The sequence below is a fragment of the Bos javanicus genome, chromosome 8, assembly GCF_032452875.1.
Source record: "Bos javanicus breed banteng chromosome 8, ARS-OSU_banteng_1.0, whole genome shotgun sequence".
Lineage (NCBI taxonomy): Eukaryota > Metazoa > Chordata > Mammalia > Artiodactyla > Bovidae > Bos > Bos javanicus.
The window spans coordinates 109269698-109558055 of record NC_083875.1 but is presented as its reverse complement, the minus strand read 5'-3'; the positions used below and the strand labels follow the sequence as shown (position 1 = coordinate 109558055).

At 44.2% G+C, this 288358-nt stretch overlaps 1 protein-coding gene across 1 annotated transcript; it reads left to right on the top strand.

Annotated features, from left to right (window-relative positions):
- The first annotated feature begins 76566 nt into the window (after positions 1-76566).
- BRINP1 (BMP/retinoic acid inducible neural specific 1) lies at positions 76567-273145 on the top strand. Its single transcript, XM_061426672.1, has 8 exons — positions 76567-76655; positions 132113-132380; positions 201799-201989; positions 210796-210965; positions 213930-214035; positions 237861-238097; positions 242901-243123; positions 271572-273145. The coding sequence occupies exons 2-8, from the start codon at positions 132163-132165 to the stop codon at positions 272710-272712; spliced, it is 2286 nt and encodes a 761-aa protein (XP_061282656.1). The 5' UTR covers positions 76567-76655; positions 132113-132162; the 3' UTR covers positions 272713-273145.
- The last annotated feature ends 15213 nt before the right edge of the window (positions 273146-288358 follow it).

Here is a 288358-nt window from a genome sequence, read left to right as displayed (position 1 = left end):
TGTTTCCGTGTGCGAGAGGGGAGCCATTAGGGATTTGATCTAGAAAAGTGATATGATCATGACTGTTTAATGATTAGGCATTTTGCCTTCTACTCTCTGTAGATAGTAGCTTCCAAATTTGGCTGTGCATCAGAAGCACTTGGGGAGCTTTTAAACTGAATGCCCAGACCACACCCAGGACCAATTAGATTAGAATCTCTGGGGATGTGATCTGAGCACCAGTGTTTTTTAAATCTCCCCAGGCAATTACAGTGGACAGCCAAGTTAAGGATCCAGTAGTTTAGATTATAAATTTATTGAAGTGGATATCCTGTTATCCGTCCATTTCCGTGTCTTACATCGGTCCAGTACGATGTCTTCGATATCACAGAGGCTTAGTCCATCAATGTGTGACTGCTGTGTCCTCTGTGTAGAATTGCCTGCTTTGTTCAAGTAGGAAGCTTTTGAAACAGGCACAAGCAAACATTTTGAAATCATAGTAGGTTTTTCACCCTAAACTTGAGTAGTTGGATACCCTGCTTAGAAAACCAATGGCCCCAGAGTTTACCAGAGGTGAATAGGTCATGCTTCTCTTCCTATTCCTGCTGGAATGGCTCATGGAGAATGTGAAAGACAGCAGAACTGGATAAAGGGTCAGACAGGTGAATGCATTTTAATGAGTGGAAAAGATTATATGAATGGGCAGATTGGAAGACTGGAGGCGAGCTCTTACCTGGGAGCTCAGTGTCATTTACTCTGTGTTCTGTTTTTTGTTGCTTTGTTTTTCCCTATCCCAGATCTCATGGTTTACTGCTGAATTACTCATTTCCCGCTTACAGCTTCTTTTAATGCTTTTCTCCCCAAAGAGATAATTCCACCTTTGAGACTCTTCAAGGTAGAGTTTAACTCTAAATTTGTATTCCTCTTAGGGAAGTTGGCGCTCCCCAGAATGCTCTTCCATGCTTATCTGCCAGAGTCTACTTCTATAAACCCCAATTGATGTTTCCTCCCTGACACCCCAAGACAGATTTAGGGGCCTGCACAGCAATGACCTTTATCAAAGCATTTATTTTAGTACAGTGAGATGATTTTCCTGTTTTCCTCTCCCTTTCTTACTCCTGATTATAAGAGTAATACGTGTTCCTTTACACACACACACACACACACACACACACACACATATATATATATATATATTTTTTAATATAGAAAGACATTTTTAAAACCCTAAAAGTCTTTTTGTAAACCTGTGTCTCAGACAAAATTACTGACAATGGTTTAGTGCTCACAAAGTTGGTTTTTGGTGTATGTGTATGTTAACTTATTTGAGATGGTAACTTACATCATTAGAGGTGTGGGGAGGATTTTGTTACATTGTAAATGAGGCATAGGGAGGATTTTTAATTTAAAATGACTATTTCAGTTTCCATCATATGGGTTTACTACGACTTTCATGAATCAATCCTCTCTTTCTGAGTATAATTTTGCTTCTAATTATGCTACTATTGAACTGTGTGCACACACACGGACACACAAATCTCTGCTATTCATATTTTGTGTATTTTTTTCTGCATTACAAACTAGTTTCTTTGGATCTTATAAATGGGAATACTGCTTTAAAATATTTGAATATATTTGGCTCTAGATACAATAGGTAAATTGCTTTCTCAAAAGGCGTACAAATCTATATTCCCAGCAGCAGGGAAAAGTGCTTATCTCACAGGGCCCTATTTGGAAGAAAATTTTGTTTCCCAGTTTTGCTAGTTTGAGAAGTGAGGCTAATAGCTCATTGTGTTAATTTGCATTTCTTTAATTGCTGGTGAGGCTGCCTTTTTAAAACACAGGTTTATTCTATTTAGCATGTTCGTTTTCTCATTTACGAATTGCCTCTTCCTGACATTTTATGGCCTCTTATCAGTTGGAATTTGAATATTTTGTATCACATATTAAGGATACTTCTTATTGTGTTTACATAAGTTTTGAACTTTTCCAATTTTTCTTCCTAGTGTTTCAATTTTGCCTGTGATATGTAAATATAGATTACTTTATGTTTTTATATACTAACATCAAATTTTTCTTTTTGTAATTTCTTTCTTTTTTAAATGAAAATAGCCTCTTTCTCCTTGTCCCTCAATTTGATCCCTATTACTTATTTTTTGTTTAAAAATGTTTAAGCATTCAATTCAATTGTTTTATAATTCTGTAATTCATTAAAGTAGGCAGTGCTGATGGATGCTTCCTGGCATTCCATGACATAACCTGTTGTAAAAGGGGCTCATGACCATGTACTAAAAATAATACTTTCCTTACAAATATGTGATACCATTTTAATGCTCTGTTAAATTTCTATGTATGTGTGGGTGTAAAACCCAATCCTATTTTCCAGTACCTGTTTTTTCATTGACATGTCTATTATTACACCAGAAACATAATGTTTTATGATTTTTTGCCGTATAATATAGAAAGGTAAATATTTTCAAAAATTCTTATTTTTCAAAAATTACTAAATCACTTTTGTTATCATTATTGTAGATGAATTTCAGAATCATCTTTTCAAGTTTCCAATAATCTTGTCAAGATTTTGATCGGAAAAAATATGATAAACTTATAAGTTAATTTAGGAAAAGATGATGCCTTTACATTATTGAGTCTTTGGCCAAGGAAAACTATGTATCTTCCTATTTAGTCAGTTTTTTGCATCTCACAGTAAAGTTCTGTGGTTTTCTTATATATAGCTTGTTAAAGCTATTCATAGCCTTTTTATTTTTTCTATTGTTGTTGTGAATAAGATATTTTAAAATAATATTTCCCAACTATTCATGTTCCCAAGAACAGCACTATTATTTTGGTGTATTTACTCTGTAACCAGTCTCTACTAAGCTTTCTTATTAATTTTAATAGCTTTGTAGTTGATTCTCTTGAATGTTCTTCATATCAACATGTATCTTTGGCAAATAATGATAATTTGCTCCTATGTTTTAAGCAACTATTATTCTAGCAAAGCTGTCTTTATTGCAAAGAATAGAAACTTATTGAATACAGGTTAAGAGAAGTAAATGTGTCTGGTGGGGGTTCTAAAGGGGCTGTAACTGATGGGCATGACCAGCCAACTCCGTGGAAACAGGAGCCCGATACAACCCTGTCTCATGGGAACTGGCGCTTACTAGAAACCCGTGGTCACTCTCTCTGTCACTTTGGAGCCAAGTATTTTGCTTTCCTCCACTTTTTGAGGCTGTAATATCTCCTTGTCTCTGCCCTCTCTCTCTTAGAACACTTTCTCTGCGGCACATGCAGCTACATGTATACTTGTTCTCATAGTACCAACATCCAGCATGGACCCACGACCTTCTCTCTGACTTTATGTCCAACAGGCCACCAGAGACACTCTGATTAGCTACTGGCCAGTTAATGAATTTGGAGAAGGCAATGGCACCCCACTCCAGTACTCTTGCCTGGAAAACCCCATGGACAGAGGAGCCTGGTAGGCTGCAGTCCAGGGGGTCGCTAAGAGTTGGACACGACTGAGCAACTTCACTTTCACTTTTCACTTTCATGCATTGGAGAAGGAAATGGCAACCCACTCCAGTGTTCTTGCCTGGAGAATCCCAGGGATGGGGGAGCCTGGTGGACTGCCGTCTATGGGGTCGCACAGAGCCGGACACGACTGAAGCGACTTAGCAGCAGCAGCAGCAGCAGTTAATGAATTAGCTGATGTCAGTTCAAAGGTTCACACCTGGTCCATGTAGCAATGCCTAGTTTGGGGCTGGGTCATATGGTAGAAACACAGCCTCAGAAATCTGCTTCTCTTCAGATCCGTGAATCCTGGTTTTGGCAAGTTTTGCTGGCTTCACACCATGAATGAAATAGTTGTTCAACTTCTTTTCTGCTCTTGGAGAAGTTTATGAAGTACAAGAATTATCTGTTTCTTGAAAGCTTGAAAGAAATTACATGGAAAAAAAAATTGTTTGGGACAAGCATCTTTCAGAAAAGTAATTCTCTGATAACTCTTTCCAGTTCTCCTATAGCTGTTGCTCCAGTGAAGTCATAAGTATTTCTCCGTTTGTTTCTTCACTAGCCCATGACCTCCTGGAAAGGCAGAACTATGTTTCATTTATCTGTTTGAGCCCAGTTCCAGCCCAGGGGCTCACCCTGAGCAGACCCTTGACTAGTGTTGAGTTGGAGTGATTCCAACCAGATAACAGAAAGATAAGAAAAGGAGGGCTAGATATGGAGTCAGAGGACTGGAGTTTTAGGTTAACTGTTTTTTACTAATTGAGATGATTTAGGTCATTTGCTTTACTTGGAGTCTCACTTCTCCAGCGGGTACAGTTGTGAGGTTTGGGATGAGAGTGTGTGTGTGTGGAAAAGAGCCTCCAAAAATCTCTACTGTGCTTTAACATTCTCGCTTAAGCTTAGATGTAAAGCCTAAGTTTCTGCCTGGGAAATTAAAAAATAAAATGCTGTCAGCATTTTGTGCTAATCCTTGTGGAACCAGGGAGGTATTAATAAACAAGTAAATAAAGTATACATGAATTTAGTTTTATTTACCCTCTTACAGTGGAAGGTAATCATTTGTTAGCTCAAGCCCCGAGGCATTGCCTTCTTGACAGCTTATGAGGTATGTGTGGGAAATCTAAACATATTTGTGAAAAATTCCAACATACTTTCACTGTATATGCCTCCTATTCTAATGGGGGCCCAAAGCCTTTTTCTGACAATCTGTTGTATTTGAAATAAACTGGACCCCTGATTGCGGCACTTTTCTGAGGATCCTGCCTTGGTGTTGATGTCTCCTAATCCTCTCGCTCACACTGATAGGCCTGTGTGATAGGCCACATTCATAATCTCTTCTGATTTGGGTCAGTTAGAGGCAGAAAGGTCTGATACACATTTATGGGTCTTTCATGTCCCCTTTGTTTTCTTAATCACATAGGGTATTTTGATGGATCGCTATCAGACTGTGAGAAAGAAGAAGAATGACCTTCACAGGCTGGGGTAATTGAGTGTCTTCCTTGCCCCTGGTAATGATGGAGGGCAGTTCCCATCAAGAAGGCCCTCAATTCAGAGACGTCAGCATTCTGCCGTGTGGAGCCCTAAGATCAGGTCACACCAAGCTCCCGTCTCTAACGCACATTTCAGATGTGAGACACGGGCACCGATTGCAAATCTGAGGACATTTCCATTTTGCCCCAGGCCAGGATTTTTAATTTAGAAAAAAATAAACCTGTCAAAGTCTAAAAGAAAGGCTCTTAGATATTCTGGCCAATGGTCTATTTAAAAATCCAATAATGCAATTTCTTCAGCAGCAGGAGGCGAGAGACCTTCTCTGGGATGAACGTCCCATAAATGGATGGTAGTTCAGTTCCCAATCTGTGAAACAGAAGGGACTTTAGAAAAGGAAATTCTACTCTGTGGACCCAGGACAGCCTACCCTGAATGCATTCTTAGCACAAAATAACTGTGAATTGGAAGCAAGAAGATCTGGTTTTCTGTTTCGCTTATTATCCAGTGGACATGGCCACTCACATGAATGTTTAAATACAAAATTTAAATTTTAAGCACAAAATGTAAATTTGTAACAAACATGCCAATTGTTTACTCAGCCCTAGCCATTTATAGCCCCAAAGCAGAGAAAAGGGAAAATTCTCCATCCACTATATCACCCCAACCTGTTGGTTACAACTGATTGACCCAGAGAAGCACCACTGACCCCCTGAGCCAATAAGACTTCATCTCTCTCTAGTTTGAAATCCTGAGCTATAGAACAGACTCAGTTAACTCCAGGCACTGAAGCTGTAGGAACCAATTATCTCCAGGATTAAAATAACCATTTTGACATAGCCATGATGAACTATGGCTAATCTGAAGAAGCCGGTCCTCAGGAGACAAGAGTGCTTGGGTAGGAAAAGCAAAGATATATCCTCAGAGAGAGAGTAGACATCTGATGATGTTCTAGTTCTGTGATGCCCGGAAGTTGAGTTCCATGAGAATTTCTCACTTCCTTTTTCTTGAATTCCTTTGAGTGAGTTTTTAACTACTAAAAAACTCTAAGAGAATTCCATAATTTTCTCTCTGAGCAAGCTTTAGGTACCTCTTGTCTTACCAATTGATTCAATTAATAAACATTTATTGAACATGTTTTATGAACAAGACATCTATAGTGAAAGCTGAGAAAGGATAAGGAAGCCAGGCATGTCTTGTGACTTTGCGGAGCTTGCATTTTAACAGGGAAAAAAGAACAAAAGCAAAGCTAGAAAGACAGCTCATAAATGAACACATAAATGGAAGCACATTAACAAACTCACTAAATGAACAGATGAGGCAAATAGAACTTTGAGAAACAGAACAGTGAGAATGGCCTCTTTTAAGAAGAGTGGTCAGAGAAATTCTCATAAGAAGTGAAACAGCAGCTATGACTGAAAGAGTGCACAAAAAATTATCAGAGCCATTAAGGAACCTCAGTAGGATATATAAAATCAATTGTATTTCTATATACTTGCAATGAACAATCTGATAATGATATTGAGAGAACAGTGCCATTTATAAGAGCATTGAAAATAAAATTATGAATAAATCTAACCATGAAATTTTAAGCCTGTATTCTGAAAAAATGCTATGTATCCATGAAAATAATTGAATGAAACGCACATAAATGAAAAGACATATCATATTCATGGATCAGAAGACATAATATTGTTAAGATTGATCTGTGGATTCAAGACGATCTCTATCAAAATGCTATCTGACTTCTTTTTTTAGAAACTGACAAACTGATCCTAAAATACATATGAAAATATAAGGGACGCAGCATAGTTAGAACTATCCTAGGGGAAAAAAAGAACTCATCTTGGTTCAAAACTCACCATAAAATAGCAGAAATTAGGATAGTATTGTACTGGCATAAAGATTAAAAATATAGATACATAGAATAGAATTGAAAGCCCAGAAATCTTCCATTTATGATCAATATATCTTCAATAAAGATGTTATGGCAATCAATTCACTAAAAGGAAAATAGGTTTTTTCCAACAAACGGTGCTAAGACAACTGGCTATCGACACTTAAAGGAATAAAGTTTGGCCCCTTCTTACATCGTACATAAAACTTAACTAAAATGGATTAGACCTAAATATGAGAGTTGAGGGCTTCTCTGGTGACTCAGCTAGTAAAGAATCCACCTGTAATGTGGGAGACCTGGGTTCGATCCCTGGGTTGGAAAGATCCCCTGGAGAAGGGAATAGCTACCCACTCCGGTATTCTGGCCTGGAGAATTCCGTGGACTGTACTGTCCACGGGGTCACAAAGACTCAGCCATTTCTGAGAGACTTTCACTTTCACTTGTGAGAGCTGAAACTATAAAACTCTTAGAAAAAAAATCATAGGAGTAGATCTTTGTGTCTTTTGGTTAAGCGTTGATTCTTACCTATGACGTCACAAGTGACAGGAAAACAGAGATAAATTGGACTTTATAAAAAAATTAAGCTTCTTATGCTTCAAATGACACCATTGAGAATGTGAAAAGACAACCCACAGAATGCAGAAAATATTTGCAAGTAATATATTTGCTAAGAGATTTGTATCCAAATATATATATAAGAACTCTTAACAGCTCAGTAATAAAAACATAACCCAATTAAAAGTGGGTAAAGGATCGGAATAGACATTTCTCCAAAGAAGAAACACTGATGGCCAATAAATATAAGATATTCTACATTATTAGCCTTTAAATAAATGGAGCTACCCCACGCCCCTAAGCCCGAGGCCAGGGGCGACAGACGGAAGGAGCTACCCCACGCCCCTAAGCCTGAGGCCAAGGGTGGCGGTGGGGAGGAGCAACCCCACGACCAAGGCCAGAGGCGGTGGCCGGAAGGACCAACCCCACGTCCAAGGAGCTGTGGCTGCATGGGCGCAGGAGGGCCTAGAGGAGCTATCCCACGTTGAAGGTCAGGAAGGACGGTGGTGAGGAGATACCCCTCATCCAAGGTAAGGAGCAATGGCTGCGCTTTGCTGGAGCAGCTGTGAAGAGATACCCCACGCCAACAGTAAGAGAAACCCAAGTAAGGTGCTGGAAGAGGGCATCAAAGGGCAAACACACTGAAACCATACTCACAGACAACTAGTCAATCTAATCACACTAGGACCACAGCCTTGTCTAACTCAATGAAACTAAGCCATGCCAGTGGGGCAACCCAAGATGGGCGGGTCATGGTGGAGAGATTTGATAGAATGTGGTCCACTGGAGAAGGGAATGGCAAACCACTTCAGTATTCTTGCTTTCAGAACCCCATGAACAGTATGAAAAGGCAAAATGATAGGATACTGAAAAAGAAACTCCCCAGGTCAGTAGGTGCCCAATATGCTACTGGAGATCAGTGGAGAAATAACTCCAGAAAGAATGAAGGGAAGGAGCCAAAGCAAAAACAATACCCAGCTATGGATGTGACTGGTGATAGAAGCAAGGTCTGATGCTGTAAAGAGCAATATTGCATAGGAACCTGGAATGTCAGGTCCATGAATCAAGGCAAATTGGAAGTGGTCAAACAGGAGATGGCAAGAGTGAATGTCAACATTCTAGGAATCAGCGAACTGAAATGGTCTGGAATGGGTGAATTTAACTCAGATGACCATTATATCTACTACTGTGGGCAGGAATCCCTCAGAAGAAATGGAGTGGCCATCATGGTTAACAAAAGAGTCCAAAATGCAGTACTTGGATGCAGTCTCAAAAACGACAGAATGATCTCTGTTTCCAAGGCAAACCATTCAGTATCACAGTAATCTAAGTCTATGCCCCAACCAGTAACGCGGACGAAGCTGAACGGTTCTATGAAGACCTACAAGACCTTTTAGAACTAACACCCAAAAAAGATGTCCTTTTCATTATAGGGGCCTGGAATGCAAAAGTAGGAAGTCAAGAAACACCTGGAGTAACAGGCAAATTTGGCCTTGGAATACAGAATGAAGCAGGTCAAAGACTAATAGAGTTTTGCCAAGAAAATGCACTGGTCATAGCAAACACCCTCTTCCAACAGCACAAGAGAAGACTCTATACATGGATATCACCAGATGGTCAACACTGAAATCAGATTGATTCTATTCTTTGCAGCCAAAGATGGAGAAGCTCTATACAGTCAGCAAAAACAAGACCAGGAGCTGACTGTGGCTCAGACCATGAACTCCTTATTGCCAAATTCAGAATTAAATTGAAGAAAGTAGGGAAAACCACTAGACCATTCAGGTATGACCTAAACCAAATCCCTTATGATTATACAGTGGAAGTGAGAAATAGATTTAAGGGCCTAGATCTGATAGATAGAGTGCCTGATGAACTATGGAATGAGGTTCGTGACATTGTACAGGAGACAGGGATCAAGATCATCCCCATGGAAAAGAAACGCAAAAAAGCAAAATGGCTGTCTGGGGAGGCCTTACAAATAGCTGTGAAAAGAAGAGAAGTGAAAAGCAAAGGAGAAAAGGAAAGATATAAACATCTGAATGCAGAGTTCCAAAGAATAGCAAGAAGAGATAAGAAAGCCTTCCTCAGCAATCAATGCAAAGAAATAGAGGAAAACAACAGAATGGGAAAGACTTGGGATCTCTTCAAGAAAATCAGAGATACCAGAAGAACATTTCATGCAAGGATGGGCTCAATAAAGGACAGAAATGGTATGGACCTAACAGAAGCAGAAGATATTAAGAAGAGATGGCAAGAATACACAGAAGAACTGTACAAAAAAAATCTTCATGACCCAGATAATCACGATGGTGTGGTCACTGACCTAGAGCCAGACATCCTGGAATGTGAAGTCAAGTGAGCCTTAGAAAGCATCACTACGAACAAAGCTAGTGGAGGTGATGGAATTCCAGTTGAGCTATTCCAAATCCTGAAAGATGATGCTGTGAAAGTGCTGCACTCAATATGCCAGCAAATTTGGAAAACTCAGCAGTGGCCACAGGACTGGAAAAAGTCAGTTTTCATTCCAATCCCAAAGAAAGGCAATGCCACAGAATGCTCAAACTACTGCACAATTGCACTCATCTCACATACTAGCAAAGTAATGCTCAAAATTCTCCAAGCCAGGCTTCAGCAATATGTGAACCGTGAACTTCCTGATGTTCAAGCTGGTTTTAGAAAAGGCAGAGGAACCAGAGATCAAATTGTCAACATCTGCTGGATCATGGAAAAAGCAAGAGAGTTCCAGAAAAACATCTATTTCTGCTTTATTGACTATGCCAAAGCCTTTGACTGTGTGGATCACAATAAACTGGAAAATTCTGAAAGAGATGGGAATACCGGAACACCTGATCTGCCTCTTGAGAAATTTGTATGCAGATCAGGAAGCAACAGTTAGAACTGGACATGGAACAACAGACTGGTTCCAAATAGGAAAAGGAGTACGTCAAGGCTGTATATTGTCACCCTGTTTATTTAACTTATATGCAGAGTACATTATGAGGAACGCTGGACTGGAAGAAACACAAGCTGGAATCAAGATTGCTGGGAGAAATATCAATAACCTCAGATATGCAGATGACACCACCCTTATGGCAGAAAGTGAAGAAGAACTAAAGAGCTTCTTGATGAAAGTGAAAGAGGAGAGTGAAAAAGTTGGCTTAAAGCTCAACATTCAGAAAACGAAGATCATGGCATCAAGTCCCACCACTTCATGGGAAATAGATGGGGAAACAATGGAAACAGTGTCAGACTTTATTTTTCTGGGCTCCAAAATCACTACAGATGGTGACTGCAGCCATGAAATTAAAAGACACTTACTCCTTGGAAGGAAAGTTATGACCAACCTAGATGGTATATTCAAAAGCAGAGACGTTACTTTGCCAACAAGGGTTCGTCTAGTCATGGCTCTGGTTTTTCCTGTGGTCATGTATGAATGTGAGATTTGGACTGTGAAGAAGGCTGAGGGCCGAAGAATTGATGCTTTTGAACTGTGGTGTTGGAGAAGACTCTTGAGAGTCCCTTGGACTGCAAGGAGATCCAACCAGTCCATTCTGAAGGATTTCAGCCCTGGGATTTCTTTGGAAGGAATGATGCTAAATCTAAAAGTCCAGGACTTTGGCCACCTCATGCAAAGAGTTGACTCATTGGAAAAGACTCTGATGCTGGGAGGGATTGAGGGCGGGAGGAGAAGGGGACAACAGAGGATGAAATGGCTGGATGGCATCACTGACTTGATGGACGTGGGTCTGAGTGAACTCCGGGAGTTGGTGATGGACAGGGAGGCCTGGCGTGCTGCAATTCATGGGGTTACAAAGACTGAGCGACTGATCTGATCTGATCTGAATCAAAAAGACAGATAATAACAAATGTTGGCAAGAATATTATGTGGATAAATTTGATTCATTTTACACACTGCTATTGGCAATGTAAAATGGTATAAACAACCTAGAAAGCAGTCTGCTGCTGCTAAGTCGCTTCCGTCGTGTCCGACTCTGTGCGACCCTGTAGACGGCAGCCCACCAGGCTCCCCCGTCCCTGGGACTCTCCAGGCAAGAACACTGGAGTGGGTTGCCATTTCCTTCTCCAATGCATGAAAGTGAAAAGAGAAAGAGAAGTTGCTCAGTCGTGTCCGACTCTTAGTGACCCCATGGACTGCAGCCTACCAGGCTCCTCCATCCATGAGATTTTCCAGGCAAGAGTACTGGAGTGGGGTGCCATCGCCTTCTCCGAGAAAGCAGTCTAGCAGTTCCTCAAAAGCTTGAGGAAAATAGAGAGTTGAGTATGGAGTGGGTATGGAGTTTCTTTTCGGGGTGGAGTATGTGTGTGTATGTATATATGTATATGTATATGTGTGTGTATGTATATATATACACATTATGTATACACACTATAGACACACACAATGGAATGTATACGTGTGTGTACATACATACACAGTGGAATACTACTCACCGATGAAAAAGAAAATCCGCCGTTTGTGACAACATGGGTGAACCTTGAGTGTTTTGCACTAAGCAATGTAAACGAAAGAAAGGCAAATATCACTTGATTTCACTGATACGTAGAATCTGAAAAAAGAAAACAAAGAAGAAACCAAGACTCATAGATACAGAGAAAAGGTTGATGGTTGCCAGAGAGAGAGAGGTTTGGGAGTGCAAAAGGCTGAAAGGGACCAAGAGCCACGAGCACGAAACAAGTAAGTCATAGAGGTGTAATACACAGCCTGGGGAATATAATCAACAATACTGTAGTAACTGTGTATGGTGACAGATGGGAAGTAAGCTTAACCATGGTGGTCATTTTGCAATTTATAGACACACTTCAGAGATCCTGCAGACTTGCTCCCAGACCATCACAGTAAAGTGAAGATCACAATAAATCAAATCACATCAATTTTTTGGTTTTCCAATGGCACCCCACTCCAGCACTCTTGCCTGGAAAATCCCATGGGCGGAGGAGCGTGGTGGGCTGCAGTCCATGGGGTCGCTAAGAGTCAGACATGACTGAGCAACTTCACTTTCACGCTTTGGAGAAGGAAATGGCAACCCACGCCAGTGTTCTTGCCTGGAGAATCTCAGGGATGGGGGAGCCTGGTGGGCTGCCATCTATAGGGTCTCACAGAGTTGGACACGACTGAAGCAACTTAGCAGTAGTGCATATAAAAGTTATAATTGCACTATATGTGCTATAGTCTATTATTAATTATGCAATAGCATTATGTCTATAAAAATGATGCGTATACCTTAATTAAAAATACTTCATTGCTAAAAAAATCATCTGAGCCTTCAGCAAGTTGTGATCATTTTGTTGTTTGAGTGTTACTTCCATGTTGATGGCTGTTGATGGATCAGGGTGGTGGTTGCTGAAGGTTGGGGTTGCTGTAGCAATTTCTTAGAAAAAACCACAGTGGAGTTTGCTGTATTGATTGACTCTTCCTTTCATAAACCAATTCTCTGTAGCATGCAATGCTGTTTAATAGCCTTTTACCCAGAGAAGAACTCCTTTCAAAATTGAAGTCATTCTCTCAAACCATGCCACTGCATTATCAACCAAGCTTATGTAATATTCTAAATTTAGGGGTGTCATTTCAAGTCTTCACAGTGTCTTCACCATCTCAAGAATCATTTTCTCTGCTCATCCGTAAGGAGCAACTACTTATCTGTTAAAGTTTTATCATGAGATCATAGCAGTTCAGTCACATCTTCAAGCTCCACTTCTAGTTCTCTCGCTATTTCCACCACATCTACAGTTACTTCATCCACTTGAGCCCCCTGAAGTCATCCATGAGGGTTGGAATCAATTTCTTCCAAACTCTTGTACATGTTGATATTTTGATATCCTCGCCTGGAGAATCCTGGGGACAGAGGCGCCTGGTGGGCTGCCGTCAATGGGGTTGCACAGAGTCAGACATGACTGAAGCGACTTAGCAGCAGCAGCATGAATTATAAATGTTCTTAATGGCATCTAGAATGGTGAATCCTTTTCAGAAGGTTTTCAGTTGACTTTGCCTAGATCTACTGGAGGAATCACTATCTATGGCAGCTACAGCCTTACAAAATATATTTCTTAAATAATCGGATTTAGAAGTCAGAATTACCTTTTGATCCATGGGCTGGAGGATGGATGTTGTGTTAGCAGGCTTGAAAACATGAATCTTGCTGTACATCTCCATCAGAGCTCTTGGATAATCAGGTACATTGTCAGTGAGCAGTAATATTTTGAAAGGAATCTTTTTTTTCCTGAGCAGTAGGTCTTAATAGTGGGCTTAAAATACTCAGTAAACCATATCATAGACAGATGTACTGTCATTCAGGCTTTGTTGTTCCATCTCTCGAGCACAGGCAGAGTAAATTTAGCATAATTCTTAAGGGCCCTAGGATTTTTGGAATAGTAAATGAGCACTGGTTCCAACTTCAAGTTGCCAGCTGTGTTAACTCCTAACAAGAGAGTCAGCCTGTCCTTTAAAGCTTTGAAGCTAGGCATTGACTTCTCCTCTCTAGCTATGAAATTCATAGGTGATTTCACCTTCTTCCAATATAAGGTGATTTTGTCGACACTGAAAATCTGTTCTTTAGCATAATCACCTTCATTAATTATCTTAGCTAAATCTTTAGAAAACTCATTGGAGCTTGTACCTCCGCACTTGGGTTTCATTGTGTGATTTTTGTTGTAGTGATGACTTCTTTCCTAAAGCCTCTGCTGGCTTCAGACTTGCCTGCTGCAGCTTGGTCACCTCTCTTGGCTTTCATAAAACTGAAGAGAGTTATTACTTTGCCCTGGATTAGGCTTTGGCTTAATTGAAAAGTTGTGACTGGTTTGATCTTCTTTCCAAAGCACTAAAACATTCTCCATATCAGCAATAAGGCTGTTTCACTTTCTTTTCATTTGTGTGTTCACTGGAGTAGCATTTTTAATTTCCTTCAAGAACTTATCCTTTGCATTCACAACTCAGCTAACTGGTGCAGGAGGCCTTGCTTTTGACCCGTCTTGGCTTTTAACATGCCTTCCTCGCTAACCTTAATCATTTTTAGTTTTTGATTTACATGAGAGATGTGGGACTCTTACTTGAACATTTAGAGCCATTCTAGGGTTATTAACTGGCCTAATTTCAATATTGCTATATCTCAGGGAATAGGGAGGCCTGAGGAGGAGGAGAGAGATGGGGGCATGTCCTGGCAGCACAGCAGTTGGAATACACATATTTATCAAGCTTGCCAGCTCGTGTGGGTGTGATTTGTGAGCCCCAGAACAATTACAATGGTAGCATCAAAGACCGCAGTGACAACTAATACTGCAAATTTTATACTAGTAATGATGGAAAGTTTGAAGTACTGCACGGATTACTAAACCATGACACAGAGACCTGAAGTGAGCAAAAGCCGTTGGGAAAAGGGTGCCAATAGATTTGCTTGATACAGGGTTATCACAAGGATTCAATCTGCTTTTACAAAATGAACAAAACGGTAATACTCATCTGAGAAGTGCAATAAAACTAGTTATGCCTATGTACAGATGTCCAGTTATTACATTGCATACATGTACCAGTATAGTACTGTATGTCAAATATACTTCAATTTTTTTTTAAAAAGGAAATGTGATGTCCCCACAGATGATATCCAAAATGAAGGGACATTCTTGGATACTGATACCAGGAACTTCTGAATACAAAGTGGACTTTTTGTCATTTTTTCCCATGTTGACATATTTCTTTTTAAATCAGATAAAGCATTGATGACAATGATAAATGATGAGAGTTAACATTTGCTAGCTATTGTATTGTGTGTGAAATCTGTGCAAAGCCCTGCACAGACTTGGTTTCTTTATTCTTGCAGCCACTCTCTATGATTTGTATTTTCTCCTTTATTTTTAGACGGGGTAATTGAAGGTCAGACAGGTTAAGTAACTTGTCCAAAGTCACACACTTCACAGGGACACATCTGAAATATGAAAGCCAGGTATGTTTGACTCCAAAATTCACACTCTTGACCTCTGATTATGATGTTTCATAGCAAGCATGACTGTATTTTTGGTTTTTTCGTTTGTTTGTTTTTCACATTTTTAAGTATACAATTAATGTATGCTCATTGAGAAAATCTGAAAATCATACAAATGTGTCTTAGGTGGCATTTGGGAGCAACTGGGTGTTTGAAATAAGGGAATAAAATTGCTAATAAAATTATGATATAGATTAACTTTTACTGCTCTTAATGGATGTGTATGACATACCAAATGAAATATGGGTTAAACCTCAATGGGATCATGTGATCTCCTTACATATAAATTTTTATTATTTAAATATATGTAAATTACATATTGAAAATATTTGTAAAGAGAAAGATCTAGACATTCTTATATCAAAATGCTAACTGTCTCTGAGTGGATTTGGACAGCTATCTTTCTTTTTGCTTTGCTGTATTTTCTGATTGTTTTAGAATCCTTGACTTCTGAACATATCAGTTCTCTGGATTAACTCATTCTTTCCATTTCCTTTGAGAATATGCCTAATGCCCACTGCAGGTTAGACCCTCCTGGCTAGTAGACTGCTCCTTGATAGCCCAGCACACTTCTGCTTTCACTGACTTTCCATTAGCCTACAATTACAATCCTGATCGCAACAGATAAGAGTGACTCTGCTGTAATGGGAGCAGGCGGGGCACCCAGTGTCAGACAATTAGTAAGTGGACTCTAGTCACACGGGTGAGTTGTGTGAAGGGACCTCACACACAGACTTCACAATGACCGGTCTACGCATGTCCAGGCATTCTTTCCTTCATTTTGTTCGTCTGTGAGATTCTCCTCTTCCTTGCCTTTTGCTTCATATGTTTAACTGTCAGTCTCTGTCAGGGGATGACAACAACAGCCAGCAGAAAAAGCTTCTGTCGGTTCATCAGTTCAGTCCTTAAAAAAGGAGGGGGGGTGGTTAGTTCTTCTGAGGACAAATGTTTATCTCAACATAGAGCACATTGCCAGTATTTGAATATTTGTGTCTCCTTTTAATTATTCATAATAACTTGGAAGTCCAGGAAAAGGCAAAGAGGCTGCTGGCAGATTCATCAGTTTTTATTAATGATAACAAATTACATTTCTTAGAAAGGACAACAACACACAGGTTCACCCCTCTCCAGGGGGTTCGGAGAATGATGGTGCTTTCTCAAAGAAGGTCTTTCAAGTGAGTTTCTCTGTTCACGATAACAGATCTCAGAATGTGCGGGAAAAGGCCTTAGATATTGAGTCTAGCCCTTATCTTACAGATAAAATGCTGAGGCTGAGACAGGGGAAGTGGTCAGCCAAAAAGAAAAGAGCAAATCACAGTCCAAATCCAAGAGCAGAACTGAGTCTCCTGACTTTGGATCTAGGGCTCTTTCTGTACAGCATCCAGCAGTTAAAGTACATGGGTAACATTCACAGGGAAGGCCTCAGTGAATTGTGTGGACTGCAGTGAACTAGAATGAATACCATCTGCCATTTTGCTGAAAAACACACACATACATTTACAGGATGGATTTGGATCCTGACTCTTAGTGTGCACACCCTGCTATATTAAATATCTCATTTAGAAACTCCAATTCATTTATAAATAGCTTTCTTTGTGTATATTGCGTGGATGACTTCCTGGCTTCATGAAAGGGTTTCAGAGATCATTTACCTGAGTCTCCAGTTAAAATGCCTTTTGCAGCCATCCATTCCCTCCCAGTGATGGGGAACTCGCCACTATACAATTTAGGACATTTGATTGGCAAACAGCCCCAGTCGTTAGAATTCTCTTCATCAAGACAAAACAAAGTTCTTTTTACTGGTAAAACTTTTGCCTCTGAAGCCAAACAAGAATTAGCATTCTCCATTTTAAAACTATAAGCTTCTGAAATACACGAAGGTGGTTTGCATGTCCTTCCAAATTTTCTCATCTCCTTTAACCATTCTTCATATGATATATGATATTCAGCTGGGTGGTGTATTCAAAAAGGTAAGGGAAAGTCCCTCCAAACCAAAATAGCTCTTCAGATAGTCCATCATCATGCCGAAAAGTTAATCCAGGGTACTAAAGAATTCAAAGAGATGTCAAAAGAAGTGTAAGAAAGGTTCAGAAAGGAAACATGGGGAGGGTATTTGAAGTTAATATTAATAACAATGACATCTAACATTTATCAAAATCTTACAATATGCTAAGACTCTGTTGAAATCCTTATATATATTATTGCATTCGATTCTCATTGTTACCCCAATATACAGGCATTTTATCCCCACTCTGTAGATGAAGAAATTAAATCTCAGGGAGGTAAATTGACCTGCTCTCAAGTTGCTTCCCTGTGGCTCAGCTGGTGAAGAATCTGCCTGTGATGAGGGAGACCTGGGTTCGAGAATGGACCTGTTCCCAACACCAGTATTCTGGCCTGGAGAATTCCATGGTCTGTATAGTCCAAGGGGTCGCGAAGAGTAGGACGTGACTGAGTGACTTTCACTTCACACTTCAAGTTTACTTAGCCCCAAAGTAGCAGAGTCAGGATTTGAATCACATCTGTGTAAATACCAAGGGCTTCCCTGGTGGCTGGAACAGTTAAAGAATCTGCCTGCAATGCAGGAGACATGGGTCTGACCCTGAGTCAGGAAAATCCCTGGATCAGGAAGATCCCCTGGAGAAGGGAATGACCACCCACTCCAGTATTCTTGCCTAGAGAATTCCATGGACAGAGGAGCCTGGTGGGCTACAGTCTGTGGGGTCTGTAGAGTCAGACACAGCTGAGCGGCTATATATAATTCCAAAATCAGTGCACTTACCTTCCATCCTGGGATGAAGTACTGGAAAGTATATTGGAATTTCTGTTAAAATACTTGGGTGTGATATCTATTTACTTCATCTCTTTGAGCCTCTGTCTTTTCATCTGTTCTGCATAATTCTTTCACTTGTCTCTTCTTTTCTATTTATTATGATCCAGTTTCCCATGAATGGGATTAGTGCTCATATAAAAGAGGCCCCACAGAGCTTCTGAGCACCTTCCACCAGGCGAGAGCACAAGAAGTCTGAGATCTGAAAGGAGGGCCTCACCTGACCTTGCTGGCACTCTGCTCTCAGACTTCCAGTCTCTAGAACTGTGAGAAACACATACATTTCTATTGTTTGTAAGCCATCATCTCTGGTATATTGAAACAGCAGCACAAATGAACAAACACACCCTGTGTACATGCTACTTTTAGAATGTGCATGCCTTCAAAGCAAGAGGTGTATTTTATTCATTATATTTTTATTTACAACATACAGCACATTAAAAAAAAATGAAGTTAGCGCCTACTAGGAGCAAGACGCAACGAATGCTAGGAGCTGCGCTGCCATAGCACCTGACAGTTTCTTTAATGAAGGAATAAATGTGTGAAGCCAGAAAGACCAGACTTCCTTCCTCCACAACAATTAACATTTTATTAAATGCGATGAATTCCATTTGCCACAAAACAGCGGCCCATAAATGACTTTCATTTGGATATAGAGATATAGCTTCACATTCAGGGAGCAGAAGATAAAATCAGGTGCCCTGTCGTTACCACCACCGCTGTCATTATGGTTATGATGATGAATATGAGATTATTATTATTTTTATTCTCTTTAGCAAATGAGTTTTCTTTCTTTCCTCGGAGCTTCCAGGAATGTGTCTCATGTGTTTCCAGCTGTTCCATCTTGTTCTGACACTTCTGCCAGGGAGCTATGTGGAGAGGGGCGAGGGGGCAGAGGGTCCAGGGGCTGACCTTGAACGCGGGCTGGCCTGCTGGCTGCAGGCTGCCCCGCGGCTGCCGCCACCACTTCATCCCTCCCTGGGATGCACTCAAGGCCACCACTGATCAGCGCGCTGAGCGCTTTACAGCTGCAGCCTTGGACAGGCTTTCAGAGAAATTGATGGCAGTCAATTCCCAGCAGATTGAGGCACATCGACTTGTCTCCTGGTCCCAGTGAGTACCTTGGCTCCCCTTTTAATTACTCCAGTAAGCTTTCTGCATATCAGCCAGGGCAAAACCTGGAGAGAGAGAGAGAGAGAGAGAGAGAGAGGGAGAAAGGCAGAGACGGAGAAGAGGGAGTTGAAACACAACAGAGTGGGGGTGCTTTCTTCACTTTTGCCAGAAAACTAGGTCACATGTGTTCATTTTGAATTAGGATATGAATTACTGGAGAATTTGATTAGAGAATCAAGAATCAAGTTGAGTTCAAGACCCAGCTCAGCCAACTAATTTGGTGAACTTGGCAAGCTGTTTAACGTAGCTGAATTCATCTTCATACCTAAAAGAGAAAATTAGTAAGACCACTGTAAACAGAGGTAAATGTAGATAAAACTATGGCCACTCCTACAGATATGATGAAGACAAAGAGAGTGATAAATGCCGATGTTTATTGAGCAATCAGAGCAACCATCATAAATGCTTTACACGGATGATTTCTTTAACTCTTTTTTTAAATCACCTTATCATTTGATATAGGGAAAATCTTTTCTTCATTTTGTATAAGCGGACGGTGAGGCTAAAAAGTTTAGGCTTGTTCATGTTTATAATACTAGAGATCAAACCTAGGTTTCTCTATACACAGAGTTCTTGTTCCATGTTGTCTATGTAAAATACTGGGGAACTTGTTTATGCAAATTCCCCTGATTTTATGTTTAGCCTTCCAGCTCTCTGTGTGCATTGTACGAGAGACATTGGATACAGGCATCTTGGCTGGATACTCATTTAATTTAAAAGTCTCGATTCTCTTTCTTTCTCAGAACAAAGGAAAGCTCTGTGCCTCCAGTATTTACATATTTGCATCTTTGCTTTTAAGACCAACCAGAAGTGTCAAATATCAGTGGTTTCTACCTTGTATGTACATCTTTCTCATCAAGGCTTTAAAATCATGTAGTGATTGATTGTCATGATGTGCGCAGCAGACTTCCTACATCAAAATCTCTCCAGGGACTTGTTCAAAAATATATTCCCCATCCCCTTCCAGCACTATTTAATTACAATCCCTCGTGCAGGGACCTAGGACACTGCATTTTAACAAGGGCCCCTGCTGATTTTCAGAAACACTAATGTTTGAGAACTACTTGTGGCTGAACACTGTGGTTCAACCAGAGCTTGAATTCAAGACAGTACGTCGGCCTCTCCTCAGCCCAGCAGGCCCTGTATGATGCTGCCTTCACAGAGGGTTTAGAGCCTTCCTCCAGGATTTGTGATCCGAACACTCGGTTGTCTCCCCACCAACCCTCCCGACACCCTTCCTTTCCCGCAACACCTGCTTTCTTGCACATAATACTGAGTTTCGTTGAGGGGAATGTACCTCGGCCTAGAGAATGAATCATGATTCACTGATGGTCAGCCCCATTCCTCTTTGCTAGTGACTGGCTGTGGATGAGAGTGTGAGCTGATTCTGCTAATGTGAGGCAAAGGTGGGGGTGGGGTGGGGTGGGGTGGTGCTCCTGGGAACCATGTTCATTTCTTACAAAGAAATATACATAAGGAGAAATTCCTTTACTCAGTCTCCTTGCTGCTTTGGCCACAGACCTGTCAGGACATGATGTTTAAAAATACCCTCTTTATCTTGCTACTATGAGCTGACCAACACAAGAATGAGAAGCCAACATAGTGAGGATGACAGGATAGAAAAGTACATCCTCGAAGACAAGCTTAGATTGACTCTGGTCTCACTGTGTGAATCAGTGTACGAATCTCACTGTATGAAGCTTAACTTTGGGTTAAGCTATTGTTAGTCCATTGTTAAGTCATCATTAGATTCCTCTTTGCAGACACAAACATCTTAAGTTTCTTCTTACAGTCTTGACCTGTAGCATTTCTTCCCTCTGAAATCTATGCAGAATAGTTGTTTTGAGACTTTATCAACCCAGCATGCTACCTCTCCAGTGGAGGAGTTAGATGAAGAGAAGTTAACATGGCCATTTAACTGAGTTGTCACATATCTGATGTCATAACTAATCTTTGGCGGGTTGTAGAGCCCAGCCAGAATTGTTTCTGTAGACCAGGGGTCAGCAAGCTGTGGCCCATAGGTCAAGTGAAGCTCATTGACTATTTTGTAAATTAAGCTCTATTGGAATACAGCCACATTCATTTATTTACATATGGTATATGGTTGTTTTCATGCTACAATGACTGGTTTGACCATCCCCAAGAAAAAGAAATGCAAAAAAGCAAAATGGCTGTCTGAGGAGGCCTTACAAATAACAGTGAAAAGAAAAAAAGCAAAAAGCAAAGGAGAAAAGGAAAGATATACCCATTTGAACACAGAGTTCCAAAGAATAGCAAGGAGAGATAAGATAGCCTTCCTCAGTGATCAATGCAAAGGAATAGAGCAAAACAATAGAATAGGAAAGACTAGAGATCTCTTTAAGAAAATTAGAGACACCAAGGGAACATTTCATGCAAAGATGGGCTCAATAAAGGACAGAAATTGTAGGGACCTAACAGAAGCAGAAGATATTAAGAAGAGGTGGCAAGAATACACAGAAGAATTGTACAAAAAAGAGTTTCATGACCCAGATAATCACGATGGTGTGATCACTCACCTAGAGCCATTCATCCTGGAATGTGAAGTCAAGTGGACCTTAGAAAGCATCATTATGAACAAAGCTAGTGGAGGTGATGGAATTCCAGTTGAGCTATTCCAAATCCTAAAAGAAGATGCTGTGAAAGTGCTGCACTCAATATGCCAGCAAATTTGGAAAACTCAGCAGTGGCCACAGGACTGGGAAAGGTCAGTTTTCATTCCAATCCCAAAGAAAGGCAATGCCAAAGAATGTTCAAACTACCACACAATTGTACTCTTCTCATATGCTAGTAAAGTAATGCTCAAAATTCTCCAAGCCAGGCTTCAGCCATATGTGAACTGTGAACTTCCAGATGTTCAAGCTGGTTTTAGAAAAGGCAGAGGAACCAGAGATCAAATTGCTGACATCCACTGGATCATGGAAAAAGCAAGAGAGTTCCAGAAAAACATCTATTTCTGCTTTATTGACTATGCCAAAGCCTTTGACTGTGTGGATCACAATAAACTGTGGAAAATTCTGAAAGAGATGGGAATACCAGAGCACCTGACCTGCCTTTTGAGAAACCTATATGCAGGTCAGGAAGCAACAGTTAGAACTGGACATGGAACAACAGACTGGTTCCAAATAGGAAGAGGAGGAAGTCAAGGCTGTATACTGTCACCCTGCTTATTTAACTTCTATGCAGAGTACATCATGAGAAACACTGGGCTGGAAGAAGCACAAGCTGGAATCAAGATTGCTGGGAGAAATATCAATAACCTCAGATATGCAGATGACACCACCCTTATGGCAGAAAGTGAAGAAGAACTAAAAAGCCTCTTGATGAAAGTGAAAGAGGAGAGTGAAAAAAATGGCTTAAAGCTCAACATTCAGAAAACAAAGATCATGGCATCTGGTCCCATCACTTCATGGGAAATAGATGGGGAAACAGTAGAAACAGTGGCTGACTTTATTTTTTGGGGGATCCAAGATCAGTGCAGATGGTGATTGCAGCCATGAAATTAAAAGACACTTACTCCTTGGAAGAAAAGTTATGACCAACCTAGACAGTGTATTAAAGCAGAGACATTGTCAACAAATGTCTAGTCAAGGCTATGGTTTTTCCAGTAGTCAGGTATGGATGTGAGAGTTGGATCATAAACAAAACTTAGCATTGAAGAATTGATGCTTTTGAACTGTGGTGTTGGAGAAGACTCTTGAGAGTCCCTTGGACCACAAGGAGATCCAACCAGTCCATCCTAAAGGAGATCAGTCCTGGGTGTTCACTGGAAGGACTGATGTTGAAGCTGAAACTCCAATACTTTGGCCACCTAATGGTGGCCATCAGTGAAGAGCTGACTCACTTGGAGAGCTGACCCTGATGCTGGAAAAGATTGAGAGCAGGAGGAGAAGGGGATGACAGAGGATGAGATGGTTGGATGGCATCACTGACTCAATGGACATGGGTTTAAGTGGACTTTGGGAGTTGGTGATGGACAGGGAGGCCTGGCGTGCTGTGGTTCATGGAGTCGCAAAGAATCAGACATGACTGAGTGACTGAACTGAACTGAACTGACTGGTTTGAATGAATTCCACAAACACCACTGGCCTCAATGCTGAAAATATTCACTAGCTAGCCCTTTACAAAAAAAAGAAAAATTGCTTATCCCTGATATAAATAAACCATCTGTTGGTTAAAGAGAATATCCTGTGTTTTAGATATCATATTGGAAGGAGATCATTCAAACTTTAAGCATCAGACTTTTCAGTTCAGTCCAGTTCAGTTGCTCAGTCATGTCCAACTCTTTGCGACTCCATAGACTGCAGCATGCCAGACTTCCCTGTTCATCACCAACTCCCAGAGCTTATTCAAACTCAGGTCCATCTTGTCGGTGATGCCATGCAACCATCTCATCCTCTGTTGTCCCCTTCTCCCTCCACTTTCAATCTTCCCCAGCATCAGGGTCTTTTCAAATGAGTCTGTTCTTTGCATCAGGTGCCAAAGTATTGGAGTTTTAGCTTCAGCTTCAGTCCTTCCAAGGAATATTCAGGACTGATTTCCTTTAGGATTTTTACTTTCATCCAAATGGAAGGGCAACCCTCTTTACCAACGGTGTGGACAGAAGGGGTCTCTGTAAGCAGAACCAGGACATTGTCACGCAAAAGAACCTCAAATCTTCCCCAGCCTTTGGACAGGCAGAGGGTAAAGCACAGCAAGACTCAGACTTGAATGCCTGCCAGGCAAATGGCAAAACCCAAAGGAGGCATGAACACAACCAAGAGTGAAGCTGGATCAAATACTGAGATTCAAAAGAGGATAGTAGCTTAAGCTGAGCAGTGTGGTTTCTGGAACTGAAAACCAGAAGTAGTAAGCTTGGGGAGTCAGGGATGGAGGGTCAGGAAGTCCAGCCTAACTCTGATGGGCTGCAGTTTGTAGGTTTGGATTTGGCCTGCAACTCTCTGTTAAAGGGCTTCCTAGGACCAACCTGGTGTACAAATGGCTGCCAAGAACTGAGTAGCTGATGGAGGGCCCACGTTTCTGGGTAGCATGGTAGAGACTACGTGAGCCCCATTTTTTTTTCCTTGACGTTTGAATCACCAAATAATCTCCTTATCTACAGAAGAATGGTGTAGCCACCCAAATGTCTTAGGCAAAAAGGGAAGGATGTCTTTAAAGGGGCATTTAAGGTCAACTGAGCCCATGGGGGTCCTGGTTCACCCCTGCAACCTTAAGTAACATCTGCACCCCCTGGGCTTGTTCCCTTATCTACAAAATACAGTAGGTGGGGTATCAATAAAAATATATGTGGGTGGGCACATGATGTTTAGAAACATGAAAAGTGCTTGCTAAAATATAAAATTCTGTGTAGATGTGAGGTGTCACCGTTACTGAAGGTGACGCCATCCTGGTAGCCCTGCAGAGTGAGCTGGCCTAAAGGATCACCTAAAATAGCCATCTAAATTAACCTGTTGACGGGGAGAATTCACGACTCCCTGTAAGATGTTGTAGAATGCCTGCCAAGAGCTCTTTCTGCTTAGTGTAATTGACACTGAGAAGATCCTTGTGACAGTAACTAGTCGCAGATTCAACCTCTTCCAAAGACTGTTCCTTGTCAGAGATAATAAAGCAATAATATCCACATGGATATGGGTGCCCATTTTTCTGCTTGTTAGAAAGGAAATGTGCATGCAGCTCGGCTACCGAAGAGCACCAGCATACAGGTCTAATTTAATAAAGAGCTGAAGAGCTGTATCAGGCCAGAAACACAGTCATGGGAACTAGAATGCATGGCAGCACGATCTGGAAAACTGGAAACCACACGAGTACCCGAATCAGTGGACGGGATAAGCCAGGTGTAGAGTCCCGTATCAGGGTGCCCTTGGCAGAGGCTAGGCATTTAGGGAAGCCGCGGGCCCTGTCCGGGGCCGTCAGCTCCGCTGGAGGGAAGCAGGCAGTGTCCAGACACGGAGGTCAGAGCTGAGAGAACTGGGCTGGGGATGTTTGACCCTGGAGCAGAAACAGTTCACTCCGTTCTCCATCTGGGTTTTCACTCTTTCTAAAGAAGCTCTAAAATGTTTCAAAATTCTTAATCGTACGTGTAAAGTTTGTGTGCTCTGAATTAGACACAGTCTTTAACATAATACATAAATTTCTGGTATTGAATTTGAAAAGACAGCTTATCCTGCCTCATTTTACTTTACTATACACAGACAGCCTGCTTACTTGCATAGGACTGATCTTGCCTTTCTAGTTAAGTGCTGTGATGTTTATCCGGATTCATAGACTTCTCTCTGTTGAAGCTTGGCACGTGGGCAGCCCCATCCAATGCTAAATTTGCAAGTAATTCGATCTGAAATACAGCAATGAGCATGAACGATCTACAAGTGTAGTCAACAGAGTGGACGCCTCGCACTCGAGCTAAAGAATATCGGCACAAATGGTGCCATATTTGTGAAGCACACAAAAGTGGCAGAATAACTCGTGTCAGCGGATGAACGACTCATGTATCACTGAACACATTGAATCACAATAGCAGTTACTCTCAGACACGTAGTACTAGGAGGGAGCCTCAGAGGGGCTTGGGGGATGCTGATTGCCTTTTTTCTTGATTTTTAGTTCATTGAGGTATCCCATTCATAAAAAAAATCATCAAACCATGAATTTATGACATTTCTACTTTTCTATGCATGTCATACCGACATAAGAAGCTCTAAAAAATGAACATGGAACCAGGGACCTAAGACAGTGAAGCTCACGAGCAGCTCAGTCACGAACTAACTGTAGCACCTTGGCAAGTCATGTTACCAGACTGAGCCTCAGATGTTCCACTTCTAAAAGAGGATTAGTGATCCCTGCCTCACAAGGCCATTGTGGATGTTCAACTGAAAGGGAAGATAACATGTAAAGCACTTAGCACAGTGCCCGGCACACAGCAGACATCTAGTGTCTGGTCGCCTCTATGGTGGTGTGGTCCTTACATCGCCCAGGCTGGTGCCATTTCACACTGAATGGTAATGTCAATGTGAACCATCCTCTGGGGTCCAAAAGGACACATACACTCACTGTGCCCTTTGGGGGCGCCCAGGCTGTGCACTAAACACAGGAAAGAGACGGGAAATTGTATGAGACAAGGAGATAGAGCAGCATCTGTGGTTTCACCTTCCCTCAGGCTCAGTTACCCTCGATCCCAAAATATTAAATGGAAAATTAAAAAAAAAATTAAAAATCCACATATTTTAAATTACATGCCAGTCTGAGTCATGCGATGAGATTTTGCAGTCCTGTTCATCCCGGGATGTAAACTGTTCCAGTATGTGATGTTTCCAAGCTGTATATGCTACTTGCCTGTGAGTTTAGGAATAAACACTGTATATACAGGGTTTATACTATTGTGATTCCAGGACCCACTGGGGATCTCAAAACCTGTCCCCATGAATAAGGGGGTGCTAGTACAAAGCTAGAACAAATCAAATCCCCTACGACTATACAGCAGAAGTGACAAAAAGAGTCAAGGGATTAGATCTGATAGACAGAGTGCTTGAAGAACTATGGACAGGATACAGGGAGCAAGACCATCCCCAAGAAAAAGAAGTGCAAAAAGGCAAAACGGTTGTCTGACGAGGTCTTACAAACACCAATGAAAGAGGAGAAGCAAAAGGCAAAGGAGAAAAGGAAGGATATACCCATTTGAATGCAGAGTTCCAAAGAATAGCAAGGAGAGATAAGAAAGCCTTCCTCAGTGATCAATGCAAAGAAATAGAGGAAAATAACAGAATAGAAAAGACTAGAGATCTCTTCAAGAAAATTAGAGATACTAAGGGAATTTTCATGCAAAGATGGGTACAATAAAGGACAGAAATGATTTGGACCTAATAGAAGCAGAAGATATTAAGAGATAGCAAGAATACACAGAACTATACAATAAAGATCTTCATGACACAGATAATCATGATGGTGTGATCACTCACCTAGAGGCAGACATCCTGGAATATGAAGTCAAGTGGGCCTTAGGAAGCATCACTACGAACAAAGCTAGTGGAGGTGATGGAATTCCAGTTGAGCTATTTCAAATCCTGAAAGATAATGCTGTGAAAGTGCTGCAGTCAATATGCCAGCAAATTTGGAAAATTCAGCACTGTCCACAAGACTGGAAAAGGTCAATTTTCATTCAAGAAAGGCAATGCCAAATAATGTTCAAACTACCACACAATTGCACTCATCCCACATGCTATCAAAGTAATGCTCAAAATTCTCCAAGTCAGGCTTCAACAGTACGTGCACCATAGACTTCCAGATGCTCAAGCTGGTTTTAGAAAAGGCAGAGGAACCAGAGATCAAATTGCTGACATCCATTGGATCATCAAAAAAGTAAGAGAGTTCCAGAAAAACATCTGTTTCTGCTTTATTGACCTTGCCAAAGCCTTTGACTGTGTGGATCACAACAAACTGTGGAAAATTCTTCAAGAGATGGGAATACCAGACCACCTGACCTGCCTCCTGAGAAATCTGTGTGCAGGTCAGGAAGCAACAGTTAGAACTGGACATGGAACAACAGAGTGGTTCCAAATAGGAAAAGGAGTACGTCAAGGCTGTATATTGTCACCCTGCTTATTTAACTTCTATGCAGAGTACATCATGAGAAGCATTGGGCTGGGTGTAGCACAAGCTGGAATCAACATTTCTAGGAGAAACATCAATAGCCTCAGATATGCAGATAACAACACCATTATGGCAGAAAGTGAAGAAGAACTAAAGAGCCTGTTGATGAAAGTGAAAGAGAGTGAAAAAAATGGCTTAAAACTCAACATTCAGAAAATGAAGATCATAGCATCTGGTCCCATCACTTCATGGGAAATAGATGGGGAAACAGAGGAAACAGTGTCAGACTTTATTTTTCAGGCTCCAAAGTCACTGCAGATGGTGATTGCAGCCATGAAATTAAAAGATGCTTACTCCTTGGAAAAAAGTTATGACCAACCTAGACAGCTTATTGAAAAGCAGAGACATTACTTTGTCAACAAAGGTCCGTCTAGTCAAAGCTATGGTTTTTCCAGTAGTCATGTGAGAGTTGGACTATAAAGAAAGCTGAGCACCAAAGAATTGATGCTTTTGGACAGTGATGTTGGAGAGACTCTTGAGAATCCCTTGGACTGCAAGGAGATACAACTAGTCCATCCTAGAGGAAATCAGTCCTGAATATTCACTGGAAGGACTGATGCTAAAGCTGAAACACCAATACTTTGGCCACTTTATGTGAAGAACTTGCTCATTTAAAAAGACCGTGATGCTGGCAAAGATTGAAGGTGGGAGGAGAAGAGGATGACAGAGGATGAGATGGTTGGATGGCACCACCGACTCAGTGGACATGAGTTTGGGTAAACTCCGGGAGTTGGTGATGGACAAGGAGGCCTGGTATGCTGCTGTCCTTGGCTTCACAAACAGTCTGATATGACTGAGTGACTGAACTGAACTGAATTGAGCACAAAGCTGGAGAACTCATTAAGAGAGAGATCATGGAGGTTAAAGAAGCCCAGAGGTTGGATTTTATTCTGCAAGTGAAAGTTACTGAAGCTAGTAGTTTGGCAAAGCAGTCCCATGAAGCTGGGGTTCTGCCAGATTAATCTTGTAGAAAATTAAAAGGGATTAAAACAGAGAAGGGCTTCCCTGGTGGTTCAGAGGGTAAAGAGTCTGCCTGCAATGCAGGAGACCCTGGTTCGGTCCCTGGGTCAGGAAGATCTCCTGGAGAAGGGAATGGCAACGTACTGCGGTATTCCTGCCTGGAGAATTCCATGGACGGTGGAAGCCTGAAGACAGATGTTGCCTTAACAGAAAGCATATCAGCTCTCTAGAAATCAGACAATGATAATGTTATTCTAGTTGTTATTATTAATTCTGTAAGCAATAACAATGACCCCAAAAGTGGGGAACAATGAGCACAATCACTGTTATTTCACTGTGTGTCTGCTAGGTACCACATATTTTAAAAGCATCTCATTTAATTCTTACTCAGAGCACAATGAGGACGGTAGTCATTTATCAGGTTCTTACTAAGTGCTAGGCACTGTTCCAAGCCTTTATACATATTAATGCTTTTAATCCCATAAGATCCCTAGGAGATGGGTACTATTGTTGTCTTCAGTTTATAAATGAGTAAACTGTAGCAAAGAGAGATTAAATAACTTGTCTAAGGCCACACTGCTGTAAAGTGACAGAGGTGGGATTCAAACCCTGGCAGTCTGACTCTGACACATACGCATTGTATCAATATTCTAGGTATTATTATGCTCATTCATTCACGCTAACTTAACTAAGACAGCGGTTAAATCACTTGCTCCGAGACACAGAGAAAGAGGGAGAGACCCTGATTTGCATGATGATGAAACTTATGGGCTTCATCACCATCCAGTCTGCTAAGAGCAATAGCTTCCAGTCATGATTGAAAACAAATGAAACATCAGTCAGATATTTTAAGGAAGAAGAGCAGTAACAATAGTAAACATTTATTGAACACTTTTATGCCTAGGAGTTTATATGTGTTATCATATTCTAGAAAGCCTATCAGGAAGGACTTTTTATCCCTGTTGAACTGATGAGGAAACTGAGTCTCAGAGAAGTCACAGATTAGTAAGTGAGAAATCCAACTTTAGGAGTTAGGCAGCCCAACCCAAAAGCATGCTCTTATCATTCTACTCAACTGCCTCTAAGCCATAAAGAAGCTGCTTCCAGGATTTGAAACATCTCCTACCCTTCTGCACCCCCATCCCCAGCTAATTCTGTACCCAGTGGTATCCCGGGGCGGTTTAAAAAGCATTCCAAGTCTTAACCACTGCAAGGAATTCTTAGCTAACCTTTGCAGGGTGAGCTGCAGCAGCAGATTCTTTCCCAGGTTACTAGAAAGCCTCAGGCTTCAGAAGAGCAGGTGCTTGGCTAACCTGAGTGTCACCTACGTCTGATGTATCTCATTAGCCTCAGGGAGAAACACAGTCTGATCTGCTCCTTCTCCCAGATGCAGCCCTGGTGCAGCAAAAGGAAGAGCCAACAGCCTGCTTGTGGAGGAGCCGGAGTCAGCTTGTCTTCCGAAAGCACAGGAGCGGCAGGGCACCCCCGCCACACCCCTTCGTTCGTGAATGAGGCTCTGCTATGATCACAGGCCCAGAAGTGTGGCTGGGGCCCGCACTCGGCTTCTATGGCATCTGTTTCAGAGGGAGTTCAGAGGCCCCCTTTCCATAAACACCTCTGCTTCCAGTCTTGTCTTGAGGTCCAAAATCTTCCTCCACAGTTGGGCAAAACTCCTTGTATCAGTCAGGGTTTAAGCAGAGAAGGAAAAGCAGCAGCTTAACAGAAACAGTGCCAGCAGGACATGCACACACACACACATCCATACACACATATGTAATACACACACAGGTATCTTGTCACTGGAAAGACTGATGCTCAAGCTGAAGCTCCCATACTTTGCCCTTCTGTTGTGAAGAGCCGACTCACTGGAGAAGACCCTGATGCTGGGAAAGATTGAAGGCGAATGACAGACGATGAGATGGTTGGATGGCATCACTGATTCAGTAGACATGAACTCGGGCAAGCTCTGGGAGATGGTGAGGGACAGGAAGGTCTGACGTGCTACCGTCCATGGGGTCGCGAAGTGTCGGACACAACTTGGTGACTGAACAACAGCAGGAATCTGCAAAGCAGCCCAGAGGCTGGAAATTCTAGGGCAGGAGCTACGGCTCTTTGGTGGGCTTTCTTCTGCCTCAGGACAACCTCAGTCTTGCTCTCACAACCTTTCAACTGTTGAGTTGGATGAGGTGCATCCAAATGACAGAGGATACTCTCCCTTGAAATCAACTAATTATTGATACTAACCGCATCTACAAAATACCTCCCCAGAGACACCTCGTGTGTCATTGCCTAACTAGGTGCTAGCCAGTTGCCCAGTTTTATGCATAACTTGGTCTAGCCAAGTTGGCAAACAGAATTAACCATTGTGCTCTTCATGTGACAATGGGAAATTCATGAAGATAGTGGTTATGGCTCTGACTTTCTGTTATCTTGGGAAGGTCCTTTTTCTTCTCTGAAACTCAGGGCTCACTTCTGCAAAAGGGATGTTGTGAAGACAATGCAAACGGAGCAAGTCGTGGCGGTTTACGCTTGCTAATCTCATACTCCCAATTTATCCCTCCCACCCTTTCCCCTTTGGTAACCTGGAGTCTGCTTCCAGTGTCCGTGAGTCTGTTTCTCCTCTGTGTATAGAGTCATTTGTATTGTTTTTCTCAGATTCCACATATAAGTGATATAACATTTGCCAAACCACTATACATAAAATAGATAAGTGAAAAGAGTTTACTGTGTAGCACAGGGAATTAGATTCAGTATCTTATAATAACCTAGTAATGGAAAATAAGCTAAAGATATATTTTATAACTGAATCACTTTGCTATACACCTGAAACTAATATAATATTATAAATCAATTATACTTCAATTAAAAAAATTGAGTAAGGCATGAAAGTTGTTTTTAGATATTTCAAAGTGTCTGTCGTGAAACAACTAGCTTTGTTCTAGGGAGTTCCAGAGGGCAAAGCCAGGGCCATTGCCTGGAAGGAGAAATGAAGATTTCAGCTTGAAGGAAGATTGTCTCACAGTGAAGTTCCACCCTAAAAGAGAGGGCCTTGTAAGATAATAACCTCCCCACCTGCAGAGGAGTTCAAACAATGGATGAAGGAGCATTTATTTTGGGGAGAACAGTATAGTAAGCATTACGTTTGGTGCTAGATCTTCTGGAGAAGGAAACGGCAACCCACTCCAGTATTCTTGCCTGGACAATCCCTTGGACAGAGGAGCCTGGAGGGCCACAGTCCACAGAGTCAGACACGACTAAAGGGATTTAGCATCCGCACAGAGTCCCAGAAGACTCCCCAGGTGGTGCTATCGGCAAAGAACCCGCCTCCCAATGCAGGAGACTTTATAAGAGACGTGGGTTCAGTCCCTGGGTTGGGAGGATCCCCTAAAGGAGAGCATGGCAACCCACCCCAGTATTCTTGCCTGGAGAATCCCACGGACAGAGGAGCCTGGTGGGCTCCAGTCCATGGGGTCGCAAAGAGTCGGACCTGACTAAAGAGACTTCACATGCTCCAGTACTCAAAACTGCCTGCTAGCGTGATCATTCTTCACTGCTAGTAAGACTTGCCTTCTTTCCTTCTCTCTTCCTGCACCCTCCCCTGCTTCCGAAGCTTGTCAACAGACTGTGCTAGGCAACATAAAATGTAAACAGATCCTGGAAGAAGTATTACTCATTGTCACCCATCAGATATATTCTCTAGTTTATTCATGAGATTAACTGTATATCACCAGGATAATCTCTTAAACCAGTTTAGATGCTCTCACCCAGCAAGGCACGGAGAGATAAAGCACAGGAGCATTTTCTGATTTGGCAGATGAAACTGGACTTAGGAAAGAATACAGGGATGGCTGTTGTATCCAAAAGGTTGCTTTGCATAAAGATACAGTGAAAAAAAGGTGTGGCCCCTGGCCTCAGACAATATGGTGACACTTGGGTTAGCCAAGCACCTGCCCTTCTGAAGCCTGAGGCTTTCTACTAACCTGGGAAAGAATTTGCTGCTGCAGCTCACTCTGGAAAGGTTAGCTAAGAATTCCTTGCAGGGGTTAAGACTTGGAATGCTTTTAAAACTGCCCCAGGATACCAGTGAGTGCAGAATTAGCTGGGGATGGAGGTGGGGGTGGGGGTGGGGTGGGGGTCCTGGAAGCACCTTCTTTCTGGCTGAGAGGTAGTTGAGTGGAATGATAAAAGCATGCTTTGGGGTTGGACTGCCTAACACCTAAAGTTGGATTTCTCACTTCCTAGTTTGTGACTTCTCTGAGACTCAGTTTCCTTATCAGTTCAACAGGGATAAAATGTAGACAGAGTAGCTTATAACAGATATAGTGTGAAAACTCCGATTGAGTGGGACCACGGCAGAGGGGCAGATGAATCATAGTGAGGATAAGCAACTGCTTTTTAGTGGATGGGCAATTTTAGCCAAGATGGAACAAAAAAAGACTTGGACAGACAGGTGTTCTGGGGAAACGTGTGATGGATGATCTGTACAGGTCAATAGGGTAGAAGGAATGTACTGAATCTGGAGAGAGTTTAAGTGAAAGGTATCGCAAGGGCTGCAGGAGTAGCAATGATATGATTCTTATGGAGCTGAAAGAGAAGATGGGGTCTAAAAATAAAGAAGGAAGTTGAAAGAAAAAGTGACAGTTTCCAGTTTCAATAAATTACCGAGGGACAGGTTCTTATTAGGTTTTATCCTTGCTACCTGTAAAAACCTCTTATCGGCAAATGTAGTGGGGAGTCGCCACGTGGCCCAAAGCTCAAAGTCATGGTGGAGAATGTGCTGAACTCACTACCTGGGCTTGGTTACCTCTCAGAGCCTTGGTTTCCCAACCTGTATGATATGGATAATCTTCCCTGCTCTGCAGGCTTGCATGGATGCTGCTTTGTAAGCCGTAAACCTCTGTGCAAACACTCATGTACTCAGGGACATATCCTGTTGGTCCTGAGGGAATTTATAGCGCTTGAGACCAAGTCCCGAATCAGCTACATTTTGCCATCCAAACGAAGGTGGCAGAGTTGACATAGAGCCTGGTGACAAAGACATTCACCCTGTGGCCGTCAGAGCTGTGTGCTGGGCATCCGTGGAGTGTGTTAGCTGCTTGGATTGTTCAGTGTGAAATTTAATTTGGGCTCCTGGGTGAGCAGGGAGGAGGGCGTGAAAGATATGGCACTGGTTAATTTCATGTTTTACAGGCCCAGCAACCCCAAAAGTATATTTCTTGGCGAAAACTGAGACCCTGCAGGCCACTGCATGCAATGATATGCGGTCCAGGGGGAAAACAGAGATAGTGAGAGAAAAAAAAAGCATCAAGAATATATCATTTCCTGAAATCAAATAAACTTACAAGCTTCCATCTCAATGGGTGAGACTGACAGGCAGAGAGAGAAAGGCGAAAAGAGGGTTTCTTTTAACTCTTGCCAATACATTTTCACATAACTGCAAACACTCCTCGGGATGGCATTCCAAGTGCCTCGCCTCGGTCCTCATCCATCTTTCCGTGGGCAGATCGGATCATCTCTTTCTCGCCGCCTTGTAGACAATAGCAGAAGACTCAGACTCCAAATCATAGCACAGCTGTCCCTGGACTCAAGTCCTGCATCACATCCCCCCCTGCTCTCGTGGCCACCCAGAGCTGACTCCACCAGCAGTGCCGATTGATGGGTTCCTAAACCTGCCGGCTCTCTCTGCTCCCCATCTCTACACCTGTATATGTATAGGTTCCTTCTCCCTGGGATTTCTTCTACTTTGGCTGTTTCCTAGGTTTCAGGAAAACTCAGTCTGTACAGACAGCAACTGAGGGCCAAGACTTTGGCATAAAGTAGACCTGATATTGGGTTTCCCTCGCAGCTTGGTAAAGAGTCTGCCTGCAGTGCAGGAGACCGGAGTTTGGTCCTTGCGTCAGGACAATCCTCTGGAGGAGGGAATGGCTACCCACTCCAGCATGGACAGAGGAGCCTGGAAGGCTACAGCCCACGGGGTCGCCAAGAGCTGGGCACAACTGAGTGACTCACACTTTCACTTTTTTCAGGCATCTTAATTTTACTGGCTTCCCTCAGGTCATCCTGTGGTCCCCGGTTGTTATGGAGACTCAGTTGGTTAATGTATACAGCAGAACAAAATGCCTGGCACATGGAAAGTAGCTGGTAAGTGGCTTGTTTTTATTATGAATGTAGCTCCAAGTACTGCCTCTATGAAAGCTTCTTTCGTTTCCACATGCAGAATCAAAGCGCTGGTTCCATTGCTCCATAAATGGTCCAATTGCATCTTGAATGTGCATCAATTACTGCAAACATTGTGTTGAATATTGTACTTAATAGTCACTTTTGTGTCCCCCCCACCCCCATTACACTGTGTGTTTAGATGCCTGGACCAGATTTGGCCATCTTTGTATGGCCAGGGCTTAGCCAAATGCCCAATACAAAGTAGATACCTGATTCATGTTGGCCAAACTAGTGAAAGAGAGAATGAATACACGATTCCATGCACGGATTACCCTGCAAGGGCTGGATCAGGTGCCAGCTCTCCCAGGAAGTCTTCTCTGTCTTTATCAACAGAATGAAGGATCCCCTTCTATGACAGCTCTTTGCCCACATCCTGCTGCCATCGTGCTGTGACTGCCACACAGGAGGCTCCGGGTCTTACTCACCCCATCAAGCCATCATCATTACTATTATTAGCACGGGTCCTGGAACAGAATAAGGACTCAGTATATGCTCTTTTCCCTCATCCTTCTCCTTCTCCTCTTCATTATCATTGTTTCCAGGGTAGCCAACATTTGGGAGTTTGTCAGGGTCAGGACAGGGGAAGGGTTTGCTAGATGCTGAGGTAGCCATGGGGGTGGATTTAGTGCCCAGACCACACACACAAAAGCATATGGTGGCAGGAAGCTCTGAAGACTGTCCATAGCCCCCACAGAAAGTCAGTATCCAGGAGAAGCTGTGAAAACATTTCTTATGTTAAACACAACGTCCTTTAGCTAGATGGATACTTGTAGGCAGGAAGGTTTTTGTCAGCCTGTGAGAACAGCATCACGGGCCATTTCGATTCTGTTTAGGAAGCTATCAATTGTGAGTTTTTGAACAAAGAAAAGCTTTGAAACCATTACAGATAAACAAAGCAGGAGGTCAAAATAATTATTGGATGAGTGCATATATATTTGGAACTATTTTTAGAGTATGTTTGTATGTGAAGGAAGATAATCACAATATAATTTAGTGTGTGTTTAGTATGTGTCAGTTCCTGCTGTCAACCCTGTACATGTGTCAACTCATTTAAAACACACAACCATTTAAAGGAGGTATTGCTGGTCTCATTGTGAAAGGGAGACTCATGGTAAGTGAATAATTTGCCCAAGTTCTTACAGATAGTAAATGGTGAACTTGGATTTGTACCTGGGCAAGTGACTTCAGCACTCCTGTTCTCTGTGTATATAAAAAGGGTCTGTGGGTATTAGGAGTAACTGAGAGGCAAGCGCATGCAGTGTGGTTTCTAAAAAAACATATTCAATGGGTGTTTACTGAGTATCTACTGTTGGGTCAGGTTTTCTGCTAGGTTCACAGAGTGATCCCAGAATGAATGGCTGGCACAGTCCTGCGTTCAAGAAGCTTACAAACTTGGTGAGGGAGCAGGTGGATCCAAATAGATATTAAGGACTTCAGCTCAGTTTCATCAACTCCTTTACCATTGATTCTGTGTTGGGTACTGTGTCTGGTCTGGGGCTTAACAGAAATGAGGAGGACACGATGCAGGCTTTCAGGACGCTCAGAGAGTATCAGACAGTGGTAAGTTTTATAATTAACACTGCAGTCATCACATGCTTGTTCAGCACCTACTTCCTCTCAGTATAAACTCAAGTCCACCTCGCTGAGCCCATTGCACATTCTCCTGGCCCCTGGCTACTTTCTTTTGTCCTTAGAAGGCAGGCCCTTTCAGGTCTGGGTCTTGTCCCCAGTGTCTGCTCCACTGCAGCTGCTGGGCCCGTTCCAGGCTCTGGCCCACCGAACCTGCCTTATCTTGATGCGGTTAATCAGCTACTGGTACCATGTGGGCTATTGTGTCTGCCAGACCCAACCCCTCCTACTAGACAAAAGCGCCCCACTTACAGAGCCCCACTGTTTGGGGACAGATACTAATCAGCTCAGGAATAGTCACCTGACCTGAGAAGACTTATGTGTTAGCTGAGAGTGAAGCATGAAATAGCTTGTCCTAGAGGGTGAGCTGAATCCATCAGATTTCTTCTTAGAAAAGTTAGACCGGAAGGACAGGAGGATTAGGTTAGTTGTAGACAGGCAGAGAAACAGGCCAGTTCAATCGGTAGTGGGGCACTTAGTAAGGATTTAGAAAGCTGAGTTGGCTGAATGATTGCATGTTCTGCCATCTTGAAGCTGGGATAGTCACAGGTGCCTGGCCTTCCTGGAGTGGGTCCCTGACGACTTGAATTAGCTCCGTTGGTTCACTCTCCCTGGAAGCCAGAACTGGTGGGTTGGATCATACCCCTTCCTGTTCTAGTGTGTTAGTGTTAGTCACTCAGTCGTGTCTGACTCTTTGTAGTCCCATGGACTATAGCCCATGGGATTTTCCAGGCAAGAATACTGGAGTGAGTTCCCATTTCCTTCTCCAGGGGATCTTCCTGACCCAGGGATTGAACCCAGGTCTCCTGCATTGTTGGCAGATTCTTTACCATCTGAGCCACCAGGGAAGCCCCAGTTCTAGTGGGTGGAGACAAACCAAAGGAAGCAAATGTCCATAGGCTCTTCCTGGAGAAGCTCCTGTTGACCACTTGATGATTATCCTCCGTCTAAACACACACACACACACACACACACACGCATCATTCCTTCTCTCTCTGCCCCAACTCTCACCCCATGCCATTTTCTCTGTTTTGCTCAGTCACTTCAGTCATGTCCGACACTTGGCAGCCCCATGGACCTCAGCCTCCCAGACTCCTCTCTCCACGGGATTCTCCAGGCAATGATACTGGAGTAGATTGCCATGCCCTCCTCCAGGGCAGCTTCCTGACCCAGGGATGGAACCTGTTCCTCTTGTGTCTCCTGCACTGGCAGCCAGGTTCTTTACCACTAACACCACCTGGGAAACCCCTCTCTCTGTTGAAAGGGAAGGAACGATTTTGATGCGAGTGACTAACTAACCAAGAGGGTTTCATTGGGTATTCGCTCTTCCAAAGTAGCAAAGTCACTTCCAGAGAGTCATATAGGAGTAGATTAATAAAATGTCTCTTGAGCATCTGTTGTGGGCCAAGGATACGAAGATAAAAACTACTGCCCTGCAGGACTCCCCAGAGTGTGAGAGAAGCAGCATCATAAATGGACGTTTACACTCTAGGGAGCCCTGGGCTTGGTGGGGGAAACACTGGCTATCGGGCCGGCAGTGAATCACTTACCTTGGCCTGAGGAGAGAGGGTAGGTGTGAGCACATGTTGTGGGGCCCATCACGGGAGGTTCTGAAGAGGTGACAAATAAGCTCGGTCTTTAAACATGAGTAGGGGCTTCTCATCGTCAAGGATGGGAAGAAAAAGATCCAGGGGAGATCCTAAAAATGGGAACAGCTTATGTGAAGACTTCAAGGCGCAGGAGACATGGCTCTTCGCAGGAGAGCAGAGAAGGGTCTGCAGAGATGGGCAGACAAGTATCTGGAGAGGAGCTCTGAGGGTCCCTTGAGGAGGCTGACTTTTCCTGAACACTGTTGGGAAGAGACCAGTGACCAGTTTTAAGCATGGAAGTGGTGGCGAGTTTGGTGACTGTCTGTCTCCTGGATCGGAGCAGACGTCTGATAGCAGGAATCCAGCAGAACTTGGCAGAGCTGCTGGGAGTTTATGAAGAGGAGAGTGACCGGACTGAAGATGGTGTGTGTGCCCACTTCCCAGGGAGTCACAGGTGTGTGGGCGGGAGTCTCGGGGTCTCCAGAGCCAGGTGAAATCCCCATAAATGTGTGGCCGTGGGTGAACCCTGTCCCTTCTTAGGGCTTTGGTTTTATGACTTGAAAGTTGAAGAACGGGCCTTGGGAGTATCAACCGTGGAAGGCCTTGATGTGTTTTAAAAGGCTACTCATATGCTGTCTGCCCACAGTTTATTGGCTAGTTATAAGCAGTTGTGTGAGTGAGTGTTGTGTGTGTGTCCTTGTGTGTTGTGTAGATGGAGAAGCATTTTTTCAGTTTGGTGGTGAGCTTGAGAAATAGCTGGGACAATCACCTTCAAACTGAGAGGAAAGGAGCCCGCCCCTGAAAGCAGCCGTCACTCTCCCTAGGACTGAAGCTCCCTGCTCCCTGGAGAACAGCCCGCAGCTGTGCCGGGCTGACTCACACCGCCCCGCGTTCGGTCCTTGGAGCAGAAGCCTCAGGTGGACGCAGGGTATGGAGCTTTCATCCTCACCTTCGTCCCTATGATCAGAAGATTCTTTCAGAGACACAAAGCCTCTCTGAACTGGACAACACTTGGGGTGCTGGCCAATGCCCGAGTGCCCGCCCTTCCTGCTGGCATGTTCTGGAGCCAGGAGCTGTGTCCTCCTTGCCTCATCTCTTGATCTCTGCCCTCTCCAGCTCACTCCACATTTTCTTGTTTGGTTTGATCTTGACTGACGTACTCTGTCCTTCTTCCGTTGGGACCTTGCTTCCCTTACTGTTCTCTCGCTCTCTGGAACATCTGTCCCTGCTCACTTCGCCCAGCTGTGTCACACGCCCGCTTCATGCCCCCCGCATCCATCCCTTCCTCCCAGTGGCCTTCACTCACCCTTCCTGACCCCGGCCGTCTGCCCAGCTTACCCCAGGGGTGAGCCCTGCTATCTCCCTACCCTTCTCCCTCACCACGTGGAGTTGCTTATGGAATCAGTTTTGTAATTTTCTGTTTGTTTACTCTCCGTCTTTCCTCGTAGACCAGTGGCTGTCAACATATGGCGGTTGTGTTCCCAAGGGACATTTGGCAACATCTGGAGATACTCTGGGTTCACAACTGCTCGGTGCTATCTCAGGGATACCACTCCTTTCCCCATAATGCACAGGACATCCCACTCCCAACTAAGAATCTGGCTCAAAATGTCAGACGTGCCATAGACTGTGGGCTTGATGTGGAGAGACTGTATTCATAACCTTATGTCCTGCACTGGGCCACAAGCATGTGGACTGGCCTGCTATTGTCCAGTCGCCCAGTCGTGTCCAACTCTTCATGACCCCATGGACTGCAGCATGCCAGGCCTCCATGTCCCTCACCTGCTGCTGCTGTCGCTTCAGTCGTGTCCGACTCTGTGCGACCCCATAGACGGCAGCCCACCAGGCTCCCCTGTACCCTTGATTCTCCAGGCAAGAACGCTGGAGTGGGTTGCCATTTCCTTCTCCAATGCATGAAAGTGAAAAGTGAAAGTGAAGTCGCTCAGTCGTGTCAGACTCTTAGCAACCCCATGGACTGCAGCCCACCAGGCTCCCCCGTTCCTGGGATTCTCCAGGCAGGAGTACTGGAGTGGGTTGCCATTTCCTTCTCCAATACAGGAAAGTGAAAAGTGAAAGTGAAGTCACTCAATCGTGTCCGGCTCTTAGCAATGGACTGCAGCCACCAGGCTCTTCCATCCATGGGATTTTCCAGGCAAGAGTACTGGAGTGGGTGCCATTGCCTTCTCCATGTCCCTCGCCAGTGGATGCTTAATCAATTTCCGTGGACTGTCACACACACAGACACACACACACACACACACAGATCAGTCTTGTGAGCAAACTCATGCTCGTGCGTGCCTCCCTCCCAGTGGCCACTTCTGTTCGTCCGTATACAGGCCCCCACACCCTCAGGTTGTGATTCCAAGTGAAGCTACACTTTATATGTACATGCCTCATTCCACCTAATATGTAATTCACCACCTCCTCAACAGTGAAGTTGTCTTACCAACTTCCACCTAGCCCCAAACTGATCCCACACGTGCACCCACGTAGGTATAACTGTGTGTACACGTAGGTATCCCCGTGTGTGTACACGTAGGTATCCCCGTGTGTGTACACGTAGGTATCCCCGTGTGTGTACCCCTGCCCAGAGACCTGGCACATTTCCCTTCACCTGCACTTCATCTCCCAAGACACAGCAGCTCTGCAGCAGAGGCCTTCTCTTCTTGATCACATAAAGCAGGTGCCAACCGACAGGCCTGCACCACACACACAGGAGCACACACTAGTGCTGCACACCAGAAGACTGGTGGGGGAGGGCACGGCGCAGAGGGACGCCCGGAGCACTTAACAAAACCTCCCTGTGGCCCCATCTGAGCTATGGGACTGTGAAATGTATGCCATTCAAACTCGATCCGAACCCAGACTTCAAGCAGAGGTAGCAAATCCAACTCCTATTAAATCCTCTGTCTCTCTGTCTCACCATCTCTGTCTCTAACACGCAGAGACACACACAGACACACACACATACAGAGACCCCTTTACAAATTTTCTTTTTAAAAAAAAAAGTCAAACCGCAGAAAATAATTTTAATCAGCGTCATGCCAGTGTGGGCTGAGGGTGAAATAGGATATTAATGCTTTTATCTCTGCTGGGGACACGGCTGACTTCACCACTGATTCCGTTCGAAGTCGCACCCCAGGTGTGTTCCCGTGGCATTTCCGCATTAAGCAGCTGCGAGACCAGATCTCACATCTTTTATTATCTCGGCAAAGCTGCGCGCACCGAGTGGCAGGGCCATAATGAACAGATCCAATACCCCATTAACGCAGCTAAATATTTGACTTCTAAACTCAAGTGGAAAATGAAACTCGGGGCCCGGAGAGGAGCGGGGAAGGGGCTTCCACGTCTGAGAACTGAACCACGACGGCTTCTCGTTCTGCAGCACTTTATGGTTTGCAGAGCCCCTCACGCGCATCTTTTCGCTGAATGTTCACCACTGCCCCCTGGTGTGGGCGTTCTGAGCCCTACTTTGTAGCCAGGGAGCTGAAACTTGGGGACATCAAGTGACTCGTCCAGACCTCACATGGCCCGACTCCAGGCAGTTTTGGTCGGCAGAGTAGGAGCCCCAGTAGCTTATATTTATTCCGTTTTAGTTAATTATTTTTGGCGGTACTGGGTCTCTGCTGCTGTGCATGGGCTTTTTCTAGTTGCAGCAAGCAGGGGCTCCTCTTCATTGCGGGGCATGGGCTTCTCTCGGGGGTGGCTTCTCTCAATGCGGAGCAAAAGCGTGAGGGCCCACGGGCTTCAGTAGCTGTGGTGCACTGGCTTGAGTTGCTCCAAGGCACGTGAAATCTTCCCAGCCCAGGGCTGAACCTGTGTCCCCTTGCACTGGCAGGCAGCTTCTTATTCACTGTCCACCAAGGAAGTCTCTGCCACGGTAGCTTTTAGTCCGTGTCAGTTCTCTTTTTCTTTCCCACCCTCTGGCTCAGACTTTCATGTTACATTGAGAATTTTCTCAACAGAGAATATGGTTTCCATCTCACATGGGGGGAAACCTGCCTTCCTGCCTTCCCTCTTCTCTCCCTCCCAACACAATTGTACTGAACCCCTGCTGCTACGATGTGCTGATCCTGGCTGGATGCTCGGGATGGAGCATCCCAGAGAGGGACTGAGGTGGTCCCCGTCATCATGAAGCTTCCCATCCATCTAGCAGGAGGGACAGGGGGCATTCCTGAAAATAAGGAACAGAGAAATACAAGGAGCCAGAAGAACTGAGGGGATGTGAGGAGGATGGCTTAGGGAAGGCTTCCTAAGAAAATGACCTCAAAGCCGAATTCATGTGAGGCTCAGTTATGAGGAGGGGAGGAGATGGAGTTTCCTGGAAGAAATATCCTGTGCACATGCTCAGAAGTGTAAGGGAACATGCTGACTTCAGTCTCTGAGAGCAGTCCATTGTGACGGGGAGGGAAAGCTGGTAGTAAATTGTCCAGAAAAACAGACAAAGGATAGACCTCAAGGGAGTTGGGGAACTGAGTTGAGAGGCTGTTATGAAAGTTGCTGGTGGCTACGGGAAAGGAGGGAACTTTCTCAAGCTTTAATATATGAATAAATCCCCCAAGGCGTGCAGATTCTGAGTAAGGAAATCTGGGATGGAGCCTGAACTTCTGCCCTTCTCACAAGCTCCCAGCGATGTGCAAGGTGTGGTCCGCAGACCGCACTTGAGGAAGAAAGCCTAGACAGTGCTATCTGACTTGGTGTCCCCTGAGTACATGCGGCTGTGGAGCAACCGAGACACGGTCAGTTCAAACTGAGATGGAACCGGAGCGTAAAGCAGGCACCGATTCTGAAAGCTTTGATCGTAAAAAAAAAAGTTAAAATGACCTCTTACTACTACTATGACTAAGTCGCTTCATTCGTGTCCGACTCTATGCGACCCCATAGAAGGCAGCCCACCAGGCTCCCCCGTCCCTGGGATTCTCCAGGCAAGAACACTGGAGTGGGTTGCCATTTCCTTCTCCAATGCATGAAAGTGAAAAGTGAAAGTGAAGTCGCTCAGTCGTGTCCAACTCTTAGCGACCCCATGGACTGCAGCCCACCAGGCTCCTGCATCCATGGGATTTTCCAGGCAAGAGTACTGGAGTGGGGTGCCACTGCCTTCTCCAAAATGACCTCTTAGTAATGTTTTTATTATTTGCCTGTTGAAATGATCAAATTTGGACACACTGGGTTAAATAAAGTGTCATTAGGATGAATTTTGCTTGGTTTTACCTTTTGAATGTGGCTAGAAAAATGTAAGTTACAGACGTTGATTACATGTTAACCTCTTTGGGATAGATAGGTTAATTTAAATAAAATAATTTCTAAATTTGATCCTACCTGTTTCTTTTCCTTCTCTAAATACAGGTCCTAGGAGACTTGGGATCCCCCTTGTGGCTCGCGTTCTATTTCTGCTGGGCTGTGCTGCTCTGGGCCTGGTTTTCCAAAGCCCACTGTCGGTTACAGTTATATATTGATACAAATGATTCACATATTCATACAAATGTGAAGCGAGCAAGGCTTCTCCTCTGCGTGCTCCTCTGATCTCTGAGGAATTACCCTAATTACAGTTTCTTAAGGAATCTCAGTCTCCAGACAGCTCCGGTGGCAGCACAGCAACTCTGGCCTTCTCTTAAACTATGTACCTCCCCCTTCTCTGTGGGTTCATGTTTTAAAGTTGGACACAATATATTTAGAAGGTTTTTCATTCATTCTAATTTCCCCTAAACACCCCTCTGGGCAGGAGAAAGTGTCTGTAGAAACGTTGCCTAATGAGTCCTACTAAATCAGAAGGGAGTTCAAGGCTGACTTTCGATGGGACCGCTTGCACCTGGACAGCGTCACTCTGGTTTTATACAATTTCAGACCCAGGAAGGGCTTTAGAAGTCACTGTGTTCATTGGCATAGAGGTCTGCGGACCACACCTTGCACATCACTGGCAGGTGGAGTTGCCTGGTCGTGCCTGACTCTTAGCGACCTCATGGACTGCAGCCTAGCAGGCTCCTCCGTCCATGGGGTTTTCCAGGCAAGAGTACTGGAGTGGGGTGCCATTGCCTTCTCTGAGAGGTGGCAGTGCCTTAGTCGAGACTGTAAAGGCAGTTCGTGGCAGAGAAGGAAAGAGCTCAATATCTAGACTTCCAGCTCTTGTCATGGCCACCAGGGCAATGGTATTGACATAAGGCCCAGCCAAGGACAACGTCAGTGTTGCTCCACTGACTGGCAAAACCAGAGCGAGCAAGCCACTGCTCTTGGCCTTAATCACATTCAGTGTGAATTCACAAGCACAGTTCAGTGTGAACATTGCAACTGTACGTGCAATGTAAGTGAGGCTGCGATTCCCAGTGTTTTTCTTTCTCATCTGGTGATAGGCGCTTTCATCCTTGGGGAGCTTTGTTTTTTATTTCTACATCCCTATAATACCTCTGGGGGCTTCCCTGTTAGCTCAGTTGGTAAAGAATCCGCCTGCAAAGCAGGAGACCCCAGTTTGATTCCTGGGTGGGGAAGATCCGCTAGAGAAAGGATAGGCTGCCTGCTTCAGTATTCTTGGGCTTCCCTTGTGGCTCAGCTGGTAAAGAATCCACCTGTGATGTGGGAGACCTGAGTTTGAGCCCTGGGTTTGGAAGATCCCCTGGAGAAGGGAAAGGCTACCCACTCCAGTATTCTGGCCTGGAGAATTCCATGGAGTCCATGGGGTCGCAAAGAGTCGGACATGACTGAACGACTTTCACTATAATACCTCTGTCCAATAGAAAGATAATGTGAGCCAGAAATGCAAGCCATGTTTGTAATGTTAAATTTTCTGGTAGTCACATTTAAAAAAGTAAAAATAAATTGGTAGATATAATTTTAATAATGCATATTATTTGAATGAATATATCCAAAATGTTATCATTTCAATATGCAATCAATTATAAAACAACCCTAACGAGGTATTTTACATTCCTTTTTTCATACCAAATTTTGAATTAAAAAAAAAAACTGTGCAAAGAGAGTTAAAATTGATTTTAATACTGTATGGTTCTGTGTGCATTTTATGATTATAGCACAATTCTTCTCAAGGTGGCTCCATTCTAGTGCCCAGAGCCACACGTGGTCAGTGGTCACCCTATTGGGCGATTCCAGCTTTAGAGCTTAGGAAAGTGCCGGGCACATAGTAGGAAATCAAAAACTACTTAGGAATAAGTGAATGGACTAGAAAGGTGTGCCTCGCCAGTCCCCTGGTAGAGTTCAGTCGAGTCAGAGAAGGGGACACGAGGCGGGAGGAGACAGTGCCTCACTCCCTGGTAGTTCACATAATTGCCTTCCTCCTGGACTAGAAAGCGAGTACGGCGCCCGGCCGGGGAGCAGGCCCTGCCTACCCTTGACCGTGGCTACCCGGGTGCTCAGCACAGCCCTGACATATAACAGGTGGCTGGTAGGTGTGTGTTGAGGGAAAGGTCACCTCGCTAATTGGTAAGAGAGCAGAGAAAAGCAGAGGCTCCTGCCTCCCGCCCAGGGCTCTTTTCATTGTACCCTGCTGTCATGAAAATTGATTTATGCTCAGGACCTGGAAGAGTGTATAACAATTGCATCAAGGATATGCTGGGGGGTGCAGATGCCGAGACACCGATTACTGTTTAAATCTCTCTGTGAATAGGTGTTCAGTGGGCGCAGTTGGAACTCATTGTGTCAGGGCCTGAATGGGCCGGCAGTTGGGGTGCTGGATGTCATTTACATGGAAGACAGGAGCCCGCTCCCCGGTTCCTTTCAAACAGACATATGCTTTGAGATGTACCTGGGGCTCCCTGGACTTCAAGCCGCAGGATGACAGAGCTGGCACAGCATGCCTCAGCTAGCCCCGGCCTCTCCATCAGTATGGATCTCCATTCCCGCCCCCCATCATTTAGGGCCCAGAGAAGGGCAACCCCACTGACCCCTCCCCAGACCTGTCCTATGCAGGGAGGAGCCCCTCTTTCTTCTCTGGCTGAGACATAGCCAAGTTCCCTTCTCTCCAGCTGTTCTCACTGGTTTCCAGCAAGACCGCATTCCAAGGGAGAAGTCGTGTCTCAGAATCACATAACTCATAGCTATCACATGTCTGGGTTCAAAGGCATCTTGCTTGTCTTTTAAAGCCGATTCCCAAACTTCACATATTTGCACATCCCTTCACGATCTTTGTTACTCCTATCTCCCGTTCCCAGTGATGTTTCCTCTAAAGCTTTCTGCTTTCTAAAGTTAAATAAATTCATTTTTGAGGGAAAATAATAATAACTCTGGAAGTATATGCATGCATATTACAAATACATTCCATATGAAAAATAAATATACAGTCATTTGATGATAATCAAAATGTATTTAATATTTACATGGAGCCACACAGTCTCTCTGCATCTTCTACAACCAACTGTGCCTCCACCAGTGATACATGTCTCGCTCTTAAAACACTGTTTTCTAGGGCAGCAGCCTCATCAGGCAGAGAAGACTGAGGCTCAGGGAGAGGCAGGCTCCGTCTGTTACCAGGCAGGTCTTACAGAGATTGGGTGGCAACGCTGGCTTGGCACTTGGACTCACTGCTTCTGCTGTGGGAGCAGCCAGTGGTGAACTCAGCGCCTCCATCTGATGTGGTAAGAAAACAGAGGCTTTTAAGTCACAGGTTCGAATCCCAGCTGCGTATTTGGGATTGCATGAGTTCATGCCAATAGCTTCATCTTCCCTAGTCTACACCTTTCAGGAAAGAGGGATGATGCCCAGCTTGGAGTCATAGAGACATCTGCATTTGTAACCTGGCTCACAAAAAACTCTGCTCCACACACTAGCCCAGCTCTGTTCAGTAGAAACTTAAAGCAAGCCACCTAGATCCTTTTAAATTTCATAGGAGCCACATTTTTAAAAAAAGAATAATAAGAAATAGGGAAACTTAATTTTAAAATAAACAATATAGTTTATTTAACCCATTATCTCAAGGATATTCTCATTTTGATGTGTATTCAATTTAAAACTTTTAATGAAATAGTTTTTCTTTTTATATGATAGTTTCAAAATCCACCCTTGTATTTTATATTTTAAAGGATGTTGAACTTGAACATCTTCAAAATACTTGTACCTGTGACGGTTTATTTGCTCACATCACAGCCACTGATGAGACAGGCTGGATAGATATTGACATCCCCATTGTAAAGATGGCAGAACTAATGCTCAGGAAGGTTAAATGACCAGTTTAGTGCCACGCAAGTAGTGAATAGCAAAGCCAAGTCTGGAATTCAGGCTTGCCAATTTCTCAAACAGGGCTTTGCTCAGAATCCTTAATGAAGATTCCAAGTTCACCTACTCTTTGTAAAGCAGTCTGATTTGGAGACCAATCTACCAAGCTTATTCCTTTAACATACCTGCTTTACTATATAGTTGGTGTTTTTTTTTGGTTTCTTTTTAAGCTAAAGGGAAGGGAGATGAGGTTATTGCCAAATGCTGAACTAATTAGCTCCACTGTAGGTTTACTTAGAAGGCTCATTTTAGCAGGTGTATTATTTAAGCATCAGATAACTGATGTGTTAATAACTCTTTTTCTTGCTCTGGTGAGTATAATTTTCTTCTCTGGAGTTCAAAGAGGGAAAACTTTCCCCACACAGAGACCTGATTGTAATGTTCAGTCTTTGATAAGATTTATTCTTACGTCAGGTTTTCTGGTTTTCTTTCCCTGTTCTTTTTCTCCCCCCAGGTTGCAGGGTGTGTGGGAGTGCTAATCTATACAGAATCTTTTTCTTCTCCTCTGTTTGTCTTCCTTTGACTATTTTCTCTTGTGAAGGCAAATACAATAATAACATCTTACTTTCTAAAGCTCTTTTCATCCTGCTCGAGTTCCGACCGCCACAGAACACATTGCATTTCAAAACTTATGGAAATGCAGTCTTATAGGTCACAAATTTAGACAACATGAAAAGTCAGACACGCAGGGCCCTTGAAGCACATTAATTCACTCACAACACGCTCCGTCCTCTGAGCAGCTACAATTAATCGTCTCTGAGCTAAGCCAAGCCTTTTGCTCAAGGTAGCACAGACCTCGTGAAGAGAAAGGGAATGATGTTTATTTATGTGTCTACATTTCCATGTGATTATTGGGAGCCCACGCAGATCTGTTGGGTTCATACCAGGGACGTTGGAAGAGGAGCTTGTATTCTTGCTGCAGTTTTGCAGACAAACCAAACGTTTGCATCTTTATTTATTTATTTTTTTTGCAGCTCACTTTTCCTATTCCTTCTCTCCAGAGCAAAAGAGTCCATGTTTCTTTTATAAACTGTGCAAAGCCTGCTGATAATAATTTAGAAGAATACAACCCAGATGCCTACCATCTTGTGTGAACTCTGGCTTTAGCAACAGCCTGTCTCATCTCAAACCATGCATATCTCTCACCCACACTGCCCAGCCTGCTCCCTCAGCCACCTGGGCTCTCTGCCTTCAGCCACATTGGGATTTTCATCTGGACCAAGCTCCTTCTTGCCTCCAGGAACATTCTTCTTATAATGTTCTTCTGTCAGCAGTTCTGCTGGCTTCTGATTGCTCGGAAGGTCTTGGCTCTACTGGACCTGCTCTGTTAACCCATCAGTTTTTGTCATGTTTTTCTATGTTACTGTTTCCCTTGCAACTCTACTGTGTTTTCTGTCTTTGTTCATTTGTGTAATTGTTCAGCGTTTAGTGTTCTCAACTGGAGTGTAGCCATAGCACTGAATGCATAGTGGAACCTCCAGGAGACTGTTCTCGTCAGATGTGTCACCCTTGCAAAAGAGTGTTTGGAGTCATACACAGTGGTTTTTACTGCAAATGTCAGTGTTTAGGGTCTAAGTTCAGTTCAGTTCAGTCACTCAGTCGTGTCTGGATCTTTGCGACCCCATGAACCACAGCACGCCAGGCCTCCCTGTCCATCACTGGCTCCTGGAGTCCACCCAAACCCATGTCCATTGAGTCGGTGATGCCATCCAACCATCTCATCCTGTCGTCCCCTTCTCCTCCTGCCCTCAATCTTTCCCAGCATCAGGGTCTTTTCAAACGAGTCAGCTCTTTGCATCAGGTGGCCAAAGTATTAGGGTCTAAGAGTAATTTCTAAGTCTATCATCCATGCGGGAATGTAGAGAGTAGCAACTGGTTCCCTGTCTCCTCCAGCTCACGGCTGGAGAAAACTGTTACTCCATTGATCAGATTGGTCAGGGGATATGGCAAGAGGATTTGAATCACTGACTTTTCCATCCAACTGCCTGGCATTATTTTTTGCCATTGGTATCCTCTCTGAGAATGTCTTACTTAGCTCTTCTATTTGTAGTTACTTTCTTTATATTGTGCATAATGGAAAGGGAACCCTAAAATTGGAAAGAATCAGCATAAGTCCCTTTCACTGTACCTTAGTCCAAATTAACATGTAAGTTGATTTCCAGGAGAAGAAATGAGCTTGTATTACACTGCAGCCATGTAAACTTTGTGAGAGAGAGGGCAATGGAGGTCAGAAAATAGAAAATTTATCATTGTCTAATGTTGGAACTTCCAAAGTCCTTTTACATGTGTTATCTCATTTAATGTTCACATCAAGCATAAGTGGAGTTGAATAGTGTAGGATGCAAACAGGAAAGTAAAGACTTAATAGGGAAGACTCTTGGGTTGCTGTTTGTACGTAAAGGGTGTGTGTGTGTGTGTGTGGGTGTGTGTGGGTGTTTCACACGGGTTTCTACTCAAGTGTTTACCTGATCTGTTTGTGGTTGCTGTGTACTGTGTATGGTTTATCCAGACTGTGTGATGATTGATCGTGTTTGTCATGGATGTGGCCATGGTGGTGGTGAAAAGGCAGAACACACAACATATAATTTAAAACCTTGGAAAATTCCAAGTTCCAAAGTACTAGACATCTGTGTAATCTGGCTTTTGAGTCTTTGAGACACCAGGATCCTATTTCTGACTCCTCTAGTAATGAGTAGTGCAGTCTTCAAAAGGTCATTTCCTTCACAAAGGTCATTGTGAGTCTGTAAAATCTGAATATTGTAGTAGATAACTGATACAGTTTTATCCAGCTGAGAGTGTCTTTGATTTTATAGGAAATTTATAACGACTACATTTTTAGAACATGCATTCTTAAATAATGGCATATTCCATCCTAATAGACAAGTACATTTTTCTCCTCTTTTTCACCCATATAGGTTCCTTAAATAGGATATTTACTTGTATAAACAACAATATTGGCTATATTGGCTATTTAAAATGCCAATATTGACTCATTTTGTGTACAATTTGAAGGTGTCATGTGTGTTCTCTAACACGTATCTTGGAAGCACTCAGATTCTCATCTCTTCTTACTTTTCATGGTGACAGCAGTTGACCTCCACAGTCCATTCTCTATGATGAATATATGTTGGGGAACATGCAGGGAGCACAGCAGAGAATCACAGATGCAAACTGTGTGAAAAGAGGATCAAAAGACACTATGATTCTTGAAGTTCTGAGGAATTTTTGTCCTTCCTATGACAAAAATAAAGCATGTTCATCATGGAAAGAGTAAGAGAGAAGAAAGAAGAAGCAGCTGGTTTGCACGTGTATCCCTGACAGCAGAAAGTGTGTCTATCTTGCCAACTGTTGTATCTCCAGTGATTTGTAGAAGTTCTGGAACGAATTAATAGATAGATGCTGAGTTTATGAATAAGTAAATGAATGCCAGCTAGAAGGAAAAAAATAGACACACGTAATCCTGCACCACACAGATAACCACGGTTAACAGGGAGTGCACCTCCATCTAGACTTTTCCGCGACATGTGTGTATTCGTTTTTTAAAATCAGCCTTATTGAATATAATTTACATACAACAATAGGCATCAAGTTTAGACTACAGCTCAATGGGCTCTGACAAATGCATACAGTCATGCGCCACTGCTACGGTCACGACTATTCCTTCATCCCCAGTAAGTCTCGTGATACTTTTGTGGTCAGTCTTTTTTCCCTTTGGTTGACCCGTCACCGCCACGGATCTGATTTCAAACTAATCTGGAATAACACAGCATGCAGGCTTTTATGTTTGGTTTCTTTCGCATGGCATAAAGGCTTGGAGATTCATCCGTATTGCGTGTTATTCGTCTGTTCCTGATACTTTCATTGGTTATACAACAACTCGTTCATCTGTTCACCAGGTAATGGACATTGAGCTTTTCCAGTTTTGACTGTTGTTAATCCTGCACAAGTCTTTATATGGACATATGTTTGGCTTTCTGTTGGGTAAATACCTGGGAATGTAAATGCAGAGTTAAATTTTAATTGTATGTGAAATTACCGTCTTCCGAAGTGGTTGTTATTATTCTGCATTCTCACCAGAAAAACTTGTGAGAGAGCAAAATTTGCTGTTGTCTTTCTTAATTTTAGTCATTCCAGATGAACGTATAGAAGTATCTCACTGAGGTTTTAATTTGTATTTAGCTTATGACTAGGGATGTTGAATAGCGTTTCCTGTGCTTATTTTGCCATCTCTGTGTTATCTCTTAGTGAAGTGTCTGTTCAGATTACTTTTTCTTCCTTTTTTAAAAATCTAGTTGTTTATCTTTTTGTAATGGAGTTGGATGGGTTATTTACATATACTGGTTGCACGTTCTTTATCAGATATGCTTATTACGTATTTTTCCCAGTGTGGAGTTTGCCTTTGGATTTTCATTACAGTGTCTTTTTAAGAGCAAAGAATTTTAATGTGGATGAGGCCCTATCTGAGAATTCTTTATGGTTTCTCTTTTTGATATGCTATGGTTGAAATTTTTCTCTAGCTCAAGGTCACGTGGATTTCTTTCTGTATTATCTTCTAGATTTATTTTTTAGCTCTTAAATTCAGTTTTATGATACATTTTGAGTTAGTTTTTGTGACTGGTATGAAGTAAGGGTTGAAGTTCATTTTTAAATATGTACATGTTCAATTGTGCCAGCACCATTTGTTTGAAAGGCTAATACCTTTCCCCATTGAATTCCTTTGACTCCTTTGTCAAAAATCAATTAACCAATTATGTCTGAATCCATTTCTGATATTCTTTTCTGTTCCATCAATTTAAATGTTATTTTTATGCCAAAACAGCCCTGTCTTAGGTCTGCAGCTTTATTAAGTCTTCCAAACAAGTACTTTGCCTCTCAACTTTCTTTTTTATCAAAATTGTTTTGTTTTTCTTAGGTTGTTTGTATTATTTTGATTTCCACAAAAAAATGCTTATTGGGATTTATGTGAGTCTATTTATTAGTGTGGTGAGAACCGACATCTTAAAAAGTATTGCCTTCTGATTCATGAGCATGATACATATGCTCATGAAAAAACAGAGATCCCTTTTTTCACGTCTTTTAAAAGTTTTCTTTCAGCAATATTTTCTAATATTCAGTATATAGAAATTTTCATACTGTGTTAAATTTACCTCTACATGTTCATGGTTTTTGATGCTATTATAAATTATGTGTTACATATATATTTTTAAAAATTTCACTTTCTAATTATTCATTGCTGGTATATAGAAAAATAAAACATTTTGGGCATTTATCTGGTATTATTCAGATTAAGAAATTTATATTTCTTTCCTAGTTTGCTGAAGGTTTCTTTTTAATCACAAATAATTAATGGATTTTTCCAAATGCTTATTCTATATTGGTCAAGATAATATGGATTTTCTTATACTAATATGAAGTCTTCCCTGGTGGCTCAGACGATAAAGCATCTGCCTACAATGCAGGAGACCTGGGTTTGATCCCTGGGTCAGGAAGATCCCCTGGAGAAGGAAATGGCAACCCACTCTAGTACTCTTGCCTGGAGAATCCCATGGACGGAGGAGCCTGGTAGGCTACAGTCCATGGGGTTGCAAAGAGTCGGACATGAAAATATGGATTTTCTTATTAGTATACTAATATGATAGATAACATTGATAGACTTCGGAGTGTGGTTACAGAATAAGGAATTTGTCTGATCTTTGTTGTCTCTGGTTCCTGGAATGGAACTTCTGAACATTTGTAATTTCCTGACTGATAGAAATGTCCTGTTATTCATGGTGGGTCCCTGGGAATGTGTCTGAACTTTTACTAACAAGGCAATTCATGAGGAATTCCTAAATAGTATCAGAGTGAAAGCTGGCCTTGATGGAAAGACCAACTGTGCTGTTAAGAGGCTTGGGGTTTTGATCTAGCTGGTATCAGCTTGACTTCTAGGGAGAGCACAGAGGCAGGAGATTGAGTTCAGTCACATGCCCAGTGATTCTATCCATCAGCCTATTTAATGAAATCCCAGTGAAAATTCTGGACACCAAAGTTCATTGGCACTTCTGGTTAATTAACCCATCAGTGTACCAGGATGGTGACTTGCCCAGATTCAGTGGAGAAAGAACATGAAATTTTCATGTTCAGCAGACCTCATCCTATAAGTCTTTCCTTTTAGCTGGTCCTGATTTGTACCCTTCATAATAAAACTGCAATTATTAGGAAAGCACTTTCCTGAGTTCTATGAGTCATTCTAATGAACTATTGAACCCAAGAGGATAGTGAAAACCCTTGCATTTGCAGCCAGTTTTTCAGAAGTACGAGTGGCCTGGGGACTTGGCAATTGATGGCAAGTGTCTGAAGTCATGGCAGTCTTGTTAGGGACTGTGTTCTTAACCTGTGAAGTCTGTGCGAACTCATGATAGTCAGTGTCAGAACTGCATCGTAATATTGCAAATGTTGAACCAATATTTTATTCCTGAAAAAATAATTCCACCTAGTCTTAAAGATTTATCCTTTTAAAATATCACTGAATTCATTGTGTTAATATTTTATTAAGGAACTTTTCATCTACACTCATGAGAGATATTGTTCTATATTTTTCTTTTCCCTTAATGTCTTAATGGTTTTGATGTCAGGATAAGGCTGTATTCATAAAACACACTGGGAAGTGGTATCTCTTTCTATATTCATCTGAAGTGTTTATGTAAGGTTGGTATTATTTCTTCCTCAAATGTTTGGTTGAGTTCATCGTTAAAGCTACATGCACCCAGACTTTTCTTTGTGGCAAAGTTTCTAAGTATAGATTCAATAACTTTAATAGATAGTGTTCTAGATATCTGTTTCTTCTTCAGTGAGCCTATGGTTAGTGTCACTCCATTATGTAATACATTTAATCTTGGTGTCAAAATTTTTGTCATATAGTTATTTGATAGGTGATATTCTCTTATTATTCATTTAATGTCTATAGGGTCTATAATGATGCCCCTTTTATCATTCCTGATATTGATCATTTCTATTCTTCTTTATTTCTGTTAAATCTGCTAAAGTTCTGTCTGTCAAATTTTTCTCGTTTCAAAAAATCAGATTTTTGTTTTATTAATTTACTCAATTATTTGCTTGCTTACTGTTTCTTTGATCTTCATTCTTAACCTGAGTGTTTCCTTTTTTTTCCCTACCTACATTAGATTTTCTTTGATCTTCTTTTTCTAATCTTCATGTATTGTTTTCTATGTATTTTTTAGCTTTTATGTATTATGCATTGACTTGAGACCTTTCTAAACTAAGTGTATGATGCTACAAATTTCTATCTAAGCACTGGTTTATCTGCATAGCACAATTTTGTCATGGTGTCTGTGTGTGTGTGTTTATTTTCACTCAATTCAGAGTGTTTTTTTAACCTCCTCTGTGATTTCTTCTTGGACTCATGGATTATTCAGATACGTGTTGTTTAATTTCAAATATTTGAGGATTTTTTGGAAGACATTTATTTAGATTTTTGGGGTGCCTAATGGCACCCCACTCCAGTACTTTTGCCTGGAAAATCCCATGGATGGAGGAGCCTAGTAGGCTGCAGTCCATGGGGTCGCGAAGAGTCAGACTGAGCGACTTCACTTTCACTTTTCACTTTCATGCATTGGAGAAGGAAATGGCAACCCACTCCAGTGTTCTTGCCTGGAGAATCCCAGGGACGGGGGAGCCTGGTGGGCTGCCGTCTATGGGGTCGCACAGAGTCGGACACGACTGAAGTGACTTAGCAGCAGATTGTTATCCTTTGAAACATTTAAAATGAAAGTGAAAGTCGCTCAGTCGTGTCAGAATCTTTGAGACCCCATGGACTATACAGTCCATGGAATTCTCCAAGCCAGAATACTGGAGTGGGTAGTCTTCCCTTCTCCAGGGTATCTTCCAAACCCAGGGACTGAACCCAGGTCTCCTGCACTGCAGGCGGATTCTTTACCAGCCGAGCCACGAGGAGTGCTCTCTCCTCTACATTTTTACTTGAAAGATTGTGGATTCTGCTGCTGTCCTGTGCTAACCTTCCTTTAAAGTTTATTTTATTTTTAATACAGATACTTCAAATTCCTTCCGTTTAGTGTTACCATGATACACTTCTCCCCCATTCTTTTACTTTAACCTTGTCTTTGGCTCTATAGCCAAGTGGCTGAGGCATCATATAGTTCAGTCTTGCAGTTTGCTATACAATCTGCTGTGTCTTTTTCTAGAGTTTGATTACTTATATTTAATTATTGATATGGATAGCTTTATAGCTAATGTTATGCTATTTGCTTTCTATTTGTACCATCTGTTTTTGTTCACTTTCTCTTATTTACTTTTCTTTCTTTAACTGAGCATTTTCTATGATTTTATTTCATCTCTACTATTTGTTTACCAGTTAATCTTCATTTTCATTTTTTAGCAATTAGTTGCTCTATGGTTTATGATACACTTGAACTTATTGCTGTTTATCTCCAAGTAACACTACACCAAGTTACATATTATATAAAAGCTTTGCAACAGCATGCTTCTATTTCCCTTATTCTGGCCTTCATGCTGTTGTTTTCATACATTTTTACTCCTACATATGTTACCAATTCCACAAAACACTGCTAGCATGTTTTAAATAGGCAATTACCTTTAACAGTATTTAAAATTATGAGAAAAAGGGACATATACAAAAACTATGTGAATTATTAATTTTAAATGTGTCTCCTAAGGCATGACCTTACATTATAATTAATTTAGTTCAGTTATCTTCACCTTCCTCATCTTCAACTTCATGACTTAGAAAAATGTTAAAGGGCCCTTTTAGAGCAGGGGTCTTGATAGTACTTTTGATAATGCATCTCTTAGGAATAAAAATATCATAAATATCTCTCTATATATGTCATATGTTTATTCATAAATGTTATACATTGCCATAGAGCTTCTCTGGTGGCTCAGTGCTAAAAGAATCTGCCTGAAATGCAAGAGACCACCTGCAATGTAGGAGATGCAGGTTCAATGCCTGGGGTGGGAAGATCCCCTGGAGAAGAAAATGGCTACCCACTCTAGTACTCTTGCCTGAGAAATCCCATGGATGAGGAGCCTGGCAAGCCACAGTTCCTGGGGTTGCAAAGAGTCAGACATAACAGCGACTAAACACATACACTGTCATACTTATAGACTGTGTGCATTTGTCATCAACTATGTGCGTAAGAAAAATAAACTCCAAAAAATAAAAAAAATAGAATAGAATTCCAGTATCATCTTCTCGGAACTCTTTAAGGATTATCTTTGCATCTCTAAGATGTATGTTTACCCGTGTTAGAGATTGCTACTCTCGAATGTGGGATTCCCCTGGTGGGCTGCTGTCTATGGGGTCACACAGAGTCAGACACAGCTGAAGCGACTTAGCAGCAGCAGCAGCAGCTGGTGGCTCAGATAGTAGAGAATCCTCTTGCAATATAGGAGACCTGGGTTTGATCCCTGGATCGGGAAGATCCCCTGGAGAAGCAAATAGCTACTCACTCCAGTATTCTTGCCTGGAAAATTCCTTGGACAGAGGAGTCTGAAGGGCTACAGTCCATGGGGTCACAAAGAGTCAGCCAGGCATGAGTGACTAAACACTCTCAAATATAAAACAGTATAAAATATGGGATAGACAGGCAAGGTAATGGACTTATTGACATGACATATGACAACTCAAAAAGGCATAAACTTATCATTCACATAGTATTTTATATATATAAGGAAACTGAGGCTTATATGGGTTAGCAAACCAGCTAAGATTGCATATTAGGCAGAGAGGAGTCAATTCTAAATGCAAGTTTCTTCATTATGAATCCAATTAAGTTTTCTTTGCACCACTGTATTCCACCTTTTGAAAAATGATACATTGTACCTGATATATAGACAGCATCATCAAGCAGCTGAATAACTGTCATTAACTCAAGAATCTTTCATAATATGAGATTAAAACTGTAGATTCCAAAATAAATCACACAAGGTATTTTATTAAATTAGCACTATTTAATAATGAAATTATAACCATGTTAGACTATATAGATGACATTTAATCCTGTGTTTCTATATCATTTGCCCTTAATGCTTTCATTTCAGATACAAAAGTGAGGTCAGTATGAATCAACTTTTCATTCCAATTAATACAGGAAGGTTTGTAGAGAAAAGTAGTCCTAGAAGAATGTCATGGATTCAGACTAGAAGGAAGGAGAGAGGAAGGGAGAATATTTGGAGAATTGAGGCCCCTTTGGAGGAAGTCCCAAATCCCAACTTCTGTTCACCGAGTAATCACATAGAGCAGACAGTGAGAGACTGGACCAGATTCAGTCACTGACCTGGAGATGAAATTCTCCACTTTCCATTATCAACTCGGCCAGAAATCCACTCCCCCTGGAGCCATACTTAGCCAACTTGCTATCTCCTTCTACCCTGCCTGGTTCATAAACACAGACACAGGCATGGAGGTGCACAGACCCAGCACTTCTTCCCCAAAGGGCAAACTATTTTTGTACAGCATCAAGCAGAGTGCAGGGACCAGAAATAGTTGTAGTAAATAAAATAACAATATTAAATCCTGTTCACAGTTCTGTGAGTGATGGGTAAAAGGAGATAAGAAGAGAAGATGAAGAATCAGAACTGAAAATCTTCAGCCCACTGGCTATAGTAAAGTAAATAAATTTTATAGAGGTTTATTTGGTATAAGAGAAAGAGCATGGGCTTGACACTGGAGAGACTTGTGTTTATGCTCCCAGTTCTACCGTTTCCCATGGCTAGATTGTTAGCACACCACCTCAACCCTTCTGGCCTCAGTTACTTGACATTTCAAAAGAGAATGCAATTACTGAAGTCACCATAGAATTGTACTGGATATCAATGTGAGAATAAATATGAGACTGCTTCAGTTCAGTTCAGTTCAGTTGCTCGGTCGTGTCCGACTCTTTGCAGCCCCATGAATCGCAGCACGCCAGGCCTCCCTGTCCATCACCAACTCCTGGAGTTCACTCAAACTCATGTCCATCGAGTCAGTGATGCCATCCAGCCATCTCATCCTCTGTCGTCCCCTTCTCCTCCTGCCCCCAATCCCTCCCAGCATCAGGGTCTTTTCCAATAAGTCAACTTTTCGCATGAGGTGGCCAAAGTATTGGAGTTTCAGCTTTAGCATCAGTCCTTCCAATGAATACCCAGGACTGATCTCCTTTAGGATGGACTGGTTGGCTTTCCTTGCATCCAAGGGACTCTCAAGAGTCTTCTCCAACACCACAGTTCAAAAGCATCAATTCTTCAGTACTCAGCTTTCTTCACAGTCCAACTCTCACATCCATACATGGCCACTGGAAAAACCATAGCCTTGACTACATGGACCTTAGGTAGCATTTAATATTTACCATCTATACATTCTCCAGGGTCATGATGAAGTCAGTCTTCCCTCCCAAGTTCCGATCATTCCATTACCTTCATCTAAATTGACTGTTTGCTCTTCCTAGATCCTTCAGAACAATTGGTAGCCACTTTACAAAGAGTAAAGTGAAATGGATGAAATTTATTATGATATTTCATTAAATTCCACAGATCAAAAATACCAGAATTACAGCATGCAACTAATATAAAAGATAACAGATATTTTACATTCCTTTTCCATACTCTATCAATATACGGTATACATGTTACACTTACAGCACATGTCAGTTCAGACTAGCCATATTTCAGTTTCTCAGCAGCCACTTGTGGCTAGCCACTGCCACTCCCAAGAACTAGTCCAAGGGAGGGCAACTTTCCTACTCGCTATGGACTGCGTGCTTTTCTAAGGCCATTCTTGAGCGGCAACCACCATCCAGTGACCCAGGGCAACTCTCCATAAAACCAACTTAGTTTTTGAGTTTTAATCATTTTAAATATCTTTCCTAATGGCTGAGATTCAAACGTCAGATGGAAAATGGGACTTGACCTGTGAGGGTACTGACTCAGTGCCCCAAGGATACTTTTATTTATTTATTTTTTTTCCAAGGATACTTTTAAAGGCCTCCTCCATTGTTCAGATAAATGAAGCTGGGAAGAGAGATTAGAAGCCGATTGCTCTCCTTTAACTATCCAGCAATGTTCAAGAGCTACAATGTTATTGGATTCCAAAGGTTCTGTTTGTGCTGCATGAATGCAGAATTGCCCAAGTGTATAAGACCCTTGCTCAGTCTACCATAGCCTACATTTGGCAGGCTCACTAAGGCATGGAGGATTATGCAGCTTAAATTGGATGAGAATGGTGATGGTTGTTAAAAAAAATATCATCAACAACAACAGAAATCAAAACAGAAGTACAACAGACATTCCCCTATCCGCCAATGTAATATTTTACCTCAAAGCTCTAGACTAGACCAAAGATCTCTTAGAGCCAGACAGTCTTAACTGAACCTGTTAATCTTGAAATTTCATGGCTGTTAACATGTAGGGAAAGTGCCCATGGGTTTGTAAAAGCACGGAAGCCTGAAGAAGGGTGTGGATTCTACACCGTTTCTGCATAAGTCCCTAGGAAGCGTCCAGACTTGTGATAATTGAGTGGATGCACACTGATCTTCTCTCAGGTAGATGGCAGCTTCCCGGGAGACAGATGTTTGTGCAATGAATTCTGGGCACAGTCAAATAGGATCAGCACTTAGAGAGGTATTTATTTGCAGAGGAGAAATGCAGTTCTCATTCCATAGAGCCCTGGAGAACAGCGAAATATGAACGCAGCTCTCCTGGAGCACGTGTCACCTCAAACGAGCTCGTGATGAACAGGTCCAACTATTCTGACTTGAAAATAATGCACGCTGCAAGTGCTTGAAAATGGCTCCATGCTTCTTCCCATCTCACACGCTGCATTTTATGAAAGCTGGAGGAGGCACAAAGAGCCAGGTCTGATTCTAGCTCATCAGTCAGGGGAGTTTGTAGCTAGTCTCCTCTGTGAAACATCAAGGCGAAATGAAATGTCCCTTCTTTTCTCAGGGGACCCCTTTCTTGCCTGCCTTCAGAGGAGACTTGCAGGGCAGGCAGGACCTATCTTGGCCCGTTTCTGGGGTGACCTGTCAGGGATTTGGGGCACCAACCAGAGCTGGAGTCCTTGCTGCACTTTTTTCCAGAGTCCAGGTTCATTTCAGTTTATAGGTAATCTTTTTTTTAACAGAGTAAATGTAAAAAATGGGGTGGTGAGGAGGGGCCTCCTCTCACTTAATGTGCTTTACCTTCAGCATTGTACAGGGCAAAAATGGTAACATTGTACATACTAGGGGAATATTTTCCCTTGTTTGAGTGGCTCATGATGCAGGTAAGTGCACCAAACAGAAAACATTAGGGTTGCTCATCAGAATGAACTTTTCATTATTGTATGCAGAAAATGATAAAAAGAGAGAAAAAGGAAGATTGGATTAGGTACTGGTAAAACTAAGTGTATTGATTATTCATTCACTCAGTAGCCATTTGCTGAAGGCATGTTCTGTGTTAGAGGATACCCTAGGTTCTGGGTTTTAATCCTGCAAGTATTGTAAGGCCTAGGCCCCTTTCTGAACCTTCATTCCCTTAACAGGGAGATCACACACAATCTGATTTCATCATATACTAGATTGAGAATTGTGTAATATTTTTATTACTGAATTTTCTAAGCTAAAAAGTATCGGGCCACTTTTGCATATGAGTAAATTGAGACTCGGAAAGGAGAAATAATGCCCCACTGGGCCAATAATAGAGGTGGGGTTTAAACCCTTCTCTCTCTCTCCAGAGGTTATGTTCTTTACCACTGTGCAAAGTGCTTATGACCACACAGAACTCTTCTCCCTTATCGTTTTATTATGGTATAGCTAATTTCACATACTAACCCTTATTATCTCTATGGAAGATGAGGAGATTTTACCAGCCAACTTTTGGAGATGGAGATTTCCTTTTGGTTGGAGATGACCTGGTAGGATAGAAAGTGGATCACTGGCATCCTTAGGCCCAGTTCATCAGAGCCATGTATCAGCTAAGCTTCTGTTGCCACAGGGCTGAGACCTGGGCAGCAGTACCTGGTCCTGAATCTATGACTCCTGGATCTAATACAGCAGGCTGCCCCATGGCAGTTAGGCTCCCAGTACACACCAGAGCTCACGGACTCACAGGCAGGCAGAGACGGAAGGTACTTTTGAGAGGTTGTCATTCAGTCTTCTCGAAACTGAGGCCCTCAGGGGTTAAAAAATTTTGTTAGGGTCTGTTTTGGTAGTGTTCTCCAGAGTAACAGAATTTATGATCTCTGTCTACATAATAGAATACAAATATATAATGTTATAGTATGTTATTATATTAGAAATTATATAATAATATTTCTAATATATTACAAAAGTTATAATATATGCAATAACATATAATATGTATATTATACCAGCAGAAGAAAGCTAATGTCCCAATTGGAAAGCAGTCAAGGGAGAAGAATTTTCTCTGAGAGGGTGTGGGGATCGCTCATTTTGTTCTGTTCAGATCTTCAGCTAACTGGGTGAGACCACACATATTAGGGAGGGCAACCTGCTTTACTAAGTCCACTAACATAACACACCCTCACAGAAGTAACCCAAATAGCATTGGACCCAATATCTGGGCACCCTGTGGCCCAGTCAAGATGACACATCAGATTCTCTAACCATCACGGGTCACCCCCTGAAAGGGTGGGAGAGCCACAAGGAGAACTCGGACCTCTGGACTTACTTTTTGGATTCTTTCCTTTTACATGCTAATTTTATAAATGTCTCAATATATTGATTAGACATAGCCATGCATGTACTTTAAAGAAATCAATATACTATAAGCTAATAATAGAGATCCAAGAGTGGGAAAATGCCATATTCAGGTTATTTCTGATTGGTTTATTGATATTTTCAACACATAGATACCTAAATTATGCCCTGTAGTCTTCTTGAGCCAGGAAAAGGGGGTCATTAAAATATTTCTAGCTTCCATCTCTAGTCACATGTACTTTCTCCTGTTCTTTGGGAACATCATGAAAATATTTTAAAATTAACTGTGACCATTGAGCTATAAAATGTGTAAGGTTCAGCAATATCTCTCTGTTCTGGGATTCTGAAGCAAACCCAAGAAAGATGTAGGAAAAATATTAACTCCACGTTGAAGATGAAGATACAGGTTCTAAGAAATTGTTAAGAGACACAATTAGCGGTGAAAGTGAATATCCTGAGTGTTACCCAGTGCTTTTCAGATAAAAAGCTTTTTAAAAATTATTTAAAATGCCTTGTGTGTGTTTTCCCGGGAGAGATTGATGGCCAGATATGATTAGCGTGAAATGGCTTGGTGATCTGGACATTTGTTGGAGCGCTTATCTCTTCTTCATGGAGAGTCAACTGGAGAAAGTCTCTGTGTGAAGTTAGCCAGCCCAGAGAAGAACTGGGAGAGGCAGGATGAGTCCTATCAGGATTCACTGGGTTGGAGCCAAGCCTGAAGCTAGTTATATGTCTGTTTTCATCAGTTACATTATCCAACAAATTTCTTTTTTGTGTGTGCTTCAGCTGGTTTCATGTGAGTCTCTTGTCATTTTTAAGTAAGAGAGTGTTAATTGATACAGCAACTTTGATTAACTACTCCTGCTCAAAGCCTGTCTGAAGCTGTTGTAACCCCCTGGAGTGTGTAGCCATCCTGCAAGATGATTAGCATGGAAAAGTGTACGGCTTGGTTGTATCATGGTCCGATTATTTAACAGTGTTATTATTAGCAAGGTCTAATACAGGCAAATGTCCTAGCAGAGAAGAGCAATGACTAAATTCATTAACCATGGCTTTGTTTACAGTCTCATTGTTTAATCAAGCGGACATTAATGTGTTTCTTGGGATACCTGTCCCAAGAAAAGCCTGCAGTGCCCCCCTATGAGTGACAGAGAGTTGGATATCTACAGCTATGTCTGAGTTTAATATTGTCTTTCACATCAGCCAGCAGCAGGGACCCAGGCTCCATCCACAGTGTTCTATGTGGACATTTGTAATAAAACAGAAGATGAGAAAGGTATGCAGTGTTTGACCTTCAGAGTAGAAAGGTCCTTAATTCACAATTAGATAATCTATTTGATCTTGCCATCAGACAAGCTTGCTTTATCTCACACACCCGCAGAGGAACCTCACCCATCTCAGGGAGAGAACATGCCGGGCTGACGCTTAGCATCTCCAGTGACAAATCTAACTGGTATTTGTTGCCTGGAGCACTGTGCAGAGTCAGGTTTTGGACTACTGGGACAGGGTTCCATGATGAGTTGGCAGTGCCAACCCCAGGTAAGAGATGGACGAGAGAAAACACCAAGGAGACATCGAGACCTATTGAAAGCCTAGAATACCTGGTAGTTTGAAACAAAATACAGTTTAGCCAGTTCAACTCAAGCTAATTGCAGCAGAAGGCAGTTATAAACAGTGATGAAGGGATATTTTTGTCATAAAATAATAATTGACCATACCTTCTCAAAAGCAGTAACCCTGAACCCAGAAAGGAAATGTGTTTATAAGCCAGTTTAATATTATTGCATAGGCTTAGAGTATTGTGTCACGGTTTGCAAAGGTGTGACCCAACCTGGCTGAGCTGAAGAACATAATTACAGGGCTGGGTTTCAAGCCCTGGGCTGGGTTTCCACTTTGTCTGACTGTGTGTTCTTATGCAAATCATTCCACCTCTCAGATCCTCAGTTTCTTCATCCATGATAGTGGAGACCACCTGTGACTCACAGCCTTTCAAGGAAGATTGTAAAATTAATTTTTTAAGCTTAATAATATTTGTGAAGCTCTTAGCAAACTTTCTGTCACACTATGAACATGAAACAGGTGCAAAAACAGCAGTGCTAGTGATATCATTTTGTCTGACCCCGTGAGTGACGATAATGTAGTTGGAATTTGTCACACATGGGGCCCTCAGGGTGTGGAAGCAGCATATACAGCTGGGATGTAGGGAAGGTTTCACCTTTCAAAAAAGAAACATGCAAACAGAAACTCTCTGCTTGTGTCCTCCGTTTTGCTTTAATGACATCTAATTAAAGGTGGTAGGAAATCATGGTTCAGTGCATGGAATTGTGAGCTTAGTTGTGTGATTTTAATTTCAGTTTGGTACTTACTAATTCTTTTCTCATTGATGATGACAATCATAGCATCTACCTATTGGGGTTTTTGAGAAGATTACATAAGTTAGTACACGGGAAGTAGTTGGAGACATGCCTGGCCCAAAGTAGGTGTTCAATAAGCATAATTATTAATAATAATATAATTCCTATTCAGAGGTATAACACTTCTAAGCATGTCTCCAATTGACTAAGGCTTACTGCATGTCAGGCTTTACATTAATTGCTTATCTCCTTTAATCATTACAGTAACCTTATTGGGATAGATGTTACTTCCTAAGGAAACTATATGTTCCCATGGGCAGCTGTGTATATTCACTGCTATAGACTCAATAGCTGACTCAGAAAAGGTGCTCATTAAATACGACCTGGATAAATTATTGGATCCTCATTTGCCACATGAAATGAACATTAACTGAGGACGTTAATGTTAGGTGTGTGATATTCCTGGTAAGACTTACTGTAGTGATGAGGTCGCTAAGAGTCGGACACGACTGAGCGACTTCACTTTCACTTTAATGCATTGGAGAAGGAAATGGCAACCCAGCTCTTGCCTGGAGAATCCCAGGGACGGGGGAGCTGGTGGGCTGCCGTCTGTGGGGTCGCACAGAGTCAGACATGACTGAAGCGACTCAGCAGCAGCAGCAGCAGCAGCAGTGATGCCAGGTCTGGCCCAAATCTGTCGGACTCCAAAACCTGTTTCTCGTATCTACTATGCTCACTCGAAATGATAATAATTAGCGTTTATTCATACCTCAGGAAAACACGGTGTCACCCAAGTGAAAGTTTATCTATCTTACTATCTTACTGGGGCAAATGTGAATTCATCTTCACACCCCTTACTCCCCAAAATCATGCTCATGTAGATAGAATTAACTTCAAAATTATATTAACATCAACAGGGCAGGACTTTGTACAGAACGTAAATCACTGGATGGAACAGCTTTGCAAGCTAAGAGGGATTTCTCACTTTCTAGCCTTGGAGGTATTTCTGAATGGACACCAGCTGGCTGTCAGGGAACAAGATGTGGTACAGGAATCCCCAGATATTTAGCACAAACAGGTATTCACACCTGACCATGCAAGGTTAGAGCTGAAAGAGAAAACTGAAGGGATGGTTTCATCCAGCCACCTCTTGATAGATTATATCAACTTTCCATTACTGTGAACCAAATTCCCACAAATTCAGTATCTTAAAAAAAACATGTGTTTATTGTCTTACGGTTTCTATAGGTCAGAATTCTAGGCATGGGGTGACTTGCTTCTTCACTCTAGAGTCCCACCAGGTTGAAATCAAGGGATCAGCTGAGGCTGTGGTTCTCTTGCAGGGCTGAGTGTCCCCCTCTGAGCTCAGAGGGCAGAGGCAGAACCCATTTTCCTGCAGCTGTAGGACTGAGGTCCATGTTTTTCTGCCAGTTGTTAATCAGGGATTATTTTCAGCTCCTACTGGCCACCCTTGTTCTTTGCCGTATAATGTAACTTAATCCCAAGAGTGCTGGTTCATCATTTTCACAGGTCACACTCTCAAAGTAGAGGGGATTATACAAGGGCAAGGGTCACTGGGGGTCAACTGTGGAGATCTGCCTACCAGACACATTGAGAATACATGGCCCAGAGGACAAATAGACGTGATCTGTCTGGGAAACAGGGCTTTACTGGTGCCAGACCTGGATTAATGGCCATTCACCTGGCTCCAAGTTCATCTCTGTACTTCTGCTCTCTGTAAATCAAATGCTTCAAAGTTGTATACCTAAAAGTCAGTCATCCTGATTTATAATGCTGTATTATTCAGAACACATTAGGTAGCAAGTGAAAAAAAAAAAAAAACAAATGAAGATGACTTAAATAGAAAGGAAGGTTATTGGCTCAAAGGGTGAAGTGTCTGTCTGTGACCTAAGGAACTTTCGGATCTGTTTTGTGGGTTGGTGCCCCTCCATGTCTCCTTCACGCTCGGGAAGGCCTCCTCAGGTGGCAAAAGTAATTGCCAGAACTCTCAGCTTGGATTTTGCCAGCTCAGTATGTCCATTATTATTATTTTGGCTTTAGGAGTACTTTTAAATAATGGTTCCAGTAAATATTCTGGAGCTGACTCTGATTGTACCAATTCGTGTTAATACCTATCTCTAAACCAATCACAGTGACCACTGGGATAGAACACCCTGACTGGCCAGCCTTGGTTATACATCCTAGAAATGTGTTAGAATCAGCACCTGTAGGAACACAGGAACTGAGAAGGCTGGTTTCCCAAAGGAAAATAAAGGTCAGTTCAGTTCAGTTCAGTCACTCAGTTGTATCCAACTCTTTGTGACCCCATGAATTGCAGCACACCAGGCCTCCCTGTCCATCACCAACTCCTAGAGTTCACTCAAACTCACATCCATTGAGTCAGTGACGCCATCCAGCCATCTCATCCTCTGTCGTCCCCTTCTCCTCCTGCCCCCAATCCCTCCCAGCATCAGAGTCTTCCAATGAGTCAACTCTTCTCATGAGGTGGCCAAAGTACTGGAGTTTCAGCTTTAGCATCATTCCTTCCAAAGAACACCCAGGGCTGATCTCCTTCAGAATGGACTGGTTGGATCTCCTTGCAGTCCAAGGGACTCTCAAGAGTTTTCTCCAACACCACAGTTCAAAAGCATCAATTCTTCGGCGCTCAGCATTCTTCACAGTCCAACTCTCACATCCGTACATGACCACAGGAAAAACCATAGCCTTGACTGGATGGACCTTTGTTGGCAAAGTTATGGTCAAATACTACCAATAGCCCATGTAGGGCTCCCCCTAGTGGAGTGTGGCGGAGAGGGAGAGCTAGGGTGCATGCTAAGTCCCTTCAGTCACCCTGACTCTGTGCGGCCCTACGGACTGTAGCCCCCCAGCCTCTTCTGTCCATGGGGTTTTCCACACAAGATACTGAAATGGGATGCCATGTCCTCCTCCAGGGGATCTTCCCAACCCAGGGATTGACCCCATGTCTATGTCTCCTGCACTGGCAGGCGGCTTCTTTACCACTAGGGCCACCTGGGAGTTAGGGTAGGGCAGGCCTATTAGCGAAATGCCAGACTGGATGAAGTACAAGCTAGAATCAAGATTGCCAGGAGAAGTACCAATAACCTCAGATATTAAGATGGCACCAAGCTTATGGCAGAAAGTAAAGAGCAATTAAAGAGCCTCTTGATGAAAGTCAAAGAGGAGAGTGAAAAAGTTGGTTTAAAACTCAACATTCAGAAAATGAAGATCATGGCATCTGGTCCCATCACTTCATGGAAATAGATGGGGAAACAATAGAAACAGTGAAAGACTTTATTTTCTTGGGCTCTAAAATCACTGCAGATGAAATCAAAAGATGCTTGCTCTGTGGAAGAAAAACTGTGACCAACCTAGACAGCATATTAAAAAGCAGAGACATTACTTTGCCAACAAAGGTATGTCTAGTCAAAGCTATGATTTTTCCAGTAGTCATGTATGGATGTGAGAGTTGGAACATAAAGAAAGCTGAGCGCCGAAGAATTGATGTTTTTGAACTGTGGTGTTGGAGAAGACTCTTGAGAGTCCCTTGGATGCAAGGAGATCCAACCAGTCCATCCTAAAGGAAGTCAGTCCTAGGTCTTCATTGGAAGGAATGATGCTAAAGCTGAAACTCCAATACTTTGGCCACCTGATTCGAAGAGTTGACTCATTGGAAAAGACTCTGATGCTGGGAGGGATTAGGGGCAGGAGGAGAAGGGGACGACAGAGGATGAGATGGCTGGATGGCATCACTAACTGGATGGACATGAGTTTGAGTAAGCTCTGAGAGTTGGTGATGGACAGGGAGGCCTGGTGTGCTGCAGTCCATGGGGTCACAAAGAGTTGGACGTGACTGAGTGACTTGTCTGACTGAAGCCTATTAGAGTGATGTGAGAACAAAGAGAATAGACTAGACTGATTGTTCATTAAATCACCAAGACAGAGAAATCAGGAACCGTCCTAATGAGTCTGAACACCTGGGATCAAGTTGTGGGTCCACCATTGCAAGGCATTACCTTGTACTTAGTCCTTGAGCCTGTTTCCTTTTCTGTAAAGTGGGGTTACCTGCTGTGCTTACCTCATCTTTCAGTCACTGCAAAAAATAAGGTTTCAGAAAACAAAGCGAAACAAGGGAGCAACTATCTGAGATTTCAAAAAGACTTACAGATGCTGAATTATTAATTCAGGTAGAACACTGAAATTTGCAAGAAGGTTATCCCTTGAGCCTGAGCCAACAGGATAGTGTGCTTTTAAATACCTTTTCTAAAACCCCTTTTAGAAGTCACATTCCCACCGGGGTAACGGCCTGGGCAAGCTCAGATCTCAGGCAACTGAAACTTTGGCAGCCCAAAGGAAGCAGAGAAGAGAGAGAAAGCTGGGCATGTGTATCAGAACCAATGTTTATGTGCTTATGTCCAAAGACGTCCACTCTCATGGCTGGGGGAGGCAGTTGGTAAACCAGGAAGGGAACGGATCCTGGCTGAGGTACTTGTCGGTGATGACACGGCTCCAGAATTTCAGTGTGTTTGCTGAAAGAATGCAGCCATAGCTGAAGATAAAAAGATTAGGATTCACATATGCAAATAAGCTTCATAAAAGGCCGAAGAGTATCAGTAGACTGAATGATTTAAGGGCTTAGGAAGACCTTCTGTTTATTCAATAAACGTATACTGGACTCCTCCCACGCAAAGGGGTAGGTAGAGTGGTGGCTGTGAACTTGGCTTCTGTAGCAGGGTGACTGGATTTGAATCTCGGTTCTTGTAGGTGATACAGGGCAATCTGTTTAACCTCCTCAGTTTTCCTCATAGTACAATAGGGTTCCTAATCATACTGATAGTACTGACGTCATAGGACTGTTGGAAGATTTAAATGAAAGCTTATTTGTCAAGCATGCAGAGTAGTTCCCAGGACATAGGGCACGGTTAATCCATCTTCACTGTACTTGTATGTACCAAGGTCTCATCACAAAGGTATCTTTTGTGCTTCTGAGTTTTAGTTCTGGCTCAAGAAATATATATTAAACAATAATATCACAAATAATTGTTTAACTACCATGATGATACCTGTTATGAAAGAGAAGTTAAGAGTTGTGAGAGAGTTGATATCAGGAGACCTACCTTGGTCTGAAGGTCAGAGAAGTGACATTTATCCTGGTACCTACAGAGTGAGCAGGACTTAGCTAGTAATGGAAAATGGCTTCTGACAAGAGGCAACAGCCAGCCCAAAGACTTTGGGAGAATAAAGGAACTTTGTAACTCTAGTTATTGGAAGGGAGTCAGCATGTTTGGAGTGGAGGGGGAGACATGATAGGGAGACATGATTAGGGAGAAAGATCGTGTTCATCCTTGCCCACTTCTTGTTAAATTGAAGTTGTAGAGGATATGGCATGCATGCATGCTAAATTGCTTCAGTCATGTCTGACTCTTTGTGACCCCATGGACTGTAACCCTCCAGGTTCCTCTACCCATGGGATTCACCAGGCAAGATTATTGGAGTGGGTTGCCGTGCCCTCCTTCAGGGGATCTTCCCAACCCAGGGATCAAACCCACACCTCTTATGTCTCCTGCATTGGCAGGTGGGTTTTGTTTTGTTTTGTTTTACCACTAGTGCCACCTGGGAAACCCTAGAGATATGGCATATGAACTAAATATTTAAGAAGGGCTTCCCTGGTAGCTCAGTTGGTAAAGAATCTGCCTGCAAAGCAGGAGAGCCTGGTTTGATTCCTAGGTCAGGAAGATTCCCTGGAGAAGGGATGGACTACTCACTCCAGTATTCTTGGGCTTCCCTTTTGGATCAGATGGAGAAGATCTCCCACCTGCAATGTGGGAGACCTGGGTTCGGTCTCTGGATTGGGAAGATCCCCTGAGGAGGGCATGGCAACCCACTCCAGTATTCTTGCCTGGAGAATCCCATGGACAGAGGAGCCTGGCGGGGTGCAGTCCATGGGCTTGCAAAGCGTTGGACACAACTGAGTGACTAAGCACAGCATAGATTAGATTATACAGAATGGTTGCTGGAAGAAAAAGACATGGCCGTGGAGGGACCAGTCTGTGATCCCTTAATTGGGGTGCAGAAATAGGGACACGGGAAGCCAGGAGCCAGTGAGCGTTAATTTTTGCTGACAGAGAAGGTTGTTGTGGTTGTTTGGTCACTCCGTCGTTTCTGACTCATTGCAGCCCCATGGACTGTAGCTTGCCAGGCTCCTATGTCTATAGGATTTCCTAGGCAAGAATACTGGAGTGAGTTGCCATTTCCTTCTCCAGGAGGTCTTCCCAACTCAGGGATCAAAGCCGAGTTTCCTGCATTGGTTGGTGAATTCTTTACTGCTGGGCCACCAGGAAAGCCCAACTGAGAAAGTACAGAGGTGATAATTAGATATGAATAAGATAGTAAAGAACACAGAGGCCAGGTGCTAGAAGGCTCTGAGTCCTGGGCAGAGAAGTTCTGATTTTGGTATTTTTATATTTTGGTATGTAATTACACATCCTCCAGGCTCTGGATAAGTAGAATGCTGGCTAAAAGTTGTGTTTTAAGCATACTGTTCCAGCAATTTTGGGGCAGGGTAAGGATGGAAATGGAAGGACAAAGAAAGAGAGAAAATGAATTTTAATTTTTATTCAATTAGGGAGATATTCATAAAAATCTTGATGAAAGACATGGAAGGCTTGAATGTTGCTCATACATGCTAATCACTCAGTAAATATTAGTTTTTATTCATTCAATTTATTTTAAAACAAAATAAAAAGAATTCAGTGGTTTAGTCACTAAGTCATGTCCGACTCTTGCAACCCCATGGACTATAGCCTGCCAGGCTCCTCTGTCCATGGGATTTTCCAGGCAAGAATACTGGAGTGAGCTGCCATTGCCTTTTCCAGGGGATCTTCCTGACCCAGGAATCAAACCCAGGTCTCTTGCATTGCAAGCAGATTCTTTACCGACTGAGCTATGAGGGAAGCCCATAAAAAAGAATTCAGTAAGTGCCAAATGTTGTATCTCATAGAAGCAAATTGTTCCTCCTCTTATCTCTTGTAGTATCTACTGTAGACCTTGAATGTGCCAAAGCTACATTCTGTGGTGTGCTGTGATCATTTATGGAAAAGTTTGGCTTGTCTGTAGACACAGCCTCCTATAAGACAGAGACCAGGGAAGCTATTTACTTCTGACTTTCACATCACCTCAACTTCTGACTTTCACATCACCTCACATTCCATAGGCACTTAACTAATGTGGACATTTTTCTGCCTTTGTTTGGTCTATTCTAAACCCCAAACATTTCAGATTAAGGAATTTTAACTCCTTTGAGATCTGATAGGCGTAGTAAACTCAAACTTTCAATGCAGCAGCAGGTAGCTCAGATTCCTGCACTTTTCAGTCACTGAGTTGGGTCTGACTCTTTGCAACCCCATGGACTGCAGTACACCAGGCTTCCCAGTCCTTCACCATCTCCCAGAGTCAAACTTGTGTCCATTGAGTCGGCGATGCCATCCAGCCATCTAATCCTCTGTTATCCCCTTCTCCTCTTGCCCTCAATCTTTCCCAGCATCAGGGACTTTTCCAGTTAAGTCAGCTCTTTGCATCAGGTGGCCAAAGTATTGGAGCTTCAGCTTCAGCATCAGTCCTTCCAATGAATATTCAAGCTGACTTCCTTCAGGATTGACTGGTTTGATCTCCTAGATATTCAAGGGACTCTCCAGCACCATAATTTGAAAGCATCAATTCTTCGGTGCTCAGCCTTCTTTATGGTCCAACTCTCACATCTGTACACGACTACTGGAAAAACCATAGCTTTGACTACATCGGCTTTCACTGGCAAAGTGACATCTCTCCTTTGTAACATGTTGTCTAGGTTTGTCATAGTTTTTCTTCCAAGGAGAAAGCATCCTTTAATTCCTTCACAAATAGGGCCAACTCTTATCTTTATCGAAGGAGGAGAAAGTGAAACTTTCAGTTTAGCCCTGAACATTTATCTGTATTTCTTGTCTATTTGTAGGGGGAGGGGGTCAGTTTGACCAGTTTTTTGTTTTTCTTGTTGACTTCTGTTTTCCAATGTTTTAAGTTCATATATAAATGAAGCAATCTATAAAATATAATAAGGTCAGTCTGGAGACCATAAAAGTCATCTACTCTATGTGTCCTGAAGCCAGAGTCCAGGTGTAGACCATCATGAATGAGACTGGCAGAGAGGGATTCTATAAAATTCCACACAAAATGTTGTAGGTACTTAAAATATATATATTTTTCACAAGAGAGAGGATCCATAGAAATTGTGAGGTTCCCAAAGGGGTCCACGACTCTAAAAGTATAATCCAATGCTTATTAAACTATCATGTTTTGAGGACTAAAAAGGCACCATCCCATTGTCTTATTAAATGTCCTTGGGGAAAGTCCCATTCTAGTATCACCCAGGATCTACAGACAGGAAGTTCTTTCTTGAGTCTATCCTAATCCTTTGGCACCTCCCTCATCATACAAGCCCTTGGTAAATTCAGTGGAAATAGCAAACAGCTGCTCACCAACACCCACCCCAAAGAAAGAACAAGACATTTCTCACATATCTCAAGCTGCCTTAAATGTTCTTTCTTTGGCAAAGAAGAAAAAAAAGAAATATATTTTTGGCCTCTAAACCTTTTCCCACCCGTGTGTATTTCTGCAGAAATGTTATCCATATGGTTCCGACTGCTTCCTCCGTAAGTCATTAGGAATGCTTTGCACTGAGAACTTTTCTGATGACCAAAGAGTCTTTGGAGACTTTTAAAAATGCCCCCTTTAGCCTTTCTTCATAGAAACAAAGCTGCTAAACAGAGCCAAATGGAAATGAACTAAGACCTAGAAAGGTTGAAGTTTTATTCAAAACTCAGAAACCATGAGGCTTGAGTGAGTCTTAAATATGTCCATGCAAAGCCTTCATCTCCTCTTCTAGGTACGAGAGCTGATAAATACTCCATTGGCCCAGAGGATGCCATGGTCTCAGACATTTAAGTTGATATTTAGAGTTGGATGTGGTGACCCCATTAAATTCTAAGCTCTTTCAATCACCCTTAAGCTTCCCCATTATTCCCAGATGACACAGTGAAGATTTTAGAGTCAATTTGGGTGTGGAATTTCTGACTCCATCATCTACTACCTGTACCTTGGCATACTGTTACCTATCTCATACCCCAAAACCTTTTTTAAATTGTGAAAGATAATATAGAGATGCCCCAAATTAAATGCCTGATGCACAGGAAAAGTTCAAAACTTCTCTTTCTCCATTTTCTCTTTCTCTATAACAGTAAATGGAATTTGGAAGGGTTCTGTGTTTCCTGAGGGAAATAGTGACGTGCTTGGTACAAGAGAGGATGATAGGAAAATGTCCCATAGTTTAGGTCCCCTTTTCCTAAGTCATCTGGACCACAGCCCATCTTGGGAGTTTGATTAAGACAGAAAAATTAAAAGGAATTAGTCGGTACCGTGGTCCTTCTTGGAAGGTCCTTCTCTGAAGCTCCCTAACTAGGTGTTTCAGACTGATTTCAGAACTGCATTCCCAGCAGGGCTGCTGTAGCCTAATATGACTTAAGGTGGGATATTTGAGCTGGGAGATCATGGAGAAGCAGAAAGAAAGAGAAGAAAATTAAAAAAAAAAAGAAAGAGGGGGTAGCAAGACACCAGGGATTGGGGTGGGGGAAGAGGAGAGGTAGAAGAGAACAGAAGAAGGAGCAAGCAATAAGAGAAATAGGAGATAGTGACCTGGGGCTGCATATTGACACGGATGGGAGAAGCAGTGTGTGTTGTGAGTGTATTTCTTTGTGGTCAGAATCAAAGACAGGGCTGTTTCAGGAACCATGGCCCAGGATCTGAACCTGAGCCAAAAGCTGAGGGAAGAAGAGAATTGTCCAAGCAAAAATGGGAGAAGTTTCTACCAGGCAGAACCAGAAAATCCCTCCCCTGGTCAGTGGCTGGAGAGCTGTCCGTGGTGCTGACTGCCCGTCCTTTGGAGCAGAGAGGAGAAGGAAGGAGGAACTTTGAACTGGCTACTGGTCACTCTATCTCCTCCTTCCCTCCTCAGTCCTGCACTTCTCAGACACAGGCTCACTCTCTTTTCATCTCTTTTCCCTTTCCACCTCGCCAATTAAATGTTTTCTTCTCAAGTTTTCAATTCCTCACTCAAGAATGTCCTTTCCATTTTGTTTCAAGACTCCTCTTCCTCTAATTAATTCACTAGCCTCTAGATCTTTTAGGTCTAATCATCACATCTCTCTCTTATCACCCTTTGGATAATAATAAAATTAGTAACAATAGCAACTGTAGTTAAAGGTAGCATGCTTTGAGCACTCAGTATGTGCCAGGGAGTAGTCCAAATTTTCTTAGATATATTAACTCATTTAAGTATTACACCAACCATGTTAGTTGGTAGTTCTATTTTCCTATTATACAGATGAGGAATTAAGACTTAAGAGGTAAGTGATTTGGCCAAGATCACATAGCTGTAGGATTCTGACTTGTCTAGAGCCAGCGCTTTTGCTGAATCTGGTTTCCTTTAAATTTCTCATCAATTTTTCGTTATTGTTCCCTGCCATTTCATCTGGTACCTTCATCGATGCCAACCCTTGCCTCGGCTTCCAGGGACTTCAGGAGCCCTCACTGCTGATTTGGTTTAAATTTTTTAAAAAAGGAAGCAAAGTAAGCAAGCATACAGAATATGCACTGTGTGAGAATTCAGATTGTGTTCTGGCCTTCGTTTCTACTTTAGGAAGAGGCCCCGGTGTCAGCAGCCGGCATCTCAGACTAAATGGGGAGTCTTTGGTTCTGTGTATCAATGCCTTAGCCGCCGTATCCTCGCCCCTTTCCTCTCTCTGTGGTATGGAGAGAACTTTGCGTCTCCTCAGCGTCTCACTCCTACGTCCTGCCCACGTAGAGAAGCACTCGCTTAATTCTGGGAGGTTACACGGGCTCGTGCCTACACATACAGAAAAACAAACAGTCTCAAGTACTCAAAGAGAGGCACTAGACACAAACGGACCCACACGGGCACCTCCCCAGACAAAACCACACTCGGATAGTTACGCACCGACACACAAGCACCCGCATACCCAGAAACACTCGGATGCTCGCGACGCGCACAGCTCCAGACACGCTGAAGAGCATCGCGACGCGGGGGTCTGCGCATACACGCCACATACAGTCCCTCCGGGTGCACACACTCGGAGACGCGCCCCCCTAGCCCCGGACCCACGGGACTCCCTGGGGGCTCTGGCTTCAGCCCACCCAGGCCGCCCCTCCCTCCGAGGAGGAGGCCTCCCTTCCTCCGTCCTCTCTCCGCTCCTCCTCCTCCGCCTAAAGATGCACAAAACACTCCTCGGAATAAACCCTGGCTCCTGGCTCCTCCCCGCCCGCCCCCCGGCAGCCGCTCCCCCATTCATTTTCGCCCGTCGCCGGTAAGCCCCTCCCCCCGCGTAGCCCGGCCTCCGCTGCTCCCCGCCCGGAGACCGCGGCGCACTTGGACTTCCCTCTCCATTCGCTAGCCGCCTCGCTCCCGGGCCCCACGGCTGCGAACGGATCCGGCGCGGGGAGGGAGGGAGGAGGCAAGCGCAGGCGAGCGAACGGGCGAGAGAGGGAGAGAGCGAGCGAGCCACCGCCGGGGAGCCGGGAGGCAGAGGCAGTAGTGACCGCCTTCCGGAGCCGGGATTCATGCCTGTCCTCGGGACCAGCGAAGGGGTCTTGACGGCTGAGTATGAGCCAGGCTGCTAGGAGCCAGGGACCCCCACGCCTGCAGTCCCCGCGCCGTTCCCGGTATGCGAGCTGGACGCAGGGCTCTCCCAAGTTCCCTCCGAGCCGAATAAAAAGCGTCCGCCCGCAGCTCTCCGCCAAAGACGGACATTGACTCCAGGTAAGGCAGCGCCGGGCGCCGCGCCGGCAGCCCGCTGCCCTTGGAGACCGCCCGGGACCGCATGCGGGGCGCCCCCGCCCGCCCGGCCCCTCCCCCTCCCTGCACCCTCCCGCGCTGCCCTCGGCCGCCCCGCCGCCTGCGAGTCCTCGCAGGTCCCCAGGAGGGAGGGGTGTCTCCGTATTCTGGGGCGCAGAGGGTTAAATGCGGGTCTCAGTAAGTGGCGTGTGTGTTCCCAGCGCGCTCCCGACGTGTGTACCATGGTGAGAACTTGATATGGTGCTAGTGTGTGTTTGCGTGTGCGGCGTCGTTTGCGTTCGATGCGTGTGTTTGTGATGTGTGTTTGTGTGTGTGTGTGTGTGTGTGTGTGTGTGTAGGGGAGGGGTGAAGAGAGGTCCTATAACCTACTTAAGGCACGATGTGTGTGCATGTTTGTACGTGTGTGTTTGTATGTGCGCTCTTGTCTCTTTTTAAGTAGGTCTCTCCGGCGCACAGGGAATCGGATCCTTGTTTTAGGATCACGTAGCCATCGGGAAACCCGCTGTGGACTCCCTCTGGGGCTCTGGGCTTGGGATTTGGCGAGGATTCTGGGAACCGGGATGGTACCTTATTCAGCCCAGTGTTGGTACCCTTGAAGGAAGATTTCTCCAAAGGATGGGGATCTGCTGCACTTGGACTCACCGTTTAATATGAAAGAGAAATGGCCAAACTGAGGCAATGAGACGCTGTCACTTTAAATCCCACACTGGGCAGATTCCAGGATTCTGGTGGGAATTTGGAGTCACTGGGTAGTGGGTGACGAAAGGAGAGAAGTCATCTGTGGACTCATCTGGGGCTTGGCAAGTCCGGGTAGAGTCTACCCTGCCTCTCTCTGTTTGTAATCATAACAGCATTACAACCCCTCCTGCTTTTGGTGCTCTGGGGAGGATCTGGGCAAGTTTGCATGGATGCCCCTCAAGGGAGAGGAGAAAGGGCCCTCAGGGACTTGCTCATCCATCATAGCTACAGAGAATCGCAGAAGAAATCTCATTTGGGGGCAGCTCTGGGAAACATGGTAGGAGATGGATGGGGCACTTTCCTAAGACAGGTCCGTCATTCCCTTCCTCATTCCAGGCTTGGGCAGTCCCAAGAGAATCTTTTCCTATATTGTGCCTCCTCATAGCTCCCCTGGGCTTAGGAGGGTACTGGGAGAAGGCAGAGAGGCAGTGTGTGTGTGTGTGTGTGTGTGTGTGTGTGTGTGTGTGTGTGCATGCGCGTGCGCGCATCTGTGTGTGTCTGTGTTTCAGTACTGAGGGAGACCTACAATTTGGGAACTGGTTGTGGGTGGGGAACTCATGGTGGAATGTGGCGGTAATTGACTTAAAACTGCTGCTGATGTGCACCTCGCAAACTGCCAAGGGCACACGGGTGGTGGGAAGAATCTCAGTAAGAAAGACAGTCCCTCTTTCCTCTTTCCTCTGCCTCCTAGGAGGCGGCCCCGCTAAGTCCCTTGGCCTCCCTGGCCAGGTCCTGTTAGGCTTGGATTCCAGGGCCAGCCATTGATTTGATTCCCGGATGCCTCTTAAAGGCTTGCCCTACTCAGCAAAAAATGCTGAGTTTTACTGCTGTTAGCATGGCTTCCAGACTCCGGCAGCTGTTACTTTCCCAAGGTAAGAGGCAGCCATTCAGCTCTTAGGCAGTGAGGCTCCAGAGGACAAGGGCTGAGGTGCTGGGCCACAGCCTCTTGTCTGCCTCAGCAGGAAGGGGCTCCTGAATAGGCCTTCTAGGGGGAAACATAAAAATATACTTGTCTTAAATACTTACATGTATTTATTTCTCTTCCGGGGAGAGATAAAAGCTAACGTGTTTGTAGGAACCTGCCCTGGCGGGTGGGGGGCGGTGCTACCTGCAGGCACGTGCAGACACCCTGCTCTCTGGTCAGAGGCTGATGTCTCAGGCGGAAGCCTTCACACGGCCACAAGGAATCTGCTTTGGGAAACTTGGGTCAGAGCAGAGGTCCCTGGTTCACTTTGCTTGGGGTGTGTGAAGGCAAAAGAGGAGACCCCATGTTAGGAATTGCTCTCATCTTATTTTTTTAAAATACGTAGACAGTCAAAGCTGGAAAGAATATTAAAGAGCAGACAGCAGGAGTCTGTAGCTAGAGAGGACATGAGAACTCCCCAACCTTCTCCAATGAGTTGGTGGGATGGCCAGGTCTAAAACCTGTGGTGCCAGATCCATGTCCTTTCTTCTCATATCGCTCTCCACCCCGACCCTGCCACCACGCTCCCATCCAAGGTAATCACTTGTCTTCCCTCATCAAACTTCTCCTTTCAGAGATGCATTTCAGAGCTGCTCCATCTGGAAACATGACCTGGAGAGAAAAGGTCCAATGCTTTAATCACAGTCCCTATTAGACAGACAGAAACACGCACACACACACATTCAGAAAACATACATTCTTTCTCCAGTGCCTTCAGAGAATTACGGACAGCCAGAGACCCATACTGACCATGCCTAGTAGACAGAAGCCAGCAGAACATCTGGACTGTACCTGAGCTCTTTATTAAGAAATGCTTTGCTTTACAGAAAGCCAAGTGTCCACCCATCTAGTGATGCAAATACTTCAGGCAAATTCATTTCTTTACATTAAGGAGACTTACCACTATACAGTCATATGTATTGCCGTCATAGGAGCATACACAAGCACACACACATACATGCAGTCACCTGGACACGTGCAGATTCAGAAACCCTTTCTACTTGCTAAATTTCCCAGAACAGAATTGCAACCTCCACACCAAATTGCATTCCCCTATGTGAAAGCATCACCCACACAAAGACTCGGACTTATAGTCCCAGGGAAGGGGAAGTGTAAAGTCCTATGAAAGATGTGCTCTTAAGAAGTCAGGATCAGGCCCAAGCAAAAGTGAGCTCCCGGACTTCTTGGTGCTTGGTTTCGGGGTGCAGGTGAGCATGGAGGGAGAAAACAGGAGTTTCAGGCCCATCTGCAGTAGAGCCTTTCCACACAGGCTTTTCTGGGGCTGGATGGCACTTTAGCTCCCAGAAGGGGGAGCTGTGACTCCATTTCAACCATGAAGAAACAGCTCAGAGATTCCAAATCAGCTGTTGGGCCCCTGTTGAGTTTAGACAGCCCAGCTCAGGCTGCAGCGAATATATTTGAAATTGTACAGGCAGGGACCCTAGAAACACTCTCCCCTGGCCACTCCAAATAAGACATCTCCTCTTAATGCTTACAAGAGTTTATGCTTTTTACTGGAAAGTCCTCTATTTCTCTGGAAAGATCTGTGCCCAAGGGGCCTTCGGTTGTGGGAAGAGGCAGTTTCCGATTTGCATCCTCTCGCTTATCCCCCTCCCAGTTCCCCGGATGAGATCACCAGTACCTATCGCCTGAACAGGCCCCCAGGGTTAGACACATCTGCTGTTCTTCCCTCTTCACCTCCCCCCTGCTATAATCTAAAGATGAACAAATTGTCCACTAAACTCCAGGTACTCATACTATAGACAAGACGGGAGTCATGTGAAGAGGACAGGTCTTCAAATGTCATTCTCCAAATAATTCCCCTCATTGTTCTCCATTCAAACCCCTTCTGCAAGGAATACCTCTGTCTTTCCTCCATCTCACAACGTCAGCCTCACGTTTTAAAAAATCCTACCTGTATTTCAACATGCAGCTCAAATGACTTTTCCAGGAAGTCTTCCCCACAGCTTATTTTGCAGTTAATCTCTTTCTACCCTGTCCTTGCATATAATTTTGTCTGACACTCTGTTTTAGCTTGCGTCTCTCCTCGCCCTGTCTCCTAGCTCTTTGGGCCTGCATCTTGCTTGCCCTCTTCAGTATGGTCAAAGATCTCAGGAGCACCTTTTGTCCCCAGGAACTGACACAGGGTAGTTGTTCTAGAAACGTTTGCTGTTACATCTGAAGCCCAGACTCATCAGCAGCTGTAATTTCTCTCTCTCTTTCTCTTTCCGATCATTGTTTCATATTCACTCAAAGCAATGCAATAATGGCTTCAACACCACACCCCCTTTGCCAACGATGTCGGGACACCAGTAATGATACACAGGCCGGTGAACTTCTGTCCTTCTTAGAAATGAAAATTTCCCTGCTGTGTTCCAGGGTCTTTAGTTTTGTCCTTATTTAATCTTCCTTCTCACCCAATGAGACAGATACAGCCCCTTTTTTACAGAAGAGGGAAGTGAAAGGATGGAGCGGGCCCTCCACGCATCCGACAGAACTAGACGTTGAGTCTAAGACCGCCTTGCTTCGGCATCTCGGCCTTTCCCAGTGTACCGCTGAGTTAATGGTGGCCATCGTGGACAGCCAACAGGGTTGGGTTGTTCACTAGATGCCAGGAAGAGTTGGGGGGCATATCATTAACTCTTTGAAATTGATGTTTCATGACGTATTCATCAAGGAATCTCACTGTTTTAAGATTTCACTGTAACCAAATCGTTCTCATCATTCAAGAATTAAGAATCCGTTTTGTAATACCCATAACACGTGGCCACTCAGCCTCATTTCTAGTACTTTTGGCAATAGTGACTTCTTTGTCACACAAACCAGCCTATGTTGTCCAGGGAGAGCTTTGTTGAATTGTTTCCTCACCTTGACACTAGATCTGTCTTCTGTTCACGGGTCTCTAAAACCGTGCAATACAAGTGTAATTCTCTTCCAGTCTTATAACTGCAAGTATTCCCTTTCAGACTGGATGGGCTTGTTTTCACAGCCCTGTCTCCTGTACTATCCATTTAGGCCTCTCACCAAGCTGGATGTTGTCCTAGGCATTGTCTAGTTTATCTTACTTACAGTGTAAGCCACAAAAAGGAGAGGGGAAATTGAGTGAGGATTAAAAGGAAGGTTCATTCACGTACTGATTTGGCTAGTATTTATCGGCTGCCTACTATCTTTCAAGACTTGCTGTAGACCCGTGCTGCCACAGAACTTTCTGTGATGCTGGATAGGCTTTCCACGCTGTCCAATACGGTGGCCCGTAACCACAAGGGACTGCTGAGCACTTGAAACATGGGTAGTGTAACTGATAAATGGGTTTTTAATCTTACTTGAGTTTTATTCGTTTTTAAAATCTGAACAGTTGTATGTGGATAGTGGCTACTGTATTGAATAGTGCAGATCTAGACATGAGAAATGTAGCATCAACATGGTCCTCTTCTCGTGGAGCTGATGATCTAGTGGGGAGAGATTGCTAACAGATGAGTAAATACATAGGCAAGCAGAATATAATTTCATATGATAGTAAATATCATGCAAGTAAAAACTGGGGCTAATAGGCTAGAAAGAAATGTAGGTCACAGAACTTTAGGGTCATCAGGAAAAGAACCTCCGGAGAGGGTGATATTAGAACTGAGATTTAAATGGAAAGGACCCACCCAAGCACGTGATTATGAGGGGAAATTCTATCGAAGGCAGAGAACAGTGATGGTGTCACTAGGCGGGGTCAGCCTCAGGAAATCTACGGGATGGTGGGACTGAAGCTTTTGCCTGAGAAAGAGAGCATCATAAGATGAGAATAAGGTAGGGAGAGGCCAGATCACAAAGGCCTCATACAGGGTGAGCGGCAAGAAATGTAGACATCTCCCCTTTGAAATCTCCCTGCCTAGGAAGTAAGTAGTCTGAGGACTGCGCTGAGGAGAGTTTGGAGATTGACAGAGCTCGTCGTTACGTATTCTCTCTGGGTTTCCATCGTGTCCATTTTTAATCAGTCATTTCAGTGAATGCTTCTAATCTTAATTCCTAGTCCTGCTCTGAGTGCTGTGAACTATAGAAATTCCCAAATCTAAAGGGAGGAGGGGAGGACCTGAAGAGGGAAAAATGGCTAGAAAAGGAGGAGGGGGATGGATACCTGGGGAGAAGGTAATTGAAATGAAGTCTGATGAAAAAGGATGAAAGCTATAGTCAGTTAGGATCAGCAAATATTTATTGCATCTCTTGTCTGGGAAAGGCCTTGAACAAAATGGCTTAGGGGGTATGGTGATGAAATCTGCCAGGATTAGATGAGATCTGCAAATCCATAAGTGATTGTCTTTCATGGGGGACTGATTATTGTCATTTCAGAAGTTCTGGGAGACTTTGCAGAAAGGGAAGATTCAAGGAAGACACAGAGGTGGTGATGGTGGGAGGAAGGAGGCTGTGACTATAAGGTGTCAGAGATCAGAGACAATATCTTTTCGTTTTATGTCTTCATTAACTCCAAGTCTCATATACTAAGATCACAGGGACTCAGGGTACCTGATTCTAGTCCTAGCTCCCACCACCATGTATCTGGACTACCTTAAGAATGCATCTGCCCTTCTCTGACCTTGCCTTCTGCAAACTGAGAAGGACCATACAGTGGCCTGCTTTACAGAAGGGATTTGCTCAGCTTTATGGAAACGGTGCATGACGAAATTCTTGCAAAAGCAGAGAGAGAGACCCACACATGATAGTCACGCTTCATCATAAGGTACAGATGTCTTCTCAAAAGCAAATCAAAAAGAAGTCATGACTCAGGGCACAGATTGTGACTCAACATAAGGTTGCTGAGTGGGATAGCTCTGCCTTTCTTGTAACGCTTAATATCGGAGTGATTAAGTGGTAGCATGAAACCGGCTGTCCTCTTGGAACATGGTAGCCTAGAAAGGCCGCCTAGAAATCCATAGACAGTCCTTGCTACTGAGGGGGCAGAGAAGACAATTAAGAAGATAATGAGGCTGAGGGAAAAGTGAAATTAATTTCTTTTTGCATGTGAGGGTGAAGGGGATCTTTATTTCTCAAAGGAACTATATGTTGGAGATTGCAGGTGGCCTGAAGGAGAACACACTGGAAAAGACAGGCTGTGGGAAAGTCAAGGGTGGGAAACCGCCTGGCCTGTCTGCTGCCCACAGGCGGGCACCCGTAGGAAGGAAGGCCTGTGGCGGACATGGAAGGCATCGTTCTGAACAAATCTTGTTCTCAGTTTGTGGAGATTTTCTCACGGGGTGCAGAGCTATATACAACAGTGTCAGGCCGTCTTGGGAACAGCTAAGAGACGGTGTGCCCCCCAAGGGTGAGGAGGTAGATGCATAAGGCAATTAACAAAAGCAAGATGCAGTCGTTTTTGTGCAAACTGCAAAGGTCGGAGCAGCGGGGCTCCCAGTAAATGGCCCATCTGAACAGCTAGAACCGTTTGTAAGGGTTAACCCAATACTGGCCCGCAGGGGTTTCTGAGATATAATTTATCTAGCCTTTCAGAGGTCCTGCGAATGAGCCAGTGGGAACCTCTCTGAGAAATAATGGATCCAGGGGGTATTGTGGAGCCGCCGAGTTACAGACTACAAGCTGATTCAGATGGAGGGAGGGCAGACATTTAGGATACGATTGCTCTTTAGAGAGCTCCCGCTTCTGAGTGGTCAGTTCCTACACATGTGAATTTCTCGTGGGCCATGGGATCCCTAGAGATTCCGGAAACCTCAAGATCAGTCTGGAAGAGCGTCTGAGCACTGTGGCAGAGACTCTACCTTAAATGTGTTGGGTTACACAGTGGTTGATAAGTTGAAATTCTCACAGAATTTCATGGGTTCTGAATTTACAGGCGCATGGTAGGGGAAGGACCCACACAAAGCCTTAGCTGACACTATAAAAACATCTACACAAAACAGAGGAATCATTAAAAAAAAAAAAAAAGAAAATCAGCACTTCGGTGTATTGGGAATTCAGAGAAAGATGGAAATGTATGTTACCCAGCAGGGGCTGGTAATATGGTTTTTCTGTTGGGACAAATTTTGGAAGCATGACTCTTTGAGATGGCAGTGGGCCTCATCATATGCCATTGCCAGGGGTAGATGAGGCTAGGTGGGGAGGGTGGTGTGGCTGAGAGGGGTCATCAGGAATTTTATTCTGAATGCATATCAGCAGGACAGCATCATTCAGAGTCCAGTGAAGCCTTACAAATGATCCCCGAAAATATTTCTAGATCAGCCGGAATTTTACCTGCCCTCTCCTCTCATTTCTAACGGTGGGAATTATGCATTTAGGCAGAGCCTAGGATGGAACTGGAGGAGATCTGGAAGGGTCTTCACCCACAGTGTTCAGAGATGGCTGAAATGTCACAGTGAGAAAGCCAGTGTTGAAGTGGAAGAGTGTGTGTGCCAAGCACGTCACCAGTTCCTTGTGCGGGGACGGGCGCTCGATGTAGACGTCCTGCCGCATGTTCTCAGCAAGCTCGTGCATGAGCGGTATCACCGCCCATTCGGCGCTCGGTGCAGGGTTGCCGCTCAGTCGAGGCCGCGCACGGAGCCAGTCACGTCGAGGATTTGTACTATTTCTGTCCTGCTGGAAAGTGCAGTGGCTGGAAGCTTGGTCGCCGGATTTTGTGCCACCTCTGCCACTGGCTATCCCTGTGACCTTGGCCAGATTACCTGATTTTCTATGCCAGTCTCCTCATCTGTAAAATGCGGGTAGCAGTAGTCACTCTTCATAGAGACATTGTGGGGTTTTCATGAGTACAATGCCTGACAGACTATCACCATTATATAAACGTTAACTATTATGACTGTTTTTTTTTATTATTACTATACCCTGTTGCACTAGATGAGGTATTGCCCATGCCTCAGGTTTGTTCCCCAACTGGAAATGTTCTGTAGGAAAGAGATTATCCCTAGGTTCGAGGCACGACCTTGCAAAGGAGCTTTCTCATCGTCTTTGCCAATCCTGTCCCCTAATGTGGCAATGTGATACCAGCAGGTAGGGGAGAGATGAAGAGAGTGGGAAAAGGCCAAAGATTCAAAGTGATTGAGGCAGATTTTTAAATTCTTTCTGTCACCGTGTGTCCGAAACCAGATATGTTAATAGCTGTACAATCATCAAAAAGTCATCAGGGCTTTTCGGCCTTAGGGCTGAAAAGTCATCTTCAATATGGTCTGGGTCAACTTTCTCATTTTTTTTACATATACATTTTTTCCTCTTTAGGATCAAACTGAATCTGAGTTGGTTGTGGTACCTCGTCCCCTGCGGCCTGGGTCACTGTAACTTGGTTTGATGCTCTCATCTTTCACTTTTGGTAAGGTCTGGGTATTCAGCAGATGTCTATGGGCAGGCAGCTGATTGACAGCAGGCTGCACGTGCTCCCGTGAACCTTGTTTATCCTTCTCCTCCTCACAACGACTCTCCACTGTCTTGTCTTTATCATGTATCTTACCAACTGCTTGCATAGCTTACCATGTTTCATCTTATTCAGGCTTCACAGTCACTTTCTGAAGTTGGAATTATCCTCCCCATTTTCCAGATGAGGACCTCATGGCTCAGAGGTGAACAGATTTGCCCCAAGATATGCAGTTAGTAATAGCATGACATCTCAGACCCGTGTCAGGCACCAAACATAACATCCTTCCACTGAACTGCCCTCCCTCCGCACACCCCCTAAGGCATGGTCCAGTCCTTAGCAGCTTGATGGCTTCCCCAAATCAAGGTGGATTCTTACTGTTTGCTCTCTACTGTTTTAGTCCAGGTACATTGTTTCAAATGTTTAAGCCTTCCCTCACATCAGCTCTGCCCTTAATCCCAGTCTTGTATGTGCCTAAATGAGAACGGCATCTACCTTACATGTTCCAGGAGATGTTATAAATGGTGCCACTGGAAGGACACTTCTTAAATCTCCTTAATAACCTGCATTTTGCTTTCTCTCTGTCTTTATCTGTCGGCATCATGAGTATCTTCCAGTGCTTTCTGGCTGCCAGCTCCATAGCTGCTTGAAATAGAAATTTAACTTCACAGTGCCTCAGCAGGAAACCTCAGCTCACCACGCTTATTTGGACCCTCAGTTGCTGAAGTTCCTGTGTTGTTGAGACTAGGACCAGTGGTCATAGAATAAGCTCCTTTTTCACTCTGAACTCCAGCCAAGAACCACAGTCTTACTTTTCTTGAGAACAGAATTGCCAAAGCCACTTCCGGTAACAGTAGCAGGTTTAAAAGTAGCTCAGGAAATAGACGGGTGGAGGTGGCATGAATTGTGATAGGCAGATGTTGCAAGACAAAAGCAATAGTTAGATAGAATATATATTATGTTTTATATATATATGTATATATATATATATATATAGAATATGTATATGTGTGTGTTCTCTCTGTATATACAGATAGATATCTAAATATAATCTCTCTTTTCACACACACACACGCATACACATGAGTGTATAAAGGAGTATTGAATGTAGTTGAGAACAGGTAGAAAGGAGAAAGGCAATAAATATAGAGGGAAATTTCCAAGGCAGAGTTGTCTCTATTAATGAAACATGAGCCCAGATACGGTCATAAGATCATCTGTTGTCAGAATGTGATTGGGGAAAGGGTCTTCCAGCTGAAAATGGGATGGGGAGATTGGGCTGGGGAGAAAGAGGGGGTGGAACAAATTGGGAGATTGGGATTGATGTATACACACTATTGATACTGCGTATACAATAGATGACTGATGAGGACCTGCTGTGTGGCTCAGGGGGCCCTCCTCAGCGCCCTGTGGCAACCAAAACTGGAAGGGAATCCAGAAAGGAGGGGACTTGTGTACACAGAGAGCTGATTCATTTTGCTGTACAGTACAAACTAGTACAGCACTGCAAAGCAGCTATACTCCAATAAAAATTAATTAAAAAGAGGGGAAAAAAAGCAGTGATACAAATGAGATGAAGCTGGTCAATAAACTTACACACAAAAAATATTCAGGTTCCCTAGTAATCGAATAAATGAACATAGCAATGTGATGCCACACAACATCCTCAAAATGTGTTTTTTTTAATGCCAGCATCCAGTCTTGGCAAGAACGAAGGGAAAAAGACACTCTCCTGGGGCATTGGCAGAAATCTTTATTGAATACAACCTTTTATGAAATGCGACTTTCATTCTTTCATTTAAGAAACAAACAGGCATTGTTTATCGAGCACTTGTTCTGTGTAAGACATTGTTCTAGGAGCTGTAAATGCAGCAGTGAGCAAAATCGACTCAGCCCTACCTGCTTGGAGCTGACATTCTCGTGCGGGAAAAGAGAAATAAATAAACAAGCAAACTTACAGTGCGTCAGGTGGAGGCGGAGCGTAGTGTGATGGGAGAGGGCGGGCTGATTTGGCAGATGGGCAGTGGCGGTTCCCAGTGAGATGTTGGGATCCGGCAGAGGTCTGTAGAAAGTCAGGGGAGAGCCCTGCAGACATCTGGGAAGAGCATTCCAGCTAGAATCAAGTCCCTGAGGTCAGCCTGTGTTCCAGGAACAGTGAGGAGACCAGCTGGGGCTGCGGTGAGGTGACCAGGAGGAGGGAGGGAAGAAGAGGGGGTGCCTTGGGGCAGGGGCAGATCCCTCTTCCCATCTCTACCACCATCATTGTCTCTGTCCCTTTTTTTAAAATAAGATGCAAATCCTTCCATTTTAAGAAATTTCCCATTCTAAGAAGTAATTAATTATTTGTGTGAAAAATAGGAACTCTATTAGAGTGTTCGGGGGAAAAAAAAAGAAATAGCAAAACAAAGCATATCGGGGAACATCTAGAGTCATTCAGAATGCTAGCAGGGAAGCACACTGATACGTTAGGAGGTGGGGTGAAAAGAGGGAACCCGTGAAACGTGGCCAGCAGTGGTAGCTCCCTGATGTTCGGCTATGAGAATGAACGTCACGTGCATAAAGCACTTAGCAGCATGCTTGGCATACCGTACGTGCTGGATCAGTGGCACTCATGATGACTTTTATTGATATGGATAAATTTTTTGGTATCCTAAATTTAAAAAAAAGCATAAGGTACAGAATACTGTGTATAGCATGCTATTTTTAAAGAGATCCCTAATAGTTGAGTGATTATCTTGGGTGATAGGCTATGAGTGAATTTCAGTTTCTCCTTTATACATACCTGTAGCACCTAATATTTCTTTAATGAATGTGTGTTACTTGGGTAATGAGTGTTTTAATAGTAGGATGTGGTGGACCACTGAACAGTTCTTGCTAGAAAAAAAGACCCAAGGTAGAGACCTGTGCTTTAATGCAGAGTTTGCTAAATTTCTAAGTCATTTGTCCTAAACCAAATTTAAATGGACTCAGTCTTTTTTTATTCCTTGATCTTGGCCTGAGCAATTGTAGTTATAAAAACCAGGTATTTGGTAAGTAACTTATGCAGTGCAGTATACACTAACGTAGCTATCGTGCCTTGGAAACAGACTGAGTCCATCGTCACCTTGCCGTCCACCTAGAGAGATCTACTGTATCTGCTTGGCTCTGTTACTCTTGTTTAAGAGTTGAGTAAAGGGTTCCAAGGCTTTAAAAGAATGACTTGAAATCATTGGTTTAAACATTAAACAGTCTCTAAAGGGGATTTAAAAATGATAGATTTGGTCCTCAATTAAGTCATTGTCTTGAGCTCTTTTGGAGGATATGTATGGCTCTGACATATCCCCAAAGGCTAAGTGGGAAGAGAAGGCATATAGAAGACTGTGTCTTTGCCACCTTTGTAACCCTGATATAATTGCCCTCAAAGATTGAATGAATTCACAAAGGTACACATGAGCTATATTCAAGGCAGCCTCTTCTGGCAATGAAATACTTCATAGGAAGCCTGAGGAGTGAAAGCGTGCCAGTCCAAGTAGCCCAGGAGAGGGTTTGTGGTGTTGTGGTTTAGTCACTTAGTCGTGTCTGACTTTTGTGACCCCATGAACTGCAGCATGCCAACCTTCCCTGTCCTTCACCAGCTCCTGGAGTTTGCTCAAACTCCTGTCCACTGAGTCAGTGAAGCCATCCAACCATCTCATCCTCCTGCCCTCAGGGTTGGGACAGGCAGTGGCATTGGAGGGAAGGATCAGACTTCATGGAAATGGAAAGGGGACATTCCACATAGAGGAAGTGGTTGGCACAAAACCATGCCCGCAAGCTTGTGTCTGTTTTCATCACAGAACCATAGAATGTTAGAACTGAGCTAGAAGGGACCTTAGGCTCCACCACACCTGACCCTCCTCATTTCTTTGAGATAAAACAGTGAAGGCTCTGACGGGGGAATGTCATGGCAAAGGCCTCGATCTTTTAATAAAGAGGTAAGGGTGTTAAACCTAAAACCCCCAACTCTGGACTCCCAGAGTATTGACTCCACAATTATTGACTCTTGGCTCCACAATTACTGACTCTTGACTCCACAATTATTGACTCTTGACTCCACAATTATTGCACCAACAGAACATTTTCATTTTCCATGGTGCGCATGCTATTCTGTAACTCTGAGAAAATGTCTTTGTGTGGTCAAGGAAATTTGGAAATTGCTTCAATGATTTACCCTCTTCTTGGTATGTATAAGCACATTCAAGGCTCTGACAAAGTCCTGTCATAGAGATTTTTATTTATTTTTATTTAGTTCTTAATGTTTTATATGGGGCTTCCCTGGTATAACAAATGGTAAAGAACCTGCCTGAAAGGCAGGAGATCCAAGTTCCATCCCTGGGTCAAAAAGTTCCCCTGGGGAAGGCAATGGCACCTCACTCCCAGTATTCTTGTCTGGAGAATCCCATGGACAGAGAAGCCTGGCAGGCTATCGTCCATGGGATTGCAAAGAGTTGGACATGACTGAGCGACTAGCACTTAATTTTCTACGTAGCTTACTTTGGGAAACTTTACAGTAGGCAAGTCTGTCTCCCATAAAAAATAAGAATATAGTGAGTATGGAAAATGTTTATATAAGCAATTCTGATTGTATTATTTCAGACATGATTATCGTATTAAGAAAATAATCAAAGGTGAGTAAAAAGGGAAGTTTCCCAGATTTGACATAAATTTCACCTTCGTTCCCCTCTCCTCCTTCCTTCTGCTTTGCCACTGTTTGTCTTTGCCTCCCCATTCCCCTCATCTATCCCTCTTTCAGTTTATTCCGGCTTACCCCTTACTTTTCTTTGTGGAATTACCGTGTTCCACCATCTGGACAGTCTCCAGTGGATAGGACGTCTTTCTGATCTGAAGCTCTGCTGGTCTGATAATGAGACAGATGTGCATCATGAGGTCATACAGAGAAGCTGGTACTGAAATTGGAGCATCACAGCATGTTAGGGAGAAGAGAGGAGATCTGTCTGGGTGAGCCATGAGGGGTGGCTGGATGGAGGAAGGGCCTTCCAAGTGGAGAGTGGGAGATGGAATGGGCTTGATCAGATCTGCGGTTGAGAAAGGCAGAGAGGGGAGTGGGGAGTCTAGAGGTCGGGTAGTAGGTTATCAAAGTTGTTTAAATGACCAATAGAAATCTCCTTCTAGGCTTCAGTCCAGTTCAGTTCAGTTGCTCACTTGTGTCCGACTCTTTGCGACCCCATGAATCACAGCACGCCAGGCCTCCCTGTCCATCACCAACTCCCAGAGTTCACTCAGACTCACGTCCATCGAGTCCATGATGCCATCCAGCCATCTCATCCTCTGTCGTCCCCTTCTCCTCCTGCCCCCAATCCCTCCCAGCCTCAGAGTCTTTTCCAATGAGTCAACTCTTCGCATGAGGTGGCCAAAGTACTGGAGTTTCAGCTTTAGCATCATTCCTTCCAAAGAAATCCAAGGGCTGATCTTCTTCAGAATGGACTGGTTGGATCTCCTTGCAGTCCAAGTGACTCTCAAGAGTCTTCTCCAACACCACAGTTCAAAAGCATCAATTCTTCAGTGCTCAGCCTTCTTCACAGTCCAACTCTCACATCCATACATGATGACTAGAAAAACCATAGCCTTGACTAGAGGGACCTTTGTTGGCAAAGTAATGTCTCTGCTTTTGAATATGCTATCTAGGTTGGTCATAACTTTCCTTCCAAGGAGTAAGCATCTTTTAATTTCATGGCTGCAATCACCATCTGCAGTGATTTTGGAGCCTTCTAGGCTCAGGGAAGTGGCAAGGGAGCGGATGGATTGGAGAAACAGTGAGGTGGGACGTGCGAAAGGGAGGGGTTAAGGATGACTTCCTCCAAGGTTCTGCCAGACCCAGGCCTGCTCTCTCTAAATAGTGCTTCCAGAAACAGCAGGGTCTCAATTATCTCACCGTGGGCTGTGAAATTCTAAAAAAAATAGTTCTCAAAACAAAATTAAGTTTAATTTGCTTTAATTGAAAAATAAACACATGCCATGTACAGCACTCTTTGGAGGAAGAGGAAAAGCTAGAAAATGAAATGAGCAGTTGGTTGTGGTAGACCCTTAATTATTAGAAATTCTGAATGAGAATTGGTATTGGTTGAGGACATTAATTGGAGTTACATTCAGGAATGGGACCTGTAGGCCTTCTCTGTAGGCACTGGTTTTCTTAAATCTCTCAAGAGGTTGTTTTTATTATTATGAAGAACATTAGAATGGAGTAGAGTCTGTAAAAATACTGAATCACTATGCCATATACCTAAAATTAACACAATATTGTAAATCAATTATACATCAATTTTAAAAAAATGAACATTATAAGGCAGTTGTGGAATAAAGGAGTACAAAATACGGGAATTGGGGTTTCCTCGGTGACTCAGCAGTAAAGAATCTACCTGCAAGGCGAGAGGCACAGGTTTGATCTCTGGATCAGGAAAATCCCCTGGGGAAGGAATGGGCAAGCCACTTCTGTACTGTTGCCTGGGAAATCCCATGGACAGAGGAACCTGGTGGGCTGCAGTCCATGGGATCACGGAAGAGTCGGACACAACTCGGTGACTGAACAACAGCAAAACAAAACGTGGAGTCAGACAATTAGGGTTTGGTCTTTGCCACGTCAGCTGTGTGAGCTTTGGTGAGTCCTTTCATTTCTTAGCCTCAGGCTCCTCATCAGTGAAGTGAGCATACTAATCCCTACGTTATTGGATTCCTCTGAGGATTATATGACTGATATGCTTGAACGTTCTAACATACTGCTAAGAAATGTTGGAGAAGGAGGGGGAAGTTGAAAGAGGAATAGGAAGAAAAGGTGAAGGAAGGTTAAAAGAAGGCGGAGGAAGAATCCTGCAGAGAGTCCAGTGGAGTCACTCAGTCACGCAGGATTTATCGAGAGCCCACCCTGTTCCAGTGCTGGGGCTGAGCCTTGCCTCTATGGCACCTCTGACAATCAGTATTCTCAACCACTAGGCCGTAGCATGGAGTCAGAGAGGCAGGCTGGGTGGAGGGAGGTGTTTGGAAAGCCTCGAGTTGTGTTTTGGGAGCCTGTATCTCAGGTGGCCCGCCCTCTTTCTCTTCACTGCCGCTCTGCCTTCCCCGAGCAAGTTCAGATGCCGTGGCTCTGACGCAGGTTCTGCGTATCACATGGGGACACAGTCTGACAGTCACTCTCATGTCAAGGTGGTGGTGGCTTGGAATTTTTAAGGCTTAAGTGTCTCATTCTAATGATACCAGCATGTTAGAATCATAGTTGTAGAATCTTAGGGTAATAAAAACTGAGAGTCAGAATCTCATGGACTCATCAGATCAGATCAGATCAGTCGCTCAGTCATGTCCGACTCTTTGCAACCCCATGAATCGCAGCACACCAGGCCTCCCTGTCCATCACCAACTCCCGGAGTTCACCCAGACTCACGTCCATCGAGTCCGTGATGCCATCCAGCCATCTCATCCTCTGTCGGCCCCTTCTCCTCCTGCCCCCAATCCCTCCCAGCATCAGAGTCTTTTCCAATGAGTCAACTCTTCGCATGAGGTGGCCAAAGTACTGGAGTTTCAGCTTTAGCATCATTCCTTCCAAAGAAATCCAAGGGCTGATCTCCTTCAGAATGGACTGGTTGGATCTCCTTGCAGTCCAAGTGACTCTCAAGAGTCTTCTCCAACACCACAGTTCAAAAGCATCAATTCTTCAGTGCTCAGCCTTCTTCACAGTCCAACTCTCACATCCAAAATGACCACAGGAAAAACCACAGCCTTGACTAGACGAACCTTTGTTGGCAAAGTAATGTCTCTGGTTTTGAATATGCTATCTAGGTCTGGACTCATAGAAAATAATATTAATGGAATATAAAAATCAAGCCTTAGTATCACCAAATCTTAAAAATCATAGACTCAAGAAATTAGAGTCTCATGGAAAAGAATGGCATTTTGTGGTTATCTGGTCCACCCTCCTTCCTAGTTCCTGGAAAATACTAACATAGCATTAAAATTACCTTTCTTGAGAATCTTTGTACAGGTTAAAGGTATCCATGCAAGAAATACAGTGCTTAATGTCACTGATGGTGATACACTGGCCAAGGGCCACTGCTGGTGGAGACAAGTGGAATTTCTGAACATCATGAATGTCCTCGATGGGGGAGTAGGGAGGGCCATCGTTGACTTTACTCTACCCGAGACAAACACTTAAGTAATAGAAAGCTTGAAGCAAAATAGAAGTCAGGGACTTTGCTCACTGACCATCCCTGCTGTGATTATTCATGTTGTCATTTTAGAAAATAGTCCCCTGAGCATCAGTCTTCTTTCTTAGGACCATGAGCTCTGGGAGTGTGGGAGTGATACGTGGCTCTACATGACTTCTACAAGGCTTCTAGAAAAGTGCTCTGCATAGAGGACCTTGAGGCCTCCAGCCTTATTATCTTTTCTCTCCATAGTTTCTTCCTGTTTACCGAAGGTCAACTAGTGTTGATCCCTGTCTTTGCTTGTGTTTCCTCTGAAGTGCTGGCTTGTACGGCCAAGACTTTTCTCTAAAAAAAACAAAAAACCTGGCGTCCATTTTGTGTGGGGTCATTGTTTCCTCCACATCCTCTCACAGGTACAGAAGGAACCAGGACTGAGTGTGTAAGCGCTTTGCTTTACACAGTGGAAGCTGTGTGTGTGTGTGTGCATGTGTGTGTGTGTGCACCATATGTGGACACGCGCTGCCACGTAAAATGTGAGCTTGATTGCTTGCACGAGCATATACAGTTGTATCTAAATGTGCTCCTGGATTCCTGTGTGCATTCCTACGTGGATAAACTTGTGCGACATGATGTGCTTCTGAGTAGGTGAGATGTGTAAATGATTCTGTGGCTCTTGACATCTATTTGGTGAGCATCTACTCTATATCTGATATTGAAGACAGTGCCTCCATAGATGCAAATCTATTGCATTTACAGCTATGAAATAAGCATTAGAGTTTCTATTTTGAAGATATGCCAACTAAGGGTCTTAGGATTGAAGTGATCAGGGCTGGCATTTGGAATGGAGTCTCTATATGAAAGACGTGTTTGTATGTTTTTGTGTTTGAGTGTGTTGATATGTGAGTAGGGGAGTGTGTGTGTGTGTGGACTTGCAAGTTTGTTCATGGGTATATAGGTACATTTATATTTCTCTTCTTAACGTGCATTTCTTAATACCTGTGGACGCCTCTCTCTATATTTATATATGTGTGTGTATGTATATGAATATGTATGTAGTAAATATGTATACACTGGCTGGAACAGTAGTCATCCAACAGAGAAAATCTGTGTCTTTGGATGTGGGGGCCAAGAGATGGTGGAGAAGCACGTCCGTGAGGCAGAGGGTGGAAGCTTGGTACAGTCCTTCCACGGTGCTGACATGACCATGTGCTTTGCAAGGATTCTTCACTACAAGTTCTTAACCCCAGAGATTTTTTGTTTTCAAAATAAGTATATTCAGGACCGATCCAGACCCATATCCGATCTTCCTTGGTAGTGCTCTGATTTGAATGTACTATAAAGTCCCCTCAGCAGTTCTGAAGAGCATCCTTAACTAACAACTTCTGCTCTCTGGCAGCCTTGCTTCAACAGAGGTTCCCAAAGACTGGTGTGTCTGCATCTTTGCAGATATTGATTGACAGGCAGGATCCCAGTCTCCACAGTCCTGGAGCCTCCCTCAGAAGTTCATGGTCTGGACCCAAGATGCTTTTGAAAAGCATCAGACATGTCCATTTCAGGCAACCCCAAAACCACAGTGAGTGAAATATTAAGGGAGGCTTTAAAGACAGAAGAAGAGGGAAGCAAAGAAAGCAGATATCCGAGGGCATCCATGATATGGATGCTGAAGGAGGGGAAAGAGATAAAGAATCGGGAGAAAGGATGCAGAAAGGTATCAGAATGTTCTGTGTGGTCCCTCTGGAAGGTACAGGAGTAAAAACCCACAGGGATTATTTTCTCTGTGTTCCGCTGATGTTATTTCAGCAGGAACTCTCTGAGGCAGGCCCTGTTTCTCTGTTTTACAGATGATGTGACTGAGGTTCAGATTTAAGTGATTTTTTTGAATTTGCACAAGAACAGAGCTGGGATTCAAACCTAGGTTTTTCTGCCATATGCTGTCTCCACCTTCCCCCAAACGTCCCTTCCCTATTTCCTACGCTGAGGTTTTCCTTAGACCCTGACCTGAACCCACATAAATCTCAAGCAGTCTGACACCAAGCCAAGCCACATAAACATCCCACATTCATTGTTCTGATGCTCTGAGGGGCTGAAATAGAACTTTGAAATTCTTTTTCACTTTTAATTAAAAAAAGATTTAGGCCAACCCTGGGTTCCCAGTTCTATTTAACTGCGACTGCTTTTAACCGTTGCTGTATTTTTATTGTTGCAAATGTGACGCACCGATCCATCTTCCCTGTAATGCTCCTCGGTTTCTGCTCCATCTGTTGGAGAGAAAACATTTGCAGAAACCTCTCGGCTTCTCTCCAAGGGCTGAAACTTCAGTTGTAGCAAGGATTACGGTGCCGGAAATGGGCTTGGCCATCGCTGGAATCAGGAAATTGGCAACATCTGTTTCCAGTATCTTTTGGACGATCATTTCCCCAAACTCAGTGTTCTCCTGCATGCGTGGCCAGTGCCATCACAGTTCCCAGGGTGCGTCTAGGGGCGACCGGGCACCTCCCTGTTGGGTCTGTGCACTCGCGTTTACAGTGGAACCATCCATTCTGTTCTCATTTTTGTCTGTCCCATATTTCAAGCTAGATCTTAAAAACTGGGGCTTTTCTAATAAACTATCATTCACTCTTAATAATAAGGACTATGCTTGGTGTAGAAGGGCTTTAAGACTCACATGTTGGTAGACCGGGTTCAAGTCCTTTTTTTGCCATGTTTGAACCCAGCAAAGCACTCAAACTCTCTGAGCCTGGATTTCCTGGGAAAGCCCTGGGATGGCCTAAGGATCAAATGGTTTAATTAAAGCCCGGATGTTCTGCAGATTGTGAGATGCTGCACTCATGCTACATACCCAGTACGCCTTGTCAGCTCATTTTGGTGGTTCACTCTTTCATTTGTTTATTTATTTATGAGACATTTGATGAATGGATGCTGTGCTTTGGTGTGGGGGGCACTGACGTGAACAGGACAAAAGCTACATGCTGCAAAGCTCACATGCATGGCAAGGGAAGTGTTAGCACATTTGCGACCTCTTTTCCTGGGGAGTCGGGATTCTTCAAAGAGGGGATGACCTTGAACTGAACATTAAAGAATAAGGGGTTTGTTAGGTTCAAGTTGGGGATAGGGTGAAGAGAGAATTCTTGGCAGAGGGATTGGTTTCAGAAAAAGGAACAGAGGGGCAAAACAGATCGGGACATGCTGAAATTATCTGCAGAGAACCTGGAAAGTAAAGGCAGAGATTCTGGGCAGAGGTGCGGAGAGTAAGGCACGGGGAATGATGAGACACAGTGCCAGTAGCTGATAGTTGACATCCAGAGGTGGAAGGGAGCCACTGACAGGTGTAACCGAGGAAGTAACCCAGTGTGATATTGTGATTTGTAATAAGATATAAATGAGGTCTTCATCCCCCTTTCTGGCACAGACCTCTGAAAACTCTTGGAATTTCCTTAGTGATGAGCGCTATAAACCTGTCTTTTTTTATGTTAACGAGACCCCTTTTGCAAAGCACCTAAGAATGGGGGCTGGATGCCAGTGGACCTCAGCAGGTGATTAGAGGGCTGGGCCTTTCCATCTTATCCCCCAACCTCTGGGGAAGGGAGAGGGGAATAGAGGTTGCATCAGTCAGCAATGGCCAGTGATTTTGTCAAGAAGGCTCATGTGATGAAACTTCTATAAAATCCCCCCAAAAGAGGGTTTGGCGAGCCTTAGGGTTGGTAAAGACGTAGAGATATGGAGAAAGTGATGCCCTTCCTTGCCTTTGCATCTCTTCCATCTGGCTGTTCCTGTAGTTATAGCTGTATTTTCTTAAAATAAATTGACAATCTAGTGAGTAAATGGGTTGCCTGAGTTCTCTGAGTCGCTTTGGCAAACTAAACCCCTGGTGGGAGTTGTGGGGACCTCTGCTCTCTAGCCAATCGATCAGAAGTAGAGGTATTTATAACCTAGGCTTGTGACCGACACTCTTAGATAGGGGGTCGTTGGAACCTTCAGTCTGTAACCAGCTGGTTAGAAGCACAGATAACAACCTGGGTTTTTGAACAGCATCTTCAGTCTAAGGCGCACAGTCTCTGGGTAGATAGTGTCAAAACTGAGTTGAATCTGGGGACACCCAGCTGGTGTCTGAGGATTGCTTCTTGCTGTTGTGGGAACCACAACTCCCCCAACCCTGGTCACATGGTCGTTGTTCTCAGAAGACCAAAAGACCCAGCAATAACAATAGATGGCTCTTTACTGGACTGTGTTATTTTATCGAATGCTCAGAAAACTAAGATGCTATAGAAGAGGTGCAATTCAGCTGAAACAGGAAGTGAGGTGACAAGACTTGACATGACTTGACCATTTAGAGAGTGGGCCCCACAGCCTGAGTCCAAGGCACACCTGTCTGCCTGTAGTCTCTGCTCTTTACCGACTCACTATCCACATTGGCATTTTAGGAATTCCCAGTTCACTTGGGAAGGAGCTGGTAAAGAGAAAGAGGCTAAACAAGTAACAAATTGTGCTTACTCCTTGAGGGTAAAGGGAAAAAAAATCCCTGTAGAATTCTAAAAAGAAGTCACTCTGGTAGTGGGATTCCTGGCATCATTCCCCGCTATTTCAGGGAGGCACTTTGGAGAAAGGAGGAAAGTCTATGTGGCAACTTATGTCTCACCAAAGGGGTGAGACAGGAGTAGGAAAGGAAGCGGAGCCCTCTGGCTTTTGTTAATTAACATCCTTCACATCAACTCTAGCAGGCTCTTAGGAAACACCTAACATTTCTGGATAATGTCATGGAAGCTGTCTTCCTTGGCAATCCACCAGACACAGAACCCCAAAGTGAGAAGGCCATAAAACAACCCATAAACTTTATTTTTTTTTCTCTTTCTATAATTACATTTTTATGGCATTTTAAAATTCCTTGAAGGAAGAGCCATAGAATCACAAACTCTGTGGTCTGAAATGTCTCTGAGATTTTCAGCCTCTCTCTCCATCTGTGAATGCCAGCACCCACACCTCTCAACCCGACTTCCGTCTATCGCTGAAGTCTCTGCCTGTTGGGCTTTTCTTTCATTCTGTGCTCTTCTTCTTTGGTCGAAAAGTATAGATTGATGGCTTTCAAATGCAGATCTAAAATTTGTTGTCTAAATGTGAAGGACTGTCTTTTATTCTGTTTTCTGTCACTGGTTAGAACATATTCTTTTATAAAATGCTAATAGTAGTACTTTTGACTTCTGTTTAGCTAAATGTTCTTTCCTAGAACAAGAACATGTTGATAAGTTCCTACTGGTTCCAAAAATTGGTTTTATGAATTTGACTTGGCCATGGAATCAAGAAGAATAATGTTGATGCTATAGGTCACACAGAATAAGTGTGGTTTTCTTTCCACATTTGACTGCAGGAGATTGCTATCATATCTTTGTATAGTTCGTCAGCTCCTGTAATACCTTGGTAATGTCTTGTGCCTACTAGGTTATCATTAAATATATGATAAGTAAGTGAATCTCCAGGTAATCAAAAACATATTGAGTATCTTTTCTGCATTCAGGACGGCTTAGTGTTAAAGCATACACAGTAGTATACACAAATTTCAGCCTGATACAAATTTTAACCATGAGCTTACAGTTAAGGCTTTGGAGCTGGGTAAGATTAGTGCTTAAGGATCAGTTTCTGGAACCAGACTGCCTGAGTGTGAGCCCACTCACTAGCTGTATAACCTCAGGCAGTATCCTTAACGATGTACATACCTGTCTGTAAAGTGGGTTATGATAAAAGCCTCTTAAAGTTGCTATGAAGAGTTTGCCTGGGTACATTTTTAGAGCAGTACCGGATACATAGGAAATGCTCAGCAGATGTTGACTCTCATCATTGAGACTTACATCATCAGACACAATAGAACAGTGAGCCCAGGTTGACCTGGATTCCCAGCGTACATGGTCCTGCTCCTGGTTGACTAGTTGAGTAAACTTGGAAGAGTTGCTTAACTTCTTTGTGTAAATCCAAATTCAGAATAGTCGGTAAGACTTTAGTAAGCTAACAAGTGTAGGATGGAGAAGAAAAAGACTCCGTGAAGAGGGACTGTAAAGGATGAACAGTCTTGCTATGAAGAAGGCAGTGTGATGGGTGGCTGGAAAGGTGAAGTAGCCTATGGAAAAGGTCTGGGGCCACCTAGTTTCCTCCTTCTGGAAAGTTCTTTGAAGTATCCATAAGTTTATTCTTTTTCCTTAGGGTGGAGACATTAAAATGATTGCAGCTGAGACATTCTTTTTCACAGAGATACCTAGAAACAGAACTTCCGTTTCCCCCCCAAAAAATTCATTACCTTGACAAAGACCCTGCTTATTATAAAGGCGTTGATGAAAATGATGATGAAACTTAAAGTTGCAAATGAAATTAAGGGCAGTCCGGTTGTTAGAATGTTGTTGAGGGACTGGAATTGTTACCAAGTATACTTAAGATGGAATCAATCTGGTAAGGTTTTCTGTGTGACGTGAGTGGAATCAGATGTGTTTGTGAATATTCAAGAGGCAGAGGTTGTTGGTGCTTCTGGCTCCTTGGATTTTGCTTGTTTCCAGAGATGAGGCTGCCATCTGGATAATACCTGCGTCCAAGATGTTGCATAGATTCTTGCTGATTTTCAGAAGTTTGTCCACAATGCCTTTTGTTTATTTTCATGCAGAGAAAAAAATAAATTAAAATGCTAGAACATTAAGACTAGGAGAAGAGATTGGTCATGTAGGGTGGGGGCGGGAAGTCTGGGGCTTAGTTTTTCACTGCTTAGGGGGGGACCTTGGCAAACCACAGCTGGAGCTGAGTTGAAAAAAAAAAATCAGGCTTGAGCAGAAGATGGGGAATGGATTATCTATTTGAGTGTCTCTCTTGGTAAAGCCAAGGTGTCTGTACAACTGGGTGGGAGCTGTGGCATTTGAGGTTGTCTGCATGGCCAGAAACTGGGAGATTGCAGGGAAAGGCCTAACCTCAGCACTGGGTAAGCATTTTAACTGGAGTACCTTGGCAACCCACCTGTCCATTCACATGTTCATCTGCTCATGCAATGAGTGTGTGCAAGAAGGCTCGTCTTTGTACTAAAGGCTGTGGTTAAAACGATAAAGTAGAGATGTATCTGCTCTTAAGGAGTTTAATCAATTGATGAAAAACCTACCACATGCCAAATATGGTGTAAAAGTGAACTAGACAGTGTGGGATTTACTTTTAAAGAGCTTAAAATTTAGGAGAAAGATTACTATTAAGCAAATAGAGTATGATATGAGTGTGCTAGAGCATGTATATATATATGTTCCAAATAATAATAATAATGACAATATATATTTATTGAGTGTAGGGCTTCCCTGGAAGCTCAGTTAGTAAAGAATCTGTCTGTAGTGCAGGAGACTGCCTGCAATGCAGGAGACCCAGGTTAGATGCCTGGATCAGGAAGATCCCCTGGGGAAAGAAATGGCAACCCACTCTAGTATTCTTGCCTAGGAAATCCCACTGACAGAGGAGCCTGGTGGGCGACAGTCCATGGGGTCACAAGAGTCAGACACAACTGAGTGACTAAACCACCGCCATATTTATTGAGCATTTATTTACTATGTATGAGGCATAGTAATAAAGCACTTTATTGTATGTACTTCTCAAATGATTTTCCCTGCTCCCGTCAGGAATAGGAAGAGTATCCTTACTCTCCAAATTTTACCAATAGGAAAACAGGTTCAGGGATGGTCGATAAGTTGCCCAGGGAAACAGAAGAACAGCAGCAGAGAGGGAAGCAAGCTGATGTCTGTAGGCCTCAGTGCCTGCCTGCTTAGCTTCCGTCCCTCTGCTCCATCCTCCCTGACACACGACAGGGGCTCTGGAGGAAAGAGCAAGTAACACGCTTGGGTCAGAGGGGTGGGGTGGGGGCAGGAGAAGACGCTTAAGCTGTGGGTCCAGTTAGAGTTCATTAGGAGGACACGTCCAGGCAGAGCAGCCCAGGGTGCCAGAAAAGAGTGGTCTGAACCATCACAGACTGTGGAGAAAGAATAAAGTGAGAGTGAAGTCGCTCAGTCATGTCCGACTCTTTGCAACCCCATGGACTATAGCCTACCAGGCTCCTCCATCTATGGGATTTCCCAGGCAAGAATACTGGAATGGGTTGCTATTTCCTTCTCCAGGAGATCTTCCCAACCCAGGGTTTGAACCTGGGTCTCCAGCATTGTAGACAGATGCTTTACCATCTGAGCCACCAGGGAAGAATTAAGAAAGAATAATCAGCTCTAAGTAGGTGGGTTGGGGGCAGCCAAGGAGTCAGGGCAGGAGAGAGTCAGCTCCATCCTTCCACACAGCACAGCCATGGGCAGGGAACCATGTCTCAGATTGCGGTACAGTTAGCCCTCTCTATCCATGGATGTGGAGCCCGCATGTTCAGATGGTCCACTGACCTGTGCCGTTTTATATAAGGGACTTGAGCATCCTTGGATTGTGGTTTCCATGGGGTGTCCTAGAACCAATCCCTGAGAATATCAAGGGACAACTTTATCTGCCAGGGATCACTTGCTTCTCAGAGACTGAATGAGAGAGGAAGAATTCACTGACCTGATTAGGAGACAAAGAGACCCTACAGAGATAAAGCAGGAGGAGGCAGGTATTAAGTGTAGAAGATGGGCTTCCCGGTTTAGGAACTCCTTTGAGGGGAATAGACAGCTTTCAAACAGGGTGTTGTAGGCGGAGTAAATGTTTTGAAGAAGCCAGATCCGTCAGTTCAGTTCAGTTCAGTCGCTCAGTCATGTCCAACTCTTTGTGACCCCATGAATCGCAGCACACCAGGCCTCCCTGTCCATCACCAACTCCCAGAGTTCACTCAAACTCATGTCCATCGAGTTGGTGATGCCATCCAACCATCTCATCCTCTGTCATCCCCTTTTCCTCCTGCCCCCAATCCCTCCCAGCATCAGAGTCTTTTCCAATGAGTCAATTCTTTGCATGAGGTGGCCAAAGTACTGGAGTTTCAGCTTTAGCATCATTCCTTCCAAAGAACACCCAGGGCTGATCTCCTTTAGAATGGACTGCTTGGATCTCCTTGCAGCCCAAGGGACTCTCAAGAGTCTTCTCCAACACCACAGTTCAAAAGCATCAACTCTTCGGCGCTCAGCCTTCTTCACAGTCCAACTCTCACATCCATACATGACCACAGGAAAAACCATAGCCTTGACTAGACGGACCTTTGTTGGCAAAGTAATGTCTCTGCTTCAAGTTGAATGCAAATGCAGTGAGTGTGGTAACTGCAAGTGAACGAGTCAGGAAAAACGCTTCCTAGTGCCAGGCAGGGAGTAGAGTGGTTGTTAAGTGCAGGGTTTATGACTGGAAGAACGTGAGCCATATAGCCAGCTTTCTCTTGCTGATGTGTTTTTAATCAGATGTTCTTCTAAAATTCACCCTTCACTGACTCCATGTCTCATTCCCCAGAGGCAACGTGGAGCAATCTGTTTGTATCTGCACTTTATGCAGCTGTGGGTCCTTCTCCCATCACACCTGGTGGGACACATCTTGGACACAGCACAGCAGCCAAAGTACCATTGCGCCAAATGACCTGAAGGGAGCACAGCCCTAAGAACAGCAGGAAGCACTTGGAGCACACTTCCTAAGTTCCACGCACGTGGCTAACTGCTTTACATGCATTCATTGCTTTAATCTAGGTGACAGTCCACTATATTAATCTATCTTATAGATGTGTAAACTGAGGCAAAAAGCAATAAATCAACTTGCCAAACGTTTGTAAGTCATTAATGGAAAACCTAAGATGCAAACTGTCGATGTGTCAGTTCCAGAACCGCGTGCTTAGTCTCTGTAGTACACTGTATGCCTGCTGCTCTGTATAGATTTTCTAGCACAAACGCAGGGGCAGTTCTTATAAGGATAGTTACGTTTTAGAAATAGGAATGAAAGTAGTGTCAGGCCATTGCTAATACCATGGAGCTAATTGTGCTCACAACTCAGCTATCACCCACGGGGACGCTTACTGGTCACTGGTATGGAGCTCTTCCACATGCTGCACATGTTAACTCTGGGTCTACTGCCAGGCTGTGATGAAAATGCAAGTAAGATTCCTTCCCACTTTGTGGATACAGACGTGGAGGCTTAGACAGTGACATAGTAGTCCCAAGTGACTTGTGGTAGTTGGCAGAGTTGGGGCTCAAATTGAGGATGATCTGGTACCAAAGTCCTTGTTCTTCTGGGAGATACTGTGCAGGCCATTTCCCTTCTCTTTGTTTCTGCTTCTTTGTCCTAAAACAAAGGAATTAGATCAATGTTTCTGAATTGGCAGCCTTTTAGGTACCACCGTAACAATTCTGCTCTGTGTTTGTTCCATTTATGCTACTTATCCTTCTTTAAATTAACCCACTTCTTATATAAATGATAACATTTACAAAGGAAGCTCTCTATCACTCTCACCAATTTGTTTTTAAAAAGCATTATGGTCACTAAATAGATGGTAACTGTACAAATAGTACAATGAAAACAAAACCGGTGTAAAGATATTCTACTTTATAGTCTAACTTATACTTTCAGCTATGGTCTTGCCTGCCCAAGTCCCTAATCTCTCGCCCTGCCTTCTTTGTGTAAAAAAAAAAAAAAAAATCTAAAAATGTTAGAGAGAGGCTCTAAAGACATAGTAGCTGCAAAAGGAGTCTTTCTCCTTGAACTAACCAGGATTGAGAGTTGAAAATATAATTTTTTTTCACTATAGGACTTAAAGGTACTTTATGAAAAATTGGATCTCTACTTAAGGCTCTGTCTGTTCTGGCCAGCATGAAATGCTAGACCTGGGAATCTGTAGCATCTTTCCAGCTCTTGCATTCTTTAATTCTAAGAATTTGCAAAAGCTCCTCCAATAGAGATCCAATTTGAGAGACTTGATTGGATGGTTAAGTTGGGGGTATGACTCTAGACTGAGCTATGGAAGAAGGAAGTAGAGAGAGTTGTTCTTATGCTATAGCTGTCCAGGAACATCTACAAGGGAGACAAGGATTAGAGCCCATAAAAAGCTCATTGCTGGCAATTCGTTTCTAGAGCCATATCCCCCCATTCTAACCTTTTCACTCTTTTATCATTTCACCCTGATGCCCATCAGCTCCCTACTTTACAGCCCTTCCCATGAGTCTCATCTACCTGTCCCTCCCTCGTTTGCCAGAGAATGGAAAGGGCTGATTTCCGTGTAGAAAGAGCTATTTCTAATGAGGATTTGCCTTTTTAACCCTCATTTGAAAATTGAAGTATAGTTGATGTATATATTGCGTTAGTTTCAGGTGTACATCAGAGTGATTCAGTTTATATAGAGATATAGATAGATATAGATATATTCAGATTCTCTTCCCTTATAGGTTATTATAAAATATTGAGTATAGTTCCTTGCACTATTCAGTAGGTCTTTGTTGGTTGTCTGTTTTATATATAGTGGCGTGTGTCTCCTAATCCTAATTTATCCCTCCCTTGCCTTCAGCAGTTCTGCAGGGACAATTAACAAGAACCATGAATGTAGTCTGCTCCCATCATTGATTGAGCATTTGGCATGTGTGATTTCACTTCCTCCAGCAACTCAATGAAATGAGTGAGAGTTAGTGTCTCATTTGACACATCCAAAGATGAGATATGGAGAGTATTGGTAACTCAGTTAAGTCCCTCCACTTCTGAGGCCTGTAGAGTCTTTCCGTGGTGGTGAGGTGTGGCAGGTGTGCCTGGGTTGGGGAAGACTGGGTGCTTGGATTTGGGGCAGTTCCTGGACCATCCCTACACTCTGGGGGTGGGCACACTGTCACATGTCTCTGCTCAGCCTTTCTTTGTTCACTGATAAACTGATGATGCTAATGAGACCCTACCCATGGATGTGAGCCCCTTGGGGGCCAATTAACTTCACTTTAGTTCAGCTGCCAGGAACCTCAGAACTAAATCTAGATCAATTAACTCTTCCCAGGTGCCTGGTAGCATCTCTTCCTTCATTCATTTGAACTATTCTTTGTTCCATTTTTATTTTTAATTGTCCTAACATATTATTTAACTTTGTAATACAACTTTACATGGGTTTGAGGGTAGGTGTGGAATGGATTCTAGATAAATCAGTAAAATCTCTTTAGTATCATCTTGGTAGAGGGAGAATGGCTCTTGGGTCCTCTTCTGGATGGAGAAGAGGAGGTTGTTCCTGAGAATCTGACTTGGAGAGGTGAGCCCTTTCTGGAGCACAAGGGCACTAGGGGAGGGGCCAAATCTGGCCCATGATATGTTTTTTGCCAGTAAAGTTTTTTGGCACCCAGTGATATTCATTTAAAAATATTATTGTCTATGATTGCTTTCATGTGATAATGACAGAGTTGAGTAATTGAAACATGGACAATATGGCCCCTAAACTTAAAATATTTACTACCTGACCCTTTAAAGAAAAAGTTTATATTCCTGATGATCCAGAGAAAAACAAGGTGAGTAGGTGACACTGTCTAGGTAAAAAAGAGAAGCTAAAGTTTTATCTCCCCCTTCATTTAATGTCTCATTTTTCCTTTCCTCCCTATTTTTTCTTCCTTCCTTTTTCCTTCTCTCCCTCACTTCCTTCCTTCCTAACTGCCTCTCTACCTTTTTTCTTCCCTCTCCTCCTATTTTGAGATGAAAGAGGCCTGCTAGTCAGTTCTTTTCTGTGTATGAACTCCAGAGACTGGAATTGAGAGTGGCCACGGAGACACAACCACTTCCCAGCTGCTATTTTTGTCCCAGCATGTTTCACTCTGTAATACAACATGATTAAAAGGCTAAGAAGAGATGAGCGATATAAAAATATAGGAAAAGCATTTATCACAGTACCTAAGTACGTAAGTTCATTCACTCAGTTGTGTCTAACACTTTTTGAATCCATGGAAGCCTGATAGGACACCAGGCTTCCCTGTCCATCACCATCTCCTGGAGCTTGCTCAGACTCATGTCCATCGAGTCGGTGATCCCATCCAACCATCTCATCCTCTGTTGTCCCCTTCTCCTCCTGCCTTCAATCTTTCCCAGCACCAGGATCTTTTCCGATGAGTCAGTTCTTCACATCAAGTGGCCAAAGTATTGGAGCTTAAGCTTCAGCACCAGTCCTTCCAATACTCAGGACTGATTTCCTTTACGATGGACTGGTTGGATCTCCTTGTGAGTCTTCTCCAACGCCACAGTTCAAAAGCATCAATTCTTCAGTGCTCAGCTTTCTTTATGGTCCAGCTCTCACATCCGTACATGACTATTGGAAAAATCATAGCTTTGACTAGAAATACCTTTGTTGGCAAAGTAATGTCTCTGCTTTTTAATGTGCTATCTAGGTTGGTCATAGCTTTTGTTCCAAGGAGCAAGGGTCTTCTAATTTCATGGCTGCAGGCACCATCTGCAGTGATTTTGGAGCCCAGAAAATAAAGTCTGTCACTCTTTCCATTGTTTCCCCCTCTATTTTCCATGAAGTGATGGGAGTGATGCCATGATCTTATTTATCTGAATGTTGAGCTTTAAGCTAACTTTTTCACTCTCCTCTTTCACTTTCATCAAGAGGCTTTTTAGTTCCTCTTCACTTTCTGCCATAAGGGTGGTATCATCTGCATATCTGAGGTTATTGATGTTTCTCCCTGCAGTTTCTTATGTGCACAGTGCTTGGCACATAATAAATGATCAGTGAAGCTCAGTTTATTTCAAGGAAAGCCCAGTCTATTTGCAGAGGCAACAATCATATGCTCCCAATCTGAATGGGGCTTCCCAGTGGTTCAGTGGTAAAGAATCTGCCTGCCGATGCAGGAAACCCAGGGAATGCAGGTTCAATCCCTGGGTCAGGAAAATCCCTGGAGGAAGGAAATGGCCATCCACTCCTGTATTCTTGCCTGAAAAAATCCCATGGACAGAGGAGCCTGGCAAGCTACACCGTCCATGGGGTCGCAAAGAGTCGGACACATCTGAGTGACTAAGCATGCACATGCAGTGTGGGGAGATAGCCAGGACCAGGACTCAGGTATTCTAGGCTCCCAAACTGTCTTTCCACTGTAGGATTCTGTGAAGTATCTATGCAATAGTGGCATACGTTTTAAGGAATAAAGAACAATTATATTCCTCCCAAGCTTTAGGATTTGAGAGGGGGCTGATGCAGTCAGGAAGGACTTTCTAGAAGAGGCAAGGCTTCAGTGGGACAAAATGGGCAGAGAAAATGTTCTGCATGGATACATACAGGAGCACATTTCCCAGAGTGTTCGGAAAATGGACTCATTGTGGTTATAGGCTCTGCACTGTTGTACAGAAAAGGAAAACAGAGTGGGAATAAGGTTAGATCCTGTTAAGGGAGAGATTAATTAAGATATCTGGACTCCAGCCTGTAAACTCAGATGCGCCTGTTAGCACAGGCATGCACTGTGTTTGACCCGCACGGGTAAAGGGTAAGGGAGAGAGCATTTGTCAGTACTTAAAAATGGAGAGATTTTACACAAAAAAATCTAAATTTCCTTCTGACTTCTGAGAAATCAGGTGGCCTGGCAGCCTAGAAATATCATTCCTACCCAGAAGCGTCTGCTGTCCTGGACTGGGTAGTATGCCTACCACTTGTCACTATGCTTCCTTCTTAAACTCTGAACCAGACCACTTCATTCCCTCACATTTATGGTCTGGACTCTTTTGGCTTCTGAATTTACATTCCCTGAAGAGGTGGTGATGCACAAAAAATTCGTCATCATTGATATGATGAAATCAATGTTTAGAGGATGTTTATTTGCTCATCAAACATTTATTGAGCATCTATTGATATTTCCTGCAAGGCTCTGCAAGGGAAGAATTGAGTTCAGGAGATGAATTAGGAGGCTGGTCCAGTGGTTCAGATGAGAGAAGATTAAAACTGCTTAGGAATAGAGCCATCCATCGTGAAAGAGGTGGGACCCTTCTCCCTCAATCTTCATAGTCCCCCTTTAAAGAGAAGCCTGCCTCATTCCATTTCCATAGGATCCGGTCCCTGTCCTTTTAGACTTTTCCACCTGGCTTCTTTTATATTACATTCATCCGAGAAAAGAGATCCTTCCTCTCTCCTTCTCATAGTCTCTCTCTCTTTCTCATCTTGTCAGATGAACACATCCCATCTGGTCTCAACTCCCTGCGATTCACCCCCTGCATACAGAGTAGACGGCTCTGAACCTCCGAGGGTGGGCGTGTGCCTTCACAGACCTGCCTGGAGGAGGGCAGACCAGGAAGAGCCAGGCTGGCAGCGTCAACTTCAGAGAACTGCCTTTTCAAATCAATACAACCGCTTTGTTTCCACCTCTGCATTTGACTGCGGCAGGCTTGTTCCCTGCTCCCCAGCACGGCACAGCACGCATGCTCTCTCCTGCATTTCGCTCCCACCCTCAGAGGCCAGCCTCTCCATCACTTCCCCAGTGTGTTCCCCAAAGTCCCACATGTCTCTCCATCCCTCACTCACATTCCAGGATGATTGCTCTCAGAGTAAGGAGGAGCTGAATTTGGGAAGTTGGCATCACTGGGAATGGTTCTTATGCTGAAACAAAGCAAAACCTTACCAAAAAAAAAAAATAATAATAATCAATACCTGTAGGAATAGGAGAGGATGCTTGGAGTAGTGAAAAGTGTATGCAGGAGGAGGCAAGAAGACTTGGTCTTAATTCTTGGTTTCTGCTATTAACTGGCTATGGGACCTTGGGCAAGCTTGGTTTCCTTTTTTCAGGAAATGAAGCACCTGGACTCGATTCTCTTTAAGGACCATTCAACCTGAATAGTTCAGAGGATTAAGAGGACATTTCTGATGGCTGTTCTTTTCAACTCATTCATGACATATCGATGTGCCAACCATAATACTTTTACCTGTATGTTTCAGCCTTAGAGAGAACTGTCCTCCTGAGGGCAGGTGAGGCTCAGGTGAGACTCCTTGGAAGAACTTCCTGGCTGCATGAAATCTCAGTGCTTCTTAAGCAGAGCTCTTTCCCTTCCTTGTAGACCATCAGGAATAAGTTTAACATCACATCACGCAACGTTAAGATTCTGTGCGCCCTGGAGATAGAAGGCTGGATCAGACGTCACACTTGGGGCCCCTCCCCACCTTAGGAGAGTGTTGATAATCTCACAGAAAGCCAGTTTTAGGTTTAATGGATGTCAGTTACCTCATCCTTTAGCCTGACACCTAGCGCACGAAAAGTATCCAGTAAGGAACTGTTGAAGGAGTGAACGTCGCTGATGTTTGATCATAGCGTGTCATAGGATGCCTGAGTCAGAAAGGCCCTTAGGGATCAACTTAAAAGCTCCCCTTGTTTTCTTCACGGACAGACTGAGGTCCACGGTCAGGATGGGATTGGACCCAGATCACACATGGAGTCAAGCCCAGCTGGGCCTGGCGCCCGGGCACCCTGACCAGGGCTTTTGCATCAGCCACCTCTCATGGCACCCAGCATGGTGACTTGGCTCCTGCAGTCTCACACTGACCATTTCCAGAGGCCCCTCTGGGTTTTGTGTAAATTATCCGAGCCTTCTGGGAGAAGCGCAGCTGGAGCTTTCTCTCCTCCTCCTGGGCTGGCTCCTTCTGTTGGTCTCTGTGAAGAGACTATTATAATTTTCTCCCTGCGTTCCAGCAGCGCACGGCCACCCCATCACTCACTCTAACAGACCCCGCTGAGCACCCACAGTATATCTCGAAGCCATTTTCTGTTTGGAAGTCAGTGGCGGTCAGCCAACATTTCGGTAATATTTGCTTTCCTAAGGCTTAGACAAATCAAATCCATTCACTTCCTCAGACTCTATCTCTCTTGTCTGCCATAATTTCCCCTCATCCAAGGCAAGCCAGAATTGACCATGGTTCTCTCTTTCTCTTTCCTCCCTCCCTTTCCTCTTCCCTCCTCCTCTTCCTTCTCTTTCTTTTTCTTCCTCTTTCTCTAAGTTTCTTCTTCATTTCAGTAGTGTTAGATTTGGAAAAAATCGAAAATAGCTAAGCCAAACTTCCTGATTCTAGTGGTGCAGAGACCAGATCCCAGAGACATGGGGATACTAGTTACCCTATGTTGATAATAACCTCTGCAGTGGTATTAGGAATGGGGTTAGAATTCAAGCATCCTGACTCAGCCTAGTCCAGAGTCAGTTAAACTTCATAGCATCCTCTAATTTATCCTGCCTCAGGCTTTATCTGCGCCGATGGTTCTGGGACTGAGGTTGGATCTAGGAGGGGGAGGGGCACCATGTTCGGGTCACCTTAGGTTCATTGCTTCAGCGCTCTGAGACTCAGTTTCCTTGCCTCTGAAGTAAGGGCTGAGTCCTACATTCTGCAGCAGATACAGTGTTGTTGTGGGGCTCAAACGAGGTAATGTGCCCCCTCAGTCCCAGAGTTTATATATATATATATATATATATATATATATATATATATATATACACACACACACACACACCCATTCCTGCTGCTTGCTATTATTAGCGTTCTTCCTTGAATGGGGGCTTTCAATGGTTCAAAGCTGTGTTTATTCTATAGTAAGCATCTGGGGCATCCTGGTAAGGAAGCAGGTATGGTATTTTGGGGCAAAGAATCTCTTTTAGGAGCTCACCCATTCATCTCTCTGCCTACTGTGTGCTAGGCCCCAGGCCCAGCAGGGCAGCAGCCGCCTTCTGGGACTGCATTTAAAACTGCCTCTGTCAGGGAGTGTGCCAGCTAGAAATAGACCAGGCATTTCCTTTAGAGTTTCACAAAAATGGATCCTTTGGGTCAAAGGCTCCTTAATCTGCAAAACACAAGCTGTTTGCCTGACTTGAGGCCTCAGCAGACTTCCTAGGTTTGAAGGGGCTTTGGTATGGAAAAAATGGTTTGTGTTTTGAAGATTAAGGGCCCTTTCATCCAAAAGATGCAATTTTTTTCTTCTTTCCTCAAGCTCCCAATGAAACACCTTGTTCCTTTCTGGCTTAAAACCTACAAGCCTCCTTTCTTATGCATAGATGGATTAGGTTACACTATACATTCACAGCCTCCGAGAAGCAGGGAACCTCAGTGAATACTCAGTGCCCCCTCCTTCAAGACTAGCCCTCCTCTTTTACTCCCAATATGGGCCAATCATCCGTATAAATACATTAACATCATCTGTTTTTGCTTTTTTTTTTTTTTTAAGACTATATCTTCTGGGATTTCATCTTCAGAATTTATGATGAAGACTGGAAGAGAGAGTGCATTTAAAAACACTGCTCGGACTCACAGTCCACATGTGAGTTTAAAGATGCCAGCCTTGGGGGTCAGATTCCCCAGCCCAGTAGCTGACAGCACAGTGTGGAGTTAAGAACCTCAAATCACATGACAAATAACTCCTACTGTCCATGATGTGATTTTGAACAAGATACTGAATTTCACTAACCTTCAGTTTCCTTATCTACAAAATGGGAATACGTAGTGAGTCTGTAAGCCACTCTTGCTTTTACTCCCCTCCCCCCACTCATCACCAATTCAGTGGCTTTAAACAACTGGCATTTATTATTAAGCTCATGCATCTATAGGGAACTACAGTCCATATCCTGTAATAAGCCATAATGGAAAAGTTCATGCATCTGTGGGTCAGCTAGGGGACCACTGATCTAACCTAGTCTCACTGATCTAAGCTGGCCTTTTCTTGCTCCTGAAGTTCAGCTGAGGCTCTGCTCTAAGCTTGGCTTGGCTGAGGCATGTTAGCTGGACTTGATCCTCCTACTGAAATACCCATCACATTCATTTTGTGGCAGTTACAGAAGCACAGTAAGTTAAGCAGAAACCTACAGGGTCTCTTGAGATACAGGTGAAGAATTAGCACAGCATCAATCCTGCCTCATTCTAATGGCCAGAGGGATTTATGAAGATGAGCCCAGATTCAAGAAATGGGGAATAGACTCTATCCCCTTTAGTAGAAGAAATGGAAAACTCTATGAGGAAGTGCCTGACTAAAGGGAGGCGTGATCTGGGGACATTAATCAGTTCAGTTCATTTCAGTCGCTCAGTCATATCCGCCTCTTTGTGACCCCATGACATCTACAAATATCAATGGGATAGGCGTAGTATTGATACCATGCCTATCCCATTGATATTTGTGGATGTCACCTGAAATAAAATTTATAAAGTTCTTGACACAGCTCCTGTCATACACTGAAAGCTTATAAATTATCTTCATCATGATCATCAGTGTAGGAAGGCCTCAAAAATGGTGGCCAGAATGATTAAATACAGAATTCCTAAATATAGCAACAGAGATGGGGAAACAGATGCTCAGAAAGGTAACGAAGCTTTCTCAAAATCACACCATGGGACTAGTTGAGCCCTTAAAAATTAGACAGTGCATTGTTTTTGCTTTGGGATTTGGAGGACAATGGGAAGGATCCTGATACCAGCTCATGGTAACACGTGACATCCCAACAGTAGTGAGGCAGTTTTTTCCTAGAGGTAAACAAGGGCCTCAGAGGATCCTGCTCATCCCCCGACCCCCCACCAGCACGTAGGTCTTCAGTGTGCATCATATTCACCTGGAACATTTATTAAAAATGCAATTTGTTTTGAGAAGTAGCTGTTATCTGGTGGGGTTTTGTGTGTTGCTAGCAGGAAAGGACCAAACTCACAGTGGATTAAAGTTAGAAAAATAAAAAAAGGAAACCAAAATAACACACTAGTTTTGAGACGATGAGAAATTTCTGAATCTTTCTGGTCTCTGCTTCGTCTCCCATTCAATGGGAATAATCAAGCCTTCTTCAGAGGCTTGTTTTGAGAGCTAAGTGAATCATGTACATTATATTGAAATGACTTACTGGTGTTCCCTTTGTTGTTATTTTTCTTTAGTCACTTAGTCGTGTCCAACTCTTTGTGACCCCATGGACTATAGCCCACCAGGCTCCTCTGTCCATGGGATGGATTCTCCAGGCAAGAATACTGGAGTGGGTTGCCGTTTCCTTCTGCCTTGATGGATGTTAATTTCTCATTTCCTAAATAGGTATAAATCTGTGCCCTGTATATGTTAAAAGTAGCTCTGAGATCAAACGGGCTTGATGAAGCGTCATGAAATCTTGCTGGAATGCAAGGATGGAATGAGGAGAGTCTCAAGAGAGATGGTGCTTATCATCTCCAAAGTGACCATGCTTTTTAAAGTCTGTGACTGCTTAACTCAGCACCTGCTTAAGCCCTCAGATGTCTGTCCCTTGCCTTCTTCTTTGGGTTCCATGATTGTCAGAGACAAGCAGCAGTTGTCACAGTCCTTTTAATTCATTCTTTTAAAAGCATCATGTGCAAGGAATAAAGCCATTGCACAAGAACCAGCAGAGCCCTAGAGCTTCTATCCAAATGGATCCACCAGGAACCTTTCATCTGCTTTCATTAGTGACCTGTTGAAAACATTAAGCCAAGGGTCAGAGCTTTTGATGAGTAAATGCTGAAATTTAGGTTCAGATGGAAATGTAAGTGTTTTATTTATTTGCTCCACTGAGTAATAAGAATAGATTAGCCACAGGGAAGAACTCAGGGTCATTAACTCAGCAGAACACTATTTGTTTATTGAACAATTATATTTTGAGCACCTGTAGAGCACTGGTCCCCATATTTGGCACCCCTTTCTGACTCAGGGACATTCGGTGTGCTTCTGTGGGGGAAGCAGCATTTTCTTGCTCATCTGTGTATTCCTTGTGGCATTTGGTTTAGTGATTTGCATCCAATAGGTCAGTTTAAGTGATCTGTGCCTTTTGCTCACGCTAGTCCCATTACCTGAAATACCTTCTTCTATTAAGTCCTTTTTTTCGTCTCCCTTCAGCTGGAAAATGTTAAACCTTTAGTGCCCAAGAAAAATCTCAGAACCCCTGAGAAGTCTTCTTGAACTGGCTGTGTTTGAGTTATTTTTTCCCTCTCTTTGTCCCAATCACATTTTATTCAGTTGTCTGATAAAATACAATCCATTGTTTTGCAGTTTGGGGTATATGACTTTATCTCCCTGCCAGCATATGGCTCCCTAAAGCCATGGACATTATTTTTTTTTTGATTGACAGCGGCCAGTGCAGAGTTTGTCATTCCACCCCCATCCCAGACCTCATGCTGCTCTTTCAATCAGTACTAATTTCCTTTTGCTCCCATATATATATATTTTTTTCTTTTTAAAATTCTGTATCCACTCTCTGAGTTTATAAATATAAAATGGATAAACAACAAAGTCCTACTGTACAGCTCAGGGAACTATGCTTAATATCCTGTGATAAACCATGGTAGAAAAGAATATGAAAAAGAATGTGTATATATATGTGTGTATATATATACATACACATATATATATGAAAGTGAAGTCACTCAGTCGTGTCCAGCTCTTTGCGACCCCATGGACAGTAGCCTGCATCAGGCTCCTCCATCCGTGGGATTTTCTAGGCAAGAATACTGGAGTGGGTTGCCATTTCCTTCTCCAGGGAATCTTCCCGATCCAGGGATTGAACCCAGGTCTCCCACATTGTAGACAGATGCTTTACCGTCTGAGCCACCAGGGAAGACCTATATATGTATGTGTGTGTGTGTGTGTGTGTGTGTATATATATAAAAATGTGTGTGTATATATATATATATATAAATGTGTGTGTGTGACTGAATCACTTTGCTGTACAGTAAAAGTTAACAACAACATTGCAAGTCAACTATAGCTTCAATAAAATACATTTTATAAAATCCTCATCCTTCCATTGACTGCTTATCTCCCTGGTAGAATGAAAGGAGAAGCATTGACTACTGCTTTTTTCATCTTCTTTGCCAAGTACTCTACACTCTGTGCCTCCATTTATTCATGTCCCATGCATGCTTTATCTCTTTCAGTGAATCTTTCAGTTCCCATCAGGGCAATAAAAACTTTCAGCCTCCTCTGTATTCTCAAGTCCAATAGACATGTTAGGTCATTATGTTAGACAACTCTGTAGCTTTTCCAAACTTGAGAGTCTTCTGAAGTATTTCTGCTCCTCTCCTTGTTGGTATTATTGTCTCCTGATTCTCCCCTTCCCCTCTTACCATCCCTCCTTATTCTGCGTCATAGGATCCTTTCCTCTTCAGTCTGCGTAACTGTGAGTGTCACTCCACATTGGTTTCCATGACTGTTGACTCACACGTCTTCACGGGTACGCTCATCCAGTTCTAGAGCCCTAACTGTTGCAGGAAGGAGGACCCCTTCCAGGGCCCGAGAGTGGACTCTTGTCTAACTCTTGGAAAAGAGTTGTCCCAGGAGACACACGTGCTGACAAAACTAAGGCATTATTGGGAAAGGACACCTGTGCGGAGGGCGGTAGGGTCAGGGAGCCCAAGAGGACTGCATCTCATGTTTTGTGGGAATGGGATTCGTTTCTGGGTTTTTTGGCCAATTATTCTAACTCAAGGTCCTTCCTGGTGGTGCACGCATTGCTCAGCCAAGATAAACGCCAGTGAGAAGGATTCTGGGAAGTGGTAGGCCATGTTTGCTCTTCCTGACCTCTTCTGGTTGGTGGTGGCTGATTAGTTTCGTGTTCCTTACCAGACCTCCTATCATAAAATAACTGAGGCAAATGGGTACTGTGGTGCCTGGCCAGGGAGCGTGGGTTCAGTCAGTGTGCTTCCCCTAATATAACTACCCCTAGTTCACACTGATTAACAAATTTCCACCCCTAGTCCTGGCCTCTCTTCTGATTTGTACTGAATGATTCTACAGCCTACTGAATGTTCAACAGATACCTCAAACTCAACAAGTCCAAGAGGAAACTTTTCATTATTCACTCTAAATCCATTGATTTTTCACTACCACTTATTATCATGAATGACAATCATCAAGCTAATCATCAAACCAGTCTTAGGAGTCATCAGAGATACTGTTCTTTCCTCGCCCCGCTCTCCCAGAGTCACTGTGCTGTGTGCTTAGTTGCTCAATCACGTCCAACCATTTGTGACCCCATGGACTGTACGCTGCCAGCCTCCTCTGCTCATGGGGATTCTCCAGGCAAGAATACTGGAGTGGGTATCCTATCCCTTCTCCAGAGGATCTTCCCTACCCAGGAATTGAACCGGGGTCTCCTGCATTGTGGGTAGATTCTTTACCAGCTGAGCTACCAGGGAAGCCCAAGACTAGACTAGACTATTCGCTCAATCATGTCCGACTCTTTGCGACCCCGTGGACTGTGGCCCACCAGGCTCCTCCGTCCATGGGATTCTCCAGGCAAGAATACTGGAGTGGGTTGCCATTTCCTTCTCCAGGGGATCTTCCTGACCCAGGGATAGAACCCAGGTCTCCCGCATTTCAGACAGACGCTTTAACCTCTGAACCACCAGGGAATCCCTAAGGGAAGCCCAAATAGTTACCAAATCATACTAATTTTGCCTTTCAACGTTTTTACCTTTCTGTATCTTAAGTACGTTTTGTTTAGACCGTGTCTTACTTGGACTATCATCGTACATACGTGCTAAGTCACTTCAGTTGTGTCTGACTCTTTGTGGACCAGATCCATCAGGCTCCTCTGTCCATGAGATTCTGCAGAGAAGACTACTGGAGTGGGTTGTCATGCACCCCTTCAGGGGATCTTCCCAACCCAGGGATTAAACTTGGTGTCTTTTATGTCTCCTGCATGGTAGGCAGGTTCTTTACCACTGGTGCCTCCTGGGAAGTCCAGACTATTAAAATAGCCTCCTTAATTTTATCCTTGTCTCTTCTTAAACCTGTCCACCACCCCATCGAAAATGAAACTCTTAACATAGAATTCATCTGTTTAAAAGACTTCATTGGCTCACTGTGATCCCATAGGGCTAACCATAGCCTTTGATCTGTTCCGTTCATTTGTGCCTGTCATATGATTGGTTCCAGTTCCTAGGCAAGGGGAGAAGAATCTATGTCTTCAAGAAACTGGTTGTGCATAAAGATATGATTATTTTTTAAAAAAAATCTTAATTTTAGTTATTTTGCTTCATCTCCTGCCAGTTTTTGCTTAGAAATTGCCACTACAGTGACTTAAAAATGTTTGTATATTTTATGCTCACAACAAAATCCTTCATTCGTTTTACATGCTTCTCTCCTAGCCTGAAATATAAACCGCCCCCCCGCCCCGCCCTCCCATTTAGTCACCTCACAAATGCCCCTCGATTTTCTTAATCTTCTCCTGGATGGCCTTTCCAGGAAGCAGTCTTGGATATCCTAGCCTGGGGCTCCATACTCCACAGAACACTGTTTTTGCCCTGTTACATTATTTTTAAATTATCCATTTTTTGTGTCCACTTCCTATTCTGCACTGTGAGAGCTAATTAAAATAGTAAGGATTCAACTAATATTTGTTGGATTTTACCAAACTGGCTTAGAAAAGACATTCCAAAATGTTAATTTCACTTTCCTTTTTGAAAGATCTCCTGCAGAGACTGCTGACAATTTTGAAGGAACACTTAAAAGGCAGCTTCCTTGAATTTAGATCTTCACATTTCCAAATGTGACTCCAAATAAAATATTTATTTAAAAAAATGCTGTACATAACTTACATTGTTAATTTAAAAAATGGTATTTATGAGCCCCCCAAACAACAGGAATTCCACATATTTCTATTTTCTTCCAAGTTGTCATGGCCCTTTCCTAGATTCAGTATTTCCAGAAATTTACACCTCCATTGACTTATCGGTCATTCTATTCATTAACGTATTTTTAATTAGTGTTGTGATTGTTTATGATTGTCAAAACAGGAATACTACAATCAAGGATGATGTGGGTCTTTAGCTTAATATATTAAAGCACCGAGTCAAAGAATTTAGATCTGGCTTAGGTTGAAGTTGTTGTTGTTCAGTCACTAAGTCACATCCTACTCTTTGCAGCCCCAAGACCACAGTGCACCAGGTTTCCCTGTCTTTCACTATCTCTTGGACTTGCTCTAACTCATGGCCATTGAGTTGATGAAGCTATCCAACCATCTCATCTTCTGTCATCCCCTTTTCTTCCTGCCTTCAATCTTTCCCAGCCTCAAGGTCTTTTGCAGTGACTCAGCTCTTTGCATCCAGTGGCCAGAATATTGGAGCTTCAGCTTCAGCATCAGTCCTTCCAATGAATATTCAGGGCTGATTTCCTTTAGAATTGACTGGTTTGAACTCCTTGCTGTCCAAGGAACTCGGGAGAGTCCTCTCGAGCACCACAATTCAAAAGCATCAATTCTTCAGTGCTCAGCCTTCTTTATGTTCCAACTCTTACATCTATACATGACTACTGGAAAAACCATAACTTAGTCAGCAAAGTGATGTCTCTGTGTTTTAATACGCTGTCTAGGTTTGTCATAGCTTTCCTTCCAAGGAGCAAGCATCTTTTAATGTCATGGCTGCAGTCATTGTCTGCAGTGATTTTGGAGACCAAGAAAAATAGAATCTGTCACTGTTTCCACTTTTTCACTGTCTATTTGCCATGAAGTGATGGGACCGGATGCCATGATCTTTATTTCTTAAATGTTGAGTTTCAAACCAACTTTTTCACTCTCTTCTTCCTCCCTTATTAAGAGGCTCTTCACTTTCTGCCATTAGAGTGGTATCATCTGCATATCTGAGATTCTTGATATTTCTCTTGGCAATCTTGATTCCAGCTTGTGATTCATCCAGCTCAGCATGTGTACTGGATTCTGAGTATACAGTTCAGTATGATGTACTCTGCATATAACTTAAATAAGCAGGATGACAATATACAACTGTGATGTACTCCATAAGTTGAAGTTAAATTCTGCCATTTTTAAATAATTTGACAATGCAAAAATAACTGTATTTGTTTTAGGAAGAGTCAGCATTTTATCATCTGCACAATAGAAATAATGTTATCTATCTCATAGGATAATTTTGTGGATTTAATGCCATGGAGAACATGAAACAATCTGGTGTAATATCTATCGGCAGCATATAGTAGGTGCATAGCAGTCATTCACTCACCCTTACTCAGGCATTTAAGTGTAAGGTGAAGCATGAGTACCCATTGTCAAAGTGGGCACTGGGAATGGACATTGTAAGAATCAGGAACAGAATAAGCAAAGGTAGTGAATCGTGATGATTTATAGTGTAGTCAGTCAGTGCAGTCAGGGAGAGCATCTGGAGAACAGGGTGTTTTGAGGGTGGGAAGTGGAAAAGTTAAGTAGAAAAACTGAGTGTATAGAAGATCCAGCTTGGAGACATTAAGTGCAAGACTAGGGGGCCAGGCAATCAGCAGGGAACTGTTGAGTCTGTCACATTAGGGGCGTGTCACGGTCATATGTGCATATGGGAAGATCACTCTGCTGACTAGAGTGGTGCTTAGGATGGAGGTGCAAGAGATACACAAAACAGGAAGTCCAGTAGGAAGGTGGGTAGGACCGTCCAAGTGAGAGAGCCATGTTCAGATGACAGATAGCAAGAGAGGATGGGTTTCTGAAGTAAAGTATGCAATGAGAAGGAGGAGTACAGGATCACACCGAGGCCTACAGAGAAGACAGAAGGATAGGATTGTCAAAAGAAGCGGATGAATGTAAAAGGAAAGGAAACTGACTGGACGTGGAGATGGCAGCGATGGCGGTCTCGGTGGCGGAGGTGGTTGAGTCAGGTGAGGAGGAATTTAGGAAAAGTCTCAGCCTTCTCACAGACTTGATTTGGGCGACTGCTTCACTTCAGTGTGGATCATGAGAGGAGGAGATGGGAGAGAGCAATGATGGTTTTATTTGGGATACTTTGAAAAACCTATGGGATTTCCTAGAGATATAGATTCGGAGAAGGCAATGGCACCCCACTCCAGTACTCTTGCCTGGAAACTCCCATGGACGGAAGAGCCTGGTAGGCTGCAGTCCATGGGCTCGCAAAGAGTTGGACACGACTGCGCAACTTCACTTTCACTTTTCACTTTCATGCATTGGAGAAGGAAATGGCAACCCACTCCAGTGTTCTTGCCTGGAGAATCCCAGGGACGGGGAGCCTGGTGGGCTGCCATCTATGGGGTCACACAGAGTCGGACATGACTGAAGCGACTTAGCAGCAGCAGCAGAGATATAGATTATGCAGTTGAAAATAATAATATAAAATATGCAAGTTATGCATTTACTCCAGTGGTTTCTGGCTTAAAAAAAGAAAAGTGTCTATTTTCCGCCATCCTGGGTCCTCGTTGCTGGGTGGCCTGGTTGCGGCGAGCAGGGGCTGCTCTTCTCGGCTCTGCTGGGGCTTCTCAGTGCAGTGGCATCCTTGCTGCAGAGCTCGGGCTCTGGAGCACGCGGGCTTCCGCAGGTGCAGCTCCCGGGCTCAAGACTTGTGGCTCTGCAGCTTGTGGAATCTTCTCAGACCACAGGTCAAACTCATGTCTCTTGCATTAGCAAGCCAGTTCTCTCCCACTGAGCCACCAGTTAAGCCCCAGACAACATAATTCTAAACTTGGTATACGAGGCACAGATGAATGCCAGGGCACCCCAATTCACGGAAAGTGAAGGAAAAGATGGAGCCCAGCTTCTTTATGTGGTAGGGCTCCCGTTCTTCATTCCAGTATCACTGATGATTTGTGACTGTCTGATATCTGGACTGATGTTGAAAGTAGATAACAAACACATCACTAGAAGTTCTGGTGTTTTTTTTTTTTTCCCTAACTGGAGTTCATTGGAGTTTTACATTGAGCTGAGCATTGAGTTACGTGTTTTAATACATGAAATCTTTACTTTTGGCCAAACAGGATTCATAGAGTAAAATCAGGAGAAACAAGCAAAAAAAATCTTAATTCTTGTCTCATCCTGTTTAAACTTATTTTTATTAGGTTTCCTCTGATATTTGGATGAGAGTTAAGGCAGGTCCATGATTTTTCCAAATTATGTTCAGTGTTTTTTCTACTCAGTTCTACTTCTCATATACAGTCTCAGTTCAGTAACTGAAGTTTCCATTTCAGTGTATTACAACAAATAAATCTAATTTTATTTAAAATGGAAACTTTGCCTTCCTCCCAGTCTCTTCTGTCTTCTTCTAACTCATGATTCTGTCTTGTGCCCTCTGTCTTGTCAGCCTTAATCTTAGTTTCTTTACAGTGAGGGTTTTGGTCAAAGATGGAGACATAAGGAGGTTGCAAGAGTCTTCCTTGCCTAGTACTTTTTTGACAGCTTAGCATCAGTTCTCTGAGGGCTTAGCAGGTGTTCAGTGCTAACTTTTTGAACTTTCAGCGTTTGTGAGAGAATATTTGGAGCTTTCTTTCTTCCCTGAGATCTCTCACTGGTGATTCTTTTGATGAAGGAAAATGCACATCTCTTCGGCTGCTTGCTGACCACTCAGTCCTTGGACCCTTGATAAATGTCAGGGCAATTCCAGTTTCCTCTTGCTGGTGTCACCTGGAAAAAAAAAAAGCGCAACCTTGAAACAAGAGTTTTATTTTATTTGATGTACAAAATGATGACTTAAACCTGCCTTGCAGCCTCTCAGCTCTGAGAGACCACTCCAAAGAGATAAGAGTAGAGCCAGGAAATATAGGAGTTTTTGTAACAGAGGTCAGGTGGTTGGAACTTCAAAAGATTCCTGTTAATTAAAAAAAAAAACACAGACATTGCAAGTTAATGAGTTGAACACTTCTCTGTGCATGGGAAGATGCAAGAGTCTGGGCTTATTGAGATCACCCCTTTTACACACACCTTCGCTACCTAGGGCCAGTGTTCCGTTCCGCTCCCATACTGAGTCCCTCTGGGTACACAGTCGGGGGTGGCTGCAGTGGTGAGAGCTTGGTCGAGGGCACCCTGTTTTTCTCTGGTGTTTCCAGTGTTTCCTTGGCTCTCACTATGGGTTGGAGGGTGGGGGCTGTAGTGGCTTGACGGTTGAGCCTCTTCTGTTTCCTGATAACGGCAGGCAGCATTTTCCCTTCACACTGGCATGCCCTTTCCCTCCACTGTGGGGGCTGGCCTCCTGTTGCATGTGGCCCACTCCCGATGATGGGGGACACATGCTCTACGTGCAGTCTCTACTCTGCCACCAGATTTCAGCCCTCTCTTGAGTGTCCCCCTGCAGAATTCTGTCTTTAGATTTCTGCAGTGTGAGACAGACACCCATCTGCCATATTCCTCCAAGCTCCTGGGACAGTTGTCATGTTCTTTGTGGGGTCTTGCTGAAGCTTGAGGTCCAGGGCTTCTCCCGATTCTCCCCTGGACCTGTGTGGGGTGAGTAAGGGGCCGTTCTCCCCCCAACTCCACTGGTGGTTCCAGCACCTCACTCTGGGTCATCCTGTGGGTGAGAAGTTATGAATCTCCACAAGTGCGTTTGGCTACCTTTTTTATAAGTCCTGGATAATGGTCATGCACTCTCTTTAGAATACAATAGCTATTATCTTGGTCTTGGCTCAAACCTAGACTAAAATAATTGTATTTGAAGTCCTCTTTAATTCTTATCTGAACCCTGCAAGGCACTCATCCTCCTGTTACTGCCTGGATTTTACAGGTGAGGAAACCCGAGGTGATGGGGTTCATTCATGTGCTGAAGGTCACCCAGCTTTGAAGGTTTGTACCTCCTGGAGACGCCTCATCTGAAAGCTCCTCAGGTTGACCCAGGCTCAGGAGGCAGGCAGTGTGGCTGATCTCTGATTTGGTCATCAGCCTCGGGGCTCCCAGGATGGGGGATGGAGCTGGCCTTCCCTTCTATCCTCTGGCCCCACGTGTGGGCCCCTGTCCAGCAGCCATTGCTGTAGAAAGCTCCAGAGGAGGAGCTGGTGACGGTGCTGCTGGAAGGCTCTGCTCCCCCCGTCTGCCTCCTGCGTGTGTGCTCCTCAGATGTAAATAATTTACCACAGCCACGATCAGAGGACGTGCTCTGTGTGGGGTGAGCTGTTCCTCAGTGACACTGCAGGCTTATATACAGCAGGGCTCAGGCGAGGGCCCTGCGAGCTTCAGCCCCATCAGCAGCTCCTCACCAACCCTGGCGCCTCGCAGCAGCCGGATTGTGACTCACAGAAGGTCACAGGCAGGTCAAGGACAGAGCTCAAAAACAGAACCAGCCTCTCTTTCCCAGGCTCTGCAACCCCGTGGCAGGATGTTCCTTTTATGAATGCTGGAGAAACAGCAGCGCTGAACTGCATGGTGACGGGCTACCCGGGGCTGTCTCTGGGACATGAGGATGGAGAAATGTGGCTCTGAGCAGGGGGAGTTTTTATTTCAAATAAAATGAAATGTCTGTTTGTTTATTTTGAAGGGAGGGGGCAAGTGCTCAACTAGTGATGGGGGGAGTGAACTGAGTTCTCCAAATGTTAATAAAACAAGGAGAAGGAATCTTTAAGAAATGATACAAGTGAACTTATATATAAAACAGAAATAGAACCCCAGACAGAAAAGGAATTTATGGTTCCCAAAGGAGAAGGGGAGGGCATAGATTAGGAGTTTGGGATTAGCATATCACTGTACTATGTATAAAATAGATAACAAACAAGGACCCACTTAAAGCACAGGGAACTATCATCAATATCTTCTAGTAACCAACAAGGGAAAACAACCTGAAAAAATATGTGTATCAGTTCAGTTTGGTTCAGTCGCTCAGTCACGTCTGACTCTTTGTGACCCCATGGACTGCAGCACGCCAGGCTTCCCAGTCTACCACCAACTCCTGGAGCTTGCTCAGACTCGTGTCCATCGAGTCGGTGATGCCATCCAACCATCTCATCCTCTGTCGTCCCCTTCTCCTGCCTTCAATCTTTCCCCAAATCAGGGTCTTTTCCCATGAGTCAGTTCTTTGCATCAGGTGGCCAAAGTATTAGAGCTTTAGCTTCAGCATCAGTCTTTCCAACGAGTATTCAGGCCTGATTTCCTTTAGGATTGACTGGTTTTATCTCCATACATACATATATATGTGTGTGTGTGTGTGTGTGTGTGTAACTGAATCAATTTGTTGTACACCTGAAACTAACACAACATTGTAAATCAAGTATACTTCAAATAAAAAAAGATAAAAAACAAGCAGATGGATGAGAGTGACCTTCTTAGGTAGTGTCACAGAGCAGAAAAGGCTTGTTTGAGCCCTGTCCTGTCCATTAAAAATAAAACACCATCCATATGTGTAATTTTAAGATTTTTGCAACCACATTAAATAATTAAAAAGAAAGAGGTGAAATAAACTTTAATAATATATTGTATTTACTATTATACATCCAAAATAGTACTATTTCAACATATGACTGGGCTTCCCTGGTGGCTCAGCTGGTAAAGAATCTGTCTGCAATGTGGGAGACCTGGGTTTGATCCCTAGGTTCTGAAGATCCCCTAGAGAAGGGACAGGCTACCCACTCTGGTATTCTGGCCTGAAGAACTCCATGGACTGTATAGTCCATGGGATCGCAAAGAGTCAGACACTACTGAGTGACTTTCACTTTCACTTTCAACATATAACCATTATAAAATATCGGTGAGTCATTGTGCATCCTGTTCCTCTAAGTCTTTGAGACCTGGTAGGTGTGTATTTATATTTACAGCACATCCCGATCTGGAAGAGCCACATTTTACCTGCTTGATAGCTGCACATGGTCAGTGGCTTCCAAGCTGGACAGCAGGTTGCTTGTCCAACTGGCCAGCTTTGTGGTGTTGGGCCAGTTACTTACGCCTCTTGGACCTCAGTGTTCCCTCTCCCCATATTAAAACTGGGAATCACAGCCTCTCACCGTATTGCAGTGAGGTCACGTGTGTAATGCAACAAGTGCGTGTTGCTGGCACACAGTAAACGCTCAGTTAATAACAGGTGATTGCCTCCTCAAACTGACCTGCATCCCAATTAAGTTCTAAGCTCCCTACGGGAGACTGGAAGACAACTTGGTCTCTGCAAACCATTGCTGACCTCCTCTCTTGCCTTTCCTTCCACTGACTTTTCTTTTCCCTGAGGTTCTGCCTCCCTCACTCCTTCACTTTCTTCAGGTCACGGTCAGAACGACTTCATCGAGCAGCTTTTCCTCAACACCGTGTATGGAAAGCAGTAGCCTCACTGCCCATCCCATCTTAGCTGCCTTCGTTTTTTTTTTTTTTAAATTTTGAGTGTGATATTTATTTATTTATTTATTTTGTTTAGGGCAAATGGTTTTATTTTACTTTATTTTTAATATAAATTTATTTATTTTAATTGGAGGCTAATTACTTTACAATATTGTATTGGTTTTGCCATACATCAACATGGATCCCCCACAGGTGTACATGTGTTCCCCAGAGCTCTCCACTCCACCACGTGTACAGTCAGTGCCTGTTTGTTTGCTTCTCCCAACTGAGTATTAAAGAAGCTCTGCTTGCTATTTAATTTCCAGCTAAATATGTTAATGGATGAATGAATGAATATGTTGAACATCCACAATGCTTTGCCCTCAGTGTGTAGCTTAAAAATGAAATACAGTCCTTGCTTGATGAGAGATGCAGAGGGAGATACAGGTGACTGCAGGCCCTCCATCAGCCCTAAAATCTCCCTGAAGCCTCTGCCACCCTGCATGCTACCCTGGGCACACACCCCGTCACTCTGCCCTCTCCCACCTCTGAGACTTTTTGTATGTTGCCTGCTCTGCTAGAATTCTCTTTTCCTCATCTCTTCTTACCAAAACCTCACATCAGTGAGTGAGTGAAAGTCGCTCAGTCACATCTGACTCTTTGCTTTGTGACCCCATAGACTATATAGTCCATGGAATTCTCCAGGCCAGAATACTGGAGTGGGTAGCCTTTTCCTTCTCTAGGGGATCTTCCCAGTCCGGGGATCAAACCCAGGTCTCCTGCATTGAAGGTGGATTCTTTATCAACTGAGCCACAAACCAACTCAAGTACCACCTCCCCTTTAGGGTTCTTTCCAGATCTCTTGATTGAAAACATCTCTGGCCTCTACTCTTCCACTGGACATTTTCTGTGCTTATAGTATTGATGATAGCATATTTCATATTAGAATTCCTCAGGTCTGTTTGTGACTTTGCAGACTATTTTGAATCTCTAGAGGGCATGATCTGATTTTACCTGTGTGTGGGGAGGGTAGCTGGAATCAAGATTGCTGGGAGAAATATCAATAACCTCAGATATGCAGATGACACCACCCTTATGGCAGAAAGTGAAGAGGAACTAAAAAGCCTCTTGATGAAAGTGAAAGTGGAGAGTGAAAAAGTTGGCTTAAAGCTCAACATTCAGAAAACAAAGATCATGGCATCCGGTCCCATCACTTCATGGGAAATAGATGGGGAAACAGTGGAAACAGTGTCAGACTTTATTTTTTGGGCTCCAAAATCACTGCAGATGGTGACTGCAGCCATGAAATTAAAAGACACTTACTCCTTAAAAGGAAAGTTATGACCAACCTAGATAGCATATTCAAAAGCAGAGACATTACTTTGCCAACAAAGGTCCCTCTAGTCAAGGCTATGGTTTTTCCAGTGGTCATGTATGGATGTGAGAGTTGGACTGTGAAGAAGACTGAGTGCCGAAGAATTGATGCTTTTGAACTGTGGTGTTGGAGAAGACTCTTGAGAGTCCCTTGGCCTGCAAGGAGATCCAACCAGTCCATTCTGAAGGAGATCAGCCCTGGGATTTCTTTGGAAGGACTGATGCTAAAGCTGAAACTCCAGTACTTTGGGCACCTCATGGGAAGAGTTGACTCATTGGAAAAGACTCTGATGCTGGGAGGGATTGAGGGCAGGAGGAGAAGGGGACGACAGAGGATGAGATGGCTGGATGGCATCACTGACTCGATGGACGTGAGTCTGAGTGAACTCCGGGAGTTGGTGATGGACAGGGAGGCCTGGTGTGCTGAGATTCATGGGGTCGCAAAGAGTTGGAAACGACTGAGCGACTGATCTGATCTGGGGAGGGTAGGGATATATTGGAAACTGCACATACTTGTAATCAGATATATTAATACATGAGTTAGATTCCTGAAAAACAGAACTTGTGAGCTTATTAAAGCTATTTAATGTCTCCAAGTCCCAAGGAGCTCATTTGTTAATGGGAGAGCTGTACCCATCTCTTGAGAATCACTTGGACTGCAAAGAGATCAAACCAGTCATTCCTAAAGGAATTCAACCCTGAACATTCATTGGAAGGACTGTTGGTAAAACTGAATTTCCAATACTTTGGCCACCTGATGTGAAGAGCTGACTCATTGGAAAAGACTCTGATTCTGGGAAAGATTGAAGGCAAAAGGAGAAGAGGGTAGCAGAGGATGAGATGGTTAGATAGCATTTCCAACTCAGTGGACATGGACTTGGGCAAACTTCTGAAGACAGAGAGGAACAGAGGAACTTGGCATGCTACAGTCCATGAGGTCACAGAGTTGGACACAGCTTACTAACTGAAGGACAACAACAACATCCATCTCAAGGAAGAAACCTTTGTTAACCTCTAGTCTGTACTGAATGCTTTAGCTACTGCCAAGATAGCAGACATTTTTTTTTTTAGATCCAAGTACACAATAGATGCTCCATAAATATCAAACTTGGGGCCCTTATATTAACCCAAGTCTCTAATACAGTTGATGCTAATTCGGGCTTATTTACAGAATAAGAATCACTGTGTCTGTCATGAGTCTGTCATGATAAGACAATATTTAAGTAGCACACATACTAATCTTGCCCTTAGCTAATAAAACGTCCATTTCTATTCAAATGCACCTTCTAGAAACTTTCGTTATCATTTTTAGAGTTCTGTGAATTATCGTGATTTTTCTGAGTCAACAGAAAGATACTCAGACTTCTTCCACGAAGCACTCACCTGTGCTTGCGGAGATGTAGATTGTACCATAGTCCCCACCTACAAAGAAGGTTCAGACATCTACTGAATGGTCTCGGCTCACCATCCTGCCAAGACAATGTGGCAGCATGAAAACCAGGAGCCAGAAGACAGGAGTCTGGCCCAGTCAGCCACTCAGTGGTGATCTTGTAAGGAGTTGGGCTAGAGCAGGATCTATCAACATCTGCACTGCTGACATTTTTGGTGTGGTTTTCTTTGTGGTGGCGGGAGGGGCTGTAGGATGTTTATCAGCCCCTGGCTTTTACCTGCCAGACACCAGGAGTATCCCCTCCGTTGTGACAATCGAAGATGTCCCCTATGGGACAAAAGGCTGCCAGAAGGGAAGCATTGGATTAGATCATCCCAATTTCTGTAAATTCTAGGACTCGGGGCTGAGGTCTTGCACACACACGCACACACATATACACATGCTGCTATTTCCTTGTCTAGCCTTGTTTCACTTTTAAAAGCTGCAATGTTCTGAATCCTGTTTCCTTGCAAACAGTCTAACAGCCAGGCATTCTCGTTGGTGCCCACCCCGCACCCATTCACAACAGAAGCCATGCAGAAGCGCTGGATGGGTGACATGCTGTGATTTCAGCGTGTTGTAGCTCCCCGCCGGGATTTCTGAACAATCACCTCCACCCCCTGCTTGCCACTCAGGTGGGCTCCAGCAGACAGTTTTGGCAGCTGGAGCCGTTATAGTTCTGCACTCCACATGGACGGCTTTGTTTTAGGTTCTGAACAAAACTTGCGGCCACAGCTTCTGCCAGCCCACTTGTCTGCTCACAGGCCTCTCTCCTTTGCCCCTGACAGCTGGGGCCTGTGGTGCCAAGTAGACTTCTGTAGCTACTCATAATAGACTGGCGCAATCAGACTATAGAGGGTCGTAGCCAATTGGATCGGAAATTCACATCTTTCTCCTTTTGCTTTTCTCTCTTTCTTAGCTTGACTTTCTTCCCATTTTCAGCTGGAAGAGTAGACCAAGAAGGGATCCTATTTCTTCATGTTTTTACATGGTTTTCCACTCGATAAAATGGTTTTGTCCTGGAAAGGTTTTTAAATGGTAGACATAAAAATCTGAGATCTAGATAGAGGCTATGACTGTCCAGAGTCCCACAGCCAGCCTTGTGTAGAAACAGTCTTTTAAAGATTCTTGCTGGTTAAAGACTCTCAACCCCATGAGCAAGACGATGGACACAGAGACAAATCAGTACAATAAAAGATAGTAAATACTAACATACTGTTATATAAGTGAACAACAGGAGCTGAAGGAAAGGAACAGCTAACAGCTTTTGAGAGGGATAGAAAAAGGAATGACCCTTGAGGACCTGGCCTCAGCTGGCTAGTAAAGAATAAATAGGACTTGATGTGGCAGGGGAGGCCACGGGAGCAAAGATGCTCCAGCAGGGGGTAGCCGGACATAGTCAACATTAGTGTTTATCATCACCCGTGTCTTCGTCATCACTGATGCCATTTGTTGAGCACTTTCTAAAAAAAGTCAGGTGCTGCATGGGGCACTTGACGTAAATGGCGTCATTTCATTTTCACGCTAGTTCTGGATACAAGTGCTATTGCTGACTACATTTTATAGACTGAGACACTGAGGCTCAGAGAAGTGAAGTCACTTGCCTGACTATACACTGTTTATAACTGGCATAACCTGCACTCCAAGCTGCCTTTCAGTATAGAGTAAGATGAGCTCTTCTAGGATAAGTGGGGTGAAGGACACAGACAGCATAATGTCAAGCTAGCAGGTAGAATGATGATGTGACGATAAAAAGAAAACTTGTAAATTTGCCCAAGTCCAGGCATGGTCTAGTGGTTCCTCTTCCTTTCTCCCTACAAGGAGCCCCTACCTAAGTCCTCCCTTAAGCATTTCTCCAACATGGTGCCCCTGTGCTGTGCTCAGTTCAGTTCAGTCACTCAGTCGTGTCCGACTCTTTGCGACCCCATGAATCGCAGCACCCCAGGCCTCCCTGTCCATCACCAACTCCTGGAGTTCACTCAGACTCACATCCATCAAGTAAGTGATGCCATCCAGCCATCTCATCCTCTGTCGTCCCCTTCTCCTCCTTCCCCCAATCCCTCCCAGCATCAGAGTCTTTTCCAATGAGTTAACTCTTCGCATGAGGTGCCCTAAGTACTGGAGTTTCAGCTTTAGCATCATTCCTTCCAAAGAACACCCAGGGCTGATCTCCTTCAGAATGGACTGGTTGGATCTCCTTGCAGTCCAAGGGACTCTCAAGAGTCTTCTCCAACACCACAGTTCAAAAGCATCAATTCTTCAGTGCTCAGCCTTCTTCACAGTCCAACTCTCATATCCATACATGACCACTGGAAAAACTATAGCCTTGACTAGAGGGACCTTTGTTGGCAAAGTAATGTCTCTGCTTTTGAATATGCTATCTAGGTTGGTCATAACTTTCCTTTCAAGGAGTAAGCGTCTTTTAATTTCATGGCTGCAGTCACCATCTGCAGTGATTTTGGAGCCCCAAAAAATAAAGTCTGACACTGTTTCCACTGTTTCCCCATCTATTTCCCATGAAGTGATGGGACCGGATGCCATGATCTTTGTTTTCTGAATGTTGAGTTTTAAGCCAAATTTTCACTCTCCTCTTTCACCTTCATCATGAGGCTTTTTAGTTCTTCACTTTCTGCCATAAGGGTGGTGTCATCTGCATATCTGAGGTTATTGATATTTCTCCTGGCAGTCTTGATTCCAGCTTGTGCTTCTTCCAGCCTGTGCTACCACCCAAGAAAGAGGCGGCAAGACCCCACTAGTTCCTTGGCCTTTTGTTCCCCTTCTGAACACAAGATAACCTTGACGCTCAGAGACACTGACAGGTGGATTCTCTGGCTATGCTTCTTTGGGGTGAAGGAGACATTCCACTGAGCACTGTAGAAGGGATTCTGATGAGCTCCATAAACTCTCCATGTGTAAGGTATCCATCCTGGATAGCCGTGATCATGATGCATCCCAAGACTTTGTGCAGTCCGTCGACTGATGATGCGAAAGCAAAGCATGTGTTCACTGGGTGCATGTCTGTGGGAGAGGAGAGAAATGTGTTCCCGCTTACTGAGTCACTGCTATGAGATTCAGGCTGTTTGTGAAGACAGCGGGCGGGGCAGATACTGAAGTTCCATCTCCAAGTCCCCTCCTGGCTGGAGGAAACTGTTTCTGCAGTTTTTCATTTCACTCTTGCTGTCAACCCATACACCTTGAATACCTTCGATGTGCCAGGTGCCAAGTTACAGATGCTTAAGCCCGGCCTCCATTTTACAGATGAGGAAACTGCATATCTAAGAGGCTAAGCAGTTTGTACATGTTCGTACATGTCCACACCACATGTGAACAGCAAATCAGGAGTGCGAGCCCAGATGTCCGTAGATGCCACACTCTTAAGCAGAAACTGCACTGATCTTCGTAAACCCTGACCCAGTCTTCTGATGTGAAGTATTATGATGAAAGTATGTTAAAAGCATTAAAAAATCTTTTCCTTTGTCTCTCTCTCTCTTGTCTGTATGTTTTTGCTTCCCCTCCCCACCTTTCCTCTCCCTCTCTCTTCCTCTTTCTTTCTCTTTTCTATTCCTTTCTTCACAGGACTCCACAGAATGGAGCAAGAATGAGAGGAAAAAGGCCGGCAGAAAAGCATGAACTGGAGGTTTGTTGAGCTCCTCTACTTCCTGTTTGTATGGGGCCGAATCTCAGTGCAGCCCTCCCACCAGGAACCAGCTGCAACAGACCAACATGTCTCCAAGGAATTTGATTGGCTTATTTCAGACAGGGGGCCTTTCCACCACTCCAGGAGCTACCTGTCCTTTGTGGAAAGACACCGTCAAGGATTTACAACCAGATATAAAATATACAGGTAAGAGCTGGGCTGAGCTCACCCTTGCCTTTCTTTCATTGAGCGCTTTGGGGGGTTATGCTTTGGCATGGGCCTTGTGGTGTGGAGGAGTATCTGGGCCAAGACTGCTAAATACTTGCTCATTGTGTATTAATTTATTTATTTTTCTATTTATTCATTTATCTGTTTTGTTACAATGTGCAAGGGATTGTCAGGGACGAGTAAGAGTAGTATATTTTTGAGTACTGCATGTGTGCTGGGCCTAATGCTTAGCACTTTGTAGGCATCCTCTCATTTAAACCTTACAGCACCATCAGAGAGAGCACCTGCGTATCTTCTCCACCTTATATAGAAGGGGTACCTGGGCTTTCACTGGGTGAAATCACTTCTCCGAAGTCACACAGTGAGTGGTGGGACTAGGGTTCAAGCCCTAGTTTGTGTGTCTCCACAGCCACAGATGGTAATTTTAGTCAGTTACATCAGGCGTAGGCTGCGGTGTTTTACAGATACTAGTAATATACCAGATATCTTACCCAAATATATTCATACATTTGGAAACAAATAGGGACACTCAGTGAATAACTCTTTCTTGAGCAAGTCTGAACTGGTCTTTGGCCTGTTGGAATCCTACTCATTCCCAAAGGACTTAGCCCAAAGTTCTTCTTCTTTGAAACCATCGTATAGACGCTCCGCATTCCACTTGAGCAGTCTTTCTTTGACATTTCCACAGCTCTCTATGCTTATGCCTCTTTAGTTGTCAACCATTTGGAGTTGGAGTGCATTCTTGTATTTCTTTCTCACCTAACTGGAAACTTCATGAGGCCAGGACTTACATATAATTCATTTCTGGATCCCCAGAGTGATTTTTATTTTTTTCTGCCTTGTATCGTAAGCACACAAAAAAATGTGGTGGACTGAAATAAATTGAAGAGTGCAGAGAACTCTCTAGAGCTGGAGTCTTTAAGATCAAGGAAGAAAGGCAGGGTCTAACACTTCTGGGCCACTTCAAGCAGGAGACCGAGGACGCGTGTGTGGTGGAGGAAAGATGCTTACCTGCAGCTGGGAAGCCCTGAACTCAGGCCTTGTGTCCACTGTGCATTTGACATGAGCGTGGGCACGTCTCCTTTGAGCATCATGCGTCATGGGTGATTCATGAATCTGCCACCAGCTGCAGATGGCTGTGACTCTGTGCTGAATATTCAAATCTGCTTTCAAAGTTGGCCTTAGCGAGAGGACGTTTGCCTCTGCCCCGCGTTTAGATTTCACCCATGCTTTTATTTGGATTCCACTGCTCAAACAAAAGTCTGCAGTCATCCAATGAGCTGGTTTCTAAGATGCTTTCCGAAAGCTCTGAAATTAAACATATAAGATTGAACCAAGGTCACGTGGTTAATTACATGATGGAGTTTAAATCCAGAAGTCAGGCCCCCGGTCATCTAGTTATTTCTTTCTTCCTTTATTTAATCCTCACATAATTAATAAGCACCAGCTAGAGGCTCAGAAACTGTGTTTAAGGCGGATGACACAGTGGTGAGTAAAGCAAACATGGGCCGTGCGCTCAAAAGAGCATTTTAATTAGACACACGAACACACACACACACACACACACACAGTATAAGTGCTGCAAAAGAAAAAGGGCAGGATAGGCATGTTTGGGGGATGATAAACAACGGTTTGGGAGACTATTATGTGCAAAGATTGGGTGAGGCTCCTCTTGTAATCTTCACCTGGACACACATGCAGATAGACACCCAGAGGTCCGTGTGCTCTTCTAGATCAGGTTTAGACCAGAACAAAACCAGCCCGGACGTGCTCACTGGGGCTGTTGCCAATTGACGTTTTCTCTTCACTGCTTTGTTGAGACACTAAAGTACGTTCGCAGGTGATTCCCAGTGTCTCCCCGTGTGCTAACATGGATACCGCACATTAGAAACCTGATGTTTGCATCATGAAAGAAAGACTTTTCTTCCAGCTTGTGCCATCTTGTCTGAGGCTACAGAGCCAGCCTCTCTGAAATGTCCTAGACCTCAAGCTTTGTCAAGTCCGCCAGACCCTAGAATCCAGGCTAGAACCCAGGGTGACCTGAGAGCTTCTCCTCACTTAAACATGAGAAGGGTTAAGGCCATCTGCATCCTCATGCATATGCAGACAGAGGGTAACTTCAGCCCATGGCGTCCTGGTGGGGAGTCAGCGCCCCTGGCAGTGATGAGAGCCTTTCAAATTAAATCTCAGCAGAAGTCCTCTCTCCCGTGGCTGCACAAGCTGAGCTATGATCTGTGCACACACGGTTGTTTGGGTGCACAAGGTTCCTGCTCTGTCACTCTAAGCCTGAGCTGACACGTGGAGGCTGGGGAGTTTCCTGCTCTTGACTCTGCCAGTGCACAGCGGCAGCATCCTCGATCCTAGAGGCAGAGGACCTGGGTGCTGGCTCAGCCCACCCACCTCCCCAGGTATGATTTTGGCCAAGAAATGGAACTTCTCTGAGTTTCTGTTTTTTCATCTGTAAAATGGGAGTGTTCACTAAGATGATCTCCAAGGTCCCTCCCTTCTCTGAAATTCCATGACTCCAGGAAATGTTGTCATTTGGCAATACCATGGGAGATGGAGAGCACTCTGGACTTGGAGCCTGCAGACTCAAGTTCTGTTTATTTTGGACCCACTTTCTTCATTCTGGGCACATATGTTCATGCCTCATTCACTCGTGCTTCCGTCTAGTCCTCTAGACTTTAACGCCAATTGTATTCTGTAAGCCATGCTATGGTTTGGTAATACAGAGATGACCAACAGAAAACAGCAAAGCTCGCACACACACACACACATCCCACAACAGCAAAGCTCACAGACACAGACACACACACACACACACATCCCACAACAGCAAAGCTCACACACACACACACATACCCCATAACAGCAAAGCTTACAGACATACACAAACACACACACGCACATCCCACAACAGCAAAGCTTGTGTACACACACACATCCCACAACAGCAAAGCTTGTGCACACACACACACATCCCACAATAGCAAAGCTCACAGACATACACACACATCCCACAACAGCAAAGCTCACAGACATACACACACATCCCACAACAGCAAAGCTCACACACACACACACACACACATCCCACAACAGCAAAGCTCACTCATGCACGCACACACACACACACACACATCTTACAACAGCAAAGCTCACACACACACACATACATCCCACAACAAAGCTCACACACACACACATCTCACAACAGCAAAGCTCACAGACACACACAAACACACACACACACACACACCCCCCACAACAGCAAAGCTTGTGCACACACACACACACACACATCCCACAACAGCAAAGCTCACACACACACACACACATCCCACAACAACAAAGCTCACACACACACACACATCCCACAACAGCAAAGCTCGCACACATACATACACACACACACACACACCCCTCCCCCCACAACCTGCCGTGTACATTCACTCCTTCACCAAGCTCAGAGTTTGGGGTGGAAGACTGACAGGAAGAAAGAGTGAATAAGTAAGCAGTTACCATTCCATGGAGAGGTATGAATAAGTAACCACTCAGATACTCAATATTCTCCTCTGTAGAAAGCGATGATGATGTCTGTCCTACCTATGAAGTCAAATGAGATGAACCTGGTGTGAGATGCTTTGTAAAATTTAAATTTTCTTGTATCTGGGAAATTTTTTCATTAATGTTTGAAATCATCATTCTAAGATAATCATTCAGTTTCGCTTTCTGGGAAGCCCATACATATATTAGTTGTTAAATGCTCACCTTCATTCTGTGAGGAAAATAGCAGCATATTACAAATGAGAACAGCAAGTCATCAGGAGGTTAAGGAGATTGTCCATGTCGCTCACCAGGCAAGTGGCAAAGCTAGGAATCAAAAATAGGCTTCTGAGACTCCACAAGTTGGGAGTCATAACCCTCTCTTAGTTCTTAGTTATCTAGCATATGACCAAAGACCCAGAGACTTCCTTTAACCACAGACAAGTTTCAACCTCTTTGAGACTCAATTTTCTCATCTGTAAAATGGAGATAATATTAAATGCTTTATGTAGTTGTGGCTGGAAATAATTCAGGGATCAGTCATGAAGACCTTGGAATTGTTGCAGGAGCCACATCAGACAGCTGGTGGTATTGCTAGAAATGATTTCTTCTCATGGTAATTATTTTTTAATTAATTAATTTTTAATTGGAGTATGATTGCTTTACAATATTGTGTTGGTTTCTGCCATCTATCAACATGAATCAGCCATAGGTATATGTGTGTCCCCTCCCTCTTGAACCTCCCTTCCACCTTCCCTTCTGGTAATTTAAAAGTCAGTTTTGTCCGAAGAGTGTTTCCTATGTTTCCACTGTCTCTTTGCTTTGTATTTTTCTGTTTATCTTTTCTTGATTTTGAGATTGTGAGTAGTTGCTGTAAATTTGGCAGTTATTTCACAGGTGGACTTAAAAGGAAAATTGTGGTACCCTTTGTAAGCTTTGGCTTGGGAGGGTCAAGGCAGGGGAGGGGGACACTGATAGTGGTGGCCACTTTGCCACAGACGTGGTTTCATAATGAGTGGCTTTCCCTACAGGTTTCAGAGCAAGTGGTTTGTGGCTTATGGTGTACCTTCCTTTGAGCCTTAAGTAAGTACCTGAAACTTGAATGTAAATCAAGTCGTTGTAAACCAGGTCTGATTGCCCAGCCGTCTTGCTCATTTATCAGAGTTGGATGAATTGTCATTCTAATCCACCATCTTAATGGTTGCTTCATGTATTTCATGAAAATGTCTCTAGTAGGCTTTCTGGAAAAGCTGCTTCACTCGGTGAATGGAGCTGGGGCCGGGTGGATGGTTCTGCTGAGATGAATGAGCTGTTGTCTTTGTCCAGAAATCATTCAAGAGCATGTATTGGGCACCAATGTTTGCCAAACGCCATACCCTGGGGAGTTGATGATATGTGAGGTAGACAGGTCTCTCCTTTCGAAGAGCTTACCGACAAGGGATGGTGAGGGCGAAGTCTACCACAGCACCACTTAGGATGCTTGTGGTTGAAAGGAGACCCCAGTCTTGCTATCACGTGGATTCCAGATACAGTCTTGGTATCACGTGGTCCAAGGGTTGTATTTCTATTAGAGTGGCTCCAGATTAGTCTAAATCAACATTTCTCACATGGAACTGGAGTTCAGTGTGATTTTAAAAGGCATTTTCTGGGGAAAAAATAATCCATAGTCAAATAAATAATAATAAAAACAGTGATAAGAGTAAGTCAGTTGCTAACTTTGGGCTTCCCACATGGCACAGTGGTAGAGTCTCCTGCCAATCCAGGAGACACAGGAAATGTGAGCTCGATCCTTGGGTCTTAAAGACCCCCTGGAGTAGGAAACAGCAACGGGCTCCAGTGTTCTTGCCTGGAAAATTCCATGGACAGAGGAGCCTGTCGGGCTACAGTCCATGGGGTCGCAAGGAGTGGGACACGAATGAGCACACGGACAGCACTGAAAGCGTGTGTGCCCACGTCTAGTGTGGACACACAGTGTACAAATCATTGCCACAGATCGGTGCTCATAGCAATCCTGTGCTTAGGCATTTACATTTGCATAAGTTGTCCAAGAAGAGTTTCTTCATGGTAGAGTAGAGTGTATCAGAAGCAAGCAGATTCTAGATCCTGTGTGTCGAACCATGCTATGCAGCCTCCCAGATGACATAAATATGTTTGTTTGGAAAACCAAACAAAGTTATATAGGCTTCCTGACCACAGGGCTTTTCAAGATCTTTCCTAGACTGTTTAACAGTGTTTAACCAAACCTCTTTGGCCCTGCAGCCTCTTTCTCAGAGAGATTGAAGTTCGAGTGAGCAGGCTTAAAGAGTCACTGACTCTGGCTGGCTTTGGCAGCTTGAGTGTTGTTTCCCTGGATAGCAGCCTGTGTCACAGCCATCTTAAATGACAACCGTCAGTTCACGGAGCTGGCACCCGACTGAGGAAGCCACCCTACCTGTTGGGCTTTTTCTTTGAACACTTTGGTCTACATCTACTTCCTGGTTTATAATTAAAAAAAAAAAAGAAGAAGAATTAACAGCTTCAGTTTTCCTGTCACAAGTAAATCTAATTTTCCCCTCCTCTTTCTCATTTTTTAAATTCTTGCACTGCTATTTCTTGTTCCTACATTTGGCATTCCACCCTGTAGAAGGGATATGAAAATTTCAGCAGAGGCCAGAGCCACAATTACACAGGAAGGTGAAGCCTCGGCTTAATACGCAAAGAAGTGGCTACGCATCATAATCATCGGCAAAGCTTTAAAACAATGCCCACGCCCGGGCCCCTTTAAGATACCTGGGTTTATAAGTGGTCTAGGACAGACGTGAGAACCACCAGCCTAGGCGTGATTTGGCTTCCTAACGGGACATTCAGAAGTGCCCGCAGGCACTGTTAGTCGTCACCGTTCGTGGTGTGGGGTTGTTGCTGGCGTCTGGTGCATAGAGGCCAGAGGCCAGGGATGCTGCTGTGCACCCTCCAAGGTAGAGACGGCCTCTGCAGTGAAGAGTTGTCTGGCTCACAGTGCCAGTAACAGAGACGTTGAGAACCTTTGCTCTCGAGCAGATATTTTTAGGAAAAAAAAAAGGAAAAGTAATGGCAGGAAGGATTTTAGAATGAATGTTTTTAGATTTCAGTCATCATGAATTTAGGTTGGAATGGTTGAAATATAGGCACCAGGTAAGGGACTTTTTCCATGTTTTTAGACATGACCCCAGATCAGGGTGGCAATTGATGCATTAAAGAAGGTCAATTGATTTTTGCTTCCTGCTGCAGAGAGGCATCATTTAAGGGAAACTTCCACTTCAGAAATAGACAGCCTGCATTCCTCCAGGAGTTCTGGGGGATTCAGTGAGTTTCTCCTCTGATGATGGTGTCCCTTAGGAGGTAGGGTGTTTAGGCACCACTGTCAGGCTCAGATACATCTGGCCCGAGTCATTAAAAAAAAACAACTTGGAAAAGTGCAGTCAGAGATCCTCTTTTTTTTTTTTTTTAAGAGCATGCCAAGTGGGCTCAAAAGAAGATGAAACTGGGATGGTGTCCCACATTTGTCGTCGTCAATTTCAGCCACTCAGAGGTTGGCATCACTGGTGAGAATCAATACCCTGTGCCCTTTCCCCCACCTTATCCCTCATTTAATCCAAGTTTCAGTTCAAGCTCTCCCTGAATAGAGAGGGATAAGGTGGGGGATAATCAGCAAACATCTCCTGGGCCACTTGGTGTCCATTCAGAGATAATCTTCTGTGTTGATTATTTAAAATTGATCTTCCACTTCCAAGCCCAATAGCTTTATTACTACCAAATTGGTACCTTTGCAGTACTCCTTGCTCCCATTCCATTACTGAACCAACTTCTGTGAGCTGCTAGGCTTCTTTTGCTGCAATCTCTGCAGAGCAATTGTCCAGCTTCAGTCAGGAGCCATCTCTGAAAATGGATTGGCTTTTACACACGTCCTTGCAGAGGGCAGACTGACATGGAGTCTCTAACTGACATAGATATGGCGATTATGATGACTAGAATGAAGGCAAGCCCTTGGGGCTGCAGACTCTATATCCCAGACTCTATGCCCCAAATCTTGGCCAGGCAGAGGGGGACTGGATCTGTGATCTGTAGCACCTGCCACCCATTCATTCATTTGAAAAATGTTTACTGATCTCCAAATTCCTGCTGACCAGTCCCTACAACAGTTGCCTGGAGATAGGGAAAGACTGAATCCCTGACCTCAGGAACTCAAAACTCTCTTGGGGAGAACTGACTGTTGGGCAGATAACCACAATACCAGATGCTGAGTTCTGCGACTGATCAGTACGCTTGGAACTGTGTTTGCGGTGGGAAGGGCATAGAGATCATGAATGTGGGAAAGGATGGGGCAGGGAGAGACAAATCTAGGGGGTCATCCTACTGGACTCAGGCTTCGAGGAGAATCAGGGCTTTATGAGAAGGTGGTGGCGAGAAAGCAGCCCAGGTAGGTGGAGTAGCGCCTGCGAAGGCAAGGAGGTAGAAGAAAGCCTGCGTGCGTGTGTGTGTGTGTGTGTGTGTGTGTGTGTGTGTGTGTTGAGTAGTACAGTAGTCTGCTCTTAGCCAAGGCTTCACTTTCTGTGGTCTCAGTTACACTCCACTGCTGTCTAGAAGTAGTAAATGGACAATTCCAGGAATAAACAGTTCAAACGTTTTACACTGCCCCCCATTCTGAGTAGCGTGATCAACTCTCACACTGTCCAGCTCTGTCCCTCCCAGGACCTGAATCATCCCTTTGTCCCGTGTATCTCCTCCTGCCATTAGTCAGCAGCCACACCGATTTCCAGATCAAGTGTCCCGGGATCTCAGTGGTGGTATTCAAGTAGCCCTTACTTTATCTAATAATGTCCCCAAAGCGCCAGAGTAGCGATGCTGGGAATTCAGATATGCCAGAGAGAAACGGAAAAGTGCTTCCTTTAAGCAAAAAGGTGAGAGTTCTCCACTTAATAAGGAAAGAAAAAAAATTGTATGCTGAGGTTGCTAAGATCTCTGGTAAGAATGAATCTCTTCTTTCCGTGAAATTGTGAAGAGGGAACAAGAAATTCATGCTAGCTTCGCTGCCACAGCTCAGACTGCAAAAGTTATGGCCAAAATTACATGATAAGAGCTTAATTAAGGTCGAAAAGGCATTACATTTGTATCATAAGGTGTTTGTAGAGAAAGGAAGGTAGAGAAAGGGGGAGGGATCATATTTGCATAACTTTATCACAGTATATTGTTATAATTATTCTATTTATTATTAGGTACTCTTGTTAATTCCTTACTATGCCTGATTTATGTACCCAGTTTTATCGAAGGTATGTATGTATAGGAAAAACATATATAGTATATATAGTGTTCAGTACCAAGCATGGTTTCAGACATCCACTGTAGGTCTTGGAACATTTCCTCCATGGATAAGGTGGATACTTCTGTAGTGATGATAAGAAATAGTGCTGGGATAGCAGCTTGGAGCCAACAATGAAAGGAATTTAGGATGGCAAATTGATTTCAGACAACCATCAAACTCTAGTTGTCAGAGTACTAGTACATCTCTTTAGAGCAGTATTTTTTGTTTGTTTCATTCTTACATTCCTTGACCTTACTTCTGCTAAAAAAATAAATTTTACATTGACACTCAACAGACATACAGATAAAAAGATACATAACGGAAATGAAAACTCATGAAAAAAGTACTTAACCTTACTCCATGTAATACATCTTGATGTACTATTTTCTATTCTGTTCTGGTATAACTCAGTCCTTTCTGCTTCATTTATTTTTAAAAATATTTGTGTCTACCAACTACATTGATTTCAGCCTTCACTAATGGGGTGTACCTTGCAGTTTGAATAGCACTGACCTTGCGTCTATGTTTTGGTTACACTTTGGTTCAGAGGAAAATTGTACCTAATGTTTGAGAAGCAGACGTTGCTGTGTGTTCAGGTCAGATCCTGGGCCTTGTCTGGGAGGGGTGACGGGATAGCAGTGGAGGATTTGGAACGGGAGACGGGCACACTCTGATTCAACATGGAGAAATATTGCTCAGGCTGCGTTGTGAGGAATGCAGGGCAGGGAGTAAGAGAGAAGGGCTAGAGGGCTATGGCAGCAAATACAAGGGAGAGGAAGAGGGCAGTGGAGCCAAGACAAAGGCAAACGAGATGAAATTCATGAACTCTCAAGCACCACGCAGATTCATCAGCAAAGCTGCTTGGGACCTGCCTGTCAGGCAGTGCCCTCCCTGGCTGCATCCAGGCTTCCCTGCTCTGGCTCCATTCTCAGCCCCCTGTGGCAGGGAGCATTCTCTTCTGTAGAGTTCTCCAGCGGCTGGGTACATCTGTGGGTTTCTTATGAAAGGAGCCAGAATGCCCACGCTTCTGCCTCAAGGCTGTTTCTTTATCTCTCAAGGCCTTCCTTCTGGGCATGAGAATTCCTGGGTCTCATTAGCAGTGGTTTCCCAAGCTGGCTTGGAGGAAGGCTTTGCATCCCACCCTTCATATGCACCTGACTTATCTCTGCAAACCTTGATGGAAACTTCTAGCTGCAAGTCAGTGTCTAAGCTGATGTGAGCCCTAGCACAGTCGCTAAAGCCTAATGATGAAGAGCAAGTCTACTTAGGCTCAAGCAGACCTCTGTTTGAATCCTAGCTCTGCCACTTCCCACCTGTGAGATCCTGACATATTACTGAAACTCTACGAGCCTCATTTTCTCCACTTGTGAAGTGGGGATGGGGGGGGCTGCTTTCCAATATTGTTGTTAAGAAAATAATATGTGATCCAGTTCACCAGAGAACAAGTTGTTGAATATTATTAACTAAGACAAGTCGTTGCTGTTGTTCAGTTGCCAGGTCGTGTCCAATGCTTCGTGACCCCATGGGCTGCAGCACTCAATGCTTCCCTGTCCTTCACTCTCTCCCAGAACTTGCTCAAACTCATGTCCATCAAGTTGGTGATGCCATCCAATGATCTTGTCCTCGGTCGCCACCCATTTATCCTCCTGCCTTCAGTCTTTCCCAGCATCAGGATCTTTTCCAATAGGTTCTCTCTTCGCATCAGGTGGCCAAAGTATTGCAGCTTCAGCATCACTCCTTTGAATATTCAGGACTGATTTCCTTGAGGATTGACTGGTTTGATCTCCTTGCATTTCAAGGGACTCTCAAGAGTCTTCTCCAGCACCATAATTCAAAAGCATCAATTCTTAAAAGCTCAGCCTTCTTTATGGTCCAACTCTCACATCTGTACATGACTACCGGAAAAAACATAGCTTTAACTATACAGACCATTGTCGGCAAAGTGATGTCTCTGCTTTTTAATAAGCTATCTAGATTGTCATAACTTTTCTTCTAAGAAGCAAGCATCTTTTAATTTCATGGCTGCAGTCACCATCCACAGTGATCTTGGAGCCCAAGAAAATAGTCTGTCACTGTTTCCATCGTTTACCCCTCTATTTGCCATGTAGTGATGGGACGAGATGCCATGATCTTAGTTTTCTGAATGTTGAGTTTTAAGCCAACTTTTTCACTCTCCTTATTCACCTTCAAGAGGCTTTTTAGTCCCTCTTCACTTTCTGCCATTAGGGTAGTGTCATCTGTATATCTGAGGTTATTGATATTTCTCTGGACAATCTTGTTTCCAGCTTGTGATTCATCCAGCCTGGCATTTCTCATGATGTATTCTGCTTATAAGCAGGGTGACAATATACAGCCTTGATGTACTCCTTTCCTAGTTTTGAACTGTTCTTTTTTCCATGTCTTGTTCTAACTGTTGGTTCTTGACGTGCATATAGCTTTCTCAGGAAACAGTTAGGTGGTCTGGCAAGTTACCCATTTGAACTTGGGTAACCCCAGGTACACCCACACCTAGACTCTGAGCATCCTTAAGGACTCTGAGAAGGCTTGCAGGAGACCTCTGACCTTAAGCGGGATGCTTGACCTGCATGCACTCCAGCCCAGGTGCCCTGGGAAGGCAGCATACTCCACCCTCATATTAAGGGGACACTTGTTAGGAGGAAACCACAGAAAAAGGACCAGAGAGAGGAAGATTGTGCTGCCCCGTGGCACATGTGGCAGGAATCCAGAGGCCTGAAAACTATCAAAGCATCCTTAAGCGATCAGCATGCATTGGTTCCTGTAGAAAAGTACACATAACACGATTTGCAAGCAACTAATTTATTAACCAGGCTTCAGCAATACGTGAGCCGTGAACTTCCTGATGTTCAAGCTGGTTTTAGAAAAGGCAGAGGAACCAGAGATCAAATTGCCAACATCTGCTGGATCATGGAAAAAGCAAGAGAGTTCCAGAAAAGCATCTATTTCTTCTTTATTGACTATGCCAAAGCCTTTGACTGTGTGGATCACAATAAACTGTGGAAAATTCTGAAAGAGATAGGAATACCAGACCACCTGACCTGCCTCTTGAGAAACCTATATGCAGGTCAGGAAGCAACAGTTAGAACTGGACATGGAACAACACACTGGATCCAAATAGGAAAAGGAGTACATCAAGGCTGTATATTGTCACCCTGCTTATTTAACTTATATGCAGAGTACATCATGAGAAATGCTGGGCTGGAAGAAGCACAAGCTGGAATCAAGATTGCCAGGAGAAATTTCAATAACTTCGGATATGCAGATGACACCACCCTTATGGCAGAAAGTAAAGAGGAACTCAAAAGCCTCTTGATTAAAGTGAAAGAGGAGAGTGAAAAGGTTGGCTTAAAGCTCAACATTCAGAAAACTAAGATCATGGCATCTGGTCCTATCACTTCATGGCAAATAGATGGGGAAACAGTGAAAATAGTGTCAGACTTATTTTTGGGAGCTCCAAAATCACTACAGATGGTGACTGCAGCCATGAAATTAAAAGACGCTTACTCCTTGGAAGGAAAGTTATGACCAACCTATATAGCACATTGAAAAGCAGAGACATTACTTTGCCAACAAAGGTCCGTCTAGTCAAGGCTATGATTTTTCCTGTGGTCATGTATGGATGTGAGAGTTGGACTGTGAAGAAAGCTGAGCGCTGAAGAATTGATGCTTTTGAACTGTGGTGTTGGAGAAGACTCTTGTGAGTTCCTTGGACTGCAAGGAGATCCAACCAGTCCATTCTGAAGGAGATCAGCCCTGGGTGTTCTTTGGAAGGAATGATGCTAAAGCTGAAACTCCAGTACTTTGGCCACCTCATGCGAAGATTTGACTCATTAGAAAAGACCCTGATGCTGGAAGGGATTAGGGGCAGGAGGAGAAGGGGATGACAGAGGATGAGATGGCTGGGTGGCATCACCTGATGAACATAAGTCTGAGTGAACTCTGGGAGTTGGTGATGGACAGGGAGGCCTGGCGTGCTGCAATTCATGGGGTCGCAAAGAATCGGACATGACTGAGCGAATGAACTGAACTGAACTGAACTGAATTTATTAATCAACCCAGGTGATGGGAACAGTCTGCAACAACTCATCTCCTCAGTGCCTCCCAGGTTGTCTTCGATGTGTATTATTTAGGAGATGCTGGGCCCCAGGGATGGCTTCCCACCCAAGCACCTTCATAGCAATTAGCAGCGTTTCAGGGGCGGGTGTGCACAGTGGTGACGGTAACTTTGCTTATTCTCAAGTTGCAGCCTTGTTATTGACAGAAGGCCAGCAGCCTCCATCCCTGAGCACTTGTGACAGCCTCTCTGTGACTCTGGTATGACGCCTGGTTTATACCATGTTGACAGAGGAGTGTGGTTTGTGTGATTAAAAAAAAAGGAGATGACTATAAATGATATGGAAGTCTCTGCATTGCTCAGTGGTCTGGGATTGTCTGATTTGGGAAGGAAATGCTGACTTGTGCATGAATTCAGCAAGGATTCATTAAGTCTGTGCCCTGTGCAGGGACTGCGTTAGCTTCTGCTGGCACCAAAGCATTATTGATCCATGCCCTCAGGAGCTCAGAACATAGCTGGGGAGAGACAGACAATGAGAAGCCACATTGCTACCTCATATGAAGTATGAAGGGAAAGAAGCATCAAGTCAAGTATTAGTGCAAAGAAAGGGTGCTAAAGTTGGTCTTGCAAGATTAAAAAAGGCTTTAAAGAGGAAGTATTTTTAAAGGTGAGATCTGGATGGTGGGATTTAGGCAAAAAAAAATATATATATATATAGTGATAGGTGTGTGTGTGAATGTGTGTCTGTGTTTTGAGGGAGTCCCCAGAAAGAGGTAGACTTGTCCTGGAACCTACAGGGAATTCAGTGTGAGTGATATTGTTAGCATGTGAGAAAGCATTTTCTCTCAATAAAATGTGAGCATTCAAGCCAAAGAAATCAGAAGGGGGTCAGGTCAGGAAGCCCTGTGGATGTTATAGAAAGTACTTTGAACTTTATTTACCGTAAAGTGATGGCTCCCACACTTTCTCATTTCAAGATGCTCTCAAAATCTCAGTGATTTTATATCCCTATCAGAGAAATACTAATAATTCTGTTTATTAAGTAATTAGATCCAAACAGCCTAATGAAATATTCATGTCCCCATAAGTCTAGTGGCTATGGTTTTACCAGTGGTCATGTATGGATGTGAGAGTTGGACTGTGAAGAAGGCTGAGTGCCGAAGAATTGATGCTTTTGAACTGTGGTGTTGGAGAAGACTCTTGAGAGTCCCTTGGACTGCAAGGAGATCCAACCAGTCCATTCTGAAGGAGATCAGCCCTGGGATTTCTTTGGAAGGAATGATGCTAAAGCTGAAACTCCAGTACTTGGGCCACCTCATGTGAAGAGTTAACTCATTGGAAAAGACTCTGATGCTGAGAGGGATTGGGGGCAGGAGGAGAAGGGGGCAACAGAGGATGAGATGGCTGGATGGCATCACTGACTCGATGGACGTGAGTCTGGGTGAACTCCGGGAGTTGGTGATGGACAGGGAGGCCTGGCGTGCTGTGATTCGTGGGGTCACAAAGAGTCAGACGCAACTGAGCAACTGAATTGAACTGAACTGAACTGAAGTCTAGTGGCCATTTGAAAAATAATACATGGGAACCTAAGAAAAGAACAATATCTTTATTTTATCCTTAAATAACCATGGTCACTACTGTTCAAGCGTTGTGATTCGATAAAGCATCTCCCTTCCCTGGTCATTCTGAACTTTTCTGCAGGTTTAGAATTGCACCTTAACAGAGACGTGGCATCACTGAAAGGAGTGTTAGTGTGTTTTCATGTTTAAACTGTGAACTCCCTCAGGGTAGTAGTTTTTGTGGTGCCCAACAAATATCAAGTGTCTCTCATTTCCCTCGAACATAAAAAAGACCCTGCTATGCTCCTATGACTTGCCATGGTACTCCACAGTGTTTTGGCACACAATTCAGGAACTGAGTTCTAAGGACCGTGGGGAGCTCTTTAGAGGATTTTGCCCAGAGGCAAAGCATGTTCAGGAAAGTGGGGAAAGGGGCAGAAAAGTGCGGCAGGGAGACGGAGATGGAGCGCCAGGCCATGACCCACGGGGAGATGGAGCGCCAGGCCGTGACCCACGGGGAGATGGAGCGCCAGGCCGTGACCCACGGGGAGATGGAGCGCCAGGCCGTGACCCACAGGGGAGAGGCGAGCATCTTAAAGTAGCGCTGATGGGGATTCAGATATGCTTTTAAATGTTTTTAAATTTTAAAATATCGATTGGCAAGAAGTTTCAGAGACAGTTTAGAGAGATCCCATGTACTCGATGGATGTGAGTCTGAATGAACTCCAGGAGTTGGTGATGGACAGGGAGGCCTGGCATGCTGCGATTCATGGGGTCGCAAAGAGTTGGACACGACTCTTCTCATTTCACCATCTTGAGACTTTGAGAGCATCTTGAAATGAGAGGAAGCTTCACCCAGCTTCCTCCAGTGATTGCATCTTATGTAACTAAAGTACGTATCAAAACCACGACCTTGACACTGGTACCCTGTGTGTGTGGTCTGTGCCATTTTATCGTATGTGTAGAGTCCGGTAACCGCACCACAATCAAGGCGCAGAGCACTCTCCTCACCCTCAGATTTCCCTTGTGCTGTCTCCGAAGAGTCACACGTCTCTTTTTTCCCCTATCCTCCCTAACCCCTGGCAGCCACAATTTTCTCTCCCATCTCTGTTGTTGCATCATTTCAAGAATGCCATAGAATGAAGTCATAACTTGAGATACTTCAAGGAGGCAGAAATTTCAATATTTGAATGTGAAAGTTGAAAGAGAGGGAAGACTCAAGATCTGGAGGACTTGGCAAGACCCTACTTTAAGTGACCAATCAGTGGATCTAAGTTAAATAGGAGAAAGAGTGGGGGAGCATTTTTAACTTGGTCAGCTAGTGGGAGGTGGTACTTTTCATCAAGATGAGGAGCTGTGGAAGGCCAGGAGAGCTTTGGGGGTAGTTTATGCCTGAAGATGATGTGGCAGCTTTGGAAATGATGAATTTAAATTACCTGGAATATCCAAATACAGACTCCATAGATAGTTGTTTTATAAATGGTTGTGACCCTCAAAAGAGAGTGCTTCAATAAATATATATACACAGTATTCAGAGTCATCAGGTAACCACTAATCACTGAAGACATCCCTTGGGAGTCTTCACTTATGGAAAAGCCCATTTAACATGCAGGGGAAAGTGTTGAGAATTGGAGGAATGGCCAGTGAAAAGAGAAAAACTGGGGACAGTTGGTACCATGGAAGCTAAAAGAAATAAAGGTTTAAGGAGGAAGATAATCAGGGGCCATGGTTTCTGACACAGTACATGAGGTAAGAACTGAAAGTTCTTATACATATACAAAGTTCTTATACAAGATTTTATACATAAAATCTTGACCTCGACTAGAACTATTTAAATAGGATTTTTGGGACAGAAGCCAGACAGAGTGGGTTAAAAATAAGGGAGAAGCCAGAGAGTAGACATATATTTTTCAAGACACACAGTTACAAAAGGCAGGACGGATGTGAAATAAAGAGGGTTTGGGTTGTTTTTCTTTGGTTTCCAAGAGGGAAGTGACTTTTAAGAGAGGAGAGACTGATGCTGAGGGGCAGAGTGGGGTTATTTTTGATGAGGTGATTTCCTGAGGAGGCAGGGAAGGAAAGGGTAAGAGCTTAGCTGGAGGTAAAAGGAAGGATCCCTTTAAATTGAAAAGGAAAGAACGAGGGGAAAGAGGTGTGGGTGTAGATCAGTTGGTTTTACTCATGTTGATTTGAAGGGACTTCTGATGGCTTCTGTTCTCTCCATGAAGTAGGATGTGAAACCAGTTGCTAAGAAAAGGGTTATGGGGAAGGACAAGCAAAATGTAATGCTGTGAAGTGTTTAATCTGAAGAATGGAAGAAAGCTTTAATTAAGGAAACACAGAACCATCACTAGGAAGCAGCTAGGGCTCTGATCATGTTTGTAATCGCATGTTATACCTGTTGTCATCTGTGCAACTGGGATATTATTCTCCAAAAGAACTGAACATGTCTGGTAAGATCATGGAGAGTGAATGTGGGGTTTGCCAAGTGGACGAGATGGAAGGACAGCCAGGTAAAGGAGTTAGAGGTGTGGGTCAGAAGTAAACAAAGGGTTGGACCACTGGGTCTCAGTCAATCCAAATGGAAGGAAAGAGAGTCGATAGTGGGTACAGGGAAAGAGGATGGCCACGGGTCACGCAGTCTTGAAGAGGCAGGGAGCAGGTGTTGTGACAGACGAGCTTGGACAGGAAGGCTTTAGTCTCGTGTGTCAGTTAGAGGGACTTTGGGAGATAATGTAATATAAGAGTCACCATGGGAGGAAATAGGAGGCTGGAAGAGGGAAAGGGTGGAGATCATTGAGATGAAGTAGGTCATTGGGCTGAGGGGCTGAGAGTATTAGATGTTAAGGATAAAGACAGGGCTTGGGGTGAAGACATTGTCTGAAAATTAGATGCTGACATGATCAATTAACATGAGAGAACACCTTGGAATTTGGTTATTGAACACAACAAAGAAATGAATGGAGAGGATGGGGTGGAGGAGGAAACCTGTAACAGAAGGTTTGCATTCAAGTCTTTATCCCTTCTCCAGTAGATCTCTGACTAGTGATCTTGGCTGTCAGAGCCTCAGTATCTCCCCCTTAAAGAGGAACTTAGAATCCTTACCTCCCTGACAGATGGCAAGTATGATGCTCACAAGAGGAAGAGGGAGTAGATGTGCTTGGTAAACCCTACGTGCATGCTGCATGCATGCCAAGTCACTTTACTCATGTCTGACTTTGTGACCCTGTGGACGGTCCTCTGTCAATGGGATTCTCCAGGCAGAAATACTGGAGTGGGTTACCATGCCCTCCTCCAAGGGATCTTCCTGACCCAGGGATTGAACCCTTGTCTCTTGTAGCTCCTTCACTGCAGGCAGATTCTTTTACTGCTGAGCTGCCGGGGAAGCCCAAAGCCTGCACCTTTGTGTAAATATGGGCCCTATTGTTCCTGTTACTGGCACCCAGGAACTGGCTTGGATTCCTTCCACTGCTCTGATGGAAGATAGTGCTTTGGTACCTAATCACTGCATATGAATAGCCTGATTTCAAAATATCATTTTAGGATAACAAAGTGAACGGACTGTTAGATGTCCTATCTTTTAGATGTCCGGAATAAATGCACGAGAACAGTTGACCCAGACAAATTGACCGATGAAAGGATAACTTGCGCTTCAATATAATGAGTTCAATATTCTTTTGATTTACAAAAAAAAGCACTGGGGCATTCAGGCCTGGGATGCTTGTCAGCAAAAGGGAAATGTAGACTGTATTGCATTTCCCTTTTGCTGTTCCCTGTTCTAACAGCTTCAGCTCAACCTGCTTCTATTTGTTTTTATTTTTTTTAATTTTGACCACACTGCATGGCTCGCAGGATCTTAGTTCCCCAACCAGGGATCAGACCTGTGCCCCCTGCAGTGGAAGTGAGGAATCTTAACCACTGGGCTGCCAGGGAAGTCCTCCAACCTGCTTTTAAATGTAGTGGTTGCAGCAGCAGCAGTAGTAGGTAGCAGTAGCAGGAGGAGTAAGGGCAAGGGAAAGAGGCTCCTAGGGAGCAGGGGCTTCCAAAGACAGAGTGTTTTAAGGGGGAGCCTCCTTGCCACGCAACTCTCCCACCCTTGATGCTTCAAGCTGAGGCAAAATGAATAAGATGATAGGAATTCCAAAACAGAACTCTCCGGCTGGAGTTCATTCCAGAAAATAGAATAACGTTGAACAGCAGCAAAGCACACACAGAATGGAACTAATAAACTAGTGTGACCTGATCCAGAGTGTATTAATAGCTGAATAATCTAACAGATCCTCACAATAACCCTATGTGACAAATACTACCTTTAATCCCATTTTACAGATGAGGAAATAGAGGCTCACATAAGTATTTTTGCCCAAGGTCATGCAGTTAGGAAGTCACATAGCAGTGATTCAAACACAGGCAGTCTGGTTAGACTCTGTGCTTGTATGCCCTGGCTCTCCAGAGTGCTGCTGGCGGGGGTTTGGGTGGCTGGGAGGGGGCTGGTGAAGGGCCAGCAGCCTCAGGACTCAAGGGGCCTTTGTCCTACTCCGTGGTTGGCATTAAATCACCTTGTGACCGCAGCGAATTTTCCTTTTCTAATACTCCACTGTTTCATTTCCCTTCCTTCTTCATGTTGTTTTTCTTTGCCTTTTCCATTCATCTTTTTCCTGCTGTTCTTCCTGTTGAAATATACCTTCCCTGTGTAATGCTTTAAGAGTCATAAGGTACTTTCCCATATCAAGTAGGTAGTAATGTCTCATTTTGAAGAGGAGGTAGCCAGTACTCTGAGAAGCTAACCAGTTTGTCTGGTAAGTGATCGGACACTGACTTGCATCTGAGCCTTCCAACAGATACATCTATTTTTTTTTTTTTTTACCTGCACTGGGTCTTCATTGCAGCACAAGGGCTCTAAGCGTGCAGGCCCTGTAGTTGTCCTGAGGCATGTGGGATCTTAGTTTCCTGACCAGGAATCGAGCCCCTGTCTTGGAAGGCAGATTCTTAACCACTGGACCACCAGGGAAGTCCCCCGACACATCTTTCTGTGCTCGTTTTAACTGCCCCACGCTGCCTTTCTGTTTGATGAGCTTCTTCTTATCACTGGGACTCGATTTAGGAACATCATCCCTGCTGCTGGCAACAGCTTTTTCAGAGAGAATGGAGATTATTGCATACATGGAGTGCTCCCGCTTGTATATGCATAAAGACTCCAGAGGTGACACTTGAAAGGACGAACGGAGTATATGCAGTTCTCACATGGTGTGGTTCCATGGGTCCCTTGGCTTCTCAGAGATTTCAGAAAATTAACTTTCATTGAGTGTCATCTAGGAACAAAGTACATTTTTAAAGATTGTTTTCTTAAAATTAGCAGATTGCTGTAGTTATCATTAAAAACAACCAATGCACCACACACTTGGGAGAAGGCAATGACAGCCACTCTAGTACTCTTGCCCGGAGAATCCCATGGATGGAGGAGCCTGATAGGCTGCAGTCCATGGGGTCGCTAAGAGTCGGACACGACTGAGCGACTTCACTTTCACTTTTCACTTTCATGCATTGGAGAAGGAAAAGGCAACCCACTCCAGTGTTCTTGCCTGGAGAGTCCCTGGGACAGGGGAGCCTGGTGGGCTGCCATATATGGGGTCGCACAGAGTTGGACACGACTGAAGCGACTTAGCAGCAGCAGCAGCACACTTGAGTGTAGAGATTCTTTTGTTTCTTGCTGACAGAGGATGGTAGAGAGAAGACACATAGCTGTACCTATTATGCTGTTCTATTTCAGTCTACTCTGTAATTCACTTCCTTTTTTTGGATCTTATTCTTTTGCTAAGTACCACCCACCTACTTCTGGGAGACAAGGCCAGGTGAAAGACATCTTCAGATGTCTCAACTTCCTCATCTGCTTGTCACTCACTGGGTACTAATTTGGAAGCCTGTCTCTCAAAGAAAACTAGAGAAAGTGGTCCCTGACCCTGGAAAAATACCTGTTATGTATGGGAAGCTTGTAAACTTATGCATAGAGAGGCTATCCTGGTGATCAAAAGTCAGTTAGCGCTGGAGACAGAATTAGTAGTGGTTACTAGAGGACAGTCTTCCAGTTGAAAAGATTTTAATGGTCAGGGTTGCTTGAAGATGGGAAGGAGGACCTTGGTAGAATTGAGGAGGCAATCACTCTCCATCACCAAAGGGAATCTACTTATCATAGTCTGACTGAAAGGGAATGTGAGCAGGTGAGACAGTGGCTTCCATGACCTTTGATACCCTTGGCAGCCCAAGGTTGAATAATCACACCTACAAGGTCTGCTTTCCTGACGTTTGTCTGTCTGGAGAGAGCACCTTTCTCTGATTTTCTTGCGGAGTCTGTCGTACGAATGGAGGGGCTGAGAGTCTGCTCAACATCCATGGGACACTCCTGCTGTGTCCAGGGTGTTTCCTCTAAGTCTCCTCTGTGGGCCCCTCCTCTTCCAGATGTCAATTAAATGCTGCTTTTCCTCCCACTCCTGCTGGGTTATCACACTGGGTTATCACACTGACCCCCCTGTCTTCCCTTATCCTTCATTCCAGCAAGTCCCAAATATCTGGTTTCAGATTTCGTCTCTCCTCCAAACTCAACAATTCTTTTACGCAACTGCCAAACGGACATTTCCGTTGGATTTTTCTGTCTCAGAATCCCCACTTCCCCTCTTCTTTACCTATCTGTTTCTCTTCCTGTGTTCTCTGTCTCAAGTAATGGCACCAGCATCAGTCAGAGGCCCAAGTGAGGAGGAAGGTTGGGCAGTATTCTTGAGTCTTTCTTCTTCCTAACTCAGTATAATAATAGTAAAAATAAGGAAACAGTAGTAATTTCATAGTAACTGCTATTATTTGAACACTTGCCATATTTCAGACTCCACATTACATGGATAATACCACATAATCCTTCTGTTACCCTATGACTTTTGCCTCATATCACGAGTGGAGGAAATTAGTAGCTTGCCCAAGATAGTTACTAAGTGGAGGGGCTAGGATTCAGGACTCCAGAATCTTTGTTCTTCATCTTCTTGATATCCTGCTTTCATATCTAATCACTCACCATTCTCCGTCTCTCTCAACTTGTGTAAGTCTTCCAGTTCATGTACTTTTCCCTATTTTAGCTTCCTTTTTTCCTATTTTATTTCCTGTGTTCGTTTACATATTATAAACACACAGCATACCTATGCTTTCTACATATTATCAACAAGAACTAATACGCAAGGTTTCCTATAACACAAGCACAAACACAGACATTTTAAAAGATGTGTCCACTTCAAACTGTCACCGCGTTGTTAACCAACAATATGAAATAAATATGAAATAAAAAGTTCAATTTAAAAAAAATTTTTAAAGATATGGAGGAATAAATAAGAATGGTTAATTTTTTATAAATTATTTTGGTTTATTACTTACCAGTACATAATTAGCAGTTGTGGAAAGATGAACACGCTAATGTCAAACATTCTTTTCAATTATTCTAAATTTGGGGAAGAAAATTGGCAGATATGGTTGCTTCATGATGATTTTTTACTTTGTCCTATGATTGCTGGTGTACTTTCTCCAGGAATAGGAGAAATATCAACTCTGCCATTTTCTTCTGTTTGTGTTATTTGTCTTATCTTCAACTGGTAATTTCTTTGCAGGAATCTGTCAAAGCAAATTGGTCATTTTAGGAGGGTTGGCTTAGTTGCTGCTGCTGCTGCTGCTGCTAAGTCGCTTCAGTCGTGTCCGACTCTGTGTGATCCCATAGACGGCAGCCCACCAGGCTCCGCCATCCCTGGGATTCTCCAGGCAAGAACACTGGAGTGGGTTGCCATTTCCTAGTACTAGATAAATAATTCGAAAGTCCCACTTGACCGTGATAGATACGTTGCAGTAGGCTGCAATGAGCAGAACACAGAAAGGAGCAGAGGTTGTCGCTGCACGGCCCTCTCGGCCAGGCAAGGAGAGCCGCTGGGGTCTGTCTTTTCCAAGATCAGATACTTACTTGTAGACCTGTGGTACCTGGAATGTATATTTCAAATTAAATTTTGTGTATGGTGTTAAGTATGGGGTCAACGTTTATTTTTACTCAATATAAATATCTGTGTTTTTTTTCCATTTCTGTTTATTGAAAATGCATTTCTTTTCCCATAAAATTTCACTGACATCTTCCTTTAAACTTTTTGATCATTTATGTGTGGGGAAAAAAAGTGAAAAAAGGTTAATCAGTCATGCCTGACTCTTTGCCACCAATGGACGGCAGCCCACCAGGCTCCTCTGTCCATGGGATTCTCTAGGCAGGAACACTGGAGTGGGTTGCCATTCTGTTCTCCAGGGGACCTTCCCAACCCAGGGATCGAACCCGGGTCTCCTGCATCGCAGGCAGATTCTTTACCAGCTGAGCCACCATGAACACTAATGTTACCCTCTTCTGATTACTGGTTGAAATTTTGATTGGGATTTTATTGAATCTATATATAAATTTGGAAAGAACTGGCATCTTAACAACATCAGGTTTTCTGATTTATGAATGTGGTTTATTGCCCCATTTATTTAGATACTTAATTTTATTCAGTAATAAATTGCAGTTACCAGTGTGTATTTCGCATACTTCATTAAATGTGACTCTTAGCAGTTTGTGTTTTTGAAAGATATTACAACTTAAAATCTATTTTTTATTTTATTTTTAAACATTTTTGTGCTATGTTAGAAATATAATTGAACTCTGCATATTGTATTCTACTTGCTGCCTTCACTGATTACCTATGGTAGCTACTTTGTAGACTCCTCAGGTTTTCCCACTTACACTATCATGCCATCTGTGAAAAGTTTTAAGTTTCCTTTTCCAATCTGTGTGCCCTTTATTTCTTTGTCTTGTCTTATTGCAGTGGCAAGAGCCTCTGGTAAAATGTTGAGTAGCAGTATTGAAACTGTAAATCCTTGCCTTGTTACTAATTGAGAGAAGGGAAAATATTTATTATATGATGTGAACAGTGGGGCTTTGCTGTTGTTGTTGAGGGCTTTGTTTTTATCCTGCTTGAGCTTTGTCTGATTCATGCAAGTTAATGTTTTTAACCAAATTTGGGGGCTTTTGGGGCTTCTGAGGTAGCACGAGTGATAAGAACCCACCTGCCAATGCAGGAGACTTAAGAGACCCGTGTTTGATCCCTGGGTTGGGAAGATCCCCTGGAGCAGGGCATGGCAACGCGTTCCAGTATCCTTGCCTGGAGAATCCCATGGACAGAGGAGCCTGGTGGGCTACAGTCCACAGGGTCACAAAGAGTCGGACATGATTAAAGTGACTTAGCGTGCACACATGGGGAGTTTTCAGCTATTGCTCTCGTAGATATTTTTCTTCCCTACCCTTTTATTTTCTTTGGGGACTTCTGTTACATATGTTTTGGACTACTTGTTGTTAGACACGTGTCTAAGGTACAATTCATTTTCTTTAATCTCTTTTCCTATTCATTTGATTGTATAATTTCTTCAAATTCCCTGGTTTTTTTGCCATCTCAATTATGCTGTTGTACTTTAAAATGTTAGATGCTGTTTCCACCTCCAGAATTTCAAATTTTTATATATAGTTTCCACTCATCTGTTGTGTTTCTTGTTTATTCATTGTTTTCTTATTTTGTTCAAGTAGATATGTGTGTATATTTTTTTAATATTTGAACATATTTATAATACTGTAGCTGTTTTGAAGTTTTATCTGGTAAATCCAGCATCAGAGTTTATTTGAAGTCAGTTTCTTTTGTCTGCCTTTTTTTTTTTTTTCTTTTATGGATTTCCTTTTTTCTTTGCATTGGGCTTCTCTCATAGCTCAGCTGGTAAAAATCTGCCTGCAATGCAGGAGAGCCCAGTTCAATTCCTGGGCCAGGAATATCCACTGGAGAAGGGAAAGGCCACCCACTCCAGTATTCTGGCCTGGAGAATTCCATGGACTGTACAGTCGGACACGACTGAGCGACCTTCACATCACTTCATATTAATTTTGGTTTGAAACTGGACATTGTAACTGATATGACACAGTACCTTTGGAGTACACTGTATATTTTTGAGTATTTGTTGTAGCTGTTGCCTAAAATGCACTTAACTTGCCTGGACTTACTGCTGCTAAATTTGTCTCGGCCATGGCACACAGGCACGATCATTTCTTTGTTTGCATGACTTCCAACTGCTATTTTTTTTCAGCTTGGCCCACACGGGTCTTCTCTGTGCCTATGCAGTCTTGTAGTCAGCCAAACATTTGGGGAGAGAATCCAAATTGGAGCATCTCTCTCTTTGGTTTTCTTATTTCTAAGGGTTCCTCCTACCCCAACCTTCCTAAGTTGAGTTTTGTCTTCTAAAACTTCAAGCCCATAAGGATTCAATCTTTGCCACCCAAAGTGTGCACATTTAGGACATCCACTCACGCTTTTTGTTGTTGTTGGTGGTGGTGGTTTCTGTGTCATTTTATTTTGCTTTTGCTTTGGCCATACAGCTTGCTGGATCTTAGATCCCTGCCCAGGGGTTGAACCTGGACCCTTGGCAGTAAAAGCACAGAATCCTAACCACTGCATCACCAAGGAATTCCTTGCACTCAGTTTTTTTAAAGCAGCAACCATACAGACCTTGTTCCTGATTCTATAGCTGATGGATAGATTCTCTTCTGTTCTCTGCCTTTTCTTTTCACCGGATACCCTGTAGTTTCTCCTACCCATATGGAGTTTAGCCACCAGCAAGTAATTTGGGCAGAATTTTAAATTCAAAATTTAGTTTTTACTCTTTTTTCAGTTCTGCTGCTGCTAAGACTCTCCTTTATAATTTTCTTCTGTCCTTCCATTCCTGACGTCCAGGCCTGTGAGGCTGTAGATTTCCACCACTGTTTATTGCCTTGGAGCAGGTAGGGAAGCACACTCAGGCCAGAAAGCTATAGACTTGCAGTTCTTATGTTTTTCAGCTGTAATTTTTCATGGATAAACTCTCCTCCAGTTTTGTCTGCTTGGGGGTGCTTTACATTATCTTTAAATAGTTGTTGTTTTTAAGACTTACCTGGATTTTATGATTGTTACTTGTAGGAGGTTTTGTTTGACCTGACGCCTCTTCCAGAAGTTCCTGTTTCCCTTGTTAAAGGATCACTGTAGGATTGACCAGTAGGGGACACTAGAATGCAAAGCTTGGACCGATAAAGAGGCTGTCAGAATTCCCTAGGCAAGAGACAGTAATGGCTTGTTACAGAGTTTGTGAGAATTCATCCAGTTCAGGAGGTTAAAGATGAGTGGATTGTGCCAAGCCACATGGTCAGTCAAAGACAGAAAAAAACATAGTCTTCTGACTTACATTAGTGAATTGTTGGCCAATGCATGGGTTCTTCTAGATGTCTAAACTGATGAGAACTTAGAATGTTGGGCTCCTCAGCTCACTTTATACATTATCTATGGTGGTTGGGGTTCCGTAAAGGGGACTTCTCTTAGGGCTCAGATGGTAAAGAATCTGCCTGCAATGCAGGAAACCCAGGCTCAATCCCTGGATTGGGAAGATCCCTTGGGAAGGGAATGGCTACCCAGTCCATATTCGTGCCTGGAGAATTCCATGGATGGAGGAGCCTGGCTGGCTACAGTCCATTGGGTTTTGCAAAGAGCTGGACACAACCGAGTGACTAACACACATGAGGTGAAATCCTTAACGAGTATCTTAGACATGTCTCTTCTCGCTTTCCACATACCAAATGGATCATCAGATGCTACTGTTTCTGATTCATCCTTTCTGTACTCTGGTTTTCATTCCCTAATACAGATCATCAGCATCTCTCCATCCCATAATTGCAGTTGTCTTCTAATTAGATGTCCCCCTTACAGAGAACAGCCAGACTTAACTGATTTCTCAAAATGTAGATCACGCCTTACTTTTTCTTCTTCTCTGTCATCTTCAGTGGCTTCTGGTAACCGGAAATCTGCACACTCTAGCTTCTTCTTCCAGTTTTTTTCCTTACTATGTATTTCTTTACAAGGGCAATTACTGTGTATTTCTTCACATGCCCAATCATTGCTCACTCCCCGAGTTTCATTCACACTACCCTGCCTCTCTGCCTTTTCCCATCCTGTTCTTTTTGCTCTTTTTCTTTCCTTTCCATCCTCTGCCTTTTGAAACTATATTCACACTCCAAGAATTGTGTGAAGTGGCACCTCCTCTGTGGGGCATTCACCTCTTTTCATTGATTCAAATTTTTTTTTTTTTTTGAGCATTTACTAGATGCCAGGCACTGTCCTATATCCTAAGGCTATGAAATCAAGTCAGAAACCTTTTCCCACCTCTTAACTAAAGATATTGCAAGCAAATGGTGTGATCCTAGTTAAGATTTAGAAATTTCCTCTCCCAAAATCTATTACTCCCAGGTCTTATTTTACCTTTGACGCTCTCACTGGATCTTGCTTAATTACGTGACTGCTGAAAGACCTCCGTTTGCTTTCCATATTGTATTTTTCCCACTTTTTCCCGCTTCTCATCACAAGAAGTCTCTTGGTTGACGAAGTCAAGACCCATGTTCTAGTCATTCACTCTTTTCTCCAGAGCATTCCGCATTCTATTTTGCATCCATTGGGTTACCAGTTTATGTTTGAGGTATGGCAAAGTTATCTCAAAAAAGAGAAACAAGTACTGAGAGGTGACTCTTGCTTCTTATATATCCGGCTGCTAAGCTGCTGCTGCAAAGTCGCTTCAGTCATGTCCAACTCTATGCGACCCCATAGATGGCAGCCCACCAGGCTCCCCTGTCCCTGGGATTGTCCAGGCAAGAACACTGGAGTGGGTTGCCATTTCCTTCTCCAATGCATGAAGGTGAAAAGAGAAAATGAAGTCGCTCAGTCGTGTCCAACTCTTAGCGACCCCATGGACTGCAGCCTACCAGGCTCCTCCATCCATGGGATTTTCCAGTTAAGAGTACTGGAGTGGGGTGCCATTGCCTTCTCCGATATATCTGGCTACCAAGAGTCAAATACTGACAGCGTCATTCACAGTGAATTATTTACAGAAAGTGACTATCAGGTGGAAGTTACTTGTCCTCCTGAAATGAATCTCTTCAAGTGAGATGATAAGAAAAACGATGGTAGGAAGAAGTCCTTGCATTTAAATAGACGAGACATTTAGCAACCACCCCCTGCCACCTGTTCTGGCCTAGATATGTGATATATAAATCTTGGTCCAAAGACAAGACACGTATATGTAAGGTTGAGTCCCTTTGCTATCCGCCTGAAACTATCACAGCATTGTTAATAGGCTGTGGTCCAATGTAGAATAAAAAGTTTAAGAAAAACAAAGACAAGACATGTTTTAAGTTGGTTTGTAGTGAGTTTTAAAAGGAAGGGTGGGCCTCTGTCCTAAAAAGTAAATAAGCAAACAAATAAAGTAGATGTCTGAGAAAAACCAAAATATCTGTTTGTTCTTGAGAAATGGATAAGTCTGGTAAATTTTTATGATCATTTGGGTAGATCAGGCTTCCCTGGTGACTCAGACAGTAAAGAATCCTCCTGCTATGCAGGATCAGTTCAGTTCAGTTGAGTCGCTCAGTCTTGTCCAACTCTTTGCAACCCATGAATCGCAGTACGCCAGGCCTCCCTGTCCATCATCAACTCCTGGAGTTTACTCAGACTCATGTCCATCGAGTCGGTGATGCCATCCAGCCATCTTATCCTCTGTCGTCCCCTTCTCCTCCTGCCCTCAATCCCTCCCAGCATCAGAGTCTTTTCCAATGAGTCAACTTTTTGCATGAGGTGGCCAAAGTATTGGAGTTTCAGCTTTAGCATCATTCCTTCCAATGAACACTCAGGACTGATCTCCTTTAGGATGGACTGGTTGGATCTCCTTGCAGTCCAAGGGACTCTCAAGAGTCTTCTCCAACACCACAGTTCAAAAGCATCAATTCTTTGGTGCTCAGCTTTCTTCACAGTCCAGCTCTCACATCCGTACATGACCACTGGGAAAACCAGATACCTGGGTTCAATCCCTAGGTCAGTAAGATCCCCTGGAGAAGGGGGTGGCAACCTACTCCAGTATTCTTGCCTGGGAAATCCCATGGACAGAGGAGTCTGGCGGGCTACAGTCCACGGGGTCACAAGAAAGTGAGATACAATGTATGTAATTTCTGACCTGTCTCGTTTCTACACTGAGGGCACCAGAGGCTGGGTCACTTGGCTTGGCACCCAAGGTCTCTCCATCATCCATCCACACACTGCAGCTATCCCATCGCCTCCCTCTCCTGCGCCTCTGTGCTAGTGGCTCTGAGCGGCTCCCTGTTGCCCAGTTGCTGTTATCCAGTTGCTCAGTCCTGTCTGAAGCACACACGTGCACATGGAGACCCACAGTGGGCTGTAGCTGTGTCACAGAACTGTCGGCTGTGGATGTTGTTCACACATCACCCCTAAGACATTACTTCTGTGACCCCAGAAACCTTTAAGATTTGATTCTTTTTGTCATTTATATTGCTTTATTGATAGGTCTGTTTCTCTGATCTTCAGGGAAAAGCTTCAGTGTAGAAGGCTCAGTGTTCTGATATATGTCACCAGTCAAATGATCGTAACTACTCTACCATAGAGATGCAACTCTCGCATTTCTACTATGAGATGTATGTGGTTCAGAGAAGTTAATGAACTTGCCCCAGGTAACACAGGCAGTGATGAGAAGAGCTAGGATTCAAATCTAGAGCTGTCTACTCCCAGAAGAATATATGAAATAAAAGTAAGAAATGTGAACCATCTCCGAGTAGGGATAATGAGGAAACTTCATCCCACGATGATGTATTAAGGATGCTATTCAAAAACCGTTCCTTGGAACCAGGTTTCTCTTATGATGGAATACTCTCGAAAGGGAGAGCTTAAAGCACCATGTGAATTATTTAAAACTAAAGTGCTCCATACCCTGTAAATGAGCATTTAGAATAATCCAAGATTGGGTCTTGAGATAGGAGAGATAAATCAGATGAGATTTGCAAGGTAGGTTTTTTTCCCCCATCTCAATTTTCTCACTGCCTTTGATTTGCTAAAGGTGAAATCAACAAGACTATTTGGCTATTTGGAAAGAAAATATAGGCAACCACATGATATGCAATTCAAATGTTCAGGGACTATATAGGCCTAGAAAATTGTTTTTAAAAGTCTACGTAGCACTCACTTCTCATTTTCTGTTGCATAAACTGACACAATGAATAGTAGACTTTGTCAAAATTATGCATGTGTTAATGAGGGACAGAAGACTTGAGTTCCCTGCCCAGTGGGCTTCCCTTGTCCTCTCGAGTGAGGCCTCTTGTAGCATGTCTGACCGTCTCTGATCCTTCAAATTACTAAATGGCATTCTTTTGGCATTTAATATTAGAGCTTTGTATTGTCAGTTATCTTGTCTACTCAGCAACATCAAAAGTTTGTATATGAAAAGGCTGTACCCTTTATCCTTTGTATTTCCAGTACCTAGTAGGCATGCATTAAATTTGTTGCTCTTTGTTAAAAACGACGATAGTGAGGACACTCTTGGTGCCTTCAACTCTGCAGAAAGTATATTATTTATAGTAAAAAAAAATGCTATTGGTAATAGTGATGTTGGCAATGACAAAGATCGACGATGACAATTAGGTAGTGACAAATTGATTCCCACCAGTGACAGCTGGTTCCAATGCTGATGTTTTAATGATGACAGCAATATAGGGATGATGGTTTTGAAGGCGCTGCTAATTGGAGGAGGAGGAGGAGAAGTATTACTCTTTTTCCAGGTTGTTCAGCTCTTTGCCGAAAGACGATGGATAGTCAGGGGAGGAGGAAAAGTAAAGAGAGGATGGATAAATAGAAAGAAGCTAGGAGGGGCAAGGTTTAAAGAGCCTTGGAGCCAAAAGCCTGAACTTGAAGTTCCCGGGTGGTATTAATGCCCATGTGCAAACCTTTGTCAGTCAGATGAGTAATTAGATTAAGGTTTATGAGGATGGCGGCCTCTGATGTCAGAGAGCTCTAAATTGGAATTGTGCCTCTGCCACCTAGCTGTGTGGACCTGGGGTAAATCAGTAAACTCCTCTGAGCCCCAGTGCTCCCCTGTCTATAAATCGATGACACTCTGATTTACCTTTTCCTGCTGGTGAGGGTTAAATGCATGTAAGTGCTTGAAGGCAGATCCCTCAGTTCCCGACACACGCCTGCACTCCCCTCATCTGCTGGGTTCCCTTCATGGTCCCTGATCTGTTCTGAGCATGCAGATCCATTCAGCACCAGTTCCCAGAGCGCCAAGACGACCTTTCTCACCGCTTTTTGTTCCATGTCCTGATTTCAGTGATTCTCTAGAACTTTTTTTTCCCTCCATGCCTGTAAGAACTTGATTAGTATGCGAAGGAGTGGCCGGTCCACTCCACGCTGCAGCAGGAGCCCAGCGCAGAGCGGAGGCCTTGGGAACTGGGCAGTGTGTTTCTCAACAGCAGACAAAATGAACCCGGAACAAGCTAAGCTTTGCTTGTTTCAAAAACTCTGTCATAAATTAACATAAAGATGCTCTTTTTCCTCACCAGCCAGAGGACGGGCGCATTTCAGTAGGCAATTAATCTTGGCTGATCTATATTAAATATTTATCTGCTGAAATGAGCCCAGTATTGTAGTGGTATTTTTCATTATAGGACTTTATCATTTCCAAAGAGATTTCCATGCGCCGGCTCCCTTGTACATATTAAACCCAAATTTCCTGTGGAACGACACATCTTTCTTGGCGGCGACCTTTTCTCTCTGTAACAAGCTACTGATATGTTGGAATTTACAGGGCGATAAACACTTTTATTGAGAAGGAGGGGGAGGAGCAATCCAGTATTTGCTTTCCTAATAAAAACCCAGGGACATGGGATGTGGAAATTGGTGCCTGTTTTTCAGCAGCATCTGGTGAGGGGGCAAGAGTTTGAGATCTGCTCTTGGGAAGGCTCTGGGGAGAGGAGGAGGGAAAATGGGGCCTTGGTAATTGTCATTACAGTCCTTTGTGTTTGAATTGGGTCTTTTACATTAATTTCCATGCTCTCATTTGATCCTCACACACAATCCAAGAAAAAGACATGAGTATCTCCATTTTAGAAATGAGGCTCCAAAGGTTAAACGTATTTTTATCAAGCACAGAGGTGGTGGAACAGTGGGACTGGAACTCCGACCTGCTGATGGCTGAGTTCAAGACACTGCCTCCCACAGCGGGAGGAGAAAAGTGCAGCTTCGTTAGCTGTTGGCTCTGAGTATGGAATTTGATCCTGCAAGTGTCTGTCTAGGTAGAGGGCAGTTTGTTAAACCTGATGGTCAAGCCAGGTCTAGGCTGTGCCTCTAGAAAGCCTGGGCATGTCCAAGGGTAATTAAAAGAAAAAGATTTGTGCAAAATGAGCGAGTGGAAGAATCAAGAAAGAGGGGAGAAAGAGAGAAAAAGAAGAGATCTGGTGGTAGACTTTGAAAATGTAAAGTGCCTTTATTTTTTTTTTTATTTTATTTTATTTTTAAACTTTACATAATTGTATTAGTCAGGATGGGGAACACATGTATACCTGTGGCGGATTCATTTTGTAAAGTGCCTTTAGATCAGCTCAGCATCCTATTTAAAACACGGATCTGGATTCAGTAAATCTGGAGGGGAACATCAGGTTGTGAATTTCTAGCAAGTTCCCCAATGGCACTGATGCTGCTGGTCCAAGGACTGCAATTTTAGCCAGCCTGAGCGGGGATTAGGAGGGGTGATAGCGTCACGTGTCAGTGTAGCCCTCCCCGGAGGATCTGAGATGAAAAAAGAGGTTTTTTTTTAAATTTCACCCCCCCCCCCTTTTTTTTAATCCTTAGGCCTAAGCTGTGTCCCGTGAAAGTAGAAGGTACCTTTGTGGGTTTTTTTGATTCAGTGGTTGCCCTGGATCATAACCACCTGGTGGGTTTACTAAGCTCACTGGACCCCACTCACAGTTTCTGGATCAGTAGGTCTGAGGTAGAGTCAAGAAGTTTGCATTTTCAACAGATTTCCAGGTGATGCTGCTGTTGATCCATCTGGGGACACTGAAGACCATTGTTTTGTTTCAACCCCTTCATTTTAGAAAATGTCACAGGAGGCCCCAAGATACATTATAGAAGCAGCGAGGGCAGGTTTAGACCCCAGTCTCGGTTAGTTCCTCGTGCGGTTCATTTTCTCCTTCTCTGCAGCTCTGCATCATGGGTCAGGTCCGAGCCTCAGTTTAAGAGGAATCTAAGCAGCGGTGGTGAGTGAGGCTGGTGTGCTGGGCAGTTGTGATTAACACAACATGGACAGAGGGGCCTGGTGGGCTGCAGTCCATGGAGTCGCAAAAGAGCAGGACATGACTTAGCACCGACTAAACAACAACAACAACAGCAAAGAGAAAAGACCCCGTCTTCTTCCCGGGGGCAGAGAGGTTTCTTTTGTATCTGCCGTACACACGAAAACACACAGCCCAAGAGATAATCTGTCCCTCGCTTTCTGCCCCATGACCAGCTATTATTCTCCACTTGGTTTCACTCCACATGAAAAAAAAAAATTCTGGGCAAAATTAAATTTAGAGGTTTTGAAAATAAAAGAACAACATTCTTGTTCCTCACTTTCCTTTTGTAATCCCTTCCTCTTTCTTCCTGGCATTGCTACCTATTGAATTTTTTAAAAGACTTTTCTGTAACAGTGAGTGGAGATGCGCGTCTTCATTGCATCCTTTATCTGATTTCTCTCTTTTTCTTTTCTTCCCCATTTTTCTTCTTCCTCTTCATTACTTCCCTGTTCTCCTCTCCCTCCCTCTATCCTGCCTTCCCTCCATTTTTCCTTTCCTGGAATTGCTGATATCAAGAGATCCTCAGTCATCATGGCCAATTTGCTTGTCTCCCAGGTTGAAAGCCAAGGTCCAGAGTGCCTCAGCCCTGCATTACTGGGTCTCATAGGAGGGGCTATGGCCAGCGTGTGGGCACTGCTAACTGCAGGGCCAAGCTGGACCCAAGTGTTGTGTTGCCTCCTCCCCAAAGTGAATTTCAGCCCCTTTCCATTTCAGCCCCATCCTCCAGTTTAGCGCACTCCTCAGCAGCCATATCTCCTCTGCAGGTGATAATTCTCAAAGGGAAAGGGGTCGGAGTGAGGCCAGGGAGGAAAAGGCTTTGACCAAACTGTTCAGACCCTCAGAGGATGTGGAGAAGCCAACACTTCCAGACCTGACTGATGGAAGTTTTTGAGATTTCAGTATGTCTGTACCCAATGGCTCTGTAATTCTACTTTAGCAATCCATTTCAAGAAATGCAGTGTGTACACAGGTGCATTTACAGTGGCATTTTCTGCAGCACTGTTTGTATTGCACTGTTTGTACTAGCCAAAAAGGAACAAAGCAATGGAAACAACCTGGATATCTATTGATAAGAGTTGGTCAAATAAATTAGGGGACATCCCTGTAATACCACAAAGCCACTAAAAGGAATGGAGGCAATCTTTGTGTACTGATCTGGGGGAAAAATGATATATTGTCATGTGAAGAATAAAGCAAGTTGCACATACTCGGCCCAATTTTTGCTTAAAGAAAGAAGTTTTATATGTCTGTAGGCAGATGCTAGATTTATATACGCATAAGTAAAAGAAATAAACATACAAAGATCTAAGCTAGTAGAGCAACAAGTGATTTTAATGGTTTTCGAAAAGGAACACCCCTCCCCTAGTCTTCATATTCCCTGTTAATGGTGATTTATTCTCACAGGTCCATAGGAAATCCCTTTCATCCTTAATCTCTTTCTCTCTCTCTCCCTGCCTCTTCCTCTCCTCCTTTTCTCTTCATACACATTGCATAAGTGAATTTTGAAGGCTTACATCAACATGCCTCTTCCTCTCCTCCTTTTCTCTTCATACACTTGCATAAGTGAATTTTGAAGGCTTACACCAACACTAAAAGACCGGTGGAGGAAGACTCCTTTTCTGGTAGTTCTTCCGCAAAGGCAGGCTGATGGATTGCCGACTGCAACCAGCTCCAACTTCCTGTCCCAAGTGACAAATGAAGAGCTCTTAAAAACAGAATAAAACATCCCCTATAAGGAGAAGTATCTCCGCCAGGCCAGGCATGAAAGGCAGTGAGCAATGAGAACTGTGTGTAATTCCTGACCTATTGGTAGCCTGTCTCATTTCTACACTCAGGGAATCAGTGTAAGCGGAGTTGGCTGGGCTCCTTGGCTTGGCACTCAAGGTCCCTCCATCATCCATCCCCAAACTACAACTGTCGCCACCACCTCCTTCTCCTGTACCTTCGTGTTGGTGGTTCTGAGTGTGTCCCCATTCCCTAGTTGCTGCTGTTGCTCTGTTGTGTCCAACTCTTTGTGACCCCATGGACTGTAGCCCATCAGGCTCCTCTGTCCATGGGATTTCCCAGGCAAGAATACAGGAATGGGTTGCCATTTCCTTCTCCAAGGAACCTTCCCAACCCAGGAATCAAACCCATATCTCCAGCATTGGCAGGCAGGTTCTTTATCAATGAGCCACCAGGAAGGCCCTCATTTCCTCGAAACACATTTTATGGTTTACTTACGTTTCTGCCATCAGTTAAGCTCCTAGGCAGTCTTCAAGACCTAGCTGAATGCTTTCCCTTCTAAAAAGTCTTTTTTCATATACCTCTGCTGTTTCAGAATTAACCAGTCGTCTCTGGCTCTGTTATTAGAAGAGCTATTGGATGTTATATTGTGCTACCCTAGTTGGGGCCAGTGCTTCACACCAGATTATCCTTGAGGACAGGAATCCTATCTCATTCTTGGTCTCCTAAGTTCCTCCTCACACAAAGTAGATATTCAATGAATGAAGTAAAGGATGACTGGGGCTGGAAGATGATTAGGCAATAAATTGAGTAGTGAGATTCCTGATTTAGTTAGGCTTCCTAAATAATTACTGTTAAACCTCAATTGGGCTTAATTCAGCTGTATCGCAAAGACAAGATATTTTACTCTTGTTCTAATGATCTAAAACCCTGCATCCTCCTCTTTCTTTCCATTTTCCTATAAATCCATAACTCTAACATTAATTTTCTGAACACTTGCCTACATCCCAGGAAGTCTCTCTTGAGATCATCTACCATTTTCCTTATGTTGGGCATTTTATTTTATTGCCATCTTTTCAAAATTATATCCAAGGCTGTTAGGATCCTCTTTGTGCACATAACACTTTTCTTTTGAATTATTTCCTTAGGACAGATTCCCGGGAGAAGGATTATTAGGTCAAAGCATATGAACATTCTTATAAGCCTCATTAATTTTGACCCCAGTAATTCAGAATTTGTGCTGATTTGGGCAGGTAGTGAGCTTTCCTTTATTCACTCTTTTGAAAGGAAAATTGCTAAATAATAAATTGGCATGAACACCATTTCCAGAGCGCTGTTGACAGTCTTTCATGCAAACATTTTAAGCATTTTTAGAGGCTTCATTCTCTTGTATACGGAAATGATATGTTAATTATAATTTATTTTCATCAGTTTATTAGTGCAGGTTTCAATGATCAACACTTGTTTAACTAATTTCCACCCTCTTCTGCACGACCGATGTGAACGCAGTATTGGCTACCTACGAAGAGTCGCCCACTGGGTTTCACCTGAGCCATGTGTGTTAATCCCCTATCGGCCACTAGATACCATTTTAGGTGTTGAAGACAATGTGTAAGACCCAAGCCCCTTCTCTCTAGGCCTTCAGGTCTCATATGGCACGGTGGGCCAGGCAGATAGTGGATGTATGGACAGGAGACTGTGACAGCCCCACAGTGGGGCGCTGGCCCAGCCTGGGGCCAGGGCAGAGTCCCAGCCCCTTAATCACAGAGCTGAGTTCGGTTTTAAAGGAGTGGGTGTTTACCAACCCAAGTCTTTAAATAGGGACAGGTATTTTAGTTACTATATGCACTGAATGGTATTGGGTTGTTTTCGAGTATTAAATTGTTCAGCCTTTTCATTAAGTCAGACTGAACTTTTCCCAAATAGCCTGAATTTGTTGCTTTATTTCTCTTCTCTACAAAAAACGTTGGCGAGTACCTAGGAAGATCAGTGTTAAGCTTGGCTCTGTTGTTGATTCGCTTTGAGCCCTAGCACATCATTGTATATGAGAGTTGGACTGTAAAGAGAGCTGAGCGCCGAAAAATGGATGCTTTTGAATTGTGGTATTGGAGAAGACTCTTGAGAGTCCCTAGGACTGCGAGGAGATCCAACCAGTCTCAGGGAACCACTGTTCTGCTCTCTGCTTCTATGAAAGATCTTTAAGCAGAGACTGGTGACCCCTTCTGCAAATATATTCAACAAGGGGGTTGAAGAGTAAGGGAAAATAGGAGATGAGGTGGGCTGTCCTCACAATGACCTTCAAGGCTGTTGTCATAGATGCCATACTTCCTGCCCCCAGATATTTCTAGGAGGCTTACATTTCTCGGGACATTTCTCTTTTTCTGTAAAGTTATAACCTTTTTGTCCTAACTCAAGATGAAAGTCACCTCATTCTGACCGTCGGGTACCCATCATTCATCTGTATTAATCTGTACCACTCACTTTGGGTCTTTTAAGTAGCTTTGGGCTTTTTCTCTAGTTCTGTCATGGTGGGATTCTCTCTTGGGATCAGTGGTACTCTGGTAGATGCTTAACGGCTGTTCCTGGTGTTGAACAACCGTTAACAATGTGTACCCTTCCCTCACTACAGAAGCTCTGGTGATTAGTATTTGTCAGTTTCCATGGTGGAAGTATTCTCCCCATTAAGCTCCCAGCTCGATGCCACTAAGCATGGTCTTAGGAGGAGGGCCAGAGAATCAGCTTCCATGAGCCAGTAGAAGCTGACCTTTGCAAATCGGTACATTCTCAGTTTCCTTTACAGAGGTTTCAATGCCTCTAGTTTGTTGCAGAAGTTAATGTTTTGGGGAAAAGGAAGAAGGAAGGAAAAGAGGAAATGATATGAAAAGAATAAAAATGTAAAGATGGGGAACATATCAGATGCCCTACAACAGACGAATGGATAAACAAACTGTGAGGCACCCACAGATAATTGCAAATGAAATTAAGAAGGAAAAATATATGTGTGTAGCTGCTTTGGAAAGCAGTTGGACAGAAACTGTATCATTTTAAATGTGCAAATCCCATGATCCAGGAATGCCCTCTGATAGCATCCTCCCTGGAAAAACATCCTCCCTATTCTGGGAGGTATGGACCACGGTGATTATTGCCAAGTGATTTGTAAACTAATAGTTAAAATATTAGAAGTAGCCTGGATATCCACTAGGAGGTTAAAATACATTGCACTTTACAGTATAGAAAGCTCTGAAGCAATTAAAAAGAATAAAGCTCAACCATTTTAATTGACATTAAAATGTTCTATAGGGGATTTGCTGGGACAAAAATGCAAGTTACAGAAAAATCCACAGGCTAGTGTTCTGCACATATATTAAATACACACACACGTGGCAATACTTATATTTTCTAAGAGTGTGTTTATACACATGTAAATGAAAAAGAAAAATCAGGAAAGTTTTGCCCTGATAATGGTGATTATCTATAATTACAACCTTTTTGGAAAAAACAAAAGACAATGTGTTCACATATTGCTTGGATAATTAAACATAAATGCACTGTCATTAGGAAATATTATGATGGAAGCTTATGGACCTTGTTTTGGATATGTTTAGGAAAGTACCCAATTAAGATTACTGCTCTAGATATTTCAGGAAAATGCATCCTCAAGTAAAGATGTTTTGTCTGGCTGTCACAAGGGGGAAACCAAAGGAGAGAAGGGAAGAAAAGATAACTGATAAGGAAATAAAGGAGATCAGTGATAAAGAAAAAGTGAAAAGAAGCAGAAACTGTGGGTGAGGGAGTTGGGGGTGGGGTGCAGGGCTGGTGAAAAGGAAAACAGGAAAGGGCAGAAGTCTGAGAGAAGATGGGGATCACGCCCCTCTCAGGTAGCAGGCTTGGTTTTGATATAACCTTAATGCCTGTACCCTGTAGAATGCGGGCCATTGGTAGGGTATGCCCTATCAAGGTAACAGGTGCCCAGAGATTCACAACTCTTGCCTTGGAATTAATATTCAGCAAAAATCAGTGAAAATAGCACTGCAGGTGTGACTGGTACTTGCTCCTTATGAGGATGTAGAAGATCTCATGGTATGGGGCAGACCTGGTCGCAAGCATCCGTTATGCCACATTGGACCTGCCCAACAGTGGAGTTCATTCTGGGGGTCAGTCTTGGAGGGTCCGTCAAATTAAGACTGCATGAAACCTCCCCACCTCTTCTTAACACCTTCAGTTCAGTTCAGTTCAGTTGCTCAGTCATGTCTGACTCTTTGTGACCCCATGAATCGCAGCATGCCAGGCCTCCCTGTCCATTACCAACTCCCAGAGTTCACTCAAACTCATGTGCATCGAGTCGGTGATGCCATCCAGCCATCTCATCCTCTGTCATCCCCTTCTCCTCCTGCCCCCAATCCCTCCCAGCATCAGTCTTTTCCAATGAATCAGCTCTTCGCATGAGGTGGCCAAAGAATTGGAGTTTCAGCTTTAGCATCAGTCCTTCCAATGAACAACCAGGACTGATCTCCTTCAGAATGGACTGGTTGGATCTCCAAGCAGTCCAAGGGACTCTCAAGAGTCCTCTCCAACACCACAGTTCAAAAGCATCAATGGTTCGGTGCTCGGCTTTCTTCACAGTCCAACTCTTACAGCCGTTTATAGTCGTCAGTCAGAACAGTGGGCCTGGGGGTCCTGTGGACTCAGCATGTGTTTCATGAGCCACTACTCTGAGCCGGGCACTATGCTGAACAGAGGAAGAGGGGGCAGAGATGACCAGAGTGCAGTGAGCATCCTAGAGGGCGAGCTCACGGTCTGGGGGGGAGTCATCGGTATGTACACAAAGGTAGGCAAAATAGCATGAAAGAAAGCGATGGTTTGACGTTAAACTGTGATACTTCCTCACAGACTGGAAGGTGCCCCGCCGACTGGAAGTGAGACTTTTATAAGCCTAAAGTACTTATTAAAATCTAGGTTACGTGTTATGAACTCCAGTCACCCATTATCAGGAATTCAGTAATGAAATAGTTGAGATACACAGGTGAACAAAATCCTAAGTTCAAATCCAGCTCTGGGTTTACCTATGGGTGACCTTGGGTAACTAATGTTCCCATTTAAGCCTCCATTTCTCGTATACAAATGGAGAAACGATTTAACTCACAGGGTTATCATGAGCATTAAATATTGTAATTACATAACATACATAGCATAGTGTATTGTGTATATGTATATACTACATACATATTCTATATATACATGCACATGTTTGTATACATGTTGCATGTACAGTATATATACATATATGTGTGATATATACACAGAGAATTTAATTATTAATAGAAGATCTTCCAAGATAAGTGCTGAATTTATTTTGTGACTTGGAGTCACCCTTTGATGCCTTACTTACCTCTCTTGAGGTCCCATTTCCTAACTTGTAGAATGGGTACGCAGTTGATTCTGTGCATACTTTCTCATTTGGGCTCTGAGGCTGACTTATGAGGTTGGCAGGGCTGGAACTACCCCTCCCATTTTGCAGAAAAGGACCGTGGTTCATAGCAAGTTGGAGGGACTTTCTCAGGGTTGCCCAGAAAAAGAATGTGTGTTCCTCCAGGTCTGTGCTTAGTCACAGTTAGTAAGGTCCAAGCCAGTGAAGTGAGTCTAGTCCCACCCCGCTCCATCCATTGGCAGAAGCACATGTGCTCTCACAGGTTCTCTGTAATCTCCACCAAATCCATCTCTCTGTTGCTACAGCTGAGCCACTTAACTCTGTTTACCCTTCATTTTATTTTTCCTACTGGAGCTTGCAACTGCCTCCTGTTCCCTCACTCTCTTGTGTCCTGCTTTGGAAACCTGGATTATTCAAGGCCAGAAGCGGGAAGCTGGCTTCTCCCTTCATCCTCATTTCCTGCAATGTGCTCTCTGTTCCTCTGAGCTGGGAAACACCTGCCATTTAGAGAGCACAGCCAGTGGGTGGGAGGAGAGAGGAGGGCAGAGGTTTCCTTGGCTGGCCAATCTGGGGGATGACTCAGGATAAATATAATGTGATTGACTCAGTAGGGTAACGTTGCCAATGGCATTCATTCTCTGCTTTTAGCTTCCTGGCCTGCTACAGTCTGTATCTAGGCCCAGGCATTTGAGTTTGCATTTTGATAGTCAGCTTCAGTTTGGTGTCAGGACCTGAGAGTACCCAGGGAGAGATGATTTGTCCTTGGAAGCTCTTCATCCAGGAGGAATACAAGCAATGGACAAATAGAATGAAATAGGGTGAAGAGATTTGGTCTAGCTGGGTGCTTTTGGGCAAGTAACGTGACCTCTCTGAGGCTGATTTTTTACATCTTCATCTTGGCCTTTGGCTGAAACAGTTGAGTGAGATAGTATCTGAAACACATAGCTCAGAGTAGGTGGTCAATAACTGGTACTAAGGAGCACTAAGGAGATCATTTTAAAGAACCAACCAATTCAGGCTGGAGAGGAGGCAGGGCAAATACTGGAGATCTGGAAGGTTCCTGGAGGAAGTGGTGTTGGCTGTACTGGACCTTGCAGGGTGAGCTGGACTCAGTGAGCCAGAGCTTGCATGCGGCCCCCCACCTCCCAGCCTGTTTTCAATCTAGTCTTCCTCCCCTGCTCACAGGGCTCCCAGCCCTGCAGTTGTTTTGTCCCTTTCATTTCCTCACTTGAATCCTCACTACCCCTCAAACCCAGCAAAGTCCTGTCCTTCCATTTGCCCAACATCTTTGGCCTCATTTTGGATTCAGATTAAGAATCAGCAAGGATTCAATGGAAAACCACACAGAGGTTCCTTAAAAAAACAGAAGTAGACTTGCCATATGATCCAGCAATCCCACCCCTGGGCATGTATCTGGAGAAAACTCTAATTAAAAAAAAAATACATGTATCTCAGTGGTCACAGCAGTGCTATTTACAATAACCAAGAAATGGAAGCAACCTAAATGCCCATTGATAGATGAATGGATGAAGAAGATATGGTATATATACACAGTGGAATGCACCTAACCACTTAAAAAACAAATGAAAAACTGCCATTTGCAGCAATTTGGATGGACCTAGAGATTATCATACTAAGTGAAGTAAATCAGACAAAGACAGATATCATATGATATTACTTACATGTGGAATGTAAAAAAAGATGCAAATTAACTTATTTATAAAAATAAAACAAAGCAAAAAAAGAAGTAGACATAGAAAACAGAGTTACCAAGGGGGAAAGGGACGGAGAGATAAATTAGGAGTTTGGGATTAGATACATAGTATATATAGTAAAACAGATAACCAACAAGGTCCTCCTGTATGGCGCAGTATCTATTCAGTATCTGTAATAAACTGTAATAGTAAAGGATCTGAAGAATATGTATAAATAATTCAGTCATTTTGCTGTACAGAAAAACCTAATACAACATTGTAAAGCACTTTAAACACATCAGTTAAAAAATAATTAGCCAGAGTTCACATTCATTTGCCCTTTAATTGTTACAAAGAATCACAGGATGTATTGACAGGGACCTCAGGGAAACAATATTGAAACCTTCTGTCTGTAGATGGGGAAACTGAAGCCCAGCGAGCAGAAATCACTATCCAAGTTCGCAGCGTTCTTGGACGCTAGAGCCAGAAGTAGGGTCCTGCATCCATTCTGTTTTGCAGAGTTCTCTGAGCTTTATCTCCAGGGCAGGTTATCAGTATGTAGGGTGGCTGTTCCTCTCTACTCCCCAGGCGGTGCTTGTTGGCAGGAAGCCGCCTCGCCCTGCGCCCCTGCTTCCGGTGCGGTTCCAGCCCCTGCGTCTTCCGGGGGACCGGGATTTTGTACGCACTTCTTTCGAGGCTCCGCATTCTCTGACCTGACGACCGCCTCCAGGGACGGAGCGCACACCCAAACTGCTCTCTATTTCACTTACAAGCATGATTAAATACAATGTAAATGCAGACTACCCCGAGTACCCAGGGAAGGAGCAAGGGCGCTGGTACAGAAACAGACGTCAGAGAGAAGCGGCGGCTTCCACGGCGTAGCTGCCGAGGCCCATTTGGCCAAGCTGGAGCTGGAAGCTGGTCTTTGATGTTTGTCGCTAGAGCAGGAAATGGTGTGGGAAGAAAATGCCTGGAAGCAGCCAGTTCAGCACACACAGGGCCTGTGTCTCCTCTGGGCTGCCCCTCTGCAACTCAGGCTGTGCCTAGATAGCTGGCTCTCCTGCTCCGTGGAGCTGGCTTGTCAGGACTTGCAGGTGGGGGCCCTTGAGGCGTGTTCCACAGTATTCCGGGAGACAATGGTTTCGTCCGCTCCTAAGAATTCAGCGTTGACACTCAGTTCAACATGGATGCCCCGGACCAGCGCCCCCAACACAATGCCTCTTTGAAGTACTCTCCCTGTCTACCAATCTATTATCCAATATCTATCTACCTAATATCTATCTATACACACACTCACATATACACATACACTCACATATATATTTAATACATAGCAAAGTGCAATACTGGGCTTCCCTGGTGACTCGGGGTAAAGAACTGCCTGCCAATGCAGGAGACATGACTTCCATCCCTGGGTTGGGAAGATGCCCTGGAGAAGGAAATGGCAACCCACTCCACTATTCCTGCCTGGGAAATCCCATGGACAGAGGAGCCTGGCAGGCTACAGTCTATGGGGTCTCAAAGAGTCAGGCACAACTGAGCGACTAACACCACACAAAGTGCAATACTATATACGATTACCTCCTAAAACTAACTTCCCCCAATTTTTAATTTTAAAATAATGTTTTTGAAATATTTCGAAGAAAATAAATTTTGAAAAATTATAAAAGTGAAAATCAACAATTTTATATCTTTTAAAATTTATTTTATTTTATTTTTTTTAACACCAAAAACATTTTGTACTGGGTTATAGTTAGTTGACTCACTGGAAAAGACTCTGATGCTGGGAGGGATTGGGGGCAGGAGGAGAAGGGGACAACAGAGGATGAGATGGCTGGATGGCATCACTGACTTGATGGACTTGAGTCTGAGTGAACTCCAGGAGTTTGTGATGGACAGGGAGGCCTGGCATGCTGTGATTCATGGGGTCGCAAAGAGTTGGACACGACTGAGCAACTGAACTGAACTGATAGTCAGCTAACAATGTTGTGGTAATTTCAGGGGAACAGTGAAGCGACTCAGCCATACATATACATGTAACTATTGCCAGGAGAAATGTCAATAACCTCAGATATGCAGATGACACCACCCTTATGGCAGAAAGTGAAGAGGAACTAAAGAGCCTCTTGATGAAAGTGAAAGTGGAACGTGAAAAAGTTGGCTTAAAGCTCAACATTCAGAAAACGAAGATCATGGCATCCAGTCCCATCACTTCATGGGAAATAGTTGGGAAACAGTGGAAACAGTGTCAGACTTTATTTTTGGGGGCTCCAAAATCACTGCAGATGGTGACTGCAGCCATGAAATTAAAAGAAGCTTACTCTTTGGAAGGAAAGTTATGACCAACCTAGATAGCATATTCAAAAGCAGAGACGTTACTTTGCCAACAAAGGTCCGTCTAGTCAAGGCTATGGTTTTTCCAGTGGTCATGTATGGATGTGAGAGTTGGACTGTGAAGAAGGCTGAGCACTGAAGAATTGATGCTTTTGAACTGTGGTGTTGGAGAAGACTCTTGAGAGTCCCTTGGACTGCAAGGAGATCCAACCAGTCCATCCCGAAGGAGATCAGTCTTGGATGTTCATTGGAGGGGGACTGATGTTGAAGCTGAAACTCCAGTACTTTGGCCACCTCATGTGAAGAGTTGACTCATTGGAAAAGACTCTGATGCTGGGAGGGATTGGGGGCAGGAGGAGAAGGGGACAACAGAGGATGAGATGGCTGGATGGCATCAATGACTCAATGGACGTGAGTCTGAGTGATCTCCGGGAGTTGGTGATAGACAGGGAGGCCTGGCCTGCTGTCATTCATGGGGTCGCAAAGAGTCAGACACAACTGAGTGACTGAACAGAACTGAACTGATCCTCCCCCAACACCCCCTCCAAATTATTTATTTTTAAATATTTTATTGGACTATAGTTGATTTACAATGTTGTATTAATGTCAGCTGTACACCAGAGTGATTCAGTTTATAAATATATATGTATGCTGTTGCTGCTGCTGCTGCTGCTGCTGCGTCGCTTCAGTCATGTCTGACTCTGTGCAACCCCATGGACAGCAGCCCACCAGGCTCCTCTGTCCACGGAATTCTCTAGGCAAGAACACTGGAGTGGGTTGCCTTTTCCTTCTCCAATGCATGAAAGTGAAAAATGAAAGTGAAGTTGCTCAGTCGAGTCCAACTTAGCAACCTCATGGACTGCAGCCTACCAGGCTCCTCTATCCCTGAAGTTTTCCAGGCAAGAGTACTGGAGTGGGGTGCCATTGCCTTCTCTGATACATATCTGTATACATACATATATCTGTGTACATATACATATTCTTTTTCAGACTCTTTTCCTTTATAGGTTATTTCAAAATATTTACTATAGTTCCCTGAGCTATACAGTAAATCTTTGGTGTTTACTTATTTTGTATGTATAGTGGTGTGTATCTCTTAAGCCCATACTCCTAATTTATTCCTCTCCTTCTTCTCCTCTGGTAAGCATAAGTTTGTTTTCTGTGTGTGTGAATCTGTTTCTGTTTGTATATACTCTTTACCTAGATTTGAAAATCGTTCACGTTTTGCTACATCTGCTTTCTCTTTCCCTGTCTCTCTGTTTCCTTCTCAGAAATAACAGGAATGCAGACATCACACCCCTACTCTTCCTAGGATATTTCTGCATGCTTCTTCTAGGAATAAGAGTGTGCATAAATAATAAATAAATTTATTAATATAATTAATACATCTTCCTATAAATAATAAATACATACATTTCATAGTAAATAAATAATTATACTATTAAAACCCCTTAGCAAATTAACAATAGTCCCATAATACAACCTAATAAATAGTATATATTTATTCAAATAGCCTCAATATTCTTCAAGATTCTTTTCATTGCTGTTCTTCATTTCCAGGATCCAATCAAAATTCATAGATTGCTTCATTGCCTCTTTTTTTAGTATCTCCAATCTCTTGTCATATAAAACTGTCTACCCCAGCCTTTATTTATTATTTTTTAATAATCCTGATTTTGTGAAGTTGTTGTTCCGTCGGTAAATCATGTCTGACTTTGCGAACCCATGAACTGCAGCACACCAGGCTTCCCTGTTCTTCACTATTTCCAGGAGTTTGCTCAAACCCATGTCCATCGAGTCAGTGATGCCATCCAACCATCTCATCCTCTGTCCTCCACTTCTCCTCCTGCCCTCAGTCTTTCCCAGCATCAGGGTCTTTTCCAGTGCGTTTGCTCTTCACATCAGGTGGCCAAATTGTTGGAGCTTCAGCGTCAGTCTTTCCAATGGATATTCAGGGTTGAAGAATCCAGAGCACTATTTGTAGGGTCTTCGTTTGTGGTGTTGATTATCCTGCCCCTCTGTCCCCTGTAATTCCTGTAAACTGGAGGTTAGGTCTGGACTCTTGCTTAGGGACAGGATATGTCTTTTTGGCCAGAATACATCACAGGTGATGCTTTGAGTGTCAGAGCTCACGGTCCGAGCTCTTCCATTTCATCTCATGACATCAGCTCTCCTACTGTGTGTGGACATCTGGACCCAAATGCTTCAGGCATTCAGGCGTCCCCCTGGCAGCTCTCAGAGTGAACTGAATGATTTCTATCCCAGAGCATAAGGCACTTGGGTTCCCAGATTGAAAATAATTTTTGGCCTCTCTGTGACCCCAACCACCCATCCATCCCTTTGCTCCCCCACCCATGTGCCGCATCCATGTCTACTGAAAGCACCGTCTCCATTGCCAGCGCCTCCAGCAGGACATGTCTGCACCATCATACGAATTCCCACTCACCTTTCTCCCCAATGTATGTGCCATTTTCCATAAATATTTATAGTGAGGGTCTGACAGGCTAAGCTCTCGGGATGATGCAATAAATCAAGAACTCCAGGTGGTCCCCAATGTAACAGAGCTTCGAGTTTAGTTTTCTCTGCCAGATGGAATTCCTTGAGAGGAGCGGTGTGTCTGACTGTTAGGTCCCTAGCACCCAGCAAAGAACTTGCTGGGCGAGTCACGTTGGGCACCAGCTGGACCAGCCTGAGAAGTTCCCACCTGTCCCATTCCTTTCCCAGGATGGGCCAGAGTCATGGACTTTGATTAGATGGTGTGTTCCAGGATGGGGCCTCGAAAGGAAGGTATTGATCAGCCTGTTCTGGGAAATGGACTGCTGTGCTCCCTTCTGCTTTACCCTGGCCCATACATCTTGTCCTTATAATGGAGTGGGAAGCTCAAGATTGGGTTCATCGTGGAGTAGGCGTGGGGAAAGGTGGCCCTCAAATCAGCTTCGGTTCAAGGCTGTTGTTTGATCTGGCTCAAAGAACAACTTTAACACAGGAGACCTGCTGAAATCAGTTGTACTGAGAGGAGAAGCACCACTGATGACAAAGACTGTGTCTCTGGGAGGAGTTCCTGATCTAAGGTGGGCTTTGTAGTGCCATGTGTCCTGTGCAAATGCTTCCTGAATATTACCCGCTTCCTGTCACCTTCAGCAGCTCTTGTCCACAGGTTGAATGAATGGGTGAAAAATCCACGAATCAAACCTAGTGACTTCTCCTGGGATCTCGCTCAGTGGTGAGCAGCCCTCCTCTCTCCCTGGCCGGTGCTCAGTGACATGATCCATACCAAGGTGGACCCAGAATCCCTCTGCTCTTGCCAGGCGTGTGGCTTCTCATGATATTGGTACCTCTGCTTTGCCTGCTCACATTCTGCCAAAACCCAAGAGGAGATCAGGCTAGGGTCTGGCCTCGGTTAATGCATAGAAAGACTGGGCCTGAGATTCCCACAGTAACTCCACACCCTGGCCGTCCTGAGGGATTGCTTGTTCTTCGTCCCTCCCTCCCTCCCTTCCTTAAGATAAATGGAGTCTTGAGTAGCTACAGGAGAGGTTCTACCACCAACCGGGACAAACAAAATCCTTTTGATAGCATCTCACAGACCTTTCCTCTGATGGGGAGTCTGTGAAAGCGCTTTCTAAACTGTCTAAATTTGCCCTCTTATGGGATTCTCTTCATTATCCTCTAGATGAATCCTTTTATGATCTGCCAGCATCCATTTTTCTAGCATCTTCTTTCATCATGTCCACCAAGCCCTCCACCCTACACCTACCTGATCCCCTCTAAACTTTTCTTATTCTTTCATATATGTCGCATCCTCACTCACCTCTGCACTATTCCCTCTGCCTGAAATACTCCTCATTTTCCTGTGCTTCTGGCTAAATATTTCTGCAGGTATCGTCTTATTATATCCCTTCCTTCAGGAAACTTTCAGGGAAACCCCTAGATTAGGTCAGTGCCACCGCGATGTAATCCCATTACACACTGTACTTCCCCTGCCAAGGACCTTATCATAAGTAATTACCATAATTATTTATTTATTATGTTGACTCTTCCTGATTGACTGTAAGCACTGTGAGGCAGGAACTTTGCTCATTTTCTCTCGGACATATGAACACCAATCTAGCACATTTACCAGTTAAATAGTAGGCACTTATTGGTGGGTTGAAAAAGTCTTCACTCAGATGATTTCTGAAAGTGAGTGAGACATATCAATAATATTTCTGCCCAAACTTCACTCTCAAATCTGTATTTGTATTCCCACCTGCACACTGAACATCTCACCTGGATGTTAGGTAGACATCTCAGTATGTCAGGTTCAAACCTGTACCTCTAACTGCCTCTCCCCATCACCAGCCAAAGCTTTCTTACCCATAGCTTTCCCCATCTCAGTTCATGAAAGAGTCATATTTCCAGTTGCCCAAGCCAAATGCTGTTTACTCTTCCCTGATTCCCCTTGTTCGCTCATATCTCTCATCTGGTCTGTTAGGAAACCGCATGTTTACTGCCTTGAAAATACAAACCCAGAACCTGCCCATTGCTTGTGCCCTTTCCTGTTCCTCCCTGGTTCAAGCCACTGTCCTCTCTCTCCTGGATGATGGCAGAAGCCTCCTTCTTATCCTCTTGCTCCACTGCATTCTCATCAGCATTGAGTGGGATGTAAGTTAGGTCATGCCAGTCATTTAGCTCAGTGACCTGCAATAGCTCCCTACTTATTTCAGCATAAGAACCAACATCATCATATCACAGTGGTCACCAAACCCTTAGATGGTCAGACACCCCTCTCTGACCACACCTGCTGCTACTCCCTGCCTGTCACACACTCCTCTATGGTCACCAGCTCTCCTGGGATCTCCTCTGCTTGGAAACGTACATAGCTCACTCCCCATCTCCTGCAGGTCTTTTCTCAGTAACATTGACACTGACCATCCTATTTTATACTGTGCTCCCTTCTGCAAGCACTCCCCATCTCCCTGACCATGTTCCACCTTCTCTTTTTTTCCCATAGTATGTAGCATGTTTTATTTTACTTGCTTAAACCATTTAAAAAATTTTTTGTCCTCCTCCTCCTACTAGAAAAGAAATTTAGAAAGGAAAGATCTGTGAGTGTTTTGTCCTTTGATAGATCTCAAATGCTTAGAACAGTGTCTGGGGCTTGATATTTGCTGAGTGAGTGTATTGCACACATGAATGAGTGAAAAGTGGAATGGATGAGTGGATAGTGTGGCGAAGTGGAGAGAGCAGAGTGTTCAGAATCACATACCTATGGAGCCAGAGGTTCAGCATTTAAAAAACGGAGCAGATAAAAATCTCAACACATAGGACGACCTTGAGGATTCAACTCAGATATTTGAAAGGTGCTTTGCAAACTGGAAGGCACTGTATAAATGTTAGCTTAAAGGGAGGGCGGGGGAAGGAAGAATAAAAAGTGGAAGGGAGCCATGAAGTAAGAGTGTCCAGCAGGGGATTATATGGGCAAACTCCCACAATCCCAATGCAAGTACTGGACAGGATAAGACACTGGTAAATATGAAGTGGAAGAAACTCAGGCTAAACATCCTGCATGCCCCTGAGGAAGGGGAGGGGTGCATCACTCCACAAGCATTGACAAGGAATCCAGAAAATGGCAAGTCCCTGCACCCAGACAGAGAGGGACTGGCATTGCTAGTCACAGTGTTTGATGGGAACAAACCCTACATGCAAAAGAATCATAGTCCAGGGTCATGAGAGGTTCGGGTAATGCAGGGGAGGACAGGATGGCAGTTATGAGATACTCCGCCCCACTTATGAACTCTATATGGCCAGCCCTTTACATCCATTATGTCTAACAAGAAACTTGGGCAAGAAGGGCCTCTATCATCTCCATTGTGCAGAAGACAAGCCCAGAGAGTTCACATGAGGAGTGTGAGGCCACCCAGCTGATGAGAAGCAGATGTGGGACTTGAGCCTGGTTCTGACCTGATGCTCAGACCTGCCCTCTTTCTACAACATGTTACTCTGTCTCACATTTGCCTTGAAGCAGAGGTGTTAAGGAAATTTCCAGAAGTGAGAGAAGATTTCATTTTGGTCTTGATGGATGGGATTTGGACAGGTGAATTCTTTGTGTTTAACATGTGTTTATTGAGCACCTAATAAATTCTGGGCAGGGTCAGTAGGCTCATGTGGTGAACCATCCAATGGATAAGACAATATCCTTTTTCTCCTGGAATTCAGGTTGTAGTGGGGGAAGGGCTGGGGCCTGAAGAGTATATAGAGGAAGATAATAAAGTATAAACAAATGGATGAAGTAACTGCAGACAGTGACGCAACTGTCCTAAGTAAATGAAAATTGGGTAACGAGGTGGGGGCTAGTTTGGCTTTGGTGGTCACAGATTGCCTCTCTGAGCTGGTGGCCAGGGCATCACCCTGCACATGTGAGGGGAGTGCGGCCCCTTCTGGCTGTAAAGGCACTGGGAGCCAAAGCATCCAGGCCCGTCTGAGGACAGAGAAAGGCCACCGAGGTTGGCGGTGCAGTTAATGGGAGAAGAGTGGGAGAAGATGAAGTTGGAGGGGTGAGCAGAGGCCAGTTCCTAAGAACGATGGTAAAGAAATACAATTGTACGTTAATTAAATGACTGTGTTTACTCACCCTCTCTCCCGTTGATCCTCCTTACTCACTTCGATCACCTTCTCAGTGTCTTTGCTGGATCCTCTTTCCAGTCTCTAGATATTGGAACACTCTCATCTCAGTCCTTGGGCCTCTTTTCTGATGCCCATATTTTGATGATCTCATCTGTTCTTACCTGTTCTCATGGTGTCATAGAATCTATCCTGATGATACATGTGTATATTCCCAGCCTAGACCTCTCCCTGAACTCAGGCTCATATAGCCAACCATTTAGTAGCCTTCTTAAATGTGTCACATCAAAGTCGAAATTCTTGGTTTCTCTTTTCAACTGTACTCCTCAACCAGTGTTTCCATTTTTGTCTACTGACATTACTATCAACCCAGTTACTTCTACTCCAAACCCAAAGCATCCATGGTTCTTCTCTTCTTTTCATACCCCCATATCAGCAAATCCTATAGATTTTACTTACAAAATACATCTCTGGTATTACAGCTATCTTGACTACTGCTTGACAGAAAGGCACTCTAGTACAGGGTAATACATATTAATACTTGGAGAAGTGCCAAATGCTCTCTCTTGGTGAGTAAGAAGGAACAAGTAACGTAGAAGAATCTTTTTTTTTTTTTCCCCAGCAGAAAATAGTACATGAAGGTAGGGAAGCCTGGAGGTAAGAGCGAGTTTGAACACTTATTTAAAAAGTATCTCCCCGCTTTTGGCTGTGTCGGGCCTTGGTTGTGGACGCAGGGTCTTCACTGCGGCGTGCTGCACTTTTCCCTGGCTGTGGTGTGGGCTCAGCTGCCCGGAGTCTGTGGGATCTGTTTCCCAACCAGGGATCCAATCCACACACCCTGCATTGGAAAGTGGGTTCTTCACTACCAGACCACCAGGGAAGCCCCTGGGCTTGCACACTTGAGGGATATTAATAAAAAATTAAGCTGCATACCAGCCAGGGCCAGGGGAGATTAGAGATGAAGAAGAAGGAAGTGAAGTAAGTAGTTGCATAGCAGGCATTCCCCTCAAGAGTTAGGCGATCTGGAGTGTGTTTTAGGTGGTGGCTGAGCTCTGGAATTTTCATAAAATTGCAAGGAAGGGGGAGGGATAAATTAGTAATGTGGGATTAATAGATATATGCTACTGTATATAAAATAAATAAGGATCTACTAGATAGCACAGGGAACTGTACTCAATATTTATTAATAACCTATAATGGAAGAGAATCTGAAAGTATGTGTGTGTGTGTATATATATATATATATATGTATAACTGAATCTCTTGGCTGTGTACCTGAATCATTGTAGATCAACTGTACTCCAGTAAAAAAATTTAAAAGAAAAGAAACATGTAAGGAAATTGATATGAGTTCTGAATGGATCACAGAGCAGTTCAATTTGACCAGAGTAAGGATAGGGTAATAGATGAAGGAGCTAAGAATTTCAGGTTTAACTCTGGTCATGAGAAGTCTCAGAATCCAGATAGTTTCCTATTTGTTTTGTAGACAGTGAGGGCTTACTGTTGCCTTCCCAACAAGGTAGAGGCAGCCGCAAGAGCCAGCCCACACTTTGGGAAGATAATTCTGGCTGTGATATTGAGCAGGAATTGTAGACTTGTCAAGGTTGAAGCAGGGGAGTCAGGTGGGCGACGTTTGCACCTCCATGTGTCTTGGCTACGAACCTCATTTTCTTTAATCCCATAAGAATCCTTTCCTGCCGCTCTCTGGACTTATTAGATGTGCTACTGATTGGAAAAGGGAAAAATGAAAGCACTAAGGTGTTGAGGATTAATTCCAAAATTCCTCACTTCTGAGGTTTAAATTGCCACCTCCACCTACGCCTGGCACAGGGTGTGGTAATAAATAGAAACAGGAAGTCACAGAAGACTTGGGCAATTTGGAAACAGAGTCCTGAGGTAACTTGCCAGACTCCAGGGGCTAAGCATTGGAAGTGAAATAATCTGATTGCAGAGGTGCCTAAAAAATGAGTTTCTTAGTGCTGGAAAGTAGAGAAAAAAATATTCATAGACTTGTACTGCCTTGATTTATTTAAGGATTATTTATTGGGTACTTCTGAGTTCCAGGATTGCAATGAAGCCAAATGAATACAGTCTCAGCCCCGTGGAGGCTACTGTCTAATGGAGGGGATGACAATAAACTGTCACACGTGTCCATGACTGCCACTCGTGTTCAGCGGTCGGGGGGCCAGAGCTGGCTGGAGAAGACGGGGAAGTTTCCTGGAGAAGTGATGCTCAGCTGAGATCCAGGAGGTCGGGAAAGAGTTTACTAGGAGAGAGTGATGGGAAGAGTGTCCAAAGGAGTAGAAACGCCAGAGCCCTTCAGTCCTCAGGTTCTCAATGTTGCTCTGTAGCGGGGCCCCCTGGGAGCTTGTTAGAAAGGCAGAGGCTGAGACCTTTGCTAAGTTGGAGTGAGTTTTCATTTCTGTATTTTAACATGGATTCCCAGCGAATTCTGGTGCAGGTGGCTTATGGATCCCATTTAACAAAGCACAGATGGAGCCTGGGACTGAGTTTTCAAATTGGGCTCCTTAGCCCAAAGGGGTATGATGGTGAAGGAAGAGACAGGATCCTGCGACCATCCCCATTCCCAGAGAAGCCCTTTATATCAAACTTACTTATTTTACAGAATATTTATTTGAAAATTATCCTGTGTGTTTTCCCCGGAAAAATTCAAGTTCTGTATTGTTCTTTCTGGAACCCTAGCAACTAAAGTAGAGACAGAATCATGGTAGATGCACTAAAACAAAGAAAAACTTACTTGAAATAATGACTTAATGAATCCAGTGTTTCAATTCAGTTCAGTCGCTCAGTCGTGTCCACTCTTTGCCACCCATGGACTGCAGCACACCAGGCTTCACTGTCTGACACCAACTCCCGGAGCCTGCTCAAACTCATGCCCATCAAGATGATGATGCCATCCAACCATCTCATCCTCTGTCGTCCCCTTCTCCTCCCACCCTTAATCTTTTCCAGCATCAGGGTCTTTTCCAATGAGTCAGTTCTTCACATCAAGTGGCCAAAATATTGGCATTTCAGCTTCAGCATCAGTCCTTTCAATGAATATTCAGGACTGATTTCCTTTAGTATTGACTGGTTGAATCTCCTTGCAGACCAAAGAACTCTCAAGAGTGTTCTCCAATACCACAGTTCAAAAGCATCAATTTTTCGGTGCTCAGCTTTCTTTATTGTCTAACTCTCACACCTATACATGACTACTAGAAAAACCATGGTTTTGTCTAGACAGACCTTTGTTGGCAAAGTAATGTTTCTGCTTTTTAATATGCTGTCTAGGTTGGTCATAGCTTTTTTTCCAAGGAACAAGCGTCTTTTAATTTCATGGCTGCAGTCACCATCTCCAGTAATTTTGGAGCCCAAGAAAATAAAGTCTCTCACTGTTTCCATTGTTTCCCTATCTATTTGCCATGAAGGGATGGGACCGGATGCCATGATCTTAGTTTTTTGAATGTTGACTTTTAAGCCAGCTTTTTCCAGTCTCCTCTTTCACTTTCATCAAGAGGCTCTTTAGATCTTCTTCACTTTCTGCCATAAGGATGGTTTTATCTGCATATCTGAGGTTATTGATATTTCTCCCAGCAATCTTGATTCCAGCTTGTGCTTCGTCTAGCCCAACATTTCACATGATGTACTCTGCAAGCTCAGTTGGTAAAGAATCCACCTGCAATGCAGGAGACCCCAGTTTGATCCCTGGGTTGGGACGATCCCCTGGAGAAGGGAAAGGCTACCCACTCCAGTATTCTGGCCTGGAGAATTCCGTGGACTGTATAGTCCATGGGGTTGCAAAGAGTCAGACACGACTGAGCAACTTTGTAAAAAAACAAAACAAAACAAAACTCTGCATGCAAGTTAAATAAGCAGGGTGACAATATACTGCCTTTGTGTACTCCTTTCCCAATTTGGAACCAGTCTGTTGTTCCATGTCCAGTTCTAACTGTTGCTTCTTGACCTGCATACAGATTTCTCAGGAGACAGGTAAGGTGGTCTGGTATTCCCATCCCTTGAAGAATTTTCCACAGTTTGTTGTGATCCACACTGTCAAAGGTTTTGGCGTAGTCAATAAAGCAAAAGTAGATGTTTTTCTGGAACTCTTGATTTTTCGATGATCCAGCGGATGTTGGCAATTTGATCTCTGGTTCCTCTGCCTTTTGTAAATCCAGCTTGTTTCATGTCTAAACAAAAGTCATCCAACTTTTGTTGGCTGCCCATCCAACTCAGCAGTCCACTTTACGGATAGGAAGAGTGAAGTCCAAAGAGAAATCATGGCTTTTCCAAGATAGCCCAGCTTATTATGGTACAGTAGATGGTAGATTTATGATGCCTTTGGTCAAAGGCCAGTGCTCATTCTTTCAGACCGAATGTTAGCCCTTAAGGAGGCCAAAATATTGGTAGTTCCATTCTGAAAATGCAAAAAATACAAGCTAGTTTAAGAATAGTTCATATCAATTCATAGCCAGCAATTAGCTTGCTAAATAAAATCTTAGGTTGCATGTCATTGTAAGTCGCATCTAGTGTGTGCATAGTGTGATAGAGTTAAAACCTGGGTGGGTTTTTGAACCTGAGTTTCCTCATCTATAAAATGGAGATGATTATAACCACTGCCCAGGGCGCTTGTGCTTAACGCAAAGCACTGGGCCCATATTTGGTGCCCAATATTATATATTTATGTTTTATGCATATCAGTCTGAAAAGTCAACCATGTCCAGTGTTTGGAAAGAAGTTTTACTCGTGGCTAAGTCTATGAATTTAGGTGGATAAGCATCTGTGTAGGAGAGGGGGGAGCTGGATTCTTCTGGAAAGTACCAAATGAACTTGTAGGAGAATCATTGATTGACAGTGACTTTGGTAGGATGGATGTGGCCATTAAAATAGCTTTATGCCCAGGAAAAATAAAACCTGCTCATCTTTTATAGGGATGCCAAAAAAGAGAGAGAAGGAGAGACTGAAGGATCCTGTGACAGAGAGGAACTGTATTTAGGTGCTTTAGAAGAGAAAATAAAATTAACATTCAGAGTCTGGGGGCAGCCATGGCATAAAGCAGGTGGCTGGCATCTCTCAATGTGTTTCAGAGTATCATTCAATTAACTCAGGACTAAAAATAATAATTAAATAGGCCATCTCTCCCATAACTATTGTTAATCCTGGTGTCTGAGAGACCAGGAGACCTGTCAAATGGTTACAAGGAAATATCTCCAGTTCACCTGGGCCCTCAGAAGACAGCTCCTCATGTTCTTTTCTGAGACACACAGGGTCTCCCAGTCAGTAAAGACAGCAACAGCAACACTCCCCAGTGATTGCATGGGTTCTGAATCCCTTCCATAAGCATCTCTGTCAATCAGTGACTCAAACTCTGCTCCTGTATCTTTAGACAAGGGCTCCCTACTTCCCAGGGCAACCTGTTCTATTTTGATTCATTCTGACAGTCAGAAAAAGCTTGCTCTGTTGAGTGGCACTTGGCCTCGCTATCAGTTCTTGATGGTCATTACAGTTCCGGCCATTGGAACCAGGGTTTCATGGCACTACAGCTCATCCCCCAAGAAGGAAAATCGGTGGTACCTTCCTTCTTCATGCAGCTCGTGGGCAATCACATACCTCTGAGCATGCCATCGACCCCTGCATGGTATTTTTTTCATCATTGCGTATGTGAAATCAATTACCTTGTTTAATCATCAAATCACAAATTTCACTTGAAACATGTTTCTTTTCTTAACTCAGGTGTGATCTAGGCTTTTCTTTTTTTTAAATCTATGACTTCTAATGTGTATTTAAGTAATGACTTTGTTATTTAGTCTTAAAGGAGCTTGAGGCAGGCTGTCTGGGAAACATCCTTCTTTTCTGATTTTCTTTGGTCCGGTGTTTTTAAAATATTTTTAGGGCAGAAGAATCTTTAAAAAAATACAGAATTCAATGATCTATCTCTTTGAGTAGCTCAATCTATAAATCTTGAATCTAGCATTTTTATTATTTCCTTAAAATGCATCATTTGACTGGCCAGCTCAATGGATTAAACCAACATCAGCCAACATTTTCACTATAGAGCCAGATCGTATGTATTTTATACTCCGTGGACCCTATGGTCTCTGTTGCAGCTATTAAATTCTGAGATTATAGTGTGATAGTAGACACAGATAATACAGAAACACATGAGTATGACTGTGTTCTAATAAAAATTTACTTCCACAACAGTCAGAGGCACAAACTTGGTCTGTGGGCCATAGGTTGTTGTCCCCTGAGTTCAATCATTTTTAAGAACTTTGAAACATTTGAGTTAAGTAAAGGACGGCCTTAAATTGCCAATTCCTGGTATAAGATCAGAAATTCAGTGAATGTGTGTTGACTGGATTGAAGAAAAAGATCTTTCTTAACGAGTTTAAAGCGGGGCCTGGGAAGCTTTCTATATAAGGAAACAAAAGAAGGACCTCACTGGGGAAGCAGATTTGAAGGAGGCTCTCAGGTGGCAGCATGCTTGACAATCCTAAAATGTTTTAACAAGAAAAAGATTGGCAATTAAGTGCAGTAATACTTGCTGGGGGAAAAGTTTGCTCATATTTTCTCCTAGAAAAATGTGCTGTGGCAGAGGGAAATGAGCAGACGTCTAGATGTGCAAGACTTGGATTTTATAAAACCAGCTACTGGACTTCCATGGTGGCTCAGACTGTGGAGGATCTGCCTGCAGTACAGGACACCCAGGTTCAGTCCCTGGGTGGGGAAGATCCTCTGGAGAAGGAAATGGCAACCCACTCCAGTATTCTTGCATGGAGAATCCCACGGACAGAGGAGCCTGGTGGGCTACGGCCCATGGGCTCACAAAGAAGCAGACACGACTGAGCAGTTCACACTTTCCCAGTTGTGTGTCCCTGAGAAAATGATCTTCCCTCTCAGAGTTTCCATCTAAAGATTGGAGGCAGTACTGAGACGTTCTATGTGGTTCCTTGGAGCTCTCAAATTTTGTGATCTGAAAAAGAAAATTCATCTAATTGCAATGTTTAATAGGATTTATGATAATTGGAAAATAATTGCTGCTCCAAACTTTTATTAATCTATATTTAGTTATGAGTCATGCTTTCACAATAGATGCTTTGGAAATAAGCAGAGAGACAAATCGAGTAAACAGAATTTTAAATATTTTATTTATATGCAGTTTGTGTAATCCCTGGAGCCCACGGGCATATTAAGATCATTTAAAATATCCATTAAAAGTTATGTGTTATGTGACAAACTCCCCTTTTAGAAAACCTTGCCAAAGGATAAATAGCTCACATTTATTGAGTAGCTACTACTGCCAGATTAATTGCATTCATTATGCTTAATCCTTCCAGCAACCCTGCAAGGTGAGTACTAGGATTGCAATCGCACTGATAAAGAAGCTTGAAGAGGCTGAGCAATCTGCAAAAGACCGCTCAGCTGATGAGTGGCTTTATGCTAAGGTTCAAAGCCGGGACTTTCTGGCTGTAAACTCTGAGCTCCTCCCACATGTCAAGAAAGGACCTTTTTTGCGCCCTTTGTTCAGGTGCTCTGGGGATGATCATTGGCTTTTTCTGGATATCCTGGATTTTGTTCCTCTGCAGAGCATCACAGGTGCTCCTGACAGGGTGGTTTGGGGTGGTTGACGCCTGTCCTCCACTGGGCTTGCGATGCCAGAGGGGGCCAAGGAGGAGGGGACAGGAAGAAACAGAGAGGAACCCATGGAGGAGGGACAGGAAGAAGCAGGGAGGAACCCATGGAGGAGGGGACAGGAAGAAGCAGGGAGGAACCCATGGAGGAGGGGACAGGAAGAAGCAGGGAGGAACCCAAGGAGGAGGGGACAGGAAGAAACAGAGAGGAACCCATGGAGGAGGGGACAGGAAGAAGCAGGGAGGAACCCAAGGAGGAGGGGACAGGAAGAAGCAGGGTGGAACCCCAACAGAGCACCTGGAATCTGAGTTCTTGTCCCAGCGCTCACGTGGGTTTGCCAGGTGGCCTTCATGGCCCTCGACCTCAGTGTCCCCACTTGTAACCGGGATGGAAGTGTCCCCCTTCTAGGTTATCAGTAGGAAAATGTATAGACGACGGAGCTTTGCAAAGGGCCAAGTGCACTACAGACCCCACAAACCTGGCATGATGGAAGGGATGGCAGGCCAGGGCAGACCCTTAACCCAGAGTGGGGTTCCTCTTGCCATCCAAGGTGCTGAGACCTTGGGCAAGTCCATTGCTCCTGAGTCTCAGTTTCCTCATTGGTGAAATGGCAGCAAAGTCCTTGGATGCTTATTCCAAACCCCTTTTCATCCTCATTCTGATATTTTGGATTCTGGGTATGACTGCAAGGCAGCTCAGGTGACTAAGGGTGTCTCAGGAAGCTCTGTCAGCTCTGAGTGAAATAAAGCAAAAAAAAACCTAAGTCACTTTCCCCATGATGAATTCCCATAACCCCCCATGGTGGTCCCTGTGCTCAGGTACACCGCTCCATGGAGAATCCCACTTGCTTTTCTGGAGATGGTCCATTTCTCTCAAAGCTGGGCCATTCCAAGTGTGCTTGTTGTGTTTCTTTTTATCCCTTTCAAGTTTCCGCTCAGTAAGAAGCATGCAGCCCAACTCCAGGATGCTTCCCCTGAAGTAGTTGCCCCCATTTCTCTGAACTTTATTCCCATAAGAGCCTTCAGAACTCCTACTAAGCTTGGCAGAAGAATAAAAATGCCAGTACTTAAGTGAACACACTTTGGAAAATAGAAAGACTGACCTACAAATTGTGAGCAAGGATTATTTGCTCTACAGTTAAGTCAGTGTCTTTGCTTCTAGTTAAAATAACAGTATTCACAATCACGTTCTCAGGGACAGCTGTTTTTGGTTGGTTGCTTGTTCTCTGTGTTTCATCTCCTCACCCTTCTAGACCTAAGTTACCCTGGAGATCCACTTGGCCTGCTGGGACTCCTCAGCTGTCTTCTTATGTTCTGGGGCATGGAGACAGGCAGGGGATTTGTCGAGGACACCATGATGTTAAGATGGATAATTTCCACTTCACATGTGCCCTTGGGTTCACCCTTCCCTGAGCTGACTGGGGAACATGTGGGGAGAGGCTGGGAACAGCAGGCAAGGGGAATACATTCTCTCTCTCTCTCAGCTCAATGATTTCATCTCCTCACTCCCCTCCTCTATGATTCCCCTGTTCATCTCTGAGGCTAATTTTCTGCTAATAGTAATGGATGTGGTCCCAGATTCCCCTCCCCGCAGCCCCAGACACTCAGAGGCTTATTTTTATTTCACGCCCAAATAAATGCAGTCAGTGGAATAAGCCATCCAAAATAAACAAATGCAAACATCCTGTAACCTTAATCAGTTATATTTTCAGTGAACATCTATTGGAGATACCACGTCTATGTTGGTGTGCTGTGGTTAGTCACTCAGTCATGTCCGACTCTTTGCTACCCCATGGACTGTAGACCACCAGGCTCCTCTGTCCATGGGGATTCTCCAGGCAAGAATAGTGGAGTGGGTTGCCATGCCCTCCTCCAGGGGACCTTCCCAACTCAGGGATCGAACCCAGGTCTCCCACATTGTAGGCAGATTCTTTACACCTGAGCTACCAGGGAAACCCAGGGATACTGGAATGGGTAGCCTATCCTTTCTCCAGGGGACCTTCCCAACCCAGGAACTGAACTGGCATCTACCATGTCTATTCAGTTCAGTTCAGTCCCTCAGTCATGTCTGACTCTTTACGACTCCATGGACTGCAGCATGCCAGGCCTCCCTGCCCGTCACCATCTCCTGGAGTTTACTCAAACTCATGTCCATTGAGTCGGTGATGCCATCCAACCATCTCATGGTCTGTCGTCCCCTTTTCCTCCTGCCCTTAATCTTTCCCAGCATCGAGGTTGTTTCAAATGAGTCAGCTCTTTGCATCAGGTGGCCAAAGTATTGGAGTTTCAGCTTCAACATCAGTCCTTCCAATGAATATTCAGGACTGATTTCCTTTAGGATGGACTGGTTGGATTTCCTTGCAGTCCAAGGGACTCTCAAGAGTCTTCTCCAACACCACAGTTCAAAAGCATCAATTCTTCAGCACTCAAGGCAAGATTCAATTCAGTTCAATCACTCAGTTGTGTTCGACTCTTTGCGACCCCATGGACTGCAGCACAATAGGCCTCCCTGTCCATCACCAACTCCTGGAGTCTATCCAAACCCATGCCCATTGAGTCGGTGATGCCATCCAACCATCTCATCCTCTGTCGTCCCCTTCTCCTCCTACCCTCAATATTTCCCAGCATCAGGGTCTTTTCCGATGAGTCAGATCTTCACATTAGGTGGCCAAAGTATTGGAGTTTCAGCTTCAACATCAGACCTTCCAATGAACACCCAGGACTGATCTCCCCCAGGATGGACTGGTTGGATCTCCTTTCAGTCCAAGGGACTCTCAAGAGTCTTCTCCAACACCACAGTTCAAAAGCATCAATTCTTCGGTGTTCAGCTTTCTTTATAGTCCAACTCTCACATCCATGCATGACAAGTGGAAAAACTATAGCCTTGACTAGACGGACCTTTGTTGGCAAAGTGATGTCTCTGCTTTTGAATATGCTGTCTAGGTTGGTCATAGCTTTCCTTCCAAGGTGTGTCTTTTAATTTCATGGCTGAAATCACCATCTGCAATGATTATATATGCTAAAATGTATCCTTGGATTAAGTCAGATCACTGGATAACTTCCTGTTTAGACAGTAATGTTAGTGCCTGTTTCATACATATGCATTAGGCTACGTTGAACCAATCAAATATTGGTGGATCAGTGAGGATATTCCCCATCAGCTTCAACTACATCCATCTCTTTATGAAAAATCATGGGAGACATTTGTATATCTTATCACAGCATCCAAGATTCTGTGTATCTCCAGCAACTTTGAACAACTGATCTGTTTTCTTCTTGACTATGTGGCTCTGTGGTCCACATTCCCTTTTTCTTCTGGCTGCAAGGAAACTCAGAGACATTTGTTGTCCCTTTCTATCAAGTGTTCAGGATTTTATATGATTAATTTTGCATGGTAATTTTAATCTAAAATTCATTTTATTCTCCTCCTTTTTTCCCCAGTGTTCTGTATTTTAAAGTCTATATAGTAGGTGTGTTTTTGAATATCCCTTCACCTGGTTTTGCTATGGTATCAGGTTCAATTAAAAAAAAAAAAAGAAAAACCCTGCAAAACATGCTTAGTAAAGAAGAGTAAAGCAACCCCCCACTTTGTTAGAGGTCGTTAGTAACTTTGGTTATCTAGAAAACAGTGGAGGAAACTCACGTTTATCCGGTGCTCACTAAGGACTCAGCATTGCTAGAGATGTTCACCTCACAACCCTGAGAAATAGAAATTTTTTCCCCCACTTTACACACGAGGAAACAAAAGAGGACATTTTAAGGAATAGTAACATGGCTCAGATGGTAAAGAATCCACCTGCAATGTGGGACACCTGGGTCCGATCCCTGTGTTGGGAATATCCGTGGAGGAGGGCATGGCAGCTCACTCCAGTATACTTGCCTGGAGAATCCCCATGGACAGAGGAGCCTGGCGGGCTGCAGTCCATGGGGTCGCAAAGAGCCGCACACGACTGAGGCAGCTTAGCACGCAGGCATGCAACATCACTGATGCTGGGCCTTTGCAAGTGACAATAATATCAACAGCAGCTTACGACTGTCCATACCTCGCTGCAGTTTACAAAGAGTTTTCCAACCATTATTTCATTTATCTCTCAGAACAACCTGGAATATGCTTTTTTTTTTTTAGTCTTCATCACATACATGAGAGTGGGAGGAAGTTTATAAACTCAGTCCATTTCTTGAAAACAGACTCACTACTTGTAACATAGTTCACAGGAATCAAAACCCACCACAAAAGTTCTACCTACTGAGAGCTTTAAAAAGAACAGGATTGTTTCCTCTTATCTCCCACCCGTTGTCCATCATGCTCTGTCCTCCAGCTTCCCAGAGGTGCTCCTTCCAGGGCATGGCGACAGTGAAAAGATTGATACTAACTTTAGTACTGCCTTATTGTTGAGGGTTATTATGTTCTAGATGCTGTGCTGCATGATTTAATGTAATTCTAAACCCACCCCTTTAAGGTAGATATGCTTCCCCTAGATTGCATCTGCATCTTTTTTGCAGTATATATGCAAACTCGTCGTGGTTTCACAGCTAATTGATGGCAGAGTCAAGATTGCCATCTCCGAGGCCCTGGCTGCGAGCTACAGAACTGAAGAGCATCTAATACAATCAGCTTATTTCCCAGGAGAGTAAACACACACCTCCCCAAGGGCACAGAGCCAGTTCTGCTTGCTCGCAGTCCTTTCTCCTTCAGCGCAACTCACTCTCAGCGTGTGTGTGCGTGTGCATGCATGAAAGCAGAGAGCTGACAAAGAAGACAAGGGCGGATTACTATGAGAACAGTGCTCTTAAATGAGAGTCTTGGGATTGCAGTTTGCTCTCTACCCTCATCCTAAATCCTACGACCCTGGATCCAGTCTCCACCCATCGCAGCCTCTGTCATCATCCACCCTCCACCTTCTGCTCCCCCAATTGGATGGGCCTTGCTGCAGCCACCCCATGCCTTCCATCCAGGATCCTTTTTTAATCTCAGTCTAATTGGTTCACCTGCCCTGCTGGGATGTTTAATTGGGCATAAACTTATCCTATGCCTTTGTGAGCTCTGCCTTCTCCTCCAAGGGGAATTTGCTTGCTCTTTGGACTCAGGAAGATAGATATATTTTATGTTGTGCTCAATTCACTGAGAACTTACACGAAATTGTTCCTGGGCCAGCAGAGCAGTTAGACAACATGACCAGCAAGACGTTTTCTCGCTCTTATTTTCTTTTACTTTTTTTTTTTTTTTAAGGTGGCATGTTCCAGTGGAAAGACCACTGCATTTGAAATCAGGAGCCCTAGGCCCTGAGTTCAGCCCTGCCAATCATTTGCTGTGTGATCTTGGGCAAATAAGTTACTGTCTCACAAATTCAATTTTGCCATCCATGAACTGAGTGGGTTAGATCTGATGACTTTTATGAAAGGAATCACAGTGGTGCTTTTAGAACAGGGGTCATACTCACTGTGGGCCACATCAGGCCTGAAACCTGCTTTTGTAAATAAAGTTTTATTGGAACACAGCCATGCTCAATCATTATTGTCTGTGGTTCCTCATACTACCAGGACAAAGTTGAGTAATAAGGTACGTTATGGCTTCAGAGCCCAAAACATTATCTGGCCCTTCACAGAAAAAGATTACCTACCCCTCTTTTAGAACACAATTTAGATGGTGTCATTACTCAAAATCTTCTTTTGACTTTCCATATTACTTAAAATTTAAAAATAAAAAATATTTTCTGAATATAGACTTGCCTTGTGAGATTGGTGCCAACCCCTTCCCATGTTTTGACGGTGTATATACTTATTACCCTTCCTGTCGTAACATCCCTTCTACTCATCTGCTCATCTCGGCCTGCCTCCTTGTTTCCAAACCTGGCAAACCTATTCCTACCTTGGGACCTTTGCACCTGCTGTTCCTTCTTCTAGATTGCTGTTCCACCATTCCTTGTTTCCTTCAAGTCTCCTTAAATGTCATCAAATTAGGAAGCTTTTTCTGACCACAAATATGGAGCTCCATCTTTCCCTTCCCCTGGACATTCATACTTCCTTCCTTTGCTGTGTATTTGTCTTCATACATTTTTCTCCCTCTGACATGGTACGCATTTGTCTCTTTATTAGCTGTCCACTCTCATGAGAACGTAAGCTCCTTGATAGCAAGACTTCTACCTAATTTGTTTACTGCTGTAAATGCAGATCTGGAAAAATAACAAGTGTTTTTAAATTTTGAAAGCAAAAACCAACTATTTCAGTTGTTTACATCTACTTCTGAATAGATCCAGGTGCTCTGAAGACCTTTTGCTTAAGTGTATTTTGGTAAAGAGGATAAAATCATGGTATCCTGATGGTTACAGTCTTATTAGGTCCAGCATTCCCTTGATTGTCACAGAGTCATGTAGACTCATTATTAACACATTTTTAGTCTTTATTATTGCCCATTAAGAAAAGAGTTTATATCTATAAACTCTGTTTATATGGTTTATAGATATATAGTTTATAGATAAAACAGATAAACTTTATAGATATATAGTTTATAGTTTATAGATAAAACAGATAAACAGATAAACTCTGTTTATATGGTTTATAGATATATAGTTTATATATAAAGTCTAATATATAATTTTTATATATAAAAATCTAATATCACAGTTCAACACAGAAAACCCTTCATTGCGTGGTCATGACAGCCTTTTACCTCTTACATTTCATATGCACACACATGAATGCTGCACACATATGTATCCCTTTCTCTCCAACTACTGTCCTTTTCTCTTATTTTCTGGCATTTTTGCACATGGAGCTCATTCTTCCCGAAATATCCTTCCCCTGTCTTCATCTAGTCACATGCAATGTTCCTTTCAAGATTAAGCTTTACAGGATGTTCTGACATCCCCATTTCCACCCCAGCCCCTCCTGCAGACTGGGTTAGAGATCCTTCTTTCTGATCCCTCTATGACTAAAATGACTATTGCAAATGGCACATAATTGTTTAATAACTTTCTTAAACAGCCACTCTTTTTCAGTAAGATGTATCAGTTCCTTGTCTGTGGTGCTGAACAGGCAGTGCCTGGCAGTCAGAACTTCATAACATCCCCCAGTTACTGAACTTTTCCCAAGTGTGCACATTGAGCTCTGCAGATCACAGCGCATCCTCCAGCATCCACATGGTGAGGGAGGAACCAGGAACGCAGCATTGTCTTCCTCCCTAGTTTTTTCAGGGAAGCAACACAGATGGCAGACCCTGGATATATAGCTGGTGAACATCAGAAAGAATGTGGAGGTTGGTGGAAAAAGACAGAAAGAAAGAAAGAAAAAAAGTTAAATCATGGGATTTGTAATTTGATGGTGGCGTGGCATCATTCCTTTGTGTCAGTACTGGTTTTATCATGGTTTTTATATTCTCCTTCTCAATGTCTACATTAAAAGAATGATTTAAGAATCAGGATACAAATTTTCTACTCCCAGCTCTACCAGTAATGAGCTGTGTGACTTTTGACACAGCTTTTAACCTCTCTGTGTGTAAATTCATGTTAATTTTGAGGAATGTAGACATATTCACATGAAAAAAAATAGTAACCCAAGTTTGTAAGTCATAAATAAAAGTTATGTATATATATTATCCCTGTATATAGCATAGTTATATAACATAATATTTTAAAACTATTATTTATCTATAATACTGAAAGAAGTATATGTTTCTATGCCTATACATATATATTTAATTCCATTATATATATATATATATATATATATGTATAGTTTTATACATGTCAGTGATACGCTGATGAGGAAACACTCTTTCCTCAGAAATATCTGATGATTCTCATCATCTTTGCTTGGTCATCTGATGCTGAGAAACAGATTACGCAGGTTGTAGCTTAATACAGCTCTATGTATTATCTCAGTTTCCGTGGGTGGGGATCTGGCTGTGGCTCGGCAAGATGCCCTTACTCTTGCTACACCATCATCACTTCAAGGCTTTGCAGGGAAGGGTCAGCCTTCCAGCTCAGGCACATGGCTGCCGTTAGCACCCAGCGCCCGTGTGGTCTCTGTTCCTCAGAAGCTGTTGACCAGAGACTTCCCTTCCTCTCCATACAGATCTCTTGATAGAGCATCTCACATCAGGGCAGCATGAGAGCCAGATGAGGACAAAGAGAGAGAGGGTGACGGAGAGAGAAATGGAGGGGAGGGGAAAAATGGAAGTTACCATGCTTTGGGTGGTTTTTAAATAATTTTATTGAAGTATTGTTGATTTACAACTATACTTTTATTGAAGTATAGTTGACTTACAACTATACTTGTAAATTATCAGTTAATTCATGCTAGGGCTAGGGCTAGGATTAGGGTTCGCAAAGTGATTCAGATCTATATATATATCTGACTCTTTGCAGTCCCATGGACTGTAACCTGCCAGGCTCCTCAGTCTATGGAATTTTCCAGGCAAAAATATTGGAGTGGGTTGTCATTTCCTCCTCCAGGGGATCCTCCTGACCCAGGGATCAAACCCCTGTCTCTTGCGTCTCCTGCATTGGCAGTTGGATCCTTTACCGCTGTGCCACCTGGGAAGCCATAGATATGTATATTCATTTCCACATTCTTTTCCATTATGATTTATCACAGGATGTTGGATACAGTTCCCTGCGCCACACAGTAGGGCCTTGTTGTGCATCCTGTATGTGCCAGTTTGCATCCGCTAAGCCCAAGCTCCCCCTCCTCCCCTCCCACCCACCTGGCAGCCACCAGTCTGCTCTCCACGTCTGAGTCTGCTTCTGTTTCACTGATATTTCCATTTGAGTCATGTTTTAGATTCTACGTATAAGTCATATCACACGACATTTGTCTCTCTGTCCGACTTACTTTGCTTAGTGTGGTAACATCCGAGTCCGTCCATGTTGCTGCAAATGGCATCATTTCCTTCTTTCTTATGGCTAAGAAGTTGCCGTATTTTGTAACCTGATCACTAAACTCACGTGCTGTCTCCTTCACATTTTGTTCATGAGAAACAAATCACTGGGTCCTATTCAGCCTGCACTCTGGGGGAGGAGATTACCCAGAGCAGGATGAGTAATCTTAGGGACTCATGCTACCAGCTGCCGACCACCCCTGTGAGACCCCCTCAGCTGGCTCTGACGTCCCCCACCTCTAATGCCTGGTCACCCCACATGCTCCACTTTGTCCCGTTTCACACCCTCTCCTTCATACACTTCACCTCCTGTGCAGCTCTTCCCATAAAGTGTTCTGTGTCCTCTTACTCACTCTGCTCCTGCCCTTTCATCTACGTGGGTATTTGGATTTTTTTAAACAACACTTCTGTTTGTTTAAATCACAAAACTGTAGTTAAGATGTGACCTTCTCACTGAAGCTTCCCCTACCGACCTCAGAAGTCTGTGTTCCTTCTTTTGCGCCTTGTAGCCTTTGGTTTACAATAAGCAGGGCGTGATTGTCCTGCTGGGCTATGAGCATCTTAAGGACATGAGACTGGGGTGTGTCCCCTCCCTCCTGTGGACATGATATTTGGCCCTGGGTAGGTGCCCTGCAAGGTTCACTGAGTGCAGTTGGTAGATTTGATACGTACCTACCTCGTATAGAGCACTGAGCTGACTTTATTTAGAATTCAAACTGCATTATGAATTATGGACAGAGGTTTCTTAAGCAGACACAGACCGTAGGCTCAGAGGCTTGGAAATGCTTGTCACTGTGGAAGCTTTTTCTTCAGACACAGCTTTCTCTGCATCAGGGGTCAGACTCCACCACTGAATTACCGAGACATATTCTGTCCTGTTTCCCACCCTGTTCTGCGTCTTCTTGCTCCATGCCCCTTCCTTTATTCATCTCTCCCAGCTTATGGCAGGAGAGGGGACCTTTTCATTAGACGCCCACTCCCATCATCTGTCTGGGCTGACCTCACTGTCTTCTTGACTAATCTGTTTTGCTCAAGGGACCTGGAGCTTATAACTCAGACAGGTCAGAGAGCTGCTTGTTCCAGGGGGAGCTCCATTTTTGCTAGGAACAGAGGTCATTATTAAAGCAAAAACAACCTGAACCAAGGCCCTTAAAGCGTCTACTTGTATTTGGTTTGCATGCTCCTCGTCCATCACCTGTGACCCTTTAATGATTCATATATCCGTGAATGTGTGAGGAGATAAAAGTTATAAAACTTTCACGTTGGATTAGTGCCTGGCATTTCCCAAGGGTATTTTCACACCCTATGCTTCATGTACTCTGGCCACCAGCAATAGGAAATAGATAATATTAATTGGATTTTACACATAGGGAAATGTAGATCCAGAGAAGTGACATCCTCTGGCCAAGATCACACCCCATAATTTACAGGAGGCACAGTGAGACCCTGACTGTAGACTCCCAAGTCCAGTGTCTCTCCATCTTGACTTTCTCCATCATTAGTGAAGGGAAGAGCGGAAATTCCCTCACTTGGTGTTCAGAACATAACTTAGTTTCTTTCACATAGTAGTTGTTCAATGAATGCATGGGAAATTTTCGATTGAAGCTGAGTCCTGGGCTCATTATTGGATCATGGAATTGTCTTCAAACAACTTTCAAGTTGCATTGAGCCTTATGCCTTGTCCATTGGTACAGAGCCTTCCTTCCTTTCTTTATTCCTTTGCTTATTTATTCATCCAGCCTGCATGCTTTTGACTCCACCATGTACCATGTACCATGTACCTAAGAAGATCCCATCTCTATGGGTTCACTCACGCTCTAGTGAGGGAGATGAATAAGCAACTAGATGACAGTGATTTTGGGGTCTGATGCTCCGTAAGCATCAGGACAGCATGACTGCGTCTCTCTGGCTCACTGCGGTATCCCAGAGATGAGACTGTGTCAGTGGCTCAATCGTGTCTGACTCTTGGCGCCCCTGTGGACTGTAGCCTGCCATGCTCCTCTGTCCGTGGGATTCTCCAGGCAAGAATACTGGAGTGGGTTGCCGTGCCTCCCTCCAGGGGATCTTTCCGTTGGAGGAGTTGAACCCAGGTCTCCTGAGCTGTAGCATACTTTTTACGGTGTGAACTACCAGGGAAGCCCCTAGTGATGAGAAAAGCATGCAGTAAATATTCGTGGTGCTGAAAAGAGCAAGGATTCCAGAGCTAAGTATCAGTTAACAAATACTGAAAATAGTTGCAAGCACTCTCACCTAAGGATACATGCCTGGATGGGCTGGTTGGGTGGACTTGGCTTGGGGGTAGAGCTGGTAAGCTGAGAGTCTCACCCATCTCTTCTGCCCAGGGAGTTTGCCCGTTGGAAGGTGAGGAACACAGCCATCGAGAGGAGAGACCTGGTCCGCCATCCAGTGCCCCTCATGCCGGAGTTTCAAAGGAGCATCCGCCTGCTCGGCAGGAGACCCACCACTCAGCAGTTCATTGATACCGTCATCAAAAAGTACGGCACCCACCTCCTCATCTCTGCCACCCTGGGAGGTAGGTCGACAGTCACGGGGCCACATAGCCTGGTCGTGACTTTGGGTCTGGGAGGGAGGGGACCGTGGGGTGGCCTGGGATCAAAGCCATCTTAACATCTCTGCCATTGTACATCACTCAGAAGGCTATGTTGTCAGAGAAGCCAGATTGTCTTGGCTGATTCTGTTCTCTGGGAAAATCTAACTTGAGAGTTCTCTAACTTTTTGTGGGAACAATGGCATCACCTTGGAATTAGCTCAATCTGTTCGGAATGTTTAATCTTATTGTATTGATTCCTTAGGAGGACAGTCTAATCTGAGGGAAAAATTAAATTTGAGATATTGTTGCAAGAAGTCTTTTTGTTTATCAGAATCTGCTTTAGGGGCTGATAACTTGAGGTTATCATTTTACAAAGGGGATATCATTGCATCTTCTGTGGGTTTGGACTAGACCAGTAGGAAAGCAGACTAACTGCTCCTGCCTACTCAGCTTTACCCGTTTCTCCTCTTTGTGTCCAGTTCATCTTGAAGGGACTGAGGGTAAGAGGGGAGGATCAATGAGAGAAAGGAAATGCAAAGGACACAGGAGATAGTAGAGACTACTGCACTTAGCCGCTGTGGGTCTTGCCCACATGCGTCACCATCTTGTATTATGAGCTACCATCCTTTGGACGTCAGGTTTCTGCCACAATGACTGGGTCCAGTGAAGTTCGAGAAAGCCCCCTAGGTGGTGGAGCACCACGCCACCTGCTCAGAGAGCTGCAAAGTTGCGTTTAGGTTCGGCTCATGTCAGTGAAACAGTCAGGACTGGCATGTTGGCAAAGGCTAGTGGGTAGCCCGAGTCATGGTTATCACAACTGATCCTCTTTTTCCGAGGAGGGTGAGCACAAGCTGGAGTGGTTCGTGTAAACTTCCTAGAGGAAGTGACAGTTTAGCTCAGTAGGAGTTGTCTGTGTAGAAGGAGAGTGGTGAAACTTTCTAGGCTGAGCACACAATATGCCTTTCAAGGCAGATCAGCTTAGAAACGTGATGATGTGGAAGCTGCGGGGGGAGAGGTTGGTCGGGCCAATTCATTCTTTTGAATCCACTACTTAGGAATTCCTGTTGTTGTTCTTGTTGTTACTTAGTTGCTTCAGTGTGTCTGACTTCTTGCGACCCCATGGGACTGTAGCCCGCCAGGCTTCTCTGGGCATGGGATTCTCCAGGCAAGAATACTGGAGTGGGTTACCATTTCCTTCCCCAGAGGATCTTCTCCAGGGGATCAAACTAGCATCTCCTGCATTGCAGACCAGGAAAGCCCCAGTTACTCATACTTGCCACACCTTATTGAATATTTGCCTTATAGTCTTAGCAGGCATTTTATGCCCTCTTTAGTCTGCAAAAATGACAAGTTAGATTATATTATCTCCATTGCATATATAAGGAAGCTGAAACTTTCAAGAGGTATAGCTAAGATTGGTGACAAAATTAACATTTTAACTTAGGGTTTTCCATCCACAAATCTTGCATTATTTTTTGACCCAACATCTGTCATCTCTTTAACCAGCTCACTGACCTGCCAACCCGCCCAATCCAACAATCAATCAGCCAGCGTGTATTGGTTAACTGATGAATGTTAAATCATGTCATATAAATTCTGCTCTATCATAAAATGAAAATGAAATCACTTCTACATTGAGTGTGGCATTAACATGTACTCTTTTCTTTAAACTTCCCCCACCTCCCATTTCACTTGGGAAAAAAAAAAAAATAGTTACTAGGATCAATGCAGTTCTTCCATTAGGAACTGTGTTCTGTCCAAGTCCCCGGAAGTCCCAAATAACAACGACTTTTCTTTTGCAGTGAAATATATTTTTAATTTCTCTGAGGCAAGGTGGTGAATTATTCACAGAGCCTTGTTCCTCTCCTGTTTTTACAGCACAACATTTTAAAATATGCAGAGCATTGGACTGAGTTCCAGGATTGGACAGCAAGCCCTAAATGCTTCCTCCATCCTCAGCGGGCGGAGTGGGGAGCGGGGAGGCGGGAGGATTTACTGTTGATGGACACAGCATCAGCAGCCATGTGAGGTCCTTCTCACATCATCACTTCATTCATTCATTCATAGAAAAGTCTTTCTTAAGAGTGTCCTCATGCGATGGCAGAGAAGGGGGCGGTAGATCGTAGGGTCTAGAAGGGCGGACTCTGGTGTTTGATCGCCTGGTTCTCACAAGTTTTGTGTCACCTTGACAGTTTACTCGATACTCTCAGCCTTGGTTTCCTCTTGTGTAAATAGAAATAACACTGCTATTCACGCATACTTTGAAGGTTATAGAAAATGATGCATTGATAGTGCTTGTTTTGGTGTTTGGCCCCTAACAAATCATGGCCCTTGTTGTTCTTGTGATCATTATTGTTATTGTTTGGGGGCTCCCCTGGCGACTCAGCAGTAAAGAACCCACCTGCTGACGCAGGAGACGTAGGAGGTGTGGGTTCCATGCCGGGGTTGGAAAGATCCAACCAGGAGGCCAAGGCCACCCACTTCAGCATTCTTGCTGGGAGAGTTACACAGACAGAGGAGCCTGGTGGGCTGCGGTCCATGGGGTCACAGAGAGTCAGACAGGACTGAGTGACTGAGCACAGCACAGAGTGTTACTGTTTAGTGAGACTCACACCCTGGGGACTCAGGACTACAGCCCCTTCCTCCCACTCACTAGATGAATGGCAGATGCAGAGAAATTCACTTTCTTGTCTGGCTCTCCATTTTTCCATATAAATATAAGGAAGTGCAGAGAATTGTATTCACTATAATTTTTCCTAAGGAGAACACCATATTCATTTAGAAGAACTGCTTTGATGAGCTGTTTGAGGTGTCAGGTGAGCTCCTGAGGGCATACTCAAACAACAAAAGATGATCCTTAAACTGTCACTTACAGGACAAGTGGATGCATTTAGAGACGAGGAAGGAGAGGGAGTGAGAAGGAGGAGGCGCAGTCGGCGGGAGGGCTGACGTCTAAGACGTTTCTCTGGGATCCTCACTTTTGGGGCGACGTCTGTTCAACTCATAAAATACTTGATGTGAGAACGTTTTACAGACAGTGATGAAGTGAAAACACTGGGGTCTGGAATGACACAATCAATGCAGGGATGGTCATTCCCCTTGGTTCCTCTGAAGCTTCTGTTTTAGACCAAAGGGAACACCTTGCAGGCTGGGTGTCTGTGTGATATATAACTAAGCTTGTACATGTGCATGGGAGTGCATGCCCGCTTGCACAGATGCCTGCTAATACTTTTGTGAAAGTTAATCTATACATGGACATACATATATATGCATTGCACACATGCATATGCCTTGAACCCGTGAATATGGTTGCAGTGTATACATATATAAGTGAGCTTTCACATGTATGTGAGTGTATGCATATTGCAGGAATGTCTGTTGAATGTGTGAAAGCCTATGGTTTTGTGCTTGTGTAAATGTGTGTGTGTGTGTATACTCATTACCCACCCTGTATTTTGGGAGAGCTCCCCTTGGCTAAGAGGAAGACTGTGAACTAAGTCGCTGGGGAAAGGCTGAGGAAAGGCTTTTCAGAAGGAAAGGCTTTTCAGAAGGAAAGGCTGAGGGATACCCCAGAGACCTGAAGTCCAGACATGCCCTTCCCTTTTCTGGAAACAGTGTCCCCTAGTGACTCAGAAGGTAAGATGATGGATTTTTCCCCTCATCGCCCATCCTCTGCATGTCCCACTTTGTTCCCCCCCGAAAGAAGTGCTGCAGAGAGTGAGACAAAACCCCCAGAGGACAGAAAGACTGAGGAAAGGGCTATGAGGGGTGAAGAGGCAATTTGCAGGAATGCCCAAATGGGAAAGCAACTCTAAACAGAATGTTCTCTTAATAAACAAGAAATTAAGTCTTAATAATGCAGCAAGAAGCCCATTAACCCCTCTTGATCTAAGGTTTGCTTCTTCCAGTTCTCAGTCCTGAGGGACCTGGGCTATTTCGCCTTCTCTTTCACAGGCCCCTTAGAGAGCCTGAGCTGACACGTGTAATATTTATTTCCTCTGCCTCCTGGCTCTAACTTCTAGCTTATATTCACTTATTTAATCATTTACCTCTCCACTCATCTATCTGTTCATCTATCCATTTAATCATCTGTCTCCCCATCCATCCATCCATCTACCCATCAAATGGTAACTGAACTTTGGCTCTTCATTTGACCTGGGAGAAGCACTGGGAACATTACAAAGAAAAATCAGATAGAGTCCTTCTTGCCTCAGGCCACCACTCACCCTCTGGAACTCAACATCTAATTGTTGAGTATTGCTACTGCTAAGTCGCGTCAGTCGTGTCCGACTCTGTGCGACCCCATAGACGGCAGCCCACCAGGCTCCCCTGTCCCTGGGATTCTCTAGGCAAGAATACTGGAGTGGGTTGCCATTTCCTTCTCCAATTGTTGAGTATAAAGTCATCTTTAAGCCAAGTCTGTTCAGGTTGCTGCAGATCCAAAGGATGGACGGTCATGCTCTCCTGTATAACTGGCAAAGGCTTCATGGGAAGGAGCAGATATGAGTTTCTTATCCTGAACTCAGCTTAAATCTAGGCATGTGGAACCCAGAGATTAATTTTAATGATCCTGAATCTTCTCACAGGAAGATTTCAGTCTAGTAGTTAAGGCAGATGTGTCATTCAACAAACACTGTAAAGCCGGACCACTTTCGTATTTATCCCTTCATCCGCACATAAAATGCTGACCGTTTGTTAAGCACATAATATATGCCCAGATAGTGCTAGGCAATGACAGCGAAGTGATGAAAGGCTCTTACATCCTCGTTGACTTCACAGAGCTTCTTCTTTAGTAAAAGAGACAGGCTGTTCAAGAAGCAATCACCAGGAAGTGTAGCAGAAGCACAAGGAGGCCATGCATGGAAGCATGTGGTTAGTGTCCTTACTTCAGCCTAAGTAAACAGTTGGTGACTCATGGAAGGCTTCCTAGAGGTGGTGTTGAGTTTGGTGCCACCTGAGCAATGAGTAGAAGTCGGCCAGGAGAAAAGCAGAGCCCCAACCATGAGAGGAAAAAGGACACATTTGTGTAGGACCGAGCATAGCTGGAATGACAGCAGATGCAGTGGGGAGAGATCAGAGCATCAGTGGCTTGGGTCCCACAGTACCGACAGGGATGCAGGTGCCCCCTCCAGGCTGCATCCCACCCCACGCAGCGGTACCTTCACTCTTCATCTGGTGTGTGTGTTGAAATGATTCCTGTGTGTGTCTGTCCACTAGACCAGAGTCGTCCAATCGAAATATGACATGAGCTGCTAGTGTGAGTCACATATGCCATTCACAACTTTCCAACCACGTTTCTAAAAGTGAAAAGAAAAAGGGGAGAGTCAATTTAACCATATATTTTATCTCACATAATATATCCAGAATATTATTTCAACATGTAATGAAAACCTATTATTGATATTTTTATTTCTTTTTTCCTGTTAATCTCTTTTTATTTTGTAGTTGAAGTATATTTGATTTACAATATTGTGTTACATTTAGATGTACAGCAGAGTCATTCAGTTTTGTATATATTTCTTCAGATTCTTCTCCATTATGAGTTATTACAAGACACTGAATCTTGTTCCCTTCATTGTGTAGTAAATCCTTGTTGCTTATCTTTTATGTATAGTAATTTGCACCTGGTAATTGCACACTCCTAATTTATCCATCCTACCCTCTTCCCTTTGGTAACCATGAGTTTGTTTTCTGTGTCTGTGAATCTGCTTTGTAAATAAGGTCATTTGTATCATTTTTTAGAACCTGCATGTAAGTGACATCGTGTGATATCTGTCTCTCTCTGTCTTACTTCGCTCAGTATAATCACCTCTAGGTCTCTCCATGTCACTGTAGGTGGCACTGTTTCGTTCTTCTTTATGGTTGAGTAATATTCCATGGCGCATATGTAACACATCTTCATAAGTCAAGCATCTGTTGATGAGTGTTGTGTTGTTTCCACGCCTTGGCTGTTGTGGATAGTGCTGCTATGAACACGGGGTACATGGATCTTTCCAAATTAGAGATTTCTCTGGATATGTGTCCAGGAGTGGGATTGCTGGATCATATTTTTTAGTTTTTTAAGGAACCTCCACACCATTTTCCATAATGGCTGCACCAGTTTACATTCCCACCAACAGTGGAGGAAGCTTCCATTTTCTCCACACCCTTAGCCTTTGTTATTAATGCGATATTTTAGTTTGCTTTTTTTTTTTTTTTTTGACATTGTCCAGTTTTTGGGATTCCACTGTGTAGTTTATAGGCACAGTGCATCTCAGCTTGGAACGACCGGATTTCAGAAGCTCAGCAGCCGCATTTGGCCAGTGGCTCCTACACTGGGCAGCACGCAGGTTCACTGGGGGACTCCAAGGATGGGGCGCGCTTATTCACTTCTCACCGTTGCCTGGCGGTGCTCAGAGCACACGGAATACAGTGCATATATGCGAGCTAAACAGGATGGACGCCCTGGAGAGCGATAAAGCCAGGTGGTGACAGCTGTCTTGCGTGGGAGGGTGTGGCCGGGGAAGCCGCACCAGGAAGGCGGTAACGGAGCAGGTTCCGAAGCGCGTACGGGAGACACGAGGCCACGGACACAGGGCGGTAAGAGGACACACTGCCATAGGGCGCAGAAAGCTGGACAGGATTTCAGGAGCCAGACGTGTAGAGGGAGGAAATCATGGCATTCCAAGCAGAAAATAAATAAACAAATAAAAATGGAGTCTGAGGAAAGACCGGGAGGAAAATTGGCAAGAATAAAGCATGGAGGCAGAAGGAATGGTTTGGCTGAAAAACAGACTGTAGGCTCCACAGGGAGCGCACTGAACCACAAGGAAACCCCGTTCTAAAAGCAGTCAGGGCGGGCCGAGGCGGAGGGATTAACCTTTGTGTCAGGACCGCGTCTGCCTCCTAGGATAACCACTGTGCTTCCCAGAGTAATTGTTGTTGTGTGTGTGTGTGTCTGTGTGTGTGTCTGTGTGCGCGCGTGCGCGCGTGTGTGTGTGTTTAACCTTCCCTTTAACTCAAAAAATCATCAGCATTCTAAAGAAATTTCAGTTATCTTAGATATCAGCCTTTTGTCCTCAGAAAGTCATCGGTAACGTTTGTTCTTTGACGACCCTATTGTATTGAGTTGACAAAAAGGAAGGATAAGTCTTATATGACTGATAATTTGTGGTACCGAACAATGGCAGAACTTATTCTGTGCCAGGCAGAGCTCAGGTACTTTATGCCATTAACAGATTTAGTCCTATGACAACCTAGGAGGTAAACAGCTACTGTTTCCAATATTACACATGAAAACCCCGCCATGCAGCGGGATTTGCGACTGACTCCTGTAGCTCGTTCAAGTCCAGGCAGTCTAGTTCTAGAATCAAAGGTTCTGCTACTATTCCAAATGATTTTTGGTTGCTACAACAAACAGATACTAATGTAAGGACTTTGTATATACTAATTAATTTATTCTTCTTAATTACTCCATGGAACAGGTGCTCTTCTTCTTCTAATCTTGTTCGTGAATAAACTGAGAAACAGGTTGACTAATGTCCCCAAGTTCACAGTTAGTTGAGAGTGGAACCAGAGGTGCAAGAATCAGATCTGTTTAGGTGGAGCTTCCCTTCTGAAGTTCTGATGAATCATCCTGTTATCCAAAATAAAATCCGCCATAAATTCATACTCTTAGTAACATATGCATGTATTTCTAAGGAAAAATTCATGGAGTAAATTAGGTGAGGTTTTCTCTCTCTCTCTCTCTCTCTCTCTTCTATGCTATGCCCAACTTTCTTGTCATCTCCCCTCTCCTGCAAAATGTAGCTTAAGAAATATTTATTGAATAAATGAAAAAAGTGGATGGATTAACTGTTTACTATTAATATATCCCAAGCACCAGACTTTGAACAAAGGATGATGTTACACGCATGCCCACTCCCTCAGTTGTGTCTGTCTCTTTGCGAACCCTCTGTCTGTGGAATTCTCCAGGCAAGAATACTGGAGTGGGTAGCCATTTCCTCCTTTGGGGGAATCTTTCAGACCCAGGGATTGACCCCAGTCTCCTAAAGCAGTGACTAATATAGACAGTGGGCTTCCCCAGTGGCTTAGTGATAAAAAGTCCATCTGCAATGTAGAAGACCGAGGTTCAATTCCTGAGTTGGGAAGATCCCCTGGAGAAGGAAATGGCAACCCACTTCATTATCCTTGCCTGGGAAATCCCATGGACAGAGGAGCCTGGCAGGCTGCAGTCTGTGAGGTTGCAAAAGAGTCAGACACGACTTAGCAATTAAACAATAACAACAATAATATAGACAGTATCTGCTTTCACAGGACTGACAGTTTAGTTCTTCCTCTCTCCGCAGACACATAGTTATTCCTATTTGTTTATCTGTATCTGTGTCTAAACTGTGTCTTATCTCTCTCTCCTCCATCTCTCACTCTCTCTGTCCATCTGTCTATCTGGGAAGGGGTAGCAGAAGGAGAAAGAGAGGAGGGAAAGGAGGAAACAAGGAGGGAAGAGGAGAGGGGAGAAATGAGAGGAGGAATAAGAGGAACTGGATGGTAAGAAGGAACCAGAGGAGGCGGAGAAAGGAGCAGGAAGGGATCAGCTAAGTTTGTTTTCACGATTCTCCTCCTGTTGAAGCTTTGTGCTCACTGCCACCTCTGGACTGTCCTGCTTGTACTGTGCTCTTAATTTTCAGAGGCAGTAGGAAATCTGGGCAAAATTAGAGGTTCAAAGCTGTTCTCTGCTTTGAAGCCCTGAAGCATCTCTACCCCTCACGGAGTTCAACAGCCTGCCTGACTTCTCTACTTTTCCCTGCAGGGGAGGAGGCCTTGACCATGTACATGGACAAAAGTCGCCTGGACAGAAAGTCAGGGAATGCCACACAAAGTGTTGAAGCTCTACACCAGCTTGCATCATCCTACTTTGTTGACCGCGATGGCACCATGAGGAGGCTCCATGAGATCCAGATATCAACTGGAGCAATCAAGGTACAGCTTGAGGGTGGCAGGTTCTTAAGACAGCAGCACTGCGCTAAAGTGGTCTGAGTCGATGGGCAGATGAAATTCCTAGCTTCCTCATTTCCTATGGAGCTAGCAGTGCCCCTGTCCAGCCACTCTGACTGAGGTTGTCCAATGCCCTATAATACCCTGAGCATTGTCATTAAGACCACACATACTGATTTCCTGGGGCAGCCCTGGCTGTGGTCATGAGGCATAATTATCCATAGTACTCTCTTTCAGTCTTCAAGTTCTGTGTCAATGATTTCCAGGTGCCCTTTATAGGTGAAGAAACTGAGGCTACACTGGGTAATTCATTTTCACAAGGTCATAGAGTTCACAGAAGTCCGATTATGCCTAAGCCAGTAATTGGTTAACTCCTGTGTTTTTCATCTCCCTCTCCCCATTTTATAGATATGAACACTGAGGTCCAAAAGTTGAAGACTTTTGCTCAGGGTTACACACCTAGCCAGTTCAGTAACAGGGATTAGAACTCTACTCTCTAGACCAGGGTCAGGAATATTTTTTGTCAAGAGCCAATAATAAATATTTCAAGATTTGCAGGTCATATGACCCCTGTTCCTACAACTCATCTATGCTTCTGTAGAACAAAATCAGCCATAGACAATGTATAAAAAAAAGATCATAGTTGTATTCCAGTAAAAGTTTATTTATAAAAACAGCCAGCCTGTCACATGCTGACCCATGCTCATCACCCAGCGCTGTAGACCCTTCCAAGGTGATGGAACAGCTCTGAATGTGTGCTGGCCAAGACAGGAGCCACTAGACATATGGGGTTATGGAGCTCATGACATGTGGCTACTTACAAACTATATTTGTAAAGATTTTTTTTTTTATTTAGTTAAATTTAAATAGCTGTATTGGAAAGAGCAGCTGTAAAGTTTCAGCTCACTGCCTTAGAGCATAGGTACTTAAATACTTCACTTTCAATATAAGAAATTCAAGGATTACCTTTATAAAGAGAATGAAGGAGGGCATTTTTGATAAAAAGGATTAGCTCTTTGGAGGGTTTCTGTGAAGATTTTTTTGCATCTCAAGTTCTCTTAAACCAGATTATACCTGCATTTTTTACCTCTCATTCTCCAGTCTGGTTTCTTCTGAATAAAATGCAGACTTAGTGTTAGGTGGTTGTTGTTTTTAGTCTTCTATCAAGACATTAAAAGGTACCTCTCAGGATAGTGTGCGTGTGAATGGTGGGCGGGTGGCAGGGGAGTGTTGGTAGGAGTCAGGGAGATGAGTCAGAAATTGACCAAGGGAAGAGAAGAAACGTGGGCGGGAGAGCCTTGCTGAGGAGGGAGAGAAATAAATCAGATCGACAAACAAAGAGCCAGCTTATCCGAGAAGAATCGCCTATATCGGGGGGATTATGTTGTTAGAGAACTCGGCACAGAGAGCTGGGGCTTTATGAAGCCATCGGAGTCAGAGGAGCAAAGCAAAGGCCTGGTTTTCATTATCACCAAATGGCTCCCTCCCCCCAGGATGGGATTCAGAATTGAGATATTGAAGCTCTGTCGGGAGATAATCCTCTCTTGTGCATCCTGGAAGTGCAGTCTGCCTCTTTAGGAGGAGTTTCTCAGAGAAATTAGACAGAGGCCGCTCAAGAAACCATTCTTGCAACAGCTCCACCCTCGACATTCAATCTGGGACTCAGGTTTTTCTAGCCATTTCTTGAGGCTACTTCAAGACCCTGCTGGTTAGAATGGGCCTCCCTGCCAGCTTTGTCTAAGATGAGCAGCCGACCCAGGTGGGGAAGTTTTGCCTTCTTGAGTCGTTTTCCTCTTCCTGAGTATCTCTATAGCAAGATGAATTGGTAGTTTTGAATGTCTTTCAACAATAACCATGCTATTATTCTATACACACAAAAGGATAAATTACTTTTTAAAAGCAAAGCCTAATAACCTTCTATTTATGTACTGTTTCCTAAGTGCTGAACACTTCAAAAACATGATCCCTTTACTGTTAGAGTTGATATTGTAGAGATAGGGAAATTGAGGCTTATAAAAGGGAGTTACTGACCCAAAGCTCTACTGCTGGACAGAGGCGGAGCTGGCATTGCTAGAATCCTCCTTCTCTATAGCAGTCAGCGCTGTGTCTTAGCAGTAGGATGCAAACCCCAAAACAAGCCCACCAACGATTGTGTGAAATAATGGAAAATAAAGACCGAAGAGATGAAGAAGCCACTTTACATACGAAACCATCATATTTCAAGGTTATCTTTTAGAATAGCTGTTCGCCCTAATGTCCACCACCTCAGTTATTCTCAGACAGTGTTTTAGAAACACACCGCCAGAGGACAGGGGCGTTCATTCTGCAGTGGAGCTGATTGTGCTCTTTGCTAATTTTTCTGTGAAAATGGGAATGAGTTTATTGTTCTTGCCTAATGACAATGCATATGTACTCATCGATAATGCACACTGCAATTTATAAGGCTCTTGGTAATGAGATGTCTATTATCAAACATACGCCACGTGTCAGGCACTTCCGCCCATCAGGTTTAGTCTCACAACCTTCGTGGGAAGGATTTATTAGCTTCAGCTTTCAGGAGCCTAAAGAAGTGCCCGCCTGTGGTCACACAGCAAATCAATGGCCCAGCCAGGATTTAACACTGACCCTCCGATTTCCAGAGCCCATGGTTTCAAAATACCCTGTAGTGTTTCCACTTGTTATTAGTTCATATAATACAGTGGCTCGGTGGCTTGAGAACCAAGGATAGAACCTGGGCATCTGGCTCCCGTCTGTGCTACATTGCCCTGCTAGCCTGTCTGCTTGGCGCCAGTCAGCGCTGGTCCTCGGCACAGGCAAGGGGCTCGGGCAGTGGTCACAGGCGCAGTGAGACTCTCCCTGCTGCTGCTTCGCTGCTGGGGGCCGACTCTGCAGGATCCGTCTCAGCCAAGGGCATCTGTCTCACACCTGTCGCCCTCACTGTCCACTCAGGTCACAGAGACACGCACTGGGCCCCTGGGCTGTAACAGCTACGACAATCTGGACTCTGTGAGTTCCGTCCTTCTGCAGAGCACCGAGAGCAAACTGCACCTTCAAGGTAGGATGTCAGTGGAAGTGATGGGAGCTGAGAGGGGAGGAGGGAGCAGCCTGCCGGAGGAGGGATGGGAGAGTACCAGGAGGCCAGAAGGGAGGGAGAAGGAAGAAGAAGATGAAAGGCAGAGAGAGACCAATGAAAGCTAAAAATGTGGAAATCAAGACAGTTATGATATGATGTCTTTTTAAAAATTTTAACATATATGGGACATTAAATTCATGGTTATTAATTAGTTTTCAGAGATAAAGTATGGAAATGTGAGCTTTATCTGATTATTTTGATGAAAATGTCTAAACAGTGTTATTTATAGATGTTCCAGATCTAATATATATTAAAGTTTCATATCATAGCATCTGAATTTCCCACATTATTGTGTTTGATTCTCAATGTATTTTGGCAGATGTTATTTGAATTCAAAGAACTATAGGGCACTTTATAGAATTTGGGGGTTCCGTGGAATCTTCTTTCTCCTTTGTTAATCATTTGTGGTCTTTAGCACACTCATGCATATATATGTGTTTGTGTAGGCGAGTGTGCTTTTAGCAGAGTTTGCAGATGAGAACATTCAGTGCTGGCTAGAACAGAGCAAGACAAACACTCTTAGGCATTGCTAGTGAAATTGCAATAATTCTAAGGATTAGTTTGTTGAAGTATATATTTGTATTTGTTCATTATCTATTGTATGTAAGGTCCATATATACTCAAGACCTTGAAGGAAACATGTTTTAAAATAGTCATTTTATCCTGATTAATTCATCATGAAGAGAAGGGGAGATTGTAGGGGGGGGAAATGATAAGACTCCTAAGTATAGATAGTGCTGTTTTAAAAAGCATAATTTATAATAGCAAAGAAAAAAACAGTGTAAAGATCTCAGCTTTTTACCTGAGGAGACTAAATGAATTATGTAGCATCCATATCACATAATATTAGGCAGGTGCTAAAATGTTGTTTGTAAAGAATTTTTAAGATATGTGAAAATGATTTGGTATGATGTTAATTTAAAATGGATGATTTTGATTGAAGGAATGGTATGAACTTAATGTAAAAAGATAAGGAAAAATAAAATTGCAAGGAATTATGCCGAGATGTTAAGAGGTTACTTCTGTATGATTAGGTTAGAGGTGATTTATTTTAGGCTTCCAATTCCTTTTCTAACTTTTCTACAATGATCATGTATTAACTTTATAGTCAGGAAAAAAAATGGCATATACTTTGAGCGAGCTAAGAATGTGACCTTCTAGAAAGGTATATGATAAAGGTGATTCTGAATGTCAGTGGGAGGAAAGTTGGGTTGAGATTGGCAGATCGAGCTAAGCAGAGCCTAATATGACTTTTATATTCCGGTTCCTTGGCAACTCTTTGATTCATGCTCCTGTTATGGAAGATGGTTGGAAAGCGGTACGGGGTGAGCTTGGCAGTGTCACTTGGGAGCAGTGAATGAAAATCCATCAGGGAAATTCAGGTCAAGAGAACGGTCTAGTGTTAAAACAAAAGCCGAGAAAACAAAACCTCAAATACATGAAGAATAATCCTATCCCTCTTTATTAGAGAAAAGAGTAGACAGATGGGTTTGGTCATGCCTGATAAGAAATGAGTAAGAAAGACCAACCAACCTCGGGGGTGCCAAGATTTCCAGTGTTAGTTCCCAAATGCCTACAGTGAACTTGTGGAGTGAGAGCAGGGTTTGAATCCAGGAAGGGCGGCTCCGATCTGCGTCTGATCACCCTGCTGTGCACGAAGGAGGCAGAGAGGCCTGTGAGTTATATCTGGAGTAAATTTAGACGGGATGAGCAAGATGTTGCCAGGCAGTTATTAAGATCCTAGGGACATTTAGAAACTGATTTACCTTGAAGCTAAGGAAGTTTAAGATCCAGGGCTCTCTGGCCTTCTAAGTCCCTAACGTTTTGCATTCTAAATATTCACATTCACATGTGATTTTGAATTCCTGTCCTCAGTAGGCACCTGTAGTATAAGCCTCAGTCCTCCAAAGTGCTCAGTCACTAAGCACTTAAATGAAGTGAGCATTAATTTGACAGTAGTAGGAACCATGAAAGGGTTTTAAAAAACAAAATAGCAGGAAGAGATTAATGTTTGGAAAGATTGATCTGGCTACTGTGTGGTCAATTAATTAAAAAGAGTAGATTAGAGGTTGGTGACCAGTTAGTTAAGGACTGCTGCAGTATTCAAGACGAAATGCCACAAATTTAGGAGGTAGCAGTTGAGATGGAGTGAAATAGACCAATTTGGAGTTACTTAGGAGGCATCATGACCAGGATTTAGTGAAAAGAACATGAAAGATTTAGATATTTGAGTGACTGGAGTGAAAGGATAAGATGGAGCTGATGGACAGGAAAATACATATGATTCAAGGTAGTGTGTCATATAATAGAGATAGCAAAAGTAATGCACATTATTATGGAGATTCAGGAAAATAAAAGGGTAATTCGTTCTATCTGCCTAGGTAGAGGAGTCATAGAAAGGAGAAAAATACTCACCTGGTGGAGAGTAGAATAGAGAGAAGCTTCTTACTGTAACACAGAAGAGTATCTCTTGATTTAGAGGTAGGCTGATATTTATACTTGGACTGCAAGAACATCCGACCAGTCCGTCCTAAAGGAGACCAGTCCTGGGTGTTCATTGGAAAGACTGATGCTAAAGCTGAAACTCCAGTACTTAGGCCACCTCATGTGAAGAGTTGACTCATTGGAAAAGACTCTGATGCTGGGAGGGATTGGGGGCAGGAAGAGAAGGGGACGACAGAGGATGAGATGGCTGGATGGCATCACCAACTTGATGCACATGAGTTTGGGTGAACTCCGGGAGTTGGTGATGGACAGGGAGGCCTGGCGTGCTGCGATTCACAGGGTCGCAAAGACTCGAACACAACTGAGCGACTGAACTGAGCTGAACTGATATTTATTCAGTAGCATACAGAAAGCAGCAAGTGAAAGAAAAAGGTTGATAAACTGGACTACATTAAAATTAATTTCTGTTCATTAGAAGATGCCATTCATAGAAGGAAAATTCAAGTTACAGAGTGGAAGGCAATATCGATGATAAATGTATCTGACCCAGAACTGATGTGTAAAATGTGTACACCCCAGGATCGAACCTGGGCCTCCTGCCTTACAGGTGGATTATTTTACCAACTGAGCTACCAAGGAAGCACACAAAATATGTAAACAACCTCTGAAACCAGTAAGTAACAGGCAGACAATCCAGAAAGACAAGAAGAGGGATGCAAAGACATGAACAGGCACTTCACAAACAAGAATATCAAAATGGCAAACAGATGTTTGAAAAAGTGAATAACTTTACTTGTCCTCAGAAAATGTAGAATAAAACTGTTCAGTGTCATAACACAGCAGTCAGTCTGGCTCAGTTGGAAAAAACTGACAATATCTAGGACTGATGATGTGGAATGGTGGGTGTGTACACGCATTGCTTCCAGAAGAATAAATTTTCCAAATTGCTTTGGAAAGCTCTTCTTGGCAGCTTCCACTAAGAACTCAATATGCCTTGACCCCATGACCCAACAGTTACAACTCCTAGGAATATGCCCAAAAGAATTATTACATATGTTCACCAAAAATCATGAATGTTCACTAGCTTTGTTCAAAGGAGTCTCCTAAATGGAAATAGCCCCCAAACCCCCATCAACAAGAAAATGGATAATTTGTCATACAGTCACATGACGAGCTACAGTACAGAAATGAGAAAGAATAAACCATGATTTGTGTTTTATTTCTAGCTGCTCTGGGTCTTCATCGCAGCGTTCGGGCTTTCTCAGGTGGTGGAACGCGGGCTCAGTCGTTGCAGTGCATGGGCTTAGTTGCCCTGCGACATCGGAGACCTTAGCTCCCCAACCAGGGTTTGAACCCATGCGTTGAAAGACAGATTCTTAAGCACTGCACCGCTGGAGGGGTCCCTAAACTGCCGTTCTGTGCGGCAGTATGGAAGAATCTCATGAACGTTGAAAGACAGATTTGTAAGCACTGCACCGCTGGAGGGGTCCCTAAACTGCCGTTCTGTGCGGCAGTATGGAAGAATCTCATGAACGTGACACTGAATAAAGGCGAGACTTCCCTGGTGGTCCAGTGGTTAAGAATCAGCAGGTGACGCAGATTCAATCCCAGGTCGAGGAACTAAAATCCTACGTCTTGCAGACCAACTAAGCCCTAGTTCCACAACTAGAGAGAAGCCCACGCTGCACAATGAAAGATCCCATGTGCCACAAGCAAGACCCGAATAAGTAAATATTAAAAAAAAAAAACAACACAGAATTAAAGAAGCCAGATAGGAAAGAGGAGATGCTCTTATGATTCTGCTCTTCCCACTGGTCAGAAACAGTCAGACACATACACTGTTTCAGGATTCCTTTGCAGAGGAGGAACAGGGGAGTGACTGGAGAGAGATGAGAGAGGTTTCTGGAGGTCTTGGTAAGGTTTTGATCACGATGGCCACACATGGATGTGTTTACTTTGTGAAAATCGATACAGCTGTACACACATGACTTATATGTATACATTTCTGTGTATAAAATATGCAGCTATTAAGCTTTTTAATAATGTGCTCTATTTTGACATCCTCTGCAAAAAGAAAACATGAATAAAATGGAGACATAAAAGAGCAGGAGGTGGTCCAGCCCAGCCTAAAGGGAAGCTGCATGGTCTTGCGAGTTGAAGAACCAGAAATAACAGACGTTGCTTATTAGGCATGTCCTTGTGTGCCAGGAGCTGTGTTAGTTTATTTTTACTATACTTATATTTGTGTGTTTCTTTTTATTTAACTTGTATTTGTTGTATATAATGGGATTTATTACATTTTTAATGCTCATAGCATTTATAAGGGAGGCATAGGTAAATAACATTCCCAATTTGTAGGTAAGGAAACTGGGACTGAAGAGAGGTTTCTTAATAAGCGACTGAGCCGGAATTTTAACCCCAACAGCCTGACTTTAGAGCTTCTCCCTCTTAAAATGGGTGGCTCGGCATTCCTCTGGTCCCCTCCTGATGCCTCTGCATGAGGGTTGGGGGCAGATTCTGCAGGTTTATTAGGGTAGATGGAGGATGATACGAATGGCACTCGAATGACCTTCACTTTGTGGTGTTTCATAAAAGGTTCACAGAACAAGGCAAAGGCGGAGAGAAATAGAAAAATTAAAAAAAAATAAAAAAGGAAGTTTGGAGATGGAGACTCGAAATGTAAAAGAAAGTATCATGGAAATGAAAAGAGGCTATTAGTAGTCAAAGCAGCAACCACCGAGCTACTTGTAATAATGCTAATGGCATAATGATAACTTCTCATTTTTATCCTTCTCTCTCCAAGAAGCCCATTGAGTGTTTTACCGACATTGTCGTGTAATTGAATTGAGTATCCATCTGGTGAGATGGATGTATAGAGAACAGACCTCTGCCTCCATAGCTCATTGACGTGGAAAGGGATGCAGAAAAAATAGTTTGCTGAAATCTAGGGATAATTCAGAAATGTATTCATTCACACATTCACTTACTCATTTAGTAATATTTATTGAGTGTCAGCTATACATCAGACATTGTTTTAAGAACAGGATACAGAGCCCTGAATAAGCTAACTCTCAGTCATTTTGGAGTTTACATTGAGTGTGTGGGTGTTGGGGGAGCAGACACTAAACAAGTAAACAGAGAAATATATTTTCTTTACAGTCAGAGGGATAGTGAGGGAATAGGTCATCTAGAAATTTGTAGACCGTGGAACAGGCTTTAGATTTTACTCTGAATGAAATGAGAAGCCAGTGCAAATATGGGCAGTGGGATAACTGGACCTGACTTCCGTTTTATGTGAATTACTATGACTGTTCTGTAGAAGAGACTTGTAGAGGGCAAGATCACATACAAGGAACCCAGCTGGAAGGCCATCATATTTATTAAGCTGAGAGAAGAATGACAGCCTGGGCCACCGATGGTGACTGTGAGGGTTGTAAGAAGTGACTGAATTGTGGACATACTTTTAATTCGAGTGGTGCTGACATTCTTCGGCAGTGGACTGAAGAAACACTTATGAGAGAAAGAGAGACAGAGGATGTTCCCGGAGTTTTGCCCGAGCAGCTGCAGTGATCGGATTCCCTTACTGCTATGGGGAATACTGTCGAAGGCCGTGAGGAATTGGGTTTGAACCTAGGTTTGAGAAGTCTGATATGTCTATGTTGAGTGGACACGTGGAAAGTCAGGGGAGAGGACAGTGATGAAAATTAGCATATGGATGATAGCTAATGATGTGAGATTGGATAAGATCACCTTGAGAGAGAGTATAGATAGAGAAAAGAAGGAGCCCAGTGATTGAGCCATGGGGAATTTAATATTTATGAGTTGGGATAATGGCATCATAATGAGGAACAAGGAAAGGAAGCTAAGAACTGGCTGAGGAGCAGAGTGGAGGCAGTGATGGGAAGAGAGCCAAGAGAATGTGGCATCCTGGAAATCAGGTGGAGAGCTCATTGTCAATTGTGTCAGTTGCTGCTGATGGGATGGGGAAGATGGACATGAGAAGAGAGTAGTGGGGTTAGCAGCATGGAAGGCATGGGTGACCCTGACAACAATGCTTCGGTAGAGTTATGGGAGTGGAAGCCTGAGTAGAGTGACTTCAGGAGAAAATAAGAAGAGAGGAAGTGAGGGCAGGGCTTTAGCAAACTCCAGAGGAATCTCACAGTAAATGGTACAGTAGCAGGTGACGTGGGGTCCCTGAGCTTTTCTTCTTTTTTAATATAGAAGCAACAAAACTCTGGTATGTTGTCAGGGAGTTATCTTCAGAGAGGGAAACCTTGATTCTGTGAGCAAGAGGGATTTTGCTCCACTGGGGTCATGGTTGAGCAGGGAAGAGTGAATAGGATCTTGTATATGACTGGAATTATTTACCTTAGATAAGACCTCCTGCAAGTTCGTACAGGGTAAAGGGAAAAAGAACATATGGACCCAAAGGTGGGTACCACAGTTGTGGTAACAGGGCCAGTTTCTTCAACTTTACTCCTGGTCACTTTTCATTGACCTGTTAAAAGATCAGATTTTCAGTTCAGTTCAGCCACTCAGTCGTGTCCGACTCTATGTGACCCTATGGACTGCAGCACACCAGGCTTCCCTGTCCATCACCAACTCCTGGAGCTTGCTGAAACTCATGTCCATTGAGTCGGTGATGCCATCCAACCATCTCATCCTCTGTTGTCCCCTTCTCCTCCTGCCTTCAATGTTTCCCAGCATCAGGATCTTTTCTAATGAATCAGCTCTTCACATCAGTAGAGTATTGGAGTTTCAGCTTCAGCATCAGTCCTTCCAATGAATATTCAGGACTGATTTCCTTTAGGAAATCACTTTCAGATCTTAAGATCACTTACTGATCTTGAATTATTTCTCTTCCGCCTCCTCCTTTTTTCTTCCCTCCTTCTTCCTCCTCCTCCTTTCCCTTCCATTCTTTCCCTGTATCTTCTTGAAAGCTCAGCTCCTTCCAGAGCAGTCTCTATCGCCTATCACTGATGCCCTCGGAATCTGTTCATGCCCTAAATGACGGCTCTTCTCTCGTTCATTGAGTTCAGTCCATCTTTCCACACCCAACACAAATGTCCATCCTCTCATCAGGAATCCTTCCTTCTTTACCTTGTCTTGGCTCACCTCCTCCCATCACCATTTCTCTCTTCCCTGGCTCATCGCAATGATTGTCAAGCCAGTTTTCTTGATTCTGATCACTTCTGCTGACCCATCCCCATCTAAGCAGCCAGTATGCTCTTCCTAGCACCAAATCAAATACCGTTACTTCTCTGCTTAAAACCCTTCCCAGTCTCTGAGATACCTGGGCGTCAGGCTGGTGAGAATCAAACTTGTGCCTGTTTTCTTGGCTTTGTCATATTCCACCATCCAGTACATACCCGCATCCTTACTCCAGGCCTGTGGAATTTCTTACATTTTACTACAGGCATCTTTTTTGTTATTGTGTTTATTACTTTGCACCTTTGTACATCATTTCTCCAGTTCCCGGACTTCCGCTTCTCCCCGGAAAGCTCCTCTTCCTGCACCTGCTCAGGCTGTTAGACACCCTGTACACCTTCTTCTCTTCGATCTGTCACGTGATATTATTAATCTGGCTCCCTAGTTGGAGTATAAGTTCCTCATTGCTAAGGGCCATCTCTGTCTCTAGCATGATATATACAATCTGGCTCATAAACAGTGTACATACACGGAAGATACATGTTAAATGAATTTATAAATAATTGATGAATAATTGAATGAATCACCCAGCCCATAGTGAGCTCCATTTGCTCTAAATTCTTATGATTCTCTTTGCACATCATGCCGGATCCAGTTCAACCTGAAAGGACGATGTCCTGAGACCTCCTCTGTGCCAGGAGCCTCCCTTCCTGCACGGAGAGCATTCTTCAGAGGGCACGTGCCTTTTCTGCGCTGTGGCTGTTCTACCTTTCAGGCGAGAGCCACGCGCCTTTACTCTCCCAAATGCCACCTCTCCCCAGAAGCCTCTTTTAAGACCCCTTGTATGGCTTTTTTTTTTTTTTTAAAACTTCATCTTGCAACATGTTCATTTCATTTAGGTTTTACCTTTCTTATTAAATTTAATCATAGGTTTCTTTAAGGAAGGGATTTTGCCAACTTTGTGTTTCATTATATTAAATATAGTGCTGTGGCCATTGGGACTCATATAATATCTATTTGCTGAACTAGAAGTTGGTATAGTATTGGTGTAACAGTGACCGGAGAAGGCAGAGGACCAGGAGGCTGGGGGAAAGGAGAGAAAGAGGAAGGGAAACCGGCGTGGGAAGAAAGAGAGGCGAGAGCAGGTGAAGGATGAGGAAGTGAAGGGTGGAGGAGGGGGACGGGGAAGGGCAGAGAAGAAAAGGGAAGAGGAGCAGGGGGGTGAAGAAGAGGCGGAGTCGAGGAGGAGAGGGAGGGGTGAGAGGAGGCGCCAAGGCAAGAGGAGTGCAGAAGACCCCTTTCTTCAGCGGTTCCTCGTTTGCATCATAAACAGAGCAGAGATGATTTTCAAGGCCTCTTGCATCAAGTAGGAGAAAGAGAGGGACAGAGCGTGTGGAGCTGTTTAAAATCAACATTATTTTGAGCTGTTACACCTTCTCAGGCATTGTGCTTATACCCATGAGCCTGTTTATCTCTCCCACCAACTGAGAGCTAGGGATTATGTTACCCCATTACACAGATGAAGAAACTGAGGCCTCCCAAGGTAAAGTCACTTTCCCAAGGCCCCCACCCCCCAGCTTCTGGCTCCCGGCTGCCTGGGTGCCAAGATAGCTTTTCTCAGGGAGGTTTGAGTCCGCACAGCACATTCTGTGTGTGGAGAGAATGGGACTAAATCCCTGCACAGCTGCAGTGGTAGAGGAAGCGAGGAAGGAAGGTGATTCCGTCTTTCTTTCATGAAGCCCCATGGCCCCCGGCGGCCTTGTGACCCCAGAGGGAACGCCGAGCGATTGCTACCAGCACCGGCTCTAGTCAGCAGCTTTGGGCTGAAACCTCATTAAGAATTAGCCCGGGGTTGCAGGCAATGGCTCGTGACTAAGGGCCTTCTTGTTGATTAGCAGGGGTCTAGGAGGCACTGATGGGGATCCAAATTTCCGCCTTCCCGCGGCTCTGTCTGTAAAAGCCTGTTGGACAAAAGAACAGCGCCTTCATGACAAATGGGATTGCTGACTGCCACCCAACTGCTTGAGTCCAAATATTGGTTTTCCTTTATGAGCCTAGGAGCACTGTGTTCTCTGCCTTGTGAGAAAAAGTGGAGTTCCTCTTAGGAAGTAGATTGAAGATGCCAATTAAAGACTGAATCAGAACACAAGTAGAATAGGGAGGCAGGCATAAGCAGTTGCTCAGTCATGTCCAACTCTTTGTGACCCCATGAACTGGAGCCCATCAGGCTCCTCCGTCCGTGGGATTTTCCCAGTAAGAATACTGGAGTGGGTTGCCATTTCCTCCTCTAGGGGATCTTCCCGACCCAGGGATCTATCCTGTGTCTCCTGCATTGGCAGGTGGATCCTTTACCACTGAGCCACCAGAGGAGCCCAGAATGGGAGGATCTGAGAGCAAATGTGATAGTTATAAGTCCTTGAACTAGTTAATTAAGTCTCTGAGCTTCTTCTGGTCTTCTAATCTGCAAAATTAGACTGATGCTGAAGCTCCAATACTTTGGCCACCTGATGCAAAGAACTGACTCATTGGAAAAGATCCTGATGCTGGGAAAGACTGAAGGCAGGAGGAGAAGGGGACAACATAGGATGAGATGGTTGGATGGCATCACGGACTTGATGGACAGAAGTTTGAGCAAACTCTGGGAGTTGGTGGACAGGGAAGCCTAGTATGCTGCAGTCCATGGGGTTGCAAAGAGTTGGACATGACTGAACTAAACTGAATCTGCACAAAATGGGAATGAAAATACTCCTGTCTCAGAGCCATGATCCTACATTTATTTGGAAAATATATAAAAAGTTCAGACAGTAAAAAATCTGCCTGCAATGCAGGAGACCCAAGTTTGATCCCTGGGTTGAGAAGATCCCCTGGTGAAGGAAAGGGCAACCCACTCCAGTAATATTGCCTGGAGAATTCCATGGACAGAGGAGCCTGGCAGGCTGCAGTCCATGGGGTTCACAAAGAGTTGGGACATGACTGAGTGACTTAATACTTAACACATATATGGAAAGCATCTGACCTAACACGAAGGGGGTTGATATAAAGTAATAGACGATTTCCTGGATAATTCTCACATGCCAGGTATAGAGTTCATTCCTTTATATCAATCTATCGTGGAAACCTCAACACAATCCATTTTCCAATTTTGAGAATTGAGGCTCACAGAAGTTAATTAACTGTCTTGTAGTCAGCAGAGCAGGAATTTGAGCCCATGTCCACTCAGTGGCAGTGCTCTGTAAGTATGTACTGCGTCGTGTCTCAACCTGAAATGAATAACATAATCATGGTTTTTATTGGAGCTGGTAGTTCTGTAGCCCTTTCTATGTGCCGATAGGTTCTGCTGTTGACTTTTGAAAGTCTGTGATTTTCCTAAAATTACTTGCCAACTTGTGGATGTGCGTAGGCGTGCCATTTCCATAGCTATTCTCATACTCTCAAAAGAATCCAGAACCATAAAAGATCAAAATACCTTTAGAACAGACGATTGTGAGAGCCTTGCAACATTCCAGGTGTAGATGATGATAAAAAGGGCTGCCTCTGACCAGGGGAAACCTGAAATAAAGTGGTGACTCAATACTCAGATCTGTATAGAAAGAGCTGGGTATGCTGATGGAGTATTAGCTGTATTGTGTGTGTGTTAGGCGCTCAGTCGTGTCTGACTCTTTACAACCACATGGACTGTAGGCCACCAAACTCCTCTGTCCATGGAATTCTCCAGGCAAGAATACTGGAGTGGTTGTCATTCCCTTCTCCAAGCTGTGTTGCTGCTGCTGCTGCTGCTAAGTCGCTTCAGTCATGTCCGACTCTGTGCGACCCCATAGAGGGCAGCCCACCAGGCTCCCCCATCCCTGGGATTCTCCAGGCAAGAACACTGGAAGCTGTGTTGAGGGAAGGCCTATTAGAGGGTTCATCTTTTGGTGTGTGGTCATGTGAGGCTCTGCCTTTCAATAAACTTGTGGCCAAGTGTGCAGCACAGAAATCCTGGACTGATCAGTGATCAATGAGACTATTTGATCTACTTCAACCACCACGTCTCACTCGATTCCTCACTGATCTCATTGATTGTACAGAAATCAGGCATCAGGGTGGCCAAAACCTAAATCACCCATGGAAATTAATATATTGACTCTCTTTAAACAAGGTCCCCGTGTATTTTTATTTTATTTTTTATTTTATCTTTTGTTCTTACCTGTCAGAATTTATCTCAGGCAGAATTAAGCTCTCCTTTGGCACTGCAAATATAGCTCTTTCAATGCATTTCACTGTATTCTGGGTACATTCTACCTTTTGTTATGTGCACAATTGTTCATATTTGCTACTGAATTGCCCTGATCCCTGAAAGTAGAATCCATATCCTTTTAAATTTGCTCATTATTCAGTTTTTACTTACTTGATTTGTGCTCTTACTTATATAGTGTATGCCCAATATATATTTACTGATTTAAATTTATGTGAACTATCAAATCAATTTGCTTTGAATCTTAGTTTTTTTTAAATTGTGATGAAATATACATAACAAAGTTTAATGCTGTAGGCATTTAAAAGTACACAGTTCAGTGGCATTAAGCCTGTTCACAGTGTTGTGCAACTACCATCCCTTACTAGTTCCAGAACTTTCTCACCATCCCATGTGGAAATTCTGTATCCATTAAACTGTCCTCTCTGCTCTTCACTCCCTCCAGTTCCTGGCAACTACTAATCGCATTTCTGTCTCTATGGATTTGCCTGCCCTGAACATTTCATATGATTGGAATCATATAATCTGTGTGTGTGTGTGTGTCTGGCATCGTTCGTGTAGCGAAATGTTTTCAAGGCTCATCCATGTTGTGGCATGAAACAGCACTTCATTCTATGACTGAGTTAATATTCTACTGCGTGGATATCCATACCCACATTTTGTTTGTTCATTCATATGTTGATGGATATTTAGGGTTTCTCTGCCTTTTGATCAATATTGCTCCTGTGAACAACATGTTCAAGTTTTAATTTGAATACCTGTGTGCAGTTTTTTTGAATATATACCTTAAGAGTGCAATTGCTGGATCATACAGCAATTAAATTTTAAAAAATTTAAATTTTGTACCAAAGCCTTGGTACAAAAATAGGTTTATTTTGTGGTGGATTGCCTGACTCCATTGTTCTCTTCCCCTGAGAGGATTATTATACACACTAATGCATTACCATGTGACAGGCAGTGTTGTCCTGTAGGAGACATATACACCTCACTTAGACGACATTGGACTTGGCCATATGACTTGCTTTGGCCAGTGGAATATAACGCATGCTTCATTTTAGGAGACACTGCCTGGTTTGGCTTTTACCCTTTTCCCTCTGAGAATGGCATATATACCTGAGAGAGGCCACTCCTTCAGCTTTGGTCTGAAGAAGAAGACATCTGACACAGAGCCAAAGCCCAGCCAACATGAAACATGAGCAAGAAATAAACCTTTTGTGGTTGTAAACCACTGGGATTTTGGGGCTCTTTGTTATGAAACAGAAACTTAACCAAAGCTCAGTGATACTGAAATGCTGGCTTAAGCAACGCAAACCACACTTCCTTACGGCTTGGCTTCTCGGTGCCTTAACTGGGCTGATGTGCATTATGGACCTCAAGAGCTGGATTGAATACACAAAGTCTCCTGAATGTATTTGATCTTGGTTACATGTGCAGGTCTATGATTCTGGGTCATACAACTTGGCAAATGCTGGACTATTAATATAATATCATTTGGGTTAAATCCTGTCCAAAATAACTTTTCCTCTGCTCTTACAAATGTAGAAGGCTTTTCTTTATTCCTTCTGCTGAAATGGGTGTATATTTTATTTTAATTTTACATTTAAGAATTTAGTTCTCCTACCCAACTGGGGCCCCTTGAGGTCAAAACCGTCTTATTAACTTTCTGTATCTCTAGTATCTAGTACATTGTCTGCCTCAATAAAGTGGTGAGTGAAAGGACTTTTCTAAGCGTGGCAGAATTGAGCAGCTTTATTTTTGCACACGCACTGTGATCTAGTTTTGTGTTTGATATCGTGGAAGGAATGCAAAGACATAGAAACCAGTCATAGTTCTCAAGAGCCATAATTTGTAACAATGGATCCCAAACAAAATACGTGCTGAGTTTAGTGGCCAAGTCTTTTAGCGTCATTGTTATCTTAGAAGGTTTTTTTTTTTTTCAATTTGTGAATTTTTTCACTCAGATGTTTCTTAACAGTATTGAGCTGAAGTTAAAATAGCTTCAGGTTTCAAGCTATGATGTCAGGAAAGACAGCACAGGCCCTGCTCATGAGGAAGAGCTCTAGAGAGGTGAGATGTACTAAGCCCAGAACAGAGACCCACAACCCTCTCTCAAGCACATTTTCTCTAAATTCACCTTTGTTCAAAGTTATTTCCTGGGTACCCCCTCATGTGCCAGATGACAAGGAGGTGGGAGATGAATGACGTATTACCCCTGGAATTCAAGGAGGAGCTCACAGACCAGGAGGAAGATGAACATAAACATACAAAATATGATGCAATACCTGTTCTATTAGCATTTGAGGTACATGCAAGGTGCTTTTGGTTGTCTACAGAGGAGCACCTGGATTGCCAAGGGCTTCCAGGGAAAGCACTGGAAAACAGGGTGAGCACAGAAACCAACATCACTTGAAATAACTGTCATGTATTAATGCTATGGGGCTCCCTGGTGGCTCAGCTGGTTGAGAATCCACCTGCAGTGCGGGAGACCTGGGCTCCATCCCTGGGTTGGGAAGATCCCCTGGAGAAGGGAAAGGCTACCCACTCCAGGATTCTGTCCTGGAGAATTCCATGGACTGTACAGTCCATGGGGTCGCAAAGAGTCAGACACGACTGAGTGACTTTCACTCACTCACTCACATTAACGCTATGAGCTTCACATGGATTACACAATTGATTTTGTTTTCTAATTCATTGAGATAAAATTTACATCCAGAAAAATTCACCATTTTGAGATGAACAGTTCTATGAATATGACAAACATATCCAATCATGTAATCAAGATACTGCCACAATCAAGGTATAAAATTATTCATTTAACTTTCACACCAACCCTACACATGAACTTTAATGAGAAAACTGAGAATCGGAGAAGTTAAGCCTCTTTATCTTAACTTCCCAAGGTCACACTGTTAATAAGAGCTGGAGCCAAAATTTGGACAGAGAGAACTTGCATTCTGGTAGCAGAGGTGGTGGTGGTACAGGATGTCTCAAAAAAGAGAGAGACAGGGGATAAAAGACTCTGTGGACACCAGCTGATCCAGGGATCAGGTGACAGAGTCTGTGAGGTGTAGTTTGGGTTTCATCATGAATTCTGTGAAGAAGCTTAGATTTAAATTGATTCAACCTCTTCTTCAGTTTCAAGGGTATCTTCATGCTGCAATTTTATGAAACTGAATTTTAAAAGTATGTTGGAGGGAAAAAAAAAGGTATGTCTGCCTCCTTATCATTGATGATTTCATAGTTTAGACCATATTCTCTTTTTCCAAGTTAAAATTGTCATTTAGAAGTCTCCCTGCCCCCAGTCCTTTTTGTCAGTTTAAATTCTCCCCTGATTATCTCTCCCACTGAAAGGTAAGTTCTGAGAGAGCACAGATTTTGCTTCTAACCTTTTCTCCAGCACCTAAAAGAGGGCCCGGCACATAATATATGCCTAATCGATCTTTGCTTAATAATTGAAATAAGACCAGCACAGAATAGACTCATAGAAAATCAAGGTTCAGAAAATCATAATGATCAACTAGTACAGGGGCTGGCAGACGTCTTCTGTAAAGAGCCAGATGGTAAATATTTTAGGCTTTGTGGGTCACACGCAGTCTCTGATGCAACTTATTCGACTCCTCTGTTGTAAAAGCAGGTAAATGATACTTCCATCTGTGTGGTTGCATTCCAATAAAGTTGATTTGTGAAATAGGCTCATGGCCCCTGTTTGCCGATTCCTGTATCTGTCAGTATATGCTAGGTTATGTTGTGCTAACAAACAATCCCTGAATCCCAGTGGTTGGCAAATGTGAGTAGTCATTTCTTACTGATTCTGCATCACTGTCACAAGTCAGGTGTGATTCTGCTTCACAGAATGAAGACCTCTGTATGGAGAGCAGTGGTGTGCTCTAGATGGAACATGGCTGTTGCGGTGGTGATGGGCCAAGAGAAACTGAGGGGCCCATATGTTGGTTCTTGTAGCTTCATTTTGGAAGTCGCACATATCACTTATACATTTCATTAGCCAAAACATGCTGTGGGAACCTATCTGAGTTCAGAGGGTGAATGTGAAAGTCGCTCAGTTGTATCCAACTCTTTGGGACCCCATGAACTGTAGCCTTCCAGGCTCCTCTGTGGAATTCTCCAGGCAAGAATACTGGAGTGGGTTGCCATTCCCTTCTCCAGGGGATCTTCCCAACCCCAGGATCAAACCCGGGTCTCCTGCTTTGTGGGCAGACTCCTTACCATCTGAGCCACTCAGAGGTGGGGGTGTATAATTTTTCCCAAAGGAGGACACTTCAGGGAGGGGCACTGAATATGCATGAATGGGTTTTTGGAGCATCCCTACAGTGTCAGCTTTCAGATTCTGCTTCTGTATTTCCAATGACGAGAAGCCCTCTACCTACTAAGGCAAGCTGTTTCATCCCTCAAAACTTCTGACAGTTAACAAAAGGTGTTCATTTTACTGTGTGAAATTTTGCTTACCTGTATCTTTCCTCCGAGGGTTCCAAGTCTACTCCTTAAGATCCTGCAGGATAGATAAGGATACCTGAGAAAACAAAAGGGCACTCTATCCGGAAGGGGGAGCCAGACCCACCCACTTCCCCCCCAGGTAGCTGCCTTTCTTCATTTCCCAGAGCGTGGATGACCGGTCACGGAGACAAGGCTGAACTTCTGAATGAGATCATAGCCTTTTCGCCCTTTCTGCACAGTTTCACCTGGTGAATTATCGTCTTATTTCCATTCCACTCCAATGAGCTGTCAGCGATGGATACTGTAATTCACAGCAATAGAAACACAAACAGATGGGTAATTGACCTGCATGCCTTCATTACACTGGGGTTCAGAATGACTGCCGAAGCCATAAAGTCCTTTATCTGCCCGTCTGAAATCCCTGGGCTTTCACAGGAAGGGGGTCAGGCTGACTTTTTGCAAAAGGTAGAGTCCTTGTTGTCGTTCTCCTCACCTCGTGCTTTTGAGAAATGGACAGAATTTGACAAGCAGAACTTAGCAGGCACAAGACACCAGCTGGGGCCCCTGCAGGGCTCTGAGATATCTACAGGGGGCCACATTCTGATGCAAGAACGAGATAGGAAAATATTTAATCTCAACCAAAATAGAACCTGTATGTTTCGCTCTTCCTCTTAGCCCCATAAGAGAGCGTCATTTAATATTTAGTGAAATAGGTCAGAAAAGAGCAATTCATCAAAAATATTACTATCTTAGGCAATTAGGATATAGAATAAAATACAACAAAGCTGAGGAAAAAACAGGAAGATATAGAGCCCTTGCCTTGAACAAGACTTAGATGGACCCAAGGTATGCCCACACTGACCCATCTCTGCTCAAGGTGTGCCCTCTCCATGAAGCACTGGGGTTGCCCTTCCTTATCTGTTAAGATCAGGCTTGTTTTTCAGGACTCTGCCCACATCACAAAATCACCCATAATTACTGTGTCCAGGCTTATTTTCCTTCATCTCTGTAATAGATGCCTGACTTATTTAATATTTGAAATATATTTATTAAACACTACTTAACCAGACATCATGCTGCTCTCTCTGTTTGAGTCATCAGCTAAAGCCTTTGTCTCTTGGATTCCAAGCTTTAGTTTTGAATATCCACGTAGCCCCTCTGTGTCTTTAGAAAGGAGGAAAGTCTCCTCCAGCAGTTCTTCAGGTACTTCTCATTGAAGGAAGGAGAAAGAGGCTCAGAGTTCCTGGCAACAAAAGAGAATCAGAAATGAAGGCAGGCCGAAAATCTCCAATCTCAGGAGCACCTCGGTTTTTGTTGATAGGGTCCTCTATTCCAGACATGAAATGTTCCCCAGCTCGCTGAGCACTGCCCCTGATCTAGGTGCCGGCTTTACACAGCAGTGTTGGCAACTGAAGATCTCCAGGGATCTGGTGCAAGGTTTCCCTGAACGTTCTGTTACTCCAGCGCCCCAGCAGTGGTTGAAATGCAGCCACGCAGAGGGCCTTCTCTTCTTTTTCTGAATCTCAGGTTTACTCCCAGCCTGTAATGACAAGGATCCTTGACCTCTGTTGCTGTATGAAGTGCTGTTCCTCTAGTGAGCTGACAGATCTCTGCCCCATGTCATTCTTCCCTTCAGAGTTCTGGTCTCTTCTGAGGCATCAGAGTCATTGTTTTCTTCTCTAAAGAATTTGGAAAAATCGAACAACTGAAAAAAAGAGGAACCTTAATCAGATAGAAAGGCGATGGCTAAACTGGTCCTTAGCTGGAAGGAGTGATATTGCCTAATGCCTTTGCACATGGTGTTTCCACTTTCTAGACCACTCTTCTTGTGGATCTCCCATCCCTTGACCCCTGTTGATCCACTGGGTCTCAGCCTAAATGCCACTTCTCTGGGAGAGTGCCTTTGACTACCCTTGCTCGAGGCTGGGCTAGGTGTTCTTCCTGTGCGTTCTCCAAGCACCCTTGTGCTTCTGGCAGAGCCCTGGGCTCATTGCATCCAAGCAGCTTGTTTACAGATCTGTCTCCCTCCTAAACTGTGAGGTCAGTGAGGGCAAGGAAGGTTTGCCTTATTTGCCCTGGTATCCACAGCACGGTGCCTACCACACAGTAGGGCTTAAGCAATATGTGGGGAGAGAAGAGAGGAAAAATGGAAAGAAGGACAGATGGCAGGGAGAGGGGATGAAGGAAGGAAGGGAGGAAGGAAGGAAGGAGCACTGAAGTACAAACAATGGAGTGATAATAATAAAGACCTACAATAAATACTATAGTGCTATTAAGACAAAATGCCCACTTGGCCTTTTCCTACTAGCCCAAATACGGCTGTTTAAGAAGGATTTTTCCAAGAAGGGCTCAAGTGTGGTCCAGATAATGGGTTATGTTCCAGTAGGGTGCAAATGGAAGAATCTAACATTTACTGAGCACTTAATTCTGTCAATTGGTGTCTTGGTCTGCTCAGGCTGCTATACCAAAATACCATAGATTGGGTGGTCTGAACAAGAGACAGTATTTCCTGCCATTCTAGAGGCTAGAAAGTCTAAGGTCAAGGTGCCAGCAGTTTCAGTGTCTGGTGAAGAAACATTCCTGACTCTTAGCTGCCTTCTCACTGTTTGCTCACATGGCCTTTCCTTACAGTGTGCTCACAGAGGGAAGGAGGGGGAGCCCAGGGAGAGAGAGAGAAGGAGAGAGAGTGACTTCCTGTCTCTTCCTCTTCCTATAAGAGCAAAGACTCTTCAGAGTCCCTTGTACCACATGGAGATCAAACCAGTCCATCCTAAAGGAAATCAGCCCTGAATATTCACGGAAAGTCTGATGCTGAAGCTAAAGCTCCAATACTTTGGCCACCTGGTGTGAAGAGCTGATTCAGTGGAAAAGACCCTGATGCTGGGAAAGATTGAGGGTGGGAAGAGAAGGGGACGACAGAGGATGAGATGGTTGGATGGCATCACTGACTTGATGGACGTGAGTTTGAGCAAGCTTGGGGAAATAGTGAAGGACAGGGAAGCCTGGCGTCTCACAGTCCATGGGCTCGCAAAGAGTTGGACATGATTTAGCAACTGAATAAAAACAACAAACCCCGTCATGGAAGCCCCACCTTACTGACCGTATCTAAACCTAGCCTCGGGTGTTAGGGTTTCAACAGGTGAAATCTGGGGTCAGAGGACATAGTTTATCTGTAAGAGTCAGATGTTGCTGAAGTGCTGTTTATGCCTTGTCTCCCCTAATTCACTCTTCACAGTAGCCCTGGAAGTGTTTATTGGGAATTTAACTTCACAGGCAAGAAAACTAAGTTTCATGGAGGCTAAGACATTCCCAGAGACTACTCTGTGCACCCCTAGGGACCCCAAGGCAGGCATTTGTCTCAGTTTGCATCCCTTCCCACTGGAGACATGGAAGGACCCGCCAGTGTTTCAGAATCCAGTCGGAATTCCCAGAGTCAAGTCCTGAGTCTGTCACTATGGCTGTAGAGCTCTGGACTTGTCCTCAACTCTAACAGCCTCCGAGTTCTCAGGGGCAACTCTTTTTCCAAGTGGAATGAGAAAGAGGACAGTTCTTCAACAAATGAATATCTGAAACCTCCCTGGGGCTTGGCCTTAACTTAAGCTCAGAGGGACTGTCATGGACAGACAGGCCCCTGTCCCCCTGAAGCCCACTGTCTAATGGGGGAGAAGGAAAGGAAATGAAGACAAAAGAATAAAATAATTTCATTCAGCAGCTAATTCTGTGAAGAAAATAGAAGAGGCATCTGAGCGTGGGTGGCCTGGGCACATCCGGATGGCAGGATGCAGGAGCCAGGCCGAGATCTGGGAGAGGAGCATTCTGGGCACAGAGACGGGCAAGTGCAGAGACGGTGGAAAGAGCAAGCTCGGCGCCAAGGAGGGGTTGCGAAAGGGCGGGGCCCCCTGTGCGTCCAGAGCAAAGGGGAAGGAGGGGCCAAGGAGGCAGAGACGTCTCGTGTAATGGGGAAGACAGGGCGCCTTGGCACAGGAAGACTGCACGCACAGGACAGAGAATACCGTGAGGCCAGAGAATACCGTGAGGCCAGAGTGCTGAAGGTGCGGTGGAGGCGGGGCTGAGGACTGCGGGGCAGAAATCAGGGAAAGGGCAGGCAGATGCCGCGAGGGTTCCCACGTCGGCTCCCTGCAACAGCCGAGTGTTCCGTTTTAAAGTATAACAAGATATTTTTTTTTGTTTTTTTTGGTAAGTATAATGAGACTGGGGGGAACAGATTCCATATGTTTAGCGTGGGTGAGTTGGTGTGCAAATGGAACTTTCAACTCTTGCCTTCCTGGGTTTTGTGAGGCCAGATTTATATGCTTGGCATTAAGGGTGGCCTTTTTTTCTCTCTCATTTTCTCGGTTTCCCTGTTCGTGTGTGTGTGTGTCTGTCTTTGGGAACTGAGGGGACAGGAGGTGCCACCCCAGCCGGCAGCTGTATATCTTTCACACGGCGGATCCCCAGGCCAAATCCCCCTCCACGTTATTTACAGCTCCCATTGAAGCGGGCAGGACTCCGGTGCCCATGCAGGAGGCGCCCAGCAATGGGCCTCTTTGTTGGACACAGGTCACAGGGAGACGACTCCGGTGGTGACTGCTATGTGAACCTCCGCTGCCGGAGAAATGGTTATGTAACTTTAAATAGTAATGACATTTCGCAGAAAAGTGCCTTTTAATTGCTATGTCTTCATTATTCTCTTTTCAAATTTGCCCAGGAGATTCCGCCTCGGAGTCAGCTTGGCAGGTTCTGGGTTTCCATTTTTAAAGAGCAGCGAGTTTTGTGTTTCAGCTGCTCCCAGAAACCCCCCAGCCCCAAACTTCATCTGTTTTCCATTGCATTAGATGGGGTAGGTAAGACCGGCTTTTGTATCCTTGCCAGACAGAAAAATGATTTGACGCAATTTTTGAAAAACGCTCTCCCCCAATTCCTTTTGGGCCAGCACCAAGAATAGAATATTTTATCCCCTGCAAAAGAGAGAAAGAAAATGATGAGCAAGCTAGAAAAATAGGACTGAGAGTACAGTCTATAGAGTTCTTTAAGCAACAGAAACTTAACCCCAGTCCATAGACTCACATGCCTATAGGGGATTGGGATCAGCTAAAAATAAATTTTGCTTTGGAAGCAAAAAGCGGTGATACAGATAAAATGACTCAGTAGTGCCTACTCTGAAAGAACTGGAGACTTGGTCTAGGACTTTCCTGCTGGATTCAGTTTGCTCTGCCTTTCCGTATTTGCATCTCACGCCTCCATACAGGAGCCCTTGTGAGCAGTGACTCAAGCTAGTTTGGGCCCTTTGCTCGTGGGGTGGAGCTCCCATAGCCTTGTGGTGGACCGTCACCCCGGCTGCCCAGCCCTGCTTGTTAGAACACCTTCTGTGAGTATTGACAAAGGATCTACCATTCCCAATAGCCCTCCCATCAGTGCTGGTTCAACAGCACAGAATTCTAAACCCCACTTCTTGTGGAAGCTCTCCAGATATCTCCACACTGTGTTCTGGGTATCTTTCCTTCTGATTAAATACTCACAGCTATATTGTTCTTTCATTTATCCGGAGGCTTCTGTGGTAACTTTAAAAAACTTTAATCATAGGAATGACTGCAGCAGCATCATCAAGAAGAAGAATAAAGCACATTTATTGTTGGCTATGTATCAGAGAGTGTTCTAGACAATTCTCAAGAATTATGTCACTTGGCTCCCTCAGTCACCCTCTGATGGAGGTACTGACAGTATCTCCATTTTAGAGAAGAGAAAGTGGAGCCTTTGACAGGTTGGCTAGCTAACCTGAGAGGACTGAGGCAGTCGTGGGGAAGCCTGACTCTAGCAATGCCCAGCTCTTCCCTGTGCTACGGTTTCTGCCAGAAAGGCATGCTGGAGACACCATCTTCTTTTTCCCAAGTCCCCTCTGAAAATAGTCCTTTTTTTAGCTGCCGTATGACGATAGGTTGAAATGATGGGTTTCACTTTTTTAAAATAATTTATAAGCAAGAGAAAGATAAAAATCTAGAGACACAACTGTGAAGTCGAGAGTGAGAGAAATGTCGAGTCTGTTCAGCAGATCCCTGATGAGTAGGGTTAGGCGTGTCCGTGAAGCATGAATGAGGAGAACATTTCAATTCGAAGAGCGCAGTGGGTAGTAAAACCACTGCCCCAAGACACATCGGTGGCAAAACCTGTCAGCAGCTCCAAATGAGGGGGAAAGAAATGTCCCAGGTGAAAGTACTTGAATGACTTAATTTAGCCCAGAGTTGTCCTTTTTTTGGGGAGCACCATCGGCGATGGCCTGCTCTTTTGACATTTCCTGGGTGCAAGAGTAGTACTTCTGCCCAGATAAACCCTTCTCCTTCACTGGTCGTCAGGATCAGGACTCTGCGTAGTCAGGTACTTCATAGAGAAAAGATCATGCAGTGCGATCAGGAGTACTCCTCTTATAACCATGAATGGCCCATTTCCTCTCAGTGAGCTTTGCCTTCTTCATTTTTAAGCAAAGGAGAGAAAATGAATTGGACACCAATCTCCCCTGATCCCATTGCGTGTATGTGTGAATGATACAGTGGTCCTGTTAAATTATGTAACTCTGTTTATGTCATTCTTACCCGGGGAAACTACCAAAGTATCCCATTATTCACAGGATAAAGTCCAAACTCCTCAGCACATGATAAAGACCTTTCATCTCTGGCATCTGCCCTTTTCTGAAATCTGCTCTCCTCCAGCACTGCCCACCCACCCATCCGAGTTCATGTCCCTCCCAGCAGCTCCCAGACATGTGAAATGTTAGTTCTTGCTACCCGTCTCTTTAGAATATGCTTCGTAGCCCTTTTTACATAATGATTCACTTTTCAATCAGCCCACGTATCATTTCCTCTACAAAGGTTTCCCTGCTGTTCCAGCAATGCTAACGCTGCCTCAGCTGTCCAGTTGCCGCATACGGACAGCTCTACCCTGGGTCCGTAAGGCTGTGTTGTGATGAGGTGTGATGTCGTGCCTGCTGATTATATTGTAAACTCCCCAAGGGCAAAGATCATGCCTTTTTTTTTTTTAATCTCTTATAGACCTAGCGCCTAGCTCAGGATTGTGCTTCATGAATAAGGTTCACAAATATTAGAAGAAAGGAACAGGAAAGAAATGAAGGAAATAAGGAAAAATAAACAGTGAGCTTGTGCTTTCAATAAGGGCTTTCTTCCACAATGGAAAACGTATATTAATGGATCTGGCTCTAGCTTCAGTGCTAATATCGCGCAATAGTGTATGGAGAGAGCAGAGGTGGCCAGGATCACACTCTGAGAAGTTTAAGGTGAAGCGAGGGAACTGGAGGCCTCGCCAGCACCGCCCTGCATAGATCTGGGCAGGCGCAGACCTAGTCTGGTCCCAGTGCACAAGGGGAAAGCCTAGCAGCTTCAGATTCCTGCATGTGAAACTCTTAATGGAACGCCTCCTCTATAACCTTCCATTTCCTGCTTCTCGCTGTCTCCTCCAGGTCTTCAGATCATCTTCCCTCAGTATCTGCAGGAGAAGTTTGTCCAGTCGGCCTTGAGCTACATCATGTGTAACGGCGAGGGGGAATACGTGTGTCAGAACAGCCAGTGCCGATGCCAGTGTGCCGAGGAGTTCCCACAGTGCAACTGCCCCATCACCGACATCCAGATCATGGAGTATACACTGGCCAGCATGGCCAAGTCGTGGGCCGAAGCCTACAAGGACCTGGAGAACTCAGGTAGGGAGCCTCGTGGGACTGTTGCATGGAGGCCACACATCCTGACGGGCATCAAGATAGCTAAAGGGAACCCGCTCAGCGACCGTCCTCCCCGCCAGCCTTTCACTCAGGAGGGTCCAGAGCCATTTGAGTAGCTGTCAAAGAGGAGGCACTCAATAAATCTCCACCGAGTGGAATAATGAATAACATAATCAAGTTTGTGGTCCTGTGATATATTGCTTCTGTGGTACCCAGACGACAGACAGAATAATGCCTCGGAGCACAGAGGAAGCCTCTGGAGAGAGGACTCAGAGCTAGTTGTATTGATTCCTGAGTCTGTGTGTGTGTGTGTGTGTACATGTCTCTCAAAATAAATGAACACACATATATGTGCAAATATGGGTATGTATATAGGTACATATATGTGTAGATATTGATGTAGATAGCCAAGGAATTCAGCCTTTCATAGCTGGAAGTCACTTTTCAGGTAATTTGGCCATTTCCTGCTTTTTGTGGTTGAGAGAAATGCATTTCAGGGGAGGACAGTCACCCGAAGCCATAAAGCAGGTGAGGCCCAAAGTTGGATCTCTGCCTTGCGGAGCTTCTAGTTAATGGGCCATCTAGGCATTGATCAGCTAACTACGCAGGTAATGGTGACATGTTAATCATTGGTGTATGTGGACTGAGGAGCTCCTGTGAGCAGGTCACACGCTGTTGGAGGGTGGTGTGGTCAGGGAGTCAGGAGAGGCCCCCTCCAGGGAGAGTGTCAGCATCTGAGCGTGTGCAGAGCTCAGAGGGTGAGTAGAGGTCGGCCAGCGGAAGGCACCCAGGAGCGACACGGCTGCGATGTGGGATAGGAGGATGGTATAGACAGTAAAAATGAAATGTGTAGAGATGCCATTGCCAAGATGTTTAGGAGGAAAACTTGGCAGGACTTGATGGTAGACTGGCTCCAAGAGTTGGAGGGTCTTCAGGTGAGCTCCAAGGACTTTTAGGTCTTACATTAAGCAGTCTGATGGACGTGGGTACCTTGCACAGAGCTAGAACACCCCGGAAGGTTTAGAAAGAAGACTGTGTACTGAGTTTCAGATGTGAAAAACTTGGGAACCCTTGAGACTTCCAATAGAGATGCTAAGTGGATATCTGGCATTTAATATGTTCTCAGAGATGTGTTAAATAAATGGACATATGTATAGAGCATTTCTATTTTTAACACAACTTTACATTCCTTAAATCTGTTATAAACTACACTGAAATATGTAGTGATATCACTGTGTTCTAGGGGAGGGAGGATGTCAAGCGCCAGTGTCTCCCCAGGGCCACAGAGTAAGTAAGTGACAGCTTTGGCAATGGAACCCCGATTCCAAATCCAGTGCTCACAGCACTGTAACTTATTAATTCTACTTTTCCCACCCAACCCCCCCACCAGGCCTCAGTCTACCCATCTGATAAATGAGAGGACATGTTTTTGTTTTTAATATTTGCATTTATTTAAATCTTTCTCCAAGAAACTCTTTGATCAAACAAAATCGTACCTTGGAGCCACTGTGTACCACAGATAAAAGCTAAGCCGTAGAGTGCTGGGTTTGAAAACCACTGGTTTCCATGAACTCCAAGCCCTGCTCCAGCTCTGGGAGCACAGAAAGCATCCAGGATTCTGTTCTTATGGGGTCACCCAGTGGAGCTGCGATGCCTTAGGAACCTGCACCCATTAGTCCATTTAAAATCCCGGGAATCTATGAAAGAGGAGAGCTTCATGAAGGAAATGTGTTATGATGAGTATTTGGCCTCAAAAAAAAAAAAAAAAAGCATTTGATAAAATGCTCTTGCGAAGAGATTTTACTGGTTGCTAAAAAGCAGAGGTGGGTGTCGGCTGTGTGCACATGTAGTAGGGATGCCTAGCCTAGCATCCTTTCTCCCAAGAAGCGAAGCCGCGTAGGATGGGTGGGCGGGTAGGTGGGGGGAGGAAATGCAGAAAGCGGAGACGCTGCAGAGTAAGCTGAAAAGGCCGCAGAAATGATTGCTGTGTCACAGTTTGTCTCCACAAAAGCACGTTTTCCCCCAGATATCCTGCACTTATCCATTTTGAAATGTTTGTGCCTATGAAGACAAACCCATCCATCCACACGTATATGTGGCTTGTACCTGTGTGTTTTCCTCCTTTCCTTTGCAACCCATAACCTTAATGACTCAGGACCAGGTCATTTGGAGGGATTAATGCCTGGTCAAAGGTCAAAGCCATTGATTCCTTCATGGCTGGAGTGTTAGTGGACAAATAGGACCTAGTTTATACACGTAAATAGGGGTCTGTGCCTCCTTTGGGCTTCTCTGGTGGCTCAGTGGTAAAGAATCCTCCTGCCAATGCAGAAGACTCAGGTTCGATCCCTGGAAAATTGCCTGGAAGAGGAAATGGCTACCCATTCCAGCGTACTTGCCTGGAAAATCCCATGGACAGAGAAGCTTAGAGGGATCTAGTCCATGGGGTCGCAAAAAGTCAGACATGACCTAACGACTAAACCGCAACGCCTCTTTTATTGGGAGTTTTAGTCAAGAAATTAAATCATTTTCACTTAAAAAAAATGTTTTTATTGAAGTATAGTTGATTTACAATGTTGCATTAATTTCAGGTATACAAAGTGAATCAGCTATACATGTACATATATCCCCTTTGTAGATTCTTTTCCACATAGGCCATTACAGAGGACTGAGTAGGGTTCCCCGTGCTGTTTATATTTAGCAGGCTCTTAGCTATCTGTTTTGTGAACAGCTGTGTGGAGGTGTCAGTCCCTGTCTCCCAGTTGGCTGCCACGCCTCTTCTCCCCTGGTAACCATAAGCTTGTTTAGATGTTCCTACCTGACCCGAATTCTGGTTCGTTGAAAGGACTATTATCCCCAAGGTCAACAGAGCCCTTTACAAGATAAGCTGCGTTGAGGGGAGAGCTGGACTGGTTAAAGCATCAGAGTCATCAGGGCCAGTCCCCTGCCTCCAGCCGGCTCACTGAATACATCTGTCTGTGCAGTCATCCTTCCCATCTTACACAACCGTACACTCAGCACTTTCTGGATTTTGAAAACGAGGCAGATGCCGTCCTATGTCACTCTCTGAAGATTTGGATTAGATGCTATTATTGACAGATGGGAAAACTGAGACGTTGAATAACAATTGTATAACAATCATGGTTATACAGCCATCCACAGTTTAAGAATCAGCTTGAACTCCTGCATGTCTGACTGTCTGTAATGAGGTGCTGAGGACTCCTGTTTTTAGCACCTTGATATAAAATATATTAAAAATACATAGTTTTGGCTCCCAGTTCTCTGATCCTGTTTATGTGTTGAGAGTAAGTAAATATGCTAAGAGTACATGATTTGGAGCCATCCAGAGTTCTGATTCTTCTATTTGCTGGCTGTGTGACCTTGGCGAGTTAATTAACACCTCTGTGTCCCAGTTTCTGTAGAAGGAGGGCACTAAAGCAGCCATCTCGTACGTTTGCTATAAAAATCAGTTATGTGTGTTAAGTGTTGAAGACTGAGCTTCATGCTTATTGAAAGCTCTGAAGGCTTTTTTTTAAATGAATGCCTAATATACCTGAAATTTCCTTGTAGCTTGTTTTTTTTTTTTTTTTTTGATTATGTAGCAGGTGGGATCTTAGTTCCCCTGCCAGCATGCGAACTCATGTCCCCTGTGTTGAAGCGTGGAGTCCTAACCACTAGACCGCCAGGGAAGTTCTTTGCGTAGGGCTTATAACATAAAGTGAAAGTATTAAGGTTCAGATATAGATAGATATGATTAATAGATAGATATTCTGACTAGTTAGGCTTTTTCTTTTTCCTGCAAATGGTTAACCCCTTAATTCATTAATATTCCCAATACCTGGGGGTGGGTGAGGGTAAATATTAGATCAGAAAACAACAGCTCATGTTTTAATCCTTCCTCTTGTTACCCGTGGACTGTTCTACCTTCCAAAAATCATTTTCCCACTTGAGGCTTCAGTGTTTCCAAATGTAGAACAAGAAATCTGACCCAGATCATTCCTAAGGCTGTGTCACACTGTGGCTCATGCTGATACACTGAGCACCCCAAACTGAGGCAGAGGCCCTAGAGACCCAAGCGTGTGTCCCCATCTCTTAGGCTGGAGTTTCCCAAACTGTGACTTGAGGAGAGGCGGTCCACACACACAGCTTCCAGTGAGCACGGGACTCACAGACAGGCGGGGATCCGTGTCAGTTCCCCGTCCCTCTGCAGATTACATCACAGAATGTTTTGGTTGCTGCTGATATCCTTCCACACTATCTCTTGCTACTTCCCTAAATTTCAGATTGAGACCAGGCATGAGTTTCGGTCATCCAGCAGGCCACAGTATTTGGCTGGAATTTGTTCATATCGTTTTCATCATATTTATTTTTACAGCCTTATTTCTACAGCTCCCATCCTACCAAATGCATGTTATAGTGATTTTCTTTGTCGATTGGGTGAAAATGTGGTTTAATTACTTCAAAGAAAATATTAAGTAAGATATAAGTACAAGTGATACGTGATCACTGTTATAAAGCTGGCATTCAAATGATAGAAGTTTGGGCAGCCTTGTCTGAAGTAAGGATGCGGGATGCAGCGAAGTACTGGTAAAAGACCCATCGTTGAAAGTGCAGTGGCCTCTTCACTACCTGCCAGGAGCAGAGCAGGCTGGTGCCATGTTTATAGTCCACCAAGGAGTTGGCTTTAGTGCGGGCCTGTTTACTGGTGGGTAGGGCTGAGCATTTGAGGCAGCCTCCAATGGGGAATGTCGTGCTCAGCCCGTCTCCTTCGCCTTTGTCTCTTGCTAGATGAGTTTAAATCATTCATGAAGCGTCTCCCTAGCAACCACTTCCTGACCATCGGGAGCATCCACCAGCACTGGGGCAACGACTGGGACCTGCAGAACCGCTACAAGCTCCTGCAGAGCGCCATGGAGGCCCAGAGGCAGAAGATCCAGCGCACGGCTCGAAAGCTTTTCGGCCTCAGTGTCCGCTGCCGCCACAACCCCAACCACCAGCTGCCCCGAGAGAGGTGAGTGCTGGCCCTCCCACCGCCCCTGCAGGCTCAGAGCCAGAAAAGAGGCGGGCGCAGTGTAGAGGACGCACTTGGAACCCACGGCCTTGCAGGGTCCAGGACCGCGGTTTCTCGGGCTTCTCCCCTACTGGCTCTGGAAGCCCTGGGTTTCTTAGCTTTTCTGGAAAATGCCCTGAACTTTCAGCATATGTGTTGTCTGATCCATCTCACTGAGGAAGGAAATTAACAATAGCCCTGATCACTATGTGACATTATACTGGTTGCTTAAATGTATCATCTAATTTTAAAATTACTTGGCAAAGCTGTTTTTAGCATCCTCATCTTAGTAGTGAAAAAACTAGGTTAGTGAATGAATCAAACAACTTACTGATTGAGGGCCTTTGATTAGGGCCTGGAGTAGAGTGAAGCAAAGGAGGCGCCTACCCTGAGAACTTTAAGGGAGCACTCCCTCCCCAGTCACGCAGAGGCAGGGTCCTCACTGAGAGGGAGTGCCCTCAAATGCCCACCTGCCTTGCTGGCCTCAGCACCGCACCAGCCCTGCTCTCCACATACCAGATATTCTGGTGGATGATGGAGAAGATGGGGGTGAGCAAGACTCACAGGGCTCATGCCCTCCTAGCACCTAGGATCTATCTACTCTCTTGGGAGGATTCAAATTCAGAATTCAAATCCAAGTCTCTCAGACTCTGCTCTCCCAGGGCATTTATGAGCTACATCAGGGGGTTTTCTGTTTTGGTGTCTCCAGGGTTTTCATGCAGGCGTCGTGGGAGAGCAAGAAGGCAGGCTTGGGGGTCTGTCCACCCTGCTCCTGCCAGAGCAACGATGCATTCATTTGTTTCATATTTGGGGGTTCCACGTTCAGCTTTGGTCAGTGAAAATGGGTCCTCCCTCTAAAAGACTGACGCTCGGTCACCTTCACTTAACAGTCTATGCCAGTGTGCATGCGTACATGCTCAGTCGCGTCCGACTCTTTGGATACCAGTCTCTTTGTACACTCTCCCGGGCTCATCTCTCTTCTCCCATTCCCCCCAGCTTAGATCCCTTTGCTTTGCATCTAGCTTGTGATCCTGATTTTACGAAACAAATGGAATTTCAGCCAGCAGCGGCTGACTTGTTGAAGTGCTGCAGAAGGAGGGACTGGGAAAGAGGTCCCTTGTCATCTGTGACAGAGGCCCAAACTGCCACTGTGCGTGAAGATGTGGAGTGGATTCTGTTCAGACCCACCGGGCATCTGTGACCTGCATCAGGCACTGGGGGAGATTCAGAAACGAACACAGTAACAGTGTCATGAAAGAGATCTCCTAGTGGAGGAGTGAGGAGGGGGTTCTGTTGGCCATCAGCAAGTGCTCCCCACGGGTATTAACTTGCTAGAAACACCGTAGCAAAGTGCCATGGACAGAGTGGTTTAAACAGCAGAAGTGCATTTTCTCCCAGTTCTGGTGGCCAGAAGCCTGAGATTGGCGTGCGTGGTTTCTCCCGAGGCTCCTCCCCTTGGCTCATAGCTGGGTGTCTTCGCCCTGTGTCTTCACGGGGTTTTCTCTCTCTGGGTGTCTGTGTCTTAACCCTCCTTTCTTATCAGGACACCAGCCCTGTTGGCTTAGGGCTCATCTCAGTGACTTCATTTTAACTTAATTGCCTCTTTAACGATCTTATCTCCAGAATCGCATTCAGAGATACTGGGGTGAGGACTTGAACGTATGGATTTGCGGTGATATAATTGAGCCTAGACCCAGCAAGAGGTGGCTTTTAACCAGATCCCTAAGTGATGGAATGGTGCATCCCCAGGTGGACCACACTGGCTGCCCATCAGGGCAAAAGAGTAACGTTTAACGATTACCAGACTTTAAACAGATGTAGGTGTCAGTTTTGCTGGTTGTCAATCTAGAGGATGAAGTGGTAAGTCCGGAAGCCCAAAGACGTGGGGAAGACACATGATTAAAGGTGAGCAGAGTGTCCGGGGCACAGGGTGTAGAGCACAGCAGGCACACGGGTTCCAGGGAAGGCTCAGGTCAGCAGGGAGTGTCCAGAGGAGAGAGGACTGGGCAGGCCTTAGAGGGGAGGGAAGAGGGGCAGAATCGGGGGCCTGGATGAGATCACACCCTACCCTTGGCAAGCTCTGTGACCTTGAGCAGGTCGCTTCTCTGCTCTGAGTGTGGATGTCCATATGTATAACGTGCTCTTCTCCCCAAGACGACAGGCATAGACAGCTAGAAGTGTCCTCCCACCAGTGGGACCTGCAAAGAAAGAACTCGCCGTGTTGCCATCTCTCCTCCTGAACCAGAACCTCCCTCCTCCCCACATCTGGAGAGGACCTCTGGGTTCCATGTTGGCAAGTCCCTCGGTTCTGTTCACATGGCGCGTTTTGGACTCTGGATACCGGAGAGCAGGGACACACATGTGTGCACTGTGCCGACTCGTCCGACGCCCTCCCAGGAGAGCTGGGCCTCCTTGCTGGCAGCGGGCCGCTTCCTGCCGTGCGAACCGGAGGCTTTCATGAGCAGGCAGGGCACCTCCCCGCCACGCAGCCGTGTCAGGCAGAGGTGCTGACACTGGGAACCCTGGGCCACCTGAGCCGATCAAGCTGGAATTGGCTAATGAGCCACTTGCTCTGCTGTGATTTGTCTGTGTTCTGGGCTCCACGGGCGCTGAGTCCACAAGCTAATGCTCTCCCTAAAAGGGTGGGTGGCGGTGTTGAGGCGGGGGTGGAATGGGGAGAGGGAAAGAGCACAGACTGGGTCCAAACCCTGACCCCCTTCACTAGCCACAAGGCTTTATAAGTAACTCCCTGCAGCTCATTTGGAACAGCAGGTAATTCCACTAGCCTTCAGGTTAAGTATGAGGATTAAGATTTTAAAATTCAAAATGCCTGTCTCAGTTAATGGAGAGGTGTCACTTAGTACAGGTTCCCCCCACTATCTGAAAGTAGAGTGTTTCCATGAAACCTTTCATAAGCTCAAATGGCATAAAGCAAAGACGCACTTACCTTTATTCAAGAAAGCTAAAATCTTGGGGTTTCTTTTGGTTAGGTCTTTTGTAGGTCTTTATTATTAATAAAAAGTGAAGTGGCATAAAGCAAACTTTCAAAAAGCAGGGGATACCTGTATATGGATTCTAAAGGCCAGACGCGGTTCTGAGCATCTCCTGTGAATTAACTCCCGTTCCCCTCACTGCAATGCTGTGGACTAGGCCCTCTTACTATTTCTGTTCTACAGATAAGGGAACCGAGGCACACACACAGTGTAACACCCAAGGGCAATAAATGTAATTTTATTGTTACTCCAAAGAGGTGTTTGCCTCGAAAATTTAGTGAGAAGTCAAATCTAGATAACTGGAGCTTGGTTTCAAGGCATGTTGGAACCTTAATACTGGACCAGAAGGATTTTGGTTATCAATTGTTGCCAGGAGTATTCTGGTTATCAGCTGCTGCCAAACAAGTCACTCAAGACTTCTTGGTTCAAAGCAACACTTGCTATAAACTCTCAGGATTCTGTGGACTGACTGGGTGCAGCTGGGGCTCCCTCAGGTTGGCTGGGGCTGGGGTCACCAGGGGGCCTGACTGGACTGGACATCCATGATGGCTCACTTCCAGAGGTGGCTGGTGATGCTGGCCCTCCCGTGCCTGCTTCATGCGGCCTGGGCTTCTTGAAACGTGGCAGTCTCCTGAGACCAAAAGGAAATCTTAAGTCTTCTTACAGCTTAGCTTTTGAAGTCAGAGAATATCCCTTCTACCATATTCTCTCGGCCAAAAGCCCATCGGAGATTCAAGGGTGTGGATATTGGGAGGTGTGGGGTGGGGGTGGGGTTGCAGAGGGAATCCTTTTTGGAGATTAAGTACCACAGGATAAATGGAGTACAGTTGGAGCTAGAGGTGGCTATTCTGTATATAGGGCAAATAAGATGAATGATAATAATAATAAAAATCACAAAACAATAACAGACACCTATTAGTATGGATGTGAGAGTTGGACTGTGAAGAAGGCTGAGCGCCAAAGAATTGATGCTTTTGAACTGTGGTGTTGGAGAAGACTCTTGAGAGTCCCTTGGACTGCAAGGAGATCCAACCAGTCCATTCTGAAGGAGATCAGCCCTGGGATTTCTTTGGAAGGACTGATGCTAAAGCTGAAACTCCAGTACTTTGGCCACCTCATGCAAAGAGTTGACTCATTGGAAAAGACTCTGATGCTGGGAGGGATTGGGGGCAGGAGGAGATGGGGACGACAGAGGATGAGATGGCTGGATGGCATCACTGACTTGATGGACATAAGTCTGAGTGAACTCCGGGAGTTGGTGATGGACAGGGAGGCCTGGTGTGCTGCGATTCATGGGGTCGCAAAGAGTCGGACACGACTGAGCGACTGATCTGATCTGATCTGATTGAACATCTATTATAACAAGCAGTACAGCTCACTAAAAACTCTAGAGTCAGATTGCCTGGGTTCGAATCTCAGCTTTATCACCTTCTCGGTTTATAACCATGAGGAAGTTAGCACCACCTTTGAGCCTCAGTTTTCTCTAAAATGAAGCGAACAGCAGTGCCAATACACAGGGCTGTCTTGAGGGTTAAACGCTTGAACCCACTGAAATGTTTAGAACAGGGCCTAACACATGGAAAAACCTTAATACATGTTGTTCGGGCACCAAGTTGTGTCCGACTCTGCAACCCCATGGACTGCAGCACACCAGGCTTCCTTGTCCTTCACTATCTCCCAGAGTTTGCTCAAATTCAAGTCCTTTGAGTCAGTGATACCATCCAACCATCTCGTCCTCTGTCACCCCCTTTTCCTTCTGCCCTCAATCTTTCCCAGCATCAGGGGCTTTTCCAATGAGTTGGCTGTTCGCATCAGGTGGCCTGTTTTTACCAGGCGCTGATTTTTGCATATAAATTGCTTAGCCCACAGTAGCAACCAGTGAGTCTGAGTGTTGATGATAATGATGACATATATTTTTTTTTTCATCTAATCCTCACATAATCTCTATGAAGCTGATGCAATTGGATTTGTTTTGTAGATGAGGAAACTGACGAGGCAGAGATGGAATTGACTTGTCCGAGGTCACGGGGCAGATAAGTGGTAGGATTGGAATGGCCTTGCTGACCCCATGGGTGGGGCTGGTGGTCAGGAGGCTGGTGCAGGCTCCAGGCACTGAACAGAAGCAGGAGAGATGGCTCGGCCTGCTTGGGGTACTTTGGTGTGAGTGTATGATGATGTTAAAGGCAGGGTTGGCTCATCAAGGTCATGGAGATGGTGGTAGACCAGGAATAGAGATTCAGGAAATGGCCCCAGTCCTGGAACCCTGAATCAGCTCTGGAGGCCAGGCAGACAGGGCAGACACATCTCTAAGTAGAGAGGGGAGGTCAGGTTCAGGACAGGTCAGTGCAGCCAGTGTTTCCAGAGAACTCAGCCTGGGTGAGCTCTAAGATAAACAGGACACGCCCCTCCCCCAGGATCAGTGCCAATCCAGTTGAGGGCCACAGGACTAATTCCAGACCACACCTCCAACAGGGAATTCGGCTCCTCACCAAGTACCTGTAGGGTTCCCAGCGTGTATTAGGTGACGTGGTGGGTCCCAGGGATAGTGTGTGAATTTCTTTCCGCCTGTGCAGGACCTCGCCTACAGTCAGACCACAGTACTGCATCTGGGCATGGCTAAGAAAGGCAGGACCCACGCAGAGGTCCCTGTGGATTGTCTCACTACCAGGAGACCCTTATGTTGTGCAGTTAAAAGGGGGAACAGACTGGGAAGTGCGCTTTGAGTTTGGTCACTACTATAGCTAGACTTTTTGAACCTTGGTTTTCTCCTCTGTAAAACAGACATAATCATTTCCTCCTCCTGCTTCTAAGGGCTTTATCTGGCTCACCTGAGATGGTGTGTCTGGCAGCACTTTGTAAAATCTGAGTACTCTGTGAGAGGGGGCTCTGGAAGCAGGGTGAACTTGAAATTAAATTCATCAGGAAGAGAATGGGACTGAGTTTAGGTTCAAGGCAACACTTTCAGGGGGCTTCCCTGATAGCTCCCTTGGTAAAGAACCCACCTGCAATGCTGCTGCTACTGCTGCTAAGTCGCTTCAGTCATGTCCGACTCTATGCGACCCCATAGACGGCAGCCCACCAGGCTCCCCCATCCTTGGGATTCTCTAGGCAAGAACACTGGAGTGGGTTGCCATTTCCTTCTCCAATGTGTGAAAGTGAAGTCACTCAGTCGTGTCCGACTCTTAGTGACCCCATGGACTGCAGCTCACCAGGCTCCTCTGTCTGTGGGATCTTCCAGGCAAGAGTACTGGAGTGGGGTGCCATTGCTTCGGGTTACAACCTGCAATGCAGGAGACCCCAGTTCAATTCCTGGGTCAGGAAGGTCCGCTGGAGAAGGGATAGGCTACCCACTTCAGTATTCTCAGGCTTCCCTTGTGGCTCAGCTGGTAAAGAATCCACCTACAGTGTGGGAGACCTGGGTTCAATCCCTGGGTTGGGAAGATCCCCTGGAGAAGGGAAAAGCTACCCACTCCAGTTTTCTGCCCTGGAGAATTCCATGGACTGTATAATCCATGAGGTTGCAAAGAGTCGGACATGACTGAGCAACTTTCAGTTTCACCACCTTCAGGCATTTCCACTGTCCTGCACACTTCCACCTCATTTAATCATCATGACAACTCACCTGGCAGTGTCAAGTCATCCCATTTTATGAATGGAGAATGTTAAGACGTAGAGATGTTAATTGACTTGCTTCATAATTTCTATGAACAAGTGAGAGGCAGGATCCAAACCCAGACAGAGTCCTTTCGTCTAACATCTGTGCCATTCTGTCTACTCCCGAGACAAGATGATCCCCTGCCTGCACTGCTAACTGCGGAGTGGTGGAAAACACCTCTCATTGCAGAGGAGGGAGGGAAGCAGGGAGGGAGGGAGAATGGAAAAGAGAGGGGGAGGAAGGAAAGAAAGAGGAAGGGAGAGAAAAAAGGAAAGCATAAACTCAACTTGAGCAATGAATTCTGCTGGTTTCTGTGCAACTCCCTAATTACTGACTCCCCGATCTCCCGCCTTATGCCAGACACTGGGAGGCACTTAAAGGTCATTGCTAAGGGGTCTTTGTCTTTTTAGCATGGTTATCTAGCCTCAGGATGTGCTTTTGAAAAGGACACTTGTTTGAACCAGAAGACCTGAGTTCGTATCCTGGCCCGGGCCCTGTGTGAGCCTGTAAGTCCAGCATATATTCAGACTGAGCACACTGAGTGCAAAAAAAAACAGCCTTGCAGGGATGGAGACAGCCTGAATAAAGAACAGTTTATACCTCACCTTTACCCAGAACAGCTCTTTATCCGTTTTCTTTATGGGAATTCTCATTAAAGCTCATTTGGGAAAATAAGGCGATTTTTTATTTTTGCTAAAACAATGTGCAAACAGCTGGGGCTCTCTGAGGCCCTTCCCAACTCCTAGGAGAAATATCACTCCCACGGAATGAGAGAGTAACTGTTCAACTCCAAAATATTGATAGAAGAACAGTAATTGAATCTGTGAGCCCTACTGCTTTCTGATGACGCTAATTGGTCACGTCTCATGAGAAGCCTACAGTTCAAACCAAGATCTTCTTTTGCCTCAAATGACAATAGCCTTTTGGCGGAGTCTCCCCAGATCTACTCAGATCACTTTCCAATCTTTATTCCAGGAGGTAGTCAGAATTGTTACTTAAGAAAATTTGATCTTGTCACATCCCTGCTTAGAACCTGTGGTGACCACTCCCTGCTCTTACGTGCAGACTCTGAAGATGACCTGCGAGTCTGCCATGGTCTGGCCCTGCGGCCTCTTGCTCTGTGTTTCACACTCTTTCCTGGCTCACTCAGCTAAGCCCTGGCTGTGCACCCTCTCCCACCTCAGAGGCTTCACACAGGCTGTTCCCTCTGCCTGAAAGGTGCCTTCTTTCTTCCTGACCTGCAGTGGTAGCTATGCACCCCGCAGATCTCAGCTCAAAAGCCTGTGTTCTGTGCGCTGAAAGCCTGTATTGGGGCCTACCTTAGATGCTTCTCTAGCAGTCTGATTTCCCAAACGAAGCCCCAGGCTCACTTTACCACTATATTTTTTTTATCCATTTATTAACACCTGTCTCTCCTGTAAGGCCGGCAGCTCCACGTATGCATCTGGACCCAGGTTTTTAATCACTTTAGCAGCGTACTTTGGAGAAGGAAATGGCAGCCCACTCTAGTGTTCTTGCCTGGAGAACCCCAGGGATGGAGGAGCCTGGTGGACTGCCGTCTATGGGGTCGCACAGAGTCAGACATGACTGACGCGACTTAGCAGCAGCAGCAGCGTACCTTCCTAGCACAGTAATTGACACACAGGAGCTATTCAAAAAACTGTGCTCAGTGAATAGACAAATTATTTTTTTACTTGGAACAGGGTCCCCAAAACATGTCAACACAGTACTTTGCAGTTGTATCCCACTGCCATATAAATGGGCTTCCCAGGTGGCACTGGTGATAAAGAATCCACCTGCCAATGCAAGAGACACAGGTTTGATCCCTGGGTGGGGAAGATTCCCTGGAGGAGGAAACAGCAGCCCACTCCAGTATTCTTGTCTAGAGAATCCCATGGACAGAGGAACCTGGCGGGCGACACTCCATAGGGTGGCAAAGAGTTGAACATGACTGAAGCGACTTAGCACAGAAGCACGCCATATAAATACATCTACGGATTTTTCACACATTACATTGTATGTGGTTAGATTGTCTTCATCATTCATAAGAAAGAAACTAAGGCCAAAGGGAGTGAAGTGACTTGTCCAAAATCATTCTGGGAATGTGTGAACAAAGCATGATGAAAATTCAGGACCACAGACCGTGACAGTCCAGGCAGGAAAATGGAAACTACAAATGAAGATCAGATCAGATCAGTCACTCAGTCGTGTCCGACTCTTTGTGACCCCATGAATTGCAGCATGCCTGACGATTGTCTTTAATTGACCTGTATCCAAATTTTGCAAGTATCTGTTGTTAAGTCCCTTACTTTGGGAAATTCACCCTAGTGAGAGAAAAAAAAAAGGGGTGGGGGGACAAAAAAAATACTTCCCAGAGTTTGTTAACTTCAGTCAGACGGAGAGAAATTCCTAGCACTGACTAGAGCAGTGCGATCAGGACAGGGTGTCCTGATTTTTGTGGAGGTTACGGTACAGTAAGACAGAGGAGATTCACGAACTTGAACTTGAGGGCAGGCAGTATAATTATTGGCATTTTACAGTGACTGCTGGTCCTTGGTTTATTTTTACTTCTCATACTCACGTGGCCTTGACCCAGCAGTCCGGGCTCTCGCCAAGCACAATGTAATTACGCATTGTTGAGATGAAAATCTCTTGGGGGCATCCACCTCAGGCTTCAGTCCCAGGGCCATAGCTTCTGAGCCCATGTCAGCTTTTAACAAACTTTCTCCTCCATGCAGTGTTTAATTGGTATCTATGGAAAGATTGCAGCTACCGAGATAATCGTTCTCTCTGTTATGGGACCCTCAGTATCCACGCTGATTTTGCTTCTTCTCTCTGAACCTATACTTACTTGCCTCTGGATTTAATCTCATAGACTCCTGCCGGGGGGCAGAGGGATGTGACTTCTTGTCTTTTATTGAGCTGAAGTCAGTGGCAGTCTATTAGACTGACAGTCCCTGCTCTCCCAGTTATTAGATTATGTGACTTCAGAAAATCTCTGAACCTACCTGAGCCCTATGTTTCCTCATCTGTATGATCAAGATGATAAGAAAAGCTGCCCTGTGGAGTTGATGTCTCAGTCAATTTATATGATATATGTGAAAACTCTTCATAAAGAAATACACAGATACGATGTTAATATAATCAAGAGTGCAGTCATAGTAGATGCTAGATTTTTGATGAAGACACCACTTCTGCTTCTAAGAAACAGATCTTTCCATTAGAGAAAATAAGCCATGAGCCCAACAAAATGTAATAATGCAGTAGAGAGGCAGTGGAATTTCAGATACTTAAGACTTAGACAGTGCAGTCTGACAAGGCCAAGTGTGGACTGACACTTACTGCCAATGGAACCTTGGTACAGCATTAAGGTGACCGAGCTTCATTTTTCCCGTTGATATGGTAGAGATAAAAATAATACCTACCAGTAGAAAATCAGTAAAAGAACATATATGCCGCTTTTAGCATGTAGTAAGAAGTCAAGCACCAGCCTCCTTAGCAGACAAATTTAGAAACTAATAATTTCTCAGTTAATAGAAAGTTAGGTTAAAATAAGGAATCCTATAATGCTGCGCATATATAAATACAAATTATTTTAACTTAAGATATATATATATATTTCTTGGCTTGTCTTTTGAAGTAGCGCCAGAATCTTTTCTGAGGGAGTTTGTATACTCCGTTTGACGTTTTCCTGGCTTTCTTGCATAAACCACACTAGCATTTGTATAGTATTTCCAACTTTGGTTTATTGAAAGTGAAGCAGTAGTTTAAAGACTCTTAAAAAGCAATCTAAATGTTTGTAGAATTTTATGAGCCCTCCCAACCTTTTTCAGGTACTTCTCCTTTATTTAATTTGATGGCAGTTCTTTCATCAACTGGTCTTTATAGAATTTTCCCACAGAATCCAAATGCGTTCCCACAGAAAAAGACAGCTCACATTTCATTGATTTATTTGACTTTTAATTCCATGATCTCATAGTAGCAAGTACAACTGGCATAAGCAAGCTTGGGAATAAACAAAACCAACTCTCGGTGAGAGTGCTTGTTCCTTGGAGGAACCAGAAGCACGTGGGCTTTCTAGGAGCGTAACTGACCTGCCACGAGCATTCCGTGTGCCTGGAGCATCAACCGGATGCTGGCCGGGTGGAAGAAAGCATGTCAGTCATGTGCCAAGTCAGTTGTAGGCAGGTCAGTTACAGGAGCGTGTCCCGAGAGGGGAGCTCTTACTCCTCCTAACTCATCACTGTAACAATAAATAATGATAATAATAGTTCACATGGAATCACTGCTTATTATTATGCACCAGGCACAGCTTTAAACGCCTTACATAATGTACTCATGAATCCACACAACAATCCTGTAAAATAGATTCTGTGATGCTTCCCCTTGTGTAAACATAGAATTTGAATGGCAGTAAAGCAAAGAAGGGAGAGAGATGTATTTCTGTCAGGAAGACTCAACGAATCCCCTTTTCTCTTTGCCCAGGTTATTCTGTTCATCCTTTAAACTTCAGATCAGACCACTACTCCTAAGCGGTGCTTGTCCTGATGCTGGACCGAGCCACACTTTCAGCAGTATGCCTTTGCTGCGTGCTGCGTGCAATGTTTTTCCACCACGTGGCTCATTTGCAGGGGTCTGTTTAATCCCAGACTTCCCCTACTTGAGCACAACCTCTGTGAGGGCGGGGATTCTTTTTTTTTTTTTTAATTTAATTTGATTTATGTATTTATCTTTGGCTGGCCTGGGTCTTCACTGTTGCATGAGCTTCTCTCTAGTTGCGGTGAGTGGGGGCTCTTCTTTGTGGTGCCCAGGCTTCTCTTGCTGTGGAGCAGAGGCTCTGGGGCTCACGGGCTTCAGTAGTTGCGGCTCCTGGGCTCTGGAGCACAGGCTCAGTCACTGACTTGCACAGGCTTAGTTGCCCCAAGGCACATAGGATCTTCCCAGACAAGGGATCGGACCCGTGTCTCCTGCAATGGCAGGCGGATTCTTACTCCCTGAGCCACCAGGGAAGGAAGGCGAGGATTCTACTCTTCTTGTTCACCAGTGTGTCCCCCCAGTGACAGGTAGGTGGCACGTAATGACACAGCGTTTACTGACCTGAAGTGAGGGACCATTTGAGGTGGAAGGTGAAGGATGATGATGCTTTGAACTTGGGGTGGAAAGATGGTTGTTTAAGAAAACAGCATATACTTATGAAGAATTGAATGTGACACTGATTTCACCCAGACATGGGAAATAAGAAATCAGAGAAGGCACATAAATCAAGATTGAGTACATGGGATCTGGAAGCAGCCAGTGTGGTGTAGAATCACAGTGAGTTGTGAGCTCAGAGCTTCTGGCCCTAAGTGTCCTCATCAGTAAAATGACAATAATAACAGTGCTTTCTCCCCAGAGTTATTGTGAGGATCACCCAAGACAGACATGCAGCGTTCTTCAGTTCAGTTTACTCAGTCGTGTCCAACTCTGCGACCCCATGGACTGCAGCACACCAGGCCTCGCTGTCCAACGCCAACTCAGGGAATTTACCCAAACTCAGGCCCATTGTTTCCACTGTTTCCCCATCTAGCTGCCATGAAGTGATGGGACCAGATACCATGATCTTCGTTTTCTGAATGTTGAGTTTTAAGCCAACTTTTTCACTCTCCTCTTTCACTTTCATCAACAGGCTTTTGAGTTCCTCTTCACTTTCTGCCATAACGGTGGTGTCATCTGCATATCTGAGGTTATTGATATTTCTCCTGGCAATCTTGATTCCAGCTTGTGCTTCTTCCACCCTAGCATTTCTCATGATGTACTCTGCATATAAGTTAGCAGGGTGACAATATACAGCCTTGATGTACTCCTTTTCCTATTTGGAACCAGTCTGTTGTTCCACGTCCAGTTCTAACTGTTGCTTCCTGACCTGCATATAGGTTTCTCAAGAGGCAGGTCAGGTGGTCTGGTATTCCCATCTTTTTCAGAATTTTCCACAGTTTCTTGTGATCCACACACTCAAAGGCTTTGGCATAGTCAATAAAGCAGAAATAGAAGTTTTTCTGGAACTCTCTTGCTTTATTGATGATCCAGCAGATGTTGGCAATTTGATCTCTGGTTCTTCTGCCTTTTCTAAAACCAGCTTGAACATCTGGAAGTTCACAGTTCATGTACTGCTGAAGCCTGGCTTGCAGAATTTTGAGCATTACTTTACTAGCATGAACTCCGGGAGTTGGTGATGGACAGGGAGGCCTGGTGTGCTGTGATTCATGGGCTCGAAAGAGTCAGACACGACTGAGTGACTTAACTGAACTGATGCCCATTGAGTCCGTGATGCCATCCAACCATCTCATCCTCTGTCGTCCCCTTCTCCTCCCACCCTCAATCTTTCCCAGCATCAGGGTCTTTTCCAATGAGTCAGTTTTTTGCATCAGGTGACCCAAGTATTGGAGTTTCAGCTTCAGTATCAGTCCTTCTAATGAATATTCAGGACTGATTTCCTTCAGTATGGACTGGTTGGATCTCCTTGCAGTCCAAGGAGCTCTCAAGAGTCTTCTCCAACACCACGGTTCAAAAGCATCAATTCTTCAGCACTCAACTTTCTTTATAGTCCAACTCTCACATCCATACATGACTACCGGAAAAACCATAGCCTTGACTAGATGGACCTTTGTTGACAAAGTAATGTCTCTACTTTTTAATATGCTGTCTAGGTTGGTCATAACTTTCCTTCCAAGGAGCAAGTGTCTTTTAATTTCATGGCTGCAGTCACCATCTGCAGTGATTTTGGAGCCCCCCAAAATAAAGTCTGTCACTGTTTCCACTGTTTCCACTGTTTCCCCATCTATTTCCCATGAAGTGATGGGACCAGATGCCATGGTCTTCGTTTTCTGAATATTGAGCTTTAAGCCAATTTTTTCACTCTCCTGTTTTCACTTTCATCAAGAGGCTCTTTAGTACTTCTTCAGTTTTTGCCTTAAGGGTGGGTCATCTGCACATCTGAGGTTATTGATATTTCTCCCGGCAGTCTTGATTCCAGCTTGTGCTGCATCCAGCCCAGTGTTTCTCATGATGTACTCTGCATATAAGTTAAATAAGCATGGTGACAATATTCAGCTTTGACGTTCTCGTTTCCTGACTTGGAACCAGTCTGTTGTTCCATGTCCAGTTCTAACTGTTGCTTCCAGACCTGCATACAGATTTCTCAAGAGGCAGATCAGGTGGTCTGGTATTCCCATCTCTTTCAGAATTCTCCACAGTTTAGGGTGATCCACACATTCAAAGGCTTTGGCATAGTCAATAAAGCAGAAATAGATGCTTTTCTGGAACTCTCTTGCTTTATTGATAATCCGACAGATTTTGGCAATTTGATCTCTGGTTTGTCAGCCTTTTCTAAAACCAGCTTGAACATCTGGAAGTTCACAGTTCACATACTGTTAAAGCCTGGCTTGGAGAATTTTGAGCATGACTTTACTAGCCTGTGAGATGAGTGCAATTGTGTGGTAGTTTGAGCATCCTTTGGCATTGACTTTCTTTGGGATTGGAATGAAAACTGACTTTTTCCAGTCCTCTGGCCACTGCTGAGTTTTCCAAATTTGCTGGCATATTGAGTGCAGCACTTTCACAGCATCATCTTTTAGGATTTGAAATAGTTCAACTGGAATTCCATCACCTCCACTAGTTTTGTTCATAGTGATGCTTCCTAAGGCCCACTTGACTTCACATTCCAGGATGTCTGGCTGTAGGTGAGTGATCACACCATTGTGATTATCTGGGTCATGAAGCTCTTTTTTGTATAGTTCTTCTGTATATTCTTGCCATCTCTTAATATCTTCTGCTTCTGTTAGGTCCATATCATTTCTGTCCTTTATCGAGCCCATCTTTGCATGAAATGTTCCCTTGGTATCTCTAGTTTTCTTGAATCTATCTCTAGGACCTCTAGTGTTCTTAGCATATACCAAGCAGTAAACAAATACTAGGTCTTAGTGGGGTTGCCCAAATTGTTATTAAATAAGATTAGATCAGTGTTTTGAAGTGAAATTGTGGAGGGATTGAATACCTAGCTGTGGAATTTGTATATTACCTTTTAGATGATGAATAACCTTTGGGGAAAAATACCAGGAATGCAATTAGGAAATGTTCTCTAGAGAATCAGTGGAATCTCTCACCAGGATGTAAAAGGATTTGGTGTTTCTTCCCTGTGCTGACATGAGCTTTACCACTGATCTGTTGGCTAGGGCAGTGGTCCTCACCATCACCAGGAGGGCTTTTTGAACACAGCTGGCTGGACCCTTCCCCCAGGGTCTCTGATTCCATAGGTGGGGGATGGGTCCCAGGTCCAAGATGATAGTGATATTGCTGGTCTGGGGACCAAACTCACCTTGGATTGGAAGCCTCTTTTCACTGCCATAAGTATAGTCTCATCCCACGATGTGTGCACTTGGTGGAAACCATGCAAAAATTAGTTCCCTTAAGGGCATCGATAGGATATTGGGAAGGGGTGAAGGAGTGGGGGAAGGGGAGGAATGTGTTGGTTGAAAAGTTTAGGAAATATTAAGTTTTTAAAAAAAAAATCAGTAGAGAAGGGATCATGTGTGTATTTTCTAAAACTTGTCTGGTCACAGAAGCATTCTTTCTAAATGTTTTAAAGGGTTTGGGTTCCTCTGCACACAGCAGAGGAAGAGAATGAGTTACTTCAGGTGGAGAGGCAGTGGCCCAGAATACTTGGTGTGCCACCACAGGCTGTGAGTTCCTGACAAGAGAGAGCCTCAGCCTCCAGCCAGACTCCTTTGAGTTGAGTTTCTAACACCTTCTGCTTAAACAGATGCTAATGGCTCAGTCTCCCAGCAGGTACAACTCCTGCTGAGAGGTGGCAGGACTGCTAACCAGCAGCGGCCAAAATAACAGCAGGAAGATACTCAGTCTCTGGTATAATTAGGGAATAAATTTACCCCATTTGGCTTAGAGGCATTCCTAACTCTAAAAAGTAAACTATTACTAAGACAAATACCTTATGTACAAGACAGATCCTTACATATAGATTATTTTGTTTTGCAAAGGACTGTCACAGCAGTGGTCTTATCTGATCCTTGTATTAACTTGAGAGGGTAGAGCTAGAACACGGATTAGACTCCCCAGGCACAGGTGAGAAAACTAAGGCTTACAGAGATTAACGACCAGCCCAGCATTATGAAATAATACCCCTTCTTCTGTTGCCCTCCTGTATAGGCATAGCCCTTTGTTCTTGTTGGAGAATATGTGCATTAATAATTACACCAAATCTTCGTTCATTTACCCATGCGTTCCTTCATCCAGCAGATACTTAGTGATTACCTGCTAAGTGCCAGGCATTGTGCAAGGGGTCCTGGTGGAGTGGTGAATAAGACAGCTCTGTTTACAGAGATCTTGAGATCGGGCCTGCGCCTGTGCTTTACCTTGGGAATCTGGAGCTCAGGAAGGCTAAATGGCCTAAGACTACAAAAGCATACAATGCCATAGCTGTCAGGGAGCCTAAAAGTTCATCTAACCTACTCCCGTCATTTTATTAAAGAGTGAAATGAAACAGAGCTGTCGTTCAGTCGCTCAGTCATGTCCGACTCTGCAACCCCATGAACTTGCAGCACGCCAGGCCTCCCTGTTCTTCACCGTTTCCCAGAGCTTGTTCAAACTCATGTCCACTGAGTCAGTGATGCCATCCAGCCACCTCATCCTCTGCCATCCCCTTCTCCTCCCGCCTTCAATCTTTCCCAGCATCAGGGTCCACTGAGTCATTGATGCCATCCAGCCATCTCATCCTCTGTCATCCCCTTCTCCTCCCGCCTTCAATCTTTCCCAGCATCAGGGTCTTTTCTAATGTGTCAGCTCTTCTCCTCAGGTGGCCAAAGCATTGAAGCTCCAGCTTCAGCATCAGTCCTTCTAATGAACATTCAGAATTGATCTCCCTTAGGACTGACTGGCTTGACTCCCTTGCACATATGCACACTATATTGCTTGTGTATTGCTCTGTAGCACACCACCACACATTTAGAGGCTGAAAGCAACGCACAGTTATTATCCCGCAGCTCCCATGGGTCAGAAGGCTAGGCCTGGTGTGGCTGGATCTTTTGCTGGTGTCTCACAGGCAGAAGTCAAGATGTTGAAGTTGTGAGTAGAACCCTCTTCCAAGCTCAGTCTGGTTGTTAGCAGGACTCACTTCTTTGTGGTTGTAGGCCTGAGGTTACTTTTTCCATGCTGGTCATTGGCCCAGAGGTCACTCTTAGCTCCTAGAGGCTATTCTCCAGTCCTGGCACATGGACCACTGCGCCTTCATAGGAACAAAGGTGCAGCAAGTCCTTCTCTTGCTTCAGTTCAGTTCAGTTCAGTCGCTCAGTCGTGTCTGACTCTTTGCGACCCCATGAATCGCAGCACGCCAGGCCTCCCTGTCCATCACCAACTCTCGGGGTTCACTCAGACTCATGTCCATCAAGTCAGTGATGCCATCCAGCCATCTCATCCTTTGTCGTCCCCTTCTCCTCCTGCCCCCAATCCCTCCCAGCATCAGAGTCTTTTCCAATGAGTCAGATCTCTCCAAATTCCCTTTCTGCCAGCAGGAGAGAAAACTCTCTGCTCTTAAACAGATACCTCTAACTAGATTAGGTCACCTAGATAATCTGTGTGCCAAATATCAGGACACAGTCTTGGGAATGATATCTTACCATATCCACAAGTCCTGGGGTTAGAGCCTGGGAAGAGAGGAGACGTTTTTAAAGTTCTGCCTCATTCAGTTAAATAACTTGGGTAGTAATGGAACAGGGAAGAGAGATCCTGGGTTCTCTCCGGGGGCTCAGGGTATATAATAGTTTGAATACTTATTGCTGTTTAACAAAGTGGCCCAAATTTAGGCCCTTAAAGCACCAATCATTATATTATGCTCATGATCTGTGAGTTGGAAATTTGCACCAGAATTGGCTGGGCAGTTCTTCTGTTGCACAGGAAGTTACTTGCAGCCTCTCAGTGGTATTCCACTGGCAGCTGGGCTGGGCTTGAGGTTCTAAGAAAGCTTTGCTTGCATATCCAGAGCCTTAGCAGAGAGGGTCAGAAAGCCGGGCTCAGCTGGGCAGCTCCCATCTTCAGGGTCTGTTCATGTGTTCTCTCCAGCAGTGTGGTCAGACTGCTTATAAGTGGCCTCAGAGCTCCAAGGGAAATTTTCCAAGAAACAAGAAGTAGAAGCTACTGGTCTCTTGAGAGCTGAGTCCGTGAATCGCTAAGTGAATCGCTTCTGCCCCGTTTCAGCAATCAAAGGTGCCGGGAACCCGTCCAGATTCAAGGGGAGGTACCAGAGATCTCCTGTCCGTGGCAGGAGTGTCAGAGGATGCAAGGCTACCTGCTGTACATTGTGGGCTTTTCATTTGTTTGTTTTTTTCCACTGTGATACATTTTAGTACAGAGGGCAGTGCACTGTTCACGGACCTTGTGAAGAAATATTTTCTAATACAAACCGGCCCTTGAGAATCTTCATCAATCAAGACAGCGGTTGTTTTAGTGGCTTTATCTTGTGGTTTATGCCCCCTACACCGTGCTTCAGCCTGGGTAAATGTTGTTGTTCTTCTTTTGTGCTCTTGGAAGCTGGTTAAAGCAGAGGATGTTCCACAGTATAATTTTTATTATTTGGAAAGTGTACCAGAAGTGGGAAGGAAGGGGATTGTGCCAGCTGTGGAGTATTCCAGAATACTGGGGAAATAACCACAGGAAATAACCGCCAGACCCTCTGAGAGAACCCGAACGAAAGTTCCACTGATACCTGACCCCCACATAAACACCTATGCTGATTAGTAGACCACAGTGATGTTCTGTGTCTCCTAGAAAGATTATCCGTTCAAAGCCAGTGTCCAGTAATGCTTGAAAAGTGTGAATATTTCCTTTCCCCCAGTGCACAGGCACCTAGGGAGAAGGCTGTGCGTCCCCTTGAGAGAGGGTGAGCTGTGTGCAGGGTGCCTCCTTCCTCCAAGGAAATACTCTGCTTCGGGGGGTCCAGGTACTACTTGTGACCTCAAGTGGGTTATTTTCAGGTGCCCACGGACCAAGGCTCGCCTAGGCATCATTCCAGTCTGGAACTCTGAAAATCCGCCGTGCTAAACACACAGACCGCTACACCCGCCATAGTTAATTGCTGCTTTCATGGGCCCTGGGGCTTCCCTCACAGCTCAGTTGGTAAAGAATCCGCCTACAACGCAGGAGACCCCAGTCACTTTTCACTTTCACCTTCTTTCATGGCCCCTGACCTGCTGATGGGTGTGTGCACCATACCAGTGCAGGCACCCTGTGTGGCGGGGGAGGGGGGGGGGGGGCGGGCCAGTGGGCGGGCAGCGAATTCGTGACAAAGATCCATTTTGAGTGTGTATTCAACTGTCCTATGGAGGAAGAGGTACAAGCCCACAGATAACCCTTGGCTGGCTCAGGGCAGCCTGCTGTCAGTCACAGAAGCCTAGAAGTACCCTCCCAACCATTGGGGCAACGAAGCTTTTAACTAAGAATATGTTTTGCATTTCTTTTCTATTTATGGGGGTAAAGAAGGCAGTGAGGCCAAACCCCACAGCACCCCAAGGGTGCACGCTTGGGGTGAGGGGCAGAGATGTGTGCCGGCAGCTGACTCCCGCATAAGAGATGCACAAGGCTTGTTCAGCCCAGCACTACCAGGGATCTCCAGGCCCACCCCTGGGTGTCCTTGTGCATTTGTAGCAGGTAGGGCAATTGACTCACTCCGTTGACGTAAGACAAGAAAATAAGCATCTTCAGACCCTTTTTGTTGTTTTAGTTTTTCTTTTTTTTCTTTCCTGAGGCTCAGAAGTGGCTTCCTGTTCAGAATAGACTCCAGAGGAGTGAGTCAGAAATAGAACCGAGTTCTAACCATTTCTGTAGCTCTTTATCCTCTTCAGCACCATTTCCCTGTGCTCCTCCCCACCTCCACCCTCCACATCGCCCAACAAACTCACACCTGGGCAAGTTGTAATCTCAGCAATGCGACAACTCACTGGTGACCTTGAGGACATCATGTTGCCTCTCTGAGCCCAGTTTTTCATATTCTTAATAATCCCTGATACCCTTTCCAATCCAACCTATGACACAGAAAAAGTGTGCAGATTGAAATCTGAGAACCCATTGGAAGAGCTTTAGAAAGTTTAAAAGTGATAGAAAAATGTAACATATTGCTGCCTTAATAGTGTTTTTCTGGTTGTTTTAAAGGATGATTTTTTTGGGGGGTAAATGTTTTATGGAAGTGTTAGAGTTATATAGCAAGTGAAAATCCCGTTAAGTGTGCAGCAAGATGAATTTTCACAAAATAAATTCCTACATGTAACCAGCACCCAGATCCAGGAGCAGGGTGTCATCCCCAGGGCAGAAGCCCCTCGGTCCTCTTCGCTCCCATCAGGTACCACCAGCCTTCCCTCCAAGGGAGTCACGCCTCTCAGGGCTGCTCCCACTCTAGTGCAGTTTTCCCTCTTTTACACAGTGTGGACCTTGGTATCTGGCTTTCTTTTACCTTTCGTTCTTCTGTGAGATTCCTCCGCGCTGTTTCGTGTGGTTTCGGCACACTCATTCGCAAGGGCACTCCGCTGTGTTTCTAGACCTCCGTTCTCCTGCTGCACCGTCTCCAGCATGGGGCTGCAAAGGACGTGCTGCTGTCTTCCACATGCCCTGGGGTGAACTTCCGTGTGCATTGTGTTGGGTGTCTACTGCTGCTGCTGCTAAGTCGCTTCAGTCATGTCCGACTCTGTGCGGTCTGCTAGGGGCGGGCTTATTCAGCTTTACAGATGCTTCAGTAGGTACTTCCTGATTTTCCCACATTGCTGAGCCAGTGATCTCTGTTGCAGGTAGCACAGCACAGAAGAGTTTTCCATTGTTCCACGTCCTTGTGGATATGAACATACACTTAGTGTATGTCGTCCTTTTTATTTTGATCGTAGCATCCTGCAGTGTATCCCGTTGCAATTTTAGTTGACGTGGTCCTGATGACTAATGACATGGAGTTTCATGTGCTTATTGCCTTTTGAATATCCTCTTTTTGACCTGCCCAGTCATATCATCATATCAGTTGCCTACTTCCCCCTTTGGTCATTTTTTGGGGGTAGGGGAGACATATCACATTTATTAAACAGTTTAGTGAGAACTTTGTGAAGAAAAATGTAAATCGTGATAATTGCATCTCCTCTGGTTTAAAGAGACTCAGAAAGGAGTGGCAGACTCAGGCAGTATGAACTGCCTTTGACTAGCCCAGCATCCAGCCAGCGTAGGAGTTATTTATGGACTATAAATACAGTCTGTGATTGGGTAAAGGTAATGCAAATATATTTTCTAACTCAGGCTTGTCTTTCCACTCTTTGAATGGTATCTTTTGATGGATATGTTTTAATCTTAATATACCCCTATTAATCAATGTGTTTTTTCCCCCTTTATGGTGAGCTGTGTTAAGAAATCTTTACCTACTCCAATCTCGTAATGATGCCCCTCTCTGTTTTCTTCTAAAAGGTGCTTTAGAGATGCTAATATTGTATTACTTTTCACATTTAGACCTATAATCCCTCTGTTAATGAAACTGGGGTATAGAAGAGATTGTGTCAAGAAGTGATTTTGAGGTTGCTGTTTTAATATCAATATTCAATGGATCCAGCAACAATTATTGAATTCTTTCCCTGGAATTTTAAAGCTGTACTTATTTCAAAAGGACCATTTTCTTTGTGAGCTCAAGAGGAACACAACAGTTTGTTTTCGTGAGAGACAGTGTGCGCCTACTGTATGTCAGGAGCTTTGCATCCATTATCTTATCTGATCTTTAAGACAATCCCACAAGTAATGTATTATTCTTCCATTCTGTAGTTGAGAAAACTGAAACTTAGGAAGGACAAGCGATTAGCTGAAGGTTAAGTAATGAGCAGCAGAGCTGGGATTCCATACCCCATCTTTTCTGACTCCAGAGCCACATCTAGCTCTTTCTTTAAGCTTCATGGTGACAGCACTCATTAGAACCGTGGAAGGTGAGTGACCAGTGAGATTAGGACATTAAGCTATAATCAACTGGGCTGTTCTAGTAACCAAAAGGAGTATTTTTACCTGGAACATTTATGAAACAGTTATTCTTTGCCCTCAGTAATAATAACGGTTAATGGTCAATCATAGCGCCCTTTCACTGCAAACCTCCCAGGAGTTTTGTGTGTCTGATTCTCGTTCTGAAGATTAAATGTAAGGTAGGTATTACCTTTCCCGTTTGACAGATAAAGAAACTGAGGATCAAAGAGGTGAAGTGAGTTATCCAAGGTCAAATGTCCACAGCAAAATAGTGGTAGAGCAGGCCCAGCATTTCCTCGGCCGAGTCCCCCTCCCTGCCTGGATCGCTGACCTCGAGGGCCACCTCTGTACTTCAGGATGCAGCCCCTTAGCCCTGACCAGCTGCTTCTACCATCCCTGCCTTTTGGTCTGTGTCTGCCTTTCTGCCTGCCCACTGCCCAGGAAGAGTAAGTCGCTCTTGCAGCTCTCCACCTGGGAGCTTCCTGCTACTCTAGCCTCTCTGTCAGCCCTAAGGAGGCTTCTGGATCCTTCCTTCACTTGCCTTCAGCACAGCCATGCCCCAAAACAGAAAGCCAAATTTGAAAATGTTACCTGTCACCTCTTTCCAGACACAAAACTGTAACTGCCAAAGCTGTTTCGTAATCCTTCCCAGTTAAACTTCTGACAATCTGATTTTAAAGACTGTCAGATTTTTGCGTTGCTGATCTTCCTCTCCTGCCTTCTGCCCTCAGCTTCTGCCCTCCCCCCAAAAGACCTATTGCCTTCATGGACAACACCAAGCCAGAAAACATCTGCATCGTGGGGAGAGACCCCAGGATTCTCTTTGGGTCTTTTTCCCACTGCTGTGAACTGTTCCAGGAATCTCTGACATCATGTGAAAAACTGAGAGAAAGAAGAAGAAACTATTAAGTCAAAGATAGGAGCTCAGAGAGGGGAATGATTAAAACTAAATAAGAATGTGGGGAGAATGGACACTGAGTGGGTCTGATGGCCAGTTCCAGTTCTTGCTGGCATGTCCATAAACTGAGGCTTCTTTCAGTAGAGCTCCATGCATGGATATATTCATCTACTGTCAGCACTGTTACTGTAACACACACACAGAGTCATACACAGCACACCCCCAAAAACAGTGCATCATCAGAAACCTAAGAACAACTGTTTGTCTTCCTAGTCTCTGCTCTGTAAAGTACACAGTTTGTAGAGTCTCACAGAATTACTCAGACACCCATTACAGTGTTACAGAAATACCAAGGAAGAAGCACAAGGCATAAATAATGATTCAGAATTCCAATTTCATTATTTAAAAAATAAAACTCTCCCTTTTAAACAAACACTTCCGGTAGGCAAATGAGACTTCTGGATTCTAGTTTTCTCTTTGAGCCTAGAGCTGTTCTCCCCTTTCTCCTTGGCACTTGATTTGTATGATCGTCCCTAAAATGCCACTGGCCTGGCACTGCATTCCTGTCTTGGTCAAAACCTCCAATTAAAATCAGCAGGAAGTTTGCTAGAATTAGGAATCCCAGCCTGGGCTCCCCACCCCGGGTGGTTCTGAGAGGGAGGCGTGCACCTTTGAAAGCACTGATGGGAAGCCCCGGGTGGCAGAGTCTCTGCCCTCCAAATGCGGAGTGACTCCAGCTGTGCTGCCAGGAGGCCTGTCAGTTCCTGGGCAAACCCTGGCTGAGGCCAAGACCTAGCCTGCAGGGGAGCAGCGGGGGCATCTCCGTGGACCACCGTCCAGCTCCTCCTCCAGCCTGGGTTTGAGAGGGGAGGAACAGTACAGTGGGGAGTGGAGGGCACACTGGGGTTTGGATGGAGACATCCTGAGCTCTGATCTTCTGTGTCCATGCTGTGTGACCGTGGGCACATTGCCGTCCGCTCTGGTCCTCCGAGCCCTCTCGGTGGGATGGAAATCACGAGGCAGTCCTATCTCCTGGGGCTAATGTGAGGATAAACGCTGGCTGCCATGATAGAGAAAGCACTCGGAAAACATCAACCCTCCACCTCACCAGACCTCAAGGCTCAGGTCTAAACATGAGGGAGATGGGCTGGATATTTCCAGGGCTGCTTCTTCTCGAAGGTTCTCTGCCTCTGTGGTCAAAGCTGCTTCGTGTGTCGCCTCTGTGGGAGCCTGCCTACCAGGCCTCAGGGGGTTCCAGCTTTAGGAATGAAAATGCAAGTTCCTGCCCTCCTTCCTTTCCTTTCATCAACATTCCCCCCGACCCCCACTCCATCAGAACAAACTGGGGTCCTATCCAGCAGAAAGATGCTGAATTGGACGTATTGAAGTTCAGCTTTGGCTGAAAAGGGAAGATGCTTTGGATCTCCAGGGACAGAGAAAAGTACCTTAAAATTTGGTGCCCACTGTCACACATGGACTACCTTGTGGTGGGAACTGTGCCGGCCCCCACCCCCCGGAGCTGGCCTATTAAACTGCTCCTGCACTGCAAGGGTTGAGGCGGGCTGTCGCCAGCCAGCCTGGGAAATGGTATTTATAGATCACGGTCCCTCCTACCCCTGGTCCCCAGCCTTTCCCTGAGCACTTGTCGGTGAGCTCCAATTATCTGTGAATGGAGGAGAGGGATAACTGGCAGGTCCAGGGGAAGCAGGAATGTGCTAATAGGCCCTTCACACGTTCAAAGTTTCAGTATTTTCCTATTATTTCCATTTACATCTCTTCTTATGGCATGCTTCCTTCTTTTGGCCGGCTGTAATTTTATACTGTGGTTCGTCGGAAAGCGCGCCCATGCTGGAGTCAGAGAGCTTGGTCTGGAATGTGGAATAAGTTTGTGATGTCAGACAAGTCTGCCTGCTTCTCGGGGCTTCGCTGTCTGTGCTGCCGATGGTTATCCACGCTGCTCTGGGAGAACTCCGGCACGGAGCCTGGTGTACAGTGAGTGCTTGGTGGTTGAGCCGCTCACTGACTCCCTGGGCTGGCTTTAAGCATGCCTGCCATCCAGCCTGGCAGGATTTCTGAGGATCAGTGACCACTCCCCAGAGCAGTAGCTAGAGGTGGAGAAGGTGCAGGAGATTGCTCTGATGGCAGTGGAGTCCTCATTATGAGAAGCTGCTTGTGCTAAAAGGACAGGGGTGCAAAAAACTGGGATGAGCTTGTTTTTTCTGGTTTCGCTCATCTCTTCAAAATGAAGGACTTTGGAATCTAAGGAAAGTTCACTGACATTGGGAATTGGGACTTAACAGTAACATTTCTACCCGGTCTGACCACTCTCTGGGCCCTCCTTCAGAAAAGGATTGTTTGCAAGCAGATGGCCCATCAGGGGTCTACATTCCCTGATTCTGGGAGTTACAGTACTGCAAGGCATGGCTGAGTTGCTTCATTCACATTCCACCTACTCTGATTACAGGGCTTCCCTGGTGGCTAAAGAATCTGCCCGCAATGCGGGAGACCCAGGTTCGATCCCTGGGTGGGGAAGATCCCCTGGAGGAGGGCATGGCAACCCACTCCAGTATTCTTGCCTGCAGAATCCCATGGACAGAGGAGCCTGGCGGACTTTCAGTCCACGACACGACGGAGCCACTGCCACTTCCACTCTGCTTCACTCCATCACCTCTGCCCCTCTCCCGCCTCTCCTCCTTCACTCTGGGTTGGCCCCTGCTCCCCCACCTCCTCCAGCACCCAGGATTCCCGGGGCCCCACCTCTCTCCTCCCTACTCTTTTCCTCCCGCCGGGCGCTCCCCACCCCCTCCCGGGCGCCCGCCTCCTTCGTGGTCCTCCTCTAGACCCTTAATGCCTTCTTTGATCCGGCCCACAACCTCACGATTATGCAGGTGCCAGGCAGCTCTCGGCTGCGCCTCAGAGGGCCTCTGTCCCCGGTGCCTCCCGCTCGACAGGGCTGGAATCCTAATCGGCCCCTCGCCCCTCCGCCAGTGGCCGCCTCCCCGGGGGCCTCCATCTGCCCCCTCCCTCCCGCCCCCAGGGTGCTGAGAGCCCGGCCACAAGGAGGCATTGATTCAAGGAGAGGGGGGTGGGAGTCCTGACAAAGGGTCCCAATGATGAGACACGAGAAAGGGGGCGCTCTCCGGGCTTATAGAATGCCTTGCAGATGGGAGCAGAGGAGCTCTCAATGGGGTACTGTCCTGTCGCCTGGAGAGGGAGTGACGGGGCTAAGTGTGGGTCCTTTGAAAGGGGCGTTTTGAAATGACGCTCTGGTCAGATAGAACCACGCAATCGGAGACGTGTGGCGGGCCCCTGTGGCTCACAGCACTCTCCGATGACTCAGACCCCATATTCAGTCGATGCTCTGGCTCCGGAGGTGGGAGCCGCGTGGCTCATTATCATTCCAGCTCCGTTTCCTGAAGGCTGGGCCCTCTGCTGTTCTCCAGGCTGTAATAGGATTGGTCCACGCGAAGCAGAGACCACCGAGGCCTGGAGCTGTGTGGGTGGAAGGGATTGAAAACTAATACTGCAGCTTGGGAGACAGAAGCGGAGTTTGTTGTTGTTTAATGAAAAATAAGAAAAAATATTAATTTTGGTCTGTTCATTCATTCAGTGTTCGTTCACTCATTCATTCAGCAAACATTTCTGGGCTCCATGCTCAGAGAAGGAGGGCTCCCCTCTCTCATGCCTTAGAGCCTGGAGGGGAAACTGACCAAAAAAATAGGGGCTGCAATACAGTGTTCAGAATGTCCTGAGGGAGGTTTCATTGCCACAGCCAGGATCATTCCGTGGGCTTAAAGGCAGAGCCCTTTCAAGGAGCGCTCTAATTATGCCTCCATTTTGTCTCAGCTGATAAGCAGGCAGCATTCTAGGAAGCCAAGTTTCAACAGTATCCATTTCCAAACGTCCCAGTAACCAAATGGTTTCCCTCCACCCCAGAGAGATAGGGAAATCCTGAAAGCGTCTCAGTAGCTTCAAAAGAAGAGCTTATTCTCTGGGATAAGAATACTTATTATTACCTTTAATAATTGGTCTATGCCTGGCTCTGTGCTAAATGTTTAAAGGCATCATCTCATTCAGTCCTCTCCCTCAGCGCCTAAGATAGGTTTTATTATTCTCCTTGCATATGGACACTGCATCTCAGAGACATGAAGTGACTTGTTCCTTGCAGAGCCTCGAACTAAGTTCAGCCTGGGCCAGTGCACGAGCGGTTCAGGATTAGGCTGCACTGCTTGTCTCCTGGTTCTTGGTTTGGCGATCGTGGCTGGGCAGAGGAAGCGAGAGAACAGGGTCGTGGCTACCATGTCGTACCAGAGACACAGCACAATGCAGAAGGGCTTCTGCCTCCAGTTTTCTAAAATGGGGATCCCTGGCAGTCCAGTGGATAAGACTCCAGGCTCCCAGTGCAAGAGGCATGGGTTCGATCCCTGGTTGGGGAACTAAGATCCAGCATGCCACACAGCATGGCCTAAAATAAAAAAATGGGGGATCAGGAGCCACTGCTACCATTGTCATCCTCACAACAATACTGTGGCACTCAACAGCCTTAAAAAAACGCTTCCTTGACTCTTTGGGGGAAAAAAAAAAAAGCCTTGGCTATGAGCCAGAAGGTTCCTCTACCCACTCGCTGTATTATTTGCCTCCAAGCTTCTCTTGCCATGTCTAGAAAATGGAGCTGAGAGTCCCTTGGCAGGAATAACAAGAGCCTAACTTTTATGGAGCCCCTAATACCTACCGAGTTAAGGGCTAAGACTTCACATAAAAATTCATGCCATCCTTACCACAGACCAGCGTGGGCAGAGTGATTAGGGAGGTGAGGGAAACCGCCAGCATTCCCCAGGTTCAGGAGTGGAGGAGCCAGGACTCAAAGAGATCTCAGACTGACCTCAAGTTGCAAGCTATTTTGGGGGTGTTGTTGTGAAGCTCAAGTGAGAAATGGGAGGGTAAAAAGTGCTAGACACATGTAAGGAATTATTCTTACTGTGGAATACGGCCAAGAGGGGACTTGCACAGAAATGAGGAAAGATGAGAGGCTGCTAAGCTGACTGCCTTACATCTTTTTTTTTTTTTTTTTAACTTATTCTTCTGTTGCTTCTTATCTGATTGAGTATCTGTCTTCATTGGAATGTTCCAGAGGCTGGAATCTGGGACAGGCTCGGGTTTGTTTATAAAAGTGTTGAGGGGCTGTGGAGAGGGGGACCTAGACATTCGTAATGTGATGGAAATTTCACTGAACTGAAATTTCGGAGAAAAATGGGGAGAATAGCATCTTTCTTACATGTTTTGAAACTGCAATGTTAGGATCACGTGATATCATCAATATGGAAGCACTGCCATGAGCTCTGGAGTAATATAAGATAGAATTCGTTTTTTGCTGAAGTTTTTGGATGTTATGGGAGGAATCTGTGAAGAGGGTTGAAACATCAGGTGTAGGTTAAAAGAAATAACCCCTCAATTCGTCTTTACTGCTGACTTGCTACAATCTGTTGTCATTCAGCAGGGTTTTTGAGTTTATACACTTTAATTTTCTGAATCAAATGCCTTTGAGATGAATGAATAATAGATTTAGAAAGCTGGGAGGACCTCAAAGAACACTTTTACTTCATCCCTTTCCTTTTTACACATGAGGACACTGAACATTAGAAGGGGAAGTACAAGGTCATATAGCTGGTCTTCAACATTACCCAGAGCTACACTGTCACTCCCAGCAATGACATTCAGTGCTCTTCCTGTGAGAACTGCCCTACCCTGTCCTTTCATTCTCTGGGCAGCCCCAGTTTGCATGAGCAGCTGGAGAACCACAAGCCCACCCATGATGGCTAACATTCTCCATCTCCCCTCTGTCCCCCAGGACAATTCAGCAGTGGCTTGCAAGGGTCCAGTCGCTTCTCTACTGCAATGAGAATGGGTTCTGGGGCACCTTCCTGGAGAGCCAGAGGAGCTGCGTGTGCCACGGTAGCACCACACTGTGCCAGCGCCCCATCCCTTGCATCATCGGTGGGAACAACAGCTGCGCCATGTGCAGTCTGGCCAACATCTCTCTCTGCGGCTCCTGCAACAAGGGCTACAAGCTGTACCGAGGCCGCTGCGAACCGCAGAACGTGGACTCGGAGCGCAGCGAGCAGTTCATCAGCTTCGAGACCGACCTGGACTTCCAGGACCTAGAGCTCAAGTACCTGCTGCAGAAGATGGACTCGCGCCTCTACGTCCACACCACCTTCATCAGCAACGAGATCCGCCTCGACACTTTCTTCGACCCCCGGTGGCGCAAGCGCCTGTCCCTCACTCTCAAGAGCAACAAGAACCGCATGGACTTCATCCACATGGTGATCGGCATGTCCATGCGCATCTGCCAGATGCGCAACAGCAGCCTGGACCCCATGTTCTTCGTCTACATCAACCCCTTCAGCGGGAGCCACTCGGAGGGCTGGAACATGCCCTTCGGCGAGTTCGGCTACCCGCGCTGGGAGAAGATCCGCCTCCAGAACAGCCAGTGCTACAACTGGACTCTGCTGCTGGGCAACCGGTGGAAAACGTTTTTCGAGACGGTCCATATCTACCTACGCAGTCGGACTCGGCTCCCTACCCTCCTGCGCAATGAGACTGGCCAGGGCCCCGTGGACCTGTCTGACCCCTCCAAAAGGCAGTTCTACATCAAGATCTCGGATGTGCAGGTGTTCGGATACAGCCTGAGGTTCAACGCCGACCTCCTGCGCAGCGCCGTGCAGCAGGTCAACCAGTCTTACACGCAGGGCGGCCAGTTCTACTCCTCTTCGTCTGTCATGCTCCTCCTGTTGGATATTCGGGACCGAATCAATCGCCTGGCCCCCCCTGTGGCCCCGGGGAAACCCCAGCTGGACTTGTTCTCCTGTATGCTGAAACACCGCCTGAAACTGACCAACAGCGAGATCATCAGGGTGAACCACGCCCTGGACCTCTACAACACTGAGATTCTCAAACAGTCGGATCAGATGACAGCCAAGCTCTGTTAACCCGGGCTCCTGGCCGCGGGCGTTCCCTTTTGTTGTACAAACAGAACAGAACCAAGCAAAGCAAAACAAACACACATTTGTAAAGTGTAATTACTATTCAAAAGAAAGGAGGAAAAGTCTTCATTTGTTGGAAACGAAAAAACGTTCTAGCAACTGTATAAAACCGTGGGGCATGTTTGTTATTTCTATACTCTGTCGTGAAGAAGGGTCTCAGTCTTGGGAGGAGCTCGGAGGGAGGTGCTGCTCAGGCCTCAGGTGCTGGATTGAGTGGGGGGGATGGGAGAGAGCATATGCAACGAATTGTAAAGATCTCTGCTGTGCAGGTGCTACGATTAAACACGAAAGAGAAAGCTATATGTAATGTACAACCGACACTGCCATTTTTCCTTGTGGGAGGAAATGGACATAGATAAAGAAGATATTTCTTCGGTTACGATTTCTTCCCTCTTTATGCCTAATTCCTTGTGGTTCTTTTGACTCGTCTACACATGAGGGTGGAGATATAGTGACAGCACTGTCTCACCCAGATAGCTTCTCTCACACTAAGTAGACTGAAACTCACTGAAGCTGAACAACAGGGGACCCTGGGACCCTGGGGGAGAGGCATTCACATAATCACAGGGTGTTAAAACCATCAGGAAACCTTTGAGATCGGCCTGTTGATCTCCTGGATTGCGTTTGGGAACTAGCCTCAGAGAGGACTGGCGAGCCCAAGGCTACATGTGGTTACTGGCCAAACAGCGAGGTGAACCTGCCTTTGACCCCGTTGGCTGTGCTCCTTCTAACATCACGCTGGCCACGGTGGTGGTTACTCCTCTAGCTGAGCTGCCAAGGGATGGAATAGCTTTCAGTCTCAGGTTGTTTTGATAGCCCTTTTTTTCTTTTAACGAAGAAACCCATTTCAACTAAACTGTCTCCGAAAAAAAAAAAAAAAAATGGTGTCAGATACCCTGGAAGTGCTCTGCATATTTTACTTTGATTTAAAGTCAACACCCAAAATAAAATAGGGTGGGTTTTAAAATTGCATTGGTCTGCCAGGCCGACTTCCCCAAGTAGGTATCTAAAACATGATCCTTTAACTCAGAATACACACACACACACACATACACACACACACACACACAGTGCACTAACACTGCCACTTCTTGGGCATCTCTAAAAACTGAGAAGCCTTGTCTGGGACTTGGGGTTTAAATTGAAAGGAGAGCTGTAAGGAAGAGAACTCATTTCAAAGCACATCTGTAGAGGATTAGGGCAGAAAGCATGTCTTAGCCTTCAGGAACTCTGCATTTATCTTCCTGCTATGGTAGTACTTGCTAGAGATGCTTCGAGCATCTGAGTCTTCATTTCCAAATTGGCAGAGAAATAGGATCACACACGTCAGGGTTGGGAGAGAAAATAGGACTCCTCTGGTCTCTGTGTCTGCCCAGTGCAAATCTTATCTTTGGGACATCACCCCTGTTTGCTGACTGGCCCATTTCTGGGACAGGAAACCCATGTAGTTCTGTCTTCCACATTCCTTGGAGTCCTCTTTTACTGAAGGGGATCAGTAGTGCTCATGCCAGCTTATGTTATTAAACAGATCTAATTATTAGATGGTTCTTCTATACATTTACCAGCATCTGTGTACCTTCCACTGACTGGTTCCAGTTCTAGAATGTACATTTCTCATGTCAGTGCTTTCGTAGATAAAATACAGAAACTATCTCAGGGCTCACCAGAGTCTGTAACACTTTGACTCAAAGAAAACACTTACCCCCACCCCCACCTGTATAATTTAAGATGAAAGGAGGAGGCTTCAGTGCATACAACACATAAGACCTATCTAGTTTAAGTATGTGTGTGGAGGGGGGAAGTTATATCCTTTTTTTTTTTCCCATAGTGAAATTCCAAATTTAATGTTCCAGTTTTTAGTATGAATTAGCATGTATTCTGATACCAATTTAACAATTTGTGCTTCACACCATCATAGTTGTTTGGCCCTCAGATTTTGAGCAGATTCGGTATTCATTTAGGTTGGAAATCATTCATGCAAAAGTCACATAGCAGCTATTCATCAAGCAAAAGATTTTATAGCAAGTCAGTAAACCATCAAACATCTCAACAGCCCACACCCTCTACACATGGAGCCGTGACCACTGGGCCACAGGGAAGTCCCTCTTCAACACTTGGGAGATGAATGGGGCATGCCAGAAAAATATCTGTAAGGAAATAGGTTATGCTTTTTGTGCCCCTCATACATTAATGAGAAAGACATATGAACCAATAAAAAATAAATAATTACAGTACACCATGATGAGTGCTGTTGTGGGGTCAGACACGCAGAGAGCAGCCCTGAAGAAGTTATGAACTCAGTTCATGCAGTTGGTACAGCCTTTAGATGAACATGCTCATCCTGAGTGTTGAAAATGAAAAGGACTTGGGCAAATAACAAGAAGGCTCTTCCCCAGACTTCACCACCCATGTGTGTGTGTGTGTGTGTGTGTGTGTGTGTAGGAAGGTTTTCTTCTCTTTACCTTGACAGTATTACTGAATAATTACATCATATCATATTACAAAGAGAATAAACAATGTCTAATGATTGGAAAGGACAGGGAAATCAGATAAATTTTCAAGGACAGAGAGATTCAGACATCAAAATATTTGTTCAAAGGTGAAAGGAAAATACTTTTATAAAAGAATACAACGTTCTGGGGATTTTCAGGCACCTTCTGCTTGGGTCCAACTCTTTGAGCTAACAAGGTCCCTCCAGCTATTGGGGAAGAGAAGCCTGAAGCCTTCAAGTGAGATTTTAATTCAATTAGCATCTTACCAGTTTGATGCAACAACCAAGGACCTATGGCGTCTGATTAATATGCTGATGCTAAGGCAAAAGAGTGAACAGAATGCCCCGTTGGATAAGCCTGACAGCAAAGCGTGGCATTGCCATGGAAACCACAGAAGGCCATTAATTAGCTATCAGATAAAATCATTGGAAAATTCTGGACCCTGGCATATCTGTCCCCTTCAAAGAGGAGGGCAATAAGAGGTCACACTAACAGCAAGGCTCCCTTCATTGATTGAAATCATAATTGCACAGAGACTACATGTCATAAGTGGAAGAAAGATTAGGAAGTAGAACAAGTTGACACAATAGAAGGAAAGAGGCTCGGGGATTATCCATCACCACAAATATATTTTTAAATGTAGCATAACTTGTTGGGTTGTCTATGTTGATAAAATCGTCTCAATGACAAACACTTTCTCCTATTCTCCATTCTTTTGGGAAATAAAGTGAGAAGAATAATATGGATCCACTAGATGGTGATAAATGATTGAGGGAAGGTGTCATAGAGCCAAAGCGTGAGAAATGATGAACCCCTAAAATAATAGATGAAGATTGTAGAACTTTCAAGTTAATAGGGAGACATTTTTTAAATTAAAAATAAGGCAGACAGGAGAAATAAAAGATTCATTAAAATATCGATAGCTAGATACATAAACATAATAACCAAACATACTACACAAATAACCACAATAAATGTACTTGGATAAAACTGATCAGTAAAAAGAGGTGGTCAGACTACAAGTTACAAATGTAAAAGTAAGGTAGAAAAGTTTGAAAAGAAAAAGATGCATAAAGGTATCCTAGACAGGTATTAACTAAGAGGAAGCTGACGTAGTACCATTAATAGCATTCAAAATAGACTTTAAGGCAAATCCAATAGGATTAAAGATGGTCACCACAGCAGGGAAAGTGGAGAGAAGTGCAGACACATGGAGCTATGGGCTCTTTGGGCTAAAGCGGTCATTAAAAGTGTGCAAAATTTCAACCTTCAGAGATGAAGTTATACTCAAAGTTATTCGGCAAAATTTGCACAGTGATCATGATCATAGTTCCCTTTTCACTATCTCAAGGTAAAAGATTATCCAGTCCAACCTCCTAGCCAAGACAAGAAGCAACCCCATGATATTGAAAAGAATCAACCGTAATAATAGGGAACTGAACTTCATATGCAAATAGTCTCTCTCTTCTATGTCACCAAAATCATCTCTAATGGGCATTTTTTCAGTTGAAGATCAATGCAAATCTTTGGTTGGTTATAATGAGTTCAGACTGAGCAGAGTGCCCTCTCTACCTGAGAACAGGGTAATACCAGTGGCTCTAGCTGCACCAAGCCAAGAACCTAGACGGAAGATGTTACCTGAATGAACTCTCCTTTCTCAATATCCCTGTCTCTTTAAATCATGATCAGAGCCTGAAATGAGAAGTGTAAGGTCATTCTTCACTTCAGTGTTGCATCTATTGGTTAGCATTCTGCACGAGGCAGGCAGTACATTCTCTGACTACTTGGGTCTGGAACCCTCTTTCCTCTCAACAACACACAGATCAAGATGCATTCGGGGAATGGAATGGGACCGTTTTGATCCCATGGGGAGAAAATCACCTCTGAGGGGAATTACAGATCTTTTTGAGAAATGCAAAAGCTCTGGATTCTTTCCAAATAAAAAAGTACCTTCACATACACTTTTGAATATTTCACAGATCCCTTAATAATCTTTCTTGAACATTCTGAAATACTACAAACCTTCAGTAAGTGCCTCTAATCTAGTCTAAACCCTGTATTTTATGGAATTTAAAACTTCACCTTTTAGCGATGAGGAGTTGTACTCAAAGTCATCCTGAAAGCCTTGAACACTGGGCATGCGCCTAGTTCCCTTTTCCCTGTCTCAAGCATAGTTTGGCCTAGGATCCCATATCAAGCCAATGTAGCTCATACAGCTGAATCCTGCCCCCAGTGAAGGAAGTTTCTAACATACAGGTAAACACCTTAATGGAAATGACAGTTTCGGTCACGTTAATAAAACCCAACATATATACTGTGGACTATATAGACCATGGAATTCCCCAGGAATTCCCCATGGAATTCCCCAGAATACTGGAAGGGGTAGCCTTTCCCTTCTCCAGAGGATCCTCCCAATCCAGGGATCAAACCCAGGTCTCCCGCATTGCAGGTGGATTCTTTCCAGTGGAGCCACCAGGGAAGCCCATACTAAATACTAAATTTATTAAATAGATACATTGTGTGTAAGCACTAAAGAAAGAGGTCTCTAAACCAGAAAGTCATGAGCTTGGTAAGAGGATGAGCAGGCATGCACTGGTGAGTATTACATCATCAGTGGAGAGAGAGTCCGGTTCCCTGAACCTGGTACAATTGCACATGAAATTGAAAGGAGACTGTCCTCCTCGATTCAGTCTGTTCCAGCGATACCACAGATGGGGTGGCTCAGACAACAGACATTTATTTCTTACATTTCTGGAGGCTGGGGTTTCCAAGATCAACACCCCTGCAGATTCAAGTGTCTGGTGAGGATCCGTTTCCTGGTTCATAAAGCACGGGGTCCCCACTTGTCTTCACAAGGCAGTAATGGTAAGAGAGCTGTCTGGGCCTCTTGAAGGGAAGTGAAGTGAAGTCGCTCAGTCCTGTCCCGACTCTTTGCGACCCGGTGGACTGCGGCCCACCGTCCATGGGATTCTCCAGGCAAGAATACTGCAGTGGGTTGCCATTTCCTCTAAGGCAATGGCACAAATTAAGGGCACAAATCCCATTAATGAGGGTTCCACCCTCATCACCTAACCCCGCCTCCCACCCCCCACCCCGTCCCATCTCCTAATACCTGGGGGTTAGGATTTCAACATGTTAATTTCAAAAGAACACAAACATTTTAAAGTATTAAATCAGTTACCAAAAAAAAAAAAAAACTTCATCAAATAGCTTGGAATAGACACATGAGCTTCACAAGTCACAAATTTACTTTCTCTCATTTGAGTATCTGACCTCTGCTCCCAAACTTGTTTGGTAGGTGTTCACCAAAACTGCACTGGCTCCACTCCAGGAATGAACAAGGAGCCTGTCCTCATTCAAGATGCCATAGTTGCAATGAAACTTCTACATGGAGCCCCTTGTGCCAGGAAGAAAATGGCTTTGATATAATTTTTAAATAAAAGCTGCAGAGCTGCTTGATAAGGGCAAGCAGGGGCCCACAAGCTGCAGGCCCACATTTTCCTGCTCATGTCACCATGGATAGCGAATGATCTGTGTCAGCCTTAACTGGGGATGGAAGATTGTTCTGATTCTGCCACAGGCTTGCACCAGCGAGGAAATTGTCATGTTCTTACAAATTAGAGGGTGATTATAAACCCTGCCAAGGGATATTAATTATATGGTATTAATTGCAGGTTATGTAATTATAAATTAATAATAATATCACCTAGCATTTTGTTGGTGTGCAAAAGGATGCTGTGCTTAAAACCTAGACCCAGGAGCTGGGTTTTCCTGAATTATTAGACACCTCGGATTTGGACTCGGATCCCCCAGTTTCCAGGTGAGTGGTTTAACTGTTACAGTCAACATTATTCCTGACATGAGAAAATCACTGGCACCATAGGGCTGTAGCTAAGAGTACAGCCTGGAGACAGGAGAAAATAATTAGAGCTCATCCACTTAACTACCTATGCTGCTTCACTGAGACATTTAACCTCTGTGTGCTTCAGTTTCTTCCTCTGTAAAAATGCGGTTCTCAATAGGTTCTCTCTAACATCATGGTTGTTATAAGAATTATGTATGTTTAATCCCAGGGACGGGGAAGCCTGGTGGGCTGCCGTCTATGGGGTCACACAGAGTCGGACACGACTGAAGTAACTTAGCAAAAAAAAAGGACCTAGAACAGTGACTGGCATATAGGAAGCCTGTAAGTTCATTAAATAAGTGACATATATAAAAATATACTTTAGATAGATAGATATGTATGCAAAGTAATATTCTTAATAATAGTAGCTAATATCAATGGGGCTCATTATACAGGTCAAACACTATAGTAAGAACTTGATGCAGGTTACTCATTTAACTTCACTGCAACCCATTGAGGTGGGTCTAATTATCACTTCAGGTTACAAATGATGAAATGGAGTCTTAGAAAGATGAAAAAACTTGCCTATGGCAAGCTAGGGTTGGAATGAGGATGTGTCAGTCTCCAAAAAAACAGGTCTCTTAACTCTGCTACAGTTTCCCCCAATAAGTGAAAGTAAATGGCTTTGCAAAGTTATTTGTAAGAATAATCCAGACCTTAAAAGGCATCTGACACCACTATTTGATTACAGAACCATTCAATTCCTCCGTGAGCCAGAGTCAAGGGCACCCAGATAGCTTTAAATGTACTGACTCCTGGAATCACAGAGCCTCAGCAGGGACCCAGGAGAAATGTGTGTCTGGGGTGGATTTTCCATCCCAAAGAGCAGGATCTGCCACAAAGCCCAGATGCATCTCATCCTCCTGCACGAACTCCTCAGGGAAGCCTTTTGGCTCCAGGTAGGCCCACCATCTTTCTGGGCAAAGTGCTATGGATTTGTGCATTGCTTTTCTCTGGGAAAGAGCAGGGCTGAGGGAGTGAAATATGCAGGTTGGGGAGCAGGAGATGAAAACCATAGTCCAAACCTAGGATACAAAGAGGAGGCCTTTGATCTCCAGCTGGGTCAGTTCCTACATTTCAACATGGTCTGAGTCAGTCTGATCCAAGACCCCTGAAATCAACCCATGGCCCATCCCCCCACAGGGCTGGAAGGGATCTTTCGGATTTTTGGGGAGGATGGAGAACGACTTTTATAGATGGTGCGATTCTGTAAAGACATCTTCCTTGTTCCTCATTCAGCTTCCTGTGTCACTCCACTTTCTCAAACTATTTGTACCCCTCCATCCTAGAAGTCCCAGAATTGTCATTCTTGGTCATAACATGCAAACCAATTTTCTGTCTCTTACAGTGATCCAAAGACAGAAAAACAGAATAAATAAACTATGTTGTGATTAAAGAATTTTAAATGTTTACCCAAAAGTCACATCTACACGTGATTTTTCAAGCAATGTGTATGGAAAGGGGAATATAAATAAATGCCTTTTTCACCTTCTAACCTTGTAAGGTCAATCTTGTAAGGTCTTAGGAAATGCAATTCAGCACACATTTACAGGACAGGAAAAAAGGCATGGGTGTTTACTGCTCCTCTGTGATATCCTAGTACTTCACACGTATCTAATTCAAGCCTCATGAATCCCTAAGGGAGAGCTGTTTTTATCTGCGTTATATAGGTGAGGAAATAAGGGCACCAAAAAGTAAGTAACTAAAGTTTAGATTCATAATTTACTCTCTTAGCACAAAATTGGAGGGGGAAATGGCAACCGATTCCAGTATTCTTGCCTAGAGAATCCTGTGGACAGAGGAGCCTGGTGGGCTGCTGTCCATGGGGTCGCACAGAGTCAGACACGACTGGAGCGACTTAGCATGCATGCATGCGTTGGAGAAGGAAATGGAAACCCAGTCCAGTGTTCTTGCCTGGAGAATCCCAGGGACGGGGCTGCTGTCTATGGGGTCGCATAGCATCGGACATGACTGAAGCAACTTAGCAGTACAGCACAAAATTAAGCAGTAAGATGGAACAGTTACAGCGTGGGCATCTGGGGACTAAAGAGGCTCAGTTCTTGGTTCCTTCTACAAACTCTGGGACCTCGAAGAGTTACTCAGCCTCTCTGGTGTTTCTTCCTCTGTCCCTTGGGGAGAATAATAACTCATCCAGTTGCCATGAGGACGTTTCCTTTGCCAGATTTCCACTCTTTCTGTGAATTAGTGCAGGTAAGGGCCTGTCTAGAACTTTCTGGGTACATGCTAAGCACTCAGTAAAAGCTGGCTCTCGTGATTCCCTTGGGCATGGCGTGGCTCAAGACAGCTTGGAATCATGGCCCCAGTAGGCCCCTTGGCTTCCCCATGTTAAGTATGGTGCTCCTCGGCTGTCACCTTTAGCATAGGAGCTCGGAGGAAGAGTTAGACAAATCTCTAGCTTCCAAAAGTTCACAGGCAAAACACACAGAGGGAGGGTAGAATTGAAGAAGACATCATTTTTAAATGGCAGAAATGGAATCAAGGAAAAAGACAATGAAAGACTGAGTTTGTAAGAGAAGTAATGAAGAGAAGTGGTGGCTGTTCCCAGCATCCTCTCTGACAAAGCCTGGTCCAGCCTCACCCCATTTCCAGGCAAGCAGGAATGTTGCTTAGCAACCCAGCCAGGAACAGCAGAGTGAGCTCCGTGTTGGTACATTAAGGGCTGCTACTGCCTCCTGAAAAGGACCAAACTTTTTCTTAAAATCCCACCCACAGCACAAAGGACACCTGCAAATTGGAAGCACCTGGGAAGGGAGTTTTCTGCTAGGTTCAGTTGAACAGAAGGCTGGCAGAGGAGGAAATAGTCTAAATATAGTGGAAAAGTTCAGGGCAGATTTTTTTTTTTTTAATTTCTTTCAAATGTAGAGATGAGGTGCTAAGAAAGATTTGCCAAGCCAAGGACTTGGTGAGTCTGCTCCATTGAATGTGGATATGGCAACTGAGGACCTGTCTGGTTCCCAGCTCACATGGACTGCCTCTCCCTACAGCTGCAGCCGCTTGACAACCCCTTACAAGTTCAGTCTCAAAGTCAGAATATTGTTCTTAGTAGAGACGAGAGTGTCAGGGTTCAACTCTGACACTCAGTCAATGGATAAATCTCAAAGTTTGGGTCTATACTTTGGAGAGAAAGATAGGTATTAATTGTGAAGTGGGATACGTGTTAAGGAGTGGGAAGTATAAGATGCAATGGCAATAAACAGCATGAAGCCCTAAACCTAGATTGGACAGAGAAAGGAGAAAGTCATGGAAAGCACTGGAAGATCTGATGTTGAATGGGAGCCTAGAATGATAAGTAAGAGTTGAACAACGAGGAAGGGAAATGTGTTCCACGAGGTGTAACAGTTCATGCAGATAGTTCAGGTCAGCTGCAGATGAGAGAGAGAAAAGGGGAGAGGGCGAGAGAGAGAAAGAGGAATGAGCTGGGGATTGGGAGGAGGAGTGGCAGAAGGTAAGAGTATGTGTAGTCATGGGCCCTGCAACTCACAAGAGGATTCTAGACTTTATCCTAAGAGCAAGTGGCGACCGCTGCAGGATTTCAAGTATGACAACATGGGATCAAATGCACTGGATCTGGTCAGCCCTTCTGCTATCCCATTTTATGCTTGGAACCCAGTACGTGGGCTCCTGGTCTAGTGTCTTGAGCTCCTGTCTCTTTCTTCTGCCTTGTTTCCCCTGTCCCTGAAGAAAGGAGAACCTACATTCTTTGAGAGTGCTGGAGAGGCAGGGGGGCACGTCACCACCCCTTCCCTAAATGCATGGAGTCTTGCTCTTGTACCTAAATTCATGTATCATCTGTTTCCCAGCCTCCCCTTCTGACTTTGCCTGTTCTAAGACTCTCAGCCACGGGGCATGCATTCCTCATCTGTCATCATGGCTGACCTGATGCTGTTTGACTGGACTCTCTCTCTCTCATTCACTTTTGCTTTCTTCATCCTACCAATACCAGGTGAAATTCAACTAAATGGCCATCACCCCACAGCCTGCAGCAGCTGTGTCTGAACCAAGTGCTTGCCCAGGAACTGACCCACTTCAAAGAACTTGTCTCGTAAAAAGTTCTGGTCAGCTTAGTGATGACGAAAGAAACCCATCTGACCTGCCTGCCTCTTCATAATAGTGAATAAGGGCCCAAACTCTGGAGTCACCTTCCTTTGAGGGTGAACCCTGGCCCACACCAAGCCTTAGCTATGTGGAAAGTTAGTTCATCACTCAGAGGCTGGTTTCATCATCCTTACAGGAAGGTATCAGCACCCACCAATAGGGCTGTTATGAGGATTTAAAAAGACTATGGCGATAAAATGGGCTTCTCAGGTGGCACTACTGGTAAAGAACCCAGCTGCCAATGCAGGAGATGTAAGATATGCAGGTTCAATCCTAAGGTCGGGAAGACCCGCTGGAGTAGGAAATGGCAACCCACTCCAGTATTCTTGCCTGGAGAATCCCACGGACAGAGGGGCCTGGCAGGCTACAGTCCATGGGATCACAAAGAGTTGGGCACAACTTAAGTGATTTAGCACACATACACATAAGATAAAATACCCAGAATCAGTTCAGTTCAGTCGCTCAGTTGTTTCCGACTCTTTGCAACCCCATGGACCGCAGCACGCCAGGCCTCCATCCATCACCAACTCCTGGAGTTTACTCAAACTCACGTCCATTGAGTTGGTGATGCCATCCAACCATCTCACCCTCTGTTGTCCCCTTCTTCTCCTGCCTTCAATCTTTCCCAGCATCAGAGTATTTTCAAATGAGTCAGCTCTTCACATCAGGTGGCCAAAGTATTGGAGCTTCAGCTTCAACATCAGTCCTTCCAATGAACACTCAGGACTGATCTCCTTTAGGATGTGCTGGTTGGATCTCCTTGCAGTCCAAGGGACTCTAAAGAATCTCCAACACCAGAGTTCAAAAGCATCAATTCTTCAGCACTTAGCTTTCTTTATAGTCCAACTCTGACATCCATATGACTCCTGGAAAAGCCATAGTCTTGACTAGATGGACCTTGGTTGGCAATGTCTCTGCTTTTCAATATGCTGTCTAGGTTGGTCATAACTTTCCTTCCAAGGAGTAAGCGTCTTTTAATTTCTTGGCTGCAATCACCATCTGCAGTCATTTTGGATCCCAGAAAAATAAAATCTCTTACTGTTTCCACTGTTTCCCCATCTATTTCCCATGAAGTGGTGGGACCGGATGCCATGATCTTCGTTTTCTGAATGTTGAGCTTTAAGCCAACTTTTCCACTCTCCTCTTTCGCTTTCATCAAGATACTCTTTAGTTCTTCACTTTCTGCCATAAGGGTGGTGTCATCTGCATATCTGAGGTGATTGATATTTCTCCTGGAAATCTTGATTCCAGCTTGTGCTTCCTCCAGCCCAGCGTTTCTCATGATGTACTCTGCATAGAAGTTAAATAAGCAGGGTGACAATATACAGCCTTGATGTACTCCTTTTCCTATTTGGAACCAGTCTGTTGTTCCATGTCTAGTACTAACTGTTGCTTCCTGACCTGCATATAGGTTTCTCAAGAGGCAGGTCAGGTGGTATGGTATTCCCATCTCTTTCAGAATTTTCCACAGTTTCTTGTGATCCACACAGTCAAAGGCTTTGGCATAGTCAATAAAGCAGAAATAGAAGTTTTTCTGGAACTCTCTTGCTTTTTTGATGATCCAGTGGATGTTGGAAATTTGATCTCTGGTTCCTCTGCCTTTTCTAAATCCAGCTTGAACATATCTGAAAGTTCATGGTTCATGTATTGCTGAAGCCTGGCTTGGAGAATTTTGAACATTACTTTACTAGCATGTGAGATGAGTGCAATTGTGTGGTAGTTTGAGCATTCTTTGGCATTGCCTTTCTTTGGGATTGGAATGAAAACGGACCTTTTCCAGTCCTGTGGCCACTGATGAGTTTTCCAAATTAGCTGGCATATAGAATGCAGCACTTTCACAGCATTATCTTTCAGGATTTAGAATAGCTCAACTGGAATTCCATCACCTCCATTAGCTTTGTTCATAGTGATGCTTCCTAAGGCCCACTTGACTTCACATTCCCAGATGTCTGGCTCTAAGTGAGTGATCACAACTTCATGATTATCTGGGTCACGAAGATGTTTTTTGAACAGTTCTTCTGTGTATTCTTGCCACCTTTTCTTAATATGTTCTGCTTCTGTTATGTCCATATAATTTCTGTCCTTTATCGAGCCCATCTTTGCATGAAATGTTCCCTTGGTAGCTCTAATTTTCTTGAAGAGATCTCTAGTCTTTCCCATTCTATCGTTTCCTCTATTTCTTTGCACTGATCACTGAAGAAGGCTTTCTTATCTCTTCTTGCTGTTCTTTGGAATTCTGCATTCAAATGGGTATATCTTTCATTTTCTCCTTTGTTTTTGGCTTCTCTTCTTTTCACAGCTATTTGTAAGGCCTCCTCAGACAGCCATTTTGCTTCTTTGCATTTCTTTTTTTGGGGGATGGTCTTGATCCTTGTCTCCTGTACAGTGTCATGAACCTCCATCCATAGTTCATCAGGCCCTCTGTCTATCAGATCTAGTCCCTTAAATCTATTAGTCACTTCCACTGTATAATCATAAGGGACTTGATTTAGGTCATACCTGAATGGTCTAGTGTTTTTCCCTATTTTCTTCAATTTCAGTCTTAATTCGGCAAAAAGAAGTTCATGATCTGAGCCACAGTCAGCTCCTGGTCTAATTTTTGCTGAAATTAATTGATTATATTTTTGCAGAATATAATCAATCTGATTTTGGTGTTGGTCATCTGGTGATGTCCATGTGTAGAGTCTTCTCTTGTTGCACATAGTAGGAAAAAATAAATATTTATACCTCTCTGGTCGCACAGAGTCGGACACGACTGAAGCGACTTAGCAGCAGCAGCGGCATTCTTCCTCTGAAAGTGCATTATCTGCTTACATTTCCATCTGATCCTTACAATGACTTCCTTAAATTGGAGGATTAAAGGAGATTGTGCATATAAAGCACCAGGTATATAGTAAATGCAAGATAAATACTAGCTATTGTTATTAATTTATCATTAATGAAGCAGAATATCTTGATTAAAATATTAACTGTGTCTTGTTTTCTTGAATATGGGCTTGTCACAAATGAACAGAAGGCACCACCCACCATGACTATCCTTTTGCAAATTCACAGAGAGCACCAACAGAATGTAACATTTGACCTTCAAGACAGTTCTGACCCCTTGGGAAAGACCAGCAGCTCCTCCAGTTTCAGAGACTATCCTGAAGAAGACGCCATCAGGGGAGGTCAGTAGACCGGATACTCTGCAGAGCTGCATGGGGCCCTGTCTCATCGTAGTCTAACGATGGTGTCTTTGGGAGTAGTTGGCAGTGATGCTGGCTGTTCCATGCTAAATCATGTCTCCCCTAACTCATATGGTGAAGCTCTGACCCTCAGCACCTCAGGATGAGAATATATTTGGAAATAAGTGATAAAGTTAAAATGAGGCTGTTAGGTGGGCCTACCCAATCTGACTGGTGTCTCTGTAAGAAGGAAACAAGTAGACACATAAACAAACACCAGTAATGTACGAACACAGAAGAAAGACCGTGTGAGAACACAGGGAGAAGTGGCCTTCTGCAGGCCAAGGAGAGAGGCCACAGAAGAAAATGAATCTGCCAATTCCTCGATCTTGGACTTCCAGCCTTCTGAACTGTGAGAAAATAAATGTTCGTGGTTTAAACCACCTAGTCTGTATATTGAGTTGTGGCAGCCCAAGCAGGCTGATATATGAGGCTGGGGCAGGAGGACAGAGACAGGTTCCTGATCAGAAGAGAGAATAGGTTCTCCAGGGGATGACATGGTGACTCAGATTGTCTGAGAATGTGCCTGCACTTTGCTTCTCCATGGGGAGTAGGACCTTTGATATAACTACTGACTGAAATTACTTGGAGAATGGACAGCTGGGATGTGAGGGTATCCAGTCTGCCTTGTGAAGACCCTGAGGCATGAGATGTACCTGAGTGACCACCGTGTGACTCTGTTCAGGCATGCAGGATTCCTCTGAACATCTACAGATAAAAGACGCTGGGTGGTGGTCAGTAGAGTCCAAGGACCAGGCCTCTGCCTCATTTTCCTGGGCCATATGTGTGCAGGATTAAAGCAGCGTCCAAGAGACTATTGGAGCAAATTCCATTATTGAGGGCAATGGTCATTCTGCTAATCAGGTAGACAGTAACTCAGAATTATATAATGAAAAAAAATAGGTAACACATCTCACAGCTCTATGTAATTAAATAAACTAATATCAGTTATATTGTTATTTTTCTTTAGTCGCTAAGTCATGTCTGACTCTTTGTGATCCCATGGACTGTAGCCCGCCAGGCTTCCCTGTCCATGGGGCTTCCCAGACAAGAATACTAGAGTGAGTTGCCATTTCCTCCTCCAGGGTATCTTCCTGACTCAGGGATTGAACTTGAGTCTCCTGTGTCTCCTGCATTGGCAGGCAGTTTTTTTGTTTTTTTTTTTTTTTACCACTGAGTCACCAGAGAAGCCCAATATCCATTTATATAAGTAGGCAGAACAGCTAAGAAGACACTGTACTAGCATAAGGGGTATATTTATCTTGGTCTCTGGTACATCTCAAGTGACAGGATGACACCTGGTACCAGGTTTATGCTCAGTATTTGTTGAATAAAAGAAACAGATTACACATGTGCTTTATCCTTTATTTCAGACAGGTACAGACAGAGGCCCAGAGAAGTAAAAAAAGGCCTAGCCAGGGTCACACAGTGCGTCATTAGCAGATACAAAGTGTCTTAGTCGGTTTGGGCTTCTATAAGAGCATAGCATCAGGTGGACAGGTTGAACAGCATACATTTACTTATCACAGTTCTGGAGGCTGAGAAGTTCAAGATCGAGGTGACAGAGACTCAGTGCCTTTGGGAATCTTGTTCTTGGCTGACGGGTGGCTGTCTTCTTGTTGGGTCTTTTCACATAAAGGAAAGTGCAAGCACCTCCTTTACAGGGATGCTAGTTACAGGACTGCTACTGCTGCTGCTAAGTCACTTCAGTCGTGTCCGACTCTGTGTGACCCCATAGACAGCAGCCCACCAGGCTTCCCTGTCCCTGGGATTCTCCAGGCAAGAACACTGGAGTGGGTTGCCATTTCCTTCTCCAATGCATGAAAGTGAAAAGTGAAAGTGAAGTCACTCAGTTG

Coding starts and splice junctions, on each gene's coding strand:
- BRINP1 (XM_061426672.1), top strand. CDS start 132,163: ATGAACTGGAGGTTTGTTGAGCTCCTCTACTTCCTGTTTGTATGGGGC. Junction 132,381..201,798: donor ACCAGATATAAAATATACAG/GTAAGAGCTGGG, acceptor TCTTCTGCCCAG/GGAGTTTGCCCGTTGGAAGG. Junction 238,098..242,900: donor CAAGGACCTGGAGAACTCAG/GTAGGGAGCCTC, acceptor GTCTCTTGCTAG/ATGAGTTTAAATCATTCATG.